We start from the raw sequence: 288,358 nt of genomic DNA on the forward strand, positions 1-288,358 counted from the left end.
AAATTGGCTATCAGGTAAAATTGGCCAAACAAGGTTGTAGCGTCATATATCTTTACATTTTTACAGCCAATCACAATAACTTATCTTGCATTGTTACTTCAACACTTGTTGACATGTAACAATAGTTTTGACTGGTCTGAGTTTTTTAAGGGGGGCAGGGCAGAGTGTTACATGAAGCTTGTCAGAGAAATTGTGAGGTAAGTGAGCATGACATAGTAAATTTCATTCATCACTAATAAGGTTACTAAAGCAATTAAGCTTACCAACAGAGCAAATGTCTATAATGTTTTGACATGCTCTTTCAAATAAAAATGTTTAATTCAAAAAGAAACTTCAGTTTTTGTGAAAAATGTCATTTTGGGGTAGAAATGGCTGGTTAAGCTAAATGGGCTGCATACACACACAAACAAACACACACAATAATATATTAAATGTTAAATAATAATATAGTAAATGTTTGACAAATATTTCACAAGCATACACACATACATGCACACAAAAGACACAAATGCACAGAAACACATCTATACAACATGATCAATTTTTATTTGTAACTGCATTTTGTAATAAAATATTTGTACAACTTTCTGTTTAATGATATACATTTATGGTGTTGTTGCTATGGCATACTAAAGACAATAGTGTCAATTTGCTGTTAAAAATAAAATTATTTCAGCCGAAATTACCTGTGTTATTCTCTTTTTATATTGACCCATTTTAACTGTACAACTGGCCCATTTTATCTGAATGCTGTGCCATGGCTCAAGAAGGTACATGCTGATACTCTAACTCTCATAATTTTAAATGAATTATAGCTTTTTACATTTTAAAATAAATAAATAAAAAAATAAAAAATATATATTATTCATTCTATTTAAGGTTTAATTAAGTTTAATTATATTTTAAATTAATTATAGCTTTTTAAATTTTAAAATAAATAAATAAATAAATAAATAAATAATACATACATACATATATATATACATATATATATATATATATATATATATATATATATATATATATATATATATATATATATATATATATATATATATATATTATTCATTCTATTTAAGGTTTAATTATTTAATGAAGTTTAATTATATATTATTTAGAGAGGATCAATCTAGTTAGGCATATAAATAAATAAATAAATAAATAATACATACATACATATATATATACATATATATATATATATATATATATATATATATATATATATTATTCATTCTATTTAAGGTTTAATTATTTAATGAAGTTTAATTATATATTATTTAGAGAGGATCAATCTAGTTAGGCATATATTAATGGATGTTGTAACCTTATTTCTTTATTTTATTCTTTTTTTTGTAATGTTATGTGTTTTTTCTTCTCGTAAAAAAGTGCTATGGTACCATCATGGTTATTTTTGTAAGGGCAGTCAGTAAAATTAGGACTTTTATTTTGAAATACATATCATAGTCAGCTGTGAGAACAACTTTTGAATGGTGAATGTTAGTAGCAGTAGTTTCACATAAGGCGCAATATACTATTTATAGTCATCTCGTATGATTGACATTATGCTCACTATTAAGACGGTCTCTTAAAAGTTTCAGATAAACGAAAGTCGGAGCAAACCTTGGACAAGCAAGATTTTTAACAAGTAAAGGCAAATGGTTGGTACCGCTCTCACCGGTTTATTTTGCTTGACTATTCACGATTCTGAATACTGCTCAAAAATGCTGTCTGACTTGTGCAGGTCACTAGGTTTTGAGACACAGCCATTGTCTGAAGTGGGAGGTTGAGGCTCGTGTGTTGTGTTGAGTTGTTGCCTAACAACCACTGCGTTTGCGGCGCCTGCACTTCACATCGCCTCGTCTCCATCTTCTCCTCTAAACAAAGTCTTTCTTCATTTCCATGCCAAGAGAACCGCATATTCAGTCTTGTGTTATTGATAAGAGCTTCATCTGATAACTGCTTCTTTTCCTGTCAAGAGCTATTCATTAACCGCTGATTCTGGTTTGGGAAAATATGAATGTCAACATCAGCAACTTTATGGAGGAGAGAAGGGCGGACACAGAAGAAGCACCGTACATGGAGATGAAGGTGAGCTTAATTTCTAATAAAAATAGTGCTGCTTGGGGTCTTAAAAATAAAACATGTACATTTTTATTTCTATATATTTATATTTCAAGAAAAGTCATTGTTTTATTACTTGTCCATCTTTCATAGACAAGTTTTGGTAACAAGGAGAACATCAAACCTGCTAACAAAACACAACCTTCACAACCCAAACAGACCAAAGGCAGGCTATATTTTAATAAATGTATAATTTCAGGCAAAATACATATATTTAGCATTTGATATTAGATATTTTAAAAAAGTCTGATTTTCTTTATTATTTAAAAATGCCACTGGGGATGTTTCATGTTGTCATCTTATTTCCAGAAGAGAGTTTTGGCCTCAGTTTACCTCTGGGAGAAGAATATGAACGAAAAAAGCAGAAGTTAAAGCAAGAGCTACGTCTTGATTACCGGCGCTTTGTGTCTGAGGTGCAGTATACTCCTTTATATATATATATATAGTCCTGCGAGGACTTCAGAAGACGCAATCATCTGGATCAACATGCACATTCCCAAATTTCTATATATCCTAATTATTGTTAATATGTAATTCATTTTTCCAGGAGCTCATTGCTTCTACCTTCAGTTAAACTGCTAACAGTGATTGTAAATTAATTGCCTAAATTATTACATTATTTGCTAACTGCATTCTTTAAATTGTAATGTTGACATGCATTCTCTGTAAAGCTGCTTTGAAACGATATATATCATGAAAAGCACTATACAAATAAATGTGAATTGAATTGAATATAAAATAATGCTAATAAATCTTACAATAAATATTTAGAATTCTGTTTCAAATACAGTTTTAAATAGTTTGTGTTGCTGTTTTTAATCATATTTTAAAAAGAATTTTTTATTATTTTTTTTTTAATCATGTAATTTCTTTCTTAGAAAAAAAATCAAATGATTGCTGATCCACTTCCACAGTCTCACATGCTGTCTCTCCCCATAAAAGAACGGAGATCAGCGAAGGTAAACTTGTGTTTGTTATCCATTTGTTTACGCATGGATCACTAAAGCAAATTCTCCATTTCGTGTCATGACCCGGTTCAGTCTGTTGCACAAAGACCCACCCTTTTTGTTTGGCAAGCGCTCAGTGACATGAAAAATGATTTGCTTACGCTTAGTGGATAAGATATCTTTTGGCAGCCAGTATATTGCTGGATTGCAGCTCTCTTTTTTTTGTACGCATTTAAAATTTGTACAAACATAAAAGAGATCTTATTTGTTAATTGTGTATTTTTATTATATAAATGTTTAGTTCTATTAAAGGGGACCTATTATGTCCTTTTACAAAGTCTTGATTTTGTTTTCACATATTGTTGCAGCACCTCTCTTCATAGTCTGTCAGTAACGCTAGGTGTAGTTCCGGTCTCTGTGAAGTTCCTCTTTCCGAAAAGTGCAATGTGCTATAATTGGTTGGCTGGACCAGTTGTGTTGTGATTCGCTTCGAGCGTGTTTCGGAAATGTCATGCCCCTTACCATAACACAGTTGGGGTGTACGCCCCAATATTTGCATATGCCAGCCCATGTTCCCAACATTATGAAAGGCATTAGACAAGGGTAGCCAGTAACGTCTGGATCTGCACAGGTGAATCAACAGACTAGGTAAGCAAGAACAACAGTGAAAATGGAAGATGGAGCAATAATAACTGACATGATCCATGATCGCATGATATTTTTAGTGGTATTTGTAAATTGTCTATCTAAATGTTTCGTTAGCATGTTGCTAATGTACTGTTAAATGAGGTTAAAGTTACCATAGTTTCTTACTGAATTCACGGAGACAAGAGCCGTATAAACATCAAAATAAATACTTTACTTTACTCACATAATTCGAAGCATGCATACAGCATGCATGACGAACATCTTGTAAAGATCCATTTGAGGGTTATATTAGCTGTGTGAACTTTGTAAATGTGCTGTAATATAATCGAGAGCTCGTGTGGCAGGGAGCACGCGAATTAAAGGGGCGGTGCGCTGAAAAAATCAGTGCACAGTTAATGATGCCCCAAAATAGGCAGTTAAAAAAATTAATTTAAAAAAAATCTATGGGGTATTTTGAGCTGAAACTTCACAGACACATTCAGGGGACACCTTAGACTTATATTACATCTTGTGAAAAAGCATTCTTGGGCACCTTTAAATAAGCAATATTGTGACGTGTACACACCTGGAAGAAAACTCAAGACTACAATTCAGGAGATTCAAAGACGGTGCTTACTGTCCCTTTAAAGTGGACCTTTTTCTTTGTAATTTTGCAGACCTTTTTCAATGCTCAAACAGCAACAATACACACTAAAGATTAAAAAGCATTATAAGTCCTCTTTAATGTAACTGTTTTGTCTTTTGTGAATCTACCCAGGAAAAGCTGCAAGATGAGAGGAACAAGGAGTATAATCTGTTTCTCCGAGGGCAAGGGGGATCACAGAAAATAGGGAAATCTTCAAGTACTCCACAGGTTTGAATGAAATAAAACTCGATATTGTTGTTATTATGGGTGTAATAATATATTGCGTCACAATATAAAAATGCAACAATATGTATCATGGATAGTGACAATATGTATTGTGTATAGTTCACCCAAAATGAAAATTACTGTGAGGAAAAATTCAAGTTTACAGAGTTTTAGTGTCAGTTCTACATCGAACTACTATAATGTTGAATATAATGTATAATAATGCAATGGGGGAATATTTGTGGGTCCTGATAATGCCAAATGTCTTGTGTTACCAGTAAAAAGTGGCCTACATTATTTTAAATATATCTGTTCAATGACAGAGTGCAAGCATATTAATATTTTTCAGTATTTTCAGCTTCAGAATCATTATCATTTTTATTCTGGTATCACCATTGTCCTGTGCATTGGGTTACCAGCACCAAGTCCAAGCTTATTCATTTTCACTCCCAATGTAATACCAAAGTTAGCATTTTAATCAACAGTTAATAAAACCATATCTTGAAGTATCGCAATAATGTCGTATCGTGATATGTATCGAATCATGACATGAGGGTATTGTTACATCCCTAGTTGTTATATCTTCTATAGACCTTATGTAGCCCCGCCCCTTTTCAGCGTTGCGCTCTTTGTCTTTTGACTTCCGGTTTGTATTTCCACAGCGATATTACATTTATGAATGAACTGCTCGTTTTAAAATCTTCCCGACCTACTGACATTTGTTAAGACATCTGCTTTAAACATAACAATGCTCATGATAACTTTCATTAACTCTACAACAAGTAAATCCACTTAACCAACTAATTATTCTTTGACAGCGATGCCATAGAAATGTACAGAGCTACCGCAAAACGGAAGTTCAAAGACAATTTTATAAAGATGGCGGCGCGCTTGTTTCTCTGGTAAATAAGGTCTATACAGCAACACTAGGAATAAATAACCTTCACAAATGTCCTTACTGAACCACAATTTAAGCTTCTTTAAAAAAAAAAAAAAAAAACTTCAGTCTTGCCTTGAATCCTCTGATTCTCAGCTTATGTTGATCATGTTTCTGTTAGGCCCTGGATCGTTTTGGCTCTATTACTCCAAAGTACCCTGCTGGTTCTCCAGAGGTACAAGTGCAAAGAGGCAGTCAGGGCCCAGAGAACATCACATTCTCAAGGAGGGATGTTGCCACTCTAACTGAGCCCATTTCTGGAGTGCCTAAGGTATCAAGGCCACGGAGACAATGGGCAGAGACGCCGGATCGCTGGGGAGGCCCTTATCGAGATCACACCAGTTCTGATGAGGAGATTGAGCTCCCAGAGAAGGAAAGGCTTAGAAATGTACAGGAAGACACTGGTGCAACCAGGAGAGGTGGAAAACATGACAACAGCTCACACAGGTGCATCTCTACTGCTTCCTGTTTTTTCTGGTGGCACTCAGAATTTGATCTGTTTATATTTTAGGAAGCATAACAAGGCTAATATTCTTGAGGGACCATCTCAAGTTAAATATATAGGTTATAATTAGGCCCATGTGGAGCTCTGACGAAAGCTCCATGGGTTGGCACACAATATTAGTGCTTGTCATTCACAAAATTTACCATGTAATTTAGCCCCATACATTCATTTCTTAGACTTTCCAGATTATAATTGCATTTTGAGAACATTTTGAATATTTTTGGTTTATTTAATACATTTAATTATATGAATAATTAGTTAATATAATTAATTAACTAAATAATTCAAATCAATATTTAATGTCCATTTTCCTTACCATAACATAATTGTTCAAAATTGAGATTTTTAATTTTTTTTTTTTTGAAAGAAGTTACTTATGTTATCAAGGTTGCATTTATTTGAGCAAAAATATAGTAAAACAGCAATATTGTAAAATATTATAATTTCAAATAACTCTTCTATTTTTTGATATATTTTAAAATGTAATTTCACGAAGCCATTACTCCAGTCTTACTCCAGTGTCACATGATCCTTCAGAAATAATTCTTTACTGTCACTTTTGGTCAATTTAAAGGGTTAGTTCACCCAAAAATTAAAATTCTGTCATTTATTACTCACCCTCATGCCGTTCCACACCCGTAAGACCTTCGTTAATCTTCGGAACACAAATTAAGATATTTTAGTTTAAATCCGATAGCTCCGTGAGGCCTCCATAGGGAGCAATGGACACTTCCTCTCTCAAGATCTATTAATGTACTAAAAACATATTTAAATCTGTTCATGTGAGTACAGTGGTTCAATATTAATATTATAAAGTGACGAGAATATTTTTGGAGCGCCAAAAAAACAAAATAATGACTTATTTAGTGATGGCCGATTTCAAAACACTGTTTCATGAAGCATCGGAGCATAAATGAATCAGTGTGTCGAATCATGATTCAGATCGCATGTCAAACTGCCAACGGCTGAAATCACGTGACTTTGGCGCTCCGAACAGCAGATTTGATACACTGATTCACTGTGCTCCAATGCTTCCTGAAGCAATGTTTTGAAATCGGCCATCACTAAATAAGTCGTTATTTTGTTCATTTTGGCGCTCCAAAAATATTCTCGTCACCTTATAATATTAATATTGAACCACTGTACTCACATGAACCGATTTAAATATGTTTTTAGTACATTAATAGATCTTGAGAGAGGAAGTGTCCATTGCTCCCTATGGAGGCCTCACAGGGCTATCGGATTTCAACTAAAATATCTTAATTTGTGTTCTGAAGATTAACGAAGGTCTTACGGGTGTGGAACGGCATGAGGGTAAGTAATAAATGACAGAATTTTCATTTTTGGGTGAACTAACCCTTTAATGCTTCTTTGTTGAATAGAAGTTGTTGTTGTTGTTGTTGTTGTTGTTGTTTTTCGACAAAAATCTTACTGACCCCAATATAATGCATACAAGGAAAGAAGATGGTTTAAGATAGAAAAACAGCTTCATTTTTTTGCAATAATATCAAAAAAGGGTATTAGCAGATGGTGTTTTTCACAACTTCTTGAAGAGGACATGAAATTAACAGTCTGACTACATCTGTGAAAAATAACTATCATCACCATAGCAACATTCAAATAAAAATAGCTTAAACAGATGAAGAGATAAATATATACAAATGTAGAAAGTAGAAGGGTTGTACACAGTTTTAGAGGATGTAATCTCTGTTAAATTTGACGTCTTATCTACTAGACACAGACAGCTGTCACCAAGAGAATAGACAGACACTGACAGCACATCAACTCAAGTACTGATCTGCAATTAGAGTAATGGGGGTTTAAAGCAAATCTTTCAGTGAAAATGAAAACTACCATGAATCAAATAGATGAAGTGGCAATTACTATAGCAGAAGTCTGTATTTTAGAAACCCTCCTATCAATTTTTTGCCTGTGGTGGAAAAAATAGAAATATGTGATGGCTTTCAGCCTTTATTTTACCTTTTTTACCTAGAATTTAATTATTAAGTCTACAAGAATTTAAAGGGTTAGTTCACCCAAAAATGAAATTTCTTTAATTACTCACTCTTGTGTCGTTCCAAACCTGTAAGACCTTCGTTCATCTTTGGAACACAAATTAAGATATTTTTGATGAAATCCAAGGTTTATTTTTACCCCCCATAGAAAGCAATGTAATTATTGCCATTCAAGGTCCAAAAGGTATTAAAGACATTGTTGAAACAGTCCATGTGACTACAGTGGTTCAACCTTAATGTTATGAAGCGATTGTTGTTGAATGAAGTTGTTATTTTTGTTTTGTTTTTGCACACAAAAAGTATTCTCGTCGCTTCATAACATTAAGGTTTAACCACTGCAGTCATGTGGACTATTTTAACGATGTCTTCTGAAGATGAACGAAGGTCTTACGGGTTTGGTACGACATGAGGGTGAGTAATTAATGACAAAAATTTCATTTTTGGCTGAACTAACCCTTTAACTATTACGTCTGAAGGTTTCTAACAATGCTGAGACAGGAAACGCTGAGTTTGCTGTGTTAGAAAGTTGGAACGGCTGGATTTATTGTCCATTCTATCAGTGGGATTGTATTGATTAGTGTTGATGGGGAGGCTCAAAGCATCTGATGGCTCTGCTGCAGGCTCTTTAATCCACTGGATACGTGGTGTGTGTGTGTGTGTGTGTGTGTGATGTAATGGTTTGGCCATAGCTGCAGAGATCAGGGTGTGTTTAGTGTAAGAAACTGGATGAAACTGAAACTAGTTTTATGGCTTTTTTTTTGCTTTAGTCTACAAGCACCGACTCGAGCGCAAAACAGATCTGTCAACGGGCAGAACATGACAGAGTTTGCTACAGGACTCATGATTGGTAAGTTTAAATCAAACTGTGTTTACAGTATATATAAAAATGTGTCTAATTTCTGACCTGTGACTGGGTCATATAGGTGCTGCTGAAGGGGATGAGGCCTCTCAGAGGAGGAAGGAACGTTACAGACTTGAGCTGCTACAGCAAATAGCCGAACAACAGAAGAACAAAAGGAAGTGAGAAATGATTTGATATGCTGATTGTGGGTATTTGAATTAAAACCTTTTAAGGGCTCAAATATTTACATGACCATATAAACTCAATTATACAGGGAAAAGGAGCTTGAGTTGAGAGTGGCTGCAACAGGCGCTGTTGATCCAGAAAAAAAGGTGATGGTCCTCAGGTTTTTAATGTTTAAATATTAATTGTTTTATACTTTTATTTTTATTTTATTTTTTAAATATTTCAAATTTAAGTTATAAATAACATCTAGGAATGTTTTTTTTTTTTTTAATTTTCATGATATTTTAAAAAATAAATACAAAAATAATATTTTGCATAAATATTCTGCAAAAAAGTATTTTTATGCAAAATATTTCTTATATTCTATATTTTTTATTTTGTTTTATCTTTTAAAATTCTTTAAATTGTTATAAAGTTAAAATCATAATGAAATTAAAAATATATATACACTACCGCTCAAAAGTTTGGGTTCGGGATGATTTTTTATGTTTTTTAAAAGAAGTTTTGTCTGCTCACCAAGGCTTAATTTATTTAATTAAAAATACAGTAAAAACAGTAATATTGTGAAAAATTATTACAATTTAAAATAACTGTTTTCTATTTGAATATATTTTACAAAGTAATTTATTCTTGTGTTGGCAAAGCTGAATTTTCAGCATCATTACTCCAGTCTTCAGTGTCACATGATCCTTCAGAAATCATTCTAATATGATGATTAGTTCCTCAAGAAATATTTGTTATTATTATCAATGTTGAAAGCAGTTCAAAAGAACAGCATTTATCTAAAATACAAAGCTTTTGTAACATTTTACACTACCGTTCAAAAGTTTGGGGTCAGTAAGAATTTTTATTTGTATTTTTTTGAAAAGAAATTAATACTTTTAATCAGCAAGGATGCATTAAATCAATCAGTAAAGACATTTATAATGTTACAAAAGATTAGATTTCAAATAAACGCTGTTCGTTTGAACTTTCTATTCATCAAAGAATCCTGAAAAAAAAAAAATATTGTACACAAATATTTTGTACAATTATAAACAATAAATGTTTCTTGAGCATCAAATTGACATATTAGAATGATTTCTGAAGGATCATGTGACACTGAAGACTGGATTAACAATGCTGAAAATTCAGCTTTGCCAACACAAGAATAAATTACATTTTAAAATATTTTCGAATAAAAAAACAGTTCTTTTAAATTGTAATAATATTTCACAATATTATTGTTTTACTGTATTTTTAATTAAGTAAATGCACCCTTGGTGAGCAGACAAAACTTCTTTTAAAAACATTAAAAATCTTACCGATCCCAAACTTTTGAGCGGTAGTATATATATATATATTATTTATTCAGCCTTATGTTGCTTTAAACCCATATGCTGTTATTTTTCAAGGAAGTAGAAATATTTAAAGAAGCTTTCTGCAGCTCTTATATATTCCCAGAAGGAAAAAAAACACAAAAATTATTTCATACAACACGTTCTAAGATTATGAGCAAATAATAACTTTAATTTTTGCCTGTTCCTCTCAGGAATATGTCTTATTGTATGGTTTTAGAAGACTCTTTCAAATAGACATTTTTTTTCTTCTTCTCTCACTTTGGAACTTGACAGAATTTGAGATTGACCCAATAGCTTGGGCTTTGACACATTTTCACTGCAGTAATAGCCATGCAACACCTGCTGTGCTCCTATTTACAGTCATATCACCTTGTTTCCCACAGCCAGACAGAATCAAACAATTTGGTGCCGTGACCCGGGAGTACGAGGGCAGGAGAAGGGATGTGCCATACCACCCAGGGCTGGGTCTTGAGGACTTTAGGGCTGACTCTGCCAGGCGGCTCAAAGAAGACAAACCTCCACAAGCACCAAAGGAGAGCGCACCTCCCGAGAGACCTCGTGTTGCTTTCCAGTCCCCGTCTCTGGACCACAGCACTGTCTTAAGCCGGCTGGCTAACACATCAGGCCTTGGTCTGGAGGCTGGAGCCAATGGTACCACCCCTGTTACTGAAAACAATTACAGAAGCCTCTCAAGAGCCCTGGGGGAGATAGTTGCCCCAAGGTTTGTGTTAGATTTTGTGTTATGTTTTTAGATTTTGCACTGAAATAACAATTGTACTGAATTACCAACACAACTGAAAAGTTAAAGTATTTAAAGGTGCCCTAGAACTTTTTTTAAAAAGATGTAATATAAGTCTAAGGTGTCCCCTGAATGTGTCTGTGAAGTTTCAGCTCAAAATACCCCATAGATTTTTTTTAATTAATTTTTTTAACTGCCTATTTTGGGGCATCATTATAAATGAGCCGATTCAGGGTGTGTGGCCCTTTAAATCCCGTGCTCCATGCCCCAAGAGCTCGCGCTTGCCTTAAACAGCATAAAAAAAGTTCACACAGCTAATATAACCCTCAAAATGGAACTTTACAAAGTGTTCGTCATGCAGCATGTCTAATCGCTTAAGTACAGTGTTTATTTGAATGTTTACATTTGGTTATGAATGAGTTTGATAGTGCTCCGTGGCTAAATCTAACATTACACACTGTTGGAGAGATTTATAAAGAATGAAGTTGTGTTTATGAATTATACAGACTGCAAGTGTTTAAAAATGAAAATAATGACGGCTCTTGTCTCCGTGAATACAGTGAGAAACGATGGTAACTTTAACCACATTTAACAGTACATTAGCAACATGCTAACGAAACATTTAGAAAGACAGTTTACAAATATCACAAAAAATATCATGTTATCATGAATCGTGTCAGTTATTATTGCTTCATCTACTATTTTTCGCTATTGTCCTTGCTTGCTTACCTAGTCTGATGATTCAGCTGTACAGATCCAGACATGTAATCCCTTTCATAATATGGCATATGCAAATATTGGGGCATACACCCCGACTGTTACGTAACAGTCGGTATTATGTTGAGATTCGCCTGTTCTTCTGAGGTCTTTTAAACAAATTAGATTTATATAAGAAGGAGGAAACAATGGAGTTTGAGGCTCACTGTATGTCTTTTCCATGTACTGAACTCTTGTTATTTAACTATGCCAAGGTAAATTAAATTTTTGAATCAAGGGCACCTTTAATAATATACCTCAATATACTATAAAGACTATTTTGTTGCATTTTTAATGAAATATTTTTGTTCTCTGATGTCAGAATTACAGGTGTGCGTCCTCCGTTGGGTCCCTCTCTCACAGACTCCTATCAAACTCCTTATGATAATGCATATTACTATTATGGAGCCAGAAATCCTCTAGACCCCAATCTGGCCCACTGTGAGTGGCCTATCTTTGTTTTAGCATAGCCACATATATCATTTGTACCGAATATGCTTAAACTAAACACATCTGTGATAATTTATGGTATGTCATTTATTGCTATCTGTGTTGCTGGTCAGTATGAGTAGTATTATAGTGTAATATGAAAGTTTATGAAATAAACTGTCTCTTCAGTAGATGCATTCTAGCTTGGATTCTAGCATGATAAATATAGATGTTGAATGCAGTGTTTTTGTGTGTGTGTGTGTGTGTGTGTGTGTGTGTGTGTGTGTGTGTGTGTGTGTGTTAGACGGACCAGCAGGGGATCAACAGTCACACATCCCTCTAGAAGCACATCGGCCGGTTCTGCAGCCTCCCTCTGGAGGCCTCAAACAGTAGGCACACGTTTTCATACCTAACTTCCGTATTGAAATGACGAGACAAAATAATTACTGTGGAAATATGAATTTCTAAATGGATTTATAATGTTTGAGTTGTTTTGGTATTGTTTTTAATGACATGTTATGTTGAGGTACCAGTAGGGGGCACATTTACTCAGATATACCAGATTATAACAGAATAACATAATGTTCATCACTGTCTCTCCATAGAGCGATCAGCCATGCTGGAGTTGTTCCCTCAGGACCAGCGTTCTTTTCTCACAAGAGGCTGCAGCAGCCCAAGGAAAGTGCTGTTAGCCATCAGGAAGCCCTTAAGCAGCAGGTACTTACACAATATTTTATGGTTTGAGATTATTTAATTGGCATGCCATAGAAAGGGTTCAAATTATTTTAATTCCCCTAGTTTAAAGATTTTTTTAAGGAAAGCTGCAGTAACAGGGTTACACATCTTTACATTTTAATGATCAGAAATGCATTCATTAAAAAAAAAAAAAAAATACTACAATGAATTGAATATCAATAACGGATTATGTCAGAATCATGACATTTGTATGATTTTAATTGTTATATACAGTTTAGTCAAAAACTCCAACATGGGACAAGCCAAAAGCATTAAGTCATTTGAGGAGACATGATAAAGACATGTTTATTAAAACCAGCTACTTTTCAAGATTATATTTATTAAAATGAAATGATTTAATGAATTATGTTAGATGAAAGTACCGTACACTACTGTTCAAAAGTTATGTTTTTTAATATCTAAAATTTTTGAAAGAAGTCTCTTATGCTCACCAAAGCTGCATTTATTTAATAATAAAAAAATGTAATATTGTGAAATATTATTGCAATTTAAAATAACTTTTCTATTGTAATTTATTCCTGTGACTGCAAAGGTGAATTTTCAGCATGATTATATGATCCTTCAGAAATCATTCTAATATGCTGATTTGCTGCTCAAGAAATATCTTATTATTATTATCAATGCTGAAAACAGCTGCTTAATATTTTTGCTACTTACTTTTTAAAAAATACCTTTTTCAGGATTCTTTGATGAATTAAAAAAAAAGTGCAAAAGAACAGCATTTATTTACTTACTAATGTCACTTTTGATCAATTTAATGTATCCTTGCTGAATAAAAGTATAATTTTCTTTCAAAAAAAATCTCTTTGACCCCAAGCTTTTGAACGGTAGTGTATCTAAAAGTTTTTTTGTTTTTTTTTCTCCCATAATATTTACAACAGGATCTGCATTTTCATGGCTTTAAATAAAAGATTTTTGTTATAAGAGACAATAAAAACAACTTTGTGCATCAAAACCACTTTCCTGGTAAAATCACTCCTTTCCTGATTTTCAAAAGTCATTGAATTTGCAACAGCTGAATGTAAGAGTAATGTCTCTGAGTAATATGTAATTTATTTAAGCTATAAAATAACATTCATACCTTTAAAAAATAAGCATATTGAACTGCGCAAAGAACATTTCAAAAGTGTCTAGCATGTTTTATATTTACCCAAAAATCAAATCACCCCTTACGCACGTTATCACTTCCGTCAAAACTGTCCGTTGCATTATTACTACTAAAATACATCAACATGACACACATGGGCATCAAATCATTCACTTCACTGAATGCTTGCCAGCTTAGAAATAAATAATTATTACCTTACGATCCATCGGTTTTCAAATCCACATCATTTGAATATCACAACATCAATGTCTGTCAAAAAATAATGTGCACAATACACTGTAGTATTTACGAGAATCAGCATTTCATGGAAAACTCACTTGCGTCAAAGTTTATAAGATATCAAAGTTTGATAAAATGTTGTTTCAAGGTGATACAGTTTTACATGAATTGTTACATTTAATTACCAGATTAGCAGATGTGACTCGTACAGAACAAAACAAATGTGCCTCTTATGATTTTAAGAATGTAATTGGACATCAAACCGTACCCTATTTATGAAAAGTGCTAATATACTGTTGCAAAGCATAAATGTAATGAAGTGACATTCTTGATTCGGCCGCAGGTTTAGGTTTAGCTCATTGGGGTGTCAGATGATATCTTTATATAATGGCTGTGGACACAGAAGAAGGACCTGGGGAGGACAAATTGCATTATCTTCCTCTATTTCCACAGGGGAACTTGATACTGAAAGATATAGCTGGAAAGATGTTTGTTTAACTGTCTGGTTGCAAGATCATTGATTCTGAAATACTGCAGTGAAAGGTTTGAAGATGGATGGCCTTGAAAGCTAATCTGTGTTGAGTGAGTTCACCAAGAACTTCAGCAGTCTGACAGGAAGAGATCAGTGCAGAATTCTCAAGATAAAGGGAATCTGGAGGGAGATCAGGGATAGTGGTTAACTAAAAATTTGAACGTTCCAGCTTTTTAAAGTCTGATTACAATATATTGAGTAATACTATTTTGATTTTGATGTAACATTCTTATAATATTTGACATTGAGGCTTTGTTCAGGTAGGCAGCATTTTTTCCCCATATCCAACTAGTTTATTTGTAGTTTGAAGAGCAAAACAAGCACATTAATATTTCAGTTTTCGTTTGTCGAAATGCGATTTTAAACTTTTTCTTGTCTGAAAAACAAATCAGATGATGCACTGTGAACAAAGCCTAATTGTCTGAATTGTGGAGCACAGATTCAAGAACGACAGCAGAGACGACATCGTGAGAAGGTGGAAACAGAGCTGTATGATGCTAAATTAGAGGCTGAGATGAAGGCCTACGAGCCCTGGGGAAGAGGAGGAGGAGGAGCCCCTCTTAGGGACAATCATGGAAATCTCATCAGTAAGCACACAGGCTTCACACTTCACTCAGGCAACTCCCTGTCTAGTCAGCTGCAATCACTGCACTTTAATAAGGCTTTAATTAATGCAATCTGCAAATGGTGGACCATTAGTCAGAGTATTGCAAAAAACTTTTTTTGTTGTTGTTTACATACCCTTTGCAGAATCTGCAAGATATGAATCAAAAACTAATGCATCTTTTATTGTTTTTTTTAGTACCGCTCTGAAGTTATTTCACATTTGACGCAGATATTAATATGTATCAGGGTTCATATGGTCATGGAAATCAAGAAAAAGTCAAGGAATAATCATGAGACTTCCTATAGTGAATATGATTTTCTTTTTCTGGCTTTGCTCCACTCAGAAATATCTCATCAGCTAGAAATGTTCTTTGCAAGTGAAATCCTTACACAGTAATCATACATAATGACTGTAAAAATGTAAAAATCACAGATAAGGAATTTTATTGGTTAAAAGATGTAAGAACCCTGATATATTCAACAAGACAAGTGAGGCACTTGCACAACTAACACAGAAGTCTACAAATAGTCATCGATGCTCATTAGGGTTCAATATACTTGAATATTTGTTATTCCGTTTCTTCGGAGCAATAGTATATATAATCTTTTTTTAAATGCTAATTTATATTCATGCAGATGCAACAAGGGGTATGTAAATGTATGAACACATCTATATACTGTAGTTATGTAACTTGTATGCTGCAGTACAGCACAACTGTTCATAAGAAGAAATGTTTCTTGAGCACCAAATCAGCATATTAGAATGATTTTTGAAGGATCATGTGACACTGAAGAATGGAGTAATGATGCTGAAAATTCAGCTTTGCCATCACAGGAATAAATTACATTTTAAATTGTTAAAATAGAAAACCATTATTTTAAATTGTTATAAACTATTTTTTTTAAATTTTTTTTTATTGTATTTTTGATAAAATAATTGCACTACCGACCCCAAACTTTTGAACGGTAGTGTAAATCCCAGTCATCCCACTTACAATTGCTCAGTATCAGTTGATTCAGAGATTTTAGATTGTTTTCTAAAGATTGTCAGTTCTAAATCCAATGAATACATTTGTATTGTTTTTCAGTCTATGCTATTTTTACAGTCCTATTGATACTGAAATGTTGTGGTATCCATCATAGTGATTTTATTTATCATCACAGTCATTAAATCATAGTCATGTTTCTGTGTTTCCAGGTGATTTGAAACAAATGCATAAATCAAATGTGGAAGCTTATGATTCTGGAGGCAGAGTAGCCCGGATTCCAGTGGCTTCTAGGACAGGTGACAGAAACTTCACCTCATGCAAAAATGAAATTTCTGTCGTTAAGTACTCACCCTCATGTCGTTCCAAACCAGCAAGAGCTTTGTTTATCTTCTGAGCACAAATTAAGGTATTTTTGATAAAATCTGAGAGGTTTTTTATCTCTCATAGAAAGCAACGAAATGACCACATTCAAGGTCCCGAGAAGTAGTAAAGACATCGTTAAAATAGTCCATGTGACTACAGTGGTTCAACCTTAATGTTATGTAGCGATGAGAATACTTTTGTGCACAAAAACAAAACAGTCTCCTAAGCAGTTGACATAGTGCAGATCTTCCATGTTTACGTCCGGACGCCGGCTCAGTATTATTCACATGAGCACCATGACGCATGCGTGTAATGCTGACGCAGGAGCCGGCCAGTACAGAGTCGGAGTTCTGACGCAGAACACGGAAGCTCTGCACTGTGTTCACTGTGTCAACTGAGTAGGAGACTGATGAGGAGTGTCGCTTCATAACATTAAGGTTGAACCACGGCAGTCACGTCGACTATTTTAAAGCAGAACTCAGTAAGATTTGTGAAGCTCCCCCTACAGTTTCCTTCAGAGAATCACACTGTCGTAAATACTCCAAGCGCAGCTCTGGACTACAACGACTACAACACTCACCAGCGCAGTAGTTTTGCAAATACAGTACACTCGATGGAGGTGGGTAATTTTCGAAATTGTCTTATAAAGTCATAATATATACATTGTTTTTGAATTACCGTAAAGCATTTTGTCACTCTCGCGTGAACGTGAACATGAGGCGAGATTGTTTCGGGTCAGTGCAGCTCAACTTTCAACTTGCAAGTGCTGTATTCTGGCGTAGACGTGCCAGAGGGGGTTAGTGCTCGCCTCAAACACACCACTACAAGTCAATTAACCATCGTAAGGACTTAGAAAACTATTTATGAAGATAAAAAAGTTACTTAGTTCTGCTTTAACCATGATAATTTTGTTGCTTTTTATGAGCCTTGGTCTGGAGGCTGGAGCCAAAAACCCTCTTGGATTTCATGATTTTTTTTTAATTTGTGTTCCGAAGATGAATGAAAGTCTTGTGGGTTTCGAACAACAAGAGGGTGAGTAATTAATGACAGAGAAGTTTCATTTTTGGATCAGGTTTTCATCTAGTGGTCAATAAAGGTACTGCATAGGGTCTGTCTACTTCTAAGTAGAACAAATAGAATTATAGTCTGTGTGTATATTTTATATATATATATAATATACAACTTCTGACTTTGATTGTGGATATTATCATCAAGCCTTTTAGAAACTAAAAATAAAAGACCTTTGCGTGCACTCCATTCAAATCCTTTCTTCCCCTATAGAGCCTGCAGGTTTTGCCCCTTCTCAGCCACCTGTACAAGCACGGGGTAACCTTTTCAACGAACTGCCGTCTCCACAGCAGCTCCATGACCAGGAAAAGTACAAAGATTGTTTGAAACAACAGGTATGAACCTACTTGTCTCATTCAGTCAGCTTTGTATTATGTTGTCTGTGCTTTTGGCCTGCCATTTCACTTTGTCATCATCTTTGGGATGAACAGATCGAGGAAAAGAGGAGAAAGGAGGCAGAAGAGAGGGAGCGGAGCAGGCTCGAGGATGAGAAAGAAGAGAGGCGGCTGGCCGAACAGCGAGCTCGGATCCAAAGGGAGTTTGAGGAAGAGCAGGAGCGGAAGCGTCAGAAAGAGAAAGAGGTTCTTTTAATTTGCAGTTATATCAAATGAATACCAATAAATGGCCTGCTGAAAGGAAGATGCATTCAATTTGAAGTGCTGGTCTTGACCCAGATTGAACATATGAGCGTGTTGAGCTTGAAATAGTCTATCCTCTAAAGGCTTTACCACAGTGTCCTAACCAAACATGACACAATTGATTAAAGCTACATCTTTTGAGGCCATCAATGGCACCTTTCATTGAAAGAAAGGTACAGTCACAGGATGTGCTTCCGTTCTGTCACCTATTTTACAGCAAATAGCCAAAAATGAGGAGTTGATCAGGCAAGCCGAAGAGCGCCGTAAAGAGGCTGAGAAACTGAGGAAAGAAGCGGAGGAGAAAGAGAACGAGGCCCTGAGAAAGAGACATGAGAGAGAGAAGCAGACACATCTGGAAGAGGTGAAGGGTGTACATTGTCTACTTCATTTGTTCATAAGGCTTTTACCTCAAACCAAACATCCTTTTCTGTGCTGACACATCATTCTCAAATACCAAAAGGTCCACAGGGCACCGTCACCACCCCTACCAACCTTGCAGAAGAAACTACGTCAGCAGATGCCTAGACCTCCATCAGTGGAGAGCCACCGCTCTTCCACAACTGTGTCTGTGAGTGACACACATGCACACAATTACATCATGCTTCACATGCTCTTTAGACGGCAATGCTTGGGTGTTTTCTTCAATTATGGGCACACTATAAAATAATCACTTTAAAGGGGACCTATTAGGCCTCTTTTTACAAGATGTAATACAAGTCGCAGGCGTTTCTGCTCAATACCCCACAGAACATTTATTATACCATGTTGTAAATGTCAATTTTTGAGTGGAAGGAAAAACCATGCTGTGTTCGTGCATGTATCTTTAAATGCAAATGAGCTGCTGCTCCCCACCCCGGGGGTGATTTAAAGGTGCCCTAGAATAAAAAAATGAATTTATCTTGGCATAGTTAAATAACAAGAGTTCAGTACATGGAAATGACATACAGTGAGTCTCAAACACCATTGTTTCCTCCTTCTTATATAAATCTCATTTGTTTAAAAGACCTCCGACGAACAGGCGAATCTCAACATAACACAGACTGTTACGTAACAGTCGGGGTCATTAATGTGTACGCCCCCAATATTTGCATATGCCAGCTCATGTTCATGCATTAGACAAGGGCAGTCAGTATTAACGTCTGGATGTGCACAGCAGAATCATCAGACTAGGTAAGCAAGCAAGGACAACAGCGAAAAATGGCAGATGGAGCAATAATAACTGACATGATCCATGATTACATATTTTCAGTGATATTTGTAAATTGTCTTTCTAAATGTTTCGTTAGCATGTTGCTAATGTACCGTTAAATGTGGTTAAAGTTACCATCGTTGAAATGTAAACATCCAAATAAATACCATACTTACGCGATTAGACATGCTGCATGACGAACACTTGTAAAGAACAATTTTGAGGGTTATATTAGCTGTGTGAACTTTGTTTATGCACTGTTTAAGGCAAGCGCGAGCTCCGTGGGCGGGGAGCGTGAGCATTTAAAGGGGCTGCAGCCTAAATCGGCTCATATTTAATGATGCCCCAAAATAGGCAGTTAAAAAAATTAATTAAAAAAAATCTATGGGGTATTTTGAGCTGAAACTTCACAGACACATTTAGGGGACACCTTAGACTTATATTACATCTCTTAAAAAGACGTTCTACGGCAACTTTAATTTATCATTATAGGGTGGTTGTGTACACACACTGCCAACAGACATTTATGTTCAAACACCAAGTTAAAGTGAATTTTGCATAATAGGTCCCCTTTAAAACACTCTTCACACTCTCACTAGTATAATTTGTCTTCTAACAATGTTTAACCATATATATGTGTACATCACAGGAGAGTTGTCTTTTTTTTCTCTCTCTCTCTGAAAGTCATGAAAATCACCACCTCATTGTTATTTCCAACTCATCTCAAATTACAATATAGTGCCTTCTGTGGTGGAAAGGACACTTTAAACACAAGACCGTTTTACTGTGATCTTCATAAAACAAAAAGAACAAGTTCAAATCTGTTAGTTTTGATAACATAAATCAACCACTGGGGCAAAAAAGTCCCCAAAGTTGAAGAAACACCCAATCACAGTCCACATTACAGATTATTCTGGCCAAGAACTGCCTACATAGACCGGAACGTCTAAGTGAAGGACTTGTAAAGTGACTAATCACAATCTTTTTCTGTCTTTCTTCAATTAGATGCGCTCAATGTCAGCACCACATTCTCCCCCGGTGCCTGCCCGGAGGAACGAGATCAGGGCCACGGGTAACTCATATCACCGCTGTACTCTAGCCATCGCAGCTGTAAAGGACAAAGTCCCTGAACTGTATAATTTTTTTTGTTTAGAAGAAAAGCAGACAGTGATCAGGGAGTTATCAGCCTTGCGTAGGCAGCTGCGGAGTGAACAGAGACGTCTAGAGGGACAGTTAATGCAGTCCAACGGAAATGACCACACCCCTCCCATTCATGGCAGGTACGGTAATAAAACATCCTGCACAGACACATTCAGAACAAGTGTGTCATTTAGACACTTTAATGAGGTACTTACCCCTCCACAAACAACCTAAGTGAACAATATTCTATTGAGTATTTGTATATTTGACTGGTGATTCTATTTATTTGGTAAGTAGCCATGTAATAAATGGGATAATGTACAGTCAACAGGTCAATATTACAAAATAAACCCCTTCAAAATGATGTCCCTTATCATCCTGTCATGGATTGCTTTATCATCTTGACCTCTCTGACTTTGAATTATGCTTTACATGTTGAACAGACCAAGAGAACACCTCCCGGAGGATGTTTTTGAAGTGGCAAGACTACACAAACAAGTGCCCATCAGGAGGCCAGCTTCCCACACCACTGCAGGAGCCAACATGCACAACCTACAAGAGTTTAACCATCTCAAGTACAGAGGTAAATGTCACACTTTGTTTCCTGTCTTTTGCTTGAAAAACCTCGGCAGAACTCTTCAGTGGGCCTGTAATTTCACTCTCAAAAAGACTTAAAATTCACTCTCATAAAGGTTCCCGAAATCCCATTCACCAGCCTTTATTACCTTAAAGTTCACACATCCACAGCTGTACTCATTTCCTGTTGCTCACTTTCTGATCCTTTGTTAGCTTCAGTGTAACGTCAAAAAACTGCCATCTGCTCTCCAGTTACCTTTTAAAGTCAAACTTTACCACACTGAGTACCACACTTTACCACTACCGCCGTGACTTGCATTAAATGGATTTCAGGTTTTAGTCTTTTAAGTTAAACTCTATTTTTCTGATCCTGGATGGTGGATGGAGTTAATAAAGTATTCATTGGTAATCAGTAGGGGTGTGACTAAATTGGGGCGAGACTAAATTGTGACGAGATTTCTCGTCGAGGCAAAAAGCAGTCTCGTGATAGTGTGAGGGTGAAATTAGGAAGAATATGCTACCACTACGTTTACATTATGCCTCCACTGTCGTTTTGCTTTTTATAGAAATAAAAAAACGTTTAATTCAGTTGGTTAACAGTCGCCACCGCTCCCTATTCACGGAGTATGCGCGATCGCGAAAGTGAAAGTAAACGCGAGCGTGTATTCAAACGCGATGTCAATACCCCGCATTTTGAAAGCGGCTCCCTGATGCATGCAAATATCTTCCAATATGAAAGCTATCTTAGGCTGGGCTGTGTAGTTGTAACCATCTCTCAGCTCTGTATCATGACTGAAGAAAAATTTGGTCTCTATTTGCACTTTAAATATTGAGAGAGTGCTTTGATTATGGTTGCACTTAAGACTAAAAGAAAACTTATATATTTATAGTTAACTTTACATGAACTAAGGAAGAACAATACATCTACACTATTTTAGTTAATGTTAATTTCAACATTTACTAATACATTGTTAAAATCAAAAGTTGTATTTGTTAACATTACTTAATGCACTATCATGAACTAACCATGAATGACTATTTTTATGTTTAACTAACATTAAAAAAGATTAATAAATACTGTAGCAAAGATATTGCTCATTGTTGATATTGGTTAATACATTAATGTTTATAAATGAGACCTTATTGTAAAGTTTTACCATTTTTATTTATACTCTTTTTATTTCTATAAACAATTTGTGGAAAGGAGTTCAGTTAGGAGGTCAAAAGTTGTAGAAGCTCATAAATCATGTACAGTAAGGTCTGAAGAGACTGAAATCATACAGGACAGAAGTCAGTCAGTTGAGTTTGCGGCAAAACGTTTTACGGTGCTTGAATATTGTTGTCTTTTACTGCATATGATAATTCATACTCAGAATGTAGAACTGAAATGACAAGATGATTAGTTTTTAACATTTTAAATGCACCTGCAGATTATTTCTAATCATCTTTGAGGATTTCTTAAAAATAGTGTTTAAAAATCTCGTGTCTCGTCTCGTGAGCTACCTGTCTCGTCACACCCCTAGTAATCAGTGTTGTTATATTTAACAAAAACTATTAATAATTGATTTAAATTGAGTTAATTGAAATAAAGCTGAAAATAAAACATAAATATTAAATGAAAAACTTTAAAAATTAGAAATGTTGTCTTGGAAGCTAACTGAAATAAAATTGCACTAAAATTAAATTAAAGAAACAGAAATATATAAATGACACACACACACATATATATATATATATATATATATATATATATATATATATATATATATATATATATATATATATATATATATATATATAAAAAAAAAATATATATATATATATATATATATATATATATATATATATAAATAAAATGACCAAAGCACATAAAAAATGACTAAAACTTTAAAAATAAAATAAATAGCAAAAAGTAAAAAAAAATAAAAGTTAATTCAAAATAATATACTTTAATAGTATGTAAATAATAAAATATAGGCAATAGACATTTTGTCAGGTTGTTGGTGCAAATGCGAATAGAGTAATTAAAGATTAAACAGGAGAATGTCATTGGAGCTAGTATGAATTGTCATTGAAATTTAAATTTGAGGCTCATTTACACTTGGATCCCAAGAGCAAAAACTTGGATGTGGTTGAGTGAAAGCTGCATTATTTTATATCCAGTGTGCTGATGCTAATGTAGCATCAAATGCTAATGTGTTTTCCTAGATGAATGTCTGCGTTTCATGTCCCTTTGGAAGACTTTTAACCTTCTCCTCTGCTCAGAAGATGGATTCAACAGCTCTCCCTCTCCATCTGCCCACCCCATGGGTTGAATGGTCATATCAGTCATCAAACCTCCCATCAGGAGAGAAATGAGTAGCATCTCTGTGAGCCGTGACTCAGCACCTGGCTTCATGCCCTTGCTTTGTCATGCTCTTTATTAAGCTCTGATTTTCTCTCTACATCTCTGTGTCAGCTGGTTTGGCTATGGCAGAGCTGCTATTCTCCTGTCATGTATGAGGAACAACACTGATTTGCAATATGAGTCAAGTGTTTTCTGTGATTGGATTATATTTTTTCATATCTGTATTCAACATCCCTGCATTATCTGTCAGTGATGCTGTAGTCCTGGAGGAGAGGTTGACTCTTATCTGTGTGTTGTTTGTGTTATCAGACGGTGCATCTCGTATGGAGGTGAGACAGGCATATCCTGACCCCCCCAGTGACGATCACAGTCTAGATATCCAGCAACAGGCTCTGTTACGACAACAGCAACGAACCATAAACAGCCTGAGGAGGGGCAGACCTGCTGGTTAGTCTGTTTGTGAGGGATGGGCTTTTTAATATTGAATATATGAATATAAAATAAAAAATGAAATACATAAAAATGTGAACTCATACCTGTATTCCCTGGGCAGATTACTTTGATATGGTGTCTTCAGGAAAGCAGCATCTTGAGCAGGTGTGTCTACACACTGGTAAACTTGTGCGCCACAAAAATAATCTTGACTCTGTTTTTCCCGTGACCCATTTTTCTGAGCCCTTAAAGGGTATCTGCATTCCGTTAGCGCTGTCTGACAGTTCTGGCTATTGACTTGACGTCTTTATTGATGTGTTTATCCCCCCCAGAGGTTGAATTCTGCAGAGAATCCGGGCAGACGCTTGCTGTTAGACTCAGAGAGTGCCTTTATTGGTAAGTTCCGCTAAAATGAAAAACGGAGGGAAGCAAATGCTTTTTCATCTGAAAAGTTTAGACTTTTAGGTTAAATTTAAATTACACCCACCAGTAAGGCTGCTTGATTATGGCAAAAATCATAATCACTATTATTTTGGTCCATATTGAAATCATGATTATTGATAGGTGATATGATCAAACATCATATTTTATGATATGAGTAATTTTTAAATATCAGTGAAATTTCACAATTATCGATACTTCAGCAAAAACTAATACTAGGTTAACTAAGGTAAGTAAAAGGCTGAAAGGTATACCAAATTGAATAAAGCAATCAAATGTAAAATAATACTGCTGTATACATTAAATATAGACTAATCCTTATTAAAACAAAAGTTATTCATTCAAGAGCAGTGAATGATTTTATCTTTGTCTTTTTGTTTTTGAAGTTCTATAAGCGATGTCACGCGTTTTTAGGCCAAAACATTTTTTGTCACATACAGCAAACATCTCCTCACTATCCGCTAGCTGCCTGTCCCCTGAACACACTGTAAAAAAACGCGGTCTCTGTAGTCGCCACAAGCTCCAAAAACGGCAACAAAAACAAACTGGTGCAGCCTGGACCACGAATCATAATAAACATGCTCCAGCCAATAACCGACAAGAATGATTTTAAATGTGCGTTCATGACTGTTTCAGGAAGCACGGATGGGAGGGGAGGGTCTAGCTAGCCTCTGTTTCGAATGTCAACAGGAAGTTACTCCGCTCAGGATCGCTTAGAGAACCTTTAACATTAATGACTTCGGCAGATTTATTAGGCTGCTGTCACTTTAAGAGCTCTACGGATCCAATATACTGTTACACATGCGTTTTCTTTCTCAACTGTTAACATTAATTTAAGACACAATTGACTGTTTACAAGGACACTCGGCAAAACTGCATTTCGACATTTTTGTGTGTGTATTGGCTATTTGACCATTTAGGCACGTATCCGAAGCCCGCAGTTACTCACCCTCATGTGGTTCCAAACCGACATGACTTTTTCTTTTTTGAGATTAAAAGAAATAGTTTTGAGGGATGTATCAGTAGGTGCGTTTACATAGAGCATTGTATTCCAATTACAATTGGTTTAAAAGTCCAATCCAAATTAAAATGCTCAATGTAAACACCTTAAACAGAATAAAAATGCCCAAACTGATTGAATGGGCCGGGAATGGGCGTTTTTACTGCTTGATTAATATAAGCATCATGGTACAAAGCTTTGTGTGCTCGTCATCTCCTAATTGGGACCTGACATATATAAATAATAAGTCTGCTTTTTAAAACAAAGAAAAGGAGGATGGTTAGTATGAGACCGCAGTGGGAAACTGTATTTTCGCGCAGTGTGCTCATGTCAAAAGATTAAAACCGATTTGAAGCTTGTGACATATAAACTTGCACATTGTCTATGTCCTAAGTCAATGGTAACCAAACTGCTAAGTTACCAACATTCTTCAAAATCTCTTTTGTGTTAAACAGAACGAAGGAATTCATACAGGTTTGAGGGTGAGTAAATGATAACAGAATATTCATTTTTGGGTGAACTATCCCATTATGAGTGTACATAAGTATACTAACATATTCTGCCATAAGGTATTTTGCTATATTCGTAAATGCCAAACTTCCAAACGGTCTTCAAATAGGAAAAGAAAATCTTTCGAAAATGATGTGGAATCTCACAAGGGCTTTAACACATAAGTTGAGTTACAACGCCAACACAGTCTCGGTGTCATGCCAGATCCTATTCCCCTGCAAAATTGTATCCTTCCTTAATGCCTGTTAAAAATCACATGATTGTGATATTTAGTTCTTTAGGTCCTGTTTAATTTGCCCATTTAACTTTAGTAATATAATGTGATATGTAATTTAAAAGACATTTAGAGCTGGGGCATATCGATTAACATCATTTAGAAACAAAAGACATCTATGGGAAGTATAGGGGTGTGCGTGTGTCAGTATGAGCAGCAGACAATGCGTGACACCACTGTCAGACAGCTGCTGTCACTGCCACCAGGGACGAATGACAGCTAGTGTGACAGCTATGAATACCTGACAGAAGAGAGATTGACTCTGGGGTGAGGATAATGCATGTCCTCAGTGACACCCCAGAGAGATCAGCAGTCACCTTGTAAATGAGTTCGCAAAACAGTCTCAGTCTCATTCATTAAATGGCATTTCATTTGCTCAGTTTCAATTACCAAGCTTTGATTGCTTAAATCGTGCATGTTTGAGCTAGAGCGAATCTCGAGAGAGGAAGGACTGCGGAGCCTGCTGTTGCTGAACATTTGTCGGCTGTAAATAACCAATCAGTTGTTTCTACACAGACCCCAGTGGTGATTCATTCCATCTCCATTCCCGGCGTGACCAGAGAGTGAGACCGGCGGTTAGGAAGACAGACATCTCTGATGTAAGAGACCCTAGTTATACACAACTACAGCCTCACTTGACCAAGGCAAAGTCATTAGCTCTGTTCCAAAACTTAGCTGCCTACTTCGCTGACTACTTCATACATGGGCAGCTAACTTCCAAGGGGCCATTCAAGCAGAATGCAGTGCACTAGAATATGGGGGAAAAAATGCAAGGTAAAGACTGTTATTGCACACTTCCTTTCTATATAGTAGGTGAAAAACAGTATGTAAAAGGAGTTGTATTTCTACTACACACCTTGTAGAACATACTTTTTTAATGGTCGCCAAGTAATTACTTATTCAAAAGAAGTACCTATGCATAGAGATGCTATTTTGGATGCAGCCATTGAGACATTTAAAGGTGCCATCGAACGTTTTTTTACAAGATGTAATATAAGTCTAAGGTGTCCCCTGAATGTGTCTGTTAAGTTTCAGCTCAAAATACCCCATAGATTTTTTTTAATTAATTTTTTTAACTGCCTATTTTGGGGCATCATTAACTATGCACCGATTCAGGCTGCGGCCCCTTTAAATCGCACGCTCCCTGCCCCCCGAGCCCTCGACTATAATACAGTGCATTTACAAAGTTCACACAGCTAATATAACCCTCAAATGGATCTTTACAAGATGTCCGTCATGCATACTGCATGCATGCATCGGATCATGTGAGTATAGTATTTATTTGGATGTTTACATTTGATTCTGAATGAGTTTGAGGCTGTGATCCGTGGCTAATGGCTAATGCTACACTGTTGGAGAGATTTATAAAGAATGAAGTTGTGTTTATGCATTATACAGACTGCAAGTGTTTAAAAATGAAAATAGCGACGGCTCTTGTCTCCGTGAATACAGTAAGAAACGATGGTAACTTTAACCACATTTAACAGTACATTAGCAACATGCTAACGAAACATTTAGAAAGACAGTTTACAAATATCACAAAAAATATCATGATATCATGGATCATGTCAGTTTTTATCGCTCCATCTGCCATTTTTCGCTGTTGTCCTTGCTTGCTTAACTAGTCTGATGATTCAGCTGTGCACATCCAGACGTTAATACTGGCTGCCTTTGTGTAATGCCTTGAACATGGGCTGGCATATGCAAATATTGGGGGCGTACACCCCGACTGTTACGTAACAGTCTGTGTTATGTTGAGATTCGCCTGTTTTTCGGAGGTCTTTTAAACAAATGAGATTTATATAAGAAGGAGGAAACAATGGTGTTTGAGACTCACTGTATGTCATTTCCATGTACTGAACTCTTGTTATTCAACTATGCCAAGATAAATTCAATTTTTAATTCTAGGGCACCTTTAAAAAAAAAAAACTTCTGAGCATCACGTTTTAGAAAGGCATGAGACACTGAAAAAAAGACTATAGCACAATGGTCAAACACGTCTGCACTCCTTTTCCATTTTTTTCTATGCAGTGCAAAAATATGTTTTGCTAAGCCTGCATCTTAACTGCAGTGGTATCTTCTAACTGATTTGGAACTCTCTACATAAGCAAACATTTTGCTCATCTCGACTTAATTCCATTCGAGTTTCATGTTAACATTGATTAACATGATTCTCTAATAAGTAAAAAAAAAAAAAAAAGGCACACAAATATTGTGTAAAATAGTTTATTGATACTTAGGTGTTGGATAAAGTATAATCGACGTGCGTCCGAAATAGCATACTTTCTCAGTTGGTACTTCTTTGAATAAGTCTGGTCTTGGTGTCCATCATGAAAATATGTTCTACAGTATATGATATGAATGTAATCCCTCATAGAATAGTAAAGTGTCCACTGGATGCGCACTTATTTCCCCTATATAGTAGGTAGATATGTACACTGCCCTCCAAAAGTTTGGAAACGGCCCTGGCAAAGTGTGGATTTGGACGATATCAGCATAAATCCTTTTCATTTTTTGGTGCAAATACATTACAGTAACTTGACATTATCATTGAAGACCAGCAATAATAATTTTCATTTTGATTACATAATAATGGCAATATATACATGTCAAAGTCAGACATGCCCCTTTGCCAGCTGTGATGCCTGGTTACTGGTTTAAACTTGGCCCAGGTTTGTAAAAGATTTTTGGGTCAGCACACCTTAATAGCTTCAACAATTGATTGCCAATTAAGTTTAGAATACAATGAACCAATTAGAACCCAGTTTAGGTCAGATAGCTGCTAATGGTGGATATTTTGATGAATCGAAAATTTAAGTTTTTTTATATGTATAAACTGTTTATATAATAAAATGTTTTCGTAGTTTGTGTTGTCCCTTATCAGTGCAAAATTATCACAAATTAAAAAGGATTCATGCCAATATTGTCCAAAACCTCACATTTCTAGGGCATTTCCAAACTTTTGGAGGGCAGTGTATAGTTCAACCTCTAGACCCTTTTATAGTACACTATTTGAGGGAAGGGCCTTTGAAGATGCTGTCCACAGAAGAATTATGCTGGTCCTATTTAATTTAATATTAAATTGCATTATATTGTACACAAGCTAGTTTTGTTTGTCTACTCTTGTCCTGCCTATTCTTCAGTAGCCTTCAGTCAAATTTTGGAACAGAGCTAGAATTTAAAAAAAATTATTGAATGCATCGACAAAGACTCTGAATGACTGTACTTTTGTTTTGTCGGTAGGATGTGTTAAACAGGTACACACGACCTGACAGTGGTCCTGACAGCCAGTCCCTGCACTCACTAACCAGCACAGAAATAGAGCGGCTGAGGGAGCGCACAAAAAACAAGATGACATCGCTGAACAACATGAGAGAGCATGACTGGAGATCAGGTCAGGAACTCTGAATCTGAAAGGAAAATCGCCTAGGGTTGGTTAGGCTCGCCCAGCCAGACTACTTTTGATGACCAGCATGAAGTCTGGTCAACATTGCAGCTTATTTTGGTGCTCAAGACAAAGTTCTTTTTTCTATTCTTTGATTGGGATAAAAAGAGGATTGAAAAACCCGAGCAGCAGTACTTTGGGCTTAATGCGACCAACCACAGTTTGCCGTTCGACATTTAAAGGGGTAGTTCACCCAAAAATGAAATTTCTGTCAGTAAGTACTCACCCTCATGTGGTTCCAAACCTGTAAGACCTTTGTTTGTCTTCGGAACACAAATTAAGATATTTTTGATGAAATCTGAGAGCTTTCTGTCCTCCCTATAGACATCAGTCATAACCAATTTCAAGGCCCAGAAAGGTACTGAAGACATCATTAAAATAGTCCCATCTCCTATGCTGTTTACGTAGTCAACACAGTGCAGCGCTCCCGGGTTCTATGTCAGAGCACCGGCTCAGTATTGGCTGACGCTGCTCACGTTCACCAACAGTTGACGCACTCCTTTTGACGCAGGAGCTGGCCAATAATGAGTCGATGTTCTGACGTAGAACCCGGAAGCGCTGCACTGTGTTTACAAAGTGAACAGTGTAGGATACTGACAGGGAAGAGAAGAAATTGTCGAATGTTTAAAGTCATTATTTTTGTTTTGTTTTTGCGCACAAAAAGTATTTACGGCGCTTCATAACATTAAGGTTGAACCACTGTAGTAATATGGACTATTTTAACGATGTCTTTACTTTCCTTTCTGGGCCTTGAAATTGGTTATGACGTTGCTGCCTATAGGGAGGTCAGAAGCTCTCGGATTTTATCAAATATCTTAATTTGTGTTCTGAAGATAAACTAAGGTCTTTCGGGTTTGCAACAACATGAAGGTGAGTAATTAATAACAGAAATTTCATTTCTGGGTGAACTATCCATTTAAGGGTGGGTAATCTAGAATCCTAACTAAACAAAGACCAGAAATGTAGCATGTTGTTATATCTTGTTCTAGCTACTCTTTTCATAAACCGTTACTGCTTGAACGCAAACTAGTTTGTCAGAACCATTGAGATGTGTATCTTTTGTGCTGTCTAGGGGAAGTGTCAGCTGAGGAAGGGGAGGAGCTGTGGTCACAGACTCCTTCAACCAACCGGCGTGTTTCCATTGACACCATTGCTACAGACCCCTGGTTACGTCCTAGTTCCTCAGATACTCTGAAGAGATTCATGGGCGGTCGCAGACCATCCAACCGAAACCATGCTGCTGGCCAGGATTGGGAAGGGCCGTCCACTTACCATGGTTAAATCTCATTCTGAATTCTAATGCCAGTTTCGCAACTTTGTACAGCTATTTTAAAAGGAACAAGTTTATATAAACTTGTATACGTGATGCCAAAGATGAACGTTAACAATTTATCAGTCCAGTTTCTTTAAGACTAAACTGTTGTGAAATTAAATATCACACTTAGGAAGTTCTGGAACACTTCCTGTAGCATTAAGAGTCTGTTTGTTCCCTCCAGTCAGAGAGTGCAGTCTGGGAGAAATTAACTTTTCTTCATACTGTTACAGTGTATGAATGTGTAAACAGCATTAATTCTGTTTGTTTGTCAGGTGAGAGATCTGTACTTCTAATGTTGTTATTTTATTTTTTCATTTTTAATGGTTGTTTTACAGATGATGAATTGTAAGTAGGAATATGAGCTTATGCAAGCATAAGCATACAGTATAACTTAAGAAGTAAGGTAATGTAATTGAGTCTATAGACTTTTAATAAATAAAATATTTTAAGAATTTTTAAACACTTTGTACTCTGTAATGTAGGCTACTTATTTCAAGTCACATCTGTGCCCAGGGTTAAACTAGGGTTTTCAACCAGATGTCTTAAAGCAGTCATGAAAAGAAGTTGTGATCGTCTTGTCTTCTCTTATGGCGTAATATATACGTCGGAAAGATTGTATTTACGAGTTGAACGCACATGAACACCACCACAAAGTCGGGAAGCTCGGGATTTCCGATATTTACGAGTTGGGGGCGTATCAGTGAGAAACATGGCGGAATACCACAATGTATTTAAAGAATAAGTCTACTTTCAAATAAAATTTTCCTGATAATTTACTCACCGCCATGTTATCCAAGATGTTCATGTCTATTTTAATATATTTTAAAATGTAATTTACTCCTGTGACGGCAAAGTATTTTCAGTAGTCATACTTCAGTCTGCTCCAGTGTCACATCATGATCCTTCAGAACTCATTCTAAAATGGAGAAAGTGCAACCCGCCTTCTAAATAATAGCCAATCACCGATTGGTAAAGTCATCGCGTCACTGCAGCGGCAGACGCGCGCCTCCGAAATGACACGAGACGCGCATTTAGGACTGCACATGCGCATTAGCTTGATCCAGCCTTAAAAATACCGTTTAATCATGATTCGAACGTTTAGAAACAAAATTTCTGAGGCAGTTGTTGTCAGATTTCATAGGTGATTTTAAATATGAAATATAATCGAAAGCTTGGCAAACAGCTGTGGAGAATTTGATGTTTTCCCATTCAAAGAGATAGGAGCTGAATTTGAATGCCCGAGAGGCGTTTCAAAGATGGCCGCCGAGCGAAATGACTTTGTTTGTACCAGGTTTGTACTTACTGTGACCAAATTTTTGATTTATAGTGTATATTTTAAAAAACCTGAGACCATAAAACTCAAAATGTGGTTCTGAGTCAAAATGATGGAGCAGGTCACATAAATGCTTATATCAGATAATAAATGTTCATGAAAAAGATTTTAAATTGTATGAGAATCTCTGGCTTTTTATATAGGTAGTCCCTGGTGGGTCTGTGAAGTTTGCAAAACCCTGCTCTAAAATGATTCAAAATTCATCAGGGCAAATGTACCAAGTTCCAAATCTTTATTGACCTATGACCTGATTAGAATGTGTGTGATGATGATGACCAGTGTCATATAGAGTTGTACAGATCATTTTATTCCATATAGAAAACTTTACAGGGCTGTACCATTACAGTTTACCCTCACTAGTCAGGAATGCTTCAGATCCTTATCCCACCAACAGTTTTAAAGCGCAGCTATCATTAATTTCTATACAATACATCCCACCCCCAAAACCGAAGAGAAGATTTTAAATATATTAACTTTTTTTAAAAATTTGTACACGTAGAGTGAAGCCAAACTTCAAATAGGGATACAAACCAGTGATTCAGATGCAGCTCACATGTAAGTCACCCTCAATTTTCAAGTTCCAGTTTTTTCCTTTTGAAGGATCTCAGTTGCCCTCTGTGTTTAATTAAAAAAGTGTCAGCATATATAAAATGGAGTAAATCGAACTAATCAGTTTATATCGTATTAGAAATCTCTAGCTGAACAGTTATGGAGGGAAAGATGGCATAGTTCAATAATTTATCACAAAAGTAAAAATCTCCAGTGCATTTTGATCAAGAAAACAAGTGCAGCAAATTTCCGAGAAACAAACAAACAAACAAACAGAAAACAAAATCTAGTGTTGTGAGATTATATTACAAAGCTGGAATTCTGTACAACTAGTTTCTTCGGAATTATGCTAATGTTAGCCATTAGCGGTGCAAATGCAACAAAATAAAAAAAAAAAATCTGAATCACTTGAGAAACATCACATTACATTGCTTGATATGCAACCCTTCTGTCATTCTTCAAACAGCTTTTAATATAATGCCAAGACACTGTTTTGAAATATATCTGGACCTTTTGAAGATCTCAAAGGTCAAGCAATTTGTATAGTAGTAGCGATATTCAGCATCTTCATGATGTTCTAGATAATTTGATCCTATTGTACAAGGCCTGGTCATTAGTCCGGTGGGTGGGAGACTGTTCCTGGTCTGGGACTGGCTGTTTGTCCAAAGCAGATCCTGAAAGGGCAGGCGGGGGGTTGATTTTAGTACCATCATATGTGACGTAGTCCATCTTTTCTGTATCTCCTCGTTCCTCATTGGTTGCAGGAGATCAGATGATCACGTCCTGCAGTGTTTCAGACAGCAGATGAAAAGAGGAGACGTCTGTGGCGTTCAGGGACAGGCACTGCTGCTGCTGCTGCTGCTGCTGCTGCTTCTAGGCGTCGTTGGGAGTTTGGACGCCCGGAGGCTGATCTGGTTCCAAACTCTGGGTGATCTGGAACACCAATCCGATGCGCAGGAAGAACTTGCGCAGGACGGCCCTCAGCTCCGGGATCAGGTCAAACTGCATGATCTCACAAAGCAGAGGGTAGTATCGGGAAGCGTGGGCCTTGAACTGCAAGAGAACACAAATATTTTAATTACATTACTTTTTCTTGGTGTAATCATATTAGACCTGTGTTGATGCTTAGCACCAGGCGTTCTCTTATAATTGATTATATCAACGCAAACCTGTGGTATTGTCTCTGTGTGTGTCACTGTGATACATTAGTACTCTAATTGAGCAAGATTAAAAATGAATTAGTTTTAGCATTTAATCTCTTTCTGTTAATCAAATCCAGCTCCTGTGATATGGCCTACCATATTACATTCAGTAAATAAGTATATTTACACTACCAAAGTATAGGGTTGGTAAGTTTTTGTAAGAACTCTCTTATGCTTGCCAAAGCTGCATTTATTTCAGCAAAAATACAGTAAAAACTGTAATAATATTTCACAATATTACTATTTAAAATAACGTTACTCCAGTCTTGTGTCACATGATCCTTCAGAAATCATTCTAATATGCTGATTTGCTACTCAAGCTGCTTTCTTATTATTATCATTGTTGAAAACAGTTGTGCTGCTTAATATATTTGTTTATATGTTTTTCCAGGATTTTTTGATAAATAGAAAGTTCAAAAGAACAGCATTTATTTAAAATATTTTTTTTTTGTAACATCATAAAAAGTCTTTACTGTCATGTTTGATCAATTTAATGTTGAATAAAAGTATTAATTTCTTTAAAAAAATCTTTTGAATGGTATTGTATATAATATATATTGTATATATAACAAAGTATTTAAATTAATAATTATAAACAAAATTATTAAATCTACAATTCTAAAGTGTTTTAAAACAATTTACTACATAATTACATTTAAACACACACACACATATATAATCTATATATATATATATATATATATATATATATATATATAAAAAAATCACAACACTTAATTAAAATTAACACTTAATTTTAAGGAGACAGGTATACGTTACATGTACTTACTATAGTAATAAGAGTGTAATTACAAAATAATTACAAAAAGCTAACCCTAAACCAAATCCTAACTTTGACCTGAACCCAATAGTAAAAACATGTAGTTAATAAATATTACTCATTACTTATTTGTGTAACTACACAATAACAACGTCACTAAAAAAAGTGAAACCAAAACTTTATATAATCAATTTTTTCACTTAAATGCTACTAAGTACATTTACAAGTACATGAATGCTGTATTGACCAATCAGAAAATAGGACTGGAATTATTTGTGTTAAAATATTGAATTTGTTTTAAAGTCCCCCTGTAGTCAATAAATGTATCCCTCAAAACTCATCTTTGATCATCAAAATGCCATATTTAAACGTTTTTTACTTGGAAAAAAAAAAATTCATGCTTTAAAATAGCTTGAATGTAACTCTACACCCTTGCCAATTTAATATACTCAGATCTATGAATATGCAAATTAGCCCCACCTCCACTCACACCAGCTCAGAGATCCACTTGTTGACGATCACATGTTGACATGATTGGTTACAAGGTTGTTTGTGATGTCAGAAACATCATTTCAAACCATATTTGAGACTGTCTTTGGTTCAATACAGTTTTAAGGAGAAAATACTCAGCAATGGTGTTGACTTATGAATTTGCACATGGTTTGTCTTAAAGCATATTAAAAACACCACATAGACATATAAACAACATTAAAAGCTTGATTTTCACCACAGGTGAAATATATACAATATCATTTTAAATACCATGCACTGCAGTTCCGTCATGCACCACTAGAGGATTGTAAATCCCCAGTTGGGAAATGCTGGACTAAAGTATTCTGTGCAAGCTCACAAATCTATCTGCAGTGAATCAGACACTCACCCTGTCATCACTGATCTTGAGCACTTTGGTAAGGAAGAGCAGCAGTAGGTTGGTCCAGGCCTCACGGTGGCTCTCAGACGTCAGCGTCAGGAAGTAAGCCACAGCGTCACTGCACACGCTGACAGACAGAAAGAGAGACTGCGTTTAAGCACACAAGTTTTATAAATAAATATTCCACATATACCAAAAAGATCCTGAATATAGGCTTGATGACCTTTGGAATGACCTCTGATAGGCTCCTCCCCTTCATTGTCTTATATAACCCCCATCTGCCCTGCAGCTCCCTTCTATCATCATGACCTAATCTCACCTAAATCCCCTTTGGCCTGGTTCAGCGTGTCTTTACACTCTCTCACAGGGCCACTAGGCTTGGTGAACACCGCAAATGATTAGTGTCTTCCTCCGGACAAGGAAGTCAGAGTCTGACCTGTCCTCTTTCTCATGACTGCACCCTATTAGCAGTGTAGTCTGAGAGAGAGTCATGCTAAATGGGAGCACACAGGTCTGACACTCTGGGATAGAGTCAAATTGGTGCTCGGTAAAGTGCATTTCTTGCTTTAAAACTTAATTAGCTACCACTAATGTTTCTTACCCAACTAATCTAACAAAACAATGCCCTAATGATGCATGAAACAGTCTTTCTCTGTTGGATTCAAGCCAGAGAACCAATCCCAATTCAATAAAGCAATCCCACACTCTCACTTCAGGAAATATAGGGCAGAACGACCTTTGTCCATCATTAAAATGAACAAATTAGAATGAAGAACCAACGTGGCTTTTATTGCACTGCCCTTCTGAACTCCAAGTGTTTTTAGATTCTGGGTTCATCCAGGACAATCTCTGGATCATATCATCAAGACATCCAGTAGGAATTTCAGTTTATCCAGTAGGATCCCATTGGATATTATCTTTAAGAGAATCCTAGTTGTATTGGAATTAGTGTTGTCAAGAGTACCGACTTTGGTACCAAGCCAGTGCTGAAATTTTAAAAATGTGATACCAGCATTTCCCTCTAGCATTTTGAGCGCTGTTGAATGGATTCGTAAACACCTCTGATTGGCCATTGTGTTCACGCATTCAACATATATGTTTCTGATTGGCCATTGTGTTCACGCGCTCAACATATATGTTTCTGATTGGCCATTGTGTTCACACATTCAAACATGTATGTTTCTGATTGGCCACTGTGTTCACACATTCAACATATATGTTTCTGATTGGCCATTGTGTTCACGTTCTCAACATATATGTTTCTGATTGGCCATTGTGTTCACGCGCTCAACATTTATGTTTCTGATTGGCCATTGTGTTCACACGCTCAACATATATGTTTCTGATCGGCCATTAGGGCTGCACGATATATCGCATGAGATTGTCACGCGCATTTCGTCAGTAAAGCCGGTTCCCTGATTACCGCTAAATCGCCATCACCTGCTTTCAAATGGTGCGGCATTTAATAGACAGAGCCGTAGATCACTGAAAAGCCACGCAATATCGCGTTCATATCGCATATGAATCGCCTTCGATAATGAACGTGATATTGCGTGGCTTTTCAGTGATCTACAGCTCTGTCTATTAAATTCCGCTCCATTTGAAAACAGGTGATGGCGATTTAGCGGTAATCAGGGAACCGGCTTTACTGACGAAATGCGCGTGACAATCTCATGCGATATATCGTGCAGCCCTATCGGCCATTGTGTTCACGCGCTCAACATATATGTTTCTGATCGGCCATTGTGTTCACGCGTTCAACATATATGTTTCTGATTGGCCATTGTGTTCACGCATTCAACATATATGTTTCTGATTGGCCATTGTGTTTACACATTCAACATATATGTTTCTGATTGGCCATTGTGTTCACGTGCTCAACATATATGTTTCTGATTGGCCATTGTGTTCACGCGCTCAACATATATGTTTCTGATTGGCCACTGTGTTCACACGCTCAACATATATGTTTCTGATTGGCCATTGTGTTCACACGCTCAACATATATGTTTCTGATCGGCCATTGTGTTCACACATTCAACATATATGTTTCTGATTGGCCATTGTGTTCACGCATTCAATATATGTTTCTGATTGGCCATTGTGTTCACACGCTCAACATATATGTTTCTGATTGGCCATTGTGTTCACGCATTCAACATATGTTTCTGATTGGCCATTGTGTTCACATGCTCAACATATATATTTCTGATTGGCCATTGTGTTCACGCGCTCAACATATATGTCTGTGATTGTAGCCAATCACAGACATATCTGTTGAGCGCGTGAACACAATGGCCAATCAGAGGTATTTAAGAATCCATTAAAATGCTAGACGGAAATACCGGTATCACCACATTTTTAAAATTTCAGTACCGACTTGGTACCAAACACTAACTGGAACAGTGTCTTGTTCCTTGTTGAATATCTTGTTTCACTCAGAATAATGGAAGTAAAAGCTGCACTTCTCCTAAAGAACAACACATGGTCTTCTTTTCAATAAATGATATCTGCATTCATGCATACAACATTATTCTTTCAAGCAGACATTTGAATAAATTAAATATAATTAACCCTTATTAAAGCTATTAACTAGGGGTGTGACGAGATCTCGTGTCACGAGATCTCGCGAGACTAATATGTGATGAGATTTCTCGTCGAGGCGAAAAGTAGTCTTGTGATGTTGCCATGACAGAGTGTTAGGATGATTAGGAAAGAATATGCCACCGCTTTGTTTACATTACGCCTCCACTGTCGTTTTGCTTTTTGCTTTGTATTTAAAAAATAAATAAATAAATAATCCAGTTGGATAACGGTTGCCGCCGCTCCATATTTACATATAAACGCGCGATCGTGAAAGTGAAAGTAAACACGAGCGCGCATTTAAAACGCGATTTCAATACCTTGCATTTTGAAAGCGGCTCCCTGATGAATACAGATATCTCTCAATATGAAAGCTATGAAAGCTATTAGGCTGGGCAGTGTAGTTGTAACCATCTCTTAGCTCTGTATCAAAGAAAAATTTGGTCTTATTTGCACTTTATGAATATTGAGAGAGTGCGATTATGGCTGCACTTATTGTAAAGTGTTACCATAAAAATGAGTAACAGTTTTCTCTTAATCTTATTAAGCACAAACAATAAGGTTTCATTTGTTAACATTAGTTAATGCACTGTGAACTATCATGAACTAACAATGAATGACTATTTTATTAACTAACATAAAGATTAATAAATACTGTAGCACATATATTGCTCATTGTTAGTTGATGTTGGTTAATATGTTAATGTTAATAAATGAGACCTTATTGTAAAGTGTTACCATTTTTATTTATACTGCTTTTATTTCTATGATCAGTTTGTGGAGAGGAGTTCAGTTAGGAGGTCAAAAGTTGTAGAAGCTCATAAATCATGTACAGTAAGGTCTGAAGAGACTGAAATCATACAGAAGAGAAGTCAGTCAGTTGAGTTAGTGGCAAAACCTTTTATAGTACTTGAGTATTGTTGTCTTTTACTGCATATGATAATTCATACTCAGAAAGTAGAACTAAAATGACATTCATTACAAGATGATTAGTTAAAAAAAATTTAAAGACATCTGCAGAATATTTTTTCTAGTCATGTATTTCGCCATTGAGGATTTCTTAAAAATAGTGTGTAAAAATCTTCTCGTCTCGTGAACTTAATCTCGAGTCTCGTCTCGTCTCGTGAGATACCTGTCTCGTCACACCCCTACTATTAACCCTTTTTAAAGATATTAGTGAGTGATTTTCTCTGTCTTTTGTTGTTTGATTAATATTAAGGGCACAGATGGCAGCAGGTTTATTAGGCTGCTGTCACTTTAAGACTAAATGCTGGGATCCAATACACTGATGGGCAACCGATATTCTCATACCTGTTTACATTTTCTTAGGACATAACTGACTACGTCAACATGAACAGTTTCCAAAACTGACATTTTGATGTGTATTTGTCTGTTCAGGCTCAAAAAGGCACGAAAGAGAGCTCAATTCAGTACTCGTACGCTGTCTGAGAGGCAGCGCACTTCGGGTTTGTGCACAGAAAACCGTACAGAATAGAGCTCTCTTTTGTGTTGTCTCTTTTGTTCAGATCTTCTCTTCTCTTTCTCCCAGATGTTTACATTTTTTAACGTTTTATGAGACATTCAACAAGTGTATGCTAACTTGTGTCCTGCCAGGTAGATCAGCACGTTGTGTGAATCTACAGCGAAGGGCATCATTCTGACTGGATGTCTTCCCTAACATTTTCATCTAGTTTTTATTTGTTGACGAAAATGTCAATAGATTTTCATCAATAGTTTGTCATTCAAAGGTGGTTTTTAATTTAGTTATCGTCTCGTTTTCGTCTACGAAAAATGTAGTTGATGAAAATGAACACTGTCATGAACTCTAACATAATAATACCCACAAAACTCAAATTTTGATTTCATAGGGTCTTTAAGATTGTATCTGATATAGTGGCAGTCTATTATTAACATATCAAAAGCCATCTCTAAGCTAAAACAGGGACAGGGGAAGATATGAACTGCACCATGTACAAAAGACAGCAGAAGCTTTGAGCATGTAATTAGCCGAATAATGTTTACATGGCCACAGGGCCTGAGAACAGTGACAGTGATGTCTTACTTGAGCAGTCTCTTCTGCACCTCCTCCCAGGCGTCCTGCCTGCTCTGGTCTGTGTACATGCGGAAGAGGATACGCAGGCCACACGCCAGGCTGCTGGTCTCCTGTTTCAGCAGATTGGGCTTCGACTTCCCTTTGAAACCTGAACACACACATGGAGACACAATGAGCTCTTTTAATGTGGGACAGGAGAAGAAATCAAGCCAGACGTGACAAGGATTTTCCATTAGGCCACACAGGTGGCTCTATCTGATAACGACGGACTTGATACGACGTGGCGGCTTTTGTAGATGTGGAGAAATAAAGTCATAACAATGGATATATTTACTGCATCTCAAGTTTCTAACAACAAAGAAATCAGTAGTACTGACCAGCCTTCCACAGCGCGGTTCTCTGTTCATTATTGGAGTTAAAGGCCTTGGCAAAGCGATGAGACTCCAGCAGACAGTCGAGCAGTTTAAAGAGCTGTTCTGAGGTCAGGTAGCGATACATTCCCTGGTCCTGAGTATCCACATGTACATCAGCATCCAAAGCATCTCTCTGCAGGAAACACACTTCATTTAGAATGTAGAAATGACTTCAGTTTATACACATCATATAAAAGACACAAAATCAGTTAATACAACAAGCTCAAGTAAATAAACATTTTGTCTAGTTGTGGCCTAGCATAGGGGTTTTCCAAACCTTTACACTTTTATTACTAATAATTACTTTTAATATATTATTAACACAGCAGAAGTAAACTGTTTTTTTTTCTTTTTAAACATTTTTTTTCCCTCAGAACTTTGATAATAAATAAGTTAAAAACAAAACAAAAAAAACAATTCATTTTACTTTTTAAACACAGGCCAAATTCCTTTATTCTTATGAAAGATGTAATATAAATAAAAGATCAAAATGTCAACAAATAAGCAATATATAATTTTACTATTTTTATATATATATATAGTAAAATTAAGTCATTTTACAGAAACTGAAAGTAATGTTAACTGAAAAGTAATATTAACTGAAACTATTAAAAAAGTTTTCGTTTAATCTAAATATTAGAATAAAAACTAAATGAAAAAAAAAATGTAAATTAGAAATGTTGCTTTGGCAACTAAGTGAAATAAGTTGAAGTACTACAATTACTAAAACTAAAACTGAAAAAATTAATAATTGATAGCTGCATAGAAATATATTTTAAAAAAAATGACAAAAGCACAATTACTGAAACTTAAATAAAAAACTGAAAATATAAAAAATATAAAAATTCAAAATCTTAATAAATACTATACTAGACTAATAAATACTATAATAGTATAAGAATAATGACACAATTTGGTTCATGACATTTTCTGATCACATTCCCATTTCTCTTTCTAAACTCTCCCCTCAATAAAAGTAGCCAAAAGTTATAAAAAAAAAAAAAAGACGACACATTTGTTCATCCTAAGCTGGTACCTGTGCTGCTGCAAAGTTTTCAGCATCCTCCTTCTTACTGGTTGCAGGAAAGAACACAATGTTGTCTATGGTCTGAATGAGCTCCAGCTGGACCACGCACTTTATGAGCAGAGCTGCAAACAGCCTCTGTTCCTGGGCTTCTGGGGAGGTCACATATGGAAGCACATAATGAACAGCTGACCAGCTGATATGCTTCAATGTGTTTTAAGTGTATTATGAAATCAGGCCAAAAACAATACTGTTAAATTAAATTGTAATTCAAGTAATTCTCTGGATTATTTGATTCTGGTCATTTGTGGCATTCTGCAATCAAATACTGTTGTATAATGAGCGCTAAAATTTATAATTAACGATATCCAACAATTTCTTTGTTGAGTTTCAAATCTTTCAGTTAGGAAATAATGTGAAGCAAAAAAAAGAAATCAGGAACAATGATCTTAATGGTTGGCCACCATGATACGTGCCTAAAGCAACACTGAACTGACTCTGTCTGCGGTTGTCAGCCAAAGCCTTCTCCATGCTGTTCACAGACTGCTGGTCATCTGACCGAGTCTGAATATCCACTGACTTCTGCGAAATGGAGTCCTGTAATCATGAGATAAGTACTTATTAATATTATATTATTAAAGGAACTCGTACAGCACATTGTTAGATGAGCATCTGGATGCGATGGCCCTCCATGAACACTTCCACATTTAGCACAGTCTGGAAATCTTATTTGCATACCAGCTGTTTATCAGAGTCCAGCTGAGTCACGTGATCTCCCTCTGTACCAGCCGGTCTCCACGTCAACAGCCTGAAAACAACAAATAGTTGGGTTAGTAGGGTCATGCTATACAGCTGGTGCTTTTTCCGGTTTGATAAGATGAAGTACATTTTTGCAATTTTGAACATTCTGTCAGACAAATATAGTGTTTTAAAGTGCTAATAAACTGCATTTTGCCCTCTCAAGCTAAATTAATACATTTTACATTTATTTTGCTATATAATAATGCTTCAAAAAGGTAACAGGATTGCAACGTCAAGCTAAAATAATACATTCAAAAATATTTTGATATAATTATGCCTTCAAAAGGGAACGGGGTTTGATGATAACAGGGCTGAAAGTTTTATGGTTTCATTTTTTGCACATTTATTGCAGATATTTCGACAAATATCAAGTGTTTAATAATCAATTATTTACTATACAAAATCATAGTAACAGGGGTGACTGTTTTACAGTAAATTTAGCTACAAGATGTTTATTAGAAAGCGAATTTAATGCAGATATTTCTACGAATATCAAGTGTTTAATAATCAGTTGTTTACTATACAAAATCAGAATAACAGGGTTGACAGTTTTACAGTTAATTTAGCAACAAGATGTTTATTAGAAGGAGAATTTAATGTAGATATTTGTACAAATATTGAATATTTAAAAATCAGTTGATTACTGTACAAAATCATGGTAACAGGGTTGATATTTCAAGATGATGGTTACTGATAAACGTAAAACAATGATAAAACTCGTCTTGAAAGAGTTCACATTCTTGAAACAAGGATGCCATTAGGAGAAAGTTTTTTTATTATTAGTTATGGATTAGTTTATTACTTTAAAAAGGTAAAAATATGATGGTAACATGATGTGTATATAATGAGAATACATTTCTTTTAAGAAAAAACGTTATTCCTTGTTACATATGTATACTATAAATGGCAATCATTTTGTAAAATGACCCAAAAGAAAATCTGAAACACTCACATGTGTGGGATGGTGGTTTTGAAGATATCTAGCATACAGTTGCATGTCTTGTCCCAGGTCTCAGGGTTAAACTTCTCACCGTTGAGGATGACCACATTTTCAAGGCAATTAGTGCCTGATCTTGCTAACTGCTCATTATCTGTGTGGAGAGATGAGCAAGTGAAATCATGACCTGAAGTAATAATTTACACAAACTTCAGTGAACTGTCAAAACATGAATCTTCTAGTTTTCAGTATTTTGCACAGTGTACTGTTTTCTGTAAATGTACTGCAATTGTATCTTGTCTCTATTGCTGGTACTGTACACTGACCTTGCTGCACACACCAGTAGAGCTGAGAGAGGATATCATCTAACAGAACATCACTCAGAGATTCAAAGTACTGCGTGAAAACGTCACAGATAGCATAAAGTGCATGATTACAGGTGGTGGTCATCCACTCCGCTTTCTGTGGGAAGAACAAAACGGAACATTAGCCACAGTTCTCCATCCTGACATGAATGCTGGAGTGGTAACATATGATTATATGAATGCTAGAGAGAGTCCCTGTTCAAGCAATATCTCTGCTGGTGACACTTCCTAAAAGGCTGATCTTATTTTCTTCTAGCACAGATTTCAGTGCTGATGTTGACTTGCCTCAGTCTGTTGCTCAGGAAGCTTCATGTTGTCAAAGATCCTGAACACAATGCGGAACAAATCCTGCCACCAGTGTTTCTCGTAGGTGTGACCGTACGTCTTCATCACCTCAAACATCACTGTCAGACCCCTGTCAAACAAAACAAAAATATATTGTCGGGTGGGGAAAAAAGATAATGCTGTACTGTACATGTGATAACAATAACATTTCAAAACAGGCATTGAAATTACACATAAAATGTTGGTATATTCCCCCAAAAAGTGGGGATTGTAAGATTTTTTTTAAATGTTTCTGAAAGTCTCTTATGCTCATCAAGATTGCATTTGTATTTGTATTTTATATTGACTGTAATTCTTATTATTATCTATATTAAAAAAAAAATTATGCTGCTTAATATGGAAGCCTGTTTCCGCCACTGAATAAAAATAAAAAAGGTAATTGCTGCATTTTATCTCACAAATCTGACTTTTTTTTCTCAGAATTACAAGATATAAACTTGCAATTGTGGGTTATAAAGTCAGAATTGCAATATGTAAACTCGCAATTGTGAGTTATAAAGTTAGAATTGTGATATATTCAGATTTTTTCCCAGAATTGCGAGTTTATACCTCGCAATTCTGATTTTATAACAACAAAATTGCAAGTTATAGAGATATATCTCGCAAGAATTGTGAATAAACTCGTAATTGCGAGAAAAAAGTCAGAATTGTGGTATAAATAAAGTCAGAATCGCGAGATATAAACAACTGCAACTGCAAAAAAAAGTCAGAATTGCGAGATATAAACTCGCAATTGTGAGAAAAGTCATAATTGTGAGAAAAAAGTCATAATTGTGAGATATAAGCTCGCAATTGAGAGAAAAAAGTCATAATTGCAAAAAAGTCATAATTGCGAGATATAAACTCGCAATTGTGAGAAAAGTCATAATTGCGAGAAAAAAAGTCATAATTGCAAAAAAGTCATAATTGCGAGATATAAACTCGCAATTGTGAGAAAAGTCATAATTGCGAGAAAAAAAAGTCAGAATTGCGAGATATAAACAACTGCAAAAAAAAGTCAGAATTGCGAGATATAAACTCGCAATTGCGAGAAAAGTCATAATTGTGAGAAAAAAGTCATAATTGTGAGATATAAACTCGCAATTGCGAGAAAAGTCATAATTGTGAGAAAAAAAGTCAGAATTGCGAGATATAAACTCGCAATTGTGAGAAAAGTCATAATTGTGAGAAAAAAGTCATAATTGTGAGATATAAGCTCGCAATTGAGAGAAAAAAGTCATAATTGCAAAAAAGTCATAATTGCGAGATATAAACTCGCAATTGTGAGAAAAGTCATAATTGCGAGAAAAAAAGTCATAATTGCAAAAAAGTCATAATTGCGAGATATAAACTCGCAATTGTGAGAAAAGTCATAATTGCGAGAAAAAAAAGTCAGAATTGCGAGATATAAACAACTGCAAAAAAAAGTCAGAATTGCGAGATATAAACTCGCAATTGCGAGAAAAGTCATAATTGTGAGAAAAAAGTCAGAATTGTGAGATATAAACTCGCAATTGCGAGAAAAGTCATAATTGTGAGAAAAAAGTCATAATTGTGAGATATAAACTCGCAATTGCGAGAAAAGTCATAATTGTGAGAAAAAAGTCAGAATTGTGAGATATAAACTCGCAATTGCGAGAAGTCATAATTGTGAGAAAAAAGTCATAATTGCGAGATATAAACTCGCAATTGCGAGAAAAGTCATAATTGTGAGAAAAAAGTCAGAATTGTGAGATATAAACTCGCAATTGCGAGAAAAGTCATAATTGTGAGAAAAAAGTCAGAATTGTGAGATATAAACTCGCAATTGCGAGAAAAGTCATAATTGTGAGAAAAAAGTCATAATTGCGAGATATAAACTCGCAATTGCGAGAAAAGTCATAATTGTGAGAAAAAAGTCAGAATTGTGAGATATAAACTCGCAATTGCGAGAAAAGTCATAATTGTGAGAAAAAAGTCATAATTGTGAGATATAAACTCGCAATTGCGAGAAAAGTCATAATTGTGAGAAAAAAAGTCAGAATTGCGAGATATAAGCAACTGCAAAAAAAAGTCAGAATTGCGAGATATAAACTCGCAATTGCGAGAAAAGTCATAATTGTGAGAAAAAAGTCAGAATTGTGAGATATAAACTCGCAATTGCGAGAAAAGTCATAATTGTGAGAAAAAAAAGTCATAATTGCGAGATATAAGCAACTGCAAAAAAAAGTCAGAATTGCGAGATATAAACTCGCAATTGCGAGAAAAGTCATAATTGTGAGAAAAAAGTCAGAATTGCGAGATATAAGCTTGCAATTGCGAGAAAAGTCAGAATTGCGAGATATAAGCTCGCAACTGCAAGAAAAAGTCAGAATTTATTTGATATAAAAATCTTTTGGCTGTATTGTGGGTCTGGCTCTGACCTGGTCCGCACATCCAGCTTACACCTGTTGATGATGCATGACAGCTCAAAGAGGATGGGGAACCAGCCTCTCACCCAAACACGGTCCTCCGGTGCGACGTTCATATCATCACTGGTGCAATCTTTAAACGCCTACAGGCACAAAACATAAGCCGTTTACTCACAGAGCCACAATTGCTTTGCTATCATATACTCAAGCACATCCCTGAACACACATGCTGCTCGAATATAAGCTGCATTTACAGATCAAAAGGTTTTTGCCCCAATCTGGCAACCCTCTGCAAGGTGGAGGTCTCCTTGTGGGCTGCCTTCACTAATCTTCACTTTAGAAACACCAAAGGACTAAAGCACTTAACAGGCACAAACACAGCTCATAACACAATCACCCTTCATGAACATGAAAAGCAGAAAACAGATTGTTTACATTTTCCATCTACTTACTAAAGGCCTTAGGTTTTGCTCATTAAGGCATCTGGTAATGAGAGTTTCCTCATTAAAAGTGCCTTGTGGTCTCCTTAAGTGTAATCCATTTAGTGAATGTCTGTGAAAAGCCTGACCCGGGGTCAGAACATAATTCGGCATTATGGAGCGCACACTCGTTAGCACTGACCTGAGGTCGGTCGGAGACGTATTTAGCGCAGTGACGGATGAGACGGATGGCCTCCATGCTGGTGTCGGGGAAAGAAGCGTTGCAGGCGAACTCAGACAGACATTTGACAGCATCCTGGAAGGAGTCAATGGTAGCTGGGAAATGCTTCTCAAATACATTCGCTGTGAGGTGAAAAGAGACGACAAATGTTCACAATGCACATCTTCCTTCCCAATCCACCAAAGCTCATTGTCATGGCTATGGCGTTACAACATGATCACATTAACATATGACCGCCCACATTTGCATATTAATGAATATTCAGTATATTTAGCAGCTTGGCAGGGGTTTGTTGCTCATTTTACATGCATGGCACATAGGGTTGCAAAATTCCGGGAATTTTCAAAGCTGGAAACTTTCCATGGGAATTAACGGGAATATATGGGAATTAACGGGAATATACAAGGAATTTGCAAAATTACAGGTTAGCCTATGACAGGGCACTTAAATGTAGTTGAAAAAAAATATATCTTGCAGCATAATTTTGATTAAAACAACCAGATTTAATGCAATTTCAGTAAAATTTTTACCCTGCACATTCCACAATCACATTCACACAGCACACTACTTACTGCAGGGCTATTGAGGCCACACCCCCTGCATGCACTGTGCATTCCCCCAGTCCATAACATGCACATTTGATCAAAAATACAGAAAAAAAACAGTAATATTGTGAAATATAACTACAATTTAAAATAATGGTTTTATATTTTAATATATGTTAAAATATAATTTATTCCTGTGATCAAAGCTGAATTTTCAGCATCATTACTCTTGACTCATTACAGTCTTCAGTGTCACATGATCCTTCAGAAGTCACTCTAATATGCTAATTTGATACTCAATTATCATTGTTGGAAACAGTTGTGCTGCTTAATATTTTTTTATAATCTGTGATACTTTTTTCAGGATTCATTGGTGAATAAAAATTTACCAAATTCCCAAAATTTCCAATTCCCATAAATTTCCAAATTGGAATATTTCCAAAATTACCCAGGTTAAGTTCCCGTGGAAAGTTTCCGGAAATTTACCGGAAACTTTCCGCCCCTTTGCAACCCTAATGGCACATTATTTACATTTAGAAGACTTAAAGCTACAGAAGCAAAAACAGTTTGTGTAATTATAAGTGTGGAAAATGATCAATAATAAATACCATAAATATAAAATCTAAATAACTTATATATATATCATTATATAAATTATTCATATAAAACTAAATTACTTTCTGGTACAAAAAAAAAAAATGTTTCTATTTAGCATTTTTTTGTTTAATAAAAACATTTTCATAATAAATTATATCATAAATAATGTTGTAATTGATTAGTATAACCATATTATGTTTTTTTATGCCAAATGTTTTTGTTCAATCTTTTCAAGTGGCAAAACTTTCTGCTTATTTCCAGGTTTAATTTAAAAAAATAATAATTGTGGTCTCGGACTACTGAACCCCAGTGTATTAAAAAAATGCTCTTAATTATTCATTCCTATTTTGTATCCTAAATCAGAGAATCCTTGATCTCCATGGAGGCACTTACTGACGATGTGTCCAGTTGTCTGGAAGGCCAGCTCCACTATGCTCTCATCCTGATCGGAGGCAGCGAGATGAAACACAGAGAAAATGTTTTTCCACCCTGATCTAATATTCCCAGCCTGAGAGTTGACCATCTGGGCTATGCAGCGAACCACCATGTCTCTAATGGTAGGAGATCTGTAGATAGAGAAGCAGCATGTGAATAAAGCAGGAAAACACATGCACACACTCTCTCTTTTCATCTCATTCTGCAGGGGCAAACGTGTGTAGACAAGTTCATTTATCTCCATCAGTCATTGAGTTTAGTCGTGTGCGTGTATGTGTGTGTGTGTGTGTGTGTGTGTGTGTTCACTCACTAAGCCTAATGAGTACTGCAGGGTCCATATGAGCTAATATAGCTTTCTCTTCTTCACTTCTTCCACAGTGATGGAGAAGCTACTTTGAAAGTGAAGACTGCATATAATTTAAAGTAGTCTGGCTGCAGTCGAGCTACCTTTTCGAAAAAGTAGTTTGCTACAATACTTTGGTACAATGAGGAATTCAATAAAGGTGGAAGCATTAAATTTGAAAATATATTTACACTAAATAAATCTAGTAAAATAAATGAAATACTTTACATAATTGAATTTGATTTTTTTTTTTGACTAAATAAATGTAAAGATTTTTTTTTTTCAGATTCAAATATTGAGTGATGATAAAGTGAATCCTAAAAGCAATCCACTTAAATAAATGGTTCATAACCAGTGTTGTTATTGTTAAAGGGACAGTTCACCCAAAAATGAAAATTTGATGTTTATCTGCTTACCCCCAGCGCATCCAAGATGTAGGTGACTTTGTTTCTTCAGTAGAACACAAATTATGACTTTTAACTGCAACCGCTGCTGTCTGTCAGTCAAATAATGCGAGTGGATGGGAACTTTTACTATAAGAGTAAATAAAACTTGCATAGACAAGTCCAAATTAAACCCTGCGGCTCGTGACGACACATTTACGTCCTAAGACATGAAAGGATTGGTTTTTATGAGAAACCGAACAGTATTTATATCATTTTTTACCTCTAAAACACCACTATGTCCAACTGCGTTCAGCACTCGTTTAGTAAGGTCTGATCGCGCTCTGACAGCGGCAGTGATGTCTCGCGCTTATAATTCAATGAGTGTGAGGCATCACTGCTGCTGTCAGAGCGCGATCAGACCTTACTAAACGAGTGCTGAACGCAGTTGGACATAGTGGTGTTTAAAAGGTAAAAAATGATATAAATACTGTTCGGTTTATCGCACAAACCGATCGTTTCGTGTCTTAGGACATCAATGTGTCGTCACGAGCCGCAGGGTTTAATTTTGATTTGTCTATGCAAGTTTTATTTACTCTTATAGTAGAAGTTCCCATCCACTAGCATTATTTGACTGACAGACGGCAACGGTTGGACTTAAAAATCATCATTTGTGTTCTACTGAAGAAACAAAGTCACCTACATCTTGGATGCGCTGGGGGTAAGCAGATAAACATCAAATTTTCATTTTTGGGTGAACTATCCCTTTAATTAAAACTAAAATTGAACTAATATTAATTGAAATAAAATAATATATAAAAATTAAAAGAAAAACATTAACTTTTTAAAAAAAATTAACTTATTTTAGTTTAAGTTGAAGTACTAAAATGACTAAAACTGAAATAAAAAATAAAGTTACATAGAAAAATAAAACTAATAAAAAGGACAAAAATCAAATATCAAAATTACTAAAACAAATTAAAATAAAAACTGAAAATATACAAATAAAAACTAATTTAAAATATTAATAAATGCATATGTATAAATAATACTGAAATAATATTTTTTTTAATAAATTGTTCATAACGAACTGATTAACTAAATGAATTGCCAATGCTAATAAAAGAGTTTGATTATTACTGAATATAAAAAACTTTTATTCTACTATTTATTCTACTATTTTATTTTAAATGCTTGAAATATTTTCTAATACTTCTGAATATTTTAGACATGAGCGTAACTAAAATTATATTTTACTATAGAAATTTATTCACATTTTATTTTTATTTTACACATTTTATTTATTCATTATTTTATTTTAAAAAATATTTTCCATGACTTTTACACTATGGAGCTACTTGAAAAGTGAAAAGTCACTTAAAAAGTGTAGATTGAAAAGATTAAAAAAAGATTGAAAAATGTAGGTATTTTACCTTTTAGTTATTCTCAATGTTTCAATACACCACTAATGTTAAAGAAAGGAATGAAAAACTATGTCAAAACCTTCTGTTCATGTCTACATGACATATTATGCTTACCAACCCCTAAAAAGAGAACATTTTATACATGTAAACAAGGCACTGAACATGACATGATAAACATTTAAAAATATTTGGAGGCAGGCACTCCAGTCTCCAGAATCCAGAACAGAGCCCTTCAGAAGATGACATTTAGAAGCAGTACATCCGCCTGAGAGAAAAAACAGCTACACTCAAAACAAGCCTTGCGCCTCTAACCCATCTTAAGGCAAGACTTGCACAGTTGTACATCAAAACATGCAATTCACAATTTGTTTGGTTATTCAACTGACACTCTCTATAACTGAAGAAGCTCTGACCTGCATTATTCAGAGACATTTCACTTTAATTGCAGTGTAAATTGAAACGCTCACCTGTTCTTTTTCATTATGTGCTCAAACGGCCTGAGGAAATCCTTCTGGAATCTGAAATTGGCCAACTCTCCTTTCTCCAAAAATTTCATGGATAGCTGCCTCAAAGAGTCCACAGCGAAAATAGCAACATCCTCATTGGGATTACAGCCGACCTGTGCCAAAACAGAGAGTGAAAGAGACAGAGAAGGTTAAAGCAACGAGAGTGCTGTGTTTTCATTTTCAGCTCTTCTTCAATCTATTAAATATGCCCTCCCGCAGGCAGAGTGAAATTTAAAAGCATCATTAGATTTCTCTGATATCGTACAAAGCCACCGAGACACACACTCTTCATGGACCGATTTCCTTCCAGCGTTGATTTGGTGGCTGCTTTGAACTCACCTTATTGAAATGATCCCCTATAACCTCCCATATCCTGGACCACTGCAGCCTGATACGACCCATGTTGTAGTACGATATCTCCACAATCTTCTGCAGACTGAACATTCGAGGGTGTGTAGGGGAGGCCAATTCGTCCATCGATACAGCGCACAGCCATCGCACAAAGTCCACTGCAAGACACGACAAGGTGTCACTTAAATCTCCTCAGAACTGAAGTATGTGACGTTTGCAACGTTAAGGTTATGGGTTCGAATCCCAGAAACAACTGATAAAATACAGTTTGAATGCAATATACACTACCATTCAAAAGTTTGTGGTCAGTACGATTTTTTCTTTTTAAAGGGTTAGTTTACCCAAAAATGAAAATTCTGTCATTTATTACTTACCCTCATGCCGTTCCACACCCGTAAGACCTTCGTTAATCTTCAGAACACAAATTAAGATATTTTAGTTGAAATCTGATAGCTCCGTGAGGCCTCAATAGGGAGCAATGGACACTTCCTCTCTCAAGATCCAAAAAGGTACTAAAAACATATTTAAATCAGTTCATGTGAGTACAGTGGTTCAATATTAATATTATAAAGCGATGAGAATATTTTTGGAGCGCCAAAAAAAACCTAAATAACGACTTATTTAGTGATGGCCGATTTCAAAACACTGCTTCAGGAAGCTTCGAGCATAATGAATCAGTGTATCGAATCTGCTGTTCGGAGAGCCAAAGTCACGTGATTTCAGCCGTTGGCAGTTTGACACGCGATCAGAATCATGATTCGACACACTGATTCATTTATGCTCCGATGCTTCATGAAGTCGGCCATCACTAAATAAGTCATTATTTTGTTTTTTTGGCACTCCAAAAATATTCTCGTCGCTTTATAATATTAATATTGAACCACTGTACTCACATGAACCGATTTAAATATGTTTTTAGTACCTTTATGGAGAGGAAGTGTCCATTGCTCCCTATGGAGGCCTCACGGAGCTATCGAATTTCAACTAAAATATCTTAATTTGTGTTCTGAAGATGAACGAAGGTCTTACGGGTGTGGAATGGCATGAGGGTGAGTAATAAATGACAGAATTTTCATTTTTGGGTGAACTAACCCTTTAAGAAATTAAGATTAGTTCACTTCACCCCAAGCTTTACTCACCCTCAAGCCATCCTAGGTGTATCTGACTTTCTTCTTTCTGATGAACACAATCAGAGTTATATTAATAAATATCCTGACACATTCAAGCTTTATAATGGCAGTGAACGGGACCAACGAGTATGAAGCTAAAGAACGTATTCCACCCTTCTCCGGGGGGTTAATAAAGGCCTTCTGAAGTGAAGCGATGCATTTGTCTAAGAAAAATATCCATATTTAACAAGTTATAAAGTAAAATATCTAGCTTCCGCCAGACTGCCTTCAATATTCAACTTACGGAAAAAGCGTAACTGATGCAACGTCATGTTGAATACGGAAGGCATTCTGGCGGAAGCAAGATATTTTACTTTATAACTTGTTAAATATGGATATTTTTCTTACACAAATGCATCGCTTCACTTCAGAAGGCCTTTATTAACCACCTGGAGTACATTTATGATGGATGGATGCACTTTCTTCAGCTTCATACTCATTGGTACTCGCTGCCACTATAAAGATTGAATGTGCCAGGATATTTATTTATATAACTCAGATTGTGTTCATCAGAAAGAAGAAAGTCATATACACCTAGGATGGCTTGAGAGCGAGTAAATCTTGGGGTAATTTTCATTTTTAAATGATCTAATCCTTTAATTCATCAAGGATACATTAAATTGATCAAAAGTGACCGTAAAGACATTTAAAAAGTTACAAAAGATTTTTATTTCAAATAAATGCTGTCCTTTTAAACAGGTTAGTCCACTTTTAAATACACTTTTCCTGATAAATTTACTCACCCCCATGTCATCCAAGATGTTCATGTCTTTCTTTCGTCAGTTGAAAAGAAATGAAGGTTTTTGAGGAAAACATTCCAGGATTTTTCTCCTTACAGTGGATTTCAATGGCTACCAACAGGTTGAAGGTCAAAATTACAGTTTCAGTGCAGCTTCAAGGGCTTTAAACGATACCAGATGAGTAATAAGGGTCTTATCTAGCGAATCGATTGGTCATTTCCGAAAAAAATACAACCGTTTATGCTTTATAAACAAAATATCGCCTTGAACGTACTTTCCGCTTCCGCATTCTTCATAACGCTTACGCTGAATGTCCTTCCCTATTCAAGTTATGGAAAAAAACGAAACTGGCGCCCAGTTTAAGATAAGATAAGACCCTTATTACTCATCTGGTATCGTTTAAAGCCCTTGAAGCTGCACTGAAACTGTAATTTTGACCTTCAACCTGTTGGTAGCCATTGAAATCCACTGTAAGGAGAACAATCCTGGAATGTTTTCCTCAAAAACCTTCATTTCTTTTCGACTGACGAAAGAAAGACATGAACATCTTGGATGACATGGGGGTGAGTAAATTTATCAGGAAAAGTGTATTTAAAAGTGGACTAATCCTTTAAATCCTAAAAAAAGTCCACTAAAATATTAATCAGCACAACATTTTCATCATTGATAGTAAGGAATGTTTCTTGAGCACCAAAATCAGCATATTAGAATGATTTTTGAAGGATCATGTGACATTGAAGACTGGAGTAATGATGCTGAAAATTCAGCTTTTTGCATCACATAAATCTAAGTAGTTTATTAAAATAGAAAACAGTTTTTTTAAATTGTAATATTTCACATTATTACTGTTTTCACTGTATTTTGATCAAATAAATGCAGTCTTGGTGAGCATAAGAGACTTCTTTCAAAATAAATCTTACTGATCACAATTTTTTTTTACATAAACATGTCTGCCAAATGCATAAACGTAAATATGAAGTCTTGTACTTACCGATGGCATTTCCATCAAGTCTGGTAGAGCCTGTGAATATCCTGCAGAGAAGAATATGAGCGTTAATAACATTCAAGGAACATATTAGTGCTTGTAACATTACAAGGTTCATTAGAATTGATGATAACCATCATACCGGTCCACAGCGACTACCACACTTTGCGAGCTGGTCTCCCCAATAGACTCCTGAATGCTTGCTATCTGTTTGCGATCAACGTTCCCTCCTATTGTGCGAAAAATCACAGTTGGATTATTTATACAAGTGCAAACTTAATTTCACACTGCTGGATAATTATACTGGATTATGATAAAGCAATCTTAATGGATCACAGTTTAGCTTTAGATAAAACGTTTTTGATGATGTAATGGCAAATGGAAAAGCTGCAATGCAGATGGTGCTTGTGCTAATGTCACAGTTTTTGTCTTTTGACAAAAATGCCCTTTAAATTCAGTCAATATTTTGTTAAATCATCTTCAATATCACGCTTTACTTTACAGACCAAACATTAACTAAATGTTCAAAAATGTATAAAAATATTCATTTAAACATTTGTTAAACATATAAAGTATTTATCAACATAAATATCATCTTAAAATCATTTAAATATTGCCATGCGTCCTTTTCATCTCATCTGTGTTAACAATGAATAAAAAAAAATAAAAAAAACATTTTCACCATAATTTCAAGACCAAAATTCAATGAAAAAATGAATACATTTCTAAACATTTAGCTCTTAATTGAATTTAAACATTACATTTATCCACATATCTTAAAATCAATGATTTATTATATTGTGCTTTTTCTGTCTCAACATTGTTATCGATTAACATAATAAAAAAGTCTACATCACCAAACATTTTGGGTAATAACGAGATGATTGCTGTTCATGTGAAGTGTGATTGACTGACCCAAGCCCAGGTACTCGTCAGGCTGCTGTTCCTTGGTGCTGGTGATGAAGCCTTCCTTCCCCCGTACGGTTCCTGATATGTACCGAGCCTTCACTCCTGTCCCGATGAGCTGGGCCAACTCCAGCTGACTAATGCACTTCAGGATCTGCAGCGCACATAGAGAGAATGATAATACCTCACAAAGTCTGTCTGCCAATCACGTCGCATAGGAAAACATGTAGGCCAATCAAAGAGCTGGGTTTGGCAGTGCTCACCTCATGCCAGGAGTTTCCTAGGTAATTTCCATCCGTGTGAGCCACTGTAATGAGGGTCTTGATGGTGTCGATGTTCTTCTGCTTCATCTCAGTGATGCCAGAACTGGCCGTCAGCAACGTGAAGCGGGCCAGAGCCTGAACGTACGCATCTCGCTCCAACTGGAACAAACCAACAGAGAACAAAAACCCTTTGGACTGACATCTCTCCTGTCCACATGTTGAGAGAAATAAAGTGCAGAGGTGTTGTGCGCTGCGTGAACATGATGGTTATTGTAGTTCTAGACTAAATGTGAACATGCATTTACTCATTTCACTTGCATGAAAACATTCCTCAAAAGTGAAATGCAACCTCAGAATTTGATGCAAACCTGTAATAATTAGCTACAGTACTGTCCAAAAGTTTGGAACCACTAAGATTTTTAATGTTTTTAAAAGAAGTTTCATCTGCTCACCAAGGCTACATTTATTTAATTAAAAATACAGTAAAAAACAGTAATATTGTGAAATATTATTACAATTTAAAATAACTGTGTACTATTTAAATATATTTGACAAAGTAATTTATTCCTGTGATGCAAAGCTGAATTTTCAGCATCGTTACTCCAGTCTTCAGTGTCACATGATCCTTCAGAAATCATTCTAATATGCTGATTTGCTACTCAATAAACATTTATGATTATTTTCAATGTTGAAAACAGTTGTGTACTTTTTTTTTTCAGGATTCCTTGATGAATAGAAAGTTCAAAAGAACAGCATTTATCTGAAATACAAAGCTTCTGTAGCATTATACACTAGCGTTCAAAAGTTTGGGGTCAGTAAGAATTAATTGAAATTAAAGAAATGAATACTTTTATTCAGCAAGGATGCATTAAATCAATCAAAAGTGGCAGTAAAGACATTTATAATGTTACAAAAGATTAGATTTCAGATAAACACTGTTCATTTGAACTTTCTATTCATCAAATAATCCTGAAAAAAAATATTGTACGCAAATATTTTGTACAATTGTACACATTAAATGTTTCTTGAGCAGCAGATCAGCATATTAGAATGATTTCTGAAGGATCATGTGACACTGAAGACTGGAGTAATGATGCTGAAAATTCAGCTTTGCCATCACAGGAATAAATTACTTTGTGAAATATATTCAAATAGAAAACAGTTATTTTAAATTGTAATAATATTTCACAATATTACTGTTTTTTGCTGTATTTTTAATGAAATAAATGTAGCCTTGGTGAGCAGACGAAACTTCTTTTAAAAACATTAAAAATCTTAGTGGTTCCAAACTTTTGGACTGTACTGTATATTAAATTACACAAACATACTTTATGTATTTAATCTCACTTTATTAACCAATGTCTTTGCTGCTGACCTTCAATGATCTAATTCAACCATACTAATAAGCAGAAATGACTTCAGATTATCGGTGCGTTCCAAACGGGATATATCGCCCTCCGAAGGGCACTTCGGAGTGAAAATAATCATGGCCGCCATATTGAAGGGTCGTTCCAAACCAGGTGCTCAAAACTGGCCACTTCAAAGGGCCCTTCGGAATGAAGGATTTCGAAGGGTACAACTGATAGACACTTCGGGCCCCCATGATCCTTTGCACAGGGAAGTTTGGCATCACAGAATGGGTACAGGAGGTTAGGAGTTCGTTTTTACCTATTTAGTATGTATAGTTTTTTTCTATACTACCGTAATATTTATACGAGTTAGATTTGGTACATTATTATGGTCAAAACGACATTGTACTTCAACAAAAATACTTTACAGCTCCTTTTATCAGTCCATTCAAATGTTTAAAATACATAGATACAATATACAATATGGTGTGATAAAACCTAAAATAAATAAACTAACATTAAACAAAGGGCGCAGCTTGCAGAGTCTACTCCTCCTTGATTGTCTCGTTAAGATGACGCTGAAGTGCGTTCCAAAAGAAAAGTTTTTTTGTCCCCTACACCCTTCATCTCTTCGAAGCTCTCACTCTGGAGGGTAAACCCTTTGAAGGGATTAGGGCATAGGGATGAGCCCTTCCGAATGGAACGCAGGGTTGATTTAGAAATTTAGTGTTGAACTTCCTTCTCCTGTATCCTATTCTTCTTTGATCCAGAATGGCAGCACAGCTGAAAGGTTTGTTTGAGCTGCGCCCTCTACTGTACAGGCGTAAATATGCATTTCCTTCAGCCTGAGGCTTATTCATTTCACTTTTGGTGTGAAAGAGCCTTAACATTTGCCAAAAATAGAACTTTTTGTTGTTATTAAAAAAAAACAAACAAGCAATCCCAGCCCAGGTGAGAAAAAGTAATGCAAAAGTAATGTAACGCATTACTTTTCATAAAAAGTAACTAAGTAACACAATTAGTTACTTTTTTAGCGAGCAATGCAATATTGTAATGGATTACTTTTAAAAATAACTTTTTCCGTAACTGTACGGAAAAGAGCAACCTGCATATTCCTCAAAATATCTTTTTTTGTGTTCCACATAAGAAAGTCATACAGGTTAGGAATGACACAAAGGCTAATAAATGATTTCAGTTTTCATTTTTGTGTGAACTATTCCTTTAAGCAGTCGATCATTCCAGGCAAAGATGACTGAAGTTTTTAAAGTTGCTTATTCAGACAGAGACTGACTAGTAATGCAAGCAAACGCTAGGCCTTTCTCGGCTTCAGTAAATGACCTCTCCACGGTTAATGCAATGTGAAATTACCTGAATGCTGAAGATGCACGCTATCCTGATAGCACAGCGGATTCCCTCAAGACACAAAGAAGCCACTTCAGTGTCATCACAGTCTTGCAGACCCACGCTGAATGCAGCCAGAAAGGGTGTCCAGGCCAGCTATGAGAGGTCAAGATCATATAGGATGGGTATTTGCATCCAAACAGAATGTATATAGAAGTGCATGCACACTATACCTTAAACATTGGTCTGACGTGCTCGAGGTGGGTGGCGCTGGTGAAGGGGGCCTGAACGTGGCTGACAGCCTCCATCAGTGCCTTAGCCGTCTTTGCCATCTGCTCCATCTCAACATTATACAGAAGCCTCCTCTGCTTCTCACTGGCCACACCTGATCCAGAGACAGTAGCAAAAGCCCCATCAATTACCACAAACCACACCTCAAAATATCAGAATACTCCTTCTGTCTTTACAGAGACGACAGATCATAAATGTTCATTTGTTCTCTTGGAAGTCCAATAGCTTGTATTATAAAAATAAAATTATAATAATTCTATATATTTCATGCTATTTATTTAACGGTTTTATTTTATTATTATGGCTTATAACTATAAAAAAATAAAAATGAAACATATAAAAACAAAAATAAAAATTATTAATAATTAAAATGTTTACTAATTTAATAATTATTACCAAATACTGGAATATTTTATTCTGATTTGTCAACCACAGCATTCTAATGGTAAAATACAACAAAATAAAATCAATTATACTCAAATCAATAAGGATAAAATACAGCAGTGGATCTCAACCTTTTGGACTTTAAGGTCCCGAATTGTCCACAAAAATATTTACAGGCCACCCCCAATCCCGAGACTCACATTTTCTACGCATTAAAATGTTTAGAGTTTGGTATTACTAGAAAGATCTATATTTATTATATAAAAAAATAGCCAAATGATTTTTAGATGTTTTAGCTTGTTTTAAATGCTTGTTTGGGCAGTTGTGGCCTAATGGTTAGAGACTGATAACCCGAAGGTTGCGGGTTCGAGTCTGAATACCGGCAGGAAATAACAGAGGTGCCCTTGAGAAAGGCTCCTAACCCCCAATCGCTCCTCAGGCGCCACATAAAAATGGCTGCCCACTGCTCCGGGGGTGTGTGCCCACAATTTGCAGTGTGTGTGTTCACTACCCACTACCAAAGACTATAGAATAACACAAGACGTGTCACTCATTGTTTTGAATGGGAGAAAGTGTAACGCGCAATATGGCGGAATAAGTCCCGCCTTCTAAATAAGAGCCAATCGCCGACTGGTAAAGTCATCGCGTCACTTCAGCGGCCGTTAGAATCACCGGTTTCTATAGAAACAGTCAGACGCGCGCCTCCGAAGAGACGCGCATTTAGGTCTGCGCATGCGCATTAGCTTGATCCAGCCGGAAAAATACAGTTTTTTTTGTCATGATCCGAGTGTTTAGAAACTAAATGTATGAGCCGGTTGTTGTTAGATTTCATTGGTGATTTCAAATATGAAATTTAATCATAAGGTTGGCGAACAGTTTTGGAGAATTTGATGTTTCCCCATTCAAAGAGATTGCATGATGCCCAGGATGCCCGAGAGGCGTTTCAAAGATGGCCGCCGAGTGAAATGACTTGTCTTAAAGCGACTTTGCCACTACTCCTAATGTGTGTGCACTAACTGGATGGGTTAACTGAAGTGGATAAATTCTGAGTATGGGTTACCATACTTGGCCTTCACATGTCACTTTTTTCACTGTTTTCTCTTATTTTAAATAATTTTAAGTAATCTTGATGCCCCCATTTTGTTGAGGCCCCCTAGTGGGCCATGGTCCCCTGGTTTAGAACCACTGATGTACAGTCTCCAACTCATTATGGTAAAATAATTAAAAGGACTGCCATGACCCCATCAAGCAAAAAGGCATTTGGCCAATCATAGCTTTTTCATGCATATAATTCAAAAGAGTCTATTTGATTCTATGATTGATCGATATTGTCACCATGTTTGTCGGTGCACTAAATACTCACTTTGCTTATTTGACTTGAGAGTTAATTCCTTTGTCTCCTTCATAGATATTTTTTTCCCTGCGATTTCATCATAAATGGCTGAGAGATACTCCTCGGGTAAATCTTTACTGTCATTGATACCTCGGTTCATCTTGATGTATTGCTCTTTCGTCATTTTATTCTTCACCTGTGACAAGATAAAGGAAACAACAGATCAGTAGCGTTCTTCCTCTTGTTTTCCGTTGCGTTTCAGAAACATCCATCACCCTAGATTTAGCTATTCCACTCGCATATCAAGATTGAATGCCAAACAGCCGTTTCCAGCTCTGACGTTCACATTAGCATTCATAGATTCGGGAATGAAAAGAAAATGCATTCTGCATTCGCTTAAGATTTCAGTGAACAATCAGCACTCGGTGAACTAACCTGCGGACTGTGTAGGTCTGTAGTCAACATGATGATTGAATACGCGAGGACGTATGCAGTGTCTGCGCTGGCGAACAGTGTTTGCCTAAGGAAAGAGATAAAGGAGACAAACCGTGACTGAGTGCAGTGTTTGCGGCATAATTAGCGACGTAGGTTAATCTGTTGGGACAGCAGGGGACCGCGGCACTCACCCTTGGTTGCATTCTAAATATCTAGCAGCAAATTTCTCCATCAGTCGATCGATTTTTTGGGCCTCTCCGGGCAGACGGAAACCCTCGAGGAACATGCGCAGCGCTGGCACAAAGTCTTTGCCCTGGAAGTCCATTTGGTCGACGTAGGCATACATAACCTCTTTATTGATGCGATCGTTGTCTCCGAGAAACTCTCCTACCTGGATCTGTCGGGTCGGAAGCAGAAGGACCAATGAGTCACATATTGATTGTGAAGGTAGAGAAATAAATAGCAGAAAAACCATGTTTCACAACTCAAAAACACATGCTCAATGCTATATTCTAAAATCACACTGACAGACACTTCAGACTGGAGAAATCGAGCATCTATTCAGTGTGCATCATTGAAATGCAATGTCTAGTATTCCATGCACATCTCAAGTCATTCAGGAGGCTGAGGGCTGCTCGGCTGAAGTGCCCTAATTTTAGGGCAGATATAAGGAGCTCTCTTTACCCATTACTGCTGCAGTCTTCTGAGGCTGGATGAACGAGCAAATGAGCTGCCGATTCATCACACTGAAGGATCAAATAATCTCTAAGTGGAAGTTTGGCAACACTTGTCTGGAGCGTCTTAATATTTTTTATTTTTTTTTTGCTTTGTTTTTCAGAAATGTTTCAGAAAAGCCCTGCAGCTGGTTATTACACAATATACTGCTGTAATGTAAAAATCTATTGGACCTAGGCCACAGTACATGGAAGAAACAAGGTAAGGGAAAATACTTACAGAGTCAAGTCTCTCCTCTTGATGTAAAAATTGGGCGATATCTTCAGGTGTGGTTCCCAGCATGCCTTGTTCCTGCAGGTACTGAATGCCCCTCTTTGGTTTTTTGTTGAACCTGTGGCATTGTGGTAAATAGAACATCAACATATGATCAGCGTTTTACGTTTTGTAAGGATGTTCTGAAAGTGAAGTCTGTAGTGTGTTTTTGTCTGTGAAAGGGTTCATGTAAAGGTGTAGTAAAGGTGCTTGCATCAAAAATCATATTTTAGTTTTGTCACCTCCCTCTCACTATTAAATGGGTGGTTTTTGTAGCTGTGAATTATGACAGATTTATAAAACAAAATGGTATAGTCAGACTGAAAGAGTTTCTTCAGAAGGAAATGCAGAGCTGTAGGTGCTACACACTTCCAGGGACAACACAAACACTTTCATGCATTTTATTCTTTAGATTCTGAATACTGAATAGGTGTCATTGACGTGTAAATGTGGGAAGTCATGTTTAAATTTAAAATGTTTTCATCTGACATGTGAAAGTTGCTTAGTTCAGAACAAAACATTTTCAGTCTCAGTGAGGAAAAATTCCAGAAAGAAACAGTAGAATTTCATAGAAGACCTTTTATCTCAAAAGATCAAGTGAAATTAGTTTTTTCAGGAATCCATATGAACCCTTTAAGATTGCTCTGTTGATTTGAGCCCAACATCTCAACTACTGGCTTGTTTGCTTGAGTTTGGGGCGGGACTAACTGTTTGTCTGACCAATAGTAGATCTGAATGGAGAGTTTTTATGAAACCTGTTTGCAAACTCTTACTTTTACATTTCCAATTGGTTCTGATAGTGCTACAGAACTTATACACTTCACCTTTAAGGTATCAACATAAGTTTGATACCTTAAGTTTCTAGTATGCCTGAAGACCGTAATCAGTTGGTTCAGGTGTGTTTAAAGGGATAGTTCACCCAAAAATGAAAATTTGATGTTTATCTGCTTACCCCCAGGGCATCCAAGATGTAGGTGACTTTGTTTCTTCAGTAGAACACAAATTATGATTTTTAACTCCAACCGTTGCAGTCTATAATGCATGTCAATGGTAACAAAATCTATGAGAGTAAAAAAAAACATGCACAGACAAATCCAAATTAAACCATGCGGCTTGTGACGACACATTGATGTCCTAAGACACGAAACGATCGGTTTGTGTGAGAAACCGAACAGTATTTATATATTTTTTTACCTCTAATAAACCACTATCTCCAACTGCCTTGAGCGCGCACACGGCATCCAGTGCGTGAGGAGTGTACGTGCTCTGCCGTAATTTACGCAAGTGCCATAAGTGATCTCTCGCGCGTATACTTCACTTTCATTGTACACACAGTGCACAAACATTGTAGGTACGACAGCTAATCAAAATGGCACTTACTTGCGCTTATTTGGATTGTTCAAACCGACTTAAAACTAAAAGATTACATTCTCTCGCGCAAACTCTTGTGGGAGTGGTGACTTTCCAAGTATTCCCAACTTCCGAGTCTGCTTGCCTGCAGTTATGGTTGATTGCTCTTCGGCTGGATATCAACACACCCATTAACATACCAAAGTTTTTGAAGGTCTGCAGCGATCATTTTTTCCCCTGATGATTTTACATACCCAGGAGAGGATCATGTACGACTTAAACCATCAGCTGTGCCTATGGTTTTTCCACATCCAACTGAGGTATGTGAACAAGATCTTTGTATGAGTCCTTTTTATTTGTAAAGCTGCCCTTAGGAAAAGTAACAAAATAAAATAAGATGCCGTGCGCACGCTCAAGGCAGTTGGACATAGTGGTGCTTTAGAGGTAAAAAATGACATAAATACCATTCGGCTTCTCGCACAAACCGATCGTTTCGTGTCTTAGGACATCAATGTGTTGCCACGAGCTGCAGGGTTTAATTTGGATTTGTCTGTGCATGTTTTTTTTTACTCTCATAGATTTTGTTACCATTGACATGCATTATAAGAACACATCATTTGTGTTCTACTGAAGAAACAAAGTCACCTACATCTTGGATGCCCTGGGGGTAAGCAGATAAACATCAAATTTTCATTTTTGGGTGAACTATCCCTTTAGTTGGGGTTGAAGCTAAACTCTGCATGACAGTGGCCTGGGACAGGTAAACTAAGAAATTTCCATACAAATATCTCTCGATAGTGATTTTGTTAACAGCATGTGTAGTGCAGAGAGTGCAGATTTCATGCTTTTGATTCCAACTTAACGGCTTACAGGTCAATGCCTTGCTCTATGATCTCCTTCTGTTGTTTGAGGACCTCAAACTGCTCAGGGTTGTCTGTCCCAGACATCTGCGTGCTGTAGCTCCCGATGCCTGACGAGGCGGTGGAGTCCAATGAGTTTATGCTTCCGTAGCGGTTAATCGTTTCTGGATGCTTCGACTCATTGGTTTCCTGCTCTAAAGGCTTTTCTTGGCCTGATCAAAAGAGAAGAAAAATGAAATTCAGATGCAATTTCAGAGACAACAGAAGAAATGATGAGCCTGGTTTGTGAAACACCACGAGCCCCTGCAGCCTAGGGACTAGAGACAGCATGATTCATTTGAGTCCTGGTCGGCTGAAATGCGTGTTGGTGCATCGAGTCTTTTCTCTGGCTCAGCTCCCTATACAGCTCCCTATATGAGTTTCCCAGCACAACACTTCTCTAATAAAGTCTTTGGCCTCGGCTGACTCGTATCACAAAAACAGCACAACGGGGACTGGATGAAGAGCAGCGTGACCTGAATACACAAAGTAACAGGTCTGAAGTTGCTGCAAGCATGATAAACAGGCGGTTTGGGTACATGGAAGCCATGGTTGCAGTTTGCAGGGTCTAATTACATACACTGGAAACACTGTAAAAGATTTAGCGGGTAGCTATCACTGTAACATGAGCTGTCAGGTCACTTCCACATTTCTCATAGTTTCCTCTCTCCAAGAGATCAGAGGAGCCAGTAGCAACTGGGAAATACTTACCCGTTCATCTTAAGCTTCAAACAAATTGTAATTTACTTGTTTGATATAGAAATGCTACGGCCACAACACAAAGAACAATTAAGAGACCACTATCTACTTTACGCAACAAAAGCTAAAGCAATCAATTCTAATGTCTCTACAAACTGCCGTTACCTGCTCTCCCTTTTGATGTGCGTCCGTTAAGAGAAAAGAACAAAGATTGATTGGCCAGCATGATGAGAATACAAGAACTTGAAAGTCTTTATTAATGATTCAAAACAAACATAATGCACCTGAAGTATGCTACAATCTGACTGGCCGATTAGGACATAAGTCCTGTGTATGTAAGATTAGCAATTTGGTCAAGATGAAAGGTTACGGTCATTAAACATTGTTTCCACTAAAATACCATGGCTACTACATTTATTAAACAAAAAACAAACAAACAAAAACCCATGGTAACCACTGTCATAAAATAAATAAAAACATTTAATATTTTAGGTGGATGCTAATGTGGCCTGACTATTTGTTAGCGTAACTCTATGTGGTTCCAAGAGTGTTTTGGGTGGTTTCTAGGGCATTGCTATGTGTTTGCTAACATGTTCCCAGTAGTTGTTAGGCATTGCTGTGTGGTTCCAAAAATGTTTTGGGTGGTTGCTAAGGCACATTGAGTGGTTGTTAACATATTGCTATGTGGTTCCAAGAGTTTTATGTGTAGTTTCTAGGGCGTTGCTAAGTGGTTACTAAGGTGTTCTGAGTGGTTGTTAGCTCATTGCAATGTGGTCCCAAGAGTGTTTTGGGTGGTTTCTAGGAAGTTGCTAGGTTGTTGTTAATGCATTCTGAGTGGTTGTTAACATATTTCTATGTGGTTCAAATAGTTTGTTTTTTTCATTGGTTTCTTGGGCATTGCTAGGTGGTTACTAAGGCGTTCTGAGTGGCTGTTAACACATTGCTATGTGGCTCCAAGTGTGTTTTAGGTGGTTTCTAGGGCATTTCTAGGTGGTTGCTAAGGCATATTGAGTGGTTGTTAGTGCATTGTTATGTGGTTCCAAGAGTGTTTTGGGTGGTTTCTAGGGAATTGCTAGGTGGTTGCTAAGATGTTCTGAGTAGTTGTTAGGCATTGCTGTGCGGTTCCAAAAGTGTTTTTGGGTGGTTGCTAGGCCATTGCCAGGTTGTTGCTAAGGCATATTGAGTGGTTGTTAACACACTGAAATGTGATTCCAAGAGTTTTATGTGTAGTTTCTAGGGTGTTGCTAAGTGGTTGCTAAGGTGTTTTGAGTGGTTGTTAGCTCATTGCCAAGTGGTTGCTAAGGTGTTCTGAGTGGTTGTTAGCTCATTGCCATGTGGTTCCAAGAGTGTTCTGGGTGGTTTCTAGGAAGTTGCTAGGTGGTTACTAAGGCATTCTAAGTGACTGTTAACACATTACTATGTGGCTCCAAGTGTGTTTTAGGTGGTTTCTAGGGCATTGCTAGGTGGTTGCTAAGGCACATTGAGTGGTTGTTAACATATTGCTATGTGGTTCCAAGAGTTTTATGTGTAGTTTCTAGGGCGTTGCTAAATGGTTACTAAGGTGTTCTGTGTCCTGAGTGGTTGTTGGTGGTTCTAAAAGTGTATTTTTAAGTGGATTTTCAGTGTTCAATTTGTCATTTAAAAATGTGACCCTGGACCACAAAACCAGTCAGAAGGGTCAATTTAGCTCAACTTTCATCTGAAAGCTGAATAAAGAAGCTTTCCTTTGACGTATGGTTTGTAAGGATAGGACAATATTTGGCTGAGATACAACTACTTGAAAATCTGGAATCGGAGGGTGCAAAAAAATCAAAACATTGAGAAAATCACCTTTAAAGTTGTCCAAATGAAGACCTTAGCAAAGCATATCCACTAACAAAATTTAATTTATGGTAGGAAATTTACAAAATATCTTTATGGAACATGATCTTGACTTAATATCCTAATGATTTTTGGCATAAAAGAAAAATTTGATCATTTTGACCCATACAACGTATTGTTGGCCATTGCTATAAATATACCCGACTTATGACTGGTTTTGTGGTCCAGAGGTCACAAATAAATAAGACTCTCTGGTTTCTGATGGGCTGATATCTGAAAGCCTAAAGTGGGCTTGAGGCTACAGAGAAATTTCCTTTAGGTCTATCAGAGCCTCTCCTCCTCGAACCTAATAAAGCCAAGCTTGATTAGACCTAAATCCCCTCCGCTCCGAAGAGGAAGGGTCTTTAGTCTGGCACATGTTCCCGGCTCATATAAGATGCTCAGTTTTGCAGTGTTCAGAGAGCCTGCAGCCTGCTTCCCTGATGTCAGGGCATGCCTCGGTGAGGAATAACAGCCTCAGGCCTGTTTGATTAAGATGAAAGGCCTGCGTAGCCATCACGGCGAATAGCATTTCCTGCCTCTCTTTGAGGCACAGGACTCCTAGTGCACTGTCCTCAAAAGCAACTGTTTATCCATTTGGTTCTGCACAAGCCAGAAGCCTCTGAAAAGCAGCACAAATGCACTCTGAGGAGGCTCATTTAGAAGAGCCAGGACCGTAACCTGGAATATGTAATGCAACCGCTTGGATCTAAAGCATATCAGGATATAGAGGGGCTAAACAAGGTTCCACAGGTATTATACTGGTTGAGGAGCTAGTACTGTTGTCTTGTTTCGCAAAGGCTGATGGTTTGACTTACCGAGACTTGTCTGGGAATTGGGGTTGACATATTGGTCTTTGCTCCATTCCACCATACATTTGAGAATGGATACCAGACACTCCAGTCCTTTCTTTCTTAGAGTCAGCTCCTGAGGAACAACATAAGCTGGGATCACTAACACTGTTTTAAAAGAACAGTTCTTGTAATTTACCCTTTTCAAATCAGCATGATTTTTTTTTTTTTTTTTGAATATGGAGCACTTCAAATGTCTTTTTGTGAGCTCAAGAACTAAATGAGGGAAGAAGTGAAGTGATTAGAGAAGTGAAGATTTTTCGGGTCAATTTTTGGGTAAACCAATCCGTGTGTTTACCTGAAGTGGGGTTGTACCCAGTTCATGGCCTCCTCGTCCTTGTGCAATCTTTGAGAGGTCATTCACCAGCCTCTCGAAAATATTAGCAGCATTCAGGTCACAATCATAATTAACATAGATATCTACCACACTCTGGGCATCTGCGAGGGAAGAAATATCACAGAATTACTCATAGAAAAACTCTCAAATATCTTTGAAAATGAGATAAGCAAAAGCCTTTCATACCCGCACATATTCTGGTAAGGGTTTGAATGACCATCCACTTGTGGTCATATGAGCTTGTGGACGTTTCCAGAATATACAGAAAAATTTCTTTGAAAAACACCTGAGGAGAAAAAAAATTGATCATAAAATTAGAGAAAAATATATTTTAAAAAAAATTCATAACTAAGTCAGTAACAGATGGTGTTGTCAAGACGCGTAACTTGACCGAAGTGAGAAATATATAACTACACAACACCGCAAACAATAAATCCTAACACACTTGTCTGGAATGAGCCACACACACAAGCAGACAGACTGAGGCAGAATTACAAGCTTCCTAAACCACAGCTCAAATAAATCCACACTGTCAGCTAGACGCTCCACAGACTGACGCCATCAGGGCAAGATGCACAAATACATTACAATTCGGGGGGAACTGAGTTCAGGCACCTCAATTTGCATCTTGAGATGCGTCTTGAAGTTGGACAGGAGGGTGAGGAAGATGGACAGCGACAGCTCGAACACTTCGGGGACGGAGGAGACGCCGTTTTTAGACAGAGCTACGCACAGGTACTGCTTGATGGCGTTGATGAACATCTCGTTGGTTTTGAAGATGGGCCCAGCGTTCTGCAGGATAGACAGGAGGAGCTGCAGCGAGAGGACCTTGGACCGCAGCTCGTGGGATCTGAATTAAGATGAAGAATCTTAGGTGAATAAAACAAGGTGATTTCTGATGCATTCAATCTTCATTCCATATAAAATACTTGTGCCAAGGACAAACTAAACTTAATAAAGAAAATTCTGTTCATTTTTTGCTTTACTTACTGGGCAAAGACACCATTAAAACCATTTTTATTGACTGTTTAAATACTTAAAATTTCTCATTGTCAAAGAATGACATGTTTTAAGAAAACAATAAAATAATGAGAATGCAAAATTAATACAGTTTTTGATGGTGGAAGGACATATGGCTATCTTATCAGACTGCAGACATTATTTGTAAAATAACCACAAAAAAAAAAGTCAGAAATTATAAATATATTGCAGATTGTCTTTCAAGAGAAAAGAATAAAGCTTTCAGAGTCACTGAAAATATAGCTGTGTTGTTATTTTTAACTTAAACAATTAATGAAATATGTAATGTTTTCGATAACAGAAATAAACATGTCAATTAATGTTTTCGGTAACAGAAATAAAGCTAAAATAAAACAAGTATTAGATGAAAAACAAACAAAAAAAAAATAGTGAAATTTAGAAATGTTGCTTTGGCAACTAACTAATATGTTTAAATTGATGTACTACAATTACTAAAACTTAATTAATTAAAATTCTATTGAAATATAAACATTAAAAATAATCAAAATGACAAAAGAACACAAGAAAATTACTAAAACTTAAACTAAAAATAAAATGTAAACTGAAAATATAAAAATAAAAGCCAATTCAATACATGAACACATACTATACCAAAATAATAATAATAAAAAAAAAAATAATAGTATAATACTAAAATAACACTGGACTTTGGCTTTCCTCTTATACAACATATGTATAAATATACAGATTTATTTCAATATTTATTTTCGATTATTTAGGAATTTAATTATTAAATATTAAAGTGAAACATCAAAACACAAATTTCAAAACGATGCAGCAACAGAATCCAAAAGCATTCTACAGCTACCAAATCCATGCTACAAAATATGTCATAATGTCTACTGATTGACAAACTAAAGCTACATTTTCTGAAGAAAACTGTAAAGTGGTGCCTCTGCAAAGCTCTTGTCAGGGCAAAAGTCAATGCGACTTTTCAAGCCCATTTTATTGTCCTCTAGTCAAAAACTGTCCCTAACATAAAGTATGTACAATAATAACAGTGATGCTTGCCTTAGTGTGCACCTCTATAAATAAAGTCCAAGTCCTGCCCTGATGTAAATCAAGAGAGGTCAACAGGTCTCAGTCCATTTGACAAAGAGTGATCAATAGCACTGAAACAAGCTTCCTGCCTCATTGCCTCGGAAGACACACCAGGATGAATGGCTCCCTTTCTCTTCAACTGATGGGGAAGAACATCTCTCTTGCCCTCTGACAGCCCTATTCACCTCTTAAAGGACAATGGCTGATGCCATCAACACTCTTGCTCTAAAATGTCTCCAACCATTTACAGATCTAAGATGAGAATATGAAAAGGGACCACAAAACCGCAACTCAGTTGGACCCTGACTGGAGATGTCATTTTTTTGGCACAACATAAAACCAATTCCATTTGTATACATTCAGATGTTTTATTTAGAAAGGCAGGCTTACTTCGGATCAGGGGGACCGTCTGAAAGGGGCTTCATGGAAAGTTTGCAGAGTGAACGGAACACCAAGAATGCGTCCTTTTGCAGAATGTGGGAAAACTTTGCACCTGGTGCTGGACCAGTGGTAGCTACTGATTCCTGTGGGAGAAATGCTCATGTTAGCATCTTACGGCAATTAAATGTAACTGCCGAGAAAATGAACCATCATCTACGGCACATAACATGCAACAACCATACAAAAAGCTACAGTCCATAAAACAAGTATTACAGTCTATTAAGCAATATAAAAGTTTCAAAAAAATATTTGGACACTTGTGACACTTAAAAAAAATATATACTAATATCCTTGCATTTAATAACAGACTTTCTGCAGAATTTTAAAACCAAATAAAAAGACCTACACAAATAAAATTAATACTGTATGTCTATACACATGTGACCCTGGACCACAAAAACAGTCATAAGGGTCAATTTTTTAAAATTGAGATTTATACATTATCTGGAAGCTGAATAAATAAACATTCCATTGATGTATTTGTTGTTAGGATAGGACAATATTTGGCTGAGATACAACTACTTGAAAATCTGGAATCTGAGAGTGCAAAAAAAAAAAAAATTCAAAATACTCAGAAAATCACCTTTAAAGTTGTCCAAATGAAGTCCTTAGCAATGCATATCTACTCACAAAAATATATTTGATATATTTACGGTAGAACATTTACAAAATATCTCCATGGAACATGATCTTAATATCCTAATGATTTTTGGCATAAAAGAAAAATCGATAATTTTGACCCATACAATGTATTGTTGGCTATTGTTACAAATATACCCGTGCGACTAATGACTGGTTTTGTGGTCCAGAGTCACATTTGTCTATATGTCTAGAAGAAAACCATACAATCTCAAAATAAATCATGTATTTCAGATTCTTCAACTTAACTGCATTCAACTGCGAAATAATATACTCAAGACATGTTTTATTCTATATATACAGTAAATAAAATAAAAACATTATAGTGCCTATACTAGTAAAATCTATATATTAACTGTGTGCATTAATGTTCTTTCCTTCCTGTGATGGGGAAGCCCAGAGAGAAAAAACAAAAGTTTATGTTGAATAAATGCCAGATAGTTTGTGTCAGATAAATACCAATAATATCCAGATTTGACGTATAACGTGGGACTATTAATTATAAGCAAACCCAAAACACGCCAAGACTATTCTTTCCAAAGGTGTCTATGCTTTACTACTTCCAGCTTCTCATTCAAAAAACTGCATTTTTTTTTACAAAACATTTCATAATAAGCAGTTTTTTATTATAATAAAACACTTAATTAACACAAACTAATTTAATTTTGAAGAATTCAACTGTTAATTCAATGTACTGTAGTTAGAGTTCTGAATACACAATGCAGTTAAAAACAAGTACATATGTGTAAACAAGCTGCAAAGCACAATCATTTTCTATTTTATACCTTTCATGGCAGAAGTGGAAATTGGTACCTGAGTGTCATTGGAGGAGACAGACAGTCTGTCGTCAGGCAGGGACGGAGTGAAGCTTGCAGAAATGGGCGTGCCAGGGATGCCGTTGGCATGAACATTTTCGTTGTCGCTGCCCAAGCCTCCTTCCTCTTCCAGAGAGTTTGGAATGCCCTCAGCTGGCTCAACTTCACCCTCACGGCTTACCTTCATATCTGAACATGGTAAAACAGACTTCAGGCTTTGGTCCAATGGGATGGTTAAAAGTGTATCAGTACTAAAATCAAAAAGCCACAAGCCTAGATGTTCAACAACATAAGATTTGCTTCAATTAAGAGACAGTTCACCCAGAAATTAAACATGCTCTAGTTGTCTCTTGTTGGGAGCTCACAGGTTGAGAGTTCATTCCCTCATCACGCACTCATCACTCGTGTTTTTGTAGAGCACCTGGTTTATGTTTTCATTGAACAGGCGTTCCCGTGTTGCACACGGTACATGTTTATCATCGGCCATGTGCTTTCTTGTTTTCACATTTTGTGTGGACACACAGTCTTGTGAAGGCTCTCATCGGATGCGTGTTCATGTCATGTTTTGTGTGAGCACATGGCTTTGTTTTGTTTGTTTCTATGTGCCATAAGCTTCAATGTCTATTGTCTTTACGCCGCCCGAAATGGCTAAACACTAAGCTTTTAATTGTTCTAACCACAAATTATTTGTCAGGAAATTTAAGCAAATGCACTACTTAAAAAGCCATTGGTGTCTCAGAAAAACAACCAAGACAGAATGAAGTTTTTGGCAGAATATGGAAAGATTGTGAGTGGAGTGATGAATCACAGTGAAGCACGAGTTGTATGGCGATGCTCCAGAGTGGTGTCTTTGAAAATCTGTTGAGAAATATAATAATAAATGCATCTCTACCACAGTGAAGAATGGAGAAAGAGATGTCATGGTGTGGGGAGCCTTTTTAGCTGCTGGTATTGGTGAGCTACTTCACTGTGAAGTCATTTAATGCTTTGGATTACATGAGAATATTGCAGAATGGATTGCTTCCCACAAATGAAAAGTTGTTATCTAAAGAGAAATGATCAGATGTTTTTTTTTTTCAACAAGATAATGACCAAATTGCAAAGACAACCAATAAGTGGCTTGAGAACAGGTGCATGTTTTGGCCTGGTCAGAGTCCAGATTTGAACCGTATAGTGAATATTTAGACTCGCATTAAACTCAAATGAACTGGGAGACATTTTTCAACTACTCATGAACTACTTCAAGCCACCAACATTGAGTGGAACAACACTGACAAGTTACTCCGGAAAGCTACTCCATCCTAAGTTACTTTATCTACAGTATTTGTGCAATTCTTGGTAATTTCCTGACCAGGGATTTGTGATTAAAATGGTTAAAACCATTAAAAGACCACTCAACATTTTGCCATTTTTGTTTTTGTTTTGCCCAGGAGTGTGTGCACACACACATACACACACATAAATGCATGACCATTTATTTTTGGTTGAACTGTCCAACTGTCCCTTTAAGGTTCTCACAGCAAGAAGAGTACAACTCGCCTCCAGCCACTGTGTTTACGACTTCTTGCAATATGCTCTGTACAATCTCCTGTGCCTTCTCTTCATAGTTCGGGCTTTCTTCTTCCACGGTGGGATCCGGGCCATGCTCTGCCGCACCTTAAAGACAGCAGAGTACGGTTAAGCTTCTAATTCTGTCTAGTCAGTCATTCATTGTGCGATAAGAGGACTTTCCCTCAAAGCATACTGTGTAGTCACATTAAATCCACGTTATCAGTATCCCAATTTAATTTTAATAAGTGCTATTAAGAGGGAACTCCATACTGCCTGTAACCGGGTGAAAGCAGTGCTATTAAACTTACGTAAGACTGAGAAACACTGACACAGTTTTCCAATAGTGTCACATCATTAGAGGGAGTCTCATCTGTTATGATGTCAAGTCTGAATACATGATTAACTAATAATGACTAGGAATCAGAGATGCTTGAGTGTGTCTTGCAGTGTTGAGAGGAGGAGAGAAACCAACTAAAAATAGTGACACTGCTAACTTAAAGGCATAGGTCACCAAATAATGAAAATTCTGTCATCATTTACTCATGTCGTACCCTCATGTCATTTCAAACCAGTAAGACTTTGGTTAACCTTTGAAACACAAATTAAGATATTTTTAATGAAACCTGAGAGGTTTCTGATTCTCCATTGAACGTCCAGGTAACCAAAACTTAGTCATAAAGATGTCATAAAACGATTCAACATGAATCGAATGGCTTAAAGGGGTGGTTGATTATGATTTCACTTTTTTAACTTTAGTTAGTGTGTAATGTTGCTGTTAGAGCATAAACAACGTCTGCAAAGTTACAACGCTCAAAGTTCAAAGTTCTTTTAAAGAAATCGCTATTTAAGGACTACAATAAACGGCTGGTAGGGACTACAACAAGCTTCTTCCCGGGTTAGTGACATCACAAACCCTAAAATTGACATAAACCCTGCCCCCGAGAGGCCATGTTGGGCTGCTTTAGAGAAGAGGAAGAGTTGTTGTAGTACAGTGTTGCTGCCATGCCATCACTTTATGCAGGACTGCTTCACAAATGAGGGTCAATTCAACGCTGGATTTGCACAAAAGTTTAACATGACGGCACATGCTAGTCGATGAGTTGAATCAACTCCACAGCAACTACATAAATTTATCCACTAAACATTCAGAAACGTCCAGATGCATTTTAAAAGTTGTAACTTCTTCCTGAGTCTCTCCATCAGTGTCCGACTCCGGTTTGAACAATGTAAGGCTGAACACCGTTACTGACAATCGTCATTTTGGCTGCGTGAGATTCTCCAGCTTTGTTGCTGTTGAGCAACCGAAGCTGTTAAAGCTCGTGCTTTGAAGATTAACCAAACTCTTATGGGTTTGGATGACATGAAATGAGTAATGACAGAATTTTAGTTTTTGAATGAACTATGCCTTTAACACCACATCAGTGCAGGCTATTTTCATGGCAAAATCAAAGTGGAATCAATAAATAAATACAACAATAGCTAAAAAGAGAATAAACAATTCTTCAAACAGAAAAATTAAATCTATGTAAGACTTTTCAAATGTATTTTTGATAAAAATCTTTCTGAATACATCCTATTAAACCCTACATTTTTAGTCACATTTAAAACAGAGTGAATAGGCAATAACAAAAGCACTTTCCTAGAATATTCCACTGGTGTCTACAGTCATTTAGAGAAATTAGCATAATCATTTACATAAACATGGAACCCTAAAGCTAAAATAATCTCTGCATGTTTGCATGCTTCTCTTTACTTTGCGCCGCTGCAGTGGCCTGGTCTGCCTCAGTCTGCTCATTTTCCGCAGGGCAGAAGTCAGTGCCGTTCTCTGGCTCGGGACTCTCGTACGGTGGGGATCCCTGCTCGACCTTGCTGCCCTGGTGTCCCGGTCCGCCATTGGCCTCGGTGGGGAGGCTTTTGCCAGGGGTGTCGGTGTGCCGCTGTCCAGGAGACTCCGGTTCTTGCTGGCTGACTGGAGAATGCTGCCTGTGCCTCTCTCGCTCCATCTGCTTGGCTTCCTGCAGCTGCAAAACACATACACACAAGGTCAAGTCATTTTAGGGAGTTTATAGACTCATGTTCCCTCCTGGGCGGCCGGGAGCCCAAAGCCAAGCTGATGTACATCCATTTCTCTGAACAGGAGGCAAATAATTGTGTTTAAGAATACAGATTGTTCCCATCATTTAAAAAAAAAAAAAAAACACAAGACCAGGATCTTTATAGCATCTTAGTGTACGTGAAGACAATGTCTGTGTTGACAGATGGTGGTTTGATTTCATGCACCTGGAACGACAATCTGAACTACGCACATGCTTACGCTGGTGTTTCAAAGCAGGATAAGTGTAAAATGAAAATTCTGTCATCATTTACACACCCTCGTGTTAGTTTCAAACCTGTATGACTTTCTTTTGTGGAACAAAAAAAACATTGTTTTACCTTTTAAGATTATTTTACCTTAGGTCGAAATAAATATTTTACAGTCCGTCTCAGAAGACAAATATCATTTATAAAAAATTAAATAAATACATTGCACAGGGTGCAAATAGTCCACGAACAACAACTGAATCCGAAAGTAACTGGTAGCTAATACAACTTCAGACTGAACATGTCTAGAGTGAAGATATCAATAAGGCTGGATCATTAACAACATTTTGGCTTTGGTACAATACCACCCTGCGATACCTTGGTATTGATAGTTAAAGACACAATATGTAGTTTTTCGCCACTAGAGGTCGCGTATTCAAAACAAAGGCGTAGCTTGATGACACCTTGATTCGTGGAATCATGGGAAGTGTTGTCTTCACGTCTACAGCCAGAATCTGACAAGGTTCGGGCAGAAATCACATTAATGGATGAGCTTATGTATTAAAGATTTATTAACGACTGTAGTATGAAGCAGGGTGTGGCTGAAAACCATTGGAGAGGAACGAGGCCACTGGAGCGATTGCTAATGAGAGACTAGCGCAACACACAGCTCAAGAGCAGTGGAGCTTTTATTGTGCCACAGCTGCCGCTTCCGCCTCTTCTGGTCAAGCGTATGTGGGTTAACGCAGCACTGTTTTATCATATTAGATACATTTGTGTGTTGAAAGTTGTTATAGTGCTACTCTGTGCATCCACTCAGTGGCTACTATGAGACACTTGTTGCACACTGCAGTAAGCTAGATCGATATCAGTCATGGTAAAACATGGTACTCGCGGTAAATCAAGAAAATGAGATTTAAACAATAAGACTTACTGTGTTGAGCTATATAACAATGATTAGTTTTCTGTCGATGAATGAATGCAAACAGTTGCTCACCTGTCTAATAAAACACATAATATATTAAAGTGTCTTTGATGTTTCCATGGTTTCTACAAATAAAACCAGAAATCGAGGGTAACGCGTGTATGATGTCATTCAGGGGCGCCTGCAGGATTTTATCTCAGGGTACGCACAGAACTAACCCCCCCCGTTATTATTATAATTATTGTTTTTGTTCATCTATTGCCAAACTTTAATATGTGAATTATATTATTGAAATAAACATATTTAGCGTCGTCAGGCTTTTGTTTGTGTTTTTAATGGATAAACGACGGAATTGCGCTCAAGTTTATGGGTGCTGTAAATTTGACCTGCCTCAAGATGGCGCTGTTTTCGACACTCTTGATACTTTGAAACCAGAAACCTTTCACGAAACATTTAGAGAAAAGCTTCAAAGATATAAGAGGCTTCAGTTCTCCATCCCTACTCAATAGTTTTAGGCCATTTTGCAAATGTTTCAGTCGAATTTAGCTGTTTTAGAAAGCGTTTACTCATTTTGAGCCTGTTTTTAAACATTAGCTATCTGTAACATCATTTTTCATGTGTAGAAAAAAACGACTAACTAAACTAGCCAATCAGATTTCTTTTCACCCATATCACCCACGCCCACCCATGGACGCACATAAACACATTTGACTTTACAACACACAAACGCACACCTTTATGTATTCTCATTCTCTCTTGATCTCTTAATATGTCATGAGCGTACGCAGATGGATTTTAATAATCAATTTAAAAATTATGTAAAAAATAAAAACGGCATTAATTAACGCCCTCTCATGGTACGCACAGTGCGTACAGCCGTACAGCTGCAGGCGCCACTGATGTCATTGATAGGCGACACACGGACACGGTCCGTGTCCTGGTTAAAATTGCTTATTTCTCTGGATTTAAACATTCTTGGAAACATTTGGGATAATAAAGTACACAAGTCAACAAAATATATAACATTGTTCTAGTGGTTTTTTAATTAAAAAATCTTACATATTGTGCCTTTAATCAATACCTTAGGGCTTAGAAACACATAAAATGTAACTAGATTTAGTAATTCAATTTAAATATATAAATAACATTTTGGCACAATATTAGCTTCTGATACCTTACTTTAAATAGTAAAATAAAAAATAGTAGTTATAATATAATACATAAAAAAAAAAAAAAAAATTTAAATGAAAATGAAAATTGTAATGAAATTCTACATTACAAAGGGTGCAAATACTTTTGTTAAACATACCACCTGGATTCGTTTTATGAATAAATGACTGAATGAAACCGTTATATTCTTAACACTTATGTACTGATATGCCATAGAACCCTAGTTAGTAAGCAGACTGTTGAGTATACCGCATGCATCCATAAACCAAGAAGAACCTTTAATGTAACATGTTTATTAATAAAGTATGAGGGACAAAGATGTCCCTTCTCCAGAGCTTTCATTTGAATTCAGGTGGTCTGATATGGTCTGGTCTGTGTTGGCAAAACAAACACATCTTCAATATTGTACAGCTTATTAGTTATGCATGATGTGTCTGGCTGTGTCACAATGTGTCACGCTCTGTCCGGACTTCTAAAACTGCGTGACAGTGTGTTTTGCTTGTGCCAAAACCGCAAACCTCCCTTTCAAAGAGGCATCCTTTTGATCAGCGTGAAATATCTAAACTGAACCTCACTGTCCTCATCCACATGCAGCCATCTAAACCACAAAGATTGAGACAGATCGCGTTTGCTCCTGGTCTCAACATCCATCTCGGATGATCTAATCACAAATGACAGACCAAAATACATTTGTAAATAAGGTCTAAAATGTTTTTTGATCCGATCATTAAAACGTGTCCTCGACAACACCAATCATTTCAACAACTATTAATACACTACTAAAATAATTGTGTGACAATCAAAAACCATCAGTTTATAAAAAGATTAAGTGTATTTCAGGAAAAACAAACTATTTTATTTTGAATATTCACAATATATTAGTAATAATTTTGCAGCTGTATATAAAAAGTAAACACCATTGTGAATATCGCATTTAATGTGTTTTTTATCAAGTTTCCTAAACACTACTGAAAAGATTTTGTATAATTCTCCACTGAGAATTATTATTTATGTATTAAAATACAAATTCTGTATATAAATATTGTGGTTTATGACGATGGATTTTGCCTAAAATAATTAAAAATCATTGCATTTTTTTATTCATATAGTGAAAAAACTTGATTATTTCAGCTAGATCACATTTACACACAGTTTCAACATTCAGAACCTACAACAAACATTTGATTAAAATGATGGTTCCCTTGTTCTACTTTAATCCATTTCAGAGCTTACATTTTCAAGATATACACTACTGTTTAAAAGTTTGTGGTCGGTACATTTTTTTTTTTTAAACAAAATAATTAATAAAGGGATAGTTCACCTAAAAATTAAAATTCTGTCATCATTTACTCACCATAAAGTTGTTCCAAACCTGTATACATTTCTTTGTTCTGCTGTACACAAAGGAAGATATTTTGAAGAATGTTTGTAACCAAACAGTTGATGGACCCCACTGACTTCCATAGTATTTTTTTCTCCTACTATGGAATTCAATGGTGCCCCACAACTATTTGGTTACAAACATATCTTCCTATGTGCTTATTTACTCACTTGAGGGTGAGTGAATGATAACATAATTTTCATTTTTGGGTAAACAATCCTTTTAAATTCAGCAAGGAGGCATTAAATTGATCAAAAGTGGCAGTAAAGACATTTATAATGTTATAAAAGATTTCTATTTCAAATCAATTTATCAAAGAATCCTGAAAAAAATTAGGTCTGAATGCGCTCTGATGCCGGAAGTGATCGCTCGCACTCAGACATATACACGCGAGAGATCACTTCCGTCATCAGAGCGTTTTCAGACCTCACCGACCGGATGCGCAAAGAAGTTGGACATAGTGGTGTATTAGAGGTAAAAATTATATAAATACTGTTCGGTTTCTCACACAAACCGATCGTTTCGTGTCTTAGGACATCAATGTGTCGTCACGAGCCGCAGGGTTTAATTTGGATTTGTCTGTGCATGTTTTTTTGACTCTTATAGATGGAGTTCCCATTGACATGCATTATACGACTGCAACGGTTGGAGTTAAAAATCATCATTTGTGTTCTACTGAAGAAACAAAGTCACCTACATCTTGGATGCCCAGGGGGTAAGCAGATAGACATCAAATTTTCATTTTTGGGTGAACTATAATGAAACTTTAATGATCCCAAACTTTTAAATGGTAGTATATACTGAATATTGTCAAAAAGGCTAAACAATATCTAAATAATTTCAAAGAAGAACTACCCAGTGCCTAGGAGCAACATATGTCATCATAAATTAGAGATGTGCTCACAAAAGACCAGGTGTCAACAGCGGTCTTCGCTGACCACTTGTGAACAAATCACCCGAGACGGATGTTACTACCAGGTGTAAACGGGCCTAACGTACAAGAGAAAGCTCTTACACAACACATAAACATGGTGAGACAGATGAAAGGAACTCATATGTCATGGAGGGGACGACAGCAGGCAAAAACGCAATGAAGCCAAAGCAAGCAGACTGGAGCTAGACGTCTGAGAGAGATCGGAAAGAGAGAGACAGAGTGCGAGAGTGACGGATGAAGCTGATGTACACAAACCAGAGAAAACTTCAGATCAAGCAAATTTCAAGGCAGTCCTGTCACTCTTTACCTGACGATCTCGCTTTCTTGATGCCAAAGACCAATTGATCTTGTGATTTGTAAGCTATATTTTGAGGGGGGAGGAGGAGGAGGAGAGGCATCAACCAAAAAGAAAGAAGAGATGTTAGATCAGGATGTCATTTCCCCTTATTACCACAGGAGAAGTGTCAAATGCACTCACTGCTTGGTTCTCCATGCGGGCGAATATCACATTCAGCATCTGCGTGAGGGTGGCTTTGGCCGTGGTCTGGTTGATGAGGTTCTTACTGGCCAGATAGATGTTGTAGCACGTTCTTACGGCCTGCAGCACCGTACCTTCGTGGATCTCTATTTGCTGGGAGGTCACGGCTGTAAGCAAGGCCTGTAGGGGGCCAGGAGCAAAGACAAACAAACACAAAATGTCACAGCAGGGAAAGTTAAGCCACGACTGTAGTGATAAATCCTAGGAATGTATTCAGACAATATGGGGAGCGCTATTATTTATTACTTTAGCTGCAGGAATCTCGGTAAAGTTCAAACAGATTAGGCTCGACATGTGGCAGTATGAAGGAGTTCAGCAGCTTTCAGGAGCCGTGTTTGTCCTGCCACTCTACATTCCACAATGAGATTTGTAAAATAATAGCTTAGGCAAATGACGCTATGGAAATCTGAGCACTACAGGTTAGGCCAGTTCTACACAAAGAATCACAGAGATCTATGTACATACTAGAGATGCACGATTAATCATTAAATAATTGCAATCTCGATTTTAACACCCATGCGATCTCATTTCTGAACGATTCGCCTGTGTCTCTTAAACCTTTTATAAAATCACACCAGAAAACTCAAATCAGTTTGCGCTACCTCTTAGCCAGAGAGAGCAGTTGTCATGTTTAGGTATGAAATAGCTTTACAAACAGTTTTTTCAACCACACAGTATCATTATTATATCATATCACAGAAGAACAGGGATAAACGTTTACAAATCGGATATAAACACTGATGACTACAGAAGTGATCAAAATCGAGTAAATCACCTTTAAAAGTAACACGGCGCTTCAAATAACGATTGTATCGATTACACCGTTATGCCACCAAGTGGCGATAAGTGAGTGTTAAAAATGTATTTGTCACTGAATCATTCATTTAGAAGATTTGTTCAAAAAAAGCTGATTCATCCAGTAATGAAACAAGTGAAGTATTTATGAATGAGTCATTGAATCATTCATTCATTCAAATTCTAAAAACAGACTGCAGCAATTAACATTTTGTCAGAACCTCTAGTAAATGACGTTATTTTGTATAGTTTTCTATTCAGAATCGTGATCTCTGTTTCAAAACAAAAAAATCTTGATTTATCCAGCTCTACTACACACTCAAATACAAAAGGCATGCTTATTTGCTCTAAAATACAAGTTTATATTTTATCTGTTCATTTTTATGTTTCGATCCTTTGTATTTCAATCACTTACTTTCTGCTGGAAATTTCCTGTTTTTCTGTATAATTTTAATGTTTATCTTATAATGAGATGTGAAATGTAAAAGTGTATGGAAGCTTGTTTCTGCCACTGAATAAAAAAATAAATTGAGACTTTTTGGCTCACAATTCTGACTTTTTTCTCGCAACGGTGAGTTTACATATCGCAATTCTTTTTTTTTTTTTTCAAAATTGCATGAAACTCGCATAAATAAACCTGCAATTTTGAGTTATAAAGTCAGAAAGTCAAAAAGTCAGTCTTTTTTTCCCTCAGAATTGGAATTTATAACTCACAATTGCAAGTTTATATCTCACAATTCTGATCAAAGTCATAATTGTGAGAAAAAAAGTTTATTTCTCGCAATTCTGACTTTATTTCTCATAATTGAGAGTTTACATCTTGCACTTCTGACATTATAACTCGCAATTTTGACTTTATGACTTGCAATTGAGAGATTATATCTCACAATTGTGATAACATAAGTCAAAATTGTGAAATAAAAAGTCGCAATTACCTTTTTTATTTTTTATTTAGTGGCGGAAACAAGCTTCCATAGAAAGTGTTCTGGTGCACTGGTTGTAGTATTTTTATTTTAATCATACCACTCATGGTTAATTTTATAATAAAATATTTTTAATTTTTATTTATTTTTATATATACTGTTATTTGGATACTAGGAAGACGCAACTGAACACTGTTGAAAATAACAGGGATTCAAAAAAAGACTAAAATTAACTAATTCAAAACATGTAATATTGCATAAAAAACAACAATTGCTGGTTTAAATAAAATCTTCAAAAATACCACTGGATTTAAATAAATAATTAAATAAATAAATAAATAAAATGAACGAATAATGCCTAATGACAACTTTTGTCTAAAAGACATATTTCTGCCATTCTTGCCAAAAAAAAAATGTTTTAATAATTTTAAATTTAATAAGAATTATTATAGAAATTCATATAATAATAATAATAATAATAATAAACTATTATTATTATACAATAATAATAATGATAATAATACATTATTTGAACAATTCTCTTATTAAAGATATTTCTGATATGCCTTCTAGATGTATTTTAATATTGCAAAACTGCTCCTATATGAACATCACCCAAATACCCTACAGCAAACATTGTTTCACTGAGCATTCCTGAATTTAAAAACCAAAACATGGCATTATTTGCTCCACATTTATGAACAATCACACATAAAAAATATTTGACCTTTATAATTTGTAGCTGGACGCCTTCATCAGTCTGTGGTCCTTGGAAACAGCCACATATAGTCTCTATGATCCTGTCGATGAGCTTTTTTCCTGGGGTTGTGTTGTCTGGAGCGCTCCCCGTCAGGTGACCATATGCTATGAGTTTCTGAAAAATCATGAACACAGCGCATGAGATGAAACATCCTCATCATAAGAAGCATCCTGTCATGAGTTTGTTGAAAGGCGCTGACCTGTAAACAGTCTAGAGAGGTAATGACGATGCGCGGACATTTGGACTGACAGGCCAACTCAAACGGCAGGAAGTATTTATCTGCTTCAATGAAGTTGGTCTTGGATTTGATTGGCGGCAAAGTACTGGAACTTGACTTGTTGTCCCCAGCCGGTGGGCTACAAAACAAAAACAAAGGCATCAATCAGTTTAACTGAATAGGGACTGACAATCATTAGAATAAATTATTGAATATATTGCAATTAAATGCACATCAATGTTACCTGAAAAAAGCTCCCAAGTTAGGATCATTTAAGATATTACATTGTATTATGGCAGATGAGTAATGTACTATTTTTTGTTTTTGAAAAAAGTCTCTTATGCTCACCAATGCTGCATTTATTTGATAAAAAATACAGTAAAAACAGTGAAATATTATTCCAATTCAAAATAGCTGTTTTCTATGTGAATATATTGTAAAATGTAATTTATTCCTGTGATCAAAGCAGAATTTTCAGCATCATTACTCCAGTCTTCAGTGTCACATGATCCTTCAGAAATCATTCTAATATGCTGATTTGGTGCTCAAGAAATATTTCTTATTAATATGATCATCAATGTTGAAACAGTTGTGCTGCTTAATATTTTTGTGGAAATGGTGCTTTTTCAGGATTCTTTGATGAATAGAAAGTTCAATTAAAAGTATATATTTGCAATTATTAAAAGTATATTTATTAAAGAATTTATTGAATAGAATAATCATCATAACATAATACACGTCTTCACGTCACTTTCGATCAATTTAATGCATCCATTATGAATAAAAGTATTAATTTCTCTCTCTTTTTTAAATCTTACCATGAATGTTTGAATGGTATCATTGTTTCCACAAAAATGTTAAACAGTTTTTGCTGCTTTCAACATTGATAATAATAATAATAAATGTTTCTTGAGCACCAAATCAGCATATTAGAATGATTTCTGAAGGATCATGTGACACTGAAGACTGGAGTAATGATGCTGAAAATCATTACAGGAATAAATAACATTTTTAAATGTATTAAAATAGAAAACAATCATTTTAAATTGTAATAATATTTTACAATATTACTGTTTTTACTGTATTTTTGATTAAATAAATGTAAAGAGACTTCTTTCAAAATCATTAACAAATTGTAATGTTTCCAAACTATTGACAGGTACTGTATATGTATATAGACTGCAAACTCTTCCTTTATATCCAGCCACTGTATCAACCTAAGATGAGCAGTAGAGCTGGAGAGGCTGGGACTGCTGTTTTATAGCTAGGCCGGAGCTTTACGATTTCCTTCAGCAAGATGAGTTGATGAGAGCAGTGGGACACCAAGATGGGGGGAGATATTGAGTAGAGAGACCGAGAGTGATGGAGAGTAAAATGGAGCACTAAAGGGACACGATGGAAAAAAAGAGAGTGACAGAGAGCAAAGGAGTGAAAGTGAAACATGCATTTGCATGCTATGCGAATAGCATATGAGATTAGAGTGCCTCAAATCAGAGTATTCAGATTATGGTTGATTATGATTCCATCATGTAATTTATTACAACAAAACTCTGTTATGAGAGTTATGTATATGCAAGTTGCCATATAAACAATCAGTCAGTAAATACACTGATTTAAGTCTTACAAAATTAAAGTATAAATCACAGAAAAGTTTGCAGGATCAGACATAACCAAAGTCAGTTGTGAACTAATGAATTTGACAACCTTCGTTTGTCTTCGGAAGACAAATTAAGATATTTTTGATGAAATCCGAGGGTATCTGATCCACACATAGGCAGCAACGACACTGCATCTTTTGAGGTCCAGAAAGGTAAAGTCATCATTGAAACTGGCGACATGACTACAATGGTTCAACCTTAATATTATGAAGTGACGAGAATACTTTTTGTGTGCAAAAACAAAACAAAGATAACGACTTTATTCAACAAATTCATCTGTCCCCTGTCATACTGCTACGCTATTTTCTTTGCAGAGCTTCAGTGTTTATGTCCGTACGGCGGCTCAGTATTGGCCGGCACAAAAAGTATTCTTCTCACTTCTTATTAAAGTTGAACCACTGCAGTTTTGACGGTTTTAACGATGTCTTTAGTACCTTTCTGGACCACAAAAGGTGCAATGTCGTTGCTGCCTATGTGTGGATCATATACCCTCGGATTTCATCAAAAATATCTTAATTTGTGTTCTGAAGACAAATGAAAGTCTTACGGATTTGGGACAACATGAGGGTGAGTACTTAATGACAGAATTTTCATTTTTGGGTGAACTAACCCTTTAAGAAATGTTTCTTAAAGCTGCTGTAGGTAACTTTTGTAAAAAAAATTTTTTTACATATTTGTTAAACCTGACATTATGTCCTGACAGTAGAATATGAGACAGATAATCTGTGAAAAAATCAAGCTCCTCTGGCTCCTCCCAGTGGTCCTATTGCCATTTGCAGAAATGCACCGCTCCCGGTAAGAAACAACCAATCGGAGCCAGGAGGAGTGTCTTAGCAGTGTCAATCAATCAAGCTCGCGTGCGCGCTGATCTCACCCCTCCCATACACAGCGCCAGCGCATACAGGCTTCAAGATTACCGGTGTGCCACAGCTTTGCTTATGGCGGAAAAACAATCCAAACTGCCAATTCCTCGAGTGGCACCTGCTCATAAAATAAAGACGGGTAAACGGAAAAAGACAGATGACGATGATAAAAAAGCCAAAAAGAAAGAATTAGATAGAGCCCGAAATAAAACGAGGGTAAATATCGGAGCGGCTTTTCCGAGGTGGAGGGAGCTATGTATCCTGAATGGATTAAAAACCGATGCAGAGTCAGCCACATTTCTGCTTGACAAGTAAGTATCCCTGCTTGATTTGTTTAATTTTTTAAGAACTACACAACTAAGATAATTTCAAAACAGGACTGACAAATTATGTATGGCATGGTTTCTTGTAGATTTCAGGGTGGTCCTTTGCATATAACATCGTTTTATTTCGCCATAAGCAAAGCTGCGGCACACCGGTAATCTTGAATTTGACGCCTGTACACTGTGCATGAGAGGAGTGTGATCAGCGCGCACGCGAGCTTGATTGATTGACACTGCTAAGACACTCCTCCTGGCTCTGATTGGTTGTTTCTTACCGGGAGCGGTGTATTTCTGCAAATGGCAATAGGACCACTGGGAGGAGCTAGAGGAGCTTGATTTTTTCACAGATTATCTGTCTCATATTCTACTGTCAGGACATAATGTCAGGTTTAACAAATATGTAAAAAAAATTTTTTTACAAAAGTTACCTACAGCAGCTTTAAAGGGTTAGTTCACCCAAAAATTAAAATTCTGTCATTTATTACTTATATGTCATTTATTTATTTATTCTGTCATTTATTTTAGTTGAAATCCGATGGCTCCGTGAGGCCTCCATAGGGAGCAATGGACACTTCCTCTCTCAAGATCCATAAAGGTACTAAAAACATATTTAAATCGGTTCATGTGAGTACAGTGGTTCAATATTAATATTATAAAGCGACGAGAATATTTTTGGAGCACCAAAAAAACAAAATAACAACTTATTTAGTGATGGCCGATTTCAAAACACTGCTTCAGGAAGCATCGGAGCACAGATGAATCAGTGTGTCGAATCTGCTGTTCGGAGCGCCAAAGTCACGTGATTTCAGCCGTTGGCAGTTTGACACTCGATCTGAATCATGATTCGACACACTGATTCATTTATGCTCCGATGCTTCCTGAAGCAGTGTTTTGAAATCGGCCATCACTATATAAGTCGTTATTTTGTTTTTTTGGCGCTCCAAAAATATTCTCGTTGCTTTATAATATTAATATTGAACCACTGTACTCACATGAACCGATTTAAATATGTTTTTAGTACCTTTATGGATCTTGAGATAGGAAATGTCCATTGTTCCCTATGGAGGCTTCACTGAGCTATCGGATTTCAACTAAAATATCTTAATTTGTGTTCTGAAGATTAAAGAAGGTCTTACGGGTGTGGAACGGCATGAGGGTGAGTAAAATCATTTTTGGGTGAACTAACCCTTTAATGTTCTCATCTTTCTTTTTTAAGATTGTTCTAAAGACAAAACTTATGAAGAATTTGATTTCCTGAAAAGAATGTTAATGTAAATAAACAGTTAGGAAAAGCCATCTGTAAAGTCTATAGTCTGTTTTGGTCACTGTGTTTGCTGTGCTCATTTTGACTCAGTTCCTAGTCATCGTTAGTTTCCTTGGTTGTTAATTAAAGGTGCAAAAGAGGATCTTTTTGTCGACTGAGAATCCAAAGACTGTTACTGAGTTTTTGAAATGAGCGAAAAACATTCCATGCAGCGCCTGTGGAGTGTGGAAAGTTACTGGAGCGCGCAGCCGCGCTCGTCTCTCACAAGGAACGTCATGGCAGTGATTGACAAGCCAGAGGGCCAATCATTTACGCGATGATCGCGTAAACGATTGGCTGATGTTTTTAAGGCCCTACCTCGTGCACAGATGATGTATATTAATATTATTACTTTCAGTGCACCTAATAAATAGTCTTTTATCAGTTAGTAAAGACAGTTTCAAGTAATATTGCAAAAATGTATAAAACAAAACATCCTCTTTAGCACCTTTAATTTACGCACTTGTTCTGTTTTCCATATTTATGCCTTCAGTTTATTCAGTTCATTGTTTTATGTCATTAATATTTTATGAGGTTGTATTTCTACATTATTTACTCCTGTGAGTTATTATGAAATAAAGTGCTTTTGTTTGATTCCTCATCCTACAAACTAGCTGTGACACCAACTTGTCTTAAATCCAGACAAATAAGATTTTTATTCATTTAATTGGTTTGTTTCAAATATAAACTAACACTTTCCTTTATGGAATATCACGTATTTCCCAAAGTGAACAGTTCTTAACATAACCATTTTTTCTTAGTGTGAAGAACATTTAAATAACAAAGAAACTTTTTCCAGTATAAAGAACATTTCTAAAGAATGTTAAAGGTTCTTCATGGAACCCTTGATGCGAATAAAGAAATTTTTTTTTAAGAGTGTACTACGTCCCAAATTACTACTCTACTCACAATTTACTAAGTACACACTTTCCCATTAGCCGTGCTGTGTTGCTGTGGCTGTGAGGTCGCAGTTAGCTGGCGCGTCTCAGGCTGAGTCAGCGGGAGGCTGCATGATACAGTATAATAGACCTCTTCCCATTGGCTCGACTCTCTTCCCCTCCTTTCCTCTACTCTCTTCACTTCTCCTTCATTCAATCTCATTAATCTGTCTGTGGAGGGATTAGCCAGCTCATATTTATAATTGACATAAATTGAGCTGTAGCCAGGCTACAAGGGAAAAGACAAGAGTTCCACTGGGTCCCGAGATTACCTCACACATCTCTCATTTAGACTGAGCTCTCCCTGTTTCTCTCTCTGCCCCCTCACCAAAACAAACTCTTCTGAGGATTCTTGTTTCCATAGAGTTAAACCAAGTCGGTAATCAGGAAGAGCACAAATAGCCCGTAAGCATAGTGCAACGATGAGACATCTGGGGAAGAGAGAATCATCTAGTGCTATTTTAAAAGATTACAAGTTAAGATCTTATGAGAGCATTTGTGGCATGCTGATTTCCCCAGCGCTTCAATTTGTAAAAAATGTAACGCATTTAACAAAGGAAAACTATGATAGGTAAGAGAAAAAGCTGAATTTTCCAGCGCATACTTTTTATTGTTTAATGATGCATGGTGATGAGTTATTGTATATAGCTTCACATATATGTTAATGTCTAACAGTGAGTATTTTAAATGTTTATTCTTTGACTTTGAAAATTCCAGGGGCCCAGAGAACATTATTTTCTGTGGTAATCGACATTATGCCACAGATGCAGTCGATACAGCTTAACCTGCATTAAATCCATAACGTTCCTGATAAATATCACAAAAAGCACGACTTTGACATTTTCTGAATCTTAAATGTCCCAAAAAATAAAACCTACTGAATGACATTATATTGTAAAAAATTGACAAATGTGAGCTAACATGGTAATCTACTGCACAACAGCGAAAAAAAAAATGTTTCTTGAGCACCAAAATCAGCATATTAGAATGATTTCTGAAGGATCATGTGACACTCATGACTAGGGTTGGGTATCCTTTGAATTTTAAAGAATCCGGTTCTACTTATTGATTCCCAGTTTAATTTTCTTTGATTAACACTAATGACAGACAGCAGCAGGTTTATTAGGCTGCTGTCACTTTAAGAAATGATGCAGGATCTAATATACGGTTACACGCGTTTTCTTTCTCAACTGTTTCCGTTCACTTAATACAAAACAGACTGTTTACACGAGGATATTTTGACAATTTTGTGTGTATTTGTGCGTTCAAGCGCAAGAAGATGCGTACGAGAACTCAATTCAGTAATGCGCACTACATGTGAGGCGGCATTCTGTGCACGCCTATGCGCTTGAAATGGTTTTAAATCACATTACAAGCGGAATCTAAATTAATTTTATTTCACAATCCGATTTCTGGCCTTAAGTACCGGATTCCAGAATTCACAAACCTTCTGAAGACAGAATAACTTTGTATATACATTTTTCCTGTAATTTTGATTAAATAAATGTAAACTTAGTAAGAATAAAGAAAAACATTGAAAGACAAAAGTCTTTTGAAAGGTAGTGTATGTATATATATATATATATATATATATATATATATATATATATATATATATATATATATATATATATATATATATATATATATATATATATATATATATATATACACACACACACAAACACATGAAAAAAATTATATACACAATTAAATCATGCTAATCTTCAAATGATTTCAATATTAATTTAAATATTAATAATATTAAAAATACACTTTTACTGACACATTTTCTATGACAAAGTGTAGTTAAAGATTCATATTCACAAAGAGTTTTGCTGTGATAAATGGTGTTTCAATAAAAAAAAAGTACTAAAAATAGAACCACTGCTTGGAAGGAGTGCTCCTTGTTTCAAAACAGAAATCTGAAAGCAACAAAGGGGAGAAATACCAAAAGACAAGGACATGGAAGTGAAAGCAAGACAGATGGGGTGAAACAGGTGAGCTGTGAATGAATGGATGTAGAGGGTGAATGCATGCTGTCCCTAGGATCCATCTGAGATCAAGGGCTGAGGGAGGTGAGGAACAACCTCAGAACGGGCTGCCCTGGCCCTGCAGAGAGCCCTGAGCACAGTACGTCTCATTCCTGTGTCCTAGTCACAGCAAGGTCTCCAAGCACATTAACGACACAGGCTGCGAGGGGGTGTTTTTCACTGGCACGGAACACACACTCACAAATCACAATGAGGGCAGGGCAGCAGCCAAAACACAAAGGGGCCGCGTGTGGTTACTCTCTGGAAAATGTCAGCGCTGCATTACAAGCACTGAACCTGACAACAATGAAGGAAGGTTTGAAATATACGTTCAATATCTCAACAGCTGGGGTGTGGCATAAGATATCGACTTACCTTAATTTCTCAGATTCTGCCTTGATTTCCTCTGCAAAAGAAAAAAGAAAATAGTCACAGGAGTGTAGTAAACAATAAAGAAAAAAATAAACTAGCACTCCATAAGGGCTAATGAGGTTGAATTGAAAGCAGCTATAAATACAGACTTAATCAGACGGTAGACTTGTTTACTGTCTACTGCCAGGGAAACACAAGAGTTTGAAGTTCAAGAGACGCTTAAGATACAATATAGCATTATGCAAATCTGTGTGGTCTTAAAAATAATAATTATATAAAAATACTAAGATAAAGAAAATATTTTTTATAGGATTTTAAAATATTATATATATATTATATATATATATATATATATATATATATATATATATATATATATATATATATATATATATATATATATATATATATATATATATATATATATATATATATATATATATATATATATATATTTTAAAATCCTATAAAAAATATTTTCTTTATCTTAGTATTTTTATTCGTTATTTTATTAGTATTTTTATTGGATTGGTAAGATTTTTAATGTTTTTAAAAGAAGTTTCATCTGCTCATTTACTTAATTAAAAATACAGTAAAAACAGTAATATTGTGAAATATTATTACAATTTAAAATTACTGTTTGTAACATTATAAATGTCTTTACTGTCACTTTTGATTGATTTAATGCATCCTTGCTGAATAAAAGTATTAATTTCTTTAATTTCTTTTCAAAAAAATAAAAATAAAAATTCTTACTGACCCCAAACTTTTGAACGGTAGTGTAAAATGTTACAAAAGCTTTGTATTTTAGATAAATGCTGTTCTTTTGAACTTTCTATTCATCAAGGAATCCTGAAAAAAAAGTATACAACTGTTTTCAACATTGATAATAATAACAAATATTTCTTGAGGAACTAATCATCATATTACAATGATTTCTGAAGGATCATGTGACACTGAAGACTGGAGAATTGATGCTGAAAATTCAGCTTTGCCAACACGAGAATAAATTACTTTGTAAAATATATTCAAATAGAAAACAGTTATTTTAAATTGTTATAATTTTTCACAATATTACTGTTTTTAACTGTATTTTTAATTAAATAAATTAAGCCTTGGTGAGCAGACGAAACTTCTTTTAAAAACATTAAAAATCTTACCGATCCCAAACTTTTGAGCGGTGGTGTATATATTTTCTTTTTAATAATTATATATATATTTTTTTTCTGACAAACGTTCATCCAATCATCCATCAGGGTTGTGACGAGACAGTTAGCTCATGAGACAAAAAAAGTGGAAAGAGAAAAAGAGTGGAAAAAGAGTCTGCAGGTGCATTTGAAATGGTTTAACTAATCATCTTGTAATGAATGTCAACTTTCTGAGTATGCAGTAAAAGACAATACTCAAGCACTGTAAAAGGTTTTGGCACAAACTCAACTGACTCTCCTGTATGATTTCATATGAGTCTCTTCAGACCTTAGAACTGTACATGATTTATGAGCTTCTACAAATTTTGACCTCCTAACTGGCTGTGTTGTGCAACGAATGCTCCGCCTTAGTCTTGTCAGTCATCTCTCGTCACATGATCAGTGAACTCTGATTCCTGCTCCACTATGTACGACTCTGCTGCTCGTGTTGGATGAGCTGGATGGAATTGAAGCGATCGTTATCCAACTGAATTAAATGGTTTTTATTTTTATAAAAAGCAAAATGACAGTGGAGGCATAATCTAAATGTAGAAGTGTAGAAATGTAGAAGTGGCATATTCTAATTTCACCCTTGCACTCCGTCATGTCCACAGGCTATTACGAGACTGCTTTTCACCTCCACGAGAAATCTCATCACATTTTAAAGGTGCCATCGAACGTTTTTTTACAAGATGTAATATAAGTCTAAGGTGTCCCCTGAATGTGTCTGTGAAGTTTCAGTTCAAAATACCCCATAGATTTTTTTTAATTATTTTTTTTAACTGCCTATTTTGGGGCATCATTAAATATGAGCCGATTTATGCTGTGCGGCCCCTTTAAATCTCATGCTCTCTGCCCACGGAGCTCGCGCTTGCCTTAAACAGTGCCTTAAACAAAGTTCACACAGCTAATATAACCCTCAAATGGATCTTTACAAAGTGTTCGTCATGCATGCGGCATGCATGCGTCGGATTATGTGAGTATTGTATACTGTTATATTGGTTACATTTGAGTCTGAATGAATTTGAGGCTGTGCTCCGTGGCTAACGGCTAGTGCTACACTGTTGGAGAGATTTATAAAGAATGAAGTTGTGTTTATGAATTATACAGACTGCAATTGTTTAAAAACGAAAATAGCGACGGCTCTCTTGTCTCCGTGAATACAGTAAGAAACGATGGTAACTTTAACTACATTTAACAGTACATTAGCAACATGCTAACGAAACATTTAGAAAGACAATTTACAAATATCACTAAAAATATCATGATATCATGGATCATGTCAGTTATTATCGATCCATCTGCCATTTTTCGCTATTGTTCTTGCTTGCTTACCTAGTCTGATGATTCAGCTGTGCAGATCCAGACGTTAATACTGGCTGCCCTTGTGTAATGCCTTTCATAATGTTGGGAACATGGGCTGGCATATGCAAATATTGGGGGCATACACCCCGACTGTTACGTACACCTTTAATCCCAAAAGATTAAATCAAAGAGCTCAACACAGTTGAATTTTTTTATTTTTTATTATTATTTTCAGGCCGCTCCCGCAAATGTAAATGCACATTCTAGAGTAAACAAACAGATGTTTAACTGTAAGCCTCTGGCTTTCCACACTATTATTGGTAGTTAAAAGCATAATTAAATCATCCAAAATATTAAAAAAAAATATTAAAATATTTAATCATCCAAAAAGCAAGGGCTCAATCAATGACACCAAACATAGACAGCTCCTTCATTTACATCACTACCAGAACATCCTTCTGTCAAGAGCCATTTCCACTGCTAACACTAAAGAATTTAATTACACGTGGACCCTTTAACACCTCTTCTTCTGAAATCAGTCATTAACTGCATCAGAAATGCATTCAGAGTGTTGCAAAAATTTACTAACGAGAGGCCCAGAGTCGGAGGTACTTGCTGCAAACATCTCAAAGGTTCAACATTACATAAATTACACTTTAAATCAGTTTTAACACCTGGATTCATTAGCATACAAGCACTTTGCACCAACACAAGTCAGTCGTGCTGTTACTCACAGGTCAGAATATCTGACTACTTCAACCTGTGCTGGTGTCTAGAAAGTAGTTTGGACTGAATATGTTTATTCTGAACAAGTGCCTCTGGTCTCAGCGAGCAGCTGCAGTCATGAATGACTAAGTGCTCAGCACGGGAACAATGTAATACTGTAGAAAGAGCACTCTCCTTCCTCCTCTCGGCAGTAAACAATGACGAGTATAGCAGCATAATGACATCTACACGCTCTGCTGACAGACAGCCTCCAACGCACTAAACTGCCTACGAACATGGACAGAATATCGAGCGCTGGTGTCTGCTTGCACTCAGATCATTCTCCATCACTCTGCATGCATTTCCAAAAATATTAGGGATATAGCTGGGACCATACTGCGATATTAGCTATGATTAGCATTTTATTTTAATTAGCAGTAGTGGTCGTTTATACTTTGAAAGCAGAGAACTAACATGTTTAATAATTAACAGGTTTAATATTTACAGAGGTCCCCAAACTGATCTTGCTAGGGGTTTTCAGAGGTATGAAAAAATCTGAGAAAATTTTAAGATGTTTAAAGGCCAAAAAATGGGTAACAATAGCTTTAAAACTTTGTCAGTGGGCAGTAGCATAAATTATATGTCAGTACAAAGCCGACAAAGTTTAAACCCCAGATGGGATTTAAACTTTGTCGGCTAAAGACCCAAATTTGGTTTGAAGATGAAAAATGTACCCAACACAGTGTTCTCTCACCATTCCTCATTTCTAACATGCACTCACCGCGTTCGGAGTGGTCTTACGTCTATCAAAGCATGAAAGAAATTAAAGCTGCTACTCTCTGTATGTTTTTCCGTCATCTCCTTATGCATTCATATGTAAATTGCGCAAGCTCGTTTTGTCTATTAAATCGAAACATCTGAAAAACTCATACATTTACCCGCCCCTAGACCCTCTCCTAAAAAAAATATCAGGACAGAAATGGTTGAAAATGGAAAAAAGAGATTAAAACAGCAGGTGTAAACCGGTATGTCTCGTCTTCTTGTGATCCGATTGACCAAAACGCATCTTAATACCATCTTAATAAACTAAGTTTATTAAATTAATTCACAATATGTGCACATTCATTATTAATCTCATGCCTAATATGATGAAAACAGCTTTGCTAATGTTCCTTGTCTTGTCACATTGACTGTTATGAATTCCATTACATGAATCATGTAAAATACAGCTACATTTTCAATTCAAAATGGCATAACTACACAAAAGTTTATTAGTTTCCAACCCTGATTATTTCTATCGGTCATTTAACATTTCTGTCATAATAACGAAGTCCGGACCTCAGTGGTGGGTATGGCCCTGATTTTTAGACTATTTTTTAAAACAATTTTAAACTAAATCAATAAAATGATCCCATGATGGGAACCACTAAAATGTTCTATATATGAAGCGCCTGAACCCTTTAAGTTTCTATATAGAACCTATTCTTCTAAGAGCTTCGTTTACTGCGTAGCTCAGGTCTATGACTGGTTAGATTAAACTAAAGTAGCTGTATTCACTGGGTTCACCGCAGTGCAGGATGTAGATCGGTTTAATCAGTTTTAGTGGTAGACTGTCCCTGGTAAAACATGGAAACCATAGCAACATGATAATTTCCCAGAGAGCCACATGTATTGTGTTACCTGAAATTTCAATACTGAAAACACCCTTGGTCTAAATTTATCCTCTCAATCCATTGCATTAGATCCATTCAATGCACTTATTTTTCTAATCTTCAGAGAAAGCAGTGAACTGACCTTGAGAAAGACTTTGGGCTTGAGCAAACAAATCAAGAAAAACAAATCACAGCCTCCACATCACAGCTGAATTGTAAAGGAAAATCTTCCAGAAAAGCATCCCATCTAGAGGTTCCACCAATATTCAAGGCTTTTTGGCTTTGTAGCAAAAATATGCCCTGCATTATGTACATTATTTTAATTATGTGATTAAATAATACATTAATTTTATTACTTACATTTCAGAAATGTATTGGTATTGTGACACTGAATATACATGAATGCATTCATTCATGATGCATTAATTAAACTGTATTTGCAGGTCTTGTGTGTCACTGGATAAACAGATAAGCTCCTGTTGCGTGTCTTCAAACTGGCAACCCGCGAGAGCGTCGTGTCTGAAGAGGAGGGGGCGGGGCAAACAATATTTTGAATTTGGACTGCAGTCCCATTTCAACCACTAGCTGTCATTCTTACATAGAGCCGTAGTTCACTGATAAGCCACGCAAATATCGCGTTCATTATCGAAGGCGATTCATCTGCGATATGAACGTGATATTGCGTGGCTTATCAGTGAACTACGGCTCTGTCTGTTAAATGGCGCTCCATTTGAAAGCAGGTGATGGCGATTTAGCGGTAATCAGGGAACCGGCTTTACTGACGAAATGCGCGTGAGAATCGCATGCGATATATCGCCCAGCCCTACCGCGGACATGAAAAAACAACCCGCGGCAACAGTGTAAACAACCCGCGGCAACGCACTAGTGTAAACGGGCCTAAGGGTGTGTTCACACTTGTAGTTTGGTTTGCTTACACCGTGTCTACACCGGACATGAGTGGCCCGACACATTAAAAGACAATAGAACCCATTATAATCAGTGATACTGTCTACACTGGATGCGGCGCGACAACAAAATTCCCGTTCCCAAATTCAACGTTCTAGTTCTGACTTAGTCCATGTGCTTTGCAATGGACGGTTTGTCCCACTCAGTGTAGAGTTAGTTCATTTGGTCTGTACAAAAAAAAACAACAACATCTAGTCCTGGTCCGCTTAGCATTCACATTGGCACTTTTAACACTGAACCCAAAGATACCAAACCTAAAGGCATAGAGATACGATCACAACCTGATTGGTCATCTTTTATGACGTATATTTCGTGACAGAACTTACCGAACATTAAAAAAAAATAATGCTGTGTGCTGGGCTATATGTGCATGTTGCATGAGCATAGCTTACATATGATGGTGTTTTGACCAGCTGAGAACCCATGAGGAGCTTATAAAATGTGTAAAGGAGTCAAAACAGGTGAGGGAATCCCTCCATCACACACACAAGAAGAAGATTTGCTGTGAGGAGACGCAGTTCTTGATGCCTGTACTGAACTGTAAAGGGCAACATTGTGACTTTGACGAGAAAAACAGGTATGCTTGAGCATTCTGTCCTTTTTAGGGTTGCATCTTGTGACATCATGACCTGTTTATGGTAAATTTACATGTCTTTGTTCTGTGATGTGTTCATATTTTATTCAAACTGCACCAGAGTTCGTTTGGAAGCGGACCGAGACCCATCTTTTCAGCGGTCTTGGTCCACTTGTTTGGTACACACCAGGGTTCAGATGGCAGCGTTCACACTTATTCAAATGAACCACATTAACAAAGCAAACGCACCAGGGTTCTTTTAATCAAAACAAACCTGCCAAGTGTGAACACCCCCCTAATCATTGAGCTACAAACATCCTATACATCTTAAAAAAATATGATGAGTAGCACAAAACACAGTCTTACTGTACTCCATAGTGGTGCATTCTAACAGTTGGCACCATTATGCTCTTGAAACGTTGCCAGCGCCCACTCTTTCTGAGCCGACAGTTGGGACAACATATTATGACACTGCATAATTACATTTCTTTCAGTTACAATCAGCTTCAAAGAACTGATGAAATCTCACTGTGCCACCCAGCACTCACAGTTTCCAAAAAAAGTGTGTTAAATAAATAAACCTTCTGTTAACTCCATACAGTTCATACAATTCTGGCTCTGTCTAAAAAGCATTACCAAGGCTTGTTTCAATTTAAATTTTCTACATAATGCATGTGTGTGTGGTGAACGAGGAGCACAGAGCTGTATCTGTCCACCCTGAATCTGCACTGACCCACATTAGGAGGGCTTCCGTGTGTCACCCTGTTGACTTTAGCAGGGCCTCTAGACCTTCTGCGAATCCCTGGACTGGAACACATGGCATTCCACATAGCCATGGGGAAAAAAAAAAATAGACTAAAGCAGGCCTACTGTATTCAGCTGCCAAAGAATGAGAACAAATGTGTGTAACAGACAATAAGATTACACTGAATGTCATATACTGGGATGTGCAAAACTACACATCTTCAAAATTAACTAGTCATCTAAATGACTAGTCAACTACCCAGTCTCACATATGCAATGGTCGAAAAGAGTGAGGTGATAAAATGGCCAAAGACATCTTTATGGATGTCTATGGCTGTAGAAGGCGCTTTAAAGACAAAATTTACCAAATTATACAAATGACAGAATGTTACAGAAACAGTTGTGCTTCATGATAAAATAAACAGTAATAATCAGTTTGAATTATGTATGCTCGGGATGCGCTGATGGCAGCTCAGAGATAATTGAGCTCTAAGGACAAGCGCTGACAGTTCAGCATGATGAAATAACGTAAAAAAAGAACTAAACTGCACAGAGCCATGATTCACTCCAGTCCAAGCAATGATACTAGCATAATTAATGTAAACCAAACCTACAACCAAATAATTGATGTAGGATGGCTCTAGGATGACTGCATTCGTTCACTCTAGGTGATCTTACCAAGTCGCTGATAGTACGATTACAAAGGGGCAAAACATTAGTAATTACAAACACTTTATCCAAATAAATGAAAAATAAAACACTGAAAACTAAAACCAGTCATTTTAAATGCTACAAGTGAATTTAGGCATCACAAAATTATGAAAAATACATATTCATTTTAAGATTTGATAAAAATTACATTTAAAAGCGTCATTAAAGGGGTCCTATAATGACCCTTTTACAAGATGTAATACAAGTCTCTGGTGTCCCCAGAATGTGTCTGAAGTTTCAGATCAAGACACCCCACGGATCATTTATTATAGCTTGTCAAATTTTCCCCTATTTGGGTGTGAGCAAAAACACACCGTTTTTTTTTTTGTTTTTTTGTGTATGTGTCCCTTTAAATGCAAATGAGCTGCTGCTCCCGGTCTCCTTTCCAGAAGAGGGCAGAGCTTTAACAGCTCGCACTTTGGTTGCTCAACAACAACAAAGCTGGAGAATCTCACGCAGGCAAAATGACGATTGTCAGTAACTGTGTTCAGCCTTACATTGTTCAAACCAGAGTCGGACACTGATGGAGAGACTCAGGAAGAAGTTACAACTTTTAGAATGCATCTGGACGTTTCTGAATGGTTAGTGGATAAATTTATGTAGTTGCTGTGGAGTTGATTCAATTCATCGACTAGCATGTGCCGTCATCTTAATCTTTTGTGCAAATCCAGCACTGAATTGACCCTCGTTTGTGAAGCAGTCCGGTGTAAAATGACCGCATGGCAACAACACTACAACAACTCTTCCTCTTCTCTAAAGCAGCCCAACATGGCCTCGTTCCCTTTGTTGCGTGTTCCCGGGGGCAGGGTTTATGTAAATTTTGGGGTTTGTCATGTCACCAATCCAGGAAGAAGCTCGTTGTAGTCCCTACCAGCCATTTGTTGTAGTCCTTAAAAAGGGATTTCTGTTAAAGAAAATATCTCCCTTTGCAGTCTTTGCTTATTTGGTCAGGAATGTGGGGCTCGTGTGGGACATCATAAATGCCAAACAAATTGTTGAAGACAGGTGTCCGTGTTCTACCTGAGAATATATCAGCTCCGGAGGTGTCAGTCGCAACTGTAATGAAGCAGAAATACCTTTACTTTCACTCATGGTGCAAATGGTGGGCTGAAAGCAAAGCATGTCATGACATGTCACTCCGTACAGCTACACCATGGGGAGCTTCACTCGGTAGGACGGCAAAAAAGCCCCAACTGTTGACAGTCTCTCTCCTTCACACTGGCAGTAATTGCAGAGGAGCTCTGTAATTGCATATTTCTATTTTGCTATCAATCTCGATTGCAAATGTCAAATGTATATACTTGCTTATTGGTATCCTGCTTTGGTGTTTTAGACAACAGCATGGTAGGAATGAGATGACTGCTCTGAGACACCCTCACCTGGGCAAACAACTCTCTGAGCTAATTCAGTCTCCAGCTGCCTGGAGAGGTTTGTTCCATCAATTAAGCAAAAAGCATAAAGGATGGTGTTGTGTTTTGCGGTATACACATGCTGCAGCTCCATCGCTGGGGAAAGATAAACAATATGGTCCTTCGGGAGTTCTGCAGTACACCACGTGATCAACACCAAGGCAACACACGCACACTAATGCGACGACTGCAGTCTACAAGACAAACCAATCAGAAGCCGCTTGCATAGCCTGAGGGTGTGTGAATGGAGATCAAGTAGACGCCGTAAGATGGGGTCTCATTGAAGCGTTCTTCTCCTCCTCCTTCATTTTTTCTAGTGTGGAATCATTCCGCAACTCTCGAGCCAAGACACAGATACATCCAAGCTGAGCTTATTTCACAAGATGTCTGGATTGAAGTCCCTCTGGCTCTTGGAAAACTTTGTCCACTTGATTCCCAGATCCAGGGCTGAAAGACAGAGGCTGATCCTTACCTACATTTTGTGCCCGATTAGAAGGCTTGACATTGTGATTTGAGCACAAATCAGTCATAAATGGGTTTTTAAAAGGAGACATTTATCAAAACCAAGCTTCCCAAACAACCCCAATGCCATTCTCAACAGCGACTGCTGTTACCTGAGAGCAGTGGTGCGTTTTTTCCTTCACTCCTACAGATAAATTACCATTTCAAAGCGCACATATCCAAGCAGCGATGGCACACTTGACAACCAGAGAAACTATTTAAATGAACTCTTGCCTTACAAACCTAGTATTTTCGTTGCACCCACATGTTTAGGATTGGGCAACTTCTGTGCATGAAAAATGAATAAACGTTGCAGAGACTTTTAGGAATCAGAAGGCACCAGTTCTTATGGGCATTTGTAACATCTGAATGTGTTGCAGAACTAACAGTATGGTAAAATGCATTGCTTTTTTTGATTGTTTGTTCAGCAAGTGGCCTTGTAAAATTTTAAGCTTTTAATTTAAAATTTAACCCCTGGTTTCACAGACAAGACTTAAGCCTAGTCCCAGACTAAAATGCATGTGTGAGCCGGTTTAACTGAAAGCAACTTGCCATTGTTTTGTCTCAAGATGCACACCAGTAATGTTTTTTCTAAGGCATGTTTATAGCTGTCATTGGGCAGTCGGACTTGTAACCCAAAGGTCATGGGTTCGAGTCTCAGGTCTGGCAGGGATTGTCGGTGAGGGGAGTGAATATCCAGCGCTCTCCCCACCTTCAATACCACGACTGAGGTGAGACCCTTGAGCAAGGCACCGTACCCCCAACTGCTCCCCGGGCGCCGCAGCAATGGCTGCCCACTGCTCCGGGTGTGTGTTCATGGTGTGTGTGTGTTCACTGCTGTGTGTGTGCGCACTAGGATGGGTTAAATGCAGAGCAAAAATTCCGAGTATGGGTCACCATACTTGGCCACATGTCACTTCGCTTCGCTTCGCTTCACTTCACTTCACTAAAAGCTAATTAAATGTACTAAGGTCTAATCCTGGCTTAATCTAAGCCCTGTCTGTGAAACCAGAGCTAAAGGTTTTTAATTAATGACAATTTTAGAGTGTACACCTCTGTACCTTATCTATCCCTAAAGTGTGCACATTTGTACCTTAAATTCGCAAAGTCAAGTCAGATCTTTTCTTCTGTATTGTGAGGTACATTCGAGTGTAACAGATTATTGGAAAAAAAAACATAGGGCGGGACTTTTTTCTATGTGTTGGTTGTGGATTGGACTTTGAGATGTGGGTATTGCACTCGGAAATGGAGGAACATGAACACAAGCTTGTCTGGGTGGGTTTAAGCAAATTAAATTACGTCACCAGACAGAAGTCATTTTCACCAAAAGACGACAATGACGACATTTGATTAAATATTAAGGTTACAAAAAAACTTGATTGAAACATATTACATATACATTAGGGCTGGGACAATACATCGACTCTTGATTCGCGATACAAAGAATCTGGAGTGATTCTGAAATTTTCCGATGTATCGCGATTCTCTCTCGAATCGATTCTGAGCTTAGTATTTAACAGCAGATGGCACTACTATACGTGCTTTACTAACACTCTTACACTGCCTGCTTCCATTTCCTTTACACACACCAGTTAAAACTAAAATAGGCATTCATAAAGTTCGAAAAGGTTAAAGCGAATTACAAATCTCGCATCATAAAAGCATTCTGAGCCAATATTTAAACATTTATATTTAACCACTTACATGACCCAGCCGAACGCACAAGCGCTGTCCAGCAGTCTTCTTCGTGAGCATCTGAGAGTCTGCAGTTAAAAACTAGCCTAGAGCGCCATCTGCTGTTAAAACTAAGCTTCAAGTGAGAAAATATCAGGATCGATCCAGATTCATTGTATCGATCAAGAATCAATGTATTGTCCCAGCCCTAATATACATGGATGGATCGTTCACAATAATATCTATAACATGCAGTTTGATTGATAATAAGGTGAATTTTCATTTCATGCCGACTTTGAGGATTTGAATTTATATGTGCACTTTAGGGCTAAGTAAGGTCAATTATTAGATGAGACTTTACGTGAACACAACCATGCAGACAAACTTGTATTTGTTGAGTGATGCTGCACCTTAAAATAGGATATGAATCTAAACTGATCCAGGTAACAAGCCTGAAGCAATTCTCACCTGGGCTGTACTCCACCTTTCAGTAAAGCTGTAAGTGTTAACCATAAAAGGTGCTGAGACTGCTTAATGGAATGCATGAGAACTATTTGAGTGAGAGCATTTAAAGATTAAACCCGCTCTCATTACAATAATGCTGAAACATACACTACACAAGTACATGAATGCAGTTCATTTTATTTTATTTTATTTTATATTATATTATATGTAATTTATGCCAACGTACTTGACGTGTTTGTCATTTTCGCTGTAAGTTATCTGTACTTTTATTCAAGTATGGTTTCAGGTACTCTATACACCTCTGCTGGTTAACCAGCCACAGTTTGAGACAAAAAGAGACAAAAAACTGTGACAAAGCACTGTAAATGTGGTTTCTGCTTCAAAACCAATTAAATTGGTACACCTTACCCTGACTGAACACATTTTTAGGATATACATAAGATGCGTTCTTGGATTTAAATACGGAGCAAAACTGAATGGGACAAATTGCCACTTGCAACTTTTAAAATCCTTCTTCTACGTTGAAATCCGATGACTCAGTGAGGCCTCCATTGCCAGTAATGACATTTCCTCTCTCAAGATCCATTAATGTGCTAAAAATATATTTAAATCAGTTCATGTGAGTACAGTGGTTCAATATTAATATTATAAAGCGATGAGAATATTTTTGGTGTGCCAAAAAAAAAAAAAAAACCCCGACTTATTTAGTGATGGCCGATTTCAAAACACTGCTTCATGAAGCTTCGGAGCATAATGAATCAGCGTATCAAATCATGATTCGGATCGCGTGTCAAACCACCAAACTGCTGAAATCACGTTACTTTGGCGCTCCAAACCGCTGATTCGACACGCTGATTCATTATGCTCCGAAGCTTCCTGAAGCAGTGTTTTGAAATCGGCCATCACTATATAAGTAGTTATTTTGGTTTTTTTGGTGCACCAAAAATATTCTCGTCGCTTTATAATATTAATATTGAACCACTGTACTCACATGAACTGATTTAAATATGTTTTTACTACATTTATGGATCTTAAGAGAGGAAATGCCATTGCTCCCTATGCAGGCCTCACGGAGCCATCGGATTTCAACAAAAATATCTCAATTTGCGTTCTGAAGATTAACGAAGGTCTTACGGGTGTGAATCGGCATGAGGGTGAGTAATGACAGAATTTTCATTTTTGGGTGAACTAACCCTTTAAACTGTTTTTTTTTTTTGCACTGGTTCCTTGATGATAGTGTCATGAAGGCCTTCTGTCAGTCTATGGATGGCAAACAACATCAGAGACAAATTTGCATAATGTATCTATTTAGCCCACAGTTGAAGTATCAAGCATCCGCCCAAACACCCACAAATCATCTCTCACACATAAACAAACACTCTTCCAAAAAGCAGAGCCCCAATGGAAGGGGAGGCAGTATGCTCCTTTCACCCGCAGAGATAAACACCCGGCTCTGTGCTTGAGGAGGGAGCACTTGCCCATTGACAGTTGCATTGTATGAGAAAGAGAAAATACCCAGCTGTAATTAAATTTAAGCTCTGCACAGGAAATGCTGAGGGAGGTTGTCCGGACAACGCAACACGTGGGGCGTGAGGGTGGACCTGGTGTAGCCCTGCCAACTAATCACACCAAAGCTGTGGCAACAAGTGCATGCATGTGTAACCACATGGATTCACTCCACTGGTTAACCAGCCATGGTTTCTGAGACAAAAAGAACACTGTGAATGTAGTTTCTGCTTTGTTCACCTGACTCTGATTTGAAACATTTTTAGGAGGTGTTTACATAAGTACACGAGTTCTTGCGTTTAAAAACAGAGCACAACACAATGGAACAAAATGCCACTTGCAGCATTTAAAATGACGATTGAGACAAAAATCGAATGTTCAAATTCGCCATATCATGAAAATAATTAACAAGTGAAGCACAGAAATTTCGGCAACCAAAATAGTTTTAGAAAGCCAAAATCATTGACCGAAACGGTGTCATGTTCACACTGTCAGTTTTTGGGATTGACAACCACATTTACTTACATTTGTGAGTCTCAAAAAGTCTCGTTCACACAGAAACTTACAGTAAATTAACTTATTTATATACAAACACTTAAAGGTGACCTAGAACTTTTTTTTAAAAGATGTAATATAAGTCTAAGGTGTCCCCTGAATGTGTCTGTGAAGTTTCAGCTCAAAATACCCCATAGATTTTTTTTATTCATTTTTTTAACTGCCTATTTTGGGGCATAATTAGAAATGAGCCGATTCAGGGTGTGTGGCCCTTTAAATCTCGTGCTCCACGCCCCAAGAGCTCGCGCTTGCCTTAAACAACAACATGAAAAAAGTGTTTATTTTGATGTTTACATTGATTCTGAATGAGTTTGAGGCTATGCTCCGTGGCTAACGGCTAATGCTACACTGTTGGAGAGATTTATAAAGAATGGAGTTGTGTTTATGCATTATACAGACTGCAAGTGTTTAAAAATGAAAATAGCGACGGCTCTCTTGTCTCCGTGAATACAGTAAGAAACGATGGTAACTTTAACCACATTTAACAGTACATTAGCAACATGCTAACGAAACATTTAGAAAGACAATTTACAAATATCACTAAAAATATCATGTTATCATGGATCATGTCAGTTATTATTGCTCCATCTGCCATTTTTCGCTATTGTCCTTGCTTGCTTACCTAGTCTGTTGATTCACCTGTGCAGATCCAGACGTTCTGCCCTTGTCTAATGCCTTTCATCCAGACGTTAATACTGGCTGCCCTTGTGTAATGCCTCAATCATGGGCTGGTATATGCAAATATTGGGGGCGTACATATTAATGATCCCGACTGTTACGTAACAGTCGGTGTTATGTTGAGATTCGCCTGTTCTTCGGAGGTCTTTTAAACAAATGAGATTTATATAAGAAGGAGGAAACAATGGAGTTTGAGACTCACTGTATGTCATTTTTATGTACTGAACTCTTGTTATTTAACTATGCCGAGGTAAATTCAATTTTTGAATCTAGGGCACCTTTAAAATACACTCAATGATGTTTTTATAATAAATAAAGTTCAGAATTACATAATCATATTTCTACTCCAATTAGTTTTGAAATATAAACATTTAAATCGTGGCTGTCATAACCGATTTATTCAAACATGCATTAAATATTGAAGAACATTAAAAATTATTATGAATATGTAATGGCGCATAGCTATATTTATCAGAATGTTGCATTCTAGAGTTCACTTTTCTAAATGTGACGTTACGTGACATTGTTTACAAGCTGTTTTATTGACGTCTTTCCGAGGTTGAAACACTGATTGAGCTATTACACGAGACATGATATGGATTTCGGTAAGTTGTACTGTATCTTTTAACATACCTTCAGATGTTCATTCATGTTTATTTCGCGCTGTAACTGGTATTAAAGTGGAGGAGAGGATGTTCACATGCACTCTGTGCTGCTGCTTCTCTTTAACTGAGGCACTACAGCGATCAGTCACGACACATTAAACAGCAACAAAACGGTATTTTTTGAAACTCATAATAAGATGGACGTCATTTGAAATCTGAGACTTTGCTTCATATCAAAAGTAACAAAACACAAAGATTATTGCAATTTATTGGATGGGAAGCGCTACATATTCTGCTCATTCATCAACTGAAAACAGACTAGACTAATCGATTCTAGGGCTGGGCGATATATCGCATGAGATTGTCACGCGCATTTCGTCAGTAAAGCCGGTTCCCTGATTACCGCTAAATCACCATCACCTGCTTTCAAATGGAGCGGCATTTAATAGACAGAACCGTAGATCACTGAAAAGCCACGCAATATCGCGTTCATTATCGAAGGCGATTCATCTGCGATATGAACGCGATATTGCGTGGATTTAAGAATCGATATTGGTTCGTAAAAATGAGAATCGATTAAAATCGAGAAATCTATATTTTTTACCCAGCCCTATTAAACATTAAGAGGCGGCTCGCTGCTTTTGAACTCAATTGAATTCACTTTATCAAATGATTAAATTTATCACCTGAGAACACAACACCCTCAACTGCATAAAGAGTTCAATTACTCAATTATCCAAACTGAATTAACGAAACTTTATTTCTAGTTTCAGTTTTCAGCAACATGAAAAGTTTAATTTTGGTTTCTGTGTTTTGAATAATTACCATGTTATTGTGTTAGCCAGAACTGTCATGATCCTACACACAAAACACATCAATTATTTTCATTCTACATAACATAATTTGTTACAGTGGCATTTTGGGTGGCACCTTGCAATCTGAAGGCATCTATCTGTTACAAAAGCTAACAAATAAAAACTCAAGTCATTAAATGGACCAAAAAAAAGCACATCCTTCCTCTAGGTTGATATAAAGCAAGTCTAGTATCAGCCTGCTATTAACTTAGAGTGACCATATCCACCTACTCCTCAACGTAACTGCGGTATGATCTCAAACTCAGGATTCTGGACAGAAATAGTGGGTCAAATGGTATTGTCTCTCTCATTAGCTTGAGGCAGAATTATGATTAATTCAGCACCTGTCAGAGGCTGAATGAGATACTGCTACTGAAAGATGATGCATTATTTACAAAGACCAGTAATGAAACAAAGTGTCTAGTAAGAGATCTAAAAGATGCTGGACTTTCATCCAAAAACCTGATCTTTTATATAAACGACCAATTTCATTTAAATGCATTGTATCAGCCAGGGCTTTTCATCATGGTATGGGCTGGGTTTCATGATTTGAATTCAATCTTTTAGTCTATGGTAGTGCATCCAATAAATCGCAATAAGCTTTGTGCTTTGTTACTTTTGACATGAAACAAAGTCTTAGATTTTAAATTCTGTCCATTTTATTACAAAATTCGAACAATAACAATAGGGCTGGGCAATATATATCGCATGCGATTGTCACGTGCATTTCGTCAGTAAAGCCGGTTCCCTGATTACCGCTAAATCGCCATCACCTGCTTTCAAATGGAGCTGCATTTAATAGACAGAGCCGTAGTTCACCGACAAGCTACGCAATACCGCGTTCATTATCGAAGGCGATTCATCTGCGATAATGAACGCGATATTGCGTAGCTTGTCAATGATCTACGGTTCTGTCTATTAAACGCCACTCCTTTTGAAAGCAGGTGATGGCGACTTCGCAGTAATCAGGGAACCGGCTTTACTGACGAAATGCGCGTGACAATCGCATGCGATATATCGCCCAGCCCTAAATAACAATAATACCGTTTTGGCACTCTTTAATGTGGCACTCAGTTCAAGTGATCTTCTCTTCTTCTTTACAACTAGTTACAGCACAAAATAAACATGACTGAACATCAGAAGGTAAGTTAAAAGAAACAGTACAACTTACAGAAATCCATATCATGTCTCATGTAATCACTCAATCAGTGTTTCAACCTCGGAAAGACGTCAATTAAATGGCTTGTAAACAATATGCCATGTAATGTTACATTTACCTCAGAAAAGCCATTCAGTGTCCATAAACTCGTTAGTCAGCTACAAAAACTAACTCTAGAGAAGAGCTATTTAAGCACTTTACTACATATTAATTATATTTTTTTAATATTCTTCAATAATCAATGTATGTTGGAATAAATCTGTCAAGTTTTTATGACAGCCACCATTGAAATGTTTACATTTCAAAAAAAAAAACAAATCGGAGTAGAAACATAATTATGTGATTATAAACTTACTATTATAACTTCATTATTATAAAAACTGCCTTTTGTGTAATTTTGTGTAGTGTTTTTAAACTAATCGGTTCATTTTAATAATCAATATTACAGTAATGTAGTACCAACAGCATTATTTGAGATATCACGGTCATGTGTCCTACAGCGCTAAAAGTTCAAGAGAACAATCAGAGAAAAAATTCTCATCTATGTTCTTGGAAGAAACCAAAGGGATAAAAATCTGAGGTCATTTATAGTGTGGAGAAACAGACAGGAGCATAAAACACATCACAAATCCTCAAGAACACAGTGCGGCAGCTTTTTAAATGCATTAGCCATCCTAGTGAGACATAAATGTCTATATTAAGCTTCTAAAAGCAACTCAGAATCAAAAAAAAAAAAAACCTATGATATTTGTTAGTTAAGTTTGTTCTGGGCTTTGAAATTCATTTTAACAAGTTTCCTCCTTGTTTGAGGCTATTAAGAAACTTTTTATGATGAATAGCACAGGTGCCAAAAGGACTTGAAACTGCCTGAAGTGTTAGAAGGCGTGAGTAATATACGATCAGTCTGAAAGCTAAATAATAAATGCGGACACCTGATCCAACTGGTTACTCTCAGTTTCTTCACAAGTCTCTTGAAAACAATGTGAGTACATTGAATATTAAAAGTCTACTGAATCACAATTAGCACACTGCAGGCGTTTTCTTAGGTCAAAACGGTCTTTGGTGGTGCTGGATGAACACGGCCATCCACACATACATTGTAAACTATATGTGAAATGCAAAATAAATGCAAAGAAATAGTTTGTAATATTATCCTATTTATTCATGAAATAAAAAATAAAAAAATCTCTGTCAGTACAGGTCATAAAACAAAGTGCTTAGAACTATTTTATATTTAAAAAAAAAAAAAAAAACTGTAAATATATATGTCAAAGTCACAGAGTGACTGATTTGGAAAGTCAGTAATAAAATGAAAGTAACATTACACATCATAGAAAAAGTGGCAGGTCTATTATTTTGCATTTAGACAAGTCAATCCAGAAAATTTGCAATGTGTAGTTGGCAGCATGAAAAATATATATACAGAAAGATTCCTGCCATTATAATCACTGAAACTGTCAACTACAACATGAGGTACACAAAGCTGCACTCTTGCAAAAACTCCCATTGTAATCAATGAAGCTGTGCAACGAATCTCTTATTGACATAGTGTTTATACTTTGTTGGTTATAGTGAAAGGATTCACGAGTGTGCAGTGAGCAGATTCTTAAACACATCCGATTGGCCATTTCGTTCACACGCTCAACAGTCTGTGATTGGCTACAAAGCTCAATGCTTCAAAAACATGGTGTAAATAGAAACCTTTGACGATCTTCACAAAGCATTTTAAAGCAGCTGGTTATCAGTGGGTACAAGTACTGCAGATCACATTAAATGATCATTTTGAGTGCTGCTGAGTGGATTCTTAAACATCTCTGATTGATTATTGTGTTCACGCCGGGTGTGCCTCATATGTCCTGAAAAGTGAAGCTGCGGGCTCTTTGATCGCCCCCTGGAGGCTGGATGCAGTACAGGTCATAAACCCCACCCTCTCAATGCAGACAAATGAGACTTAAGTCAAAACATAAAAATAAATTATGCTTCAAATAAAATTTTCCAAAAGATGGTTTTGGTCATTTAAGGTCGTTATCACGCTGATTTATATTCAATTGTTCGTTTTTGTGATAAGTTTGATTTTAGCTAGCAATATGGTGCTATAGAAACGGGCCGTGTCGTCGTGATTCACAGTTGATTGACAGCTTCTCTGAGGACTGTCGGGGCTTCGAGGGGAGATTGAAGATATATAACTAACTACTAATTTTCAATTTCTGTGTTATTTCACACCGACAAAATGAGCTGTTCAGCAGTATACTGTACTAACTGACCTACAGGATCTGACGGATATCTGAGCTTTTCTCGGTAACGTTAAATGTGGGCTTCGTAAGCTAATTGATAAACGTTATTAGTTAAGCTAACACACCTAACGTTAGCCATGACGGGAAAAAAAAGCAGGTGATCGTTATCTGGCAGTTACTAATTATTTTTATGGTTATAAAATAATAATTAGCAGGATAAAACTAATGATAGCCTACTCTAATTAATTATAGAGCACCGTCTACAGCAATCGATCTCCTGTAACGTTAGTTTAACCCTTTATTTAAAATGGCATGACCTTTTCTGACATTTTAGAGTTGGCATATTATATTGATTTTATCTACTGAATTTGCTGTTTCAAAAATATTATTGTTCTAGAAACAGAATAGCCTATTATTTTATAGGTAGAATTTTAAATTGTGTATAATTTATATAGCCTATTTAAAATACATCAGTGATGACGCAGTCATCTGGGCGGAAGTTTGATACCGCGACTCCGCCTCCGGGCTCCACTGACGATTCTTTCTGCGCATGCACAGGCTCCAAACTTTTTTTTTTGACGTTTTTGCGCAACGTGTCAGCGCCCATTGGCGTCCGTTTTGGCTTCAGTTCAATACAATGGAAGGAAGCGGCGTCACGGCGTCCATATTTTTTTTACAGTCTATGGTTCACGCATTCAACAGATATGTCTGTGATTGTTACAATGAGCTAGGGCTGGACGATTATGGCCTAAAATCAAAACCTCGATTAATTGAACATTTTACCTCGATTACGATTAATGAACGATTATTTTATTTCTGATTTTTTTTTTTTTTTTTTTTTGCCCTCATAGTTCACTGACAAGGTTTGTACTGTAAATAGCCTATGATTGACTATTAAGGTGGGATATTTTTTTTCCTGTTGAAAGAGTGATCTGACATCATAGCTCACTATCAGCAGTTATTTTATCTATGGTTATGTATCTACATTTCTTACAGGTTTTTGCTCGTTGTAAATCAGATAAAGATAAATTAGCACAGTACCAGTAGTGATTGCGTGTGTGAATTAGTCATACCGTCTCTCTATTAATTGTGAAGCTGTGGGTTGTAAATAGTTCCTTCAAAAGTAGAAAAAATATATGCTGTAACTTTTGAGTTTCTAAGCTATTTTAGTGATAAATCACAGGACAGCGCTGACAACAAGTTTCTGCGTTCCTCTGTGTGCGCGCGATCTTCACGTTTTGCGCAGCTGTTTGTATGAGTGTTCGTGCCACATGCAGCTGCGCGAGCGCGGCATAGATATATGTATATATCTATGCGAGCGCGGTAGCTCGATATAATAATACACATCCGATCGTCTAATCGCTTGAATGTCCAAACCATAAAACAAATACAACTGACAAAGTTTAGTCAAGACGCAAGGCTCACCGCTCGCGCGCCATCACTATGTGTTGAACCGGCGTTCACCTCCGTGTTTTGCTTTTATGCCACTGACTGGACTGGGCGGAGTCACGTGGCTACACACGCAGTTATGTTTTTAAGGGGGAAGTATTAACAGGATTAAAAAACCGAAATAACCGACATGGGAAAATTACGTCGGTTAGAGGTTCTGAATTTCGGTTTCGATTACTTTTCGATTAATCGTCCAGCCCTACAATGAGCAACGCTTCAAAAACATGTTGTAAATATAGACATCATTGATGCTCTTCACCGTGCACTTACACAGATACACACAGGAGCATTTATATATGTTGAGCGCTTGAACACAATAGCCAATCGAAGGTGTTTAAGAATCCACTCAACACTTTATTTTAGTTTTATTTAAACTATAGGAAAATAAGAAATAATTCCTTTGCAACTAGCTGAAGTAAGTTTTTTTATATATACACTTTATATTAAGTAACACTCTTTTTTAATATAGTTTCAGTTTTAGTTAACTATAATAATCCTGACCAAGACAGTTATATATTTTTTTATAAGATAATAAAATAAAAACCTGGGAAAAAATAATTTGCAATTTCAAAATGCAATTTAAAGCATTTAACAACACAACCTTGTATTACACCACATTCCTGACAAAAAGTAGCCTGCAAGACCTTTTTTTTTTTTGCACTGGAGTTTGGCAGTTGTTAATTTTGGACCCTGTAGGGCGAAAAAGAGTTTTAGTGTCATCTCCATTACACATTAATGAAATGCTTAATGTACCAAGCCATTCAAAAAATCAGTATAAGCATTCTGTGGTAGTGAAGCCACATCCTCATCAGACGAGAGACTCAATCTAAACCCATTCAAAATATTCAAGACCTGAAACTGTACGACAAACTAGAGGTCCCTAGGTTGCTCAAAAGGATTTTGTTAAGATTGATGTGCAGTTAGAAAAAAACAAAATGGATCAGACTCAGCCCTGGGGTCCTGTCTATTCAGCCTGAACAGAAGTTTTGCCTGAAAAAAGAAAACGATGAACTTGTTTTACCTGTTCCACAAGTATTTATTGCGCTTCAGGGACAAGAAACTCTCCTTATATCTAGGCTGTCATTAGGAAATCCATGTACACATTCAGAAAATATCAACACTCACATCAGACAAGGAAACTTAATGACTTTTCTGGCATCCAAAGCAGATATTTAAAGGGATAGTTCACCCAAAAATGAAAATTCTGACATATTGTTCTAAAAACTGTATGACTTTCTTAGTTCTGTGGAACATAAAAACATATTATGAGAAATATTATGACAAAATAACAATATATACAGCATTTTCTGTCCACACAATGGAAGTCAATGGTGAACAAAACAGTTTGGTTACAAAGATTTCTTCTTTTGTGTTTCCACAGAAGAAAGAAAGTCATGCAGAATGACATGAGGGAGAGTAAATGATGACAGAATTTTCATTTTTGCATGAACTATACCTTTAAGTCATCACATTTCTTTTAGCAACAGAAAAACTTCTTTTCCCTAAAGCATACATTTACTTTAAAAGAAAAGTCATACAGCAGACTATTAAACACTTCAAACGCTCAACATGAAAACAATGCTTGCTGGATCTGCAAAGAATAATATTTCAAACACCTTACTCTCATAGCCTTTTAGTGACCCATTTTTCTGAGACTTCCCAGCAACGCTTATCTCTAGACTTCTTTTACAGAAATACCAAACATATCCCATGATAAAACTTTCTTCCTCAATAAATGTTCACATAGCATTGGGAAGTAAGGGAATGCTAAAAATTGTAGATGAAACCAGAGTGTACAGCTTCAAATGAGGCGTGTGACCCCCTCCGGTGTGACAAATGAACTGTGGTTCGACAATTACGACAGGATTCCTCTAAAGTTCACTGAAAGATGCTGTCATAACTCTGACATCAAAGACAAAGGCAAAATGCAATCGTAGATATGCAAAAATGGTCCACAAATACACACCGTTTAGCAGAAAAGCTCTATATTGTAAAACGACTCACTACCATAAATGCTTTTTCAGAAGCGGTACAAACACAACTAAACTAAGGCGGTTAACTGATAATATTCTTCAACCATTTACGACATTTATTATTACTCATATGCCTATCTCACAATTTTGTATACATCAGCCCTTCATAATCAGTGTAGTAAGCCTGTCTCATCTTTTAAGTAGCCAGAGACAAGATTTGCAAGGATAAGGCCTGCACTGGGAACTTCGTCTTAGTGGTGTAAAAACACAGCTCACTAGATATGGTCTGAATTATTCACTAACCAGCACAGAGAGAAAGGGTTCACAGTTTCCCCTATGTTTGCCAAGCGGCTTGAAATAGATTAAACTTTCTACCACTTCATTTGACTGTGGCTGTCCTTTAGATCTTCATATCTCCTTGTACGTGAATTGAATCACAGCCTAAATTTCTCTGAATATGAAAGATGCTCTTATATGCGATTCAAAGACTTCAAAATATCCCATTCCTATTAAAATCACACTCTGTGCCTAATGTTTTCCAGACTAACCAAATACTTTAGTTGAAAAATATATACAAATACATAAAAACAAAGACTTGGACTTTGATAACCGTTTGCAAGCCATATGAAACAATAACACTGCATGAACAATGCATAGTGCATGTGATTTCAAGAGCCTGGAAGCCATTGCTTTCTTCCCTCTTTAATAATGCACTGTAATTCAACTTCCACCGTGTATGCATTATTGACCACTGATAATGAGAAATGCATGACAGAGACAGAGACATTCACCTTATCCCAAACAAACACTAACAGACTAGCACAACCCCTATCCTGCACACAACACTTCCGTTACGCCCATCGCAAACTAGTGATTCATTTAGGCGAATCGGTTCTTTCGGGCAGTTCGTTCACATACCGATTCATCAACTCGTTAAGTGTTCACAAAAGCGACCGGGCCAGTTTAACCAGTTCTTTTTGTATAGCGAAATGAATAATTATCCACAAAATACAGCTGCTTATCAATGAATTGTCGAATAAATTATTAGGTTTGCGTCAAATGCTCTAAATTACAGCCGAGTGATTTACAAACGCTTTCCAATCGGTTCAGATGAATCATTCAAAAGAGCCGTTTCAAATGAAGAATTCGGCGGAGGATGTGACTGCAAGGCACAATGATTGCGCATCGTTTCTACACATTTAATATAGTTTAATCTCCATAAGCATATATCCTTGTATTATTTAAAGCCAAATTAAGTCATTCAGCGACAACACAAATGCAAACAACAATCTCCACCTGCGTTTCTCTCCATCTTGCCCAGTCATTGTTGTTATTCGGAAAAATTGAGGATAGTGCAAACAGATTTGCGCGAATTTAAACGCTATGACAACTTAGTTTGTATGTTGTGCTGTCGAACAAGAACCTTAGACTGTACGAAAACCTAAAATGTGTAATATATGACAGGTGGGTCTTTATATTTATTGATTTAAAACATCGTCAATGACACTTAAATGAACTGAAGGACTCATTTTGAATGCTTTTAAAGCACTTAAAAGTATCATGTAATTAAATAATTGTAGTTTATTCGGTGCACTGCCCTCATGATGGTGATGAAAGGGCTTTCTCAAGCTCCTGTCAAAGAGGAATAACTCGCCCTGTCAGTTCCTGCTTTCCTTTACCTGTTTCCTCATTCGTGCGTGTACTAAATATGATTTATTTAAGCAATGAGAGCATAAACATCGACATTTGATGTTAAATGAACAGGTACAGGTTTAGATCAAGGCGGTTTTCAGGTAGAATGAGAATAACTTCCGCAATGCTGCTGGATTCTTGCAGCTCTTCTGAAGCTGCTCCGGCAGGATTAAAGCCACACATGCAGATCTTAAACATCTAAAACACTGCAATCAACGCATCGAAATCATACTGACCTAGTGCCACCTCACAAGCTTTGCGCAGCTGCGAGTGATGAGCCTTTTTCACCTCCTTGTCGGCCAAGATCTTTTCCAAAGCTCTGGTTAAAAACATGTTTTTCGTCTTTTTGCCTTCATACATGACGCGCTGCGACGGGGCGAGGAGGACCTGTCCCAACGGAGGCTGGATCCGCGATTTTTAGATATTCCCGTATGATTGAGTTTTTCTCCGGCGGATGGTGCCCTCAATAGAGAAACATAAATAAAGCCAGAAGGTGGGGTAAATCCCTCAGTTTTCCATCAGCGACCTGCTGCCTGCGCCATGTTGGAAGGAAATGACGTCACACACGTAGAAACGGCCGCAGTGAGGCAGAGTGAGAGAGTATAAATATTATAAAGTATAAATAACAATAATTAATACAGATTTTTAAATAAAATAAAATGTAGAAATAAATAGTAATGAATGACTAAATAAAAGAGTAAAAGAATGAGTTAAGTACTGGTTGTCCGACACGTCAAACGAGTAAACTCACTTCCTTGTGGTCATAGATATAAAAATATCCGTGTTATGTTGTCCATAAGTTATGTAGCAACTTGTTAGCAATTTATGTTTTGACACAGCTTCACAACTGTAATTTATAGTCTATTGTAGGAAACTTAAAGCTCTCTTCAGTAATGTTAACCACAGACCTTATTTTGCTTATAAATCAAAACCCACTTCTGTTTTAAGAATACTATTTATGCTTTTTTTTTTCTACTGAGTTTATTCAATAAGTGTGTTTTATTGTAATTTCATGTGTCCCAGATGAGTTTGTTGCAGTCATGATTCAGCCAATAAAAAGTACCTAAATATTATTTGCATTTACATTAAATAATACTAAAATTAATTTCTGTCTATTTGGCTGAAAAAAGTTACTGCACATTTTAATAAAACATAATTGATTTATTTACAGCATTTTTTGTTGCTGTCTACTGCAGTTTTAAATGATTTAAACTTCATTGAGATGATAACTCCATGATGAATAACTAATATATATTAGTTTATTGCATTGCTATATGTATGTATGTATAATATAAATGTTTTTAAAGTTATTTTAAATATGAGGACTCATGAAATGTCCTCATATTTTATGTTTACGTCATAATACCAGTGTAATACCCATGTCATTATACATAAGTTGTGTCCTCATAAATCACAAAAACACACACGCACACACACACACACAAATGATACAATGTCACAAATGACTATTTTCTAGACACAAAATTAGAACAATTATCCTCAAAACTGTGTGTGTTACTTCATTAAATTAAATTTTACCATACTTTTGAGTTTGTCATTAGATCCTGCTATTTGCTGGACATGAAAAAAATATATGGTCTTATATCCTTCAACAGTAAACAAATTTATTTTTTGGCACTTAAGCCATTTCTCTCTTTATCTCTTAAATACTTTTTATTTATTTTCTTCTCTACGCTGGTTTTAAGGGAGATTAATGAGTCAGCCCTCTCTGTAATGAGAAACACTGTTCTTCATCAAGCAAAGCCACTCTTTGTTTTTGGCTCTTCAGGATGAGTAATTCTCAGGTTGTATTCACAAGATGCCTGAAATGCTTTTGCACTGCACACAAAGAAGCTGACATCAAAAGTGGAGGCCAGGCCAATTGTCTATTCCCTATAAAATGAATAAATATACTCAACCATTTATTTAAGGTGTCATTTAGAAACAAACTCAGTTTCTGGAGGGCTATCAACAGAGTTTAGCTCCAACCCTAATTAACCTAATCCAGCTAATCAAGGTCTTCAGGATTACTATACACTTCCAGGCAGGTGTTTTGAAGCTGGTTGTAGCTACTCTGTGGTACAGTGGCCCTCCAGGAGTTTGACATTTGTACTCTATTTGTTCATAGTTATACAGCTGTGTATAAAAGCAATATCACAATTCCAGTCATGCTGTAGTAGTGAATATCTGATGTTTCTGGAGTGACATTGCTTATAAATTCCATGTACTCAAGGACTGGGCCAATAGGGTAAGGGCCACAGCCCTCTGACCCTCACAGTTTAGAGGTCTGAGGTGCCCAAAGCACTTTAATTTTCTCTGGTTGTCTCTTTTGCAATGTATTACACAAATGGTGTGATTATTCTTGTATTTATTTCTCACATTTGTAAAGTAATTTCTGGTTATTTGGAATTTAGGCCTTTTATCAAATAATATAATCCACTCTTGGAGGTTGGTGATTGTGTCGGATTTAGCAGGATTTTTTATTTTTTATTTTTTTAAATAATGTAACAATTACATCATGATAAAACCACTTTTAATAAACCACCTGTTGGTAAAATAAACAGTGAGATACAAAACTGCCAAGTTGCAAGACACTTTATATATAACAAAGGATATTTTCATTTAAAAAATAAATACTAGCTTATTACAATAAAACTCCAAAACGTGATAGTACTTAATAATACAAATGTAAACATTGCCCCTGCAAGTACAGTTAATTATACAAGGTAAAGTTACTTTGACACGCTTTTTTTTTCAAACAAAACAAAAAACAACAAATTTCTTGTCTGGCTCATTTGAGAGGTTGAATTCCCATGTGACCTTTCAATATCAAAGCTGTCTTTTGGCTGCAGTGATACACGCTGGTATCTACACTAAAATAAACCCATTGTAAGATACAGTATGCATTATTTCCATTCTTTGGGCATTACTGTTATTTTTAACTGTATAGCAAGTGCTCACTGTATATTCGCCTTTTAGGTAAAACCCACTTTCTAGAAAGGGAATTATTTAGTTCACGATTCAAGTGCTTGCATTACTTAAAATGGTATAAATGTAAACAGTTAATATAACATAGTATGAAAGCTTGTTTCCACCACGGAATAATAAAAAAAGGTAATTGCGACTTTTTATCTTACAATTCTTGCAATAGCGAGAAAAGAAGTCAGTTAATAAATTTCAAGAGTTATAAACTTGAAATTGTGGGATTTTTTTTTTTATTTTTATTGTGTGATATGTCGCAATTACCTTTTTTATTCCATGGCGGAAACAAGCTTCCATCAAAGACTATAGAAATAGAAAGACGGTTCACTCCTATTACTCATGAATGGGAGTAACTGCAACACACAATATGGCGGAATACATCCCGCCTTCTAAGTAAAAGAGCCAATCGCTGATTGGTAAAGACAATGCGTCACTGCAGCTGCCGTTAGAGGCTCTGGTTCCCATAGAAGCCTTAGACTTAGCGCTTAGGACTGCACATGCGCATTGGCTGGTCTAGCCTAAAAATAAGCTTTTTAACACTATTTCAGCATAAGAAACAACGTTTATGGCACAGTTCATGTCAGATTTTGTTGCTGATTTGAAATATGTTATTTAAAGGATTAGTCCACTTTTAAATAAACTTTTCCTGATAATTTACTCACCCCCCATGTCATCCTAGATGTCCATGTCTTTCTTTCTTCAGTCGAAAAGAAATTAAGATTTTTAATGAAAACATTCCAGGATTTTTTTCCATATAGTGGACTTCAATGGGCACCAAACAGTTGAAGGTCAAAATTAGTTTCATTGCAGCTTCAAAGTGTTCTACACGATCCCAGACGAGAAATAAGGGTCTTATCTAGAGAAACCATCACTCATTTTCTAAAACTAGCTCTCTTCTTCTTCTCTATTTGAATTACAGCAGTGTAGACACTACTATGTGTATTACTGCCCTCCTTAGGTCAAAGTTTGAAATAAATTGTCATATACAATAATAGTATATAACAATTAGTTCAAACTTTGACCTGTGGAGGGCAGTAATACGCTTAGCAGCGTCTACACTGCTGGAATTCAAATAGAGAAGAAGAAGAGAGCTAGTTCAAGATGAGCATTTATGGTTAAAATGTATAAAATTAAAAAAATATATATAAAACGAATGATGGTTTCTCTAGATAAGACCCTTATTTCTCGTCTGGGATCGTGTAGAACACTTTGAAGCTGCACTGAAACTGTAATTTTGACCTTCAACAGTTTGGTGCCCATTGAAGTCCACTATATGGAGAATAATCTTGTAATGTTTTCATCAAAAACCTTAATTTCTTTTCGACTGAAGAAAGAAGGACATGGACATCTTGGATGATATGGGGTGAGTAAATTTTCAGTAAATTTTAATTTGAAAGTGAACTAATCCTTTAATTGTGAGTTCGACAAGCAGTTTTTGAGATTTTAGGATTCCCTCATTCAAATAGATAGCACTTGGTCTTGGATGCCCGAAATAGCTGCCCGGAGGCGTTGCAAACATGGCCGCCGAGTGAACAGACTTTCCTTGAAAGGGACTTTGCTTCCATATTGTAGAGTTTATAAAAGTAGTTTATAAAATAAATAAGTCTTAGTTTCTAATTAAAAAAAAAAAAGTTTTGTAAAACGCAGGCACTTTTGTACATAGCTAGTAGATATTGCTATGGCTTATGGGCTAAACTGTGAAATCGATGGAGAGAAGATATGAGACAAAGTGTGAAAGTCAAGTAAAAAGTTTCATTTGGTGCACTTCTTCAGCAGGCCTGAGGCGATGGTCTTTATTGCTCTCATTGTCTCTGTGCAGGTGGGATTAATCAGGGCTTCCGGCAACAAGAAGCCGTAGTATCCTGTATCACGCAACTCAAAGGCAAAGGCATACGGGATCCCGTTCTTATAGGCCCAGTCTATTGAGCTTCCAGAACTCACATCTGCAAGTTAAAGAAACACATTACATCACATCTGGACATTTGACTGTTGTTGATATAGAAATAGTCATGAGTCAGAAAACAGATTGGCGTCTAACCGAGAGGGCTTACAGAGAGCTGATGACTCATATATGCAGTAGCTATATGTCATTGACTGAAAAAAAGACCCAATGCCTGACTTACAAAGCGTGGTGGAGGCAGGGCCGTATCTGTATCTCACTCCATAAGCCGAATACAGAGCGCTCACTGCATTCTGGGCTGCTGATTCCTGAGGGGGAACAGAAGAGGTTCAAGTATTCATCCAGTCCATCATTAAGGATGCTTGGTGGTAAGTGTAGTCAAAAGATTGTGTGGGCTAACAGCCATCCAGTCGATATACGAGCAAACTGTACAGAGGCAAGGCCGAAAAATGAAATAATATCTCAGCCATTCCATATTCTTAATGAGAAGTTTAATGTTTTGCCCTCTGGTAGAAGATATTGAGTTCTATCTTGTTTAAAGGCTGAATCGCTTTGACAACTCCAGGGTGCAAATTATGGTTTGCAGTGTTTAATCAGTGTGGAGATATTATATAGTGGAAAAACTTGATTTGTTTTGAGACCGACATGACTTAACCCTATTTGTGGTCTTCCCTAATTTTAGCTCAAAACATTTTATGTTTGGAATTAAATTTTTATCGGAATGGTATGAACTTGGGTTTCTTTTGTGGCATTTGCTGTAGGAACATGTTACTTGATCTTTTTTATTCTTAAAAAAATGACTGCTATAGTAAATGAATGGGGTAATATGGAAAATATGGAAACATAGAGCAATTTTCTGGTGAAAGGAAGGAAGATCTCACCCTGCACTGATTCCATAGTAGGGAAAAAAAAATACTATGGTAGTCAATGGGGGGCGAGATCTGTTTGGTTACAGACATTCTTCCAAATATCTTCCTTTGTGTACAGCAGAACAAAGAAATTCATACAGGTTTGGAACATCTTGAAGGGGAGTAAATGATGACCGAATCTTCATTTTTGTGTGAACTATTCCTTTCAACTGGTAACTCCTGTTTTTTGGATTTTCATTAAATGAAACAGTCATACTTTCATGAATTAGACAGACTACACTGGTTTGATTCAGAGTGAAAAGAACCTGTTCATAGGAGTCATTTGCTTACAAATTGATTTGTTTATTTTTGATTCAGTAAAAAGAACTGTTTGCTCTGAAGTTGCTCTGAAACCCACCCAAGGACAAATTCAAGATTAACTGTCTGAAGACAGAAACCACTCACTACACAGTTGAAGTTTGGTATAGTGGCATATTTGTAGGAATATGGATAGAGGAGCATCTGAGCATAGGCGTGAATCGAGATGTAGGCCTTGACCCGTTTCCTGTGTTTGCGTAGAAACTTGGCAACAGCTTTGACCTCAGGCTCTGACTCAGGGAAGGGTCCGCAGTATGTGTCATCGCAGGGGTGCAGGGATGCACCCTCATCTATCAGAGATAGCAAAGACAGCAAGTGCAAAACAAATTCATTTTTGCCTTTTCTTGTCCAAGTCTGCGGTCGTAGATGACTATTACTTTCCTCCTTTGGCATTTTGCTGACTCATGGTCATTCTACACTTGTGTAGGGTATTTTCTATCTTGGTGTCAGGTATTATCTACCAGCGACTTAAGAGTGAACATTTTTGTGCGAGTATTATTCCTTTGACCTTCAGACATACATACTGTATTAGAACTAGACTGTAAAAACTTAAAAGTCTGAGAAAATCAAAAAAAAGTGTACTAAATCTGCTCTAAACATGTTTTCATGTTATAAAACAAACAAAAAAAACAACCCTGCTGAACTTATATCACTTTGAAAGCTGGTCAGTGCTGGTTAGTAATGGTTAAAGGATTAGTTCATGCATTTGTGTAAAAAAATATCCATATTTAAACAAATTAGGAAGTAAAATATCTAGCTTCCGCCAGACTGCCTTCCGCGTTCAAGTAAGTGTAAAACTGTAAAAGGAAAAAGTGTAACTGACGCGACACCAATTTACACTTTCTTTGTAACTTGAATACGGAAGGCAGTTTGGCGTAAGCTGGATATTTTACTTCATAACTCAGATATTTTACTTTATTAACCCCCGGAGCCATGTGGAGTACACGTTAATGATGTATGGATGTGGATGGAGACACTTTCTTCAGCTCAAACTCACTGGTCCCATTCACTGCAATTATGAGGCTCAGATGCGTCAGGATATTTATTAATATTTCTCCTATTATGTTCATCAGAAAGAAGAAAAAAGAAGAGTCATATACACCTAGGATGGCTTGAGGGTGAGTAAAGCTTGTGCTAATTTTCATTTGAAAGTGAACTAATCCTTTAAGTGCTGATTTAAGACCAGCAAAGATGTGTTGTTATTAACACTTTACATACAATTAATGTTTGTATGTTTGTTTGTTTGTTTTTACACCATGCTAGCATCATGGCTATTTACATGGCAAACAAAAAGGTCAATATCATTCATAAAATTTACATTATTATATAAAACGTTTTAACTTAACATAAAATCTAGCAAATGTTTTAATTTTTGGTTTTAATACATTATCTGCAACTAAAATATTATTATTGATGCCATTAGATAAAATCTGATGCCATATTAACAATATATGATTTGATGCCTTGAGTAACATTGACAAAAACTAATAAATATAACATATAATATATAATATAGTTATACAGCTTCCAAACACAACAGATTCTAGTAACCAACTAGTATATTGATATTTTCATCTTTTCAGTCTGAGTTTGTCATCAGTTGATGGATATCTTAGGCTCACATCAAAAGATTTGTTGTTAGTATTATCATATTAAAGGTGCTACAGAGGATGTTTTGTTTTATACATTTTTGCAATATTACTTGAAACTGTCTTTACTAACTGATAAAAGACTATTTATTAGGTGCACTGAAAGGAATAATATTAATATACATCATCTGTGCACGAGGTAGGGCCTTAAAAACATCAGCCAATCGTTTACGCGATCATCGCGTAAACAATTGGCCCTCTGGCTTGTCAATCACTGCCATGACGTTCCTTGTGAGAGATGTGAGCGGCTGTGCACTCCAGTAACTTTCCACACTCCACAGGCGCCACATGCAATGTTTTTGTCAGGAGACAGGAGTAACAACTGCAGATTATGAGTTACCTGCGGTGAGTCCGACATAATGAATCCACTAACACGACACAGCGAATGCCGGTGGTAAAAACCCATGTTCCAATACTCCTGCACGAGTTTTGGGAGGCGTTCCCTCGAAATGAGTTGTGAAGGAGGGGGGTTGTTCTTACGCATGCGCTTATTTCAAAAACTCACTAAAAGTCTTTGGTTTCTCAGTCGACGAAAAGATCCTCTGTAGCACCTTTAATAAATGCATTTAAACTAAAAACCAAAGCATCAGCTCGTATCTGAAGTGCTAGTAGACCATCGTCAAACAGCATGATTAAGAAAGTTGCATGCAACCACACACACAAACATAGACTCTAACATCTTAATTTCCTTATGTATTGCATAGGGAAATTCAAATACAGGATAGTGCTTGGTGTAAATATGTCATTCTGTTGATACATTTTTAATCTTCATTAGCAAAGGACTGTGGTGTTTACATACTCTGGAATGCTTTTTTATTTCCTGTATGAACACCAGGGCTCTTTAATTTGGACTGGAGCTTCTGATTCTTCTGAATATCAGGTTAAATAACTTACCGCACCATTTGACTTTCCAATTTCGGTTGGCATCCACTCCTCGACAATGATACTTTGGAATCTTTGACCGTGTTTTCCGCCAAAAACGGTCCTAAGAGAGAGAGAGAAACCACAGATATTTAACTCCATTATGTCTAGCGGCCTTATAACCTTATAGAAAGGCAAGACATGCTGCATGTTTAACAGCACAGAGCTGCTAACAATTCATTTCAGTAAGCTCAGCATACATCACAGAAGAGACGTCGAGATCTAGGCATATGACAAACAGATAGGTACCGTCTTCCAGCTGTAATGGTAACCGTCTACGTTGAAGACTGGCATAATGTAGAAATTGAGCTGATTCATCAGTCGTCTCATGCTGGAGTCGTGTTGATAGGAGTTCAGTGCCTGCGTTCACAGTGAATGGAATCGTGACAGACTTCAAGAGATACAGGAAACGTGTGTCTCGTTTTCCCCACAGATAAACTCCAATACAGCAAAATACTCTGAACAAGGACACAGCAGTGAGCGTGCAGTTCTTCTAATCATAGTCCATATAAATAGGCCATTCTTCCATTAAATAGATGTGTGTGTGTGTGTGTGTGTGTGTGTGTGTGTGTGTGTGTGTGTGTGTGTGTGTGTGTGTGAACTAAAATTAAAATGTTCCTCCTTGACCTTTAACCCCCATATAGTTTGGAATGGACTGCAGGCATATATACTGTACACTGTGCAGTATACTTTTTCTTACTTTCTAATATTTCAGTATACCATAATAAATATTTCACTGTTGTCATAAGACCTCATGCATATTTAAGTAAGAGTGGCGTCCGGTTATCATCTTAAAAATAAAAATAACTATGTTGTATAAATTATTGTCCTAACTTATGGTAGTCCCCTAATCAAATAATTAGTCAGGATGTTTCTTCTGTTTAATTCAACACATTGAAAATGGAAGGTAAAATTGAGTGCATTGCATATTGGGTACAGTATTTTAAGTAAGTACAGTATACTATTTTATATTATGTATCTAGAGTATTAAGTACAGTAAGTAAGAAAGTACAGTATTCTGTAAAGTTCTGTAAAGTCACTACACTATCATTCAGAAGTTTGGGTTAGTATTTTTTTGTATTAATACTTTATTTTAGCAAGCATGCATTATATTGATCAAATATGACAATATAAATGCTGTTCTTTTGAACTTTCTATTCATCAAATAATCCTTAATAAAATGAACCAGTAAAAAGCAATAGTAAAAGTAGTATTTTAGTATGCTTTGAACATACATCTGCTGCTATGTTTGCGTGAACTATACTGACAACTATGATTCACTTACTCAATAATTAAAAGCTCCCTTTGGTCTTGTACAATATGTATAATGTTACATTGGTTTAATTTAGATGCAGTGTTACTATGTGTAAAGCCTAATTCAACAGCAGAAAGTGAAAAATCATGAGTGCTGGTGGATTGAGGAGAACTATAGAGCTGTAATAACATTCACTTCAGGGTCAGTCAGCTTTAGGACTCTGTCATACAGTAGTTCTGCCTCATAGTGGTATACTGAAGGTATTACAACTGTCTCTTTTTTATCTATATCTAATTCTATATTTGTATCACTCATTGTTAGCTGCTGATCTGATATTGTGTCTGTTTATTTGCGACCCCCAGATTAGCGTAAAAGGAGATCACCTAACTAAAGGCACTCTTTGATATTAGTTTATGAGATGAGCTCAGGGGAGGCTCTGATGTATTATACAGATTAATTTTGGAGGAATTTAGAGACTCAATGAATTAAACAGATCCAGAATACACCAGCTCACAAATAAACAGAACAATAAAAATCTTGAACGTTATAAAAACACGTTTCGTTTCGTCTTTTAGCAATAGGCATAAAATAATCTTTAATCAGAATCTTTGGATTCTTGTCCAAGAGTCTGAGACTACATTGAAAATTTGGAATGCAAAATCTAATTTAAACCTGACGTACAATATTTTAGGATTTTGAAATATAAAAGCTTTAAATTAATTAATGCTTCATGTTCATTTTTAAATGCAAATAATAGAATTGTTAATGGACCTCATTGTATAATATGCATAAGCAATTTGTTGTTTTTGCTTAGCGGTGATTTAAAGGTCCCGTTCTTCGTGATCCCATGTTTCAAACTTTAGTTAGTGTGTAATGTTGTTGTTAGAGTATAAATAAAATCTGTAAAATTTTAAAGCTCAAAGTTCAATGCCAAGCGAGATATTTTATTTAACAGAAGTCGCCTACATCGAACGGCCAGTTTGGACTACATCCCTCTACTTCCTTCTTTAATGACGTCACTAAAACAGTTTTTTGACTAACCTCCGCCCACAGGAATACACAAAAAAAGGGGGCGTGGTCTTGTTGCGCTCCCACAGAGAAGAGCAAGAGCTGCGTTTGTAGAGTGTGTTTGTCGCCGAACGCTGTTATTTTCATCCCACAGTCCAATCACCTTTGTTTGGCCTTCCCAGGGACGCTGTACTTAGAGATCAATGGTTACAATTTATGTTTAACTCGGTTCCCGAAAATTATAATCCACATGTAAAACTATGTGCAGCACATTTTGCTGAGGACAGCTTCCTCAATCTCAATCAGTTTAATGCCGGATTCGCACAAAGATTATTCTTGAAAGATGGAGCAGAAGCTGCTGTCGAATCACAACACAGGAACCGCTGGCACAATCAGAACTCGTTACGTATTTCTGAAGGAAGGACTTCATAGAACAAGGAAGTCATCAGCCCGTTTTTATGACAGTGGAAACAGCGGTATACAGATAAGTAAATTATGTGAAAAATACTGTGTTTTTTTTACACGCGAAACATGAACACATGTTATATTGCACACTATAAACACAATCAAAGCTTCAAAAAACCACGAAAAACGGGACCTTTAAATCTCAGCATGAAGTGAACAGTGGCAAACAGAAAGAACAACACAGCACATACCTCTTTAACAAACCACTGGCAGAAAGCAGGACCAATCCATTCTCTTGCATGCACTCCACAGTCTATCCACACTGCCTTCTTAAAGGGACGTGTTCTCTTTCCTAACTGACAGAAGAGGGGCAGAGAACACCTTCTAGTATGTCAGAATGTCTGTCTGTGTTTTTAAACAGTATGGTCATAATTTTAGCCATCTTTCCCTTCAGCTTTTACCTGGAGCACATAGAGGGGTCGTCCTTCATAGGACTGACCAATCGAAAACAGGTCCACCAGGTGCGGGTGGGTCCGGTTAATCTCAAACATCCAACTCTGGATCTGTGGAAAAGGGTGAAAAGATTTGACCCACATCCTCCTGATCAACATGCAGCTTGTATTGTTGTGAATTAATTATTAAATTAGTGTGGTAAAGTTATAGGTTACGACTATAAGCCTTGTTCCCTAAAAAGGGAACGAGACGCTGCTTCGTATGCCGCCTTTGCTGTGCAAGCATCTGAAGCATGTGTGAAACAAGTCCAATCCTGATTGGTGCTGCGTCATGACGTAACTAGTAATGTGGCATGTGACAGCGTACACGGAAGCTACAAAGGGATGCTGGTACACAATAGCGTCAGTTTCTGATAGGTGTAAGCAAGTCACTCTCAGGCATACAAAGGTGTGGCAAAGGAATGCAGCATCTCGTTCCCTTCTCAGGGAACAAGGGTTACAGTCGTAACCCGAGACATTCCCTTTCGAGGGAACTTGCGTTGCGTTGTATGATGATACTTTGGGGAACACAATGCCCACTGTGCCATGCCAAGTAATGCTTGTCCTAGTTTGAAATTGTCCAGGCACAGCTTAGGATGAGAGCACCTGTGTGCCTGGCGCAGAAGGAAGGTGCAGACTATAAAACCTCATTAACGCGTGGTCCAGCCCGCAGCATCAAATATCTCCTGCAGGGAGACCCCCGAGAGCAGGGGTTTAGAAGACATCATGCTTCTGGTAGAATGAGCCCTTACAGCCAGAGGTGAAGGCATACTGCGCACCTGGTAGGGCAAGGAAATCGCCTCAACAATCCAGTTGCTGATTGTTTGCCTGGAGGCTGGGGATCCCTTCCTGGGTGACCCAAAGCATACTAGTTACTGGTCTAACTTCCTCCAGTGAGAAGACCTCTGAACATAACTCTAAGGCCCGCACAGGGCAAAGTAAGTGAAGTCTCTCTTGTTCCGCAGACACATGCGGTAGAGTATGGAAGGCTTGAAGGATCATAGACCGAGCCATATTAGAAGGCACTTTAGGCACATAGCCTGGTCGAGGATGCAATATAGATTTTAACCCTCCCAGGAACAAATTCCAAGTAGGGAGGAGAAATGGAAAGCGCTTGATAACCCCAGGAATAATCCCTCGAGAACCACAGCCAGATCCCAGGCTGGGACTCTGGTATGAGTCGCAGGCCTCATCCTCCATGCTCCACAGAGGAACTGTACGACCAGCTGATGTCTCCCTGGAACGTGAAAAGGCATGTACACCTTAAGAGTGGATGGGGTAAGACCAGCAGAGAAGCAGTCTTAGAGGAACTCCAACACTGAAGCCACTGGGCAGTTAACTGGGTCCAACCCATGCTCTCTACACCAAGAGGTGAAAACATTCCACTTTAGGCCGTACAGTTTCCTCATGGACAACTCTAGAGTTGAGTATAGTCTCTAGAAACTGAGCCCCCTCAGGGGCCAGACCCATAGTTTCCACAGCTCTGGTTGGGGGTGATATATTGTGCCCCTGGCCTAGGAAAGCAGGTCCTTGCTGAGGGGGATATCCCACAGAGGGACTGCCAGGAGTGATATGATAACCGAGAACTATACTTGGGCTGGCCAGAAAGGGGCTACCAGGAACAGACCGACCCTGTCCCAATGGATCCTCTCGAGAACTGCCAGGAGCAGAGCGATCAGGGGAAATGTGTACAGACGCAGCCTCGGCCACCTCTGTACCTTGGCGTCCAGCCCCAGCGGGGCCAGAGAGAAACACAGTGGACAGTGGGTCATCTTTTGAGATGCAAATAGATCCATTTCAGCCGAGTCAAACCTCCCCCATATTGACTCCACCATCTCGGGGTGGAATCTTCTTTCTCCGGGCCTCAGCCCCTGCCTCGACAGGATGTCTGCTCCCAAATTCTGGACCCAGGGGACATACATTGCTCTGAGAGACAACAGTTTCCCCTGGGACCACAGGAGGATTTGATTGGACTAGTTTCACACGTGCTTCAGACACTTGCACACCGAAGGCGTTCCCCAAAGTGTCGCCATACAACGCAGTGCGAGTTCCCTTGAAATGGAACCTGTAGTACTGGAGCCCTTGTTACAGTTTTTTCTTTTGAATAAAAAGGTTTGTTGTGTCTTGACTTGTTTGTCTTAATATGTAAAAGCTAAACTCTAGATTTTAAATGTTAATTGATGCATTCTGTTTTCTTTACAGGGGTACTAGAGGAATTACATCCATTACATCCATAAAAAGTGAATGTAATCCAGCCCTCATTTACTGTGAAGGGTTTCCTATTAATCATCTTGTCATGAGTCAAGAGCTGGATCACAATCACAGAGCTGGAATTGTATAGCCATGCCTTCAGTTGAATGCCTGGCACTTGGATCTGAAGGAGAAGACCTGTGAGTAAAGGTTTAATGATGGGTTAGGGCCCTGAAGCAAACCTCCAGAGATCTGTTTTTCTTGTGCACATGGGTTACAACTGAATACAAATGCACTTCTCAATCAGAGTCTGTTAGCCTGTGAAAATCAAGCTCCTTTTGAGAAGAAGATAGAGTGGCAGACAGGGAAAAAAACTATTTGATCTCTGTCTTCTTCATCTTACTACAAACAAATTACCATGTGCATTAACTTTCACCCATGCACTCACCTCTTCCAAAGGATGGTACACTTCATAGTCATACTGCAATTCTGATCTGCGCTTCCTGGAGGAACGGTATCCGGTCTGTTTCTCAATTTCAGTTTGGAGATTGGAAATGAGCACCCTGTGGAGACAGTGGGGTGTCAGGGAGGGGATGTTGAAAGCACATGCACTGTGTATCAAACCATTTAATGTCAGTTTTCAGGGTTGCTCAGATACTTATATATACACAATCATTTCTGCATCTAACGCTCAAGTTTAAGAAAGCAATGAACACATTTTTTAAAAAAATATACATAATATGCAATTAATTAGACAGTAAGACCATTCGATGAATTTAGATTAAAGCTTTTCCCCATTTTTTCTATGCAATTTTTCTGTTTTATTTACTTGTTTGAATATTATGCAAGTATATTTATTTTTTAATACATTGACTACTTGTTTTACACTTAGTTACTGTAGTTTATTTGTAAAAATAATGTATTTGTAAAAATAATGTAATGTAAAGTTTTTTGCATCAAGACCATGATCATCCTATTAGGGTTTATTTTACAATAATGACCAGCTGACCGCACCTGTTTACTTATGTTAGTAAGATTTGAATACTATTGACAATTAAAATGTTTATGCCTCAAACGTCAGAAAAAAAATTAAGTATTTTTGGTAACACTTTAAAGTCTTTATGTATAATGCATTATATTTTTATAAATAATTGTAACCTATGTTAAAATGCATTATAATTTTTGCAGATTCCTTGTTACATCTGAAATTACTTGTTTGTCATTTGTTTTTTAATGCATTATACATTCTAAAGGCATAACATAAGTATTATAATGTGGTTACAATTATTCATGAGACCATGCAATGCATTATAAGGTTCGGTCACGATAGGCTTTATTAAAAACAAAACAAAAAACAAAACAAAGATAATTAACCCAAATAGCAGAAATTACAAGAGCAAACAAAACTGAACAAACTGAGAGCCTTATATACACAGGATAGCAAATCAACAGAACTAGAGACAAGTGCTTAACAAAATCAGTAACCTTGGAAACAAACTAGGATGGGGAACACATGCAAACAGGAACAGAACCAAACCAAAACACAATGAAACTAACATATTTATGACATAACGGCACAAAAGGTGAATCCTTCTGCTGTAACTAAAAGTCCAAAAGAGGAGGGAGGGTGGGGGCTCTGGAGCAGGACGTGGAGCTGGACAGGTGTGTGACCAAGGAGGGGTTGACAGATGAAACCAACATGGAAGATATGATGGAGGGAGGAGACAGCTATTGATCCAGAGTACAAACAGGTGAAGGCCCATGGTGGAACCGATGATGGGAGGAGCCAGGGAGGACTCCAAGATCCGACCACCAGTGGTGAAGCCAGGAGAGCTGAAGACCAAGGCAAAGGTGGAGCCATGGTGTTGAGCTGGAGGAAAGGAGGAGCCGGATTGAGCTGGATGGAGCCGAATGAGTGGATGGATGAGGCGCAGCCGGAGGCCTGGAAGTCTGTGTGTGTAGGCAGAGCGACAGCTGACCTAAGCAAAGCCGGAGGGACGAGGGAGCCTGGTGGAGCTGTGAGGAGGGAAGAGCCAAGGCTCCACACGACTGGTCAACCAGCCGAGGTGAAACAACGCACTTGGGGGCCCAAGGCGTAGCCAGGGGATCACCACACCAAGGCGAAGCTGGAGACTGAGATGTCCAAGGCTGATCTGAGCAGTCGAGCGGAGCCATCGAAGAAGGAGCCGAAGGGCTGAGGGGAGCCAGCAGAGGTGGGGCTGAGGAACTGGATGAGATTGGCAGAGATGGAGGGAGTAGGAGGCTGGGTGGTACTGGGCGATGAAACAGACTTGGTGCTGGACAATGAAATAGACTGAAGGTTGGATGGCACCAGTGGAGGAGGGAGGACTTCAGATGGGACCAGGACATCCAGCCAGGCAGATGGGATGACCAGAGGAAGAGGTTCATAAGTGGGAACAAGGGTGAGAACTGGCTCTGCCAAATCCCAGTCAATAAGCCACTCCTCAGTATCCAACTCCACTAATAATTCCAGGGGTACTCTGGGGCAGGCATCATCTCTGACTCTGGCCCTGGGTCCATGGCAGTCATTGACTTTGGGCCCGTGGAGAACTTGGACGCTGGCTTGGGGAGGACTGGAGTAGATGTAGTCAATGGATTTAATGGAGTAGTCCTCTTCAATCTCCTCAACAATGAAAAGTCAAACCACTCAACCAGAGAACACAATGTCACGGACCAGGGTTGTACTGTCCTTTCTGGGTGAGAGGAATACATATAAAGCATCACCCAGCCTCTCCCAAAAACATGCTTTCAGTATGTGTCTATTCCAGGTAACTTGATGGTATAAGTCAAGAAACTCCTCCACGTACCACTCCAGTTGCTGGTCCTCCACTTGCTGTCTAGATGCTATCCATAATTTCTGGGCCTTATGTTCTTTCATGATGGGGCAGGCAAAAACAAGAAGGAAGGATCTAAATGCAGCTATCTTTATTAGTAACAAAAAAAAAAAAAAGAAGATAATCACAGGAGCAAACACAATGGCAGGGAAAACACCACTAAACAGAACTGAACAAATTGAGTGCCTTATTTACACAGAATAGCCAATTAACAGAACTAGAGACAGGTGTCTAACATAATTAGTAACCATGAAAACAAACTAGGATTGGGAACACAGGCAAACAGGAACACAACAGAACCAAACCAAAACAAATTAAAGAATGAAACTAACATACTTGTGTTTACAAAGCATAATTAATGCATTAAAAATGCTTCTATAAAGCATTATATATAAAGGCTTTAAGTAAAGTGTTACTGTATTTTCTTCCTCATTAAGGTTCAAAGGTAGACTCTATATATCACCAATATTGACCATCCAGTCACAAACAGAACAAAGGTATAACATGAAAACACACAATATTAATTATATTACATCTTTGTTTTTGTTTTTTGGATAAGGATATGGAAAAAAGAATAAGAATGTCATGATTTATCTTTATGACCTGTCAAGTCCAAAGGAAACATGGATGGAGTTTTTTAAACTAGAGTAAACAAAGCACTAGATGCATACATTTCTCTCTCTCTCTCAACCTATCCCATTACCCAGAAGCCTCAGAGGTATCACTTCTGCTTGTAAATATGCTCAAATACATCAGCCATGAGAAGGAGAGAAGATATAAAAGAAAAGGCCTCCCTGGGGAAAAGGAATGACAATGAAAGTGTTGCTGGCTGTGGCACATGAGATAAGCTTCATTGTTGCTGTTGATCTGGATGATTGATGGAGCGAGTGGTTAAAAGAGTACTCTGAATCATGCTTTAGTTTCTGGATCCTTCAGCACATGCAAATCAAAGTCAGATGGATTCGAGTAGATAACGCAAATGTGTGTCCCCTAGAAACCAATGTTTGTCCCACAGGAGTATGAGAGAAGAGTTTGGCCTAATGATAGTTCCAACAAAGAAAGAAGAAACTCACTCATAGTGGATGTGTGCTTGGTGAAGATGTCTTCTCAGCCATTGCGTCTTGTTCCGTCCGACATGAATGTCTGCTGGGCTGTTGTCTCGAATCAGAGATGCACTGTTGGGCTGCCAAAGGTCCACCTGCAGAACATCATTGAGATTAATCAAGCAGGAATGTTCTTAGCTGCTTAAGCGAAAATTCTTTCATCATTTACTCACCCTCATGTTGTTCCAAACCTGTATGACTTTCTTTCTTCCGTGGAAATGTTCTTCTCAAACATCACTGCATTGTCAAATCTCAGTTTTTTATATTCATATTTTGGCAGACCAGATTGGATGGCACTGATATCAAATAACATTGGTTTTCATGTATTTCATAACTGGTCATGACACATCGAACACTGAGTATGTGAAAATGCGAATGAAATCTGAGAGTTATGGTGGAGGGCAAATTAAAGTTTAAGTAACTGTCTTCAATGTTTCTGCTAAAATAAAGAGTTATTGACAATAGCTATAAAATGAATGGAAATTTGATCTTGTAAGAATTTGAGAAATTACATCATATCTCTTGAGTTTTGATTGCAAATTTGTTTTTTCGGCAAATGTGAACACATTTAGAGACATTATTGAAATTTCTTGTGAAACTTTAGGAGATACGTGAGATTATACTGGTGTATTTTGCAACTGAGAATCTGGAGATTCTTTCATATGAATTTGTATGATTTTATTTGGAGAATTATTTATTTATTTTTTTAACTAAGCATGAAGGTCCATACCTAAACTTTCATGCGAAAAAACAGAAAATGAGATTGTATGAATTCATGCAAATTCACCAACATGTAAAATAGTATGAATTGCCTGAATAGTATGAAGTGTTAGCTTTATTCCACATACATAATTTCAATGTGAACATAAGAACATGTGTAGTATAACATTACATATGTTCCATTTAGCTTCAAACAAAATAAATACACTTGTTCATGGACACAAATTAAATCCAAAAACAAACAGAAATGAACAGAAAAAGCGATCTTTACGAAGAAATCAGGTCCTTGAAATTCAAGCAGTTTATCACACATTGTTAGATCTTTGAACCATGAGGTTACTGATAAAGCTTTTCCCAGTGCTGTAAGATTTGTAGATCAGAGACCTGCTGACTCAATCCATTCACAGAGAGTTTGAAACATGCAGAGCTTCAGAGAGCCAACATGATCACAGTGTTTGACCGGAATAACCTATTTCTGTGTGTGGATCCACAAAACCACTTTAGATTGCCAACATATGCCAGAGCCTTTGTAGCAGCCCAAATACTAGTCCCTGAAGCATGACCTCAGATTTGCATCATCAGCCTCCTCTATGTGCCTGCCAAGCCACTATATGCAGTTGACTTTGGCTACAACAACAGGCCGTAGTAAGATTTAGTAAGATAAATTCAAGAAGCTATTCAAGTGGCCCATCTTAACACCAGTGTTTTTTTATTTATTTATTTATTTTTAATTAATTTCTAGACCTAAAATGATGCACTAAAACAGTTCTGAATTATATTGGCGTACAAGTATTTGTTAAATAGAACCCTTCAATGCATGGTTCTTGGTTAAAAGCAGGGATATCTGTCATAAAATAGGTCCACTCAGAGCTGGTTACGTGCAGGCAGAAAAACTCCTCACTGCTGTGCTGCATTCCTAACAGATGCTCACAAACCTGGCAGCTGAAACAGATTTGACACATTTGTTGTGATGGTGTGTGGCTGGTATGATCTTGAAACAGATTTCATGCAAAAAAAGCATGAGATTAAAAAAAGAAAACACCTGACTATACAACCATTAGGAATGTTAGTGATAGTAATGATTGTACACATGACTTTTCTGCATTAATTTCTGTTGCAATTTGGGCCAATCAGCAGTAGGAGTAGGGCTGGGCGATATATCGGATGCGATTGTCATGCGCATTTCGTCAGTAAAGCCGGTTCCCTGATTACCGCTAAATCGCCATCACCTGCTTTCAAATGGAGCGGCATTTAATAGACAGAGCCGTAGTTCACTGACAAGATATGCAATATCGCGTTCATTATCGAAGGCAATTCATCTGCGATATGAACGCGATATTGCGTATCTTGTCAGATTTACTGGCTTTACTGACGAAATGCGCGTGACAATCGCATGTGATATATCGCCCAGCCCTAAGTAGGAGGCGTATCCACTAATGATGGGGGAGGAGAGAGAGTGAGCAAGAGGGAGATTTGAAGAAAGACTGTCGAAAGAGAGATGGCTGAGAGACATTACAAAAGAGAAAAGGCCAGAGGAATATCACTGGAAAAAGAAAGGTTATTGCTGGGTCCGGAATCGAAAATCGAATTCCCATCATGCACTGGGCCTTGAATAATTAATGAGGTCAATTTTTTTACTTAAAAAATATGTGTGCAAAAACTTTACAGTGTACTATATAGTATGTGAAAAACAGTATTATGTCCGAATTCACAGAATTCGAAAAACAGTAAGCGAAAAGTACCCAGATGACTTACTACTTCTGGTGAGATTCTGAAATGCGCATACGATGGACACTTTACTATCCCATGAGGCCACGGGAGAAGATTTGTGAATGGAGTTAATGGGACGTAACTGACGCTGGTAGGTCATGTGGCAGTAACAACATGGCAGATGTAGTACGTCCAAATTCATTTGTACTACATGCATTCGTACTATATAGAACATACTTTTTCAACAGTCGTGAAGTAAATTTAAATTCAAATGTAGTACCTACTCAAAAGTACGCAATTTTGGACGCAGCTCATGATCAGACAAGACATCTTTTTGCTTTGCTTCAGCAATGATAAAGAGATATCCAGTCTTGCATTGCATGTTCGTGCATTTTGGGGGAGAAGCAATGAAGGGAGGGGTGTGTTTGTGTAGGTTGATTTCAAATATTAACAATGTTTTTCAGAAATTGCTTACTGCACCTTTAAATATGGTAAAATGTGTTAAAGCTGAGACTGCTTGCAAGGGACGGGAATATGTTGAACTTGAATGATGGCCTTTTTTTTTAAGACACCCAAATATGATTATTCTCTCGTGAGGGACTCCCTACAGTATATAAAGGCAGATATATTTTGATTTATAAAGACCCATTTATACTGAGAGAATAAAATAATAAATAAATGGCTTTTACAATGTTATTGTACTAATGCCAAAACAAATGATTAAAAATACTGACTGTGACTTCTGTTTATCTTTTTATCTAATTTATTTTTATAGAGCTTTTCACAATCAATATAATAATAAAAAAATAAAATAAAAATAAATAATAATAATAATAATGTGAAATATTTTCTTTTCTCTCTGCAGACCCCAAACCCTCCTGTGGTCCCCAGGGGTCTCTGGACACCTGTTTTAAAAAAACTCCTTTCTTATATCAGCCAACTGAAAATCCGGCCAAGTTGCACACTAGCCTATCAATGACTAAATTGATATAATAGTTTGCAGACAGTTTTGTGTGAGTGCAGACCTGAAAACCTCTCTCTGTTCAGTGACCCCAGTTTCTTGAGTTCTCCACATCAAGCATTGTAAAGTTCAACATGGTTCAGCTTGAGATGATATTCTGAGATCATTTTACACTTAGCATTGACACGCATTTTCCAAATCTCTTTATAGTTCCTTAAAGATTAAGTGCAGGTGTTCATACTTTATACTGTGAGAACAAAGCATTACGACAACATAATATTACTTTATATTTTATCTAAATTAAATAATCAGCCTTTATATTGTTATTGTACTAAAGTCACAGCAAAATTACATTTGGCGTTTTGACTTTTGTGTATTTTTTCTACCAACCATGAATAATGTTAAATCTATAATGTTGAATCTAGCTCCTTAAAGATAAAGTATAAATATTTAGGAAATTAAGACATAAAATTTGATTTGTACTAAATGTGATACTCTAACTAGTCATGTTTTTATTAAGAGCTGTTGATAAGCTTATTTTCTTAAATAACCATGTCAGTGTATCTTGTTTTCAATCAGCTGAGGTGCATGTGTTCACACTTAAATGCCTATTTTTCCTGTTTCTGTTTCATGTTGCCTGTGAACAGGGATAATGTCGCTTTGAAAAAATACAGCAGAAATGTCCTCAAGCCCTTCACTAGAGACTATCCTGAGTGGTGACATCAAAGGTTGCAGATACATTTAAAGGTGCCCAAGAACCCGATTTCATAAGATGTAATATAAGTCTAAGGTGTCCCCAGAATGTGTCTGTGAAGTTTCGGCTCAAAATACCCCATAGATTTTTTATTATTCAATTTTTTAACTGCCTATTTTGGGGCATCATTAAATATGCGCCGATTCAGTGCGTGTCCCCTTTAAATGATCGCGCTCCCCGCCCCCAAGTTCACATAGCTAATATAACCCTCAAAATGGATCTTTACAAAGTGTTTGTCATGCAGCATATCAGATCATGTAAGTATGGTATTTATTTGGATGTTTACATTTGATTCTGAATGAGTTTGATAGTGCTCCGTGGCTAAAGCTAACATTACACACTGTTGGAGAGATTTATAAAGAATGAGGTTGTGTTTATGAATTATACAGACTGCAAGTGGTTAATAATGAAAATAACGACATGGTTCTGATCTCCGTGAATACAGTAAGAAACGATGGTAACCACATTTAACAGTACATTAGCAACATGCTAACGAAACATTTAGAAAGACAATTTACAAATATCACTAAAAATATCATGATGATATGGATTATGTCAGTTATTATTGCTCCATCTGCCATTTTCGCTATTGTCCTTGCTTGCTTACCTGCATCAAGTCTGTTGATTCAGCTGTGCACAGATCCAGACGTTAATACTGCCTTCCCTTGTGTATGGGCTGGCATATGCAAATATTGGGGTCATACATATAAATGATCCCGACTGTTACATAACAGTCGGTGTTATGTTGAGATTTGCCTGTTCTTCGGAGGTCTTTTAAACAAATGAGATTTACACAAGAAGGAGGAAACAATAGTGTTTGAGACTCACTGTATGTCATTTCCATGTACTGAACTCTTGTTATTCAACTATGCCAAGGTAAATTAAATTTTTGATTCTAGGGCACCTTTAAAAGGTAAAATAACGTCACGGCATTGTGTACTACATTGTGGAAGTTAATGCTTTTTAGGTGTAAGTCGAATGCGTATGGCTATCATTTTTGGGTGAACTATCCCTTTAATAGAACCATTTTTTTCCCCTTAGCGCAAAGAACATTTTAAAAACCTAAAGAACCATTTTCCACTATAAAGAACCTTTTGGGAAATGGAAAGGTTCCATAGACGTTAAAGGGAACCATTGATGCCAATAAAGAACCTTTATTTTTAAGAGTATATGTTGCTTGCACAACTGTTTTAGTCAGAAAGAATACATATACTTTGAATGGCTTGTCTATGGAGAGGTTAGCTACGTAACTAGCCAGACCTTATGGAAATTAATGGCTACTGATGACGTTTAATGAAGTTTAATGTAGCCTACCACATTTCTCACTCTTGTTTGTGTTCACTGTTTGTATAGGTAGCCCAGTTCAGAAGTATATTAAAGGAAGCTAAGGAGGTTCATGCATCACTGGTGCTGAGAATGACAAAGTGATGGTGCAAAAAAGAGATAAGGACTGTAGCTCTGTGATAAACTAAAAATAGTTTACCCAGTATAGAAAAAAATATGACATTTTCAGGAGAAAAGGTTTCGATCGACATTATTTTTCTTTCACATGTAACACAACTCATCTTCTATGCAGTGATATCAGTTTCCCATGGTTCCTTACACATTTTTAATGTTACATGAGTATTGTAGAAAATAAGGGACTCACCGTCAGGTTTTGCAAAAGCTGTTTGACTGCTTGAACCTCTGTGTTGCTGCTGGGGATTATTCTGAAAACTTGATCACTGCAGAAATAAAGCAATGCAATTATTGTAAATAATTGTAAATTTTTTTGATCAAGTGAATGATTTTATGGTTATTTAAAACCAATCCATTTCTGTTTCACAGTGATTATTTAATCAGTATGCTTTGTATAGGCTACCGTGCAAAAGTTAACAATTTATTTTTTAAAGATATTAATACTTTTATTCAACAAGGATGCATCAAATTGATCAAAAGTAAAAGTATTTATAATTTACAAAAGATTTTAAATGAATGCTGTTCTTTTGAACTTTCTATTCAAAGGTCCTGAAAAAACAAAATATTAAGCAGCAAAGCAGCACAACGGTTTTCAACACCGATTAAAAATCACTGGAAATCAGTGAAAAATAGCAGTCAATGTGAGTCTATGGGACTTTTTTGCCCATTATATTGTCTACCGCTGCATGATTTGAGGTTCAGTTCATGTTTGTAGCACAAAGTTTAATAGCATTAGTGGGTTCATTTGAATCCTTAAAGGTGCCCTCGAATGAAAAATTGAATTTATCTTGGCATTGTTAAATAACAAGAGTTGGAAATGGAAATGACATACAGTGAGTCTCAAACTCCACTGTTTCCTCCTTTTTATATAAATCTCATTTGTTTAAAAGACCTCCGAAGAACAGGCGAATCTCAACATAACACCGACTGTTACGTAACAGTTAACGTACGTTAACGTAACGTACGCCCCCAATATTTGCATATGCCAGCCCACGTTTCCAGCATTATAAAAGGCATTAGACAAGGGCAGCCAATATTAACGTCTGGATCTGTGCACAACCAAATCATCAGACTAGGTAAGCAAGCAAGAACAATAGTGAAAACTGGCAGATGGAGCAATAATAACTGACATGATCCATGATAACATGATATTTTAGTGATATTTGTAAATTGTCTTTCTAAATGTTTCGTTAGCATGTTGCTAATGTACTGTTAAATGTGGTTAAAGTTACCATCGGTTATTACTGTATTCACGGAGACAAGAGAGCCGTCGCTATTTTCATTTTTAAACACTTGCCGTCTGTATAATACATAAACACAACTTCATTCTTTATAAATCTCTCCAACAGTGTAGCATTACCCGTTAGCCACGGAGCACTATCAAACTCATTCAAAATCAGAAGTAAACAATATAACAGTATACAATACTCACATAATCCGACGCATGCATGCCGCATGCATGACGAGCACTTTGTAAAGATCCATTTTGAGGGTTATATTAGCTGTGTAAACTTTGTTAAGGCACTGTTCAAGGCAAGCGCAAGCTCTGTGGGCGTGGACCACGGGATTTAAAGGGGCCGCAGCATAAAATCGGCGCGTTTATAATGATGCCCCAAAATAGGCAGTTAAAAAAATTAATTAAAAAAAATCTATGGGGTATTTTGATCTGAAACTTCACAGACACATTCAGGGGACACCTTAGACTTATATTACATCTTTTAAAAACATAATCTAGGGCACCTTTAAAGGGATAGTTCACCCAAAAATGAAATTCTGTCATTTATTCACCCTCAAGTTGTTCCAAACCTGTATACATTTCTTTGTTCTGCTGTACACAAAGAAGAATGTTTGTAACCAAGCAGATCTCGTCCTCCATTGACTACCATAGTAGGAAAAAAAATACTATGCAAGATCTGCTTGGTTACAAACATTCTTCCACATACCCTCCTTTAACTCTAAGTATGAGCAATTGTAGCCTACTGGTGATTAATAATATTTCCAAGAGCAACGGAGATGGCAGACAGTTTTATTGAGATATAAAGGCATCTCTGAGGGTTGTTTTCTCTGAAACGGTTCAAAACACACCAAAGATGACCTCATTACATCACTAAAAGCAATCTGCTATTTTTAGGCTTTGAGTGACGCTGATGCTCCAGGTTACATTCTCCTTTTTTTGTGGTGTAATTGTGCGAAGCAGCTCCATGCCAGCTCTTTCATTACACAAGAAAACCACAAAACTGGTCTCAGTTCAACATTAAGGACGTCATCTCCCACTAATGGTATAAGAGCAGAGGAAATTGTGCTTGACGCCACACCTGTAATGTCTTTGTGTGTGGTATTTTATGTCTTGGATGGTATTTCCCACAGAATCTTTATTGTGTGGTGTCATGCAATATCTGCTTATGCTTTAAATAAATGATAAACCCCTCCTCAGCTGCAGGGTACAAGGGTGCTTCATGCTCTCATTCATTTTGCTGACTATAGGGGATTTCTTGTGACATTTACCCCCCAGTTAGGTCTGTTCTAGTGTTTCCTGTTGGTTGTTACTATTTCCTGACTTTGGCCCTGATATTATATAGTGAAACTTCATCCAGGACCTTCTCTGTCTGATGTCAGCTGGCGACTCAATCACACATTGGTGTGTGAATGTGTGAGGAATGATGTTATGCCTCTTGGCTTCACACCCTCACATACGTGAAGAGGCGTTGATTGGTACGTTTTATAGCCCAATGTAAAGCACCCATCTGATGGAATGGAGAAAAACACAATGACTGACCCTATACAGGACAGGAATTTATAGCACCCTAGTAAAAAATGCTAACTGATGGAATGTTTAAATTTTAACCTGCGGGAAGAAAAACTTAGTAAGCAACACCTGAAAATAATATGGTCATGCTTTAAATTTAAATGTACTTTTAAAGGTAATGCATTGCAATATTGCATTACTCCCTAAAAAAGTAACTAATTGCGTTAGTTACTTTTTTATGAAAAGTAATGCATTACATTACTTTTGCGTTACCTTTTCTCACCTGGGCTGGGCTTGCTTGTTTGTTTTTTTAATAACAACAAAAAAGTTATATTTTTGGCAAATGTTAAGGCCCTTTCACACCTAAAGTGAAATGAATCAACCTCAGGCTGAAGGAAATGCATATTTATGCCTGTACAGTAGAGGGCGCAGCTCAAACAAACTTTTCAGCTGTGCTGCCATTCATTCTGGATTAAAGAAGAATAGGATACAGGAGAAGGAAGTTCAACAATCTTATTCTTAAATCTAATCTAATCTAAGTCATTTTTGCTTATTAGTATGGTTGAATTAGATCATTGAAGATCAGCAGCAAAGAGCAGCAAAAACTTACATTACTTATTTGAAAAAGTAACTTAGATATTTTGTTGTAGTGTGTTACTTTACTAGTTACTTGAAAAAGTAATCTGATTATGTAATTCAAGTTACTTGTATTGCGTTACCCCTAACACTGGTCATGCTGATCAGAAAATGTATTTATTTATTTATTTATTTATTCACACTATATTCAAAAGTTTCAGGTTAGTAAGATGTTGTTTTTTTTTTTTTTTTTTATAAATGAATACTTTTAATTTAAGGACACATTCAATTAATGAAAAGACTTTTACATTGTTACAAAAAATATATATTTCAATAAAAGCTGTTCTTTTGAACTTTATATTCATCAAAGAATCCAGGAAAAATATGATAATAATAAGATTTTTTTCTTGAGCACCAAATCAGCATGAATGATTTCATACAAGATTTAAAGGGTTAGTTCACCCAAAAATGAAAATTTTGTCATTTATTACTCACCCTCATGTCGTTTCACACCCGTAAGACCATCGTTAATCTTCGGATCACAAATTAAGATATTTTAGTTGAAATCCGATGGCTCAGTGAGGCCTCCACTTCCTCAGTCAAGATCACTTCCTCAGTCAAGATCCATAAAGGTACTAAAAACACATCTAAATCAGTTCATGTGAGTACAGTAGTTCAATATTAATAATATAAATCGACGAGAATATTTTTGGTGCGCCAAAAAAACCCCAAATAACGACTTATTTAGTGATGGCCGATTTCAAAACACTGCTTCAGAAAGCATCGGAGCATTGTGAATCTGTGTGTCGAATCTGCAGTTCGGAGCGCCAAAGACACGTGATTTCAGCAGTTTGGCGGTTTGACCCGCGATCCAATTCATGATTCGACACACTGATTCACTGTGCTCCGATGCTTTCTGAAGCAGTGTTTTGAAATCGGTCATCACTAAATAAGTCGTTATTTTGTTTTTTTGCCTCACCAAAAATATTCTCGTCGCTTTATAATATTAATATTGAACCACTGTACTCACATGAACCGATTTAAATATGTTTTTAGTACCTTTATGGATCTTGACAGAGGAAGTGACATTGCTCTCTATGTAGGCCTCACGGAGCTATCGGATTTCAACTAAAATATCTTAATTTGTGTTCAAAAGATTAACGAAGACCTTACGGGTGTGGAACAACATGAGGGTAAGCAATAAATGACAGAATTTTCATTTTTGGGTGAACTAACCCTTTAATTCCATTTTAAAATAAAACAGAAAACAGTTATTTTAAATTGTAATTATATTTCAGTAGAATATTTCATTCTGATCAAGTGCAGCCTTGGTAAGCATAAGATCATCCTACTCAAAAACATCAAAATGATCAGTCACAAACGATCGAAACATCACATTGGATCAGATTGTAATATCTATGACATTTCAGAGAACCGCAGGGAGGAAGTGTACATTTCATTACTCTGTTTCTCTTTGTTTTGACAAGCTGTTTCTCCAGTTCTCACTCTGACTGAGTTAGCATTTATATCACTCCCTGACAAGTGGAAAACAAGTGTTTTCGCCTATTTGTGAATTGTTTTGCTCTTTTATGCTTCATTGCCTTGAATAATAATTAATAAATGAGGCTATGAAAAAACTGAAGTATAAATACTACTTAACATTGATACATACTGATGGATTAAGGTATCTGTATAAAGTGGGAATAAAATAAAGTACGCAAATTTTTAACTAAATTTGAAACTTGAATCTTATCTTTACATAAGGAAAGCAGAACTGTCATAAGCAGTAGAACCCCACACTCATTAAAAGGGAAAGATGAAAATTCACCCCAAATTGACCAGGAATCTCTCATAATTTACTCACTCTCATGTATATGACTTTCTTTTCTCCGTGGAACACAAAAAGGGATGTTAAGCAGAATGACAACTTCACCATTCAATTTCATTATGTGGAAATAGATGCAATGAAAATATATGGTTCCTTTTTATTTGAGAGGCTTTCAGTCTCTCACATAAAGTCATACTGGTTTGGAATGCATGAGAGTAAAATTATGACAGAATTAAAATTTTAGGGCCCGGAACAAAACAAACAAGCAAGCCCAGCCCATGGTGAGAAAAAAGTAACTGAAAAGTAATGCATTGCTTTCCATAAAAAGTAATGCAATTAGTTACTTTTTTAAGGGAGAAACACAATATTGTATGCTTCTTGTAAGTTCTCTGATATCCTTAAAAGTACATTTGTCTCCTTTAAAAGTAACTTTTGACTTTTAACACAGTTAAACGGTTTATGGCCACTAAAAGGCCTTTTCACTTTTTAAAATTGAATTAATTTTCCTTTTTTAAGGCCTGGAAATAACTTTTATTGAAAGAAAAATAAGCATAAGTACAGGTATAGGCCTATCTGCCAGGAAATTGGAAATTGAATTTAAAATTTGCTTATAGGCCTGAATCTCTGATTTTCATTATCATCAAATCACCTGCTAAACTACCAAAAATAAACAAAAGATCACACATAATGTTCACTCTAAAAAAAAATGGTGCTATTTGGTACTAAAAGTGGTTCTTTGGCTTGTAATCATAGGGGAACCACTTTAAGTGCTGTATAGCACCAAATCTTGGTGTTTCAGTGGTTCTTTGGGATGACTGAGGTGCTATATAGGACCACTACCATATATACAGAACTTGTTAAGCCACTGTATGGTTCTTCAGTGGTTCTTTGGGGAGGTTAAGGTGCTATATAGCACCACTGCCATACAAAGAACCTGGTAAGCCCCTTTAAAGGTTCTTTACGAGCGAAAGAACCACTGTGCTGTGTAGCACCATTTTTGTTGAAGAAATTAATGCGATATGGCACCTCTTATGGGTTCTACATAGCACCATTTGACAAAGGTGCTGCTACATAGCACCAAAAGTGGTTCCCCTATGATTATGAGCCAAGAACCACTTTTAGTGCTATATAGCACTTTTTCCTTTTTTTTATTTTTTATTTATTTATTTTTTTTTTTTTAGAGTGTTCGTTAAATTGTCATTCTGCATCCATTATGATCTTCAAGTCCCTTGCACTTCGTGCTTATACCTGTCGAGGTATACTGCATACATAAAGATGTCACTCAATTGTGCTTTTCAACTTCAGCAAAGGAAAAATCTTGGCCCCCTGAAACGGCTTTGTTTTATAAAGCCGATGTTGACATAAGAAGAGACAGACTGATCTCTAGTCTTTATTTGCGGAGGCGCAGAGTGCACTTCAATGCTTCACAACTATTTTGAAGCCTACTCCCCTTCGTCCCTACGCCCTGCATTCTCGCTAAATAAGAAACCCGATTCATTTTTAGCGAATCGGTTCATTCGGACGATTCTTTTTGAACCAACCGACTCCGACTAAACCTATTCACAAAGTCCTCGCGACGCCTTTTACACGTTATTTTTATTTAATGACATAAATATTTAGTTAAAACTATTGCAATGTGTTTGATTATGTTATGTATGTTATGTGTCCAAGTGTGCGAATTACAAATACTCTAAAACTGTTCAATACGATTCGTTCGCGAGTCAGACAACGATGCGCGCTTGATATTTGAACGAGTGCTCTCATAACTCTAGTTTAAAAACTTTGAATGAATGAATGAATGAAAACACTTACCCGACGTAACGGTTGTTGTAGAGGTAAGTCTCGACAGGATAGAGTGCGGTGCTTAAAATGATAACACATCCGAGTAAAAGAGAACTGGACAAGCCTGTGATTCTCAATGCCATATTTAGATATTATATAAATAAACGGCGATTCTGCAGCAGTTAATCAGAGGCTGCGCTGTGCATATGGATGCTGAATGGAACTCATCCCAGGGTAAGGAACTGTGTGACTTTTCTGTCCTGTTTGTCCGCTCCTGGGACAGTTTCTTGAGGTAGAAGTGTGAAATCATTCATGTGGGAATTCTGGTGGTATCCCGAGTCTTTTAAAGTGTTTTTGGAAGTGTGGTCACGTGACGTGGGGTGTCAGAGGGGTTGGGAACCGAATCCCTGTTTGGAGTGAGATCAGTGGAAGATTATTAAGAGCGGAATTCTGCCTCATCACGGTTGATGTCATGAATGTTGTGTTTTTAATTGACTTTTTAAGATAGGCTACACATAATTAACTGTAACTAGATTTGTACTTTTTTTTTATTTTATTACAAACATACACACAGAGTGGTTTGAGTGTTCTGAATGGTTTTAGCGTGTTAGTGTGCAAATTACTTTGGTGTTCAGGGTCGTCGTTGCTATGTCGTCGTTGCTAGGGTGAATGCTTAGTGGCCCAAGTAAAAAGAGCCCACTCCAAGTTTCTATGATATTCCAAACAATGGATCTCTGTCTCTCCTTCAATGTATGTCTGTGGGTTTTCCCATGCTGGTTTTATAATCTGCCAGGCTAATTTTATTAAACACAAAATGTAATATGGTAGCCTATATAGATTTTATGCAATATGTCACATGGGGTCCCTCTTTCATCCACCAAGGCTTGTATCTGACCGATTATATTTATTCTTTCATTTAATTCTTCCTTTCATCCTATCATCCCAGAGGGTGAATGTGATTTCACCAAGTACAACATGTTACTGGATCAACATCTTTGTTGGTCCTTGAACAACATTACAATCATCCAATCAGATTTGAGGGACAAGTTTACCATTTATGTCAAGTTTAGGCTTGCAACCAGGGTTAGGTGCTTCTACATCAGTGTTATTCACATATCTTTCCCCTATGATTTTAGGGATAAGTTATGGGTAGGATTAGGTTTAGGGGTAGGAATAGGGTTAAGACAAAATTTTCGGACAGGAATGTTGTTCCAGGATCAACAAAATATGTTGATCCAGGAACATGTCTTACTTGGCAAAATCACGGTGACCCATCCCAGAGTTGCCTTTTAAGAGGTAGCTAGCATTAGCAACTGACATTTGTTTTGAGTTTTGCTCCCACCAGCTCTTGGTGACTCCCTTTAATTGTAGCCACAGCATTCCTCCGTTTGATTCTGTATTTATCAGTCTGTAGTGCGGTTAAAGGTCTTGAACCAGCAGGGCTTTGTAATTGCATGGCAGCAGCACATTTTTCAAATGCTTCCCCCTGTGTCAACACTCCGCCACCTGTTTTACACCCAATTACTGTTCAACAAATTACCCTCACAGACAGGCACTGACAGGAAAGCTGATCCTGGAAAAGCTGGTCCTAAGTGGAAAACGAAGACTTCGAAGGAGAATTCCCAGGCAAAAATATTTAATAAAACTTAAAATTTATATTCTATCATTCTTGTGTTGCACATTTGCTTTTCCGGGCATTTTCAGGCAAGTTAATTAGCTATGGCATCTTGTAACTAACTTAAAGGAAGCAATTAGGCCTAGCATTTAACAGTGACTTTAATTTCACACTTGTCTTAATTGCTGATGTCTACCATATTTTTTGTCCTCAATATAGCCTGCATAAATTGCCCACCGCATTGAAAAGAATCATAAAACTTCTGCGTTCAGCAATAACAAAAATAGCCGTTTACCAGCTTCCCCACATGTGCTGCCCAACAGAATCATGTTTCTGACCAGTGGTTGAGTTTTGCACTCAATAAAAACAGCCCTGAAGTGTTTGTGAGGAATATGGACAGGTTGACATACAGTAGCATATTCAGGACTTGGTTTCCAACCAGAGCAGATCATGTTTACAGTTTGTGGAGGACCAGAGGAGTTTAAATAAATACGTAGGGTGGGCGGTGAAGACTGAAGGTGGTTTGTTTGGACCTCTGATTGCAGGGATGCTGTAAAGGGAAACACCTTTATAGCTTTGTGGTAGTAAAAGACAGTTAAGTACACAAGTCCTTCAAGCCTGGAGGTTTGGAAGTAAGTTTGGTTTTTTAAACGACTACTGTCTGAACATGGTACTAATATTTTTATTGCTGTTCCAATGTACATGAATAAATGTGTGGCCTGTTTGGGATTGCAGATGAAATGGCAAGTCATGCAAACACTTCCTTGTTTACAAATGACAGATATGCTGTTTTAAATCTTGTGATTATTATTAGTATTAATACGCTGTATGTTTTCGATTTACTAAAAGAAGCGACTCATTACAGCCATTCCTTCAAGAATCTAACTATCCTGACCATGTTTGTTTTGGTTTCACTAAAGGGAATCTTTTCAAAAGATGCAGCTCATATGAATCTTTTGCCCATTTGCGATTAATACAAGTAATAATGTTTTAAAGGGATAGTTCACCCAAAAATTAAAATTCTGTCATCATTTACTCCCCCTCAAGTTGTTCCAAACCTGTCCAAATTTCTTTGTTCTGCTGAACACAAAGGAAGATATTTGAAAGAATGTTTGTAACCAAGAATGTTTGAATGTTTGTATGTTTTCGATTTACAAAAAATTAGTCGGTTCGACTTATTACAGTCATTCCTTCGAGAAACGAATTATCCTGGTCACATTCATTTGGTTTCATTAAAAGGAATCCTTTCAGAAGAACTCAGCTCATATGAATCATTTTCTTGGGAATCGAAGTACTTCATTTCCAGTATTTAAAATGCCACCACTTCAACTCAAGTGTATAAGTTGCATCTACATGTAAACTCAGTTCATTCACTCACTAAATGGGGTCCTTATTTGTCAATGCCTGACCAACGTTGATTTGTACCGGTCCCTGTACTCTGTATAACACACATGTTCCACAGACATTTATTTGGTGAGACCTTAAATCTGTTCATTCTTTTATTGCCTGCCATATATCTCAGTCAGAGTGAAGCTTGTGTGAAGTCATTATGTAATAGAAACCAGCAAGTGAAGCCCTGGTGCTAAAAGAGATAAAAGGTCACTGTCTCAGAAAATGTGAAAGCCACGGACGAGAACCAAATGAAAACACATTTGTATCATCTTCAAACAGCCACAATAGGGTGACATCATAGTTGTGAGGAATAGAGTTGTTATCCCAGTCTGCTGATTTATGGGAAATTGGGCTTTGTTGTAGAGCTGCACATTTCTCACTCAATATCTGTGTCCTATTAAACTTGAGAGAGAGAGTTGGTTTGAGAAGAAAATGTATCAGAAAGACAAAACCAGCATAAAATTACCTGTGGATGGGGATAGACAATTTACTTTCTAGAGAACCGTCCCTCCCACTCCTCCTACTGATCTTCCCGCTCTAGTGGAGACAGATCTTCTGCTGCTGAACCTCAGAAGATGAAAGCAGAGTTAAAAAAACCCACATGATTTCAGACACCGTATAATTCATCATGCTCTATATAGGAAAGGAATATGTTTGATCCCACTATATAACATGTTTTAATCCCACCATTGGCACATGCACTTACATGTCCTTACCTATGAAAGTACTGGGTAATATAAGGTAGCTACATAGGTTAAGGGTAGGTTTAGGGGTAGGTTCAAGGTTAGTACCTAGTTATTACCCAGTTATTGCAATTACAATAATAAGTACATTGTATGCGTGTACGCAAAACAGGACTGTAAAATAAAGTGCTACCAATTTTTGCTGCTTATGATGGAGGAACCAGAAGTCATAATATCTATCATAGAGTCTTGAAGGTGCTTTTGACCTGGGCCAGTAAGCAACCACCCAGAGCACCCTAGCAACCAGCTTGTGTGCTGTTTTGTTCCATAAGAATTAGTCGGCTATAGGGCTATATTTGTTTGAGACCTGGCTTTCCTACTGTTGTTTTTGGCTTCTATAAGAGTGTGAAAATGTGTTTATGTGTAAGTAGGTGTGACCATATTTGTTATGACCTACAGGAACTATAATAACCATGTGTTATTTTATCTCTTCTCAGACACCTGTACTAGATTCTGAGTGTAATCTTCAAAGATTCAGCTTACAGACTGGAGGCATTTGTATGTGTGCATGTATAGCCTATATATATATATATATATATATATATATATATATGAGTGAGTATACCCCTCACATTTTTGTAAAAATGTTATTATATCTTTTCATGTGACAACACTGTAGAAATGACACTTTGCTACAATGTAAATTAGTGAGTGTACAGCTAGTATAACAGTGTAAATTTGCTGTCCCCTCAAAATAACTCAACACACAGCCATTAATGTCTAAACCACTGGCCACAAAAGTGAGTACGCCCCTAAGTGAAAATGTCCAAATTGGGCCCAAAGTGTCAATATTTTGTGTGGCCACCATTATTTTCCAGCACTGCCTTAACCCTCTTGGGCATGGAGTTCACCAGAGCTTCACAGGTTGCCACTGGAGTCCCCTTCCACTGGTGGATGTTAGAGACAGTTGGTGGATGTTAGAGACCTTGCGCTCCTCCACCTTCTGTTTGAGGATGCCCCACAGATGCTCAATAGGGTTTAGGTCTGGAGACATGCTTGGCCAGTCCATCACCTTTACCCTCAGCTTCTTTAGCAAGGCAGTGGTTGTCTTGGAGGTGTGTTTGGGGTCGTTATCATGTTGGAATACTGCCCTGCGGCCCAGTCTCCAAAGGTAGGGGATCATGCTCTGCTCATTCATGGTTCCCTCAATGAACTGTAGCTCCCCAGTGCTGGCAGCACTCATGCAGCCCCAGACCATGACACTCCCACCACCATGCTTGACTGTAGGCAAGACACACTTGTCTTTGTACTCCTCACCTGGTTGCCTCCACACACGCTTAACACCATCTGAACCAAATAAGTTTATCTTGGTCTCATCAGACCACAGTACATGGTTCCACTAATCCATGTCCTTAGTCTGCTTGTCTTCAGCAAACTGTTTGCGAGCTTTCTTGTCAGGGGTGTGATTCTTCCGGATAAATCCGGAAATCCGGCTTTTCCGACCTGAAAATGATGCTCTCGTAAATCATGCAAAAAAGGGTTGCGGCGTTTGCGATGGGTCGAGTATTGGTAAACATAATGACCGCTCACCGCTGTCAACGTTTTTTGTGCCTCTGATTCATGTCGTCATGTCACTCCGCAAGTAGTCCAATCATTTGTCACGATTGAAGTTCAAAGTGTACGAGCACCGTTATGAATGCGCACACAGTGAGGAAAAAAAAAATCGCGCCGCATGATCTCGCAAAGCAACGCGCAGAGAGACCAGACAGACAGTGTACAGTGAGTTTTTGTGACAATTGTGAGGGAAATACACAATTTATTCCCATAAACTGTGTAGTCAGCCGTTCTCCCTCCCATCTGCACCGTGTGAACTGTGAACGCAGGCAGGTCAGTGAGTTACAGGGCGCTCCGTGTCTCCGTCCAGTTTAGGCTAGTAACTAATAGGCCTATGCTGTTATATAGTTTATAGGGGTGTGACGAGCGAGACTAAAATGTGACGAGATTTCTCGTCGAGGTGAAAAGTCGTCTCATGATGTTGCCATGACAGAGAGTTAGGATGATTAGGAAAGAATATGCCACCGCTGCGTTTACATTACGCCTCCACTGTCGTTTTGCTTTGTGTTTATATAAAAAACATTTAATTCAGTTGTATAACGGTCGCCGCCGCTCCATATTCACAGAGTACGCGCGTTCACGAAAGTGAAAGTAAACGCGATCTCAATACCCCGCATTTGAAAGCGGCTCCCTGATGAATGCAGATATCTCTCAATATGAAAGCTGTTTTAGGCTGGGCAGTGTAGTTGTAACCATCTCTTAGCTCTGTATCAAAGAAAAATTTGGTCTTATTTGCACTTTGAATATTGAGAGAGTGCGATTATGGTTGCATTTATTGTAAAGTGTTACCATAAAAATGAATAACAGTTTTCTCTTAATCTTATTAAGCACAAACAGTAAGGTTTCATTTGTTAACATTAGTTAATGCACTGTGAACTATCATGAACTAACAATGAATGACTATTTTTATTAACTAACATAAACAAAGATTAATAAATACTGCAGCAAAGATATTGCTCATTGTTAGTTGATGTTGGTTAATACATTAATGTTAATAAATGAGATCTTATTGTAAAGTTACCATTTTTATTTATACTGTTTTTATTTCTATGATCAGTTTGTGGAAAGGAGTTCAGTTAGGAGGTCAAAGGTTGTAGAAGCTCATAAATCATGTACAGTAAGGTCTGAAGAGACTGAAATCATACAGAAGAGAAGTCAGTCAGTTGAGTTAGTGACAAAACCTTTTACGGTACTTGAGTATTGTTGTGTTTTACCGCATATGATAATTCATACTCAGAAAGTAGAACTGAAATGACATTCATTACAAGATGATTAGTTAAAACATTTCAAATACACCTGCAGAATATTTTTTCTAGTCATGTATTTCGCCATCTTGTCTCGTCTCGTGAACTCAATCTCGTCTCGTCTCGTGAGATACCTGTCTCGTCACACCCCTAATAGTTTATATAGAATTAAGTTAGCATTAGCAGAGTTGTCTGTTTTGCAGCACTGAGCAGTTATTTTACATAACTTTATCATAAAAAAAGTACAAAATCAAGCCACGCCCCTCCATAAGCCCCTCCCCCATAACAAAGCCCCGCCCCCATGGTAAGTGCACCGTATAGTTTCCTGCTTTTTTGTCCTTTGCCAATCACACCTATGCTTGTGCATCCTCTTTAGAAGAGGCTTCCTTCTGGGACGACAGCCACGCAGACCAATTTGATGCAGTGTGAGGCGTATGGTCTGAGCACTGACAGGCTGACTCCCCACCCCTTCAACCTCTGCAGCAATGCTGGCAGCACTCATACATCTATTTCCCAAACACAACCTCTGGATATGACGCTGAGCACATGCACTCAACTTCTTTGGTCGACCATGGCGAGGCCTGTTCTGAGTGGAACCTGTCCGGTTAAACCGCCGTATGGTCTTGGCCACCATGCTGCAGCTCAGTTTCAGGGTCTTGGCAATCTTCGTATAGCCTATGCTATCTTTATGTAGAACAACAAAAACATTTTTTTCAGATCCTCAGAGAGTTCTTTGCCATGAGGTGCCATGTTGAACTTCCAGTGACCAGTACGAGAGAGTGAGAGCAATAACACCAAATTTAACACACCTGCTCCCCATTCACACCTGAGACCGTGTGACACTAACGAGTCACCTGACACCGGGGAGAGAAAATGGCTAATTGGGCCCAATTTGGACATTTTCACTTAGGGGTGTACTCACTTTTGTGGAAAGCGGTTTAGACATTAATGGCTGTGTTTTGAGTTATTTTAAGGGGACAGCAAATTTACACTGTTACACAAGCTGTACACTCACTACTTTACATTGTAGCAAAGTGTCATTTCTTCAGTGCTGTCACATGAAAATATATAATAAAATATTTACAAAAATGTGAGGGGTGTACTCACTTCTGTGAGATACTGTATATATATATATATGTAGAAAAAGGTAAGATCACACTTCTTTTTCTCAGGCACTTTGAGTACATGCTGAATCCCCGGTCTGGAAAGAGATGCGGGGTGAAGTGAACTGAGACAGAGATATATGAATTTGAAGAAACATGCCCATATTTATGTAGCACTTTATCTGTCATAGCCCTGAAAATGTTTTTCTTCACAGCCATAGGTCAGATAAATTCTACTTCAGATGTTTGCAGATGTTTGAGGTGGGGTTGTGTAAAATGAGGGCATTATTTCAAAGGGAAATAAAACCTCGGTGATTCTAAGCAAAAAGGGGGGGGGGGTGCGGATGGGTAAAGTTGTTTGTGTGTGTGTGTGTGTGTGTATAAATTAGTGGCCAAAAGTGATGCCTGACCTAGGAAAATTGGCTTCTACACACTTTATTTTTAAACAGTTTTATTAAAAATGTATTTGTGAAGCTGTGCCTGCAGTGTAAAACTAATGTATGTGTTCCACGTTTCAATTGTATCATTTGTCATGACATCATTTTTGTCCAAGTGGTCAAATGTGGTACCAATCTTGCACTCATTATTCACAGCCTATAATTCAACAAATCACTATGTAGCAGCTACTATTAGCTTTATTAGTAGATATTAGTTTGTGGGTTTTAGTGAAAATGGCCAGATGGAAGGGGCTGTTCTCTGCAAACAAGGAGGATATTGTTGAAATGGCTATATCTGGTCAGTCAGTTTTGGATATTTCTCATGTGAAGGATGTGAATGGTCACAATGTCCAGAGAATTATTTCAAAGCACCGTGAGACCACTACCATACAGAATGTAAAGAAGTCAAGTAAGACTAGTGAGTATTTTCACAGGAGGATGAAAATCACCTGAATGTGGGACCACCTCAAAACAGCTTCTAAAAACCTGGATGAGACCTCTAACCACCAATTTCATTTTGAACTGTAAGCCAATGAACCATGTAAAAAGTTAACAAAGCCAAAAAACATCTAGCATTTGCCAAAGAACATAAGGATTGGAGTATGAAAGCTGTGTTCTGCAGTCCGACAAGTCAAAAGTTAACAACCTAGCATTAGTCGGTGCATATGCTCATAGGAGATGACTCATGCATGCATGCCATGGCGCCATTAAGCACGGCAGGGGAAACATAATGGTATTGGGGATGCATATCTTCAACAGGTGTTGGCAGGATCTACAAAGTTGCTGGCACTTTGAAAATGGACCAGTACTTGGGAATCCTGCTGAACACAATGCAGCAAAGTATGGAAGATCTGTTTGGAGATGTTTTCCTACATGATGACAATCCCAAACACATGGCGAATGCTAGAAAGTTGCGTGCAATGAAAGTGATCATGCTCAGCATTTTGAAGACTTTAAGTGGCCTCCTCAGTCCTCTGATCTTAAAGCCATTGAAAACCTTTGGGAAATTATAAACCTGAATTGTGATAGCCTAAGTTATGCAGGTCTTCCAATTAATCAGAATCAGAATGAATGAAGCTCAACTTTGGGAAGAACTTAAGGAGGATTGGAAAAAATTAAGCATGACACATATGCAGTCAATCTGATTATTGTAGAGTATGTATGCTTTATTTCTTGTGAGCTTTCTTTTTTCTGTCTTTTTTTCATACAATAAAACCCATATTTAATTATATGCTGGAGTTTGCCTTCCTTGCCAAATTATTTTTGTTATTTTAGTACCTTAAAGTTGCAGTCCGTAAGTTTTGCCTCTTTGTCGCCATCTCTGATTGAAACCTGCAATTGCAGTTATTCGTGGAATTATCATGGGTTGTGCATCGGCACAGCTTCTCAGCGTAGATTAATATTTTGAGGTGAATGTGTGGCTGTCAGTCACCGCACCAGTGGATACTGTACTGATACTCACAGATTGTGGTCTTGGAAGTATGACAAAAATAAGAATTTTCACCGGAAAATGTCATCTAAACAAGTAAGTAACAAATCTGCCACTTTGGTTCTGACCAACTGGGGGGAAAAAAGCATTACAATAAATTGCACTACCAATGCTGATTAAATCGTGATTAATCACGGTGATTGAAATTGATTTTGGATCATTTTTAACCAAAAAAAAAAAAAAAAAGTTACAGACTGCAGCTTTAACCAAGTGTTTTCTTTTTCCCAATATAACATACTCCTCATATTTTTATTGTTTAATAGAACCTGAAGCATCATTAAAAGCAAATATTGTGCAAATATCCCTTCTGGACATCACTTTTGGCCACTACTGTATTTTTTTTTCTATCATGTTTATGTCATGTATGGGTTACAATAATCACATGACAAAGGAGCATATAAACAAAACTAACTAGGAACACTGATGGGCAGGCACAGGAAAAACTAAAACTAGAACACAAACTGAACATACCTGACAGGTGGAGACTTTCCATTGACTTTTATTGTTGTTATACAAAGATAATGATATTTTCCATGTAACCCTCATTGAACCCCTGCATTTCCATTTCATTATAGACAATATTTAGCATGTTTAGCAGGTCATGTTTTGTGGGAACCATTTGCTGGTACCATCAATGCTGTCAGTTCAATTCAATGAAACCTGTAAAAGGATATGATGTTCTCTCAGTCCCTCCTCAGTCCCACGGAAGTGACAAAGCTGCCATCTACTGGTCAGGAGTAGGAGTCATTATGAGCATTATACAGTAGTATTTACAATGAATAATTACAGGTGTCTTGAAGTATTTGGACATGTAACAGTGTATAAATTTAAAAGTGTATACATTTAATTTCATTTTAAAAAATCAAGTGGCACCTGTAAAACAAATTATGCTAAAACATCACATTTTTGATGTTTTTGTTCAGTAATTGCACTCAAATGTTCAGTAATTGCAAACTAACCAACTTCATCACATTAACTATGAACATGTTCCACATTTGACAGCCAAAGGGTCCAAATACTTTTTTGTCTTAACTTTGAATAGTATATCAGTTGTTAAATCATTTTAAAAAACACTAAACATTTTTGTGACTTTGAGATTGTTATCTTTCTTTAAAACAAATATTACTTGGTTTATTATAGCTGTTGTTATCTAATGCAATGACATATATTTTTCAGGTTGGCTTAAGTATCCAAATACATTTTGGAGCAACTGTATAAATTGCCCTACAGTAGCCGAAGACTCTTTACAAGCACGATTCTCTAAAGACTCCTTTAGAATGATAAGATTATACTTCTGCAACCAATTTATATGAATTAATGGACATATTAGCAATTGAGAGACCAAGGGTAAATGCAACTTAAAAATCCATATCTTTTAGATGTCATTTTCTAACACAAGAGGGCAGTGTCTGATAGCAATAAAGAAGTGCCACATCCTCCCACTTCCTCAGCTCTGATGCTGCTGTATCTCAGGTCTTCATAAACTAAACATGTATCAGGTCACATCATTCATAACATTTTAACCCAGGCTAGTTGATGGCCTCTGATTTGACCACTCCAGCGCTCCTCCAGAGGATACCGTGCTCACTGAGTCAATAAATGTGTGGTATTAAATATTTGGCTCGGCTGATCAAATTTTATTGAGCTATTTCAATTTGGCAGGCACTGCACAGGGCAAACACTCGGACCGTAGAGTGAAGTAAGCAGGCTGCTGCTGAGAACACAAGAGCACAGGCCACATTGTAGACCTCCATGCTTGAGAGTCAAATACCATCCTAGAGCTGAGGAGAAAGGGCATTCTCACTGCTTTTATAGATTTGACGGGATTTTCTTGCACTAAAAACGTTAAATAAGAAGAAAATCATGAGAGTAATTGTTTCTTATAGGTTTATGCTAAATTTGAATCTTTGCAAGTATGGAATACAAAGAATTATGGGAACATATGATGATGCTCATGAAGTCTAAAGGTTTTCTCTTTCTAACTCTTCAATTTTTTATTATTTAAGTTAAAGATGGCTGTATTCATTGATGCATGTCATGTTTGACACTGTTATATGGTTTATGTTAAGGTAAAAAGAACTGAATAACCATATAAGCTCAATTTACTTGCTTTTTCTTTTTTTTTTCAAGTCAAGAGAACACAATCAACTGAGAAGCAAATACTGAATAACATATATTAAAAACATTTATTAAAAATTGATTTGCTAATATTGAGGATTATAGTTTCTCACAATTATATTTAGTATTGAAAAAACGTTCCAAAGCTTGAATTATCTGTGAAGAATTTTTTTACATTTTTCTTATTACATCATTACATGCTACATAACTAACATAATTCTACTCTTTAGTGCCATTCATTTTCAAAGTAATGTAGATAATAGTGGAGTCTGGGAAAGTCTTGCATTTGTAATTACCCCCAATGTCATCAACATTTCCCCACTGTGCTGGCACGAATTCCCAGCCATTTCTTTCCTGTCCTGTTCATGCTGGAGGGAGGTTGGATTTAGGATGAAGGTCTTGGGAGTCACATGGACCAAAGTTTTTGATTGATGTCCAAAAGCCATTACTACACTTTTCTCAGGCGTGTAGAGTAGTGCTGAACTTTGATGCTGCTTCTGAATGCAGCCGGTTCGTAGATTGTTTTTTAATTGCGTTCATTTGTTCTGAATTTGTCCGCTGCTTTTTTTTTTTTTTAAACCATGTTTCAAACCTCCAGCCGGCGTCAGTTCGTTTAAACTTGTCGTGGTACAACTTTGAAGACTCTTAAAAATACCATCGAAATGACTGAGGAGAGCAAAGCCGAACACAGAGCCGAAAGTGGAAAAGATTTAGAGAAACAGCTTCGTTTGCGAGTTTGTGTTTTGAATGAACTTCTGAAGACCGAACGGGATTATGTTGGGACGCTGGAGTTTCTCTCGGTAAGTGCGACTAATTGTTTCATTAGATAATTTATTCTTTTAAATGTAGCCTATATCTTCCCCATCTATATGGCTTGCCACCCGACAAAGTTGAACGCTCCCGTTATAATCAAATAAACACCTACTGCAAGCGCGCGCGTTGAGTCCAGAACTGCGCGCGAACATTGAACGGTTTGATCAAAGTTAAACTATGTAGCTAAACTTACAGACTAGCTTACAGACTATTTGATTATAATGGAAGGAAATTGCGAATTATGCGATTTTCAGGTGGTCGACTATTAGGCTAAAGGTGTTTCATCATTATTTGCCTCAGCTAGCACAGTTTGCCAAATGTCAGGTTTGTAAAATACTTTTTAAACATAGAACTAATGTTTTTTGTGATGTTGAAACGAAAGCATGCGAGCGGCGAACTGTTGCTATGGTTACTCATCAGTTTTAACATCTTTGGCTAAAGTAAATACTTTTGTCGCTGTTGAAACATTTAAACATATTTATTCTCATTTGCAAAAATATGTGCGTTTAAGGCATTAATTTGGACAAGTGGTCAGACACCCAGGACATAATTCGCACCCTGAATGGGCGCGTTCTTGTTTTGTTGTCGCGTCGCTCGCTTGCAGTAGATGGGCTGTAGCCTACTGAACGCGTCTGTTTAGTTTGGCTATGCTTGGACTTGAAGTGAATGAGCAGCAACAGAGGTCTTGCGGTTGACCTCAAAACCCAGACCGTGACATGCCTGTCAATCCCGCTCATCGATTTGGTTTGAAGCTCTATCTAAGAAGAAAAGGCCCAGAGTAATTTGTCTCAATTTAATGTGTGCTTCTTGTTTTGGAGCGCTTCTCTGTAGTTTCTGTTGACCAGCAGTCAATGTTTGTATTTACAGAGAAAGTTTGTTGCTCAGAGGTTTTATAGCTCCCGGTGTTCTATTTTAACCAAGGCCTATCAATTTTGCCTCAGATGTTTCTCCTAAAATTAAAATAGACACAAATGAGAAACAAATGTAGGCATGCAGTAAGCATATACTCTGAACAGCATAGTTTGGATAATTTAGTCTTGGAGATATCTGATAAGAAATGTTTTCATTTGTATTGACATCTCTGAGTTTTGATTGCAGGTATTTTGGCAAAACCTGGCAGAGTTTCAGACATTGTTGAGAACGTTTTCTCAGGATAAACATCTGAGAAGTAGATGACTTGAACAAAAGTCTCAATTTGATGTTTTTGCTGTCTAGGAGAAACAGCAGATATCAATACTGAAGCTTGTGTATTAAAATTAAAGGATTAGTTCACTTTCAAATTAAAATTTCCTGATAATTTACTCACCCCCATGTCATCCAAGATGTTCATGTCTTTCTTTAGTCGAAAAGAAGTTAAGGTTTTTGATGAAAACATTCCAGGATTTTTCTACATATAGTGGACTTCAATGGAGCCCAAATGGTTGAAGGTCAAAATTACAGTTTACAGCGATCCCAGATGAGAAATAAGGGTCTTATCTAGTAAAACCATCGGTCATATTCTAAAAATTTTTTTTTTTTTTTAATTTTATATGTTTTAACCATAAATGCTCATCTTGAACTAGCTCTCTTCTTTTTCTCTATTTGAATTACGGCAGTGTAGACACTGCTAAGTGTATTACTGCCCTCCACGGGGCAAAGTTTGAACTAAATTGTCATATACAATATGCTAGTGCAAGTATATAACAATTAGTTCAAACTTTGACCTGAGGAGGGCAGTAATACACTTAGCAGTGTACACTGCCGTAATTCAAATAGAGAAGAAGAAGAAGAGAGCTAGCTCAAGATGAGCATTTATGGTTAAAATGTATAAAATTTTAAAAAAATTTACAAAATGAGCGAAGGTTTCTCTAGATAAGACCCTTATTCCTCGTCTGGGATTGTGTAGAACGTTTTGAAGCTGCAATGAAACTTTGTAATTGAGTAATTTTGAACCTCAACCGTTTGGGCTCCATTGAAGTCCACTATATGGAGAAAAATCCAGGAATGGTTTCATCAAAAACCTTAATTTCTTTTCGACTTAAGAAAGAAAGACATGAACATCTTGGATGACATGGGGGTGAGTAAATTATCAGGAAATTTTAATTTGAAAGTGAACTAATCCTTTAAGTTAACATTAAAGGATTTTATCTTAAACAGGAAAATGTTCTAAATGTTATGTATGTTTATAATCTCCATACTGGATGTCTCTAGCAGGGATGTATCCAGGGGTTAAATTGGGATTTGTTATATTGGGGGGCTCTGTGGTTTCAGGCTTTCAAGGAGTGCACATGTGTATGCTAAGCCTACAAAATCTTATCAATTGACAAACTGTAAAAAATAAGTCGACAGAGCGCTCTGCTATGAACACTAACATTTTTGAATATACAAATAAGACATGTTGGGAAAATTTAAACATGAAACTGAACCGCCAGTAGGTAGCGGCAAGTGACTGTCCTAGTCATTCATTCAAACGATTAGTTCAAATGGCTGATTCATTCAAGAATGAGGCAGGTGTTTTGGAATGGGCCATTAAATCTTGGACTCAACAGATTCATTCAAAACGCTGAATCAATCAGTAATAAAACGCAGCAGAGTGTCGCTGTGAGAGATGCGCTGTATGGTTCTGCTGTGATCTTTGTTTGGAACTATTTTTGCTAGAACAAAAGAAGTAGAACAAAAACAGTCAGTAATGCATCTAAAATGTAAGTGACTTTATTAACCTGTATTGAATTTACTTAATTAACTTATTATAAAAGTAAAGTCACATTTTCAGTCGTGATTCTAGGTCGTGTATGCTAGTCATATAATTAGAATGTCATCAAAAAGTTGATTTATTTCACTAATTCCATTCAAAAAGTGAAACTTGTATATTATATTCATTCATTACACACAGACTGATATATTTCAAATGTTTATTTCTTTTAATTTTGATGATTATAACTGACAACTAAGGAAAATCCCAAATTCAGTATCTCAGAAAATTAGAATATTACTTAAGACCAATACAAAGAAAGGATTTTTTAGAAATCTTGGCCAACTGAAAAGTATGAACATGAAAAGTATGAGCATGTACAGCACTCAATACTTAGTTGGGGCTCCTTTTGCCTGAATTACTGCAGCAATGTGGCGTGGCATGGAGTCGATCAGTCTGTGGTACTGCTCAGGTGTTATGAGAGCCCAGGTTGCTCTGATAGTGGCCTTCAGCTCTTCTGCATTGTTGGGTCTGGCATATCGCATCTTCCTCTTCACAATACCCCATAGATTTTCTATGGGGTTAAGGTCAGGCGAGTTTGCTGGCCAATTAAGAACAGGGATACCATGGTCCTTAAACTAGGTACTGGTAGCTTTGGCACTGTGTAGAGGTGCCAAGTCCTGTTGGAAAATGAAATCTGCATCTCCATAAATTTGGTCAGCAGCAGGAAGCATGAAGTGTTCTAAAACTTCCTGGTATACGGCTGTGTTGATCTTGGACCTCAGAAAACACAGTGGACCAACACCAACAGATGACATGGCACCCCAAACCATCACTGACTGTGGAAACTTTACACTGGACCTCAAGCAACGTGAATTATGTGCCTCTCCTCTCTTCCTCCAGACTCTGGGACCCTGATTTCCAAAGGAAATGCAAAATTTACTTTCATCAAAGAACATAACTTTGGACCACTCAGCAGCAGTCCAGTCCTTTTTGTCTTTAGACGCTTCTGACGCTGTCTGTTGTTCAAGAGTGGCTTGACTCAAGGAATGCAACAGCTGAAACCCATGTCTTGCATACGTCTATGCGTAGTGGTTCTTGAAGCACTGACTCCAGCTGCAGTCCACTCTTTGTGAATCTCCCACACATTTTTGAATGGGTTTTGTTTCACAATCCTCTCCAGGGTGCGGTTATCCCTATTGCTTGTACACTTTTTTCTACCACATCTTTTCCTTCCCTTCGCCTCTCTATTAATGTGCTTGGACACAGAGCTCTTTGAACAGCCAGCCTCTTTTGCAATGACATTTTGTGTCTTGCCCTCCTTGTGCAAGGTGTCAATGGTCGTCTTTTGGACAACTGTCAAGTCAGCAGTCTTCCCCATGATTGTGTAGCCTACAGAACTAGACTGAGAGACCATTTAAAGGCCTTTGCAGGTGTTTTGAGTTAATTAGCTGATTAGAGTGTGGCACTAGGTGTCTTCAATATTGAACCTTTTCACAATATTCTAATTTTCTGAGATACTGAATTTGGGATTTTCCTTAGCTGTCAGTTATAATCATCAAAATTAAAAGAAATAAACATTTGAAATATATCAGTCTGTGTGTAATGAATGAATATAACACGTTTCACTTTTTGAATGGAATTAGTGAAATAAATCAACTTTTTGATGATATTCTAATTATATGACCAGCACCTGTAAATATAAAAAACCTCCACATTTTGAATTTTTACAGCAGCATGTTGTCTTTGTGCTGCACTCATTTTTTTCGATTTCTCCTTGAGAGGCTGTGCGAGCCTCAACAGCCCAACCTTGTTACTGTCAGCACATTATACATTTTATATTATTATTATCCATTATGAGTCGCCACTTACACTAAATGTAATAGAATCATGCTTGCGTTTTGGTGATTCCCTAACTATTTTTGTTATTGATGTTTTAATCAAGACAAGTAAAACTGTCTATCTCTTGCCCCTTCAAAAAAATTAAGCGTTAATGTCGAGCCCTGATAAGCCTGTGTGCCTGATAAGCCTCCGGCCCAATTTAACCCATGGATGTATCTGTCAATGATTTGCTAAGGCTCAGTGAGCACAGTAGGTAAATGCCTTTGAGTTTGAGCCAAGAATTGAGGCAGAGCAGGTGGACTGAAGTGAAAACCTCAGATTGGCCAACTGTGAGACTGTACCAACTATCGTTTCTGCCTCTGCTGGAGGAATGGAATACTGTGAGCCCTTCGGCCTGACAGGGGAATCGAAGGCAGGAAGGAAAGGATTTTTTTGTTTGTGTAATGCATATTTTTTCAGGCACATAAGCAAAACATTCTTTAAATAAGGAAATTAGTGACTATTCACTTATTCATGTTTAAAGTTTGAAGCTAAATATTGATCGAAAATTGAAGAGAGCAAGAAAGCATGATATGCGCTTTGAGTTTTCTGAAGTCTGAAATGGTTTCAGTCTAAATGAACCACCAGATGATACATGTCATGATTGATATCCATGAGGTTCTTTTGAAGACCTATGAAGTTGACAGTTTAAGGCACTATATATGTTGTATTCCCAGCTTTCATGCACATTCACATGCTCACATTCCACACAAGTGTTTCCCATGTTGGCGTAGAGAATTTCATTTTGATTAAAACAAAATTAAATCACTGTTCAGACCATTTCAATCCATTTAAATAAATCATTAGCCTGTGGAGAAAGTCATATTTGGTATTAGGAGACAGACCTCCAGAATAATGAATTTTGTCTATTTTATTAACCAGGTCAAATCACAGATAATTCGAACCACATTTGGATGTAGTCAAAGGGTAGTCGTAAGCACAAAGGACCACCTCATCACCTGTCAATCATCTAATCAATGCACTAAGACAACTATTTTTTTCATCGTATCCAGTATTTCCAGTCACTTATTTTCATTTATAAAAGAGTTTATGAGAATATGTTCAGAGACTTCCTGCCATGTTATAATTCGACAGTCTTTGAGCAGATTTGCAACCTCAGACAGCTCACTTTAAAAGTTCTCATTTACTTCGATTATTCCCAATTGGGTTGCAGTTCCAGCCAAACATTTCAGTTTGTTTTATTGCCAGCGCTAAACATAACTTCTTCATTCTAACAGAAGTGAAGAAAAGTGCTTCTTTTGATGATGAAAGCTTGCCGTTGTACCCCCGAGTGTGATTAGGGGGTCAAAGAGGGAACTTTATCAATCCAAGTCACTGGGAAATATCACCCACATGTTCTCAAGGATCAAAGCCTCCACGGGTGCCACTGCAGGTCTGTGACTGATCGCTTTCAAACGATCATCTTCCACAGTAATGTGTCTTAACCAGAATTCCTGAACCAAAAAAAGGCAGAGTTTTAGGCTCAGGAGACTAAAGGAAGCCTGTGCAGAAGTGAAGTTAGACGATAACAACAGTAGGGGACAATGGCTGTCGGGGGTGGTGTTTCATGGCCTGGAGGGCCCAGAGGACTGGTGCCATGCTGAACAGAGGGCATTTTGTGTTTGTGAAAATTAGATGAAGGGGGTCGCTTCCAGACAATATGGCTCCCCAGTGGAACCGGCCTGGAGGTATTGCCAGGAGGGGGACTGTGACGTGAGAGCCTGGGCTCTTTGCCCTCTGTTGCAAAGTACATTTCCTGGTGGAGGAATTCCGGAGAGGTTAGAAGAAATTAGGAAACAATGGCAGACAAGTTGCCTTGTTTGAAACCAGGGGAGGATTGGCTAGTTTGGATCAATTTAGCCTGCAATGGTTAGTTTGTTCTTGGAGAGAGAATGTTCTTAAAAGCTGTTGTTGAGTTTATTTTTAGTGCAAAATACCAGCTGCATCAACTGACAGTTACTTGGCATGCAACGCAATTGTGTCTAGCTATCAGATTAGTCAAGAACAGTGTCTGGCAATTCACATGAGACAGAGGAAGTCTCTTAAAAGATATCTTCAGAGATTTCCCTAGAATGGCTTATGCAACAGCTCGATATAGATCTGATAGTGGGAGGTTTCAGATAATCATGTTTGTATTTGTTAACTGGAGGCTAAGAATGATGATTCTCAATAAGAAGTGCCTCGCTGAGGGAAATAGAGCTCATTTCTATGCTCTTTTACTGCATATGCCATTTGAGCTTATGATATCGGTCACTCAAGTGAGATGAGAACAAGCAAATAAGAAGTACAACTGACCAGCAAGAGTATGCATGAGTAGAGCGAATCCAACAGTAGTGAACAGGGGGAAAGCTTTCATGTCCTACTTTAGGAGAAAAACAGAGCCATGTCTCTGCATAATGTGTTCTCTGGAGTCTTAGTTCTGGATTAAGTGGTCCCTCTGCAGCGTTTTCCTTTTGCAATACCCTGTGGGTTTAGAGGAATTGACCACCCAATGTACTTTTTTTAAAGGCTTAATAATAAAACTTCAAAAGGATTTTTGCACCACAAATTGCAAATACTTTTATTTTGCTTATGGGGTAAACACAAGTTTTTAAAGTCCTTGTGGACATTTCTTATTGTCTATTTAGAAATTTGTTTGAAGATAATGTGGTACAGTTTTCGAAATGACTTGACAATAAGGGATTCCTACTGCTTGACTCATTAGAATGAAAATAGAAGTGCAGCTTACCCACAAACACAAATGAAACCTAGTGCAGGGCTGGCTTAAATAATTAAACAAATGCCTAATGGGGTATTTATACTTAGTCACTCCATAGACTTTTAGTTTTACAGATCAGGACAAAACTAAGTATAAATGAACTCCAAAACACTTTTGAGATACATCCAATCATTCAAAAGGTGGTTTAAAGGGTTAGTTCAACCAAAAATGAAAATTACCCCATGATTTACTCACCCTCAAGCCATCCTAGGTATAATCTGATTTATATTAAATAATGTCCTGGCTCTTCCAAGCTTTATAATGGCATGAATTCATGGACTACATAGTGCATAAGTACATAGTGTATAAGTGCATAGTGTATAGTGTGTCATTTGGGATGCAACTTTTTTTTTTCTTTTAGCCTAAGAATCTTTGGTTCTTGTAGATTTTGATTCTTCCCACAAATCTGATGTTAGCTAGGACAATATAGGTATATGCTTAAGTTGATCTGTTATTTGTTTTCTCTTGTTCTGTTCATTTACATTCAGTCTGAGGCCTTTTGATTTGTTGGTGTCACATGACCTGCACTAATACTAAAGGGAGGGTTTTATATAATTTCCCAGCCAGGCAGTGAACCTTGCAACCCCGTTCCTTGGGGTCACAGTTCTCCATCCTCGACCTCTTCCTCTTGGTATCCTGGTTTATCCATCTGTTGCACTGGAAACTTGCGGGCTTGATCATCATGCCCTCTTCCCCCATTTATCACTGGCGAAAACTTAGAGCTATTTTTGTCTCAAATTGTTTAAGGCATTTTTATTGTTTAAATCAGTGTTTGACATTTTTTGAGGCTAAAACATTTCCTCTCAAGACTTTGTTTGACACTTTTGAGTAGGGCTGTGTGATTATGACAGAAATCATAATTGTCGATTATTCCCTTGAAGTTGGAATTGCAATTATTAATTACGATTATCATAATTTCCATTGAATGATGTTTTGAATAGCTTTATAACATTGTTTGAAGCAACTCTATATTTTTATATTAAAAAAACAAACAAAAAAACAAGCTAAAATCACTCATCCTGAATTTTTTATTGCTTTTCTATAGCATTAAGCCTCAAATGTCAACTGTAAATTGGTTAGGTTTCTTCTTTAAATAAAAAAAAACAACAACAAAAAAAACAATATATGGGCCATTTTCCTGGTTGCATTTGCACCGCCAGTAGGAACTCTGAAGTGACGTAAACCGCGCTTGTTGTTGTGACTTTTATTTTGATGGCGCCAAACAGTGCTCGCATTCTCCGTCTTCATTAGTTTACGATCTGTTTAACAGTCCTGCTGTTACAAAGAAAGTAGACAGTATATGAAAAAGTATTAGCTTTTGCTGTGTGGTTGATGCCCAGTGTTGCTAGCTGAGCAGAAATTCATAATCATGTTTCGCTTGGTCTGCCTCAAAGTCGCACTGGATTTTCTTCTTAGCGTAAAGGTTGAGAGGTCCATCTATCGCTGTTTTCCATGTTTGTAGAGTAAATATAGGCTGTGTACATGGCTTTTTAAAAATGGCAGGTGCTGGTCCTTCGCTTGCGTTCGACCAATCAGCGTACACTTACGTCACTGGTAGTTCCTATTGTGCTGGGATAGTCCTTTTACACTCTGAAGTAGTTGTGATTGCCTGATTGGCCTCTTACAACTTGACATGCTTTAAACACCTCTTAAGCACACTGCAGAATAATGTAAGTGGATATTTTTTTAATCGCGCCTTTGAACGATTACGAAATCGTGGCATCCAAATCGTAATCGCGATTAGAAATTCGATTAATTGTGCAGCCCTACTTTTGAGTCAAACAAAGTCAAAAAGTTTTACTCTCAAAATGTAGGTTGACACTTGTTTGAGTTTCAAAATGTTTTGCTTCCAACTTTGTGTTTGAAAATGAAACGGTATGCTCAGTGGGTGTGGTCAACAGTCTCTGATGAACGAAAGACTTATTCCTATTGGTTCATTTTCTGTGGAATGACAGTCTTTCCAACTACGTGTATGTTAGTAAGGTAGATAGGAAAAGTGATAAAGAGGATAAAATAATTAATCCTCATTTAAATATTTGAGACATTAAGTAGAAAAGTGGTAACAAAACTCCTTTTTGGAGTATCACTTTCTTTCTCACTTGAACACTCTTTTTGTCTCTGTCTCTTGCCATTTTTTAACAGCCTTCACCTCCTGCATATGTTCCATCCATTATGTCCCAATACTGTTTACAAGGAGTTGTATTTTCCCCTTGCTACACGGAGGATCATTAAGATTCCAATCTTACTAATGAGTTTGGCTTTCTTTTTCCACTGTATGTTCTAAGGAGTTCTCATGCGCCGCAGACAGCCGTTTTAACCAGCAGAGGCCTTCCTTTAACTTATCCTGAGCTCTTTTTAAGCAGTATGCTTAACTAGCTCCCCAAGGCTCCGGCCAGGTCGCCTCATTCCAAATGCACAGCATGAGCGCAAAATGTGTCAGCCATTTTTCTATTCCTGTGACAGTCCAATTCATGGAAGAGAACAGAGGCTTTTTGTGCCCCTGAGGGAATTTAGAGGTGAGGTTCGGCGTTCAGTCTGAATTTACATGATGGTGCTTAAGAACAAGGAAGTTGTCGCTGGTGGGGAGGAATTGTGCCCTTCCTGCTGTTGGGGTCTTGAGGTTGTTTGTTTCCGTGATTGAGATGGAAGCATCTAATCACCTGTGAAAGCCCTCCATCATTCAGCTGCAGCTAAATCCCACATTGTTTAAAAAGTCTGAAGTGATTTAGTTTATGGCCCTTCAGGACTTTCTCTCAAATCACATTGTTCAACAGTTTTTTTTAAATCTCACTGTTATGCTTCTGGGGAGCAATTGATTTGTTCTCATGGGACTACCAAAGTAAAAAACAAAAATGTATAGTGATCTTCATGCATGTCCCATAATTAACCTCTTGTTTGTTTTTGAAATTGTTTTACACTTGCATCCATCTGTGTCCCAATGCGTTGGTGTGCAGTCCTGTATGTCATGTTTGTGAGTGCACAGGGGGCTACGAGGGGCTCTGGCCATTGAGTTCCTTCAGCTTTTGTGTCAGTGTGAGCAGGATTTCCTTCCTTCCTGCCCCTCCCCTCCTTTTACATTGTGCTCTGCTTCCCCTGCACATAGAGCTGGCTGCGGAGGCACACGGGCCGCTCCACACGACTAGAGTCTATGCCAGGGCATCTGTCTCAGATCAGGCTCTGGAAGACAGCATCTGAATAAGAAACCAATGGTCAGATGTTTTTTGGTCAATTTGTTTTGGAATATGGCAAGGGTCATAGTGACCTTTTGGGGGGAAATTTTCTCTCCTATGAGTTTTGATTATGGGCTGTTAGTCCAGGAGATGAATGAAGCATCTTTGCTTGGCCAGCTGGCCATTCAATTGAGTGTACGTGAGCAAGTGTCAGCATCTATGGAGCATCCATGGTCATGTGAAATAGCAACCCTTAGTGCTGCAGTTGCACCACCATATGATGAGTAAGGGGCCATTCACACAGAATGCACTTTTTCATTTCAGTGCACTACTTTTCCATTGTTTTTCTATGTAAACACATGCTAGACAGACGTGCAAAACCCTTGCGTCTTTTGCGGCATCTCGCGCATGACATGACGTTCTAAATACGTGGCGCTCAAGTTAAAATCAGTTCAACTTTTATAAAAAGTGTCTCAAGACCTTGCATTTTTTCCCCATTCCACTGCCCGCATTCTGTGCGAACATGATATCAAAATTAACTTGTTGTTGTTAATGTGTTTGGTCTTGTTGCTGCTGTTGATTATAGCTGCTGCTGCCGCCAATACACACAACAATACACACGACATGCTGCTATGAGCAAGCAAGACATGCTGCTGCTGTACAAGAATACATAAATCACCCCCGTAGCAGGTGGAGCCGGGGATGGTGGAGGGTTTCTGAAAATGCACTGCAAACTGCTACAGCAAACAATAGGCAAGAATTTAAATGTTGAGCAGCAAGTTTATTTGCTACCAATACAGCAGGAACCAATCAGATATGTCCTATAGAGAACAATGTAATTGCAAGCAGATTGGGTTAGGGACTTATGAGCCTTCACCATCTAGAGTTTAATGGCAGAACTTTGTATTGGGCCCCATTTTTATGAACTTTTCTTATAAATTATATAATTCATTTTTACTTCCAAAAAGCATATTTTTCAGTGTTTTAGAGTAATATGTTTATTTTATATTTTGTTATTCTGTTTTCTGAATTCTATACACTCAAGACATTATTTTTAAATGTTGATCTCAAAGCATAGTTGTAGAAGATCAACTACATTATTTACATTATTGTAGTGTCAGCCCCATGTTATTTGGGATTCCTTCTGAAATCCTTCTCAGGCTTTTTAGTTCTTGGAATTTCTTAAAATGTCTGGATCCCAAAAAAGAAATTCAGGTGAAAAACAGGAAAATCCAGTGTAAAGTAAAAGTGCACATGGAAGTAAAGGGTAGTGAGGAAAGTGAAGGGCTAGAAACAGTGATTTGGCGGAAGTGATGAAGGGACCGACTGGCCACTATAAATCAAATCTGTCCTTGATGACCTTTGTTATTTTGTTTTGTTGTTGTGGCAACAGTTACAATCATTGTGTGAAAGTTGACATAGTGTGCAGTACAGTGACCACAAACAGTTCCACAATATCCTGTATAGCGTATCAAAGTATTTCCTTCTAACGGTCCCACAAAGCCTTCTGAAATCTGAATACAGAATGCTTTTTTTAAGGTATTTGCATACAACTTAATTCACCTTGTAGCTTACAGTTATTAATCTTGGTTATGTAATTATGATAATATTGTTTTTTCTAGTACAGTAACTTGATTTAAATGTTTCACTGGCTAAATATAATTTGCTGTGGCCTTAATGGACTCAAAGATGTGAAATGTTACGCATGCGCACGATGTCACCGTTTTCACAAATTCACGTTTTTGTTTTTAACCCGTTTGGCGACGATAACCCGCTTGAAACCCGTTTTTAAAAGTATGCATTTTTAGTCCCCCAAAATGCTATTGTCGTGTAAATTAACAACCTAAAACACATAAAAAGGTTTTGTTTTTAGCTGAAAGTGGTGTATAATTGGCCCCTTAGTCTCAGACGTGTGCTATGCCTAGATGGTGCAACAGATATTAATTCTACATTAAAAATGCATTTTACGTCCAGCCTAGGTTTTGCTCCAACCTGGTCTCATGGAAAAACGTACCTGTGGGAACGTTTTCGCGAGTCACAAAAATACATACCAATACGTACATATCACTGCAGTTTCCAACAGAAATGAACACTAGAGGCAGTAAAACAGCAAGTGCTTTTAATTGTTTTCATACACAGTTACGATTACAGGGTCACACTGTAAAAAATTAATGTGATTTTAACTGTAAAATATTGTAAAAATGCTATTTTGCAAAAAAATGTTAATAGGTTAACAGTAAGTTCCCGTACTATATACAGTGAAAAACTGTAAAAGTTAACCAGACATTTTATGTAATTTTCACAGAAAAATGCTGTAAATTTTACAATCTTTAGAAGTAAAAAAGAACAAATCAATGTATAATTTACAGTCAAAAAATGTAAACTGATATTCCCACAATTCCCTGTGCGACACTCCACATTTGAAAGTATTTTGTTTAAATAATCATGTTTCTTAATAGTTTTTGTTAGCAATTATGTACATTAGGGTTTTATGTTACATCTTCTGTTGTTAATAAGCTACTTGTGCTGAACTCTGATTCTTCATGTGGCTTTCTCTTTTACCACCTGCATTATTATGGTGGTTGTGAATATATGTTAAAGGTACAAAACAGATTTTAGTAGTAGTGTGTATTGTTGAATGGTTTACATTCAAATTTTCTTGTTTGTAAATTACTGTTTTATACTGTAAAATTTACAGTTTGTTTGTTTTCTGTAGTTTTTACAAAATTATTCTGGCAACCACAGCTGCCAAAACTATTTTGTAAAAACTAAATGCAAAATTTGTCGGTGCCGATGGCCTCATGGGCAGCGCGACGACATGTAACGCCAATGCGCTTTGGCCGACCCGAGTTCGAGTCCCGGCTCGTGGTCCTTTCCCGATCCTGTCCCCCTCTCTCTCTCCCACTTCGCTTCCTGTCTAATCACTGTCCTATCATAATAAAGGCAAAAACGGCAAAAAATAAATCTTAAAAAAAAAAAAAAAACTATGAAATTTTTTTTACTGTGCAGATTATGGATTAATAAAGACTTGTTTTTACGTCTCCTTGCACAATATTATGTTATGACTTCAAAACGCTTTTTACTAAAGTGCACAGTTTGTAAACGAATATATTTTGGACTTTGCATCAGTTAACCAGCTCAATATGTTTCGCTTTTCTGATTTAACAAGCTTGCTTGGTAGCTCAGCTGATACGGAGTTGTACTTAAAACGAGGAATCCTTGGGTACAAATCCGGGGAAAAACGAGTCACGGTAAAAGACCTCAAAGATGAGAGATCAAAACAAGCTAAAACGGCACGATTACGGATGCTTTTTATGTCACATTTGCTTTTGTTAACACTATTGGGTAGGTTTAGGTGTAGTGTTGGTGGTACGTTATATTAAAAAAATAATGGAGTACTACACTTTTTGCACCACTCGCCGGAAAAAATTTCAAATCAGAACTGGTGATTTGTATAAAAATCAACGTCACAGAAACTTACCATATTCCTTTATCTGTTCCGGGAAAAAAATGAACATGCATTTAGGAGTAGCATCTGCCTGCATTTTCAGGACCGCATTTCTAGGACCGCAGTTCTAGGACCCTAGCAATGATTTAGTTGTTTAATTGATTAAGTTTAATTTATATATTGTCCTAACCAACCCCTAGCCCTAAACCTACCCGTTGGTAATGTTATTGATTAAATTTAATTGATATATTGTCCTAACCAGCCGCTAGCTCTAAACCTACCCATTGTTAACCCTGTTTAATTATTTGAACTAGATGGCGCTGTCACAAAAACTAGGGTCCTGGAAATGCAGTCCTGAAACTGCTGCGGTCCTAAAAGTGCAGCCTCCAGTATTGCAGGCAGATAATATTGGTGATATGTGCCTATTGGTATGTATTTTGTGACCCGCAAAAACGTTCCCACAGGTACGTTTTTCTAATGAGACCAGGCTCCTTTCAACAGGGTATACGTCCAGCTGGTGCGACTGGCCCCAGGTGTTACCAGACAGCTGCTAAATGAAAAGTTTATATGAGAGATGAGGTGGCAAAGCAACATTATCATATAACAGATGTACATAAGTAAAGCGCCATTCATGCTGACAGGGATTTTATCACTAGAGGTCACCGCGTTGATGTACTGTTGGTTGCTTGTTCCTACTGCTGGTTGTCCTGATGTTATTGGTAGGCTGACAAATGAGGTGTATTGTCTGTAAAAAATAATGTAATTCTATTTTAACAAGACTCAACAGCTTTACGTTGTTGAGAAATATTCCAAATGCAAGAAGTAATGCCAAATGCACTGGCCCTTTGATGTAATATAGCATCAAAATACATAGCAAACAATGCATTGAATCAAACTGATCATGGAGGTACCGAGATAATATTAAGTATACATGCTTTGAAACATGTTAATGAGTTTGCTTCTTGAGCACAATCGATGGGGTCTGTAAAGCGGCATGTAAAAGATCATGACTTACAGTATTATGAGACCTAATGCTTGAAACCGCTTGAGGATATTGTCAATTCTTTGCCAGTCCTGGCTGCAGTGCTTCCTTATCTCTGATTTGTTATTCAATCCGCACATAATCAAAAGTCCAACCCAGGAGACAAATTGAGTGAGCACTGTTTCATCGTACAGGTCAGTTAAAGGCTAGTGCCTGGAACGGGAAACCGCAAGTGCAGCTTTTAAAGCTAAGCCCCGATTCTTATTCATTGACAGACTCCATGATGCCTGATTCACCTCAAACCTTTGCAGGATTGTCCTTTGTGGCTCCACTGTAATCGGCGACAGACTGCTGGTGCCATCTTCCCCGTCTCTTGTATTCTGCTAACTAGTCCCGGCCTCCAGCGGAGTGACTGGCATGCTGAAGGGGTTAGTGAGGGCCACTGTTCATTCATACACAAAGATGGCATTGATCCCAGAACACTTGGAGGGGGCACTTTTGGCCAGCCCTTTTCATTGACATTCAAGCTGTCTTTAGGGATTTCCAAAAGGAAAGACAAAGTTGTTTTCTCTCTTTCCCTCCACTGACGGTGTCCAATTGCAACCAAGTCTGAGGTTCTAAGATCCCCAATAGCATCAGATCCAGTAAAAATTGGCTTTATTGAACAACCCAAGACAGAATTCAAATCAATAGCACTGTCGAGTGTGCCACGCATGCTGACTGAGCTTGATACGTGCATCTTAAAATTCAGCTTGTCACCATGGGCATTCAGACGCCAGTCTGTAATGGGATTTTGACCCCTTGATACACGACAATAAGCTTCGAAAAGCACATGCAGTAACATTAAATTAGCTATATTGAAAATAATAATAGGAGATGTGTAGAAGCATTCTGAAATGGGATTACACTGCATATTTGTTTGTCATTGAGACAGTTGGAAAATTTGTCATGGGAGCTGATACAACACGATCACGGCCCTTAAGCCATCGCTCATATCGTTTTCTTGAGCTGCAGTGGGATTAAAATTATGGGTGTCACATGGCAGTTCTTCTCAAACATAAGAAAAAAACAAAACAATTCCAGTCTGGTTTTGTGCCTCTTTAGCTGGTGGACCAGCATAGCCTTACTGTTCACCTGCAAAACTGGCTGGAGAAGCTAGTCAAGTAGGTGTTTAGCTGCTTAAGGTAGTTAAGATGCCTGGCTGAGAGACATACAGAGAGACATAATAACATTCTTCGTTTAAACAATGCTGATAATTATTCTAAAAATCCCAAAATTAGTCTTTCTCTCTGACAATTGTCAGCGGCTGCATGAAAATGTATTTCTGCATGCCTCCTACAGTATATTATGAATGTGGGTTTGCAGTCTACATTGTATTGTGTAGTCTGATTCATGAATAAATTGCTATTACGAACTTGATTGAAAACATACTGCATGACCAGTGTAGTCCAATTCATGAACTCTTATAAACTGGTTCTTTTTAGTGGCTTAAAACATTCAGTGACTCTTATGAACTGGGTCTTTTTAGTGGCTTAAAACATACAGAGTGACCAGTGTAATCCGATTCATGAACAAATGACTCATATGAACAAGTTCTTTATATTGTATAATAACAATAACAAAACAATAGAGATGAACCGGTGACACACCCTGACCCGTGACATATATTAAATCAAAACATGCAGAGTGATCAGTGTAGTATGATTCATAAACAAATGACACCAATGAACCGGATGTTTTTAGTTAGTCTAAAAAATACAGAGTGACCAATGTAATCCTTTTCAAAAACAAATGACTCTTATGAAATGGATATTTTTAGTCAATCAAAAACATACAGTGAGCAGTGTAGTCTGATTCATAAACAAATGACTCCTATTAATGTGTTCTTTTTAGTTAATCAAAAACATACAGTGCGACCAGTGTAATCTGATTCATAAACAAATGACTCTTTTGAACTGGTTCTTTTTAATTAAGTGGAAATTTCTGTCATTAATTACTCACCCTCATGTCGTTCCAAACCCGCAAGACCTTTGTTCATCTTCAGAACACAAATTAAGATATTTTTGATGAAATCCAAGAGTTTTTTTTATTTCCCATAGAAAGCAACAAAATTACCACGTTCAAGGTCCAGAGAAGTAGTAAAGACATAGTTAAAATAGTAGTAATAGTAATAGTAAAATAGCGACGAGAATACTTTTTGTGCACAAAAACAAAACAAAAATAATGATTTTATTAAACAATTTTTTGGAAAAACCTCTTGGATTTCATCAAAAAAATCTTAATTTGTGTTCCGAAGATGAACGAAGGTCTTACGGGTTTGGAACGACATGAGGGTGAGTAATTAATTAATTTTTATTTTTGGGTGAACTAACCCTTTAAGCAAAAAAAAATACAGTGTGACCAGTGTAATCTGATTAATAAGCAAATGACTCCTATGAACTGGTTCTTTTTAAGCAATTAAAACCATACAGTGTGACCATTGTAGTCTGACTCACAAACAAATGACTCTTTTGAACCGGTTCTTTTTAGTTGATCAAAAAAATACAGCCTTACCAGTGTAATCTGATTAATAAGCAAATGACTCCTATGAACTGGTTCTTTTTAAGTAATTAAAACCATACAGTGTGACCATTGTAGTCTGACTCACAAACAAATGACTCTTTTGAACCGGTTCTTTTTAGTTGATCAAAAAAATACAGCCTGACCAGTGTAATCCGATTCACGAACTAATGACGCTAATGAAATGGTTCTTTTTATTGAATCAAAAACATACATTGTGACCAGCAGAGTATGATTCATGACTCTTATTTGTCACACAGATAGAGGATAGTTTGGAAATTAACCACAGCAAATTTGGAGTCTCTCAAACTCAAACCCTCTAATGCCACCAGCATCTTTAGGTTTGCGCTCATATTTATGCCAATAACTTTTGAACCGCAGTTTTGAACTGTCAGCCAAAACATACAGCCAGCGTGACCAGTTTAATCAGATTCATGAACAAATGACTCTTATGAGCCAGTTTACAAAAGATGGCTTATCTGTTAGAATCAGTCTAAAACACTGTATAATTACTGCTTTCTGCTAATGCTGTATAATTTGCTTTGAATTTCTTTTAATATTAATTTCTTTCAGTAAAATGAGCATTTTGTTTTTGAAATATAGAGAATCAGTCAATCTGTATCCATACCCAGCCCTTTAAGCCGGTGTCTCATGTTGTCTCCAAAAACAATGTTAGTGTTCTCTGCAGGGTGTAGTGCTTTGTGGTGTCTGACTGTCCGAGGTTGAAGACGCAAGATAAAAGCGGGCTAGACAGGTGGGCGTTTGTGAAAAAAAAACAACATATATTGTAAAATTGCCTTGTCTGTGTTATTAATACCAAAGAAAAGGCCATGCATACATGAGGTTTTAGCATGTCCCAAACCAGCATGTTAGCTCCCAAGGCATGTATTTATAGTAAGAGTTTCCTGTGGATGTTTCCCATTGGGGTCTGCGGAGGCTCGGATGGATCCTGATGGTGTTATTAGCCACCATTAAACACAGGCTTGTTTTATGCTCTTCTTTGGATCCTCCATGAAAAGCCTGTTTTGTTGCTCGTGCTGTTTTTCTCCGAATTTGGTATAATGTCTCACACTGTCACAAAGCAAAATCCTCTCATGGCATGCAGGCTTTGTTGATGTTGTGCAGAAATAGGCCCTGGTAAATTGAGTTTTTCCTCCACAGGAAGAAAAGCACAGGCCATTTCCTCAGACGCCCTGGTGTGGGTATATGAAGGAGGAGGCTGGTCTCAGACTTATGTTCATCATCTGTCTGGAGAAAGGAAAATGAATGACTGTGGGAGAATGAAATTTAATGATGAACACATACAGATAAATGTGCAGGATTAATAAATAAAAGTACTATTAATAACAAATAGAAAATCATTTATATTAAGTGTTAATGATGATGATGATGATTATTATCTGGTTCCAAAATGCAACTTATTAACATTATTATTATTATTATTTTTATTACTAATGATGATGATGACGCTTTATTATTAATCAACTATTATTAATTGTTATAAAGAGATGCATTTTGTAACTAGATGATTTATTTACATCATCTACAGCAGGGCTAACTACTGTAGTTCATGCTAATTAGCCAACGCTTGACCCCTTGACATGTTAGTTCACCCAAAAATGAAAATTCTGTCATTTATTACTCACCCTCATGTCGTTCCACACATGTAAGACCTTCGTTCATCTTTGGAACACAAATTTAAGATAATTTTGATAAAATCCAATGGCTCAGTGAGGCCTGCATTGACAACAACACTTTCAAATGCCCAGAAAGCTACTAAAGATATATTTAAAACAGTTCATGTGACTACAATGGTTCAACCTTAATGTTATGAAGCGACAAAAATAATTTTTGTGCGGCAAAAAAACAAAATAACGACTTTATTCAACAATATCTAGTGATGGGCGATTTCAAAACACTGCTTCATGAAGCTTCGAAGCTTTACAAATCTTTTGTTTCGAATCAGTGGTTCAGAGCGTGTATCAAACTGCCAAAGTCACGTGAACCATTGAAATTTTGAAATGTTTCGAAACACTTATGACATAACGAAGCCTCGTTTACTGAAATCACGTGACTTTTGCAGTTTGATACACGCTCCGAACCACCGATTTGAAACAAAAGATTCGTAAAGCTTCGAAGCTTCATGAAGCAGTGTTTTGAAATCGCCCATGAACTGTTTTAAATAGGTCTTTAGTAGCTTTCTGGGCATTTAAAAGTGTTAATTATCTTGCTGTCAATGGAGGCCTCACTGAGCCATCGGATTTCATCAAAAATATCTTAATTTGTGTTCCGAAGATGACCGAAGGTCTTACGGGTGTGAAACGACATGAGGGTGAGTAATAAATGACTGAATTTTCATTTTTGGGTGAACTAACCCTTTAATCAAGTGGTTATTATTTTATCTTGTCTTTTCACTGTGTGTTGCAGTTTGTCTTTAACAGTATGAATGAGTTTAGAAAACAATGACAAATATCTTTATCCCTTCTTTCGTTTTCTCCATCCATATACCAAGTTACTCAGACTTTAAAGGGTTAGTTCATCCAAAAACTCACCCTCTTGTCGTTTCAAACCCGTAAAACATTCGTTGATTTTCAGAACACAAAGGAAGATATTTTTAGTGAACTACCACTTTAACTACCAACTCCAGTAGTTTAACCGCAATCCGTTGGAGATTAATATTTTATAAATAAAGTGGTATTTTTTTTATTTTTTTTTTGCCTCTTCATAAAAATGAGGTTAAACCACTGGAGTCACATGGATTACTTTAATGATGTCTTTACTACCTTTCTGGGGCTTGAAAGTTGTGGTCAATGGAGGACGAATGAACGAATGCCTTACGGGTTTGGAATTACATGAGGGTGAGTATTTAATGACAGAAATTTTATTTTTGGGTGAACTAACCCTTTAAATTTTGTGCTGTAGACTTGGTGCAGACTCTGAATGTTTTCTTTCACAGACTGAACTAAAGCCTGACCCATTTACCACAAAACAGAGCATCAGTGCATCATCAGTGAACAAAGAAGCCATTCATAAAATTATGTTTTGTTTTGAATGGAGAGTGTCTGCATTTCAGCAGGCACGGAAATTATCGAAAGTTACCTGTGATTGACCGCAAACGTCATGCAGTAGTTCCATTCTGGAACCCTCTAATAGGTTTTCAGGATTAGTTAAAGGGCACTAAAATTCAGAATGAGAGAAACAGAGGGAGATTTTCCAGTCTTATATAGAAATGCGTGAACATAATTATCATATTATATTTAATGGCCATAAGTGTAATATTGGTGGATCCCTAGACTTGTATTTTGCTGTGTCGATTTAGTTTCCCTCTGGATGGGCTTGGGTTTGATTTCTTTATTTGTCTTGTGTTGTTGCAGAGGAGGGGAACATTTATCCATCATGACTATTTTCTAAGGCTGTCAATTGGCTGTCATACATAACTTGTGGTCGGAAAGAACATGATTTGTGTCATAGATTGTGTGTGCAAACCTGTCATTGATTTTTCAGGGAGAATGACAGGCAGCTGTACTCATTCAGAGACTGGATGAGATAAATGCTGAAATTTTGTATTACATAACCGTTAGAGGTGTTCCAAAGCCATTGACTGTCATAAGGAAACAGGCAGAGCCACTGAATGGCGTCTAACTGTAACTGCAGAGTTATACAATGAAGACTGGCTTTGTGTCATTTCCACCACATGCATGTATACAAACTAGAAGTAAACAGAGCGTGAGCTTTGGCCACTGTGTAGGATTTGGGGGGCGGAATGTCTCCTTAGCTGGACAAATGTGTAAACATATTCAAACCCAAACAAACATACACATGCCAGTATACATTTATTGCTTCCTGGATGCAGTAAGTAGAAGAAATGACTACAATTGTACATACAGTCAAACCAAAATGTATTCAGACACCATGAACATTTCATTCATTAATACAGTTTATTCACTATAGTTTAAAACAATGGTTATAAAATATGATCTCAGAATTAAACTGTGTCAGAAAAAATTAATCTTAATTATGTCAGATAACACTTAAGCAAAACATGGTCAGGTCAAAGTGTCTGATTAATTTTCGGTTCCAAATTTTTATTAATTTTACTGGTAGTCCACTGTATGAAGAATGTTTGGGTATAATATGTCACAGTTTACTTTATTTTGCTATCTTCACTTACATAAATGAACTATAGTGTCCTGCACCCACTAGTAAAAATCAAAAATATCAAAAATGTCTGAATAATTTTTGGTTTAACTGTACATACATGTATGCATACATGTACATTACTGTTCAAAAGTTTTGGGTCAGTAAGATTTTTGTTTTTAAAGAAATTAATACTTTTATTAAAGGTCCTCTAAGCGATGTCACACGTTTTTAGGCCAAAACATTTTTTGTCACATACAGCAAACATCTCCTCACTATCCGCTAGCTGCCTGTCCCCTGAACACACTGTAAAAAAACGCGGTCTCTGTAGTCGCCACAAGCTCCAAAAACGGCAACAAAAACAAACTGGTGCAGCCTGGACCACGAATCATAATAAACATGCTCCAGCCAATAACCGACAAGAATGATTTTAAATGCGCGTTCATGACTGTTTCAGGAAGCACGGATGGGAGGGGGAGGAGGAGGAGGAGGGAGGGTCTAGCTAGCCTCTGTTTTGTTTGACAACACTTCGAACGTCAACAGGAAGTTGCTCCACCCAGGATCGCTTAGAGCACCTTTAAGTAATGGCACATAAAATTGATAAAATGTGACAGTAAATACATTTAGCAATGTTGAAGATAGGGGTGTAACGATACGCTCAGGTCACGATACGATACGTATCTCGATACGGAGTTCACGATACGATACGTATCACGATATTTTGAACAAAATGAAACTGAAATTCAAACAAGATTTATTAAAAAAACTAATAATTAATTAACAACAAATAATTTTCCTTGTTGTACATACAAGATCACATTTCAATAAAATAAATAAATATAAAATTTTAATAAAAACCTTCTGTATTCAAATTAACAGTTGAATAGGGCTGTCTGTCACTGAAAAAAAATGTTAAATTTAACATGAACTTAGAATTATGAATAGGGGCCGTTCACATATCGCGTCTAAAAGCGCGTGGAAGGCGCGGCCGCACCGCTTCTCCTTCTTTCCAAAGCGCTTGCGCTCCTGTGGCGTCGGTCGTTGCTATGCAACCATGAACTGAGCTCTCCAAGAGGATCAGGATGTTTCTGCAAAGGATAAATGATTTCTAGCCCTTGCATTAGTTTTACTACGAGATATATTGATGGAGATAAGATATAAAAACCACCATGTACAGCTATGATCAGCTGTTCGGCTGAGCTTTTGATGTTTTGTTACGGAAAGGCCATAGCTGATCGGTTGATTCTTGTCACACGACCTGCGGTGCGCTTACGGCATTCTGAGAAGTTGGGAATTGCATGCGCGTCGCGACCGCGTTGATCCAATTATGAGCGCGCCTGCCGCGCAGCTACATTTGAAAATAATAACTGACTTGCACGCGGAAAAGACGCAATATGTGAACGGGCCCACAGAACTTCTTAAAGCAAAGCATCGCAAGCGTCTTTTGCTTTTCTGTGAGCACAGCTGTTGCTGTGCACTGCGGTGAAAGAAAGCCACGACTTTTCTCACGCGACCATGCAAGAGACTGACATGAGAAACGTTTAAACCTTGCAAGATTCAATGTGTGCCCGAAACACTTACTGAACTAGAGAGCTCATTAAGACACACCATCTACGATAAATCGTTACACCCCTAATACTTATAGTAATTTAAAAATGTGGTAGCATTGGATCTGGACAGGAAGGATAACTCTGGGAGTTGGAAGGGGTGTGTCGCGATTCTGCCTTCTCACATCGCGATACAGGTTCGTGGACCTGCATATCGCGATTTCGGTTTCATATCGCATATCGTTACAGCCCTAGTTGAAGAAGATCTCTAATTCAAATGAATTGTTATTGTGAACTTTCTATTCATCAAAGAATCCTGAAAAATCCTGTATATTTGATCAAATAAATGCAGCCTTGGTGAGCATAAGAGACTTCTTTCAAAAACATAGAAAAACTTACCAACCCCAAACTCTTCAATGGTAGTGTATACATACATGTTTTAAATTCTTTCTGGAGGGTTCAAGCCCCAAATTAGGATGGTCAGAACCCCTCAAAGCCCCCCGTAAGTTGCACTGCAGTCTGAATATTTTTCTATGAGAACTTAACTGAAACCCTGCTGGCATTGAAGATATTAGTATAAGAATGACTTTATGGCTTGGTGCAGGTTCAGAGCGTTCTCATATTCGGTCACCTGGCTGTCTAATAAAGCTGGATTTACTGCAGCAACCTTCCGTCTGAAGCTGAAGACGAGACAGTGGCCAGCAGGTGTATGTGAGGGGTATGTGAGTTTGTCTGCATGTGCGCACATCCATGAGTTTATGAGTAAGTGTTTTGTACTGAATATTTGTGAGGTGCTCTTTGAATGGGACAAGTTGTTTTTTCCTGCAGTCTCCTTGGATCACATCCACCTTTCCACCTCAAAGTTCCTCATTGACCTTCCTTAAGTCTCAAGCTCAGAACTGGTATGCTACTGGATTCTTTTTTCACTGTATGACTGTAGACAAAACAGGCATTTACTCACTCTCATTTTGTTCCAGACCTGTGTTTTTGTTACTCTCTTTTTTTGTCCATACAGTGAAAGTCAGCAAGTAAGTTTGATAACATGGGTCACAATTTGGGTCATGGCTCATTGGTGCATGTGGGGAGCAAAGGCTGGCCTGTGTGGTCCGATCCAAAAGATGAACTACTGTAGCTCAAATTGCTCAAGAAGTTAATGCTGGTTCTGATAGAAAGGTGTCAGAATACACAGTGCATCACAGTTTGTGGCGTATGGGGCTGCATAGCCACAGACCGGTCAGCGTGCCCATGCTGACCCCTGTCCACCGCAAAAAAGTGCCAAGAGTGGGGACGTGAGCATCAGAACTGGACCACGGAGCAATGGAAGAAGGTGGCCTGGTCTGATGAATCACTTTCTTTTACATCACGTAGATGGCCGGGTGCGTGTGCGTCGCTTACCTGGGAAACACATGGCACCAGGATGCACAATGGGAAGAAGGCAAGCAGGCAAAGGCAGTGTGATGCTTTGGGCAATGTTCTGCTGGGAAACCTCGGATCCTGCCATCCATGTGGATGTTACTTTGACACGTACCACCTACCTGAGCATTGTTGCAGATCATGTACACCCTTTCATGGAAACGGTATTCCCTGGTGGCTGTGGCCTCTTTCAGCTGGATAGTGCGCCCTGCCACAAAGCTAAAATTGTTCAGGAATGGTTTGAGGAGCACAACGAGTTTGAGGTGTTGACTTGGCCTCCATATTCCCCAGATTTCAATCCAATCGAGCATCTGTGGGATGTGCTGAACAAACAAGTCTGATCCATGGAGGCCCCACCTCGCAACTTACAGGATTTAAAGGATCTGCTGCTAACATCTTGGTGCCAGATACCACAGCACTCCTTCGGGAGTCTAGTGGAGTCCATGCCTCGACACATCAGGGCTGTTTTGGCAACAAAAGGGGGACAATATTAGGAAGGTCATAATATTATGCCTGATCGGGTGTATATATATAGTTCAGACATGAAACTCTAGAGGGCACTGGCTGATAGGTCCTTGCTCAACCGCTCAACATTTAAACAGTCGGTTCATTGTTTGCTGTAAGCTAGTCCTAGTTCCTCTGAAATTTTCCACCTCCCCCAGCTCCACCTGCCTACATCTGCTATGGGATTCATGTATGTTCTATTTATGCAGCAGCAGCTTATCTTACATGTTCACAACAGTGGCTCTGTGTATCTAATCAACAACAACAGCAGCAACATATCAAATCTAGTCCATCAAGACCGAATACCTTAACATTTCTGTATGCTTAAAATAATTCTGAGAATTGTCATGATTGATATGGAAAAATTATTTCTATTGACCATACAAAGCAAAAACTGAAATTAGAGGGAACATTGGTCATGTAATTCTATATGCATCTAAGGAGACTACAGCATTTGCTGTGGAAATTGGTCTAGGATTGAAATGTAAGAAGTGTGCAAGTTTAAAAGCTGCTGTTATACCAGGCACTCATTGCAGTGGGGTGAATTTCTAAAGCTCAGATGACATGAAAGCATATGCAGATGTAAAGTGAAGTTACATGCAATTAGCCCAGGCCAGCAGCCCCATCAAACCAATGCAAGGTGCTGTTCACTGACACTCCAGACGCATGTTCATTATACTTGCTAATCGTGTAGCCGTGGAGCACAGCTACAAAAACATAATCAGCACCAAGGCTTTAGCTGCACAGCCGAGCCGCAATCAAGAGCCCGGTTTGATTACCTCCTTCCTTATTCACCCTTTCGTTTGGATTTTCGTTTATAGAGAGTTCTGGAACTGTTTAATTTCAGTTGATGAAATATATAAGTGGTTAGTTCTCAGCCTTGTAATCAGCACATTCAGTTTGCATGTGATTATCATACCGGTTGAGAGCCTCTCTTTGGATATTTGTCCCACTCGCTCTGCAGTGTGGACTAACTGTTTACAGCACGGCCATTTAGACAGATATGCTAACAGGAAATACCTAGTTTTCTGTTCTGTCATTAAATTGTAGTTTTTATAGTTAGTATTTTCAGTGAAACAGCCCTTCTTGAATATCTTCATTCATATGAAGAGTGATACAGATCAAGACAAACAAAAATCCTTATAACTTATAAGTTAAAAACTTACAAAAAAATAAACTTATTTAACTTATACTTCATTTAAAGGAACACTCCACTTTTTTTGAAAATAGGCTCATTTTCTCATTCAGGCGTAATATCAGACGCAATGATATTATTAGTATATACTTGATTATTAGTATATAGTTCCAAGCCATATCGGCCTAGAAAATCGCAACTTTTCATTTTCCGTCGGTCTTAGTACACGATGTAACTACAGAAGAGTTTTAAATAGGAAAAATATTGAAACTCTTTGGTCATTTTTGAGCGAGATGCTAATGGTCTAATCAGATTCAATGAACTATGCTAAACTATGCTAAAAGTGGTACCGTCAGACCTGGAGATCGGCTGAATAGATTCGAAAACGGTAAAACTCAACTGTTTAACTTTAGGGGAGTTGGAAAATGAGCCTATTTTCAAAAAAAGTGGAGTGTTCCTGTAGCATATTAGCACCAACTAGGTACTTCACTCATTTTCTGCCAAGAAAATATACATCACAGGACAGGGTTTGCTCTTACAAAAAACATTGTGGCAGTGCTATGGTACAGTATGGTACAGACATTAATATCGTGGTACTTTTATATTATTCCATTGTGCACTTTTATATTATTTTCAGTATTTCAACAATATGAAAACTAGAATCACAGGAATCAATTGCATTTTAAATATATTCAAATAGAAAATAGTTATTTATAAAATTGTAATAATATTTCACAATAATTCACTACATTAAATGTCGAACCAAACTCAAACTTTTGATCGATAATCTATGTATGCAAATTTCATAATAAACAGCAATATTTACCTTGTTACCTGTATTTTTATTTGGGAAAGCACAGGAACAGTGCCAACTGGACTTTTGTGAACACTTTTGAGTAATGACTCGAATCAGAATTTGAAATCAATTCAATTAAACAGAACTCATTCACCAAAATGAGCCACTAAAATCAATCTTACCAACTCTAGCACAGTTTTCTTAAAGGGGTGGTTGATTATGATTTCCCTTTTTTACTTTAGTTAGTGTGTAATGTTGCTGTTTGAGCATAAACAACATCTGTAAAATAACAACGCTCAAAGTTCAATGCAAAGGGAGATATTTTCTTTGAAAGAATTCTCTGTTTAAAGTCTACAACAAATGGCTGGTAGGGACTACAAGCTTCGTCTGAGGTTAGTGACATCACTAACCCTAAAATTTAAATAAACCCCGCCTCCGGGAACACTTAACAAAGGGGGCAAGGCCATGTTGGGCTGCTTTAGAGAAGAGGAAGAGTTGTTGTAGTAGAGTGTTGTTGCCATGCCGTCATTTTACGCTGGACTGCTTCACAAACGAGGGTCAATTCAATGCTGGATTTGCACAAAAGAGTTGAGTTGAATATCCACTAACCATTCAGAAACGTCCAGTTGTAACTTCTTCCTGAGTCTCTCCATCAGTGTCCGACTTCAGTTTGAACAATGTAAGACTGAACACCGTTACTGACAATCGTCATTTTGGCTGCGTGAGATTCTCCTGCTTTGTTGTTGTTGAGCAACCAAAGCGTGAGCTGTTAAAGCTCCGCCCTCTTCTGCAAAGGGGGCCGGGAGCAGCAGCATCTCATTTGCATTTAAAGGGACATGCATGAAAACGGCATGTTTTTGCTCAAACCCAAATTGGGGCAAATTTGACAAGCTATAATAAATGATCTGTAGGGTATTTTGAGCTGAAACTTCACAGACACATTCTGGGGACACCAGAGACTTGCAAAATCATTCCTAATATAGGCCTGTCTGAACTCTCTTTAAAAACATCGAAAAGTGTATTATCATAAACCTCAAAACAATTCAACAGTGCTGATTCCATGATGCAAGATGTTCTTTCAGCCTTTATTTGAATATGTACCATGTATTTAGCATGCATATTAAACAAACCAAACATTTCTGAATGAGTTTCTGAAAACCTCTGCCTCGCTCATATAACAAATCAACAAAATGTACAACCACAACCAAGATACCATGCTTTTATTTAGCTAGCTTTGAGATGTTTATAATCCAGACATGACAGGCCAATTACCTCAGGCTGTTTTATAATAGAAAAAGCAAGTGTGACAGTGTGATTCAGATAAGATGTGAATCGTTTAGTTTTTATTGAAACGATCCTACCCATCAGCATTCCAAATAGAGATCTTACTGTGTGATAGGATTTATTTGTGTTTACTGAAATTTCCTTCATGCATAGTGACTTGTGGACACAGCTATTTGTCAAACCTCAGTGCCTGAGGTTTACTGTATTTATTATTTCTGTCTCTTGGCAAATGCAGTCACTCTTCCTTCCTGTTGTTTTTATCTCAAGTCCTGTTTTGTCAGACCCCCAGTATTGTGGCATCTTTCCCCTTTCTCCTTGGGAAGGTTGTAAATTGCATTTGTTATATATTCCCTGCTGTCAGTGATCCGGAGGAGAAATTGGATTTCATGTTGGATCATTAGTGTTGGCTGTGGTTTGCTGTAGTTTCAGTCGGTCAGGGCCCCTCCATCTAGCTTGCTGCAATTGGATATTCAACTCAGCCTTTTCTCAGATGGATGACCGTGCAAAGGAGAAAGACATTTTGGCCTATTTGCTGACTATTTACATTCTCCTCTTTCCTGTGTCCCAAACAGGTACTTCTTCATCGCCTCAATCAGTATGCTGTGTCTAAAATTGATAAGAATATCACAGAAGAGACCGTCAAGGTGAGTTTTGGACACACTATTGGTTTTAGAGGTACACTGAAGCCTCAAAAATGCAGATTTATTTCAGAAATAGTTCACTAAACAATGAAAATGGTCATTTACCCACCCTCATGTCATTCAAAAAAATTTTTTAATATAAAATACAAAAGGAGATATTTAGCAGAATGACCAGGCTGCTCTTTTCCATACCATAAAAGTGAATAAAACTTCAAAAATGACAAACAAGCAATGTTGTTATTATTCACTAAAACTGTTCATCATTTCGGAATTGAAATGAAACTAAACTAAAATATAAATATTAGTTAAGATTAGATGTCACATTTCCCCCTGTTTTATGTTCCTATGACTCTTATTTTGATATGAATTTCTATTTCCCTTGTTGCCATGGTCCCTAATTTGCCCTTGTTTGTTCCCTAGTCACTAATTACCCTCACCTGTGCTTTGTTATCCCTTTACCTCTTTGTTTTTGTAGTCGTTTGTCGGTCATTGTCTTTAAATGTCTTTTTATGTCTGTGAAGCTGTTGTGTTTGCTGTACCCCTTCATTTTTTGGATTATCTTCTTTGTTTATTTAATAAAATGACTGCTTTCAAATAGACCCTTGCATACTCAACTCTGGACCAAACCTAATTCAAAATATTAATAAAAACTATAATATTATTAATTAATAGTAAAATAACACTACATAATACCTTTGCACTATATTGTAAGTCATACGATAGGTTTGTGTGAGGAACAGACCATAATTTAGTTTGTTATATGTTGCTGTAGTTCTGATGTTTGACATCAGTGACGTTAAACGTCATTGTTCTCTCATCTCTCGTGATGAATCATGATGTGCCAGACATGAGGGTGAGTAAACTGACAAAATTACCATATTTATGATTTGCTAAATTCAAACTATTTCTTTAAACAATACATTTTCAGCATGGTTGGCAGTGCATGACAGAAACTTTTTCAGTGGGAATTCTGCTGAGAGATAGTGAGTGCTTGTGTATTCAGTCATGTAAACAAGCTCAGACTGCTGTTTGCATGTTTTAGAGCATGTCTGAACATACATGTTTGACCATGTGTGTGTGGGATGCTCACTGACCAAGGGTCATTCAGAGGTCAGAGTTATTGAATATATGGACTATACAGCAGCACACAGCTGGCTTGTCTTCATATACAGTGGATACGTAAGAGACGTTTAAAAATGTCTTGATGTAATTAGGTATAATTAGGTAAAAAATATCAAACCAAATGTCTTAATAATTGTCTTCATTTTTAGCTTTATATTTTTGACACCTTTTTCTGAAATGTTTTGGATTAAAAAAATGTTTTGTGCTACATTTCTTAGTTTGATATTTTGCTATCTAATCTGCAAAATATATATTCATATAGTTTAAAGAGAGTGCACTGTTACAGCCGCTTCCAGACCTTCCCTTTTTGTGAAGTGCATTGTTGGATTTCCAGATCCAGACAATGTCCTTCTGACTCCCTCTGTCATTAAGTCAATGTTTCCATGCGTTCGCCCAACAGGTGCTGTTTTCTAACCTGGAAGAGATCCTGTCTGTGCACAGGGACTTCCTGTCCATGGTCGAAGAGCTTCTGCAGCCTGACCCCAGCCCGTATCATGAAGTGGGCCGCTGCTTCCTGCACTTTGTGAGTCTCTGTCTGCCACTCTCTCTTTTTCTCACCGTATTACACACATCCCTGCTTAAAAAATAACACTTGGTTTAAGCTTGTCTTAGCTGGTTTTAGCTGGTCTCCAAGCCTGACCAGCTGAAAAGTGCCCAAAACTCCTATAAACCTAACCAACAGACCAGCCTGAGACAAGGAAACCAGCTTAGGCTGCTTATATATATGTATACAGTTGTGCTCAAAAGTTTAAATACACCTTGCAGAATCTGCAAATTGTTAATTATTTTAACAAAATAAGAGGGATCAAAATGTATGTTCTTTTTTATTTAGTACTGTCCTGAAAAAGTTATTTACATATAGTCAAAAAATAGCTGAATTTATAAAAATGACCCGTTAAAAAATTTACATACCCTTGATTCTTAATACTGTGTGTGGCTACCTGAATGATCCATGACTGTTTTTATGTTTAGTGATGGTTGTTCGTGAGTCTCTTGTTTGTCCTGAACAGTTAAACTGAGCTCTGTTCTTCAGAAAAATCCTCCAGGTCCTGAAAATTCTTCAGTTTTCCAGCATCTTCTGCATATTTGAACCCTTTCCAGCAGTGACTGTATGATTTTGTGATCCATCTTTTCACACTGAGGACAACTGAGGGACTCAAACACAACTATTAAAAAAGGTTCAAACATTCACTGATGCTCCAGAAGGAAACACGATGCATTAAAGGGTTAGTTCACCCAAAAATGAAAATGATGTCATTAATGACTCACCCTCATGTCGTTCCAAACCCGTAAGACCTCCGTTCATCTTCAGAACACAGTTTAAGATATTTTAGATTTAGTCCGAGAGCTTTCTGTCCCTCCATTGAAAATGTATGTACGGTATACTGTCCATGTCCAGAAAGGTAATAAAAACATCATCAAAGTAGTCCATGTGACATCAGTGGGTTAGTTAGAATTTGTTGAAGCATCGAAAATACATTTTGGTCCAAAAATAACAAAATCTACGACTTTATTCAGCATTGTCTTCTCTTCCAGAATCCTTTCCATTGAATTGATTCCATTGAATCCTTTCATCTGTCTGCATTGGTAATGCACTTTTACGTCGCTGTTGTTTTTTTTGGCGATTAGGACATCTGTGACATGCACACTTACGCACCATTTTAAAAAATATAGGAAATACAAACAATGTAGAATAGCTTGAATACAGCGTGCGTCTCCCTCAGACTGTAAACGAAGCTCGGGCGCACCAGATAACACGTCAGCAGCGTCACTGTGGAGTCGTGAACCACCCTCCGGAGCAGAAGGGGGGCGGTAATGCACCAATAAGCTGGATGCCAACCGCCATAAAACAGGAAAGAAGAAGAAGAAGAAGCGGAGTCGTGAACACGGATTGACAACAGACCCGGAAGATAATACAATGCTGAACTGAATAAAGTCGTAGTTTTTGTTATTTTTGGACCAAAATGTATTTTCGATGCTTCAAAATGTCGTGGATGTCCTAATCGCCAAAAACAACCACGGCGACGTAAAAGTGCGTTACCAACGCTGACAGATGAAAGGATTCAATGGAATCAATTCAATGGAAAGGATTCCGGAAGAGAAGACAATGCTGAATAAAGTCATAGTTTTTTTATTTTTGGACCAAAATGTATTTTCGATGCTTCAAAAAATTCTATCTAACCCACTGATGTCACATGGACTACTTTGATGATGTTTTTATTACCTTTCTGGACATGGACAGTATACCGTACATACATTTTCAATGGAGGGACAGAAAGCTCTCGGACTAAATCTAGAATATCTTAAACTGTGTTCCGAAGATGAACGGAGGTCTTACGGGTTTGGAACGAAATGAGGGTGAGTCATTAATGACATAATTTTAATTTTTTGGGTGAACTAACCCTTTAAGAACCAGGTGGTGAAAACTTTTGAACAGGATGAAGATGTCTAAATTTGTCTTATTTTGTTTAAATATCTAATTTTTTCATTTAGTACTGCCCATCAGAAGCTACTCACATGTTTCCCGGAAGACAAATTAAGTAAAATTTATCTTGATCTTCAAATTCAAAATGTTTTCACCCCCCGGCTGTTAATGCATCATGTTTTCTTCTGGAGCATCAGTGAATGTTTGAACCTTTTTTAATAGTTGTGTTTGAGTCCCTCAGTTGTCCTCAGTGTGAAAAGATGGATCACAAAATCATACAGTCACTGCTGGAAAGGGTTCAAATATGCAAAAGATGCAGGAAAACTGAAGAATTTTCAGGACCTGGAGGATTTTTCTGAAGAACGTTGGTCAGTTTAACTGTTCAGGACAAACAAGAGACTCATGAACAACCATCACTAAACACAAAAACAGTCACGGATCATCCAGGTAACCACACACAGTATTAAGAATCAAGGGTATGTACATTTTTGAATGGATCATTTTTATTAATTCAGCTATTTTTTGACTATATGTAAACATCTTTTATGCAAAATACGATGCTACAAAAAACAAAATTGTAAAAAAAATGTGACTTTACCTTTGCCTTCCTGTGCCATCGAAAATAACTTGTATATTTGAGTCTAAAAGGTGGATTTATAGTTGTGAGGGAAGAGCTGCAGGGGTCCTTTGAGTGAGATGGTTTTTTTTTTTTTGTGGTTTTGGGATGGAGGCACTACTTTGTTGTGCTAGTATTCGATCGCCAGCCTTCTGTCTGCATCTGGATTTCTGAAGGGCATGAGGAGTAGAATCTCAGAATAAGCAGTTAGTCATACAGGCAGATTCAAAAGAACTTACCAGAGCTGGCCTCCTGTATGTGACTGGCTGTATCTTTGTGTGTTTTTGTGTCCGTGTATCTCCTCAGAGAGGAAGGTTTCAGATTTACGACGAGTACTGTGGGAACCACGAGAAAGCCCAGAGGCTTCTGCTGGAGCTCAATAAGATCAGGACAGTACGCACACTTCTGCTGGTAAGACACTTGTTCCTACACTGTATATAATTTTGGTGTGAATTTACTAGCTAATATTCATAACTACTAGTTGCCATACTGGTTGTCTATTTTACAGTAGAATTCTGCAAATTATTGCAATTAAAAATGACACCTATTGTGACTTCACACTGACCAGGAGAAGGAAATTATTGAAATATAATAGTATACTACACTTTATTTCGATGGTCCATTTTAGACATTCTACTAACTATAAGTAACTTGTCAACTAATTCTCATTATAATATATATTATGATAACTGTGCGTGTGCAAGCCCTGTTTAAAAGTCTCTCTCTCTCTCTCACACACAAACACATACACGTTAGAATTGCTCATAATCCTAACCACTGTCAAGACATTTCATTTGCATTAATACACATGATAAAGATTCATGATTTTGTTGGACACATTTCCTATTCCTGTCCCTGAATGGTGAGCTTATTAATGGGCATGGTAATAGGCAAGACCGGGCCAAGGTCAGGTCTAACACTGAGGGGCCATTGGCATGTGTGTGTAATACTATATCTTATGACCTCCTGCGATACATGCGAGCTCCTTGGAGAGTCCGACACGAATTCATTTCCTCTGGCCGAGCTGACAGGAGTGCCCTTCAACTCTTTGTCTTTGTAATGTAATGCAAGAAAGCACTGACCCCTCTATAACACTAAAATACATACATTAAAGACAAGCTGTACACTCAGATTTTGGAAGCTTTATGTTATTAGTTACATTGTGGAAATGTAAAAACATGTGTATATGTTAACATTTATTCCAGTGCTACTGACAGGCTTATATAGGCCTCTGCTGTTAAAGTAAACATGGTTGCTTTTATTAAGGTAATCAGCAGCAGATGCTGATTTTTTTATTTATTTATTGTATTTAAAGTTCTTTATGCCCTTAATGGTTGTTTGCTATATGTTTTTTTTTTTAAATTAAGATAAATGAAGGTGTTAAGATAAAAAACAGATATATAAACACTGATGTTCTCAGCAGTAAAGGATATTGTTGGTAATCTATACGGTGGGATTGCGAGCGCTCTTAGATTTACTGCTTCCTAAGTCTTTGAACTCGTGCTGTGGTGGCTATACGGTCGTAACTGAATTTGATTTAATGGCAGTTTTATAGCCGTGACCTTGAGGCAAACGTGCCATTCTATCATCCCTCTGAGACTCAAGTTCAAGTATAGAGTGTCATAGAGGATTTTCTTTTATTTTCTGACCTCTTTTGCATTTTTTATCTCTTAAGAACTGCATGTTACTGGGCGGCAGGAAGAACACAGAGGTTCCGTTGGAGGGTTACCTGGTTGCACCCATCCAGAGGATCTGTAAATACCCGTTACTTCTGAGAGTGAGTTCAAATTATTAAACTATAGACATGTCAAACAATAGTATACTGCACTATAACATGACCTCATCATTTTGAATCATTATTACTGGAAATAATCAGTAATAAAATTATCAGTTGCCTTTGGACATATATGTGTGTATATATATATATATATATATATATATATATATATATATATATATATATATAGTTGTTTTTTTATAAAACATTTTTATAATACAGTTTTTCAAAATTGTTTGCACAATGTTTTAACACTTGAAATATAAAATTTGATCATTAAACATATTGATTAATATGTTCATTACAAATAAACATATTAAATAATTAATCATTCAAGAGATGTTAAAAGTTCTGATAATTTGTCATACTTGAAATGAAAGGTCAACTCGAGCACATTACTGTATTTCATAAATGTCTGCACCAATCATTCGGGTATTCTTTGAATGCATAAAATGTGCATATTGTGTATACATACACTTACTGCTGAAATAGTATGAGTAGTATGCTGTTCCAAACATGGCAGTATGTTCTACTGTGATATTGTGACCTTTTCACCTTGAATGCTACACCTAAAAGTTTGATCTAAACTTTTTTTTAAAGGGTAAGTAACACACACAGTATCTACCAATCTCATGTATGTTAAAGGATTAGTCCACTTTTAAATACACTTTTCCTGATAAATTTACTCACCCCCATGTCATTCAAGATGTTCATGTCTTTCTTTAGAAATGAAATGAAAATGAAAAGAAATGAAGGTTTTTGAGGAAAACATTCCAGGATTATTCTCCTGACAGTGGATTTCAATGGCTACCAACAGGTTGAAGGTCAAAATTACAGTTTCAGTGCAGCTTCAAGGGCTTTAAACGATACCAGATGAGTAATAAGGGTCTTATCTAGCGAATCGATCGGTCATTTTCGAAAAAAATACAACCGTTTATGCTTTATAAACAAAATATCGCCTTGAACGTACTTTCCGCTTCCGCATTCTTCATAACGCTTACGCTGAATGTTCTACACCTTCCCTATTCAAGTTACGGAAAAAAAACGAATCTGGCGCCGCGTTTGTTCCGTAAGTAGAATAGGGAAGGCGTAGAACATTCAGCCGATCGATTCGCTAGATAAGACCCTTATTACTCATCTGGTATCGTTTAAAGCCCTTGAATCTGCACTGAAACTGTAATTTTGACCTTCAACCTGTTGGTAGCCATTGAAATCCACTGTAAGGAGAAAAATCCTGGAATGTTTTCCTCAAAAACCTTCATTTCTTTTCGACTGACGAAAGAAAGACATAAACATATTGGATGACATTGGGGTGAGTAAATTTTCAGGAAAAGTGTATTTAAAAGTGGACTAATCCTTTAATCTTGAGTACCTGTATATTAGTAATGCATCCTTCATATCTCCGAAAAGTCTTTAGTTTTATCATATTTATAAAAGATAAATACACTGTACCTAGTCTTTCCGAAAAAAGCTGAGCTCCTGGAGGCGCGCCTGGCGTCGCGTCAGTGCTGTGGGCAGAGCTAAAGAGTCACGAGCACGTGCAGCTTTTGTGTAGAAAAGCTGTGACATCATTATAAATAAAAAGGGAACAAAAACGTTTGTGATGTTTACATTTTATACACTTGCGCGCCGATTGACAACAAAACACAGACATTTGATGCAGTTTTACTCACCGCCCGCAATCTGTAAATCCACTGTCGAACTGGGACGTGTTTACAAAACATTCGTCACCGAAATTCCGGGAACAAACAAACACACATGCACAACTCTGTTAATGCCCCGGAAAAACAAACTTCATCCACTGTTACCTTAACGCTGGGTTCTTTGGGATGCTGAAAAAGGTAATCTTTCCCTCACAACCAAAAAAACACTTCTTTGGTGAAAGTGTTGAAAAATTTCTTGGCTTTCATAACCTGAACGAAGCGCATTGATGGGCGTGCTCTCTCTCTGGGTGATACGTGTGTGCACGCTTATCAGGGAGAAGTGCCCATACTAGGAATTCCACCCTTTATTATGTGATAAAGATCCAAAACTCTCTGAAACCGGAAGTAGTGTATTTGGCCCAGAAATACTCTGTCATACGTCCAACTTGTGTTTTGAAACTTTGGCCATGTTTAGCATGAGAATGCAATTCTTTAACAGTGTAAATAAGTCAGGATCATAGACTGTAAAAAACTCTGAACAGCAGTTTTGAAGCGAAAATGAGGCTGCTGCCATCTTAGCTGCGCGTCACCGTACGTCACTCCCGGATAACTGAAAATGAGCAAAGAGGCGGGACGTGGTTTGAGCTGATGTGACTGGTTGTTGAAACCATGCCCGCCTAGCTCGACGTGACCATGTTAGCAAGCAAAGGAGCTATCTATCTATCTTAGATACTATCTAAAATATTAAATAAAATATTATTTTTTTTTAAGATATAGATGCTCCAAAACCAGTAGTGTTGGGTGTGCAAATAACAACATGGAAAATCAAAATGGGACTTCATACCTTTATAATGAAGTAGAGATCGTGAGATGAATCCAATCCGTGACACTTGGGTAAAAAGTGTCCATTGCAAAACAAAAAAAACAGTACTTTTTGTCCATGAAAGATTTATATTTTGTCCATTGTTTGCATCACATTTCTTCTGAATGATCTGCTCTCTGTCATCGTTCTTCAAGAAATAATGCAATCTGAGCAGCGTTTATGTTGTAAAACTGTATACGATCGTATCTAACAAACAAATGAACCGTGTCCAAAGTATATTTTTTTCGAAATAGTGCAGCAGTTTTAGTTATAATATCCAAGCAGTGCTGTCGGATTTTGATATCCTCCCGCCATTGTCATTGTAGTAAATCTCACAACCAAAACTTTCAGCCAATGCCACGATCCAACAACGTGTGTTCTCCTCCGCATGCACATCTACACAGACACACATCAGTCTCGAATATTATGCAGCAAGCTATATTTTATAATTGTATAAAATAATCGAGCACAAATACGGCTGAGATGCCAAATTCAGCGGCTGCAATTAGCTGAGGTAAAGTGACGGCTCACAGACAGCAGCGGCATCTACCTGTCACTCAAGTGACCACGCCCTTAATTATGCAGAACTTTAAGGCTTAATATAATTTAAACGAATGAGTTAGAAAAAAATGCACCTCCCTCACAGTTGTCATGAAGGACAAAATTAGCAGTATAGACCAAAACCACAATTTGAACCAACTTATAAACATGTTTTTTCCTGCTATAAACTTGGCCAATTTAACATGAGACTCAATGAGATTCTGCTCTCTTTTGGAGCCTGTCCCTAGCGGCCAGTCGATGAATCGCAGTTTAAGTCACTTCCGTATTGGCTTCACGAGAGACTGGGGGAGGTTGCTGCTTGGTCAGAATGCATGAAATAGCATTAGACCCCCCCCCCCCTCCCTCTCTCTTTAAAGGGGACGTATCATGAAAATCTGACTTTGAAAAAGGACAACCCAGTAACTTAGTTTCGGCAAGCCTTTCTCTGCAAGCATGTGATAAAACGAGCCGCTCAGATTTCACTCCCCTTGTGACGTAGGAAGGGGATCTTATTATAATATTACAACCCCTTAATCTGCACGTTTCCACCCACGGTGCCACTATTTTGTTTTCACAAGCGAAAACGGTGTACCAGTTCTAACGACAAAAGTTCGAGCAACGCATGCCAACTGTTCTGTCGTTGGCTGCACAGATTAGCACAGAACACTGTTTAGAGTTTCGTTAGCTTGAATAGCCTGCAAGTTGACCCTGGCAAGCTCGATTGCTAAAAAAAGGAGCGTTTCTGTCTGAGCGATGTTTTAGAAAAAATATTATACCATTTTATAGCAATCATAAATGTTAGCTGGGTGTGTATGGCTCTGGCAAACTATATAATGTATATTATATACAGATGCTGGTCATATAATTAGAATATTGTGAAAAAGTTCATTTTTTTTATTGTAAATTATTTTTAAAAATGAAACTTTCATATATTCTAGATTCCCTACATGTAAAGTAAAACATTTCAAAAGTTTTTTTTTTTTTTAAATTTTGATGATTAGAGCGTACAGCTCATGAAAGTCCAAAATCCAGTAAACACAGTAATATCATGGTCAGCAAACCACTTGGAAGTGGTTTTTGCACTGTGGGCAGGTGCTAAAGTCCTGCTGGAAAAGGAATTCAGCATCTCCATAAAGCTTGTCAGCAGATGGAAGCATAAAGTGCTCCAAAATCTCCTGGAAGATGGCTGCATTGACTTTGCACTTGATAAAACACAATGGACCAACACCAGCAGATGTCACGGCCCCCCAAATCATTACTAACTTCAGAAACTTCCCACTAGACTTCAAGCAGCTTGGATTATGTGCCTCTCCAGTCTTCCTTCAGACTCTGGGACCATGATTTCAACATGAACTGCAAAATTTACTTTTATCTGAAAAGAGGACTTTCGGCCACTGTTCACTGTCCAGTTCTTTTTCTCCTTAGCCCAGGTAAGATGCTTCTGACATTGTTTCTGTTTCTGTTTTCCTGAAGATGTCTGAGTGTGGTGACTCTTGATGTGCTGACTCCGGCTTCATTTGACTCATTGTGAAGCTCTCCCAAGTGTCTGAATTGGCTTTACTTGACAGTATTCTCAAGCTTGTGGTCATCCCTGTTGCTTGTGCACCTTTGCCTACCCAATTTCTTCCTTCTAGTCAACTTTGCATTTAATATGCTTTGATACATCACTCTGTAAACAGCCACCACATTCAGTAATGACCATCTGTGACTTACTCTCTTTGTGGAGGGTGTCAATGATTGTCTCCTGGACCATTGCCAAGTCAGCAGTCTTCCCCCTTAGTGTGGTTTCAAAGAACAAGAGATACCCGGAATTTATACTGTAGGGATGGTCATTTAATGAAACTCAAATGTAAATATTCTAATATTTTGAGATACTGGATTTTGGACTTTCATTAGCGGTACGCTCTAATCAACGAATTTAAAAAAAAACAAAAAAAACTTTTGAAATGTTTTACTTTACATGTAGGGAATCTAGTATAAATGAAAGTTTCATTTTTTTAAAATAATTTACAATAAAAAAAAAATGAACTTTTTCACAATATTCTAATTATATGACCAGCACCTGTAATTAATGTATAATGGGCATTCATACAGGTTTTGCACAAAAGGCACATGTTAGTTGATGAGTTAAATCAACTCCCAGGTAATTACATAAATTTATCCACTAACCATTCAGAAACATCCAGATGCATTCTAAACTTCTTCCTGAGTCTCCCCATCAGTGTCCGACTCCGGTTTGAACAATGTATGCCGTTACTTACAATCGTCATTTTGGCTGTGTGAGATTGTCCAGCTTTGTCATAGTTGAGCAACCGCAGCGTGAGCTGTTAAAACTCCGCCCTCTTTTGGAAAGCTGGCAGGGAGCAGCAGCTCATTTACATTTAAAGGGACACACACAAAAATGACAAGCTATAATAAATGATTTTTGGGGTCTTTTGAGCTGAAACTTCAGACACATTCTGGGGACCAGAGACAGTGCACAGTATTATGCTAGTTGTCACGGTTGCAAACACGGAGACAAGAGACAGATCCAAATGCAGGTAAGTTTTAATGGGTAATCCACAATCGAGAGTCCAAAAACAGGCAAGGGTCAAAATCCAGAAAAGCAGTCCACACAAAACGAGCAAAAACAGGGAACAAGAAACACACACGAAAACCAGGAATGTGAACTGAAAACTCCATGACTAGAACAGAAACCAACAGGGTATAAATAGACAGACACTGATAACATAATACAAGACAGCTGTGTGTAATGAAGTGATCATGAGATAATGAGTCCGGCAGTGCGTTATGGGTAATGAAGTCCAAGGGGTGAAAACAAGAGTCCAGGATGGAGTGCCCTCTAGTGGCTGATGGGGCACTCACACTAGTGATCATGACATTACCCCCCCTCAAAGGAGCGGCTACCAGACGCTCCACCAGACAAAAAAAAAAAAAACAAAAAAAAAACACAAAAACTCAGGAGGGAGGTGGACAGGAGGAGGCTCAGGGGGAGGGATGGCGGGCCAGGTCCAGAGTCTCCCACAGAAGGCCAGGGGGGAGCCGGGGGAACAGTCCATGGAGACTCAAGTGGGGTCAGGGTTCTGGCCAGTTGCCAAGGTGGTGCTGGAGGAACTGACCAATCGGGTGTCAACAGACCTGGGGTCCTGGCCGACAGCCAGGGTGGCGCTGGGGGAACTGACCAGGCAGGTGCCAGCAGGCCTGGGGTCCTGACTGACTGCCAGGGCGGCGCTGGAGGAACAAACCAAGTGGATTTCGACGGTTCAAAAGGCCTGGGCAGTGGCAGCAGGGCAGAAGGCTTGGATGGCGGCGGTGGCAGGGCTGGCCAAGGGTGCTTCACGGCCATATCAGGGAGAGCGGACAGCTCGGTAACGGCCTCTGTGGCCGTCTCAGGGAGAGCGGACAGCTCGGTGATGGCAGCGGGCTCAGGCTGGGGCTGCTCTGGGATGGCAGCGTGCTCAGGCTGTGACTGCTCTGGGACGGAAGCGGGCTCAGGCTGGGACTGCTCTGGGACGGCAGCGGGCTCAGGCTGGGACTGCTCTGGGACGGCAGCGGGCTCAGGCTGGGGCTGCTCTGGGACGGCAGCGGGCTCAGACTGGGGCTGCTCTGGGACGGCAGCGGGCTCAGACTGGGGCTGCTCTGGGACGGCAGCGGGCTCAGGCTGGGGCTGCTCTGGGACGGCAGCGGGCTCAGGCTGGGGCTGCTCTGGGACGGCAGTGGGCTCAGGCTGGATCTGCTCTGGGACGGCAGCGTGCTTAGGCCTGGACCGCTCTGGGACGGCAGCGGCCTTGAACTGGCCAACAGATCCAGAGTCAACCACACCAGTGTGCATCCTCCAGGCACGCAAGACAATCAAGGCGTAGAAGGTGAAGACAGCCTTCTGGGCCATGGCAGGACTGACCGAAGAAGCGTGCAATGCTGGAGCGGACTCCCTGGCTGGAGCGGACTCACTGGCTGGAGCGGGCTCTGGAGCGGACTCACTGGCTGGAGCGGACTCACTGGCTGGAGCGGGCTCTGGAGCGGACTCACTGGCTGGAGCGGACTCTGGAGCGGACCCACTGGCTGGAGCGGACTCACTGGCTGGAGCGGGCTCTGGAGTGGACTCACTGGCTGGAGCGGCCTCTGGAGTGGAATCACTGGCTGGAGCGGCCTCTGGAGTGGACTCACTGGCTGGAGCGGCCTCTGGAGTGGACTCACTGGCTGGAGCGGCCTCTGGAGTGGACTCACTGGCTGGAGCGGGCTCTGGAGTGGACTCACTGGCTGGAGCGGGCTCTGGAGAGGACTCCAGGCCTTGAATGATGAAGGAAGCCTTCTTCCTTCTCCTCCTCCTCCTTTTACCGGGGTGAAGCAGAGGTTCAGTGCTCACCTCCTCTGTGGTTTCTGGAAAGTCTCTACGGTAGGGTACAGGGTGACCAGGTATAGCCCACTGGCTTCTAAAACCAAGATATTTGATGAAGCCCCAGAAATCCAGGATCTGAAGGCCCTCCAACTCCCACTGAGGCAAAGGGTCATCCAGGCATATATTAAAAATTTCCTTCAGAGCGACATCACTATATCCCAGCCCTACCGCCAGGGTCCAAAACAATTGTGCCAAACCACCCACCTCTCTGCCCTGTTGCCTCAGGGTGGTTAAGTTCTCCAGGCGAGCCATCCGTTCCTCCGCAGTGGTTGGAGGAGTGATAAAGATTCCCATCCTGCTGGATCCTTAAGTGATGGAGTTTTCTGTCACGGTTGCAAACACGGAGACAAGAGACAGATCCAAATGCAGGTAAGTTTTAATGGGTAATCCACAATCGAGAGTCCAAAAACAGGCAAGGGTCAAAATCCAGAAAAGCAGTCCACACAAAACGAGCAAAAACAGGGAACAAGAAACACACACGAAAACCAGGAATGTGAACTGAAAACTCCATGACTAGAACAGAAACCAACAGGGTATAAATAGACAGACACTGATAACATAATACAAGACAGCTGTGTGTAATGAAGTGATCATGAGATAATGAGTCCGGCAGTGCGTTATGGGTAATGAAGTCCAAGGGGTGAAAACAAGAGTCCAGGATGGAGTGCCCTCTAGTGGCTGATGGGGCACTCACACTAGTGATCATGACACTATTTGAAAGGTTCTAAATGTTGTTTTGGAGGTCTCCTACAATATGTTTAAATGCATCCAAGGTCAAAAAGCACTTTAATTTTCTAATATACATTGCAGCACCACCTTTTTTCTCACATTTTGTGAAACAGTTTGATAAAGGATTCAGTCTCTCTAAACTCCTCCTTTCCTCAAGCCTACTCTAGTCTGATTGGTCAGATGGCCCAGTCTGTTGTGATTGGTCAACCGCTTGCAGCACGTATTGGAAACAAAATGGCCATTACCATGTCTGAATTTCAGCTCCATTGGCTTCCTCAGCACTTTTACATAGTGATACGGACAGCAACAATGGCGTCAGTTGTACCGCATCAATTTGAGCCCATTTCCTCATCCTTTTGAAGTGCATGCAAAGTGGATTTGCTTCTTCTCGACATGTCGACTACACGGACCAAACTCGTCCAGTCCTCAGTGTTTGAGTGCGGGTCAAAGTAGACGTTGTCTGCGGGCAGCCAAAGCAAATTTGTTACAAATCTACATAGGTTTGTCTAGGAAGTAAGTCTGGAATTTCTGACGACTTGTTTCATGCAGAATCGGTTCTTTCTTTTGAGAGACAATTATGGAGTCAAATTAATGCCTTAAAGTTTTGCACAAAAATAAAGTTTTGCAAAACAAAAAAAAGAATTGAGCAATAAAAAAATGTTTTGCAAACAAAAATAAAGAATTGCAAAGGAAAAATAAAGTATTGAGCAGAAAAAAATAAGTTTTGCAAACAAAAATAATAAATTGCAAAATAAAATAACGTAGTGCAAAAATAAAAATATAATCAATTACAAAAATCAATGACAGCTGTAATCCTATTTTATCTTTGCCACATATTTTTCATGCTCAAACCTACTAAATCATTCGCAACGTTCATTTTATTCTGCGTTTCAGTCAAGCGTGCACTCACGATACCGGTTTTCCTTTGTGCTGCACTTTTCTGTGCGGATCTCTTTATGGCACTGGTTTGACGTGGGGGTGGAGTCAAGAAACGGGGGCACGCCCCCGCGAAACACGTCATCGGCAGGAGACGCAGATCGGAACAGAACAGATCAAGCATAGAGACAGAGCGCATTTATTATAATCTGAAAACCACGCCCACCGGGGGAAAAACAATCCAACCATCTACAGGCTGATTTTTTCACTGTTTTTTTCACTGTCTCATTACAAAAAACAGAACAATGCCTAAAAGCTGCTGTGTGACAAGGTGTACAGCTAACAAGCTAAAAAACCCAGAAATAAGTTTTTATAAGCTGTCGACCCCAAAAAACGAATTTTTAAGGACACAAAAGTGGATACAGGCAGTGAGACAGAGCGCAACGGGTCATATTACTATAAGAAATGCATTGGAGGGGGTCGTAATCGGCGACAACATATGCTAAACAAACCAACAAAAACAAACCATTCATTATTTTTAACCATGTCAAAGAATTATTTCACCTGTCGCCGGTTACGTTCCCCTCCAATGCATTTCGCGGAGGCGTGCCCCCGTTTCTTGACTCCACCCCCACGTCAAACCAGTGCCATAAAGAGATCCGCACAGAAAAGTGCAGCACAAAGGAAAACCGGTATCGTGAGTGCACGCTTGACTGAAACGCAGAATAAAATGAACGTTGCGAATGATTTAGTAGGTTTGAGCATGAAAAATATGTGGCAAAGATAAAATAGGATTACAGCTGTCATTGATTTTTGTAATTGATTATATTTTTATTTTTGCAATACGTTATTTTAAGGGTCCCGTTCTTCGTGATCCCATGTTTCAAACTTTAGTTAGTGTGTAATGTTGTTGTTAGAGTATAAATAAAATCTGTACAATTTTAAAGCTCAAAGTTCAATGCCAAGCGAGATATTTTATTTAACAGAAGTCGCCTACATCGAACGGCCAGTTTGGACTACATCCCTCTACTTCCTTCTTTAATGACGTCACTAAAACAGTTTTTTGACTAACCTCCGCCCACAGGAATACACAAGAGTTGCGTTTGTAGAGTGTGTTTGTCGCCATGTCGTCGAAACGCTGTTATTTTCATCCCGCAGTCCAATCACCGGGTCTGATTCCGGCTCAAATTGATAGGGTAAAATTAAAGACATGTTTACAATAACACTGAGCGCGTGCATCTCCACGTTATGGTAAGAGGCGTGACCTTTCCGGGCAAGATGCGCTAAACTGCTGTCGAATCACAACACAGGAACCGCTGGCACAATCAGAACTCGTTACGTATTTCTGAAGGAGGGACTTCATAGAACAAGGAAGTCATCAGCCCGTTTTTATGACAGTGGAAACAGCGGTATACAGAAAAGTAAATTATGTGAAAATTACTGTGTTTTTTTACACGCGAAACATGAACACGTTATATTGCACACTATAAACACAATCAAAGCTTCAAAAAACCACGAAAAACGGGACCTTTAAGGCATTAATTTGACTCCATAGACAATAACTCCATTTATCGTGCACTTTGACCTACATTCACAAACAGCTATATTACACGCTACATGAAAAATTATATCTGAAAAAGCATAATAGGGGGACAAGTCAGAGTGTTACAAAAATTGTATTGTACATTTACATGGAAAATCAACAACAATTTTACAAGCCATTATTTAGACTCTGAGTTTCATCTATTGCCAGGCCGATTGCTAATGTTTCATGGCTGTTCTTGAACCCAAAACACTGAAATTTAAATGGTTTACTGTAAACACCCACAAGTGTAATTTCTAGCATAATTTTTTCACTGAGCTTCTCACAGTCAGTCACCGCGACCCCTCTCGCTAAATACCAGCGATAGGCATCTGTGGTTGCTCAGATATCTTAGACATGTAAATGTGTGCGACGGAATTAAACTGATGAGGCAGAACCCTTGTGTTTAGACTTAGTTTAGAGATAAGCATCTTCCCCAGAAGATCTGCCTCGCAGTAGCAACATTATTAAACGTACTACAAACACAATTTTAGCCATAATTCTTCAGAAAACATAGCCACTAGCTTTAATAATTCCATCAGTGTCAAGCTTTGTGATAAAGATAGGTTCACTTCATAATGTTTTATGATACGGTCATGTTTTGTTGTTGCTTAATGTTTGCGTTTTCTGTGGATGTTTAGGAGCTGCTGAAAAGAACCCCAAAGAAACACAATGACTACTTGATGGTGCAGGAGTCGCTGCAGGTGATGAAAGCCGTTTGCTCCAGTATCAATGAGGCCAAAAGGCAGATGGAGAAACTGGAGGTGCTGGAAGAGTGGCAGTCTCATATTGAGGGCTGGGAGGTACAAACACACACTCACACACACACAATGGGTTTCTATGTTTTATAGGGACTTTCAATAGACATAATGATTTTATACTCTACAAACTGTATATTCTATCCCCTAACTATGGAAGCTTGTTTCTGCCACTAAATAAAAAGTAAAAAAGGTAATTGCAAGTTTTTATCTCACAATTCTGACTTTTTTTGCGTGATAAAGTCAGAACTGGGAGATATAAACTCGCAATTCTGTGAAAAAAGTCAGTCTTTTTTCCCCTCAGAATCTGACTTTATAACTCGCAAAGAAGAAGAAAAGAAGAGTAAAGAAGTCAGAATTGAGAGATATAAACTCACAATTGCGAGAAAAACTGACTTTCTTTCTCGCAATTGCAAGTTTATATCCAACAATTCTGACTTTATATCTCACAATTCTGACTTTATAACTCGCAATTGCAACTTTATATCATGCAATTGTGAGAAAAAATGTCAGAACAAACAAGCTTCCATACCTAACCCTAACAATTTGCATGTAACATCCTGCAAAGTTTGTGTTACAAGAAAGATACCTTAAAGGGTTAGTTCACCCAAAAATGAAAATTCTGTCATTAATTACTCACCCTCATGTTATCTCACACCTGTAAGACCTTCGTTCATCTTCGGAACACAAATTAAGATATTTTTGATAAAATCCAGTGGCTCAGTGAGGTTGACAGCAAGTTAATTTACACTTTCAAACGCCCAGAAAGCTACTAAAGACATATTTAAAACAGTTCACGTGACTACAATGGTTCAACCATAATGTTATGAAGCGACGAAAATACTTTTTGTGCACCAAAAAAACAAAATAACGACTTTATTCAACAATATCTAGTGATAAGCAATTTCAAAACACTGCTTCATGAAGCTTTGAAGCTTTGCAAATCTTTAGTTTCAAATCAGTGGTTCGGTGCATGTATCAAACTGCCAAAGTCACGTGATTTCAATAAATGAGGCTTCGTTACATCATAAGTGTTTCGAAACGTTTCGAAATTTCAATGGTTCACCACTGGGGGGGGCGATGATTCAAAACCAGTGGCCGAACCACTTATTCGAAACAAAAGATTCGTAAAGCTTCAAAGCTTCATGAAGCAGTGTTTTGAAATTGCTCATCGCTAGATATTGTTAAATAAAGTCATTATTTTGTTTTTTTTGGTGCACAAAAAGTATTATCGTCACTTTATAACATTAAGGTTTAGTACCTTTCTGGGCGTTTGAAAGTGTTAACTATCTTGCTGTTAATGCAGGCCTCACTGAGCCATCGGATTTTATCAAAAATATTTAATTTGTGTTCCGAAGATGAACGAAGATCTTATGGGTGTGCACTGTAAAAAAAAATCCCAGTAAAATTTAAGGTAAAAAAACGGCAGCTGTGGTTGCCAGAACTTTACTGTAAAAAATACAGTAGCAACGTAAAAAAAAATTCTGTTAAATTTACGGTAAAATAACGTATTTCATTAACTGATATAATGTTAATTTACCAACCTAATGAAGTACTAATATCTGTTTTGTACCTTTATAATACACTGACAGTCACCAAACACAGTGGTGATAAGAGTCACATGATGAATCAAAGTTCATCACAAGCAGATTTTCCACAAGCTGAGAAGGACAATACTAATATATAGAAGGTGCACACAGTGTCATTCACACACACACTAAACACCATCATGGTAACATGCATGAAATTTTAAAAATGCAATAAACATTAATTTAACAACATTAGATGTAACATCAAACCCTAATGTACATAACTGATTAGAAAAAAATGAGAAAAACTAAGAAGAAACAGAGTTATTTCAATGAAAATATATAAAATGTGAAGTGTCACGCAGGGAGTTGTGGGAATGTCAATTTACGTTTTTTCACTGTAAATTTTACAATGAATTGTTATTTTTCACTTCCAAAAACTGTGAATTTAATGGTATTTTACCGTAAAATTACATTAAATGTACCGTTAGATCTATTACAGTTATTCACCGTATATAGTACGGGAACTTTCTGTAAACCAATTGACAGTTTTTCACCGCAGCATTTTTACAGTCTTTTACTGTTAAAATCACGGTCATTTTTTACAGTGTGGAACGACTTGAGGGTGAGTAATTAATGACTGAATTTTCATTTTTGGGTGAACTAACCCATCAAGGAGATGTACTTATACTTTTTAAACTTATGAGTTCCCTTGATGGACACTGAAATGTGCAAAAATCCTTGCTCTGTAAACTTCTGAACGGTAGTGTAAACTCCTTCACCCGAGTTAGTTTGACGTCAGAAGATACAGTAAGAAGCGCCATCACAAACCCCCAAAACTCCATTCTTGTCAGTGTCTTTGATGTAAACTATCGAAACCCTAAAATCTTAAGTCCTAATTGAACTTCATGCTTTTGTTCGTGTTCTTTCAGCCTCTGTACAACCTCTCCCTCCACCCACCAGCTCATATGAGTGCTCTTTAGACTACGCCAGCACTGTCTGCTCTTTGCTTCAATGCCTTTAATTAGACCCACTTTGTACGACGGTAGCGGCCGCTTGACCAGCACAAGATTAACTCTGCCATTATTCATATTCAGATGGCTGATTAGAGCAGAAATACTTTCAAAAGTGCTCTATAAACTAACCACAAACTACATCTAACATGCAGACTTGTTCTACCCCCATCACATTATTTTGCATGTGACACGTGACCCATCAAATAACCAGCAGGTATCGCCGACTACAGTTCGAAACTCATTTATCCTCCAGACTTCCCCCTTAATAATGTGTGACTGGGCATGCGGCTGCCGGCCAAGGGTAACAATGGTGGTGATTGTGTGGGCAGTGTGGGTTCTATGCTTGGGGTTTATGTAACAGACCCGTCCAATGAGGTTTGCTCGGTGGCTTTGGAGAAAGATAGAAAGAGGTGAAATAAAAGACGCAGACATGGCGAACTCACACTCATTAGGATGTACGAGGAAGTTGACGAGGACGTGATTTAGTTCAGACAATAGAGTGACTAGTACAAGGATAGTTCAAAGAAAGAAAATGAAAAAACCTGTATTACTTTTCTCTTCTGTAGAAGACAAAATGAGAAATTTACTAGAATGCTTACATGAATTTATATTTAAATATGCACTACCATTTTTTTTTTTTAATAAAAATACTTCAGAAAGATATGCATGAAATTGATAATGTGACAGACTTAAAAGGTTCACAAAAGTTTCTATTATAAAGTTTCTATTTCAAATAAAGGCAGTTCTTTTGAACTTTTTAATCAAATAATCCTTAAAGTATTAAGGTTTCTACAAAAATATAAGCAGCCCAACTGTTTTCATCACTGATAATAATTAGAAATGTTTATTGAGCACAAAATCAGCATATTAGAATGATTTCTGAAGGATCATGTGACTGAAGACTGGAGTAATGATGCTGAAAATTCAGCAAATTCTTAAAATTTATTAAAATACAAAATGGTTATTTTAAATTGTAATAATATTTAACAGTATTGCTATTTTGAATCAAACTTTTGAATTTTAGCTCATTAGTCTATTTTGCATATGCACATATACAAATGTATCATGTAGAGATAAGTTACAAGACACATGAAAATATTTGACATTTGGCATCATTGATGTCAAACTTGGTGACATATTTGAATGAGATTTGAGAAATGTGGCGTTTAATAATAGACTTAAATGTGTGTTTTTTGTTTTTGTTTTTTTCACAAAAAGCTAGTGTATGAACATATATGTAGTGCACAAGTTGGATCACAAATTTACAGTACTTTTATGGTGTTTTCTTAATCATTTTTGGAGCATTTTTGGTGTTCGGGTCATTGACGAATAAAGTTTTTAAACAAATATAATGGAGATATAATTAATTTTTAAGTTTTATTAATTGTTAACAATGAGATTATATGTTTTATAATCAGTTAATTGTCATTTATTACAAGATGGACAAAATTTGTCGCCAAAATTTCGGTTTTACCGAATGACATTTTTGGTTATACCGAATGACGATATTTTCAAACAGTGCTAACAGGCTGATATCTAGCTAGCTAGCAAGAGGACAATCAAACATTTTATATTTAGTACAAGTTTTTAAAATATTACAACATTTTCTATGTTTTGTAGCGGTTGTACCGAATGACCTGATGTTTCGGGACATGCGTATAAGAAAGTGACATGATTTTTTCAAATAGTTAAGAGAGAGTTAGTTACTTTGCTTCATGACCATGTGGTCCTTTGCAGGTGTCTGAATGATTTCACATCCTGTCACATAATATTGACTGCATGACTTGATCCAAAGTGGTCCCTCTATATTGGTTACTCCGAATGACATCAAAGAAATTCATTTTCCAGACATTCTTTCTCATAACGACTTCTACACATAATTTTAATACCATTTTGCACTATGTTGTTATATGATGTTATAAAATCATGCCAGAATAAAAAAAATACATTTATTATACATTTATTATACATATACATTTATTACTTTTTAGGATATTTTAATCTCAAATTAAATGGCTGTATTGGCCTTTGGACGGTTAAACCAAATTACCTTTTGACACTTCAAAATCTTTAAAATACCTTTATATGTAGCAAAATATAATTAAAACCTTTTGGATTCAATAAAAGAGATCAAGTTGACCTTACATACTTTGGATGTCATATTATTGTTTTTTATTATTATTAAGGACTTTGGACAAAAAAATGACCTGTCACATCATTGACCTGTTCAGAAGTAAGAAGAAAATCATGTAGGTAGAGTAAATGATGGCATTGAATTTTTGGGTGAACTATCCCTTATTTATTTATTTACTTTTAAGACTTCAACAGAGTCTAAATGTCTGGGTTTTGTGAGTGTGGGTGGCGTCGTTAATGACATTTTGGTGTTGATGCTGCGGTACATGTGAGTCATTTTGTCATGGTAGCACTAGACTGAGTTAACGGTTGTGGTCAGTATGTTAACCACAAAGGACTCTCTCCTGAGTGTTGAGCTGAACTGTCTCACGTACAACTTCCTGTATCACTGGGATTCAGCCTCAATAGTATGAATACTTCACAACATTCTTTAGATCTATTTTGGAGCATATTTTGCAGATGGCGATACAGAAGACGGTGTTTATGCTTACATCCTTTGAATCTGTTTACCCATCTGCTCCATGAGTCACTGAGCCATCGCGTATTCATGAATGCATGTAATGTATTTGTAAGCAATCGTAATAAGTTTGAGTCTCGCATGTTTAGAGATTAAACTGCAATGGCCGTAACTATTTTTAAATGATTAAGTGGACTTTTGCATTTGATCCCGACAGCCTTGCATATGTCCTTGTGTTTTAAGAGGAAATTTTGCAAAACAAAGCCAGGCCATGTTGTTTTAGCATTCAGGGTGCGTGTTGAAATGATCCTAGCCAGGTTTCTCTGTCCACATCAACCATTGTAAAAACATACCGCAGAATGAAAAACAGGCGGTCAGATTTTTATGAGGGAAATATAGTGGAATGTTTTAAAAAGACAGACATGGGTTTTGAAAATTATGTTGACTGAATTTTGTTTAAAGATCTACAATTTCCCTGCAAGATTGTTTCTGTCTGCAACACATATCTGAGCAGTCACACCCTTCTGGTAGGCGAGAAATTATATACTGTACATTTGGTCTGTGTGGTCAGAGCTGTCACCATAAGTTTCACAGAGGACGGCAATGAATATTATAGGGACATTTCTGTGCTCCGTTTAGTGGTACATACTGTTCTGAGTGCAGTGACTCTTCCAAAACCGCTTTTATGAAGTACACAATGACCTTTTGGAAGCAGTTCCCAAATCTGTTTTAATCTTCTGTGCTTCATTACTGCCCTTTGGCTTTCTGTTACTTCATATCCAGGAAACAAAGCTTTGTGCGCACACGCACAAAGAAAGAAAAGAATCTAAGATTTGCTTAGTAATCATGAACTTCAACTCATTAAATGTGAAATGCATCACTGCATTAATATGTGTTCTGGTATTGGAGGGAGAGGAAGGGGTTGTCTGTTCTCACAGGCTGTGGGTGGAGATGGGATGACAGGTTTTTTTTCCACAGTAGTGTCCAGAAGCGACTGATTGCTCACTATTGTTGACCTCCTGTGCAGCTGTGTGTCCTTCACAGCAGGTCTTGTGAAGCATAGATGATGCAGTGTTCATGAGACTCTATTGACCAGGATAGACCACATGGCAGCTGTAGGAAATTAAAAAAATATTTGTAGACATTACTAGTGATAGTTATGGAAGCATCATAATTCCCAACAACTGTATTATAGCAAAATAACAAAAAAATAAACCACAGTTTCTATTTTTACTTTTATGCTCTATTGTCTTTACTCAGGGCTCCAACATTACAGAAAGCTGAAAAGAGATTAAAGGTGGGGTAAGCCATATTTCAAAAACACTGTTGGAAATTGTTGATATTTGAAATCAACTTAAACAAACACACCCCTCTCTTCATTGCTCCACCTCCAAAACTCACCCTCCAATCGTAACCGCCCTGCTCCGAGTTGGTCTCGAAGCCCAATCGCTGCTGGCAGGCGAGGCTAGTGCACTAACAATGACGATAAACACCGCATTCTCTAGCGGTCATCAGTGTGCAGTGGTTTACCTGCACAACTCTCACTATACTGAATTAAAAATAAAGAGCATATGATAAACATACGACAAGGAAGCACAAAAATGAGCGTACAGTACACAAGAGTAAATACAAACAAGAGTTTGTTGTTAGTCGCCAACAGCACAGCAGCTCCAGCCAATCAATGACACTTAAACCCAGTGTTACTCATGTGTGAAGCAGAATCAAAGCAGCCTCCGCGTCTGTTTTCAGGCCTTCCCGCTTAGCTGGTTTTACCGCTCAGCGCTGGAAAGCTTTTCTAATGTTATCGCGGGTCCTAAAGCGCTTGCCCAGTCATAAACCTTCATTCCAGTGATATTCTTTTGAGCTCTTTTGTATTTTATCTCATCTCTCAGGCCTTCAGACTAACTTTTTTTTACTAGGAGCACTGTAGCCCCTTACTGAAAAATTTAGGAGCACAAGCTGAAAATTTAGGGGCACACCGACATTGGTCCGAACTGATAAATAGTCCGTGAAGCACAAATGAGTAGCGCAATTTCGTTCTGCTTTCATTACGTTTGCCATTTCTATGTTGGACGATGTTGTGGTGGTCGTGCCAGCGCGACCGCTAACAAAATTTTACTTGCACCGGCAGGAAAAATGGTCGCAAAATGCAAGCATTTAGTCGCAGTCTGGAGCCCTGTGTTTCTTTCTTCAGTCTTTCTTCAAATCTCCCTCTTGCTCATTCTTTCTCTTTGACCGTCATACGCCCCTTAATGCTGATTGGCTACACCTTTGTTGTTGGTGTCGGTCCGACTAACTTCCAAACAGCGTTTTTGAAATATGGCTAACCCCACCTTTAATCTTACAACATGTAACATTCATTTTTTAAAGTGTTTTTTATAATTTAATAAATTTTTTCTAAATTTAAATTATTTTTACTTTTTTGGTGTATTTTCCTTACTTGGGTCTCTAACCTGGATTAATATCGTTAACAAAAAAATGTTTGAAACAAAACTAAAACTAAATAAGCTAAAACTAATAAATAAAAACTATATAGACATATTTTTTAAAAAAACTAATAAAATGACAAAAAAACAACAAAATTACTAAAACTTTAACTAAAATCAAAGTGAATTATAAAAATAAAATCTAATTAAAAATATTAACAAAAACTATAATAGTATATCAATGATACTAAAATAATACTGACTCTGACATCACAGACAGCAGGACTGAGATTAATATTTTATTTTTTATTTTATTCTTTTATATTTTAAAATTCCGTAAAATAAAATTCCATTTTTAATAGCATTTTTTATGATTTACTTTTTAACTTTGTTTGCTCTGTTTTCCACAGGGCTCTAACATCACAGACAGCTGTACGGAGATGCTCATACAGGGAGTTCTGCTGAAGATCTCTGCGGGGAACATCCAGGAACGCATCTTCTTCCTCTTTGACAACTTGCTGGTGTACTGTAAGAAGAAGAACAGGTGAGCTTTCACTATCACCTGTCAAACCTTTCAACCTCCAGCTGTGTTGGCTTTTAATGAGATAACAGAGAAGCTCAAAGTAATGGTTCTGTGCTGCGCTCTGTTACAGGCGTTTGAAAAACAGTAAGACGGCCACTGAGGGTCCTCGTTACCTGTTCCGAGGCAGAATCAACACTGAGGTCATGGAGGTGGAGAATGTGGATGATGGAACAGGTGTGTGTTATTCTGTCAAATAACTTTTTCCAATTCCATCACCACCAATATGTTATTGCATCACTAATACATAGTTTGAAAAAAAATATTTCAACTATATAATCCATTCATTATGTACTCACTCTCATGTCATTCCAAATTCAGTGTTTATTATTATTTTAAATTCTGTTTTATTTGTATATTTTCCATTTTAATTTTAGTTAAAGGTTTAGTAATTTAGTTGTTTTTTTTGCATTTTTATTAGTTTTTTTTTTAAAAGTCTGTATAGTTTATTTACATTTTTTTTATTTCAGTTTTAATTTTAGTTTTTTTAGAATAAGTTAAACTAAATGCTGCCTTAAATAAATAAATAAATAAATATATATATATATATATATATATATATATATATATATATACAGTACAGTCCAAAAGTTTGGAACCACTAAGATTTTTAATGTTTTTAAAAGAAGTTTCGTCTGCTCACCAAGGCTACATTTATTTAATTAAAAATACAGTAAAAAACAGTAATATTGTGAAATATTATTACAATTTAAAATAACTGTTTTCTATTTGAATATATTTCACAAAGTAATTTATTCCTGTGTTGGCAAAGCTGAATTTTCAGCATCATTACTCCAGTCTTCAGTGTCACATGATCCTTCAGAAATCATTCTAATATGCTGATCTGCTGCTCAAGAAACATTTAATGTGTACAATTGTACAAAATATTTGTGTACAATATTTTTTTTCAGGATTATTTGATGAATAGAAAGTTCAAAAGAACAGTGTTTATCTGAAATCTAATCTTTTGTAACATTATAAATGTCTTTACTGCCACTTTTGATTGATTTAATGCATCCTTGCTGAATAAAAGTATTCATTTCTTTAATTTCTTTTCAAAAAAATAAAAATAAAAATTCTTACTGACCCCAAACTTTTGAACGGTAGTGTATAATGCTACAGAAGCTTTGTATTTCAGATAAATGCTGTTCTTTTGAACTTTCTATTCATCAAGGAATCCTGAAAAAAAAAGTACACAACTGTTTTCAACATTGAAAATAATCATAAATGTTTATTGAGCAGCAAATCAGCATATTAGAATGATTTCTGAAGGATCATGTGACACTGAAGACTGGAGTAACGATGCTGGAAATTCAGCTTTGCATCACAGGAATAAATTACTTTGTCAAATATATTTAAATAGTACACAGTTATTTTAAATTGTAATAATATTTCACAATATTACTGTTTTTTGCTGTATTTTTAATTAAATAAATGTAGCCTTGGTGAGCAGACGAAACTTCTTTTAAAAACATTAAAAATCTTAGTGGTTCCAATATATATATATATATATATATATATATATATATATATATTTTTTTTATTTATATTTATATATTTATATTTATTTTTATATTTATATATCAGTTAACATTTAATTTATTTATGTTTTTTTTTTCATTTTACTATAATAATGACTTTATTTCTTCCGTAAAACACAAAAGAAGGATTTTAGCAGAATGTCCTGGCTGCCCTTTTCCGTAAAGTGAATTGGGAAAGTGAATATCAAGCTCCAAATGTGACAAAATACCACCATGAAAGTAGCTCAAATAAGTCATGTGACATACATATAGGCTTTAATGGAAATCCATCCATTTCTTTTAAAATCTTTGCACCCTCATGGGTAAACTAATAAACTATATAACTTTAATTTCTGCAGATATGCTGTTTCAAAGTGTGTGGGGTAAGCGTTTAACTACTTTAACAGCTAAAGGTTAGAAAAATGGCATTTTCTGGGCAGGATGACAAGCACTTGGAACCCGGTGACTAGATGAACTCTTGAGTGGAGTGTGTCTTGGCGAAGGAGAAGCCCTGATTATCAGTTATATTTGTAGAAGCAATCATTTGCTCCCTGGCGGACCTAATATCTGGCTGCTCTGGAGATGGATGGGTTTCAGTCCACGGAATCTAAACAAAGCCAACACCGCCGCATTTGCTTGTGGGTGTTTTCCCATTCTCCCCAATGGCTCTGTGTAAAATCCAGACATAGACTATTATTCGCCTGTAATGAAAGCTGTTATGCTGAGGGAGACTTCCTGTGCATGGCTGTAAAAGTGCAGTCGAAGTCATGGATGGAGTTTCTCTCTTTGATTTGGGTTTCAATTGTTTAAATTAAAGAAAGAACACTCAGGTTAAAGCTTGTAGCATTATAGTATGAATTAAAAAACTGCAAGGGCTAATGAAGCGGTTTTAAATGGATGGTACTTCAAATGAAAGTTGAGAGCCATTTGGAAATTGATTCAATTGAATCAAAGGAAGATGCTGCCTGTGGGGGCATTAAACCACCAGTGGTTGTACAGATGGATGCCTGTAATATGTCCAGTTCCTGTGCTGAACTGAGAGGTGTAATCATTACAACACAAAGCCATTCACGAGTGAAAGAAACACATATTGACTTATTATGGTACGAAAGAACGGCCTATTTCTAATGCATGAGAAAAGAAACTGATGAATAAATCTCACCTTATTTGTTTTTTTTTTTGCTGAGGTGTTTATTCGCATATGGTTTTCAGAGTTATACTCTGTCAGACCTTGCTTGTAGGGCAATCATGATTATTGCATAATCATCATCCAAATAAGGTTGAAGCAAATATAGAAAAAAATGATTCATGAATATAACAACCCAACTTGCTTGCTAAGCAAAGCATAGTTACATTTTGAACAATGTAGAACTTATCCCAAAACAATGCATGAAAATGATCAAGAAACCACCACACACAGTATTGTTTGAAAGTTTTAAAAAAAGGATTTTGTTCCTCTGAGACATTAATGCAATCAGTGCTTCAAGATGGGTTTTAATTCCTGCCTGTTCTTCAGGACTGTTCAAATAGCATGTCGATTCTTCACGGCCTTGTAATTAGAGCAATTGATTCGTCGTCTGCCTGTGATCCATTTCATTCATGGGCTGTTTTGTTTGTTGCCTGTTTCATGTGGGAATGTTTCATTTGTTCTGAACTTTACTGCTCTCATGGGCTGTTCGCACTGCTTTGTTTATGGCCAAGAACATCTATTTTGTCATCTGGGCTGCTTTGATAGATAGCCTGGCACACAAATGTGGAGGGAAGGCAAGAATGCGAAACGGAGAACATCGCTGGTTGTGCCACATGTAGACAAATGGGCCGCAAAGACAAAAGGAAAATATGTTTTGGAAAATCCAAGGAAGTGGCCTGAGAGAGCTATAAAAGGCGTCTCTGACAGGCAGACATTGATTACTTGTCGGTGTTTTTCCTCAGCGGATTACCATAGCAGCGGGAACATCGTGAACAACGGCTGGAAGATCCACAACACAGCGAAGAACAAGTGGTTCGTCTGCATGGCAAAAACGCCAGAGGAGAAGCAGGAATGGCTGGAGGCCATTTTAAAAGAGAGAGAAAGACGAAAAAGTGAGTAGTGATGGGATTATATCTGCGGAGTCACAAAAACGGTACATTAGTGTACTATGAGTCAACAAATAAGTCTTAATTTAAGATTTAATGGTCACATTTTGCTGTAAAGTATTTCAATGTAATGTATTTTTGTGTTTATTATATTATTTTTATTATTAAATTTTTATATATACAAATTACATTTTAAAACCGAAATATATTGACACATTGATTCTCGAAATTAATGTATCATCAACATAGAGAAACTATAATATTTGTGTAATGGCACCTTTTTTTTTTTTTTTTGAAGCAAGTATTAAGGTAAGTATGGCCAATACCTGAATTAAATGTTTGTTTGTTTGTTTTTTAATTTCAAAGGATAAAATGAGTAATTATATTCAACATTAAAAGCCTCAGTTTAATTTAATTTAATAGTTTTATCATTTATAATTATATATTTGGGCTGTGACTCTATTCAAATTTTTAATCAAATTAATTAAATGATGTGCCGATTAATTAATTGCAATTTAATCGCACATCAAATTCAGCTGAGAAACCCCCAAAAGTTCATTTAAATCATTATTGTGTTAAATGAGAAAAAGTTTTAAATAGACATTACAAAAAGTAGCTTTAGGAATAAATATTTTATTTGAAACAACATAGAATTTATTACACATAAACTTTTAGGCTACAAAGGCCATGATTTTTTTTTTTTCAGAAGCTGCATCTGAATCGGTATTTAGATATATTTACAGACCAAAACAGTTTGGTAACCAACATTCTTCAAAATATCCTATTTTATGTTCTACAGAAGAAAGAAAGTCATACAGGTTTGAAACTATATGAGGGTGAGTAAATGTAAACAAACTAAATTTTTATTTTTTGCCAAACTATCCCCAAAATATTATTATTATTATTATTATTATTTTAACAAATTATACACTAAGGAAGAAACTAAAAGTGCCAGTAGTTGGTGGTAAATATCTAAATGAGTAAGTAATTGAGTCATTCATTAATTCGATTCGTTCAAATGGCTGATTCATTCAGGAAAGTAAATGGCTCTCTTTATGAATTGGTTATTGAATCATTGGTTCACCCGATTTATTTGCTCAAAACGCGGATTCATTCAGAATCGAAACACTGTTGTGTGTTGTTCAGAGATGCACTTCTGCTCTGGCTTTACAGGTAATATTTTCATTATTAAAACTGAGTAAAAAAAGACAATATCGTGCCTAAAATAACAATATTAACTTCTTATCCATTGGACTGTTGTATAAATCAATATCACATTTGCACTCGTGCTATTCGGAACAAAAACAGCATTCGTGTGATATTGTGCTCGTTACTCGTGTGATACTCCATAACTACTAAATCATATGATATAAATATGAGACACAAACTCATACACGGGCATTTTTGCTCTGATATCTTGAATTTTAGGGGCATTCTAACGGCATTCTATAGGCTACATCACGCAGTGAGTTTTTGCCATGCTTCATGTTATATACATACACTGCACTATACATACAACACATAAACAATCTGTGTAATTCTGGGTTCAGAAAGTGAAATCTTTCATCTCTTATTTGCTTTTCCAGCATTGAGACTGGGCATGGAGCAGGACACCTGGGTGATGATATCTGAGAAAGGCGAGAAGCTTTATAACCTCATGAGTAAACAGGGCCACCTCATTAAGGACCGCAAGCGCAAACTCACCACCTTCCCAAAGTGCTTCCTTGGAAGGTAGGTCAGCGAGAGCCATCTTTCTGTGCAGATAATGGCTGTGATAGACTCCAGGAGAGATTACAATAGGGGTCATGGCCTGTAGTATCATAGGAGATCGAGTGACATGCTGAGAAAGAGAGTGTGTAGCTGTAGGAGTGACTGTAGTGATGGGAGCACATAACATTTCATTTTGAGCACCTTTGGTCGCTTATAAATATCAGAGCAGTGCAGTATAAAGGAACTGAAATGGTCCATTTCTGTGCTTTTAAATCTAACCTTTCCTGTGGAGTCCATCAGTCTCTTGTTTTTTTTTTCTTTTCCTTAAAGATTTTGACAATGTGTGAAAGAAATAGCATCCTTTTTTGGTTGTGAATCTTCTTTTAAGAACAGTTTTTATATGGGCTTCTTATTTAGCAATGCACAGTAAATCTGGTCTGTTTTGAATGGTACACAGAGTTCCCTGCTTGCTTTAAACTGTTCAGAGACACCACAGGGCTAACTACTTGCAGACCTGCAGACTCTTTTTGGCATTATCTAGATTGATTTGAAGGAAATTATGAGGAATTAATTAAAAAATAATCACAAGTTAAAGGGAACTGAGAGAATTACAGTTTTACAGTGTGTTGTTGACAGCTGAAATACTAATCACATTAGTCATATTATTTAATAAACAGACACAGTCACAAATTCTGTATGGCCCAGACTATAAGCCATAATGTACATGTTGTATGAGACTGTGGTGGAGAAGTGAAGCTCTTATTTTATCTGCCTCAAAAATCTGATGACCCGATTAACCTAGTTGCTTTTCATACCAGTGATGTACAATGGAGATATTTTGAGGCGGCATTGCTATAGTCACAAACACTTAAGGTACACTACCTTTCAAGTGTTTGGGCTCTGTATTATTTATTTATTTATTTTTTAAATCACTTTTAAACAATTTAATGAGTACTTGCTGAGATTTAATGAGAATCTTACTTACCCCAAACTTTTGAACAGGTGTATAATAGCAACCTAATTCAGTTAACCCTGTGTTAATGTCTTTTTAAACCTTGGGTTAAAGGTGCCCTAGATTATGTTTTTAAAAGATGTAATATAAATCTAAGGTGTCCCCTGAATGTGTCTGTGAAGTTTCAGATCAAAATACCCCATAGATTTTTTTTAATTAATTTTTTTAACTGCCTATTTTGGGGCATCATTATAAACGCGCCGATTTTATGCTGCGGCCCCTTTAAATCCCGTGGTCCACGCCCACAGAGCTTGCGCTTGCCTTGAACAGTGCCTTAACAAAGTTTACACAGCTAATATAACCCTCAAAATGGATCTTTACAAAGTGTTCGTCATGCATGCGGCATGCGTGCATCGGATTATGTGAATATTGTATACTGTTATATTGTTTACTTCTGATTTTGAATGAGTTTGATAGTGCTCTGTGGCTAACGGCTAATGCTACTCTGTTGGAGAGATTTATAAAGAATGAAGTTGTGTTTATGCATTATACAGACTGCAAGTGTTTAAAAATGAAAATAGCGACGGCTCTCTTGTCTCCGTGAATACAGTAATAACCGATGGTAACTTTAACCACATTTAACAGTACATTAGCAACATGCTAACGAAACATTTAGAAAGACAGTTTACAAATATCACTAAAAATATCATGTTATCATGGATCATGTCAGTTATTATTGCTCCATCTGCCATTTTTCACTATTGTTCTTGCTTGCTTACCTAGTCTGATGATTTGGTTGTGCACAGATCCAGACGTTAATACTGGCTGCCCTTGTCTAATGCCTTTTATAATGTTGGAAACGTGGGCTGGCATATGCAAATATTGGGGGCGTACACCCCGACTGTTACGCAACAGTCGGTGTTATGTTGAGATTCGCCTGTTCTTCGGAGGTCGTTTAAACAAATGAGATTTATATAAAAAGGAGGAAACAATGGAGTTTGAGACTCACTGTATGTCATTTCCATGTACTGAACTCTTGTTATTTAACAATGCCAAGATGTATTCAATTTTTCATTCGAGGGCACCTGTAAAGCCACTTTTATAGCAACTGGCCTTTTTTTTTTGCAGTGTTTCATGCTTGTAGTTTTGGTCACACTTTTTATTTTAAGTTGTCCTTGTTTACAGTATGTACATTCAAAAGTGCATTTAGCGATTTTTTTATTTATTTTAAGAAACACTATTGAACGTGAATCACACCGAGCAGCACAACACACCTGCAGCCTATTAGCAGTTCGGGGCGTATCCACACATGATGGGGAGGAGAGAGAGTGAGCAAGAGGGAGACTGTAGAAAGGGAAATGGCTGAGAGACATTACAAAAAAGAGAAAAAGTCAGAGGAATATCACTAGAAAAAGAAGGGTTATGATCAGGTGAGAGCTTTAAAGGTGCCATCTAACGTTTTTTTACAAGATGTAATATAAGTCTAAGGTGTCCCCTGAATGTGTCTGTGAAGTTTCAGCTCAAAATACCCCATTGATTTTTTTTTATTAATTTTTTTTAACTGCCTATTTTGGGGCATCATTAAATATGAGCCGATTTATGCTGTGCGGCCCCTTTAAATTTCGTGCTCTCCGCCTACGGAGCTCGCGCTTGCCTTAAACAGTGCCTAAACAAAGTTTACACAGCTAATATAACCCTCAAATGGATCTTTACAAAGTGTCCGTCATGCATGCGGCATGCATGCGTCGGATTATGTGAGTATTGTATACTGTTATATTGTTTACATTTTATTCTGAATGAATTTGAAGCTGTGCTCCGTGGCTAACGGCTAATGCTACACTGTTGGAGAGATTTGTAAAGAATGAAGTTGTGTTTATGCATTATACAGACTGCAAGTGTTTAAAAACGAAAATAGCGACGGCTCTTGTCTCCGTGAATACAGTAAGAAATTATGGTAACTTTAACCACATTTAACAGTACATTAGCAACATGCTAACGAAACATTTAGAAAGACAATTTACAAACATCACTAAAAATATGATGATATCATGGATCATGTCAGTTATTATTGCTCCATCTTCCATTTTTTGCTATTGTCCTTGCTTGCTTACCTAGTCTGATGATTCTGCTGTGCACAGATCCAGACGTTAATACTGGCTGCCCTTGTGTAATGCCTCGATCATGGGCTGGCATATGCAAATATTGGGGGCGTACACCCCGACTGTTACGTAACAGTCGGTGTTATGTTGAGATTTGCCTGTTCTTCGGAGGTCTTTTAAACAAATGAGATTTATATAAGAAGGAGGAAACAATGGTGTTTGAGACTCACTGTATGTCATTTCCATGTACTGAGCTCTTGTTATTTAACTATGCCAAGATAAATTCAATTTTTCATTCGAGGGCACCTTTAAGACCTGTGTTAATGTTAGAAAACAGGGCTTGACATTAACACCCGCCAACCCACCAAATGTAGGTGGATTTTAGCAGTGGCATGCAATGCATTCACTCTTACTAGCCACTTTGGCGGGTTGAATAACAACTAGTAACTTCGGAAAACCACTAGCCACAGTGGCTGATGAGCAAAAAAGTTAATGTCAAGTCCTGTTAGAAAAGCTTTCCAGTGCTAGAGAGATCTAAGCAGGAAGGCCTGAAAATGGACGCCCGAGGTTGCATTGTTTCTGCTACATACGTGAGTAACATTGATTTTCCTATGTTTCACAGAACCCAGATGCTGTTGTTTTAATGTTAGCTATAGTATCAGGACAGTTTTAAGTGTCATTGCAGCATTATTATGCTTCGCTTCAGCTTCGATAAAGAGACATCTATTCTTGCATTAGTTTGTTGTGCATTTAGGGGGCAGAGCAATGAAGTGAGGGGTGTGTTTGTTTTTGGTTGAGTTTCAAATAACTGTGTTTCACTTACTGCACCTTTATGTACTGAGTAATATTAATTACGTACATGTACTTATAGGGTTAGGATTTGGGTTTAGGATTAGTTGCATGTACTTATGCATAATTTATAGTTATTACTATAGTAACTGCATTAGGGCCTAACACACGGTTGGACACTGTGTAATAAAGTGTTACCATAGTTTTTGAGGCAATTGGCCCCCTTTTAATGCCTGGGTTATGAAACCTTTCACCACTTTGCATTGTTAACCTAAAATTGCAGTGCAGTGTGAAACGATGCAGTGCTAGAATGTTACAACAAGTTATTTAACATCAACCAACCAATCATAAACTGCCTCAGTGCTGGCCTTATTAAACATTCATGCCTTGTGTTTAATTTCAGCATTTTAAGGTAACTGAGACTTAAACCAGAGCAGATTTATCTGGCAACATTTCCACATATAGACAAGCAGGTATTAACACAAATCAAAATTTTTAAACTAAATATGCAAATAAGAATGTAAACCCAGAGTTCTCGTATAAAACCTTGAAACCTGTCTACCCAGGATTAAGGACTAAACCATGGAAACATGAAACAAGGTAACCCAGGACTATGTTAACCTAAGGTTTACAATACTGGCTTAACATTTTCAAATGTTTCTCAACAACTTAGAGGATAACCACAAGGTAGTTTTCTCCACAAGTTTTCGTCGTTTCAGTAAGTTTGATCTGATAGAAATGTTGACGCCTACCTTTGAAGTTGTTAGTGTGAACATCTGCAGTCTGCATTATGCTTCATCACCCAGACCAGAAAATATAAAGCCGATTGTTCCAAGATGTGTTGGATTTTTCCTGCTCTGATCTCTTTTGTTTTAAGTGTAGTTGGGAAATCCTCAGAATGAACTCAGATTAACTCAGCTCGCCTAGCAATCCTGTCTCTGCAGCTGGCGTTCATAATTGAAACCCTCTAAGATGTCAATACGACAACCTCACCGTATGCTAAAATAAGACTTTCAAAACCCTATGACACTCAACCACAAGCAAGACTTTCACTCTTTATAATGCCATTCTTGGTTGGGATTTGTCTTTCAAAAGAAAAAAACCTCCTCAAAGAACAACTTCTCATACTTGTGGCCAGATTATATTGTAAATGGATTTAGAGACACAACTTGTTTCCCCTAGCGTTTCCAGACAATACACAGACAGAAAGGTCTGGAGTGGGAATGGATTCATTAAGGATAGAGATCACAGACAGCAGATAATGTTCATGAGTGGGTGGTTTGTGCGTCTCAGAAAGCCAAATGGACTAAAGAAACATATGACAGCAGAACCTGTGAAAAAATATATCTCTGTTTGGGTGAGCATGCTGAAACACTGTGGTGATATGGCCACCAGTTTGTGTTACTAATTTAATGCGTGATTTGCAGCCAGTAGTATTTTTGAGCAATCTCTTCTCCTTTTTCTTCATGTCTCTCTGTCTCCACTATTTTAATATCATTTCAATCTGTTCTGCTTTCATATAGTTCTCCCCTTGTAATAAGTCCCTCTCTCTTTGTTATATGTGCTAAATTTGATTGTTAGCTCTAAAAGGGGACCTTTTATGCAAGATTTACTTTTATAAGGTGCTTGAATGGTGTGTGAGAACAACCAGCCTATAATGGTAAAAATCCACTCACTATTTTTTTTTAAAATTCCCATAAATCAAAAGCATTCTCTTAAAACGAGCTGACTCAGATTCCCCCCTACGATGACGTCATTGAAGGGAGAAGCCCCGCCCACAGCCGGTGACGATCTTCCCTGTTAGCATAGACGCAGCCCTGAGTCAGAAGCAAGAGTCCGCCAATTCTGTATCCTTGTTGTAGCAGCTGGAGTTGTACAATGTCTGCACCAAAAATTGAACTATGAGGACATCATGGTTAAATTTAATTTTCAAAGGAAATGTCCCAAAGAAAATCAGTAAAGTCTTATATGTTTGGCGCCAATCATTTTGCTATTCAGAAAAAAACTTGTTGCATTCTTGTTATTTCTACTTGAGTCTCTCCATCATTGTCCGACTCCAGTTCAAACATATTTGGCTGAACACTGCTACTGACAGTTTCTAACATTTTCAGTGCGTGAGATTGTCCTGTTTTGTTGTTGCTGGTATGCCAGAGCATGAGCTCTTAAAAGGGCGCCAGGAGCACCAGTTCATTTGCATTTAAAGGGACACAAAAAAAAAACATTCTACAAGTTGTCACTTGAGACTACTTGAGTCTCTCCATCATTGAACATACAGGTGCAGGTCATATAATTAGAATATCACCAAAAAGTAGATTTATTTCACTAATTCCATTCAAAAAGTGAAACTTGTATATTATATTCATTCATTACACACAGACTGATATATTTCAAATGTTTATTTCTTTTAATTTTGATGATTATAACTGACAACTAAGGAAAATCCCAAATTCAGTATCTCAGAAAATTAGAATATTGTGAAAAGGTTCAAAAATCAAAAAAGGTTCTAATCAGCTAATTAACTCAAAACACCTGCAAAAGCCTTTAAATGGTCTCTCAGTCTAGTTCTGTAGGCTACACAATCATGGGGAAGACTGCTGACTTGACAGTGTCAGGGTTCTGTCACTTCGGTCTAGTTTATTTCTTGGTTTTGTGACAGAGCTCTGACACTCCCGTTCTTGTCGTGTTTTTGTGTGAGCGTACAGTCTCGAGTGTTCTCGGGGCTGTGCGCTCTCTTGTCTGCGTGCCTTGTTTCATGTTGGGAGCGTGGCGTTCGGATCCCGGCACTCGTGTCTAGTTCGGTTTCGGTTCGTGTCGGGATTCGGACACTCGCGCTCCCAGTCCTGTCTTTATTGTGAGCGCACGGTTTGTGTGTATTTTCACTTGCCGTGCGCTCTTGTCTCATGCTTTGTGTAGCACACGGTTATTTCCACCTGCCGCGTGCTTTCATGTTGTGTTTTTGTCTGTGTTGTGTTAGCACGCAGTCTGTGTTTCACGGGCTGCGTGCTCTCATGTTGTCTTGTTTTGTGTGAACACGTGGCTTATGAGTTTTCATAGTCACGTGTTCGTGTCTCGTCTTGTGTAAGCACATGGCTTGTGATTTGTCTTCATTGGCCATGTGCTTGTGTCTTTGTTTTGTTTGGTGTGAGCACATGGCTTGTCATGTGTTTCTTTGTGCCATGTGCTCTCATGTCTATTGTCTTGACCCCACCCACCTTGTTACCTCATTATTGGTTGATTTGCCCCACCTGTCCTCCCTCGTTACCTGCCTTGTTTGCTCTCCTATTTATTCTCCTTGTGTTTGCAGTCCTGTGCTGGTTCGTTGTCGTATTTCTCCTTGTGTGTCGTCAAGTCTAGTCAAGTCAGTCAAGTTTAAGTTATAGTCTGTTTTCCCCCCTCGGGGTTGTTTTTGTTGTGTTTTTGTTTTTATTTTTATTATTAATAAAGCCCTTCCTTTCCTGCAATTGAGTCCTCGCTCCTTCCACCACCCACCCCAACCTGACAGACAGTTGTCCAAAAGACGACCATTGACACCTTGCACAAGGAGGGCAAGACACAAAAGGTCATTGCAAAAGAGGCTGGCTGTTCACAGAGCTCTGTGTTCAAGCACATTAATAGAGAGGCGAAGGGAAGGAAAAGATGTGGTAGAAAAAAAGTGTACAAGCAATAGGGATAACCGCACCCTGGAGAGGATTATGGAACAAAACCCATTCAAAAATGTGGGGGAGATTCGCAAAGACTGAACTGCAGCTGAAGTCAGTGCTTCAAGAACCACTACGCACAGACGTATGCAAGACATGGGTTTCAGCTGTCGCATTCCTTGAGTCAAGCCACTCTTGAACAACAGACAGCGTCAGAAGTGTCTCGCCTGGGCTAAAGACAAAAAGGACTGGACTGCTGCTGAGTGGTCCAAAGTTATGTTCTCTGATGAAAGTAAATTTTGCATTTCCTTTGGAAATCAGGGTCCCAGAGTCTGGAGGAAGAGAGGAGAGGCACACAGGGGTCCAGTGTAAAGTTTCCACAGTCAGTGATGGTTTGGGGTGCCATGTCATCTGCTGGTGTTGGTCCACTGTGTTTTCTGAGGTCCAAGGTCAACGCAGCCCTATGCCAGGAAGTTTTAGAGCACTTCATGCTTCCTGCTGCTGACCAACTTTATGGTGATTCAGATTTCATTTTCCAACAGGACTTTGCATCTGCACACAGTGCCAAAGCTACCAGTACCTGGTTTAAGGACCATGGTATCCCTGTTCTTAATTGGCCAGCAAACTCACCTGACCTTAACCCCATAGAAAATCTATGGGGTATTGTGAAGAGGAAGATGCGATATGCCAGACCCAACAATGCAGAAGAGCTGAAGGCCACTATCAGAGCAACCTGGGCTCTCATAACACCTGAGCAGTACCACAGACTGATCGACTCCATGCCACGCCACATTGCTGCAGTAATTCAGGCAAAAGGAGCCCCAACTAAGTATTGAGTGCTGTACATGCTCATACTTTTCATGTTCATACTTTTCAGTTGGCCAAGATTTCTAAAAATCCTTTCTTTATATTGGTCTTAAGTAATATTCTAATTTTCTGAGATACTGAATTTGGGATTTTCCTTAGTTGTCAGTTATAATCATCAAAATTAAAAGAAATAAACATTTGAAATATATCAGTCTGTGTGTAATAAATGAATACAATATACAAGTTTCACGTTTTGAATGGAATTAGTGAAATAAATCAACTTTTTGTTGATATTCTAATTATGTGACCAGCACCTGTATAAGGCTGAACATGGCTACTTACAGTTTCTGACATTTTCAGTGCATAAAATTGTCCTGTTTTGTTGTTGCTGGTATGCCAGAGCATGAGCTCTTGAAGCTCCACCCTCTTCTTGAAAGGGGGCTGGGAGCACCAGTTCATTTTCTTTTAAAGGGACACACAAAAACAGCGCTCACCCCTCAAAAAGTGGCAATTTTAACATAAAAATATAAAAGCTATAAAAATTATCTGTGGGCTATGTTGAGCTAAAACTTCACATACACACTCTGAGGACATCAGAGACTTATTTTACATCTTGTAAAAAGGGACATAATAGGTATCCTTTAAATAACAATCACAGTTATTAAAACACTTGCTTTAATGATAGTGAAGCATTATTTATCATGGCCATATTGGTTATCAGTTGATATTGGTGATTGATTGATTGATTGATTGATTACAGTATTAGTAAATATTGGATATTTATCAGGTGATGTTTATTATTTAAATATGGACTTTCGTTTACACATTTATTGTTTGTTTTTTGATAAAATGGTATAAACCAGCAATTTATCAGTTATCAGCAATGCTTTAACAATATTTATCAACATTTTCAGTAACAGTGCATCTCTAGTATATTCAGTCCCATGACCTTTATAGTTACAGCACCATGTTTTGCCACTTGAGCTATAGGAACATCTGTGTTTCTTGATTAAAAATCTTTGTGATCCGGAGCTGGAGGAATTAATCTCAGTAATGTAGTCAGGAGGACTGTGGTGTGATGTACAGTTCAATTGTGCAGAAATGCAGGTAACAACTTGAAATCAATTACCAAAGTGACACCAGGCTGACAAACCCTGCATTATTCCCTGTGTTTTCAATCTTTATCTTTTAATCATTGAATTTCATTCTGTCATAGATACTGCGCTGATGTTATGCTCTACGTCTGTCTCTTTGTCTCCATCTGCCTATTTTCTTTAGTCAATTTGTTCACTGTCATTTTTGCTTTCTATTTCTCCATATCCATCATTCATTCAGTCACCTAAAACCTCAGAGGTCTGCTGGAGTTTGAGATGGTTCTAATGCTATATCACCATGGGTTCCATAAACTCTGGGAAGAGCCACAGGATTACACTGGTGGAGCTTGGCATGTTTGTTTTGGTTTTGCGGAGGGGTGGATGGGAAGGAGAGCTGGGGAGGGAGTGGTGGGAGAAGAATCAGATATCCTCCACTGAGACAGTGGCTTTACCCAGCAAAATTACTAAATTATACAGGGCAGTCAATTTAACTTTCTTTAGGAGAAAAAGACCAGAGTAAGGTTGAAAAAGATCAGGGGAGAAATAGAAAAGGAGTTTGTCTAAAAGTTTTTTAAAGACTTGAAGTTTGAGGGATATTTAATCCTTATGTAGTTTGAATAGATAGACAGACAGGCAGGCAGACAGGAAAGTGACTGGACTTAAACTCCTTAAACTCCACCACACTACAGAAGAAGACTATTAATTATTAATTGTTAAATCTCTGTGTTGTGATCACTCAGTTTTAATGAATTTTGTTGACAGTCATTTATATAATTTATGGGTCTCTCTTTGTTTGTCCTCACATTATTTTATTGTCCTCTTTCTGTCTTTTCTTAGTGAGTTTGTGTCGTGGCTGATGGAGATCGGAGAGACCAATAACCCTGAGGAGGGGGTTCATTTGGGTCAAGCCCTCCTGGAAAATGGCATCATCCACCATGGTTAGTTCCATTTCCACTCTGTATGCCATCATGTTATATCTTTGACTACATATTCTGACTTTCAACATTGTACTGTACATGGTACTTTCAACATGCAGTACTTTCAAGTACTGGATGAAAATGTTTACAGTAACTATGCTATAACTACAGTAACTAACTAAAAAAAAAAAAAAAAAAAAAAAACCTGGTATTCACGAGGGACTGCCATTTTTATTTTTAAAATTAAAACAATCAAAATAAAAGATTTACTAAGAAATTTAATTTTGTTTATCTGCATATCATGTGTAACCATGCAAATATTGTTAAAGGTGCCATCAAACTTTTTTTTACAAGATGTAATATAAGTCTTCAGCTCAAAATACCCCATAGATTTTTTTTAATTAATTTTTTTAACTGTCTATTTTGGGGCATCATTAACTATGCACCGATTCATGCTGCGGCCCCTTTAAATGCTCACGCTCCCTGCCCACGGAGCTCGCGCTTGCCTTGAACAGCATAAACAAAGTTCACACAGCTAATATAACCCTCAAAATGGATCTTTAAAGTGTTCGTCATGCAGCATGTCTAATCGCATAAGTATAGTGTTTATTTGGATGTTTACATTTGATTCTGAATGAGTTTGAGGGTATGCTCTGTGGCTAACGGCTAATGCTACACTGTTGGAGAGATTTATAAAGAATGAAGTTGTGTTTATGCATTATACAGACTGCAAGTGTTTAAAAATTAAAATAGCGACGGCTCTCTTGTCTCCGTGAATACAGTAAGAAACGATGGTAACTTTAACCACATTTAACAGTACATTAGCAACATGCTAACAAAACATTTGGAAAGACAATTTACAAATATCACTAAAAATATCATGATATCATGGATCATGTCAGTTATTATTGCTCCATCTGCCATTTTTCGCTATTGTCCTTGCTTGCTTACCTAGTCTGTTGATTCAGCTGTGCACAGATCCAGACGTTAATACTGGCTGCCCTTGTGTAATGCCTTTGAACATGAGCTGGCATATGCAAATACTGGGGGCTTACACCCCGACTGTTACGTAACAGTCGGTGTTATGTTGAGATTCGCCTGTTCTTTGGAGGTCTTTTAAACAAATGAGATTTATATAAGAAGGAGAAAACAATGGAGTTTGAGACTCACTGTATGTCATTTCCATGTACTGAACTCTTGTTATTTAACTATGCCGAGGAAAATTACATTTTTAATTTTAGGGCACCTTTAAATGATTAAAATATAAACTTAAAATCTAAGAGTGTACTTAATATTTAGATATTAAGTACATATTTTAGGTCAAAGGGGTTCGGCTGAAGAAAAAGTTTGGGAATCCCTGCTTTATACAAACAGTTGACTCTCAGAAATAGAGAAAAAAAATCTGTCATCGTTTACACAAAAAATTCATTTGAAAAAATCTCTGTGTTTTTTTTGTTCATGAAATGGAAGTCAGTAGTGTTCAAAGTAGTCTTGGACCTCATTAACTTACACTGAATGGACAAAACAGTTAAAACATTCATCAGAATATCTTCTTTTGTGTTGTGCAGAGAAAAAAAAAGTCATACAGGTTTGAAATGACATGAGGGTGAGTAAAAAGTGACATTTTCCCCTCTTAGTTATAATAACACTGTAAAAATTAGAAGGATAGTTGAGAATCAGATAACAATAGATCACACATATGCAACTTTTATAATTATGTAAAAATGTAGTACACCATATTGAACTAAAGGCAGTTGGAGATTTTTTTCAGTCTTAACCAATAGGCATGACTATCATCATGTTTATTTTATAATCTGCTTAGCTCAAATAGTCAGTTGATGAGTTTCATCATCACTATTTGTACTCTATTCATTTGTTAATGCAGATGGCTGATTGGACAAATAGCCCTCTTAATATTTCAAGAGCCCTGACATCATTGTTCTCAGGCCCTAAGGAACTCTGGGAGCGTCCAAGAGCAGATGGCTTTTTATAACTTTTTCTCTGTTTATTTAAATGTTCACAAATATTCATTGCTTTACACCCTGCTGTTTGTTTAATACTGAGGGAAATGGCTGAACTTCTGCCCACTATTTCTTTTATCATTTTTTTGGGTGGTGGGGTTCAGTTCTGCTTAATGCAGGCTCACCGTATGGACTTTTTTTTCCTCTAAAGGAGACTGACTGGCTTTGAGCCAGGACTTCATGCTAAATCACTTTTCACTTCACCGCTTCCTAACAGGGAGAAATAAATTTGAGCATTAGGGCTCTCTGTCCACTCCCTCACATTTACAGCTTTGGTGAGAAAGATATTTAAGCCTTTACTGTTCGCTAAGAAGGATGAATTAATTTGGCAGAAACGGCGGGATTACTTTTCATAAGCATGTTGGTGTTACTTGCATATGTGCTTACATGAAGCTGAAAGCCTCTAAATTCCATTGAACAGATTATGAAGGTCCTTATGAGTTTTTGTAGCCTTTTGTGTCATTGTTGTAAAACTTTTAAATACCAACAAAGATATTCAATCAGCCTCATTGTAAATAGAAAATCGCCATGCATTGTAAAATTGCAATTTCTATCGCCGTGCACATGTAAAATTCATCAAAATAGAGTAAAAGGTATATGTTTTAAACTTTTACATTACAGTGTTGATGTATTTATTTGAAAAATATGTGCTAATGAATGATGTAAAAGGTGTACAGAGTTTTAAACCTAAAGAAATCAATACTTTTACCTTTGGTAAATATATTTAAAATCACGAAATGTGTCCAGTATTATCAGTAGACTTTATTCTTCATAGAGCGGGTCGCCACATATACCAATTGAGATCATATGACCAGTCGAATGCTTCTCTACTGTATCTTCATAGCGCCACTGTTTTTGGACACTTTTGATTGTGGAATAAATTAGAGCTTGAACTAACAACTATTTAAATAGCAAATTGAAATATAAATTGTATATATCATATACATTGTGTGCAAAAAAATGTTTTTTTTTTTTCACAAAACTTTCCTCTTCTCTTATTACTAATTATTTTGTGGGATGGTTTGTAAATGAACTTTATTAGTATTATTGCTATTATAGTTGGTAATATTTGCATTTATTTATTTATATCTTAAAATTTATTTCTGTGAGGATGGCAAAGCTGAATTTTCATTGTCACATGATCTTTCAGAAATCATTCTAAAATGCTGATTGGTGCTCAAGAAACATTTTATTATCTTATTATCAATAAAAAAATGTTCTGCTTAACATTTTGGTATAAACCATGATGCATTTGATGCATAGAAAGTTAAAAAAAAAAACATCTTTAGTAACATTGTAAATGTCTTTGCTGTCACTTTTAACAAATTTAATGCATCTTTTTTGCTGAATAAAAATATTAAAGGGTTAGTTCACCAAAAATGTACCGTGTATCAAACTGCTAAAGTCACGAGAACCATTGAAATTTCAAAACACTTACGATGTAACGAAGCCTCTGAAATCACGTGACTTTGGTGCTCCGAACCACTGATTCGAAACAAAAGATTCGTAAAGCTTCGAAGCTTCATGAAGCAGTGTTTTGAAATCGCCCATCACTAGATATTGTTGAATAGTCGTTATTTTGTTTTTTTGGCACACAAAAAGTATTATCATCACTTCATAACATTAAGGTTGAACCACTGTAGTCACATGATCTGTTTTAAATATAACTTTAGTACCTTTCTAGGCATTTGAAAGTGTTAATTATCTTGCTGTCAATGGAGGCCTCACTGAGCCATCGGATTTTATCAAAAAAATATCTTAATTTTGTTCGGAATGACATGAGGGTGAGTAATTAATGACAGAATTTTAATATTTGGGTGAACTAACCCTTTAATTTCTTTCAAAAAAACGTACAGACCCCAAACTTTTGAGCGATAGTGTAAACGCAAATTCATGTAGAATTTGGAATTATTTGGATGCATTTTGTTGTAGTCTTAATTAAATCTCCACCCTCTTAAACTCATTCCAGTTACAGACAAGCACCAGTTTAAACCGGAGCCGGTGCTCTATAGGTTCCGCTACGATGACGGCACATACCACCCTCGCAGTGACATGCAGGATGTCATCTCCAAGGTAACTCAACCGGCTGTGCTCTGCTAAATGGCTGGTTTCACTCTGTCTCTTTCTGCCCTTTGGAAAAGTTCGACATACAATAACGAATGTCCTTCTTCCCTCAGGGTGTGAGGCTGTTCTGCCGACTGCATAGTTTATTCACACCGGTGATCAGGTAAGGAGCCAGTATCTTAGTTCCACCTCATTACAGCTGTCTCTAGTCACACCAGCTCTGCCAGGTGCGTTCACACCCCTGCCGTTTCTCCTTCCGCTCTAAAGATAGCACCTACAGGAAAAAACAGGAGGCTGATAAGTGATAAGAAATCACTATATTAGAGGTCTTATCCAGAATTAGATTAGTTATTGATTCATTTATGTATGTTTGAGCACATAGCACCATCATTTTGAAGCCATTGTCTTAGTTCATAGAGTTGTGCACAATGTTGTGTCATACTCATACGTGTGTAATCAGTGTCAGAACTGCACTACAAATGACTGGAAGCCGTAAATGTGAAACAGGTGCAATTTGAGGTTTTGGCGGCTGACAGGCCACAGGATATTAAATTCTGCATGCAAACACAAAGCTAATGGACTCTGAGGGCACGTTTTCTTGTTCAGGTGATCGGATGAATCCATTTTCCGCTAAATTCTGCCTTGGTTGTTGAAGGACTGTTGCGTTGTACTGCAAATATGCTATCCCACAAATGCATTCTTAAGAGTTGCAAACCATTTTTTGGAAGGTAAAATGCATAAACAGCTCTCATTTCGGTCTGTCAAAGCAAAGAATGTTTACTTTGTGTGTGCATCTGTGCATTTGCATTTCTAACTGTTGTCTGGCTGGATATATGCCAAATATTGCATGAAAAAGTATGGGAACCCTTTGCAGAATCTGTGAAAAATGTGAATAATTTTAACAAAATAAGAGAGATCATACAAAATGCATGTTATTTTTTATTTAGTACTGTCCTGAGTAAGATATTGTACATAAAATATGTTTACATATAGTCCACAAGACAAAAAATAGCTGAATTTATTAAAATAACCCCGTTCAAAAGTTTGGGAACCCTTGCTTCTTAACACTGTGTGTGGTTACCTGGATGATCCATGACTGTTTTTTTGTTTTGTGATGGCTGTTCATGAGTCCCTTGTTTGTCCTGGGCAGATAAACTGCTCTATGTTCTTCAGAAAAATCCTCCAGGTCCTGTAGATTCTTCAGTTTTCAAGCATTTTTTGCATATTTGAACCCTTTCCAGCAGTGGCTGTGTGATTTTGAGATCCATCTTTTCACACTGAGGATAACTGAGGGACTCAAACACAACTATTAAAAAAGATTCAAACATTCACTGATGCTCCAGAAGAAAACACGATGCATTAATAGATGGGGGCTGAAAACTTGTCTTCGAAAGCAACAGAATATATGTTTCCCAGAAGACGAATTAAGTTAGCCTGACTTCGTCATACTCATATTCTAGGCAGAATGTAAGTCTGATACTGCTCCATTGCACTTGAATTATGGGGCGTGTCTTAACCGAACCAGTGAAAAAAAAAAACTCTGCACTCAATTGGATAGACCTACAAACAATCAGAGCAACGCAGTAAGTGACGTATGTTGAACTTGTACTTAAACTTTTGCCGCATCCCGTTGGAAGGACGGCAAACACATCTTTCCCATCGACAAATGCCTTGATTGCGGTTCTTTGTTCGTCTTTTAAAATTAATGCGCTGTCGATTTCTTTTATTACAGACGTGATAGCGGAATCTAAACATCTTACTTCTCCAGCTGCAGTCATCGTTGGTGAAAACCAATTCAACCCAAGCGCTCTTTGATGACGTGGGTGGTTACGTAACCGCAGATAGCCTGTCCATCATTGATTAAAGCCTGCCCTGGCAATTTGATTGGCTCGGCCTTCTGGGAGCCGAGCATAATTACTCCACAATGGATCGAGTCCAGACCGAATTTCCCGTCCAAAAAATGTTGTGGGCGGGGTTCGGGCAGGCACCCAGGCTAGAATTAAGTACAATTTACCTTGATCTTCAAATTCAAAAAGTTTCCACTCCCCAGCTATTAATTTATTAATTGTACAAGTAATACCACAAATTTTGTTTACAGCCGACAATCATGTGACTGATCACGTGAGCAAGCGCATTCCCAGGTTCGTAGGACAGAACTTGTTCCTCCACCATGAATAAATCACCATTCAAATACATGGGTTTTATCACTGATGTGCCATGCAAATTGATTTTTACAGACGTCCCCATGAGAAACAATTTCCGTCCGAATAGGGCTTAAGAATGCCTATATGCCCACATTTCTGTACTCTGTACAGAGAATCTCTTCCTTGTGGAGCTATAATTGGAGAATCCAGCTCTAGTTTAATTATCTGGTATTTCCTGCTGGTTGGAGGGGTTGTGGGTGGGTTTTACGCCCCCGCTTTACCCATATAAAGACTCTTCTGCACCCCGAAATCCAGGATGAGTAACATTCCTGACATACTGAGAGAAGTAGAACAAAAAGAAAGTAAAATATCTAAGAGTTTTAGACTGAAGAGATTTCGAGGATTTGAAAGGTTTGGTTGACTTTGCATACACTTGTCCTACAGATTGCAGTGCTCTTGTTCCAGGCATATGACTGCCTGTGGTGACGCTGTTTACCCTCATTTGTCATGGTGACAGTTCTGGCTACAGCTACAGAGGAAAGGGCTGGCTCCATGTCTGAAGCGGTTAAATCATGGCAAGGCCTGTCCAGCCTCACACTTCTTGTCTGTGATTAAAACAAATCCTTATATAATCAGACAGAACCCATCACAAACACTTGAGGTGCATGTTGAGAGAGTTACAGTGGGATTCATTTGAGAGAAAAGGCACATTTCCTGTCATCTGGAGGTGTTTGGTTGTGTAAAAACAGAATGGGGACGTTTTTGGAATTCTCAGAACTGCAAACAGCTAAGTTTGGCGTTGAGTATGTGTGAGTTGCAGGGTGTGGGCCCTAGTCTAGCCCTCTGACCTAGCACAGTGAGTGTCCCCCAAGAGACCCCTGGCTTCATGGGAAAATCATTGCTCCATTTCAGTTCCCGTGGTCTGGAAGCAGCCACAGTGCATCAATTTGACCCGCTCCAGGCCCTGGATCTGGACCAAAGTGGGCTGAGAGACACCTGCTGACCTCTACTTGAGCAGAGAAACACATTGTATGTCGAGAATATAGGCGTCTTGAAACACTTTTTTTATAAAATGAAACTATTTTTAACTTGATACACCATCTTAAATATGCAACACCAGTTACAGGGCACTCAAGAAATGGTGTGAGCTGCACACATTGGCCAAGATGCCTGTCTAAATGTTTCTGGCTTTAGCAGTGTCTTTTGAAGAGCCTGAATTTGAATTTACTTTTCCTGGAGGGTTTTAGCATGCAATTTTCAAACTGTCAGCTTGCTGATCCAACCACAGTCAACATTTTCATTCTGTTATACACACAAAATGTTTTGATTTGTTCATGTATTCCTTCACTGATTCATTCAATTACTTTACAAGGGCCTTTTTTGTGTTTTAAGTGAGACACTGAATCATTAACTCTATGATTCATTAAGAACAGTTGATTACAACTGAAAAAAACAAATGATTTGGATTCATTCACTGATTAGTTAACTGGTTTAATGGCTTTAGGTGGCGACAAGTGTCTCTTTTGTGTTTTGAGTGAGACATTGAATCAATTACTCAAATAAGTCATTCACAACTGAAAAAAGTGTGCAGATTAATTTACTTATTTATTCATGGATTCATTCACTGAATTATTCAATGGCTTTCATGAGTTTGTATGCCCATATAATCTTTGCATACATGGTAAACAGTTTTGACTTACTGCCCGCTATGGAGAAGCATGGAGAGGATATTCTACTCGAGCTCCGATTTGACCTAGAACTACTGCATAGGTGGAATACATAAAGGAGAAAAAGGAGAGGAGAAGGGATGCCAAAAGAACTGATGCTGGGTAGAAGAGGCTACTTTTATGTCCTGGTATTAATTAGGGGTGAATTCAGGTTGATTGGGACACTTTTTGCCATTGAGACGACTGGGGAAAAGTGTCTCAATCAACCTGAATTCACTCTAGAAGAGTAGGTGGGTGTACCCGAAATTATGTTTGATAACTTCACTTAGTTGGTGACGAGGTGTTTGTGTGTCTTTTAGTGAGACATTCAATCATTAACTCAATGATTTGTTAAAATAACAGTCGTTCACAAACGAATGGAGGGATGGACTTCTGTAAACCCAGGAGGGTTTACAGAAAATCTTCTTATACTCCAATAACTGACTAGTCAGTTAGTTTATCATCATGACCCATTATTTGCTTAAAACTTCTGTTGCTTATTGTCTAAATTCAGTAACACTTAATTTTAAAGGTCCCCTTTAGACATTCTGTTGACTTTAAGAAACTTTACACCTACATGTCAATTGACCCTTCGGCGGGAGTTTGATTGACAAGCGATCTAACCAGTCATAACGGCGAATCCGCCATTTTGTCCGATAAAGCAGTCAGGAGTTAGAAGATTAACATCGGTGGACTTGAACTTGAAAAATGGTGTGTACTGACGTCTTTCTGCGTTTGAAACAACATTCCTTCTCATGTTCATTCATGTTTATTTGATGCTATAAATTAACTAGTAAGAAGAGATGATCGGTTCACGAGCTGCTTGAGCTGAGGCACTACAGCAATCTGTCATGATACATTAAAGAGCCACAAAACGTTTTTTATTGTTCGAATTTCTTAAAAAATTACACAGTTTGAAAGCTAGGACTTTGTTTAATATCATAAGTAACCTGCTCTGTCTTGTATGTCGACGTGTTGTCAGTGTCCTCTTTGCTCCGCGATGTTTTTTTTCACTCTGTGTGGCACGACAGCGCCATGGCTTGTCGGACAAAGCAACATTAACTAAGAGGGACGAGTCCTTGCGAATGGTCAATTAACTCAAATTAGAGTACTAATAGACTGTCTGCTTAATATCTGCTAACACTTTATTTTGAGACATTACTTTGCAACTACATCTTTGCAACTATAACTTATTCTACTAACCCAAACCCCTTGTTCTACTAACCCTAGCCTTTACAGTCTACTAATACTCAACTAATACTCTAATGAGAGTTAGTTGACATGTACTGTAGGTGCAACGTTATACTTATAAACAACAGAATGTCTAAAGGGGATCATCAAAATAAAGTGTAACCCTAAATTCACTCTGCAGAGAGAGAAATGTCTGCTTCAACTTTGTGTCACTTAGTGTGGTCAGCAAGAGCAGAATATAGAGGATCCTTATTCGGTCAAATGTTGTGACCCTTGTGCAACCCTGAAATAAATTCAAGGTAAAACACTTGTTTGGGCTTCGAAAAAATTGAGGGGAAAGGGTTGTTATGTGAAAGCCCAGAACAGCTCTCTCAAGAGCTTTTCAAGCGGATGCAAGTCAAGACAAAGGTTAACAGTTAACTTGAAATGTGTGTCTCTTGAGGCTACTGTAAAGAGGAGACATTTTTGAACTGGTCAAGTCAAACGTTCCTTGTTTTCCACACAGGGATAAGGATTACCATCTACGAACATATAAATCGGTGGTAATGGCCAACAAGCTGATCGACTGGCTGATAGCACAGGTAATATTTGATACTGTTTTATAAACAGATTGGAAACACAGTGACCTCCATAGGAAATGAGACCGGAAGAATGAATGGAGCAAAAGTAGTAGCTGTTTCCTAAACAGCCTGGATAATCTTAAATATACTGAGGTGGAAGTGAACTGTAACAATAAACCATCACCTAGCCACATAGTCTAGTTCTGACCACTTAAAATCAGTCGAATCACTACGAGACTGCAGATTTGGATTAAATTTGAAGTGTGGTTCAGATATTTAGAGGCAGCTTTCATCTTATTGAACACTGGCATGCATGAATGTGATGTATTGTGTTTGACCATGAAATTATTACCAGGCGGTCAACCCAGCTAACAAAAATATGTTCTAAGAACATTTTGCTAACATTCCCATTAGTTATAAAAACATTATTTCTGTTCTCTCAAATGTCAAGTTTTTTTAAAGTTTTAATTAATTTATTTTTTTCTTGGTTATGTGACCGTTAAGTTATCATTCTACTTTATGAATTTCCACTTAATCGAACATCCAACTAAACGTTTCAGGTAAAGACGTTCCATGAACAATGTGTGATGTTTTTGGAGAACATTATTAAAGGTGCCCTAGAATTAAATATTGAATTTATATTGGCATAGTTGAATAACAAGAGTTCAGTACATGGAAAAGACATACACTGAGTTTCAAACTCCATTGTTTCCTCCTTCTTATATAAATCTCATTTGTTTAAAAGACCTCAGAAGAACAGGCGAATCTCAACATAACACCGACTGTTACGTAACAGTTGGGATCATTAATATGTACGTCCCCAATATTTGCATATGCCAGCCCATGATCAAGCCATTAGACAAGGGCAGAACGTCTGGATGTGCACAGCTGAATCATCAGACTAGGTAAGCAAGCAAGGACAACAGCGAAAAATGGCAGATGGAGCAATAATAACTGACATGATCCATGATAACATGATATTTTTAGTGATATTTGTAAATTGTCTTACTAAATGTTTCGTTAGCATGTTGCTAATGTACTGTTAAATGTGGTTAAAGTTACCATCGTTTCTTACTGTATTCACGGAGACAAGAGAGCCGTCGCTATTTTCATTTTTAAACACTTTCAGTCTGTATAATGCATAAACACAACTTCATTCTTTATAAATCTCTCCAACAGTGTGTAATGTTAGCCGTTAACCACGCAGCATAGCCTCAAACTCATTCAGAATCAAATGTAATACATCCAAATAAATACTATACTTACATGATCCGATGTATGCAAGCAGCATGCATGACGAACATCTTGTAAAGTTCCATTTTGAGGGTTATATTAGCTGTGTGAACTTTGTTTATGCTGTTCAAGGCAAGCGCGAGCTCCGGGGGAGGGGGAGCACGGGAATTAAAGGGGCCGCAACCTATATATCGGTGCATAGTTAATGATGCCCCAAAATAGGTAGCTAAAAAAATGAATTTTGGTAAAGGTAGTTTGAGCTGAAACTTCACAGACACATTCAGGGGACACCTTAGACTTATATTACATCTTTTAAAAAGAAGTTCTAGGGCACCTTTAAAGACCAGATAACTTTGAACAAATGTTTTATTAGCATTACTGGAAGAATGTTTGTTTATAACTTTGAGAGAACCTTGCCACAACATTAGCTAAAGTTCTGAGAACATTCCCTGCTATCTGGGAAGTGACCCTTCAGAGTTATTGCACTGTAATGACTGGACCGTAGTAGTGACTGTGTGAATTAAATATGTTTTTCTGGAGCTCAAGGTAGGGTGTGTGACATTTTGACCGCTTGTAAGCAGATAAAGAGAGTGGCACTTATCTTTTTCTCCTCTGCAGGGTGACTGCCGAAGCAGAGAAGAGGCGCTGATCTTGGGGGTGGAACTGTGTGACAATGGATTCATGCATCACGGTATGATAGCTGTTTGTTTCATTGTCTCTTTTTTATTTCCTCGCTTTGTTTCTGTGTTTCTGTCTGATTATACCTTTTCTTTTTGTTTCTTTGGCATTGTATCTCTGTCAACGTTGTCTTTTTTATTTTTTTATTTTGTCATATCTTTTTTTATTTTGTCATATCTCATCCCAAGTGTCAACCAGGATGTTTTATGCATAAATCAAAGAAAATATAGTGAGGTTTATACTTTAAAACAACAGCAACAATGAAAAAAAAAAATGCAATATAAATGTGTTGAGATTACTTTACTGATTTTTTTTTTCATGGATTCATTCACTGATGTGTTCGATGATTCATTTTCTGATTCGTTCAGTGGCTTTAAGTGGTGGTGACAAGTGTCTTTTTGTGTGTTTTGAGTGAGATGTTAACTCAATCATTCATTTAAAAATAGTAATCTTTCACAACTGAAAAAGCAATCACACAAAGTGATGAACGAAAATGATTTGTTCACTAAATAGGCCTACTGCTACAAAATAACATCTTACACAGTTTTTATTCTTTATTTTGTTTTTAGAATGTTTTGAATGAAAAACATAAGAAATTTTAGATTAAGAAAATGATTTTTTGTAGTGAATTAGCTAAATTCGCATTGCAAAACTTTTCCTCTAACTGGATTCTGCACATTCTCTCTCTTGACAACAGCCTTGACCTTCTCCGCAATCCAAGTTTGACTGGCTTGTTTTCATGGCAACTGTTTGTTTACAGGATTCGGGTCTCATTTTCAGGGCACTTGATGCCAAAGTCCACATCATGCTTGTGTGACTCATTTATAGTCTAACATGGGCTGTTCTCTACAGCCTGCAATTGAGTTTCATACATGGCTAACTACCAACAAATTTATGGAACGTAATAACTACACTGGCGCTTGAATTTTTTGGCCTTGTATGTGATCATGGCATTCATCCATTTAAGCTAGTTCACTAGGTTATGTGACCATTAAAGCTAATTCAGCGTTATCTAATCTTGCCCATAGAAGTGTGGAGAACACTGGACCTCTTTTTCTCGTTGGGGGCATTTTTACTACAAAAGTGAAGGGATTGTTTAGAGCCCATGTTGCCCTGGTGACAGATTGAAATCCTGGCCTGTTCCTTTTCAGGGGACCCACTTTCTATAGAAAAGGCTTCCCCTCTGAAACTCTCTGTACAGCTCTTGTCATTCCAGTACATTGTGTTACTCTCTTCTGTGTACTACTCATATTCAATTTACACATCAATTTGATCCTTATATAACAACAAAGATAAGCTGTATAGAAGCTGTATAGAATAGAATAGAATAGAATAGAATAGAATAGAATAGAATAGAATAGAATAGAATCAAGTGATATTTTAGTACAGAGGTACTGTACTGGCCTAGATGAAACTATTCTCTGCGGGTACATGAGCACTGAATGGCCGCTGACGGCCTGGAGCTCACATCTGCGAAAGCGTATAAACAAATTGTAAAATGGGCGCTATGTTTATATATGAGTCGTATATTTGAGGTCTAAATAACTACATTCTCACCTAAAAAAACTCTTAAAACTACATTCCGTGACCCAACAGTAGTATTTGTAAAAAAATATGGTGGATTTGCTCGACCACCATGACAGTTGCCACAAGCGGAGTGATACAAATGGTGAAACGATTCCAGTGCTGATACCGGGGGAATATCGCACGATTCGAGAACCAGAAAGAACTGCTGTATAAATATAATATAATAAAAAAACAGAGATGTCACACCCCAGGACATGTCAGTTATGTAGCTTACATTTAGCACTACTGAATGAGCATCAGGTATTATTTGTCCTAAAACACCTTGCTTTTGTCTTTTCGCAGTTTTGGAGAAAAGCGAATTTAAGGATGAACCTCTTCTGTTCCGCTTCTTCGCTGATGAGGAGATGGAAGGTTCCAACACCAAACACAAGCCCATAAAACACGATCTAAAAATAGTGGAGAATGTCATCGCCAAGTTGCTGCTGGTGAGAGATGTCATCTGTAATCGCCTACAGCTGATGGCACTTACAATAGCACACGTTGGCGTGAGCCCATGTGGTTTTCATCCACTCGCATGGGGCTTTTCTGCTTCGGCACATACGGGGGGTCTGAACTCGGGCCAGCTCTGACTCTAGAGTCTTCACCAGTAATTATGCTTGACTGTTCCTAAAGCAGCCTCTCATTACACTTAAACATGAAGTCAACTGGTTTGACAGTCTTGGCCCGCGAGAGTCTGAAATTCACATTCTAGGAGCGCCTCAAAAGCATGAATCGTAATAAAATATCACTGCATGACACAGCAACAGCCAACACTGTTAAGTTATGATAACTGTGAAATGTGTACTCTGATTTCAGATAAAGCCGAGTGAAGGAGGTTATGGTTTCACGCTAGAAGATCGAAACAGAGTACCCATCGTCAAATCAGTGGAGAAAGGTTCCCATGCTGAGGTGCGTGTGTTACCTTTGTCTGGGTGGTTGTAAAAAAAACAGGCATGGGCCATAAGGTCACTGAGCCCGACATACACAGTTCAATACGCCATCAAAACTCGGTCCTGGAGGGCCACTGTCCTGCAGAGTTTTGCTCCAACTGGCCTCAACACACCTGCCTGGAAGTTTCTAGTATGGCTGCATCCGAAAACTTGCTGACTTGTTGCCTCTCTGCCTTATAGGCAGTGACTCTGCAAGCAGCGTTTGTGCATGAAGGTTCCTCGTGACTTCTGAGGCAGCGTAACAGTTTAATGATCTACAGCAAAATAGAGTGAGATTTGGTGAGAAATAAACAAATATTTAATTACTACACTAGTAATTCTCACTAGAAATTACATCAGAAGTGGAAAACATTGGTCAAAAATGTACAGAAACCGCAACTTTCAGACGCCATCTTTCTTTTTCTACCTTAATTGTCACCGAATGGAAAGCATAGGATTGTGGGATTTCAAAGGCATACATCTGTGCTACCTTCAAAACTCGATCAGATGAAGGTATCTCAGGAGATTGGATTTGGACGTGCCTTGACGCCTTCCTACCTTGGAATGCGTCCTCCAAAGGCAGCATTTTAAAGTTTTCGATGCAGCCCATGTCTAGTAAGACACTGATTAGCTGGTTCAGGTGTGTTTAATTGGGGTTGGAGCTGAACTCTGTTACGTAACAGTCAGGGTGTACGCCCCCAATATTTGCATATGCCAGCCCATGTTCCCAACGTTATGAAAGGCATTAGACAAGGGCAGCCAGTAACGTCTGGATCTGCACAGGTGAATCAACAGACTAGGTAAGCAAGAACAACAGCGAAAATGGCAGATGGAGCAATAATAACTGACATGATCCATGATAGCATGATATTTTTAGTGATATTTGTAAATTGTCTTTCTAAATGTTTTGTTAGCATGTTGCTAATGTACTGTTAAATGAGGTTAAAGTTACCATCGTTTCTTACTGTGTTCACGGAGACAAGAGCCGTCGCTATTTTCATTTTTAAACACTTGCAGTCTGTATAATTCATAAACACAACTTCATTCTTTATAAATCTCTCCAACAGTGTAGCATTAGCCGTTAGCCACAGAGCACAGCCTCAAACTCATAGAGAATCAAATATAAACATCAAAATAAATACTTTACTCGCATAATTCGAAGCATGCATACAGCATGCATGATGAACATCTTATAAAGATCCATTTGAGGGTTATATTAGCTGTGTGAACTTTGTAAATGCGCTGTAATATAATCGAGAGCTCGTGTGGCAGGGAGCACACGAATTAAAGGGGCGATTCGCTGAAAAAATCAGTGCATAGTTAATGATGCCCTAAAATAGGCAGTTAAAAAAATTTATTTAAAAAAATCTATGGGGTATTTTGAGCTGAAACTTCACAGACACATTCAGGGGACACCTTAGACTTATATTACATCTTGTGAAAAAGCATTCTTGGGCACCTTTAATGCTTAAGCCATTTATAATCTTACTCCAAAAAAGGAAAATAAGTTAAAGTGTACTATACATGACCACATGCATTGTTGGCTTATTAAGTGTAACTGAGTTAAGAACATACATGCAAACACGCTCACTGTGGTTCTCAATTGGTTTTCTTCAAGACCCAGATTTTACTTTGGACAATAAGAGACTTGGGTAAAGTTGGTTTTATATTCGCACATTCGGACTTCTGATAAATTCAGACTTTCCAATAAATGTGCAATAAATTAATGTTTGCAAATTTTAAGCAGCGACATGATATTGACAACCAACGATTGTCAACTTACAACATTTTTCACAGTCGATCAAAATAGGGAAGTATTGTTTTAATGGCATATTTACTTGTGAATGTCCACTGAATGTCCAATGTAGTGTGATTAACAAGGCTATTGAATACGGATGTCCGAATGTGCGAATATAAAACCAACTTTACCCAAGTCAATAAGAGTTGACCCAATAATTTTATCATAAAGTGAAAAAGAAAATGTCTTTAAAATGATGCAATACAACATTAAGCCCCAAGAAGCAGTGGTTTAGCTGTTCTAAAATCATTGTAAACCACAGCTTCATACATTCAAAATATATCTGGCTAAGGTTTAATAAAGTTTTATAAAATAAACAGCAACAGTTGATAATTTATAGATAACAAATAATAATTATTTTGCCAAAAATGTAGTTCTTCAGAACAGCCAATCATAATTGAGGACCGGAACTATCCATTTTGCAATTTATAATTTTAATATCTAATGATTTTAATGCTATAGGCTGAATTGTAAAAGTGACTGAAAAGTGACTCTTTTCTAAAAAATGTTTTTTTTTTTTTTTTTTTGTCTCCCGGTTTTATTAATGGCATTTCATTCAACCTGTTGGCACATAGTCCATGTTTGCATATAAGAAGTGTTTTCTCTTATCTTTACAAGTTGAAAAGCCTATTCATTTTGTTTTCATAACCAAGCTTAATTCATTTGCATTTTGCTATTTTGCTATATTAAGCATAGTTTTTCTCTTGCTGTCCATGACCCTATCAGAATAGACCTGCGGCCCATTTTTGGGGTCACGACCCAACAGTTTTGCCTTCAGCATTTCTACTCAGACTTGCTGTGAATATAAAGCTAGGCTTCTCAAATGTATTTCTAAGCATAGTAAAATTAGAAAAAAGAAGACAACAAACAATAATACAATAGTGAGTGGTTTTAATGAGAAAATGTATGCCCCAGTTGTCAAGGTCATATTAGGTTGCGTTCAGTGACCAATTAAACATCAGTTGAATCCCTAAACTTTCACAATTTTCACTTAACACACTCTATTTGAACTTGCTTTTTGGTAATTAGCATTTTGATGTGTGCCTTTGTAGGCATATAACAGAAATAGACATCAAATCATTCTTGAGGTTCCTTTTAGTGCTTTAATATGTTGGATCTGTTGGATCAAACTCTGGTAAATGTGGTGAAGCGAACTGCTCGGTTCTGACGTAGAGAGAGTAATGCTACCCAGAACTGAAGTAACTTGTGCGTCACAATCCCATCCATGCTGCATTGCATGTGGATCAGCACTGTATGTTTCCAATGTAGAGAAGTGAGAAAAAAAGAAATAGGCAATAAAATCCAGCTGTGCACTCACATAGATGAAGAGCTGTCTCATAAAAATAGCAAAAAGTATTGGTAACTGATAGAAAGACAGTGGCCGAGAGAGAGAGGATAAAGGAAAGAGGTATTATAGAGGAAAGTGAATGAAAAAAGGAAGGAGAAAGCAACAGAAAATAAAGAAAAGCTGCCCAGCCATTTTTCTCAATGCTGATGAAAAACATAATCCGGAAACAGAGGACTGTGCATTTTATTGTTGGAGAAGAATGGTTATATTTATAGGAGTCAAGAGACGTGTCCAATTCATTCATTGAAGCACAGTGTGAATGAATTACATCCACTTGAGAGCTCAGAGTAGGAAGTTGCACATATGGATGAAAGGATTGAATCATGCACCTGTGAAAATGAAATTAAAATCTATGTATATATCCATCCATCCATACAGAAGATATATAGATTAACCCTGAAATCTAAAAAGATCACACATAAAAATGTATGAATATTTAATTAGATGCAAAGAAATGATGCTCAAAAATATTATTTTGTCATTTCAAATCTAATTTGTTGTGAAATGTTTTACTTTAAAAGTGTTTGTGCTATCTGTTTATTTTAAATAAATAATAATGAGTTTTATGTATGGCTATGCAATGACATTCCCACATTTAACTGTGGCCTAAGAGTGCAACTGTACATCTACTGTAGGTTGAGAGCTTATTTGATATTCTTTTGTGCCTCTTGTGCAGATGGCTGGTCTGGAAGTGGGGAAAAAGATCTTTGCCATTAATGGGGACCTGGTCTTCTTGAGACCTTTCCAGGAGGTGGAAAACTTCCTAAAGCAGTGCTTCCACAGCAAAGGCCCCCTCAGAGTACTGGTCAGCACCAAACCCAGAGAGTGAGTGGAAAGACTTCATAACGCCTGATCTATGTTGACATACAGGCTATAAAGCCTGATATCAATTAAAGAACATCCTTTCAGCTTGATATTTAACTGCAACTCAGAAAAGACAATACACTTAGCAGTGGCTGGAAAATGTGGCGTGTTTAGCGGCCAAATTGATGTCTGTGTGTCTGTCTGCTCCACAGGACTGTGAAGATCCCAGACTCTGCAGACGGCTTGGGCTTTCAGATCCGGGGATTCGGCCCATCTGTGGTGCATGCGGTTGGCAGAGGTAAGAGCGAACAGAGAGAAAGGAAGAGAGAAAAACTGGGCTGGGCTACAGGAAGTTACTTATGCCCTTTATCCTACTGTGTTTTTGAACTTCAGCTGGATCACAGCTGGAGCTGTAGGTACAGGACTGGACTTGAGCCAGACTGCAAAGTGCAACACAGACACACACACATCTATATATAAATAGAAAGACCCGCACAACTCTCGCTTCCTACTGTGTCTGAGATGCATTTTTATCAAACATGGTTAGAGATGAATGAGAAAAGAAAACCAATTCAGCTTACACTGTCACTCCTGAGGAGAACAAGAGATAGAAGAACAATCCTCGCTTCACACCAAACAGAAGCTGCTTGCATTCCGAATGATTTGTGCAAATCCACATTCTAAATTAATCCAGTTTATTTTGAAAGATCATTTACTTGAAAGGTTTGAATTCTGACTAATTCTGGTGGAAGTTAGCAAGAAGGCTAAATTCTCTTATAGCAGCTTTAACTAGTGGTCAACTGATATATTGCTGAAGCCATTATTTCAGCCACATTTTTCAATTATCGCCATTGTCTGCTCAGATGCGGGCATTTGTGATATCATATATGTCGGCTTTATATTGGCCACTGGCCACTATGCTCTCTAAGATATCAGCATCAGGCATCAAAACAACCCATATCGGTTGACCACAAGTTTTTAACTATCTTAATCAGCAAGACGACATTAGTTAACCAGCTTCACTAGAAAGGCTATTTTGATGGCTGACATGTCTTTGGAGGATAGGGTTTTAGAGAAATGCCATATGTTTGAATGTTTTGAAGTCTTGTTAACTGTTAGCAAGAATGCTAACAATGCTTACAGCAGCATTTACTAGCTTATTAAGACTTCCTTGGTCTACCATTTTTGCTAGCAAGACTATGCTGGTTTGTCAACTAGCTTTAGCTAGATTTTGCCAGCAATCAAACCAGTAATAAGTAACATTCATCATGGAAGGTATGGACATTTATAACTGAATGGAAGTTAGCAAGAATGCTAACATCGCTTACAACAGTGTTTACTAGCTTAAAGGTGCCATAGAACGCTTTTTCACAAGTCTAAGGTGTCCCCTGATTGTGTCTGTGAAGTTTCAGCTTAAAATACCCCATAGATTTTTTTTTTTTTATTCAGTTTTTTAACTGCCTATTTTGGGGCTTAATTATAAATGTGCCGATTCAGTGCGTATCCCCTTTAAATGCTCGCGCTCCCCGCCCCCAAGCTCGCGACTCTATAATACATTGCATAAACAAAGTTCACACAGCTAATATAACCCTCAAAATTAATCTTTACAAAGCGTTCGTCATGCAGCATATCAGATCATGTAAGTATAGTATTTATTTGGATGTTTACATTTGATTCTGAATGAGTTTGATAGTAGCCTATGCTCGGGCTAACGGGCTAAAGCTAACGTTACACACTGTTGGAGAGATTTATAAAGAATGTTTATGAATTATACAGACTGCAAGCGTTTAAAAATGAAAATAACGATGGCTCTTGTCTCCGTGAATACAGTAAGAAACGATGGTAACTTTAACCACATTTAACAGTACATTAGCAACATGCTAACGAAACATTTAGAAAGACAATTTACAAATATCACTAAAAATATCATGTAATCATGGATCATGTCAGTTATTATTGCTCCATCTGCCATTTTTTGCTGACGTCTTTGCTTGCTTACCTGCATAAAGTCCGTTTATTTGTCTCTGTGCGGCTCCAGACATTAATACTGGCTTGTCTAATGCCTTGAACATGGGCTGGTATATGCAAATATTGGGGGCGTACATATTAATGATCCTGACTGTTACGTCACAGTCTGTGTTATGTTGAGATTCACCTGGTCTTCAGTGGTCTTTTGCAAAAATCAAATGTACATAAGAAGGAGGAAACAATGGTGTTTGAGACTCACTGTATGTAATTTCCATGTACAGAACTCTAATTATTTAACTATGCCGAGGTAAATTCAATTTTCAATTCTAGGGCACCTTTAAGACTTTCTTGGTCTACCATTTTTGCTAGCAAGACTATGATGATTTGTCAACCAGCTTTAGCTAGATTTTGCCAGCAATCAGACCAGCAATAACATTAATCGTGGAAGGGATGGACATTTATGCTAGCCTAAGCTAGTTTTTTCATTAGGGTAGTACCATACGGATTTTAGTTTCTCCTCCCACATTTAGAAGGTCAGCTGCTCCTTCAAGTGATTGCTGTTCATAAGCTCAGTGGGGAGTTATGATAATTATTACCCTGCCTAATGTCCTTGCTTGTTCTTAAAAATTGCTTTTGCCTGAGTTTCACTGGCTGCAGAAGTGAGAGAGCGTTTACTCAGGAAAAAAAATGCAGCGTAAAGACTTCAGACCATGAAATGTGATTAGAGAACTTTTAATACAGAAAAAGATATTCAATATAAGCTCTGTTTGTTTAGGAGATTATGCAAACAATCTATGAATATTTAGTCTCTCCAGTGAAAGTTAAAATGTCGGCCTGTCCTTCAGACGTCTTTTATAGGATCCACACATCATCTACAGATAAACAGCTCCTGATTTTACTGATGTGCTTTGCTTTTCTGAAACCACACTCATTTCAGTTTACAGTACCACCGGCTGTAATGCAGAAAGTGGCGCTCTTGCCAAGTGGGTCTGTCTATGCTAGATGGATCCTAACCTTGGGGCCAAACTGTTTATGTGATTTGCTTGACTAGCATTTGGATGTGAACTTTAAAAGAAGGGTAACCACAGAGAAGATTTTGGCCATTATTTATGCTCTGCTTATACATAGATCTAGTGGCTATTTATGGGTCTGTTTGTTAAAATTGAGATTGTGTGTTTAGGAGATTTGTGTTGATTTGTGTTTCTCCCCTCCTCATTTGTGTTTGCACACTCAAAAACACGTCTGTGTTCCAAAACTTACAACCTTATAATTAAGTAATTTAGGATGCTTTACATGCTTTACAACAACTTTAAATGCCATACAAATAGCACTCAGCACAGGAGAATCAACAGAGTTCTCACGTTGCTAAGTTAGCATCTTGCTAACGGCTAATGGCTTGATGCTCTAGTTAAAATAAAATGTAGCACACACATGAATAAAATAGTAAACATAGATAATCAGTAGTTAGCATTTTGCTAAGCTAACAGCACTATAGTCTCATTAGCAGAATAATACTTCTGGGATTATGCCATTCTATCTTTAAAAGTTGACCAAAATAGATATCTTAGCAGACAACACAATTAAGTTGTCCACATTTTCAAACATCTGTTACCTCTTTCTCTCTTCCTGTTTCTCAAAAGGCACTGTTGCAGCAGTTGCCGGCCTTCACCCAGGCCAGTGCATCATTAAAGTGAATGGTATCAATGTGAGCAAAGAGAGCCATGCCAGTGTCATCGCCCATGTCACGGCTTGCAGGAAGTACCGGCGACCCACACAGGTGAGAGTGCAAACATCCCCTCCATACGTGCACTATTCCTGACCTTTCTGAATAGTAAATATCTATCTATAAAGTACAACAGAGTGTATACTGTAGCAGAAGCCTTTGTGATCCAGTTTGGGTCATTATCCAGTTATGGCTCCTTTTGCGGGATAGAAGAGGGCTAGGAGGCTAGATGGGCGTTTGAGGGATATGGATTAAGGAATGGTCCAGGCAGGCCTGTGTTTGAGGGTAATAAAGGACAGGCTTGGCACAGATGGTGTGGTTGGCACACTGGCTGGACTCTGGTTTTCATCAGGCATGGAAAAAGAAAGTGAGGGGGTGTTCACTCTCCTACTGAGCAGGGATTTGCGGCCCACCATCAAGAGGAGTCTTGCATCTCAGTCGGTTAAAACAGCAGACGGAAATGTTCGGCAGAGACATAGACAGAAGAGGATGTGGGGTGGATGTGCTTTAGTCTGTTAAATGCATAAAGGCTGTGATGTACTCACAGCGAAGTTCTTTTTCATACTTCGCTTAAGGGTAAAAAGAAGTTCAAAATACCTGAGTAGCGGTATACTTTTAAGATGAGTGACATGGTGAAATTTTCCAGACAAAAAAAGGTCCATAGTCTATTGTCAGTAGTGTAGCAATATATGTAGCACAGCTCAAACAGAAATCACATTAAAAACAAAGCATCTGATCATAGTGACGTATATTTACACCAGCTCTGCATGGTATTCTGAATGGTATTTCAATGGTGTTTTCCAGGCACAGTGAACTTTTGATGGAAGTTTGCTTTGGGTAGCTGTATTATTTTTTTTTGCTTTTTTTTCTCTCCTAAAATTCCTTTTTGACAAAGTAAGTGTATAGAGCTTTAAAATCTGGATAGCATTGCTCAGATAATTTGTTTGTTGAGAAATGTTTAGAGGGGACATCTTATGCCCCTTTTTGCGATATGTAATATTAATATAATAAGTCTCTGGTTTCCCCAGAATGTGTCTGTGAAGTTTCAGTTTAAAATACCCCACAGATCATTTATTATACCATGTTGTAAATGCCCATTTTTGAGTGGAAGGAAAAACATGATGCTTTTGTGCATGTATCTTTAAATGCAAATGAGCTGTTGCTTTCCAGAAGAGGGTGGAGCCTGTACATGACTTTGGTATTATGTTGGTATCAAATGTTTGAGACATTGTTGAAATCTCTTTTGAAACTAGAGGAGAAACATGGTAGATTACCAGGGTTTTTTTTTTTTTTTTTCTTAGAGGAATCTTTTCCATGCTTTTTGCTTTACATCCAGCCTTGTTGATATCTAGGAGAAAAAAAAAGGTTTTAACTTTGTAATGTTTGTGTCCTATGGGAGTGTGTTATCAACTTGCAATCCTTGTTCTGAAAGCAAGTCTGAAAATGTTGTTTTGTTGTTCTTTATTGCAGCAAGACTCTATTAAATGGGTATATAACAACAGCGAGAGCGCACAAGAAGACCACCAGAGAACCAATCAGAAGCCTGCCGCAGGGGAGAACGGAGATGTGTTTGAGTGTAAAGTTGAAGGTGCTGATACACACACCAGTGCAATCACATACTATACACACAAGACAAGTACACACTTTTTCATCCTCCCACACTAGCCTTGATATTTAGTCTTTTTCTTTGTCCTCTGCGACACTAACTTAACAAGTCTCACTTCAGTAGCAGAATTCACCGGACATGGAAACAACTCATGTCTCATGGTTTATTGACAGCGTTGATTTTTACACTTGCGTTTGTCTTTTGACCAAAATTTAGTCAATATTTTGCCACATTTGTTTAATAGTTTAATTATGCACATTTGATTTTTAAAATATTTTAGTTGACAATTAAATTATGAAAATTTGTGAAACTTTAACAGAACAAACTTACATTTAAGTAAAATTATACATAATAGTAGCATCATGCAGAAATCATAGGACAAGTAAAATTATACAGCATAATAAAATTTGAAATTAAAATTATCATCACAATGTCTTGACTTCATGATAATTTGTTGCGTTTTTGTCAGTAATTTTGTTAATAACAAAATTAACACTGCTCTTTGCCTTAAAGGCACAATATGTAAATTTCGCCTCTAGAGGTCTCTTATTCATAAAGGTGTAGCTTGATGACGCCTTGATTTTGCGGAATCATGGGAGGTGTTGTCTTTACGTCTACAGCAGGTGGAAAAGGACCGGGCAGAAATAATATTCATACTTCGAAGACACTTGTTGCACACTGAAGTAAGCTAGATCGATGTTAAGCATGGTAAAACATGCTACTCGTTGTAAATCAAGAAAACGAGATTAAAACAAGAAGACTTAGGGGCCGTTCACACAGAACGCGTCTTTGCGTCTAAAAACGACTCAGCGCTCAGGAGTGGTTTTAAAAAAAAACGCAGCATAGAACGCGAGAGTCTCGAGACGCGCTTTTGAGACGTGATGCAATAACGACAATAACGGAAATAATAGAAATAGGCAAACAGCAGAATTGACAGATACAAGTTTTGACATGGAAAAAAAGAAAATAAGATAATAATGAGCCTTGTTGCAGTCATATAAAACAGTTGTCATGCCAACTTGCTATTGTAAACAGAAGCTCGCAACGCTTGCCCCGCCTCCGAGTTCTTCTGATTGGTCCACTGTTTTGGAACTGACATTGATGAGCGGCGCTGCATGTAAAAGTTGAAATTCTTTTAACTTGACACGGCGTCTTAAAAACGCGGCGCTCATGTGAGAGGCGCTGCAAAAGACGCGAGATGCGAGCGTAACGGTCATGCACGTCCGTCAAGCGTGTTTACATAGAAAAACAATGGGAAAGTAGCGCATTGGAATAGAAAAACGCATTCTGTGTGAACAGGCCCCTTACTGTGTTGCGCTATATAACAATGATTAGTTTTCTGTTGATGAATGAATCCAAACAGTTGCTCACCTGTCTAATAAAACACATATTAAAGCGTCTTTGGTGTTTCCATGGTTTCTACAAAATAAAACCGGAAAACACGGGCACGATGTCATCGATAGGTGACGCACAGACCCGGTCCGTCAACAAAGTATATATCACTGTTCTAGTGCCTTTTGGATATTTTAATCCAAAAATCTTACATATTGTGCCTTTAAAGGACCTAATAGAATATAAATGGGTAACATTGAAACTACTGGTTTGTGTGTTCAACAGAAGTCATGGACAAGTTCAACACCATCGCCATAATAGACGGAAAAAAAGACCATGTTAGCCTGACAGTGGATAACGTGTATCTGGAGTACGGCGTCATGTACGAGTATGACAGCACGGCCGGGATGAAGTGTCACGTCTTGGAGAAAATGGTGGAACCAAAAGGCTTTTTCAGCCTCACGGCCAAGGTAGAGTTTCCACAGACACACACCAGCCATTATCTCTGCTGTTGAGCACCAGTGAATTAATTCATACGGAAGAAGAGGAGACCACAGGGATTGTCTTGTACATTTGTGAGGGCCTCTTCACAGTTCACACATAACACACAGCCACTGATAGAAGCTGACAGCAGAGTATATTAAACCAAGTGTGTGTGACAAATAAAAAATGGTCTTTACGACCCCCTGCTGCGGAATAAAAGGATAAACACTTTAAATCACAGAGCTTGTCGCTGTGTGGTGACTAAGGAAGGGAAGAGACATAAATGGAAATTTATACATAAGGATATTTCTGCTCATTTTTATTTACTTTGCCAGAATTTTCACTGGCCCCACCATAATTATAATTATTTTTCAGCAATGATTGTCAGGAATAACTTCAGCTTTTCTTAAAAAAAGCTATAACTATATAAAAAAGCTATAACTCTATGACATCTAGAAATTCATAAAGACATGTTTACTGGAAAACAATGCAATGTGCAATATTACTTCACAATATATAGCTGGATTTTAAACGTTTAACTTATTATTAATATTTAATATAATATGTGATGTTTCTGTCCTACGGGAGTGTATCAACTTGCAATCCTTGAAAGCAAGCCTGAAAACATTGTTTAATATAATAATATAATATTTAAATAGTTTAATGTAAAATTATAATGTGTTTAAATACTTCTTTCTAAAATATTAAAAAAAAAAATCTTACTTTAACTTTTGCACAGTATAATTATATATATATATATATATATATATATATATATATATATATATATATATATATATATATATGTGTGTGTGTGTGTGTAAAATAAAATGTGATTTATTAATGTTGTGGCAAAGCTATTACTCCAATCTTCAGTGTTACGTGATCCTTCAATAATAATCATAATTTGCTGCTTTGGAAGACATTATTGTCAATGTTGAAAACAGCTGTGCTGCTTAATATTTTTTTGAAAACCGTGATACATTTTTTAATGATACTAAACTTTTGAATGGAATAAATATTCTGTTGTGCTGTTATACACATTTGCCAATCTTTATTTTTTAATCTATTTGGCAATCAAGTAGTTTGCAATTTAATATCGCAGAAATCTTGATCGTGGCCCTCAGATGTTTTTGTATTCAGTCGTTCTCCAAGTTTTGCAAGCGTTACAAGTTTCATATGCAGTGCGCACATCTCTCCATTTTTGCGTCAGCAAGGGAGAGCAAGAGTAACAGATACTGTTATGTAAAGTGTGATATCTGCTGTTGATTATTAACATTTGCTTGAATATGTTTAGCATTGCATGCAGCATCCTGTGTGATCTCAGCTGTTCTGAATAGCTGTTTATCATGCTTGTTTACAAATGAACGCCATATTTCCTTTCCCTGAATTGATTTCTGAGATTTACAATCTGCATTAATGAACTAACAGCTGTCAGGCAAGACGGTTCAGCGTTCAGCGGTGGGGGCATCACAGCTTGACAGTGACATCTCAGAAACACACCTAATGGGACTCTGATGTATTGACATGTTCTACATATTAAGACTCTTTTGTTTTTAATCCCCTTAACTGCCAGAAATTTCTGCCTCATTACAAACATCTGCTTGGGTAGGTCTGTACTTCCTCTGAGAAAACTCTCTTCAGATGAATTTTCATATTTCAGTGCTGTTCGGTAGATTACATGCAATTGTTATGGTCTCAGCGTGCTCTTAAATTTCCTGTCTCCTCCACAGTCTCACAGGCAGAGCCTTCGCTCTCTGATGAGAAAATACTTCTACCACCGTGTGTGTGTAAATGTTCACTTTGATTGGTGCTGTACTTTAGATTTAATTTTATTGCTCTAGTCTATACCATTATACTTTTTGCATAGACACAGCGGTAAAAGTGGTAATTGATTATCAAAAGTTATATATATATATATATATATATATATATATATATATATATATATATATATATATATATATATATATATATATATATATATTCATTCATTAAATAATAATATATATTCAATAATATATATATATATATATATATATTCATTAAATAATAATATATATTCAATAATATATATATATATATATATATATATATAATTTTGTGCTAGTTTATTTAGTTTTATCACGATGAATTTATGACCGATATATTAATTAAAAAGTGAAAAGTTATAGCTAATACAATTAACAAAATTCATCAAATATTTTTGATTAGATTAAATGTTCATTCATAATTAAACCAATTAAATTACATACATTTAGAATGTACAATGTAATATAATTAGTGCTGTTGAATTAATTAATTGCAAATAATGGCATCTAACTAATAAACACTCCTTTAGTGTGTCACAGGACATCTACACTTGTTTTTTGTAAAGTTATACTGTTTTTACTTTTATACAAGTATTGAGGAAATAAGGGTTAGATGCAGCATGTCCCTGCAATAACCACAAGGGAACAACAAAATTCTGTGTATCTGTTCTGGGAAATGCATGCAGTGTTTCTAACTCACTTGACCTACAGCAGATTTGCTCACTTCATCTTCATTACTAACAAATGAATGGTGAAAAGCACATCTGTTATATGACAAAAGCACATTTTTTCTGCCAGAACTCATGTTCTATGTCTTTCTTTGTGTGGTTTGTCAGATTTTAGAGGCCTTGGCCAGGAACGATGAGCAGTTGGTGCAGACCTGCAGTCGACTGAGCTCCAGCACAGAGCTCATCCCAGAGGACCTGCAGACTAGATTCAGTGCCATGTGCGGTGAGAGACTGGAGCATATCAATCGAAGAATCACCAATTACAGGAAGGTCAGCACGAATTGTGTGAAACACTTCTTCTTAAAATGGGTCTGGACTGGTTAGTGCTGTTCTAGCTGGCGGTCTTGCTGGTTATACTAGCTACAAAAACCGGTAACACTTTACTTGAAGGGGTGTGCATAAGACTGACATGACACCTTCATAATCTTGACATGACACGTGTCATGAATATGAAGGAGGTTTTATGCATGTTTATGACAACTGTCATTAAGTGTCATTCACTCAATTATGTCATTTTTAATGCAAAGATGACATTGTTTGAGATGTCTTTGTTACGACAACTTGACATAAACCAATACATCATAACCTGTCAGTGTCTTTGTCATGACAACTTGACATTAGCAAAACATCATAACCTGTCATAAACATGACATAGCAGATTAATTATCAAACTTAAAAAAACTACTTAGCTTTATGGGTTAACATTACATTACATTATTTTGGTAATATTTCAGTATAGGGAACACATATATAAACGATTAACTATGACTTTTCCCTCAATAAACTCTTAATTTACTACTTATTATAGTTAATTGTTAGGTTTAGGTATTGGGTAGGATTAAGAATGTAGAATAAGGTCATGCAGAATAAGGCATTAATATGTGCTTTATAAGTACTAATAAATAGCCAATATTTTAGCCATATGAATGCTAATAGTAATAAGCAACTAGTTAAAAGACCCTAAAATAAAGTGTTGCCATTATTTTATAACAGTGTCATCTTTTTTAAGAAATTTGAAATTGTCTATTATCTGACCTTCTGTTGGTTTTTTGGAAACAAAAAAACAAAACAAAAAAAAAACATGAAATGAAAAATAGTCATGACGCTGTTATAAAATTATTTGTCAGAGTATTGTCACTTAATGACATTTTAATGACAAGTTCAATTTGTACCACTGTACTTGAGCTCAAGATACATATTCATGACACTTTTATAATGGCCTCATGACAGCCAATGTCAAAACCAGCCACATGACAGTTTAATGTAATGTTAACCCATAAAGCTAAATAATGTCAAGTTGTCATGACAAAGACACTGACAGGTTATGATGTATTAGTGTATGTCAAGTTGTCATAACTCGGACATCTCAAACAATGTCATCTTTGCATTAAAAATGACATAATTGAGCGAATGACACTTAATGACAGTTGTCATAAACATTCATAAAACCTCCTTCATATTCATGACATGTGTCATGTCATGATTATGAAGGTGTCATGTCAGTCTTATGCACACCCCTTCAAGTAAAGTGTTACCCAAAAACCTAGTGGTGAAACCTGCACACCCACATCCAAAACACAAGTATATGCTGGTGTTTTAAGCAGGCTGGATCATGAAAACTTATTTTGAATGTCTTGATACATTTCTTTGGTTGGTTGCCTTTATAAGGCTTCAGCTAAGAAAACTTCGTTTGACTTGTAGCACTTCTATTTAGGTTACCGAACAGGAAACCGTCCCACCCTGTCCTTTTTAACACCAGCTGGCCTTGATTGATGAAATATGCAAGTCCACCATTACCAAGGGAAACAGACTTGTGCAAAATGTCATTTTTAATTTCCATCAGCTGCTTTTATTTGGAGCAAGAAAAGGAAAATATGTCTGCAAGCATCTGACAATTTCCCTTGTTTTTCCCTGTGATCTGATTCAACATCCCACTCGGCACTGGATTAATTAGCCGTTGCTTCACTGGCTATAAATAGCTCTGAACATCCCGTCCCGTTGCATAATTTCCTTCTGCTGCGTTCTCAGTAGGGCCCAGTGAGAGGTCTGGCAGGGTCCGGACCCCGGACACGGAAGCTCCCCGTTTGTCAAAGCTATCCAGGAATGTGGGAAGTGCGGTCTGAAGGGAGGTTATGTGTCTAGTGCAGCTGTAAACCGTCCAGTGTAGTCCGTGACCACAGCCATAGAATCATTAGGTCATTGTTAGAAAAAGGCGAGGTTCAACTCCCTGCTCAAGGGGAACATCATTGAGGTCTTGTCAGATGATTTAATTACATGCTCCTATACCTGAATGCAAACTGTTCATAATTTCAGGTGCAATATGGATCTATTCATGAACAATGTTTGTAAATAAATTACCCCTGATTGATTGATTGATTGATTTTGTACAAATAGTGCATTACGTGTGGCCGATGTCGATAGACGTCCTTCTACAAGACAATGAATGAGGGTGCAAACTGACTCTGCAGTTGAATTTGATGAATGTTGTGCTGAATAGCCCATCTTAAAGGATTAGTTCACTTTAAAATGAAAATTACCGCAAGCTTTACTCACCCTCAAGCCATCCTAGGTGTATATGACTTTCTTCTTTCTGATGAACACAATCAGAGATACATTAATAAATATCCTGATGCATCCAGGCTTTATAATGTCATCCATCCATCATAAACGTACTCCACACGGCTCCGGGGGATAATAAAGGCCTTCTGAAGCAAAGCGATGCGTTTGTTTAAGAAAAAATCCATATTTAACAAGTTATATAGTAAAATATCTAGCTTCTGCCAAACCGCCTTCCAAATTCAACTTTCAAAAAAACTTAACCGATGTCAGTTACGCTTTTCCGTAAGTTGAATACAGAAGGCGTAGGACGTAGTGTAAGCGTTTTGAACTGCGAGAGGTGTTACACTTTCTTCTTAAGATAGATATTTCATTTTATAACTTGATAAATATGGATATTTTTCTAACACGAAAGCATCGTTTCGCTTCAGAAGGCCTTTATTAACCCCTTGGAACCGTGTGGAGTACGTTTATGATGGATGGATGCACTTTTTTGAGCTTCATACTCGTTGGCCCCTTTCACTACCATTATAAAGCCTGGATGCATCAGAATATTTATTAATATAACTCAGATTGTGTTCATCAGAAAGAAGAAAGTCATATACACTCATATAAATCATGGGGATGGACGGGTGCTTTATTGGCTGTTTTGTATAGATTGAGCTTTTTTAAAAGCTTTTTTTAGATCTGAAGATTAAACTGGACCAGGGCTTGATTGGAAAGTGCTGAGCTCTAATGTACTTTGCATTTTAGCATACCAGACTCGATCCAGTGATACCCCATGGCTAATCCTTAATGAAGCCAGCCTGGTTAAAACAACACATTTGTTTGAGTTGTTTTTAGTACTGTAGTACTGGTTTAGTTGATTTAGATAGGAAAAACCAATAAACTCTTGTTCATATTCACATAAAATATTTACCGTATCTTACACTAATCCCTCTCTGCTCTCAGTTTTCACGAGTTTTGAAGAACCGGGCCTGGCCCACATTCAAGCAGGCCAAAACCAAGGTTTCCCCTTTACACAGCAGTGACTTCTGCCCCACCAACTGTCACATCAACGTAATGGAAGTGTCTTATCCCAAGACCACTACTTCCCTTGGAAGTGCCTTCGGAGTCCAACTGGACAACAGGAAAAATACTCTGGAGAAGGGAGGCCGCAATTCAGAGCAGGGTGAGTGAAAATAGATTTCTAAATTTAATGTACAACTAGAGACTGACCATTATTATGGAAGCTTGTTACCACCACTGAATAAAAAACAAAAAAGGTAATTGCAACTTTTTATCTCACAATTCTGACTTTTGCATGAAAATCTCACAATTGCGAGTTATAAAGTCAGAATTGTGTAATATAAAGTCGCAGTTGCATGTTATAATGTCAGAATTGCAAGATATAATCTCACAATTCTGAGAAAAAAGTATTTTTTCCCTCAGAGTTGGACTTTATAACTCACAATTGCAAATTCTGAGAAAAGAAGTCAGAATAGTGCGATACTGTATAAACTTGCAATTGCGAGAAAAAAGTCAGAATTGTGTAACGAGACTGGACTCAGGCAGGGATCCAATTGCAAAGCTTTTATTAAACGTGAGCGTGGTCATACAGGCAGGGTCAAACAGGAACAAACAGGTAAAGCAAGGGACAGGCAGAGACGTGGTCAGGATACAGGCGGTGGATCAGGGCAGGCAGATATCGTTCACAGATATGAATACCAGGCAAGGATCAAAGGCAGGCAGCAACGGGTCGATAACGGGAACAGGCAGGCATGGGAACGGACAGACAGACAGGATAACAAACGCTCAGAAATGCTACACAGGGTAAACAAGACCTCGCAATGAGGTAGTGTGTGAGTGAGTCTTAAATAGTCCAGAGAATGTGCTTAGCTGTATGTGGCAATGGGTGATTGGTGTGGAGTGTGCATGTGACTGGCAGGGAGGATTATGGGAATTTGAGTCTGGAATGAACGGGAACGTGACAAATTGTGAGAAAAAATTCACAATTCTGACTTTTTCTTACAATTGCAAGTTTATATAGTGCAATTCTGACTTTATAACTTGCAATTGCAAGTTTATATCTCGCAATTGTGACTTTATAACAGTTTTTTTCCGTGGCGGAAACAAGCTTCTATACATTACAGGAGGCAATAAGTTTATGTCTATTAGTTTTTTTTTCTGCTGGTTTGTGCTTTTAGGTAAGCTGAACCCCATGGTTTACGTCCAGCATAGTATCACCAGCATGGCTGCCCCATCTGGACACAGTCTGAGCAGGGCTGAAGGTCACGGTCTGCGATTCCTGCTACGAGAGGACGACCTGCTCATCCTGGATGCCTACCACAAACTTCTGACCAAACTCACCACTGTCATCAAAGAGATGGAGTGCTACGCTGCCCAGATTCATGAGTATGACATTTTTTATTTGGTAATATCTGTTTTGTCATATGAACATGTTTGATATATGAATATATAGGCCTGATATCTCATCATCAGGGGTGCTGGTTTAGCCTACTACAACATCTGTCTAAAAAATCAATACTTAAACTGTCAGAAATTCAATTTTTTGAAGTGATTTAAAACGTATTTAAGCTGAAGTTATCCAGTGTGACTGAATTGTGTGTTATTGCCCTTTGCTTCAACAGAACTCTATAACTCAACAGGTTTAGATCAGTTTTAGATCTTTAATTGTAGGAGCCTTCATTTTGGTTTATGTATTATTTTCTTTATTCTATTATTGGTGGCTTACCCTCTGAATGAACTGGTCTACCTGGTTATAATGCTTTAGCAATTCAAAAGGGGTCATATAATGAAAAACAATACATTTCTTGATCTTTTGAAATGGCTTAAAATTTAATGTACATAGATAGATGACCGCAGACATCCAATTTGTCAATGACACCAGCATCACCTTATTTAAGGATGGGGCAGCGGCAACCAAACTGGACCAGACCACAACCCATGTCTTAAAGGTCACAAAGATGGTAGGAAGAAATGAGAATAAAACAAAAACAAAATTATGACTTGTGTGTTTGGTGCAAAACAATCTTGGCTAAGATTAGTGATACAGTGATGATGTAAACACACCCTGATCAAGACAATTGGTTAGAAAGGAAGTGATATAAATTATTATTATTATTCTTAGCGGTAGTAGTAGTATTGTTGTTATTACTATTAATATTAATAGTTAATATATTAATATATTAATTTAGTTTTTTTATTTCTATATATGTTTTATTAATTTTTATATTTTGTTTGCTAACTAAACTAAATTATTGAGATGTTAACATGATTTATTATTATTATTATTATTAAGAAACAAAAAACCTCTGTTAACTAGTTACTGTATATTTCAACATTTGAAGGCTAAATTATTTGCAGCATTATTAACACTCCCTTGACTGTAATATTTTCTTGAAAGTGATTTTTAACTAAATTATTTATAAGATGTTAGCAAGATTTATTTAGTTGGATTCAGAAATCAAATGACGTCAGAAATTACGCATGTTTTTCCAAGATGTGACAATTCTTATGACTGCTAGAGTCTCTATGGGATGTTACTTTACCAGCAACAGTTTAATCTTTGTGCATTTCACATGACCCAACATCTGAAATATGCATTATGTTTCTAATTATGTTTATTTTTTTTTCTCCAACAACTGCATATGTTGTGTGTATGTGTGGGACACACTTAAGCAGTAAGGGGGTGGGTGGGGTACTTCCTGTCTGAGCTGAGCTGTTGATGGTTTCATTTTCTGGAAGCACATTAACACCTTGAAGGAAATGGGACACTCTGAGGTCGGCCGCTGTATTTCAAAATGGAAATCTGCAAAAAAATAAATAAAAAAATGCCACAAGAGCATTGAACTCATGCAGTACACTGTAAATGTCACTCTCAGTGAGTAATTTGCAAAGTGGCGCAAGTGCCTAACAAGACTGCATTATGATACTCCTCTTTCTCTGTCCCTCCCTCCTTTCCAATTATAACCTATAGTATAAATAGATAACGTTTTTATAATTTGGTTGAAATCACATGGTCAGATTTTCTGTGGACATGATGGCAATTTCAGCTAGTCTTGATCTAGGGTGGGGGCGGCACCTTTCACTGCTGCTGCCATATGCTTGTCAGTGCCGATTGCTGGCTGAAGGTCTGTGAGTGTGCTTATTGGCAAGGCCGTCCTTGATCTGGTGGGGAGATAATGACCTTCCTCACAGCCCTGGGCAAGAAAGAGTGCTGTAATGACTGCCTGGAGGTGGTTGTCAGACAGCCATCCCTGTCATGCAGCAATAATGGGGCAAATAGCAACTGAGTAGCTCATTGGAGCCACTTCTGGAAGCCTCTGACTCTGCTGTGGATTAAGAAGTGCATTGATCTCCACAGTTTGAGGGGATGAAGAAAAGACTAAAGAAAGGAAAAGCACGAGGAGATCAGAAGTGGATGTTTCAGATGGACTTTTGCCTGGTGGTTGTTGGTACTGTATAACCATCTTAAAGGGACAGTTGACCCAAAAATTACAATTCTGTAATCTTTTTTATCACCTTCATGTAGTTTCAAACCTGTATGACTGTATATGACTTTATCTTTGTGGAACACAAAAGAAGATATTTTTAAAAATTCTCAAAATTCTTTATTTTTTTGTTCATGATAATATGGTGCAAGCATTGATTTTTGGACCCCACTGACTTTCATTATATGGACAAAACAGTCCATTCTTCAGAATATCTACTTTTGTGATCCACAGAAGAAGAAAAAAAATATACAGGTTAGGAACAACAAGAGAGTGAGTAAATGATGACAGTTTTCATTTGATGAAATGGATAAACTCTCTCTTCAAAGCAATGGTGGCAGAACCCACTAGGGGACCTCAGCAAAGTTCCAAGGAGGCCTCAAAATGAAATTAATATTTCTTATTTTGTCAGGGGTTGCGTGTGTAAACAGCTCAAAAATGAAGAAGAAAACAGTCTTTTAATTACAAGACTCAGGAGAATAGGGAGATATCCAAACTATACGCAACGTAAAACAAAACTAGGGCTAGTGGGCCTTTGAATATTATTGTGGACAGTGTTTTGAGAACCACTGACTTGAAGTCACTCTAAAAGTCAACATAAAATCAAAATGTATCCTATTTGCTTTCTTAATAGCATCATATGTGCTCTGTGTTTGTCCCTGGACTTTTATGCAACTTCTTGTCTTGAGAGACATGTTGTAGTCCTTTGTAGATTTTTCCCTTGATTGTTCCTCTGTTCCGCTTCCGCTTATTACGGAGCAACTGACACCACATGGATCTAGCAGGTGTTTGACTCATCCTTCTCCGCCAGGGCCAGCATTCCCTCGAGGACCATATCTGTGAATTTTTGGACCTTGCTTACCAAACACACTTCCCAGACCATAATTTGATTTCCTCTGGACTTAATGAACCACTAAAAACATAACTCTTCAATAGTGGTCCTGGAGGGTCACTTTCAGAATTTTTGGACTATGCTTTTCTCTTTTCTGAATGACTGGTGGAGTAGGAGCCCACTCTGACCACTCAAGATCCCCCTAAACATTTTTTTGGAGGCTCCTCAGGATCCTCAAGCTCTGGCGGCCATGGAGCTTTGCCCGTCACATACAACACTGGCCAGTACCATCCCGCCCACTCTAGTCTTGGGGCGACAGCTCCTCCATTACGGTCAAGAAGGTTGATTTTTAACTCTCTGTGCTGCTTGTCATGGCCATGGAGGCCATTTCTGAACCCTTGTAATGGCAACAGAGGCCAACTATGAACTTTTTGTGTGCCCTGTGAGGCCAGACCCAAAACCTTGTGTACACCCTGGCCCTGCTCTGCCCTGGTCCCCTTACTCCCCATGGCCTTCTGTTCTGCCATGGCGCCCAGCTCCAACATGGCAGTCTCCACCTCCGTCTTCACTGTGATGGTCTCCAGCTCCACCGTGGTGGTCTCCTGCTCCACCAGCTTGGTGATCTCTGTCATGGGGGGCTCTGTCATATGTGCTATGTTTGTCCTTGGACTTTTATCTCACTTCCTGTCCTGAGTGCAATGTTGTAGTCCTTTGTAGTTTTTTCCTTTGATTGTCTTCCCAGGTGTGTCCTGTTAACTCATTATCTTGTTAAGCTTGTTAACCCCTGTGCATATAGTCCTTGTGTTTCTCTCAATGCTTTGTCAGTTGTTGAATGTAATGGTTGCTGTTCTCCTTGTGGTTTTGTTCCTTTGTTCCGCAAGGTTTTTGTTATTTGTTTATTTTATTTCCATTAAATAACCCAGCATTGAGATCCATGTCTCTGCCCGTTTTCTCCAGCTTCTGAGCATTACAAATAGCTTTATTAAAAATCATGAATCAGTTATTATTCCAAATGGTTTGAAAATAGGTTTTACTGTTGACTTTAAGTGGTGGCAGCTTCTCTTTAGACAGCTTCACTTTTTCTCAGAAGAATCAAAGAACATTTTAGCCATATAATGTATATGCATATATCATAAATCCCATATCACAATCTGTTTCACCCTGGCTTTGGTGCTATTTCTATACTGTCTTTCTAGTGCAATGCAGATGTTTCAGATCTATCTTGTCAGATGTTTCAGATAGTGATCTCGTGTGATTTGACCAGAAGTCACATTCTGATTATAGTTGAAAGTGCAGAGTCAGCTGCACGACATTAGCTGAATGTAAAGAGCCTCATGTGTCACATGAAAGCACTCATGTATAAAGGAGAGACCCATGGACCTGAATTAAGATCTCCCCCGCAGTGTCTCATCATTGTTCCCCTCCTCCATTTCTTCTCACTTTGATGCTCTGTGCCCCTCGAGGCCCCATGCTGTGCTCACTTCCTTATTAATCTCCAGCCAATAGAGGCAGTGGGTGCTCTTTTCTATGGCGACAGAATTGTACTTGATGGTGGCGATCAGTCTGCTTTACCAGGAGGAAACACTGTTAGGGCTGGGAGTCGATCCCAAAAATAAATGGATTCAAAATGGAATTGACTCCTCCTTAATAGTGCATTTCGGTTCAGTAGAGCAATTTATTAATTCGCCTCTCGGACGCTCGCTAATAGTGATGCGAAGTTCGATTCATTCGTCCATGAACTGGTTCTTTGGGTTAAAAAACAAAACAAATATTGATTAGCCTATATCTTGGGCAAGTTTCCTAGATTAAAAAATTGTGCCTGAAACACACAATTCAGGCAATGATGCACAAACGCATATATGTTCTAGGTGTCTAAATATAAAAAGAATAAACTAGTCTTATAATCTCCATAATTTAGCTTAAAGGGTGAAACTGGCTTATGTTGTCCACAATGGAAGACTTCATGAAGAGAAAATAGATGCTGATTATATTCATTGAAGTCTAAGGAAGTTTAAAAGGAGGGAAGCATTCATATCATGTAATCACTGCAAGATTTGGGTCAACATGTTCCTCCAGAACCTATTATGCTTTTTTAACATTTTCAACTTTAGTGTGTAATGTTGTTGTTTGAGCATGAAAAAGGTCTGCAAAGTTACAAAGCACAAAGTCCACTCCAAAGGGAGTTATTCTCGATCAGTAAGCCCTGTTTATGAACTCCCTGAAACGTCCGATTGTAGTCTTCAGTTTTCTTCCAGGAAAGTACACGTCACAATATTCCTCATTTAAATAATTCCTGCTCAAGGCATAAACACACAAAAAACAATAATAAAATAAAATAAAAAATGGACAAGGCCTAGTTGAGTTGCGTTAGTAGTATTGTTGCCATTTGAAACTTGCGGTTATGGCAAGGGGCGTGTCTTTTCGGAAACATGCTCAGAGCGGTTGACCAATCAAAACACACTGGTCCATCCGATCAATCGGAGCACATTTTGCTTTTCAAAGAGACAGGAACTAAACAGAGCGTTACTGACAGACTGGGAAGAGAGGTGCTGCAACAATGTAAAATATGTTAAAAATAACGTGTTCCCTTTCGAGGGAACTCGCACTGCGTTGATAATGATGTTTCTTCCCCAAAGTGTTGTTACCGACGCAGTGTCTCGTTCCCTTTCTCAGGGAACAAGGGTTACAGTCATAACCCAAGATGTTTTTTTTTACATTCAAGCATAAAAATCTATTCTAGTAGACCCCAAAAACAAAACCAAGACTTTGTAAAATGCCATAATATGGCCTCTTTAATAATAAAAAGAATAGAAAACAACAGCGAGAAATTGATTCTTGGAATCAACTCTGTCGATTCCACAACCAGGAATCAGAACTGGAGTCGGTTCTCAAAAATTCAGAATCGAACAGCCCTAAACTGCATAGCTGGAGAACTAGGGCAGCTTGAGAGGCCTTCAGGCACTCTCACAAGTGAGATATTGCTGGAAAGTTTCCTGCGTTTCTCACTCAGAGAATTGGTTTGGGTTGGAAATGATTTCGTTGAGGTTTTGTTTTTTGTTAGGATGAGAATTAGAGTTACGGTTTGGGCTCATAAGGGAGCATATTCCACGAAAGAATGTTTATGTGTCCACTCTCATAAAAAGAACCCTGAGGGGGTTGTCTGAAACTCAAACAAGGCTTGACATGTTAGTGTGTTCATATGTGGCAAGACTGGGCCTCAAAACCAGATTGAAAATATGACCTAAATGTCCCCATGTGTGAGAATAAGTTGACCAGCACCGTCTAAATTTTCTATGCCATTCTCCTTGTGTGGAAACTAAAGGAGTTATGACTGTTGACATAGCTGTATGTGCGTGTTTTGATGTTATTCGTATTTTGAGGACCTCTAACTTCCTCGAGTTGTTGTCCGGAAGCCAAGCACAAACAGGTTTTGATTTTGTTTGGCTCTGTTCATCTTCACACATTCAACACTCTGACATGCTGTGCCAGGTCCTCCCAAAACATATTTGAAATATAACTTAAATCCATGCTAGGGTTTGGAAAGTGACAGTTGTTCGATACCCAGGGATGCACAGCATAACAAATGGGAATAAAAGTTGAAAATGCAATAGAAATGTACACAATACAAAGAAATTGAACCACAACAAAACAGAGAAACCCACAAAATAATGGAAATAAGCCACAACACAATTCAAACAAGCTGCAAACAATAAAAATGAATCCACAAACAACAGGAATAGGACAATAAATACAATAAGACAATAAACACAAAATTAAAGTCATCATGAAATCAAAATGAATGCTATACATTACTTGTCTTGTGGTGAACGATTAATCCATTCAAAATCTGAAGATTTGATTCCGCTCTGGAATGGCGTTCCTTCTCTGATGACGTCAGTTTATTCATTTATTTAATTTAATTATTGTTATTATTTTCAATCATTTCATTTGTTGTGTCTTATTTCAGTTATGTTTTTAACCTCTAGTATTTGTGGTTCACTGTAACAGAGTTGTAGAGCGAAGTGTTTTTCCCTCTGTTAATGTGAGTCATAAACATGTTTCTGGAGGTGCAGATTCTGACTCTTTTATTCCACATAGATTGCAGTGTGATCAATGTGTGATTAATCTCTCTGTGGTTCTCCTTGTCTCTCTGTATTTCCCACAGTTTGCTCTCCTCTATCACACATCCCACTGGGTCTGAAGGGAAGCCCACTGAGAGCTACATTTCAGCTGAGAGTGAGAGTGAAAAAAGTGAACGCAACGGGAAGAAAGTGTGTTTTAATGTGACTGGAGACGAGCAGGAGGACTCGGGTCATGACACTATCAGCAACAGGGACTCCTACAGGTGTGGTGTCTTACAGTATACAGATTTATAAATTGCTTTATATGTTTTGATTAATTTATGTAAGCAATGAGGTACGAGAGGCAGCGCTGTTTTGTGAATACAGTCACAAATGAAGGAACTTCAACATTCAAAAGTTAGGGGTCAGTACGATTTTTGCTTCTCCCCAGGTTAGTGACATCACTAACCCTAAAATGTACATAAACCCCGCCCCTGAGAACACGCAACAGAGGGGACGAGGCCATGTTGGGCTACTTTAGAGAAGAGGAAGAGTTGTTGTAGTAGAGTGTTGTTACCATACCATAATTTTACACCGGACTGCTTCACAAACGAGGGTCAATTCAACACTGGATTTGCACAAAAGATTAACATGACGGCACATGCTAGTCGATGAGTTAAATCAACTCCACAGCAACTACATACATTTATCTCTCGGAGTCTCTCCATCAGTGTCCGACTCCGGTTTGAACAATGTAAGATTGAACACCGTTACTGATAATCGTCATTTTGGCTGCGTGAGATTCTCCAGCTTTGTTGTTGTTGAGCAACCAAAGCACGAGCTGTTAAAGCTCCGCCCTCTTCTGGAAAGGGGGCCGGGAGCAGCAGCTCATTTGCATTTAAAGGGACACACACAAAAATGGCGTGTTTTTTGCTCACACCCAAATAGGGACAAATTTGACAAGCTATAATAAATGATCTGTGGGGTATTTTGAGCTGAAACTTCACAGACACATTATGGGGACACCAGAGGCTTATATTACATATTGTAAAAAGGGCATTATTGGTCCCCTTTAAATTCCACTTAAAGTGCATGTTGGAAACGAAACATCCATTAACATTTCTGAATTTCAGCGCTGGAGGCTTCCTCAGCACTTGATACACAGTGATACGAACAGTAACGATAGTGTCAGTTTTACCATATCATTTAGTGCATGCAGAGTGGATCTATTTTCGCAGCAAAAAAACAGCATCTTCTCGACATGTCGACAACACGAACCAAAGTCTTCCAGTCTCAGCTACAAATACAGTGTTTAAGGTCGGGTCAAAGTAGACATTGTTCGCAGCCAAAAAAGACCATAGATGGGCATTATGCGAATTTGTTACAAACCTGTGTAGGTTCGAGCGGGAAGTAAGACTATAATTACTGACAACTCGTTGCAAGCAGTTTAGAATCGGTTCTTTCTTTTGAGAGACAATAACTCCATTTATCATGCACTTTGATCTTTGAAACTTTGCAGACCTTTTACATTCACAAACGGCTATACATATTACACACTACATGAAAGATAATATTCGAAAAAGCACAATAGGGGCACTTTAATAGATGCTCTGTGATTTAAAACATTACAGAAGTATTTAGGAATGTTGTTTAATGTGTGTTGTTTGTGGCTTCAGAACCATGGTGGGGTATCAGTAGTCGTAATTTATTCGTTACACATGAATGTTCATCTGATTGCTTCCAGTGATTGTAACAGCAACAGAAACTCCATAGCGTCCTTCACCAGCATCTGCAGCAGTCACTGCAGCTCTTATGTGCACAGCGACGAGATGGACTCAGGTAACGCAACCAGATATCATCCTGCACACATCTGACAACACAACACCATTGTTAGTTCACTCCCCTGATACATCCACCGTGACTCTAATCAAATTTGGCAAGAGCTTGGATGTGCCTTTCAGACTGATTCTTATCTCGTTGCACTGCACATCAAGCACGCATTTTCCACTTAGTCAAACAGAACCCGCCAAAACACAGCGTCTGCCAAGTTGATGGCCATTTGATGCTAACTGCCGAACAGATGTAGGAAGAGACTGAGAGGAGTGGAGAGACGTATTTGCATTGTTATGGCATTACCGCACTAATGAAACTAATGTGCTGAGGGCTTTGTGTTGAATGTATATATCCTTTAATGATTACCGCTTCACCCTTTCTCCACTCACACACAATCACATACAGGTGACGAGATGCCGACCAGTGTGTGGATATCTCACGACAAACAAAAGAAGCTACATGGCTTTCTGGAGCATCTCTTCAGCCAGGTGTGTGTTTGCTGTGACAAATGTATACTATGTAATGTAGAGCATTTGTTCATGTGAACTGTATATATATATAAAATTTGGCATATATAATAATGTTAACAACAACAATAATAATAATTATTATTGTTATTATTCTTATTCTTATTTATAATATTATTAATAACAGTGTTAGTTTTTATGTAAATTAATATAGTGTGACATGACTGAAGTTTTACATGTAATCCATTAATAAGTTGTCATAAAAACAACGCACATTAAATATGAATTATCAAAAACATTGTTTAAAATAGTTTGACATATAGCAAGTCATTACTTAAAGGGACAGTTTACCCAAAAATGATAATTATCCTAGGTGTATCTGACTTTCTTCTTTCAGCTGAACGCAATCTGTATTTATATTATATAATATCTTATTATAAGTTATATTAAATAATATCTTGGCATAGTTTTTGAAGCTCCAAAAAGCGCATCCATCCATCATAAAAGTAATCCATACGCCTCCAGTGGGTTAATAAATGCCTTCTGATGTGAAGCGATGGGTTTTTGTTTGAAAAATATCCATATTTAAAACTTTATAAACTATAATCACTGGCTTTCGGAACAAGAGAGTCGATTTCTGGGGGAAGGGTGACCTCTGACCTGACATGTAATAATATATAGACAAATAATAATCATTTGAATATTGAATAATTATTTTATTGTTTTAATTAAAGCAAAATAAGTTTACTATTGAATTATTATTTATAAAAAAATCTATCATTTGTGACCCTGGACCACAAAACCAGTCATAAGGGTCAATTTTTTGAAATTGAGATTTATACATCATCTAAAAAAAAAAGACTTTCCATTGATGTATTTGTAAGGATAGGACAATATTTGGCCAGGATACAACAACAATCTGTGGGTGCAAAAAAATCAAAATATTGAGAAAATCGCCTTTAAAGTTGTCCAAATGAAGTCCTTAGCAGTGCATATCCACTCTTTTTTTGATATATTTACAGCAGGAAATTTACAAAATATCTTCATGGAACATGATCTTTACTTAATATCCTAATGATTTTTGGCATAAAAGAAAAATCAAATTTTGACCCATACAATGTTTTGTTGGCTATTGCTACAAATATACCCGTGCGACTTATGACTGGTTTTGTGGTCCAGAGTCACAATTTATTTAGTGGTTTTGCTTCCATTTTGCTTTAACTTCCCCTTTGACCTCTTTGACACCTAAAAACAGGCTGAAGCCTCCCACATAATGCCCCATGGCTGTGGTCATTTCCCCCCAGAGATCAATCTGTTCTGTCTCACTCTCCACACTTTTTTTTAATGAGGATGTTTCAATCACCAGTAAAATGAAGTGTGGCTCACTGCATCCCTCTTGCCTGCTGTTTGCTTTATAGCATGCAGGTTTCCGGGAGAACAACACTCCCAGTTCACATGCAACGCAAATGTTTTCCGGCTGACGGGGTGGGAGTTCAAGGGGGCTTTGTTTGTGCAAACTGCCTCCTTGGGCGCTTTAGACCACCAGTGGGACTGAGTTTTGAAACCCAAAAGTACTCATGATGAGTTTGTCCATATTTTCATAGTCAACACATTAAAAATTAATTTCCTATGATGTACTGATCTCATTTTCAGGTGGAGTCCATCACCAGTTTGTTGAAAGGGGCAACCGTGACACGAGCCTTTGAACAGACAAAGTGTTTCACTCCGGGACGAGGACTTCAAGGTATCAAGAGATCCTTATGTTAATGAACTAAATTGTGTTTTTTATTCCTGTTGGCACAGGCTTATTCACACAGATAATATTCATTAAAGTGACTTTCATGGCTCAGTGCACTTTTTGTTATGGTTTGCATAACTTAAGTTGGACTTCACTCAAAGTGCTAAAAACTCAAACTATACATGTTTATGAGATTACGTTCTCAAAAATATCTCCAGGGATCTCCGACAATGGATTTTCAAACTTTTTCTTGAACTGCCACTCTGAAACGTCTCCTTGTGAAGTCAGTTATGCGTGTGCAAGAGAGAGAAGGAAGAGGGAAAAATGAGTGACATAAATCTGGGCCATGTGTATTTCAGGGTGGTTGACAAAAGGAAGTGTGGCTAAAAGTGGGGGTTTCCTTTGAGTGGTGTGTGGGGTCTCGGTGATTGACTGCTCCAACCTCAGCTTTGTCCTTTACCACAAATCATCCTAATCAAATCTGTTCAATTCATTTTATCTGGGACAGATAAAGAACACCAGACTGCTAGAGAGATAGAGAGTCCAGGACATTTCTTCTCTCTGATCTGAGGACACTAGGACATTGTCTGGGTCACTTCCCCTGTCTCATTCTAGATTTTGTGACGTTTTTGCACCCTTGAAAGGAACACGGCTCGTTGGGTCATTCCAAACAAACAGTGTAATCCAAAAATTACCACAAATGCTCTTATATATCCAAAGCTTATCAGAAAAATATATCTCATTAACATTTTTTTTATTTAATACAAATTTTATTTTATTTATTTTTATTTTATTTTATGTCTTTAATTTAATTGGTGCCTATTTTATTTATTTATTTATTTATATTTTACTGTGACTTTTAATTTAGTTTATTTTATTATTTTATTTTACTGTGCTTTTTAAAGTATTTTTTTTATATTGGTGCCTATTTTATTTATTTTATTTTATTTTATTTTATTTTATTTTATTTTATTTTATTTTATTTTATTTTATAACACCGCATGGAAAGATATGCAAATTTATTTTATTTTATTTTATTTTATTTTTTATTATTTTTCAGGTGGGTGTCGATTAAAGCAAATTATTATTTTTTTTATTCATTCATTTATTTTTATTTTTATTTTCATTTTATTTTACTGTCTTTAAATTAATTGGTGGCTATTTTATTTATTTATTTATATTTTACTGTGACTTTTAATTTAGTTTAATTTATTTTTTTATTACAATGCCTATTTTATTATTTTATTTTGCAGTGCTTTTTAATGTAATTATTTTTTATTATGGTTTTTATTTAATTTTATTTTATTTATTTTATTTTATTTTATTTTATTTATTTTATTTATTTTATTTTATTTTATTTTATTTATTTTTTATTTTATTTTATTTTATTTTATTTTATTTTATTTTATTTTATTTTATTTTATTTTATTTTATTTTATTTTATTTTATTTTATTTTATTTTATTTTATTTTATTTTACCAAACCAAACCAAACCAAACCAAACCAAACCAAACCAAACCAAACCAAACCAAACCAAACACTGCATGGAAAGATATGCACATCGAATTAAACATAAAACAAAAAGGCAATATCTGACACTATTTTTTATTTGCATAATGATTAACAGTTTTCACTTCAAGTGCACTCCAGTAGAACAGGGTGTAGTGATCCTCACTTTTAAATTAGTTTCACCCATAATACCCTGAATGATTTAATCTCTTTAAACATCAAAATGTTTAATTTAAGGAGCCTGAAGCTAAATGAAAGATAAACAGCTCCAGGTATGAACCCCTCAGTGTATTGTCTGTAGAAACAAACTTTAATGCAACCTGCAGTAACTCCTGAGTCACTGGTTTATGTGATAATAAAGTTTATTCCCAAAGGCACAGTTTCACACAGGATGTGGCTCAAGGTCATATGGTAGGTTAATAAACAGAGAAGGCATTGTTCTAGTGATATTTGAAAGCAGGGGACTCTTGCCTGGGAAATAAATCTTATATGAAGTGATGAGTCAGCCAAAGCTGGCACTATCTGTGTGTGTGGTCTGAATCTAGTTCTATACCTCCACAAAATGTTGCTGCTTTGCTGTTGTAAGGAGATGAGCAGATTACTATGTAATCCTCACAGTTTAACGGTTGATTATAACTTGTGTGCCTGTACATGTGATTTGTTTATTTAAGCTCTCACATGCGTGCAAGTGAGAAAATGGGATTTAAGAATTAGAAATTGAGCTCTTTATTATGGAGCTAGTTACAAGACTATGGCCACATAAACACTCCCATTTTTAAATCTCCTAAATTATTATTTTGTGTGTGGCTCAGCAAAAAAAATAAAATAAAATAAAAATAAAATAAAGAGTTTAGGTATTGGGTAGGATTAAGAAATGTAGAATTGCAGAATAAGGCATTAATATGTGCTTTATAAGTACTAATAAACCTTGATGTTTAGTATATCTGTATCTGCATATTTACATTTTATTTTTTATTAATAATAATGATTATTATTATTTAAATACAATACATTTGTATCCATATATGGGTCACTGATGAAAAATGGTTTTTAAAAGTTTAAAAAACATAATGGAGATATAATTAATTTTGCAGTTTTATTAAGTGTTAACAATTACATTGTTTTTTATAATCAATTAACACTGCTTTTGTCATTTTTTTTTTTACAAGATTTTGGTTATAATTTATAAAAATTTTGGTTATACCGAATGACACTTTTGGGTATACCATATTTTCAAACAATATCTAGCAAACTAGCTAGCAAAAGGACAATCAAACATTTTATATTTAGTCCAAGTTTTTAAAATATTACAACATTTTCCATATTTTGTAGCGGTTGTACCGAATGACCTCATGTTTCAGGACATGCATATGAGAAATTGCGAAAACATGATTTTTTTCAAATAGTTAAGAGAGAGTTAGTTACTTTGCTTTACAACCATGTGGTCCTTTACAGGTGTCTGAATGATGTCACATCCTGTCACATGATAGACCACATAACTGGTCCCTCTATATTGGTTACTCCAAATGACATCAATGAAATTAATTTTTCCAGACATTCTTTCTCATAACAAAGCAATGTCTTCTACACATAATTTTAATACCATTTTGCACAATGTTGTTATATGATGTTATAAAATCATGCCAGAATAAAAAAATATATACATTTATTAAATTTTAAGATTTTAATCACAAATGAAATGGCTGTATTGGCCTTTGGACGGTTAAACCGAATGACCTTTTGACCCTTCAAAATCTTTAAAATACCTTTAAATGTAGCAAAATATAATTAAAACCTTTTGGATTCAATAAAAGAGATCTAGTTGTACTACCTTACATACTTTGGATGTCATATCTTTGTTTTTTTATTATTATTTAGGCCTTTGGACTAAAAAATGGCCCGTCACGTCATTGACTCATGTCCTAATTACTACTAATAAATTATGGTTATATGTTCAGTATTATTATGTGCTATATTAATATTCACCTTTTCACAAAAAACTTTTTCACACTGCAGTATGTACCATTCTGTTTTCTTTAAAAGTTATCATGATTTTGCACTGGCCCTGACAACTGTCTCAGTTGTGAATCTTGTCTTTCTCTGTTAGTAGATAGATTCCTGAAAATGTTTTACATCACCGCAGAGAGCTCAAAGGAAATGATTATATAATCGCTGAAATTATTTGAATGATGTAAGACCATTTCAGCCTCCCTCCTTTTCCTCGAACGGAGCAGGAAGCGGATAGGTGTGTGTGTGAGAAATGTCATAAGTGTGTCACTGCACTATGGCTTTTTATCATCAGCATGGTAACAAGCGTTGACACCTTTTATGTCCAGGGCCATCCACTTTAAGGACATCGGTGCTAACATATTTTCAAAGCACTAGACCCTACTGATCCCACTCCACAGAGTCTTGTGCGTTGCATAAATGTGTATTCCACAGTTTAGTGTCTGTCAGTGTTGGCCATGTATTATCATGCACGTTTGACTCCAATGAACCTGTGATTGTTTTTGGACAGAGTTCCACCAGGACATGGAGCCCAAGCTTAACTGCACCAAGAAACTGCGGCTTCATGTCAAGCAGGATCCGTGGAACCTGCCCAGCAGCGTTCAGGCTCTCACACACACTATCGCCAAGTTTGCGGAAGGTCAGTGGTTTCAAAACAGACACACACCACATACATACAATCCTGGCCAAAAACAACCACTCCAGCAATTCTTGTTAGGGCTAGATGCAGCCGCAGGAGAAGCTGAAGGGAATTATTGAAGCACACACTGCTAAATGTGAGTTTATGGAGGGGAGAGAGTGAATATTTGGCATAAACCCCACAGGTCAGTTGTCAGCAATGGCTGAAAAAGCACTCTCCTGCAATTTAACTTCCTTACGCTGCTGTGTGTAAGTGCTAAATGTGATGAATTTGCAGGATAAACAAGCAGATAAACATTATAGTCCAGTCTGATGTGTTTACAAGACTATACCAGCAGAAAATGAAATCTTCAATTTATTATTATTATTAATAATAATAATTAAAATGTTATTAGCATTAAAAATATATATATTTTTTTTTATTTGTGCCAATTCTGTGTGATATTTCAGTGCAAAAACCTGCATCTTATTCACTTCACTATAGACAGCAGAAAATGAAATATTCACTTTATTATTATTATTATTATTATTAATTATAATAATCAGAATTGCTACTGTCAATGAGCAAAACTTTTTATTTTATTTTATTATTTTTTATTTTATTTTATTTTATTTGTGCCAATTCTGTGATATTTCAGTGCAAAAACCTGCATCTTATTCACTTCACTATAGACAGCAGAAAATGAAATATTCACTTTATTATTATTATTATTATTATTATTAATTATAATAACCAGAATTGCTACTGTCAATGAGCAAAACTTTTTATTTTATTTTATTTTATTTTATTTTATTTTATTTTATTTTATTTTATTTTATTTCTTTTATTTATTTTATTTTGTTTTGAGCATGCCGAATCTATTCTGTGGAATTTTTATTTTATTTTATTTTATTTTATTTATTAATAATTATAATAACCAGAATTGCTACTGTCAATGAGCAAAACTTTTTATTTTATTTATTTTATTTCATTTTATTTTATTTTATTTTATTTTATTTTATTTTATTTTATTTTATTTTATTTTATTTTATTTTATTTTATTTTATTTTATTCTGTGTAATATTGCAGTGCAAAAACCTGCATCTTATTCACTTCACTATAGACAGCAGAAAATGAAATATTCACTTTATTATTATTATTATTAATAATAATAATAATTATAATAACCAGAATTGCTACTGTCAATGAGCAAAACTTTTTATTTTATTTTATTTATAATAATAATAAATAACAAAACTTTTTAATAATACAATAATACAATAATAACAAAACTTTTATTTTATTTTATTTTATTTTATTTTATTTTATTTTATTTTATTTTATTTTATTTTATTTTATTTTATTTTATTTTATTTTATTTATTTGTGCCAATTCTGTGTAATATTTCAGTGCAAAAACCTGCATCTTATTCACTTCACTATAGACAGCAGAAAATGAAATATTTACTTTATTACTATTATTAATAATAATAACCAGAATTATCGATGAGCAAAACTTTTATTATTTTATTTTACTTTACTTTATTCACTTTACTTGATTTTATTTTCTTATTTCACTTTATTTTATTTTATTTTATTTTATTTTATTTTATTTTATTTTATTTTATTTTATTTTATTTTATTTTATTTTATTTTATTTTATTTATTAATAATTATAATAACCAGAATTGCTACTGTCAATGAGCAAAACTTTTTATTTTATTTTATTTTATTTTATTTTATTTTATTTTATTTTATTTTATTTTATTTTATTTTATTTTATTTTATTCTGTGTAATATTGCAGTGCAAAAACCTGCATCTTATTCACTTCACTATAGACAGCAGAAAATGAAATATTCACTTTATTATTATTATTAATAATAATAATAATAATATAATAACCAGAATTGCTACTGTCAATGAGCAAAACTTTTTATTTTATTTTATTTATAATAATAATAAATAACAAAACTTTTTAATAATACAATAATAACAAAACTTTTATTTTATTTTATTTTATTTTATTTTATTTTATTTTATTTATTTGTGCCAATTCTGTGTAATATTTCAGTGCAAAAACCTGCATCTTATTCACTTCACTATAGACAGCAGAAAATGAAATATTTACTTTATTACTATTATTAATAATAATAACCAGAATTATCGATGAGCAAAACTTTTTATTATTTTATTTTACTTTACTTTATTCACTTTACTTGATTTTATTTTCTTATTTCACTTTATTTTATTTTATTTTATTTTTTATTTTATTTTTTTATTTTTATTTTATTTTATTTTATTTTATTTTATTTTATTTTATTTTATTTTATTTTATTTTATTTTATTTTATTTTATTTTATTTTATTTTATTTTATTTTATTTTATTTTATTTTATTATTTTATTTTATTATTTTATTTTATTTATTTTATTTTATTTCACTTTACTTTACTTGTGTCTTATTCACGTCATTCACTTAGCCAGTTGTTAAATGTGTTAAATCTGAACCTAAGGAGACTGAGCCTGTACTGATTTTTAATAAGTTTTATTAACTTGTTTAATGATTGACATTGCTTTTTATGTTCTCTCAGAGGTGAAAACGCGGCTACTGTTGGTCCTACTGCAATACACAGGTGGGTGTCGATTAAAGCAAATTCACTTATGCATATTATTCAAATACTATAAATATACATGACACATAATGAACATTCATCATTTACGGTCTCTCCACCATACACTTATTCATATGTTATGCACTATAATCTGTCACACCAAACAGTAGGCAGTCTTTTGAGGTCACCCTGAATAAATTACTCTCAGTGGAGAATTCCTCCACACAGCAGTTCTCTTACACCTGCAACAGCAGCCCAGCATCCTTCGAGAAAAATTATCCACATGAGCAGAGCCCTCAGAGACATCTGTAATCCCCTTAAGGAAATATAATTTAATTAAAAGTCACCATTTCTCAAGGTTATGACTAGAAAATTCAGCTAAATTAAACATATTTGGCTGGGAAAAAAGAGCAGCCTTTTGTTATGGTGTCTAATGTGTTTTGAGTTCATTGGAAAGGGAGAAGATGGTTTAATTTGTCTTCAGATCATTTGTCAGCACGCTTTTGTTCTGATCAGCAGCGGCTCCTGACCGTAAATTTAGGTAGGGTGGATTCTGGGTCTTAGTGCTAGTTTATGATAAACATTTTGTAAGCTTTATATTCTAATCACTGAACACATGCAGACACACTTTTGGCAGAGGTCTGTTGTCCTTGCGTTATTCAGCCTGACAGTGGCGCTGTGATGTTGATTGACAGGCACGCATAAAATGCCATCTAAAAGTGCGTCCCACTTATACTTATTTTTCACCACGGATTTACATTGGCAAATTGATCATTCGCAAAGACCTTCCCCCTTTAGTTACTGTTGCGTCCGACAAGCTGAACATCATTTTCGTCATGAGAACATCATGAGAAACAATAAATACCATTTTGTGGCTCTTTTATGTGTTGTGACAGATCGCTGTAGCGCCTCAGTTCAAGCGGCTCATGAACCAATCATCTCTTCTTAGTTAAATTATTGCATCAAATAAACATGAATGAACATAAGAAAGGTATGTTGTTTCAACCGCGGAAAGACGTCAGACACAATTTTTCAAGTCCACCAGCGTTAATCCACTAACTCCTCTGACTGCTTTGTCAGACAAAACGGCAGATTCTGTGTTATGATTGGTTAGATTGCCCGTCAATCAAACTCCTGGTGAAGGGTCAATCATTGGGCAAATTGTGGAGAATGACCAAGCCATCATTTACTCTTTCTCATGTCATACAAAACAGCTAACTAAGCTAATGGCTTAGATTTTTCACTATATTATGCTAATTTAACTCTCTTTCTTTCTCTCTCAGACTCAGAGATTCAGCTGAGGAGGGATATGGTGTTCAGTCAGAGTCTGGTGGCAGCGGTTTGCTCTTTCTCAGAGCAGTTGTTGGCCGTGTTAAATCAAGCTCTCGGCTCTGAGAGTGAAAGTCAGGAAGCCAGTCGCCGCTGGCTGGAGCAGATCTCCTCTGCTGGTCTTCTGTTCCACTTCCAATCCCTGCTCTCCCCCAACTTGGTGAGTACCTGCTACAGGTCAGTGGGCTTAAAATAAGCCTCACCAGCCTTTTGTTGTCTGACATCCTGCTTTGGGTTGGATATATTTCAGACCGAGGGCCATGTATGGCACTCGAATGTTTGTTGAAATCCTGCTCAATGTGGCCAGCATCTCACACCCCAGTAGGATTTATCACAGCCTTCTTAGTTGCAACATTATGGTGTTTTGTGTCTGTGATGCGTAGCCTGTAAAGATGTAGCTAGTTGTTAAAGCAATAAGCCATGAGAGTGATGTGAAGTATAATGAGTTTATAAAATGATGGCAAAAAATACATAATAAAAGACATACAATCTATAAATACCTAATAATGTTAACAAATTAATTAAATGTATGAGAATACTAGCATTTTAGAATTATAGCTCTCTTTCAATACCAGGGTTTTAAATTGTGTTTTATTTTGTTTTATTTTAGTTTTGTTTTATTGTAAAGCTTTATTTTGCTTTCTTTTATTTTAAAACTTTGCTTTTGTTTTATTTTCTGCATTTTGTTTTGTTTTGCTTTGTTTTATTTTGCTTTGCTTTGATTCACTTTGCTGTTTCACTTTGCTTTGATTCACTTCGCTTTGATTCACTTTGCTTTGCTTTGATTCTCTTTGCTTTGATTTGCTTTGTTTTGTTTTGTTTTGTTTTGCTTTGCTTCACTTTGCTTTGATTTATTTTGCTTTGCTTTGCTTTGATTCACTTTGCTTTGTTTCACTTTGCTTTGCTTTGCTTTGATTCAGTTTGCTTTGTTTTGCTTTGCTTCACTTTGCTTTGATTCACTTTGCTTTGCTTTGCTTTGATTCACTTTGCTTTGATTCACTTTGCTTTGTTTTGCTTTGCTTTGATTCTCTTTGCTTTGATTTGCTTTGTTTTGTTTTGCTTTGTTTTGTTTTGTTTTGTTTTGCTTTGCTTTGCTTTGCTTCACTTTGCTTTGTTTTGCTTTGCTTTGATTCACTTTGCTTTGTTTTGCTTTGCTTTGATTCACTTTGTTTTGCTTTGCTTTGTTTTGATTCACTTTGCTTTGTTTTGCTTTTTGATTCACTTTGCTTTGTTTTGCTTTGATTCACTTTGCTTTGTTTTGCTTTGCTTCACTTTGCTTTGATTCACTTTGCTTTGATTCACTTTGCTTTGTTTTGCTTTGCTTTGATTCTCTTTGTTTTGTTTTGCTTTGCTTTGCTTTGCTTTGATTCACTTTGCTTTGTTTCACTTTGCTTTGTTTTGCTTTGTTTTGCTTTGTTTTGTTTTGCTTTGCTTTGCTTCACTTTGCTTTGATTCACTTCGCTTTGATTCACTTTGCTTTGTTTTGCTTTGCTTTGATTTGATTCTCTTTGCTTTGATTTGCTTTGTTTTGCTTTGCTTTGATTCACTTTGCTCTGCTCTGATTTGCTTTGTTTTGCTTTGCTTTGATTCACTTTGCTCTGCTTTGCTTCATTTTGTTTGAAATTCAAATCAGATGAAAGAAATTTACTGAATTGCAAGAGACTGAAATTCAAAGTCTGATGCACTATGGCTGTGGTGAGGATTTCTTTTAATGGCGGTGAGGATCAGTACAGAGCATAGCTGCTGCTTAACATCTGACCTAAAGTCCATTATTTTACGCATTTAATGAGTGAGATAACTCTTCATTTAACAGAAAATTGTGTGGATAGACCGACAGTATCCCTGAGCTACTTTCTTCATTTGTTTGTTCTCCTCCCTGCAGATTACATCTGCTTTTTGTTTACTGCAACCAGCTGCAAGATCAGATCCACATCTGTGTATTGTGACTCAGTGGAGTTTGCTGTCTTATTGAATTGATGACTGTAGCCATGAGTGTTCTCCCAAACACTGGCAATTTACACAATCTGCGGGCAAACCAACAGACCAGGGGATAATGCAGGATTATCATGTCTTGTAAAGTGTTTCTGTCTCTGGCTTCGACTCCAGATCAGATTTCACCTGGCTGTGATTGAAGTCAGAGGATTACATTTCTTTGTTTGTGCGCCTGGGGATGTTCTTTATGTGAAAGATTTATTTGCACCCAGAGTCACTTTATGACAGAGGTAAAATGTGAATGTTTCTCAGCCGAAGGATATAAGAGATGATTATTTCTCTTGCTGTTCATATTTCAATGAATATTTCATTCAAAAATTACAATTCAGACATAATTTACTTAACCTCATGTCATTCCAAACCTGTATGACTTTCTATCTTCAGTCTTATTATAATATTACCGCCCCATAAGGCACGAACACACCAAGCCGACACCGACAAACTAGTGGCGACGAAAGCAGACTGCAGGGTTGGCTCACGTCGGCAGCGTCTGGGTCCAAAGTTGGCCTGACACACCAAACCGACTCTGCACATGCACAAAATGAAATGCCTTTCCGTACCAGCAGGTGGCAGTAGCTGAACAGCCAATCAGAATGATCAGATGGCCCGACGGTCAGACGAGCTCCGACGCCGATTCAACATGTCGAATTGGCCGAAAAAAGCTGACGAGGACCAACTTGCCAACAGTGTGGAACACACTGAGAAAACTTAGTCGGTCGACAAACAAAAACTACCTGGCGGCTGACCGTCGGCTTGGTGTGTTCTGGCCTTAAATCTGCATGTTTCCACCCACAGCGCCTCCATTTTGTTTTCATAAGCGATAATGGTGAATCAGTTCTAACGCCATGGCAAAAGTTTGAGCAAAGCATGCTCACAAACCCCAAAATTTACATAAACCCTGCCCCCGGGAACACAACAAAGGCGGTGAGGCCATGTTGGGCTTCTTTTAGAGAAGAGGAAGAGTTGTTGTAGTAGAGTGTTGTTGCCATGCTGTCATTTTACTCCGGACTGCTTCACAAATGAGGGTCAATTCAACACTGGATTTGCACAAAAGATGATGGCACATGCTAGTCGATGAGTTTAATTAACTCCACAGCAACTACATAAATTTATCCTCTAACCATTCAGAAACATCCAGTTACATTCTAAAAGTTTCTGAGTCTCTCCATCAGTGTTCGACTCCGGTTTGAACAATGTAAGGCTGAACACATTACTGACAATTGTCATTTTGGCTGTGTGAGATTCTCCAGCTTTGTTGTTGTTGAGCAATCGAAGTGCAAGCTATTAAAGCTCTGCCCTCTTCTGGAAAGGGGGCCGGGAGCAGCAGCTCATTTGCATTTAAAGGGACACACACAAAAACGGCGTGTTTTGCTCACACCCAAATAGGGGCAAATTTGACAATCTATAATAAATGATCTGTATTTTGAGCTGAAACTTCACAGACACATTCTGGGGACACCAGAGACTTATATTACATCTTGTAAAAGGGGCATAATAGGTCTCCTTTAAAATATGAAAACTTTGTTTCTCAATGTTTTCTGAATGTTCAAAACATCCATTAAAAAAGTTCTTGGACATTTTCTTTCTGTCGTTAAAGAAATCATTGAGGGAAATGTCAGTTATATAATTGTGCAAACATTATGGGAACTTTACTTTTGAATGTTCTCTGAACATTCTGAAACAAGTAGTAAGTAGCAACATTTAAAAAATGTTACACAAACCAAATAACTTTGATCAAATATTCTTTTAATGTTACTGGTGAATGTTTGTTCATAACTTTGTGAGAACCTTGTTAGAATGTTGAGAACATTCCCTGTTAGCTGGGTACTAACTTGTAATTGTTATTTGAGGAAAATAAAGAGATACAGCGGGAGGTTTAGATGCAGAGTATGTTAAGACATGTTTAAATCAAGCATGTAGTCAGGCCGAGTTGCCGCAGAGACTAAACCCACATGTAATATGAAGATTCCCAGCGTTTTAGACTTTAGTCTTATCTCTGCAGCACTGACGCTCTTCCCCCTCCACCCCCGAACACACTCAGGGGAAGGAGAGCAGGCAGCAGCGAGCAACCCGAAGGTAATTTCTTGACATGATATCGCTTGGCAGCTTTTGTAGGCCCCCCAGATGAAAGGATTGTGGCATCTGGCACATGGGAATCTTCGAGAGAGTCAGCCCACGTATCAGACAGAGGTGTCGCTTTCAGATGTGCGAGGAATGGTCCCGCAATTCTCACACCAGACTTGTTCAGATTTGTATGTGGATGGTCTCAACCGCAGCCATGGGCATACTGTGTGTACGCAGGCAGAAGATGAAGTAGAGAAGAAATAGAGCAGAAGATGAAAAAAGATAAATCTCTATGCTTCTTCTACTCCTTAGTGTGTCAATTGTGTTTTGTTTATATACCTTTTTGTAATATTCCATACCTTTCTTAATATTCCACACACACTTTTTCATTAAACACATTCACACATATAAGAGGACGTTGTAGTTTAGTAATGGTTTTCCACTTTTGTTATGTGATTTTTTTTTTTTTTTTCTTTCTTTAGACTGATGAGCAGGCCATGCTAGAAGATACACAAGTTGCTCTCATAGACCTGGAGAAGGTCACCTTTTACTTTCGGCAGTTTGAAGGAGAGCCTCTTGTTGCCAGTGAGTACTCTTGGGAGAAGCAACTTCCTTTTTGAACAGGAAATAATATAAGTCAAATGTACTAGTATATTTACAATATGTTTCAAGTGTCCCCAAAATATATTTGAACACTTAAACTACACTTCAAAATGTATTCCTTTATGTATGTATTTACTTACAATAGTGGCAGTGTTTGTATTCAAGAAGTCACTTGAAGCAGTGTGTTTGCATAAAATATTTTATTCATAAATCCTGACTCCATCATGCTGATGGCTTTGTGTCTTTCTCTGCAGACATGCCCATCTCATACCAAGTCGAGGGCACACGGCAGGCTTTGAAGGTCTGTTTTTACCTGGAGGCGTTCTACTTCCAGCAGTTACCCCAGAGACTAAGACATGGTGGTAGCTTCAAAATCTACCCCGTCCTGTTCACCCAAGGTACGATGTGTTTGAATGGACATAGTTAGCCTGAAGCATGCCAAAAAGTGCTGAATTATGCTCTTTTTAAAATAATAATGTAAATAATACATAACTAAATGTCTGAAAAATGTCATTTTTCTTTCATAGCCTTGGAGAGTATGGAGGGATATTATTACCGAGAAAATGTGTCAGTAGAGGAGTATCAGGCCCAAATCAATGCTGGATCTCTGGAGAAGGTCAAGCAGTACTACAAGAGACTCCGGTATGTCTGCTTCACCTGTCAGTCAAACTTCAGCTCTGAAACTTCAAAATTTTCTATCTACACCTTCATATCTAAGTGTAAAGTTGTCATTGTATTTCATGATGAGGTGGAGTTGGGAATTCTAGGAGTTTTTAAGTGGTTATGGTTGCTCAGTTGGATCTCTTCCCTGTGGGTGGAACTGGGAGTGCCAACGGAATTAAATTATCAAGTAAAAAAAAAAAATCACTTTTTCAAACTGACAAATACATAAACATTTGAAACTGCTTTAATTCAAGTTCAAAGATGTAGACATCTGGCTCTTTGCCCATAATTATGTCAGTCTGTTTGTATAATGTTTTTTTGTTGAGACTAAGATGAATTTACCCCCAGACCTCAAGATGAGTTCAGTTCATCAGTCTGTCAAAACTGACTTTATTTCATAGCCACAACTGATGTCTCAGATAAACTATATAGCCAAAAATATGTGGGCACCCAAACATTCTGGGAAGGTATTCCAGGAACATTTCTGCAGTATATTATAGTAATATTCCCATCTAGTTAGCTCCAGAGCAGGGTTTTACACCGGCTTCATGTTCCTTCGGTTCTTTAGTTGTATGTTTAAGTCTTCCAGAGGCCTCTTGAGACATTAAAATGACTGTTGAAACATGTAAGTTGTTTCCAAACCCTGAACATCAGCACTGATACTCAGAATATGAGTGAATTTGATATGTTTATGGAAAATAATCATCATGCAGGACCCTAATAACATGGTCTCCGTGCAGCTGATGTTTGCTTTATAGCACACAAGGTAAGCATCTGGTGTAGATCTCGCCAGTAATTGGTTACAGTGTGCTGAGGTCAGCCAAGTTTCAATGTGTTACGCGTGCCATAGGGGCATATTACAGTTGGGATTTGAATGGAAGCGAGCCTGCCAATTGTACCAGAGATCAAGTACAGCCTTGGCTTGATTTGAGGCCAGTGGAAAATGTATGACGGGTTACTCAAGAAATATTGTCTCATTATGTGCAAACACTGTTTTGGTTTGGCTTGCCAACATTGGGGGTGTAATGCTGACAATTATGTACACTGTGCTCTCTGGCATATTGGCATTTTAAAAAAGTCTATCTATATTTCCACTAATGACACAATCCTTCAGAGCCTTTTTTATGCCCTTGCTATCTGAACATTGGTATTGGCATTTTAAGCTGAGCTTGATGCATTTGTATTGACTGAATGTGAAGTGCGAACATTGAATGAGGAAATGGCAAATCCGCTCCTTCTTTAAAATGTCACTGTTCTGATATGGATATGCTAATGAGGTGACTATGTGCTAGATGCTAGTCTTCATAATTCTAAACACGCTGTCCACAGTTTCCTTTTTTTTTTTTTGACAGTGCCTAAGGATGTGAATAACATATACTTAAAATTGACTAGTCAGTGGGTTGTCTAAATGACTAGTTGACAAAGGAAGCCATATTGTCACATATAATAATTATATGCTATATATATATATATATATATATATATATATATATATATATATATATATATATATATATATCAAATAATTATATTTTATATTATATGTTGTATTCATTTAACATATTCACTATTAATTAAATGCATATATACAGATGCTGGTCATATAATTAGAATATCGTGAAAAAGTTTATTTTTTTATTGTAAATTATTTGAAAAAATGAAACTTTCATTTATACTAGATTCCCTACATGTAAAGTAAAACATTTCAAAAAATTTTTTTTTTTTAAATTTGTTGATTAGAGTGTACCGCTAACAAAAGTCCAAAATCCAGTATGTCAAAATATTAGAATATTTACATTTGAGTTTCATTAAATGACCATCCCTACAATATAAATTCCGGGTATCTCTTGTTCTTTGAAACCACACTAATGGGGAAGACTGCTGACTTGGCAATGGTCCAGGAGACAATCATTGACACCCTCCACAAAGAGAGTAAGTCACAGATGGTCATTACTGAATGTGGTGGCTGTTTACAGAGTGATGTATCAAAGCATATTAAATGCAAAGTTGACTAGAAGGAAGAAATTGGGTAGGCAAAGGTGCACAAGCAACAGGGATGACCACAAGCTTGAGAATACTGTCAAGTAAAGCCGATTCAAACACTTGGGAGAGTTTTACAATGAGTCAAATGAAGCCAGAGTCAGCGCATCAAGAGTCACCACACTCAGACATCTTCGGGAAAAGGACTACCAAGCCACTTCTGAAACAGAAAAACTGTCAGAAGCATCTTACCTGGGCTAAGGAGAAAAAGAACTGGACAGTGAACAGAGGTCGAAAGTCCTCTTTTCAGATAAAAGTAAATTTTGCATTTCATGTTGAAATCATGGTCCCAGAGTCTGAAGGAAGACTGGAGAGGCACAGAATCCAAGCTGCTTGAAGTCTAGTGTGA

At 37.2% G+C, this 288,358-nt stretch overlaps 4 protein-coding genes across 14 annotated transcripts in view; 2 read left to right on the top strand and 2 right to left on the bottom strand.

Annotated features, from left to right (window-relative positions):
• The first annotated feature begins 1,480 nt into the window (after positions 1–1,480).
• On the top strand, positions 1,481–31,727 carry LOC125257600 (centrosome and spindle pole-associated protein 1). 6 transcript variants are annotated; one of them, XM_048174078.1, is made up of 30 exons: positions 1,481–1,499; positions 1,596–1,661; positions 1,980–2,091; positions 2,218–2,290; positions 2,434–2,537; positions 3,003–3,083; positions 4,477–4,572; positions 5,628–5,953; positions 8,794–8,873; positions 8,950–9,046; positions 9,142–9,199; positions 10,777–11,114; positions 12,211–12,329; positions 12,622–12,706; positions 12,923–13,034; positions 15,372–15,519; positions 16,737–16,823; positions 18,172–18,293; positions 18,390–18,539; positions 18,814–18,957; positions 19,057–19,164; positions 20,791–20,857; positions 20,939–21,065; positions 21,369–21,508; positions 24,158–24,295; positions 24,402–24,445; positions 24,613–24,676; positions 27,022–27,104; positions 29,749–29,899; positions 31,023–31,727. In XM_048174078.1, the coding sequence occupies exons 3-30, from the start codon at positions 2,017–2,019 to the stop codon at positions 31,229–31,231; spliced, it is 3,426 nt and encodes a 1,141-aa protein (XP_048030035.1). In that variant the 5' UTR covers positions 1,481–1,499; positions 1,596–1,661; positions 1,980–2,016; the 3' UTR covers positions 31,232–31,727. The 6 variants fall into 6 exon arrangements, with proteins under 6 accessions (XP_048030035.1, XP_048030037.1, XP_048030032.1 ...); XM_048174080.1 differs by lacking the exon at positions 2,218–2,290; XM_048174075.1 differs by having other exon boundaries at positions 1,489–1,661.
• A 1,086-nt stretch (positions 31,728–32,813) lies between these two features.
• Positions 32,814–116,455, bottom strand: arfgef1 (ADP-ribosylation factor guanine nucleotide-exchange factor 1 (brefeldin A-inhibited)). 6 transcript variants are annotated; one of them, XM_048174059.1, is made up of 40 exons: positions 116,111–116,455; positions 91,280–91,310; positions 83,769–83,925; positions 83,537–83,683; positions 81,032–81,211; positions 80,861–80,914; positions 75,596–75,863; positions 73,831–73,947; positions 72,290–72,480; positions 70,787–70,920; positions 68,930–69,164; positions 68,501–68,600; positions 68,276–68,415; positions 67,945–68,053; positions 64,539–64,740; positions 62,286–62,397; positions 61,523–61,728; positions 61,332–61,416; positions 60,927–61,092; positions 59,122–59,273; positions 58,916–59,044; positions 56,199–56,405; positions 55,945–56,089; positions 55,172–55,259; positions 55,036–55,076; positions 52,124–52,293; positions 51,746–51,897; positions 49,087–49,259; positions 47,513–47,673; positions 46,904–47,034; positions 44,463–44,592; positions 44,139–44,274; positions 43,828–43,966; positions 42,813–42,882; positions 42,572–42,671; positions 42,087–42,226; positions 41,015–41,183; positions 40,647–40,785; positions 36,011–36,128; positions 32,814–34,200 (listed from the first exon to the last, which is right to left on the bottom strand). In XM_048174059.1, exons 1-40 carry the CDS (start codon positions 116,232–116,234, stop codon positions 34,021–34,023), a joined length of 5,628 nt encoding a protein of 1,875 aa, XP_048030016.1. In that variant the 5' UTR covers positions 116,235–116,455; the 3' UTR covers positions 32,814–34,020. The 6 variants fall into 6 exon arrangements, with proteins under 6 accessions (XP_048030016.1, XP_048030015.1, XP_048030014.1 ...); XM_048174058.1 differs by having other exon boundaries at positions 42,087–42,223; positions 42,551–42,671; XM_048174057.1 differs by having other exon boundaries at positions 42,551–42,671; positions 116,111–116,454.
• Positions 116,456–120,185: 3,730 nt separating this feature from the next.
• On the bottom strand, positions 120,186–146,858 carry cpa6 (carboxypeptidase A6). Its single transcript, XM_048174082.1, has 11 exons — positions 146,425–146,858; positions 139,653–139,728; positions 133,830–133,954; positions 130,350–130,464; positions 127,682–127,783; positions 127,472–127,576; positions 124,802–124,912; positions 124,526–124,616; positions 122,070–122,272; positions 120,980–121,064; positions 120,186–120,799 (listed from the first exon to the last, which is right to left on the bottom strand). Exons 1-11 carry the CDS (start codon positions 146,535–146,537, stop codon positions 120,609–120,611), a joined length of 1,317 nt encoding a protein of 438 aa, XP_048030039.1. The 5' UTR covers positions 146,538–146,858; the 3' UTR covers positions 120,186–120,608.
• An 11,515-nt stretch (positions 146,859–158,373) lies between these two features.
• Positions 158,374–288,358, top strand: part of prex2 (phosphatidylinositol-3,4,5-trisphosphate-dependent Rac exchange factor 2) — a 174,386-nt gene continuing 44,401 nt past the window's right edge. The window contains exons 1-35 of the mRNA XM_048175299.1: positions 158,374–158,889; positions 187,760–187,831; positions 189,351–189,473; positions 192,298–192,402; positions 193,667–193,768; positions 205,041–205,202; positions 213,129–213,262; positions 213,372–213,475; positions 216,751–216,900; positions 218,481–218,625; positions 228,821–228,921; positions 232,891–232,994; positions 233,099–233,148; positions 238,532–238,607; positions 240,438–240,510; positions 242,367–242,509; positions 242,880–242,972; positions 246,815–246,963; positions 247,155–247,240; positions 250,551–250,687; positions 252,104–252,221; positions 253,857–254,041; positions 256,702–256,863; positions 260,101–260,320; positions 261,336–261,543; positions 268,640–268,819; positions 270,280–270,374; positions 270,774–270,856; positions 272,489–272,579; positions 276,601–276,729; positions 279,298–279,339; positions 280,602–280,807; positions 285,186–285,288; positions 285,561–285,704; positions 285,834–285,948. Of these exons, the coding sequence (XP_048031256.1) occupies positions 158,752–158,889; positions 187,760–187,831; positions 189,351–189,473; positions 192,298–192,402; positions 193,667–193,768; positions 205,041–205,202; positions 213,129–213,262; positions 213,372–213,475; positions 216,751–216,900; positions 218,481–218,625; positions 228,821–228,921; positions 232,891–232,994; positions 233,099–233,148; positions 238,532–238,607; positions 240,438–240,510; positions 242,367–242,509; positions 242,880–242,972; positions 246,815–246,963; positions 247,155–247,240; positions 250,551–250,687; positions 252,104–252,221; positions 253,857–254,041; positions 256,702–256,863; positions 260,101–260,320; positions 261,336–261,543; positions 268,640–268,819; positions 270,280–270,374; positions 270,774–270,856; positions 272,489–272,579; positions 276,601–276,729; positions 279,298–279,339; positions 280,602–280,807; positions 285,186–285,288; positions 285,561–285,704; positions 285,834–285,948 (4,328 nt within the window). The 5' untranslated portion in view covers positions 158,374–158,751. The remainder of the gene's footprint in view (positions 158,890–187,759; positions 187,832–189,350; positions 189,474–192,297; positions 192,403–193,666; positions 193,769–205,040; positions 205,203–213,128; positions 213,263–213,371; positions 213,476–216,750; positions 216,901–218,480; positions 218,626–228,820; positions 228,922–232,890; positions 232,995–233,098; positions 233,149–238,531; positions 238,608–240,437; positions 240,511–242,366; positions 242,510–242,879; positions 242,973–246,814; positions 246,964–247,154; positions 247,241–250,550; positions 250,688–252,103; positions 252,222–253,856; positions 254,042–256,701; positions 256,864–260,100; positions 260,321–261,335; positions 261,544–268,639; positions 268,820–270,279; positions 270,375–270,773; positions 270,857–272,488; positions 272,580–276,600; positions 276,730–279,297; positions 279,340–280,601; positions 280,808–285,185; positions 285,289–285,560; positions 285,705–285,833; positions 285,949–288,358) is intronic.

The sequence above is a fragment of the Megalobrama amblycephala genome, linkage group LG22 (assembly GCF_018812025.1).
Source record: "Megalobrama amblycephala isolate DHTTF-2021 linkage group LG22, ASM1881202v1, whole genome shotgun sequence".
Classification (NCBI taxonomy): Eukaryota; Metazoa; Chordata; class Actinopteri; order Cypriniformes; family Xenocyprididae; genus Megalobrama; species Megalobrama amblycephala.

Bases quoted from the DNA above. Each gene is read 5' to 3' on its own strand.
- LOC125257600 (XM_048174078.1), top strand. From the start codon at position 2,017: ATGAATGTCAACATCAGCAACTTTATGGAGGAGAGAAGGGCGGACACA. The intron at 4,573-5,627 runs GTTTGAATGAAA...TGTTTCTGTTAG, and splicing joins AATCTTCAAGTACTCCACAG to GCCCTGGATCGTTTTGGCTC. The intron at 19,165-20,790 runs GTGAGTGACACA...TTCTTCAATTAG, and splicing joins GCTCTTCCACAACTGTGTCT to ATGCGCTCAATGTCAGCACC.
- arfgef1 (XM_048174057.1), bottom strand. From the start codon at position 116,234: ATGTATGAAGGCAAAAAGACGAAAAACATGTTTTTAACCAGAGCTTTG. The intron at 59,274-60,926 runs GTGAGTATTTAG...TCTCTGGATCAG, and splicing joins TCTCAAGTCAAATAAGCAAA to GTGTGGCCAGTGAGAAGCAG. The intron at 51,898-52,123 runs GTGAGTTCAAAG...GTTTTGGCACAG, and splicing joins TAGGGGATCATTTCAATAAG to GTCGGCTGTAATCCCAATGA.
- cpa6 (XM_048174082.1), bottom strand. From the start codon at position 146,537: ATGGCATTGAGAATCACAGGCTTGTCCAGTTCTCTTTTACTCGGATGT. The intron at 139,729-146,424 runs GTAAGTGTTTTC...TTATTTCTGCAG, and splicing joins TACAACAACCGTTACGTCGG to TGATCAAGTTTTCAGAATAA. The intron at 121,065-122,069 runs GTGAGTGGTTTC...GTTCCCCCTCAG, and splicing joins TACCAAACTTCAACTGTGTA to GAATCAGCAGCCCAGAATGC.